This window comes from Sorex fumeus, unplaced genomic scaffold (assembly GCF_029834395.1).
Source record: "Sorex fumeus unplaced genomic scaffold, SorFum_2.1 ptg000008l, whole genome shotgun sequence".
NCBI classification, from domain to species: Eukaryota; Metazoa; Chordata; class Mammalia; order Eulipotyphla; family Soricidae; genus Sorex; species Sorex fumeus.
The window spans coordinates 84,612,457-84,900,814 of record NW_026606065.1 but is presented as its reverse complement, the minus strand read 5'-3'; the positions used below and the strand labels follow the sequence as shown (position 1 = coordinate 84,900,814).

Genomic DNA, 288,358 nt, shown 5'->3' with positions numbered 1-288,358 from the left:
TAAGTAAAGATTGTTTTAGAAATAGTATTATGAAGAGCACTCTGAAAGTAATTTTTTTAAATCGTCAAAGAAGAAATCTGTTTAAAATTTTAAATGTTAAAACTAAAAGTAAGCAAGCATCTGGAGAACAAAATGCACAAAAACCTCATGAAGAGAATGCTACAAATTCTTTACATAACAAAGGTTTAATTACTGGTCAAAACACTAAAAATTGACCAAAAAAGTGTCCACCTTGAGTTCAAATTCTGAATGGGTAAAATAAAATGCCTCAAACATTATATTATTTATTCAGTTAAGATTTAATTATATAATTCCTCAATTATCCCATGTGTAATACTAATAGTAAAAATAATAAATTCAATTTTATTTTTAAATATTATCATTAAAAATGTAGCCTGTAGTTTATTTTGTCATCACAATAATATCTTTTTTAAGGTTTTGGAGTAGAACATATTTTATTTAACAGGTCATGACCTCAATTTATAAGTTTTAAATACACAAGCATACTGCCATGAGGATTCTGCCTCTGCCTCACAATATAAATTATTTTGTTCATCCATGTAAATAAAAATATGAGAACATTAAAAATTAATTTCAAATGCATTTTGTAGAGAAATATTGTGAGAAGCAATATTAGCTAAAATCATTATTAAAGTTACTTAATATGTACCAAAAGAACTCCATCAGATATAAAAGTATCACCTATATTGTTAAGCAAGATTATGATGTTTTCATGGGTGATTGTAATTTACCAAACTTTTCAAGTTGTAAGCATTATACCATTATTTAAATGTAAAAAACTACAAGTATTAAAATAGTAAAATATAGTTCTTTCCACACCTGACATTGCACGTTCAATGGTGAGTACAAAACGAAGCATGACCAAAGCCTGCTTTGAAACACTGCATGCTCTCTTCACATACATAGACTCAGGGTTCCTGGAACATATTCTTGGCTACTTTTCCCATTTCATGATAAAAGTTTTGCACAGCTTATGTCATCTAGGGAACAAGAGCAGATGTGTGAATTGGACTGCTTTGGAGAAGGGAAATGACTTGGGGCTCCCACTCAGGATCCTCCCACCCTTTATATCAACTTCTAATGTCAGGAGCTAACCAGACATAGTAATACTCTTGAGAATGAATCTGAAGAATGTCACACAAAACGCAAGACAGTGATGTTTTAATTCCTCTACCATATGTCTTCACTGGGTAGAAGAAAAGAATTTCTTTAGAAGTAGAGCTTTACTTTCTCTTATGGAAAATACTACAAAGATGGAAGGGTAGTAGAGTATACATTGTGGTTTAGTCAATAAACCATAATTATAATTCCTTACAGCAGTCAGTCTAAATGCAAGGGCCCAGGAGGCAAAACTCAGCAAACAGAACTACATCAAACCAAAAGGCTTCTGCAGAGCAAAAGAAAGCATCATAAAAACAGAAGACATTCCGCCAATGAGAGCAATGAGAGAAAACATTTACATACCATACATCTGACAAAGGGCTGGAGCGATAGCACAGAGGGTAAGGTGTTTGCCTTGCATGCAGCCAACCCAGGTTTGATTCCTCCGCCCCTCTCAGCGAGCCTGGCAAGCTACCAAGAGTATCCCACCCACACAGCAAAGCCTGGCAAGCTACCCATGACGTATTCAATATGCCAAAAACAGTAATAAGTCTCACAATGGAGACATTACTGGGGCCCGCTTGAGCAAATCAATGAACAACGGGAGTACAGTGCTACAGGACTGTGCTACATCTGACAAAAAGCTAATATCCAAGATATATATATATATATTTAAAACTCATAAAAGTCAACAACAAAAAAATGAAAACTTATCCATCAAAAATGGGGAGACTAAAATTTTTTTTAATGTTTTAAAAATGGGGAGGCTGGCAGAATAGACACTTTCCCTAAGACTAGGGATGGCACATGAAAATATGTTCACTATCATTTGCCAAGGAAATACAAATCAATGCAACAATGAGATTTCACTTTCTACCTGTGAGAGTGGCTTATGCCAAAAATACAAAAAGCAACGAAAACTAGAGTATGTAGATACAAAGGAATATATACTGCTAGTAGAAATACAAACCGGGTCAGCCTCTATAGAAAATTGTATGGGAATTTTTCAAACTATAAAAAATAGTCTATTATAAAGGTCCAACAATTTCTCCTTGGTATCTAACCAAAGCACATAAAACCACTAATTTAACAAGATACATGCATACCTATATTCACTGCAGCTCTATTTATAATTGCCAAGATAAATCAACAAACCCAAATACCTAGCAATGAGTAGTTATGTAGTTGGGTACATATCACCTGTGGCACACAGCAGGACTTGTCAACTTTTTCCACTTGTGACCTCTTTCCTCCCAAGAAATTTTCACCTGACCACTGGGATATACAGGTATATAAAATAGGTTTGCAAATTAAACATTTACCAATCATAAAGCTCTACAAATTATTTTTAAACAAATATATTTTTTTGCTTTTTGTGTCACACCTGGCAATGTACAGGGGTTACTCCTGGCTCTGCACTCAGGAGTTACTCCTGGTGGTGCTCAGGGGAACATATGGGATGCTGGGAATCGAACCCGGGTCAGCCTCCTGCAAGGCAAACGCCCTACCCGCTGTACTATCTCTCCAGCCCCCTAAACAAATATTTTAAAAGTTACAATTTTGGGTGAGATAAGGCTCTTGCCTTGCATGCTGTGACCCAAGTGCGATCCATGGCACCACATATGGTCCCCCAAATACTTCAAAGTGTGATCCATGAATACAGAGCCAGAAGTAAAACCTGAACACAGCTGGTGTGCCAAAATCCTTCCTCAAATAATAAAATTAACCATGGCAAGCTTCCTGTGGCATATTCAATATGCCAAAAACAGTAACAATATGTCTCACAATGGAGACGTTACTGGTGCCTGCTCGAGCAAATCGATGAACAATGGGATAACGGTGCTAAGCTTACAATTTAATGAGAGTGATTAGCAGCTGGATTGCAAATAACATAAGTATACTGGCCCAGATTCCAGTAGGCGGGGGTCACACCACCACTTGGCCCCCTGGCGCCGTGTAATCCCATCAGCGGCCAAGACTCAGAGACTATAAAATCCAGCTCCCGGACGAGAACAGTGCAGTCTGCCCCCGCGCCTGGCTGTTCCTCGCCGGGGCCCGTTGGAGGGGAGCAGGTTGAGCTTTTCTCCCTGCCCCGACCAGGGCTCCGGCAGCCGAAGACCTCCAGGACCAGCCACCACCATGCTGAGACCACTCTCCGCACACCTGAAGGTACTGGCAGAGGGACAAATCCACGCGGATTCCGGGGCCGAGATCTCCCAGCCTACTCGGATTGGAGTCGAGCATCCTCCACCCAGATCCTCCAAATTCCAGTAGGCGGGGGTCACACCCACCACCTGGCCCCATGGCGCCGTGTAATCCCATCAACAGCCAAGACTCAGAGACTATAAAATCCAGCTCCCGGGACATCTTATCAGGACATCTTTTATGACATCTTATTATCTCATTCCTACTTTGGACAAACTTGCAGGCTATCAAATGTAGCCTGCCCACAGGGCAGAGTCTGGCAAACTCCCCGTGGCGTACCAAATATGCCAAATACCAGTAACAAAGATGGGTCTCATTCTCCTAAAGAGCCTTGAATATAATCTCAGGGTTAGGATGAAAGAGACGTTACTGGGGCCTGCTCGAGGCAATCGACGAATAACAGGATGATGAAATGAAATACTGGCCCAGGGTCTTGGGCACTCCCAGGTTAGAGAAGCTAGGTAACTGGGTACATCAAAACCATAAATTTAAACCTGCTTCAAGTGCTGAGGGGAAGGTAATTAAGATAGAGAAGGGACCACTATGACAAAGATAGTTGGAAATGATAGTGGATAAGAACTGCGTGCTGTAAGTAGGTAAAGGAAACATGATAACCTCTCAGTATCTGTATTGCAGAATAAAATTCTCAAAAGAAGAGAAAGAGAAAGAAGGAAAATGTCTGACATAGAGACAGACTGGGTGGAGGGAAAATGGGGACATTTGTGGTGGAAAATGTACACTGGTGGAGGGATGGGTGTTAGAACATTTTATGACTGAAACCCAATCATGAACAGCTTGTAACTGTGTATCTCACGGTGATTCAATTATAAAACAAACAAACATATGACCTAAGGTATAATTATTTCTAAATAGGAGTTTTTGAAGCATGTAGTTAAAAATTTAGCTCTTTAGCTACCAACAAAAAATAAAAGTTATATTTTAAGAAGTTGGGTATATGTAACCAAGTGTATGAGTACTGCACCCAAGTGTGTGTGACTCAAAGTTGGTGAAGAAATTAAAACACAGTGAAATAGAACTCAGCTGACAACAGGGATTGAACTGGAAGGAATATACAAAGTGAAATAAGTCAGAAGAAAAAAGACAAACATAAAATAAGTGTAGGTTTGTGTGTGGGATGTAAATAACCAAAGCAAGGAACATACTAAACCAACCAAACCAAACTTGTATTCTGACCTCAGAACTGAATTCATCAGGGAAGCAGGGTAACCAATGGTGGTAAGGCCCAAAGGGCAGAGGTGGAAGGAACTTGGTACTTGGATAATAGGTATGATATGCAAATATACATAGGAAGAGATGTAAAACTATACTCCTATATCTGATGCAGTGTTGTGAACCAACATTACCTGAAACTTTCCTGGAATATTCCTGATAGATGAACTAGATAAACAACTGCAGAAAATGCTTCCTACTGCCCTTTATAACTAGGATCAAATTGAGCGTGTGGTACTAATTCAGCAGGTAGCATCTACGTGTGTTACTTGTTCAAATAAAATATTCAGTTTGGATTGTGTAATATTAACTAGGTACATGATGACTATACCTGTTCCTACTTAAATATGGTAACAGCTTACTTGAAGTATATTATCCACCTTGGCCATATGTACGTGTTACATATTAGAGGATGTTTCATGATAAGAGATAGCTAGTATATGGAATTGCTGATGCAATACTATTATTGCCAGACCATGGTAATGGAATTCAGGATTTACTCACATCTGTAAATTTAATCAAGGAGAAATTTGCTACTTGCAATAAATTTAGCTTGTATAGACTTCCTCTGAAAAAGATTACTCCCAAATAAAGAAACAGTGTATAATTTGCCAATTTCCTATATAGTTCAGAATAGATATAATTTTTTTCATTTACTTAGTTTTGTTTGGCGGCTACACTACACTCTTCAGGGCTCTTCCTGGCTTTGTGCTCAGAAGTGACCCCTGGCAGTGCTCAGGGGACCATATGTGGTGCCAGAGATATGAATCATGGTCACCATATTGGATGTAAAGCAAGTGCCTTACCTCCTGTGTTATCTCACTATCTCCCAGATATTATTTTAGGTCTATATTTTTTTATGCCAAGCACTGAAAATTTTTTGTGCTTGAGAAATGTTCAAAGAAGATAACTATTTTCTTAAATTAAGAAAACATTTCAACCTTAGTAGCCTCCAAAATCTCATGCCCCCCCCCACTTCCCCCCGCCCACACACACACACACTCATAATTATTGACTCTGTTTCTCTGGAAAATCCTAATAGCCAATCGCATAGGCACACAGGTCAGAATTGTAGACATCAAATGTTAAGAGGCTTCCCTTCCAAGTGTCATCGCTCATAACTGTAAGAATATGACCCACCTCTTAACTGGGACAGGGACCACTGCACACCAAAGACAGGTGGACAGTAGGGAAAACATGCCAGAAAGCCCATTTTAAAAAACCCAACACGGGGAATCAAGATCTTGTCTTCTGATCACAAATAATGGAAAGCAAACACAGTGTTAACTACCACAGCATTTCCCCCTATATTGAAGAGTACCTGCTTCCACTCCCACCCATCTCTGGAGGAGCTAAAGAAGAAATAGTTTACTGAAAGAACCTGAAAACCAATGCATGGTGTTGCAAAATTGTGAGAAACAGCTAGAAGAGTGCAGCTAATAAATTAAAACCACCCATTTGAACCTCATTACCAAGATGTGGTTATACCACGAGACTTCACTATGTTTCTAAAATGGAATGTGGCACACATATGCCACAGGGTGACTGAAATTACTGAGCTGCTCATCAGCTAAAGGGAGCAATCACACAAAAACTGCGTGTTTCTAAAATGGGAAGCACATCAAAACTGAGAGAACATATGGGATTATCAGACATACACGCACAGCGGAGACCCTGCCAAGACAAGTGCATTTGAGCTTTGGGGTTCAATGCGTCTGCTCAGAAAAACTAAATCAAAAAAGCCAAGCCATGGAAAACTCTGGGTCTTCTCAGAATCCCACTCTTCCCCCTACTTCCAGAAGCCCTGGTAGCCATATCCACATTCCACCTCCACTGCCATGTAATCTCATTACCCAATTAAATATTCTGGATTTTCTGAAGCACATGACATTTCCATACTCTACAACATAAACATTCCAGTAGCAGCACACCAAATAAAAGCATGAACACAGAAGGTTTAATTAGCAACAACAGTTTAGTAAACACTCAGACAAGGACTTAAGATCCCCATGGTGAAATATTAACAATTTTCACAGATTTTCTTTTACTAAAGCATTTTTTGATAATTTCATTCTACATTAGTGTAGCACTGTCCTCCTGCTGTTCATCGATTTGCTCGAGCGGGCCCAGTATTGTCTCCATTGCGAGACTTGTTGTTACTGTTTTTGGCATATCGAATACATCACAGGTAGCTTGCCAGGCTTTGCCATGTGGGCAAGATACTCTCGGTAGCTTGGGAGGCTCTCCAAGAGGAGTGGAGGAATCGAACCTGGCTCGGCCGGGCTGGCAGCTTGCAAGGCAAACGCCCTACTGCTGTGCTGTCACTCCAGCCCACATTAGTGTAGAATATAAAATATAAAAAATAAATTATTTTGAACCTGAAATGGGGGAAGGCTTGAAGGGCGGTTGGGAAAATGGGGACAATAGTGGAGGGAAGGTCACAGTGGTGGTAGGATTGGGGTTAGAAGACTGAATGACTGTAATAAGTCATTATGAACAATTTTATAAGCCACGGTGTTTAAATAAAGTGTGTGGGGGGGGGGAGGAGGAAAGAAATAAAAAGAAAAGCCAGCCATGGCAAAACATGGGACTGTAGGCATTGAGTACTGATAACCCCAATCAGGTGTTAACAAAACAGGAAACCTTCCTCCACACAACAGTTCAGACAAGTAGAGATCTGATCCAGTTCACTTGAGGTCCCCCAAACAATGTGACAATAGAATCACTGATCTCTAATACCAGTTACAACTGTAGGCACACCTACAATTCTAGATAGTATTGTTCAAAAATTACGTGGGTACCTCCTAGATCAAGAATTGCTTAGGTAGCAGAGTCCAGCAGTGACCAAGACAAGTTCAAGATGCCTTTCTCCAAAAAAGACATACAAAGGGCTAGCAGGTATTCACTATGTTCACTAATAAATCATAAGGAGAATGAAAGCCAATAGCACACCATTACTTCACACCTGCTAGCATAGCTGCTATAAAAATAAATACAAAAGTATGTGGATGTACCTCAACAGTAGAGAACTTTTCTTAGAAGTGTGAGGTTCTGGGTTCAACTGGCAAGGATGTGAAAAAACTGCAATCACTGTACATCATGGTAAGAATACATAATAATGCAGCCACTAAGAAAAATAGCATGGAGATTCCTACAAAAAATAGAATCATTAGGTTTGGAGAGATAGTACATTGGGTAAAGCACTTGCTTTGCATGTGGCTGACCAAGTCCAACACCTCCAGCACTCTATATGTTCCCCTGAGGTTTTCAGGGATGATCCCTCAACACAGGGCCAGGATAAGTCCTGAACACTGCTGTGTGTGTCCCAAAAAAGCAAAAAGAAACACCAAAGGATGTGTCAAGTACCCATGTGAATACTCATCCAAATTTTTGAATACAAGATGATGAAGAGTTAACAAGTCTCTCATGCTCATTGTAGGTAATTCGCAATAACTTTGCTGAAGAAGTGACCTAAGCATGCATCAGTGGGTGAATGGGTAAAGAAAATGTGATATGTACATGAAATGGAATTTTACTCAATCTATACAAGGAAGGAAATTCTGCAATATTCTACACAGCATGAATGAAAGTTTAGGACACTGTGTTAAATAAAATTATCCAGGAACAAAAGGACAAATATGGCATGATTCCATGTATATTAGGTATCTAAAGTAGTGAGACTCAAAGAAGCAGAGTCAGGGGAGTAGAAACATGGTAGTTGCTAACAGATGAATAGAGCTTCCCTTGGGGATTTCTGGTTTGCCATAGTTCTACCTGATGGTGCTTGACAGTCACCACTCTGTCTTAACAACTCTTAGTGTTGCTCCTGGCTCTGAGCTCAGGTACTGCATGTAAGGCAAGTGCCTTAATTCCTTAATCCCAATTTTATGCATCCAATCCCACAAAAAAGCCTTTAATCCAATAAATAATCAAGAAAGAAAAACATAGTCCAGTAGAGCAATGTTATTATTTAAAAATATATTGAGGGTCAGAAAGATAGCACAGAGAGTAGAGTGCTTATGTCGCACACAGCCAACTCAGGTTCTATACCCAGCATCACATATGGACCCCTGACCACTGCCAGGAATGATTCCTGAGTGCAAAGTCAGGAGTAACCTCTGAGGGTCTCTAGTTGTGGCCCAAAAAACAACTGACGACATTCTAAAATTAATAACCTAGGAAATAATACGGGAAAGAACAGGATTTGGGGTTCAAGGACAGTGGCAGTATGGGCTGTGGGAGAGGAGAGCTAGAGAATTTATCAATATGAGCAACTCAATTGATGGAAGAGTACATTTGATGTTTCCTAGAAATATCTGTAAGAAGATACATATGGGTCAGAGAAATGGTACAACAGTCAGGGTGCTTGCCTTGGAAGCAGCTGACCAGTTCAATTACTTGCATCCCATTTGTCCCTGTCCCCTGGGCCATGCCAGTAATGATCCCTAAGCACAGAGCCTGAAATAAGCCCTGAGCACTGCAAGGTGTTATTAAATGTTCATTCTCATTAACCTGAGAATTCTACTCCTAAAATCTTTATCTAAAAAAAAGAAAATCAGAACCCAGCAGAGGTTTATATACAACCGCGTGTGAAACTGGCATTTAAAATAAAATTTGCAAAACAAAATAGCCCAGCATAAATCAATTTACCTTCACTGCAGGAAACATTATGTAGACATTAAAATCATACTCATAGTGACTATCTAAAAGACTAGGAAAACATTCATGATAAAGCTAAATAAAAAGGGAAGCTACAAAGTTTAGTAAGACCCTTGGTTTTCCACCTTCTCTGTCTGCAGTCTACCATCAGCTAATGCCCCCATCACTCAGAGAACCTGCAGTTAGTAATGACAGCAGCAGATCTCTAGTTTCCAGCATTTTTTTATGCCTGCACACCAGCACTCAGAGCAACACTTGAAAATTGCTGACACAGCTGCTAAATGATTAGGGGGATATTTTTTTGTGAACCACCAGGAAATTTCCACAGACCAGCAGAGGTTTAAATAACAGGGTCTTAGATGATTTCAGTTTTGTTAAGTATGCAGTAAAATCACTGGAAAGGAACACATCAAAAAGTTAATAATTTTCCAAGTGGTGGAATTTTGAATGGTTTGCATTATTATCTCTTTCTTACTCTGTATCTAACCAACTTGTCCACAATTTTTTTTGTAATCAGGCTTTATGATTTTAACTTTTAACAAAAAATGAGAGTGAGGGTGGGAGCGGAAGTTGGAGGAAGCAATTACTATGTAGTTAAAAAAAAAAGTGTCTAGCTCTCCTTTCTGGTCCCCATACTTCCTGAACAGAAATGTGTCATTCCAACTGACTTTCTACTATTGACGCCAGTTCTATCATTCTTCTTTCAAGATTATTTTGTCCATTGTTTTCAGTGGTTTGAGTAGGATACGTCCTGGTACAAATTTCTTTAGCTTCATTCATTTTGGGATTCACTCAGAACTTTTGCTGTTTTTATTTTTGTTTTGGGGCCATACCCAGAGGCTCCTGGCTCTACACTCAGGAATCAAGTCTGGTTGTATTCAGAGGTCCTTCTGTGGTGCCAGGGATCAAAAACAGGTGAACCATGTGTAAGGCAAAGGTCCTACCCACTGTACCATCTCTCCAGCCCTAGAACTTTTTAATTCACTGGTTTAGGACTTTTGTCAAATTTGGTAAGTTCTCACTCACTAGTTCTTTAAATATTTTCTCAGCCCTCAATCACCCTTTTTTATTTCTTTTACTGGGTCTCTAAAGACATAAGTATAGGTCTTTAAAAGAGTCTTTCAGGTTCGTGGGGCTCTTCTGATTTATTTCCTCTTGATGCTTAAACTGAACAATTTCCATTATTCTATACTCCAGTTCACTTATTTGTTTTTTCACTTCTGTCCCTTGTATTCTTATGCAGAGTTTTCCACAGGTTTTATTCTTTTAAGTTATATTTCTCTGTTCTAATATCTCCATTTGGTTCTTCTTTATATCTTCTACTTCTTTATTGAGATTCTTTTTCCTTTAAGTGTATTTGAAACACTGTGTATTCATTAAAATATAAAATATCTAACATGATTTCACCCTTGTAAAATATACAGATCTGCACTTTTAGTCTACTCATCAAGTTTTGCAACTATCAACACTACCCAATTCCAGCACATTTGTGTTATTCCACGATGAAACTTTAGACCCATCATTAATTCTTTTTGTTTAGTTTTGTTTGGGGCCACACCCAGTGGTGCTCAGAGCTTACTCCTGGCTCTACATTAACGGATCATTCCTGGCAAGGCTCTGGGAACCCCACTGCATGCCAGGGATTCAACATGGGTCGGCCATGTGTGCAACGAAAGTACCCTCCCTGCTGTACTAACACTTCACCCCCTTTCATTAGTAACTTTTCATTCTCTCTCCCTACTCCCTGAAAACCATTCATCTGTCTTATCTATATACATATGACCTATTTCATATAAATAGAACCAAGCTTTTATGACTGGTTTCTTTCAGCTAGCATGGTTTGAAAGTTTATCCTCGGTACAGCGTGAAATCAGTACTACACTGGTTTCTTGGCTAAACAATATTTCATTATATGAATATATGATATTATATGCATCAGGTCGTGGTATCCACTTTTTCTCTATTTTTTTATAATTTATTTATTTATTGAATCACTGTGGGAAAAGTTACAGAGCTTTCAGGTTTAGGTCTCAGTCATGTAAATATCAAACACATTTCCCTTTACCAATACTTATTTTTTACCGCGAACCCCAATAGAACCCCACCTCCCACCCCTCCCAATTCCTGTGAAGCAGATGAGTTCTAGTTAATACTCTATCTACTTTGACTAGAATCATTGTTTCGATAAAAGATGCACCACTATTATTTAGAGTGTACGACCCCCTCCCCCAAATCAAGACATGCTGAAAAAGCGTTGTGAAATGATTTGCTTTCTACAGCTGGGTTTAAGAATTAAATGGTTTTGGATTTCTGCTATTTTACTTATTAACCCTGGAAGAATTTCTATTAAAAGTTAGATAGTTAAGAGATTGGTTTCTGTGCTCTGGAGTCGTGGCCGTGCCAGAGAGCCGCTCGTGGGGGGCAACTGGTGACCTCGGTAGGGCATGAAGGACGGACCGGAACGCCCCCCTTCCCATGAGGTCCCTGCCACCTCCGACCCCGGCTCAAACCTGCTGTCCACAAGGCTCCCGTGCAGCCGCCATCTTTCTTTCCAGAGAGGAGAGGGTGAATGGGGCAATAACCTTTCCCCTCCAGGCAGGCATGATGGCGCGGTTTAACACATAGTCCATTCGCTTTTTTGCTCCAAGCTGCTGGTTTTCTGCATTAAGTCCTTGTGCTTCTGGGGCCGTGGCCGTGCCGGAGAGCCGCTCGTGGGGGGCAACTGGTGACCTCGGTAGGGTGTGAACTTTCTCTATTTTTAAATAATAAAAAGGTAAAGGCAAAGGCCCTCCCGTTGATCATTGATTTGCTTGAGCAGGCCCAGTAACGTCTCCATTGGAGACTTTGTTGTTACTGTGTCTGGCATATCGAATACATCACGGGGAGCTTGCCAGGCTCTGCCATGCGGGCGAGATACTCTCGGTAGCTTGCCGGGCTCTCTGAGAAGGGTGGAGGAATCGAACTCAGGTCGGCCATGTTGGCTGCATGCAAGGCAAACGCCCTACCGCTGTGCTATCGCTCCAGCCCATTTTTTTTCACAAATTTCTATGTGATCCTGTGTTCTCAATTCTCTTGGATATATACCAAGGAAAGTATTATAGGAAAACTGTTTAACTTTAAAGAACTGTGAGTGCGTTCCAAAGTGGCTGTACCATTTTATATTACTGTCAATAATGCATGAGTGTTCCAATTTCACTACATCCTCACCAAGATTGTGTTTTTATTATAGCTATCTTAGTACGCATTAAAGAGCATGTCAATGCAGTTTTGGTTTGCTTTTCCATAATGTCATAGAACATCTTTTTATGTGCTACTGACACATTGTTATGATGACCACTTTTTCAAATCTTTGTTAGATAATTCTAAAATGCTTGTGTTCTCAGTATCTGTGTTTATTATCTTCTTTTACTCAGTGTGTGACCCTGGTATTTGGCATGACAAATGCATTTTTATTGAGATCTGGGAATTTGGGGGCTGCACTTTACTAGATTATGAGAACCTGACTTTTTTAAAGGGAAGCATAAACACAGGACTCTCTCCTCCACGACCAGGAATTACAGTCAAGTCTCTCACAACCAGGAAATTAGATGATTTAGCATCTCTGAGTGCCACAGAAAAGCCTCATCCTGAGAAAATCACCCTGACAATCATGGCATTCCCCTCCAAGTACCTATGTGACTCTGATGAATAAAGGGGTGGGATATGGTTCATCACCTCATTGACAGTTGGGTACTCCCCAGGGCCTCCAGTGAACCACAGAGCATGAAGTGGAGTATTCTTATCTCACAGGACATGCTGAAAGTTCTCCATTAGGTATCCTCTGACAAAGGAGGCAGGATACGTGGAACTTGGTAACTGCCAGACAGGAGTGAAAGCCCAGACTCTAGTCTTCTAGTGCCTGCCTTAACCCAGCCTCACAAGGTTTAAAGCTATTTGCTAAGTCTCAGCTGGTGTGGGGACAGGGGAAGACGGAGAGACATCTTTTCTGTGGTGTGTGACTTCAGGGCAATAACTGTCTAACATCCGCTCACCTGCTCTTTTCTTGACTCTTGCATTAGAGAAAGCAGACTTCTATTGGGCTTTTCAGTCTACCAATTGGTTCTTCATGATTGATGGTAGGAACTCACCCAGGGATCATTTCTCAAAGTCTTTAGCAATACAACTTCTCTGCATCTTTGAGACTCTTTTGTGTTTGTTTTCTAAAGAGAGTGCAGGAGGTCATCTATCCCAGTGAAGAATGGGGAGAAGTAAGTCTATATCATCATCCCAGAAGCAGAAGTCTTTAAAACTTCCAAGAAATCTTTTTAACGTAACTTTTCAAAATTAAATCTTAAATCTAGAAACAGCTTTAAAGAAAACTGCACTATATTATCCTCCTGAAACAAAACACAGGTCACATTTTCACAGGGCTCAGTAATAAAAACATCCTTAGTGCTACAGCTTTTATCCCACCAGACTGGTTTAGAGTTTACTGTGTGAGAAGCATTCACTGTCACAGTCAATGAGACCCCATGACCCACTTCTGGAAGTTCCTGTGACTGCCTGTGCCATTTTTCTATTTCTCACCCTTCACATTGCAGCTGTCTCCAGAGAATACCCACACCTTTTCATCCACTGTTTCTAACGGTGTGCATGCTGAGCAATAGATAGTCAGATTTTTGAAGTTATTTTTAAACAATAGTAAACAGACTGAGAATAACAGACTGTTCACTTCGAACACAAATATTACAATCTCCTTAAGCTAGTATACATACTTTGGATCAACTCCCGAGTTTTATTTCCATTTTCCAACAAGGTGAGACATACCAATGAACTGTATCTCCAATGACAAATTCTATGGACACATTTCACCTTCAATTCAGGTCATTCAGGTCAAGAATGCAGAAGAGGAGCTAGAAAGATAGTACAGCAGGTAGTGCACTTGCCTTACATGCAGTTGACCCACGTTTGATCTGCTGCATCCCATATGGTCCCCCAAGCACAGCCAGGAGTAATTCCTGAGTGCAAAGCAAGGAGTGATTCCTGAGCATCACTGGGTGTGACCCAAAAAAGAAAAAACAAACAAAGAAATAAAACTTCCCATCAGAATTGTAGGAAACCAGGAAAACCACACCCATAACAGGTCACTAGAAAATGGCATCCTATTGGTGCCTCCATCAACTGTCAGCCCCCCCGAGACCATACAAAACTGGAACTGAGAAATCCAAATGATCATGCTAATAAAATAAGCAAGAGGAAACAATTCAGTGTGATATCCAGTAAGTACTTTGAAATCTAGTCTGACTTTTTTATTGCTAAAACAAAACCAAAGATGACAATTCTAACTTAAGTCTTAGCACTTCTAAATGTGGGGAAATGTGCCACACTCAGAAAACAAGTCCCAGAGACATGATTTTTCAGAATGTTTATGCTAATAGTTGCTTAAAGAGCTCTGTCTCATCCCTTCTACCATGTACCCAACACAAAATTCAGAGCGGTGTGTGCTCCAACCCTGTCACTATCACTGTCCTCCCATTGCTCATCAATTTGCTTGAGCAGTGCCCAGTAACATCACCATTGTGAGACTTGTTGTTACTGCCGAACACAGTAACAAGTCTCTAACCCTGTATCACTCAGAATCAACTCCTGATTTCAAAATGCGGGTTTCATGCCTAATAGTGCTCCCAAGGTAGAGTACTTGGTCCCTCAGAAAGAGTGACGGTATAAAACAGAACCTTCATTCCAGAATAAAAACAATCTAATCTGTGAGCATCCCTTTTGTAGTCTAGAAAACAAATTGATGTATATGGGTCAGACTGAGTTCCTCGGTTATTCTTTCTCTGGCAGCATCATTAAGATACTTATAGTGAGTAATTAAAGATAGCTTACATGGACCCCACATTCCTGACTCCATTGGCACAACATGATACTAATAAGATAAAGGCTTTCCTGGTACATTGAAGACAAGATCAGCAAAACCCCAAACAATATTGAGGCTAATGGTATCTTCAATGACGACACTCCACTGACCAACCAAATGGAAACAGAGATAAACCAATGGGACTATCTTAAATTAAGAAGCTTCTGCACCTCAAAACATACTGTGACCAGAATACAAAGACAATCTATAGAATGGGAAAGGATATTTACCCAATACCCATCCAATAAGGGGTCGATGTCAAGGATATACAAAGCACTAATTGAACTCTACAAGAAGAAAACATCTAACCCCATCAAAAAAATGAGGTGATGAAATGAATAGAAACTTTTCCAGAGAAGAAATCCGAATGGCGAAAAGACACATGACAAAATGCTCTACATCACTAATCATCAGGGAGATACAGATCAAAACCACAATGAGATACCATCTCACACCACAGAAACTGGCCCACATCCAAAAGAGCAAAAGCAACCTGTGTTGGCGTGGATGTGACAAGAAAGGAATTCCCCCTCACTACTGGTGGGAATGCTGACTGGTTCAGCACTTTTGGAAAACAGTATGGTCTATTCTCAAAAAATTAGAAAATGAGCTCCCATTTGACCCAGCTATACCACTCCTGGGATATGCCCCAGAGAGGCAAAAAAGTACAGTCGAAATGACATCTGCACTTCTATTGCACTATTCACAATAGTCAAAATCTGGGGGAAAAAACCCGTGTGCCCGAGAACAGATGCCTGGTTAAGGAAACTTTGGTACATTTACACAAAATGGAGTACTATGCAGCTGTTAAAAAAGATGAAGTCATGAAATTTACATACAAGTGACAGTACATGGAAAGTATCATGTTAAGCGAAATGAGTCGGAAAGAGAGGGATAGACATAGAAAGATTGCATTCATCTGGGGAACATAAAGTAACCAAATAGGAGACTAACACCCAAGAGTTGCCGAGATTAGTACCAGGGATTTTGCTCCATGGCTTGGAGGCCAGCCACACATGCTAGGGGAAAAGGCAGCTCAGATAGAGAAGGGAGCACCAAGTAAAGGGTGCTGGAAGGATCCTCCCAGGATGGAATATGCATGCTGAAAGTAGACTATAGACTGAACATGATTGCGACTCAATGCCTCTTTTGCAACCCACAGCACCCAAAAGGAGAGAGAAAACAAAAGGGAATGCCCTGCCACAGGGGTGGGGTAGGATAGGAGGGTGAGGGAGTGGGAGAGATACTGGGAGCACTGAAGGTGGAGAATGGGCACTGGTGGAGGGATGGGTACTCAATCATTGTATAACTGAAACCCAAGCACAAAAAAATTTTAAGTCTACAACTATACCACATTGTGTTTCACTAATAAAACAATTAAAAATAATAAATAATTTAAAAACTACGAAAAAAAGAGATAAAGGCTTTCCTGAGGTGCCCTGTTCCCCAAAAGCCTTTGGGAGAACCATGCACAATTTGCTTTTCATTTATATTTACATTTAATTTTAAGTCAATTTAATTATGTATGGCATAATAATATGCCATATTCATAATATGCCATTTGTGAGAAACATCATAAAACATGTTTGATTCGAAGAGGGTGGGAAACATGTGAACATATACGCAGTAGGCAGGAGAATGTTGTAGTAGAGACAAGAAGAACAGGCAAAGCACAGGTAGAATCACATGGCTGCAAATGCCAACAGAGTGGGAGTCTGTCTCAAGTAGCACTTGCTTAACTGTAAAATAGTTAAATCAACTGAATTTATGGTGCTTTTGTCTATAATATTCTTAATAAATTTCAACAAGATAGCTGCATGTTTTAGGGAAAGTCTACAGATCACATGACAAAGATTTCTGACTAGAACCACCTCTGAGGTGAACTTTCAGAAGTGAACTCAGTCTGTATGCAAGTCACCCATTCTTGGATCACAATTGACCACTTTTTCCCAGTCTGATCACTCCTCTGTTTACAAACCTGCTCCATAGCTCAGATGCATCAATTTATATTTCTTGGAGGGTCATTTCTCAAACACCTACAAAAAGTTAGATCTATGTTTTGTGTCCTCCTGAACTCAAATGCAGTTTCAAGGGGATATTAGTAACACGGTACCCAGGCAGGACCCTTCAGCACCAGCCACACACACAACCAATACAGCAACTGACTGTGATTATTAATGGGTAACTTAGTATCTCATCGCTCCTTATTCAGTCTCCAGTGTTCATTTAGAGAACATGCTGCCAAAAGTCTTAACACTAGCAAGTGGCACACTGGGATCTCAACTCAGACGTGTCAGCACTCACAGTGAAAAGCCAGAAAACAGAAGACTGTCACTGTCATTTTCACTGAAAACCATGAAGACAAGCACTGGAGAACTTTCTGAGTGAACATTCCACAATTTCTGTGTAATTTGCTGCAATGACAAAAACGAATCCATAACATTAGTAAAAAGTGAATGCACTGTGAAAAATATTTTCCAAAAGAATATTAAAAAATAAGTAAAATTTAAGTAGATCACTCTCAATCAACAGAATTTAAAATCAAATTGTTATCTTTTAATTTTTTCCTTATGCCAGGATATCACTGGTGTCTCCATTCTGTCTCTCTGCTATATTTATCTATCACTGATTTTACTATAGTAGACATTACAGAAAATTTTATTGTATAATAAGAGAAAGCTTAACTTTCACTTCAATATTTTGTTGACACTTTAATAAATAGTGTCAGCTCTTTCAGCTGTGTATTTGAAACAACAATAAGAAATTTTTACACCACAAAATAAAATAAATTGCAGATCAAGTAAAGGTTAAATGCCAAAAAACAATATTATCTTAAAGACAAAATCTGGGACTAGAGAGGTAGTACATAAGTCAAGACACTTATCTTGCACTCCAATGACCTTAGTTCAAATCCCAGGCACTACATATGACCCCCTGAGCACTGCCCGAAGTGATCTTTGAGCACAGAGGCAGGAGTAAGACATGAGCACCACCAGGTATGGTCCAAAAACAGAAACAAAGAAACAGATAATTTATGGGACTATGTGTTAACTTAGGGATGATGTGAGCATTTCCATATTCATGAAAAGAAACACAAAGGTAGACATATTTGATTAAAAGAAAACAATAAAACTTTGTAGAACAAAATTTATCAGAAGTAAAGTCTAGATAAGCACAATGATTTGGAAAATATCTACAGTAAAATTTTTAATAAAGGGGGGTATGGTGCTGCTATCAGGTCAACCTGTACCTGCAGGGCAAGTGTATCAGCAGCCTGATGGTGCCTTCAGACTTCAAGATTGCTGCTGTGCCTTTGGCCAGACCCCAACAACTTGGGGCCAAGTTTACCAAGAAATTAAACAGCCAAAAGTTAGGTATGTGGGAGCCACACCCACAAACCACCTCCGGCTCAGCTATATAAGCTCATTTATTGGCCTTGTTTCAGAGACCCATAGTTCTTGAAAGAGATCCAAAGACACAGTTACGGCTGGTGGCATGGAGGTAAGCGAGAATCGATGACTGAGATCTTCAAGCCCGCTTGGATCAGGACTGGGTCTCCTCCTCCCAGGTCCCCAATTTTCCTGTAGCTCGGCAGTCACACCCACAAACTGCCCCCAATGCCACATAATCTCATCAATGGCCAAAGCTCCCAGAAGAGAATGACACAGAATTTCCTGGACCTTATATTCTATCCAGTGGGACTGGTGCCAAAATAGTGAATGTAACCAAAGTAAGAGAGAGTATGGGGGAAATTGTCTGCCACACAGGCAGGGGAAGGGTTGGAATGGGTGGGGGGGGGGGGGTGGCTGGGATACTGGATTTGAGTGGTGGAAAATGTGCACTGGTGAATGGATGGGTGTTTGATAATTGTATGACCGAAGTTCAAACATGAAAGCTTTGTAACTGTATCTCACGGTGAATTAAAAAGGGGGGAAATAACAATAAAATAAAATTAACATTATGAATAAAAAAAAGTAATGTGGAGTTCATGCCCAATTCAATCAGCTTAATCAATGACTGAATAAATAGCAGTATACCTGCATTAGCACTGTAGCACTGTCCTCCCATTGTTCATCAATTTGCTCGAGCAGGCACCAGTAACATCTCACAACAAACTGTGAGACTTATTGTTACCATTTTTGGCATATCAAATATGTAACAGGTAGCTTGCCAGGCTTTGCCGTGTGGGCGAGACACCCTCGGTAGCTTGCCAGTCTCTCCGAGAGGGGCAGAGGAATCAAACCCGGGTCAGCCATGTGCAAGGCAAACACCCTACCCACTGTGCTATAGTTCCAGCCCACCCCTACATTAAAAAAATTAATAAAACGTTAACAATAATATATATAATCCCTCTTATAAAATTAATGAAAAGGAATCCAATAGAGAAACGCACAAAAGGACATAAGTAGGCAAGAGCTGGAGTGGTAGCACAGGGGGTAGGGCATTTGCCTTGCAGGCGGACGACTCGAATTTGATTCCCAGTATCCCATTATAGCCCTTGAGCACTGCCAGGAGTAATTCTGAATGCATGAGAGCAAGGAGTAACCCCTGTGCATCACCGGGTGTGACCCAAAAAGCAATACATATATATATATATATATATATGCATATATATATATATATATCTTTAAGTAGGCAATTTGAAAGGAAGGAAGGAGAGAGAGAGAGAGCGAGAGAAAGAAAGAAAGAAAGAAAGAAGGAAAGAAAGAAAGAGAGAGAGAGAAAGAAAGAAAGAAAGAAAGAAAGAAAGGACCAAGATCAAATATATGTAAAATACTCACATCTACTCTTTCTATCCAAACTAGCAGAAATTATAAAGATTAACAAGCACTTCTAGTACAAATGTCAAGAAAAGGACACTCATAGATTTCTGGTGGAGATATAAATTGTTACAGAATTTTTAAAGCAATCTGCTGCAGAAATGTGAAAGCAACATCTACTGCTAAATCTCTACATTTTGAGATTTCAACTACTATAACATGTTCTTAAAAATTAAAAAACTGAAGAGAACAACTGATTTACAAATAGATTTAGGGAATCATTATGCCAATGACAAAATAAGGAAAGAAAATGTATATGTTTATTACTGAAGCTACTGTTAAATAATGATCCTTCCATATTATGTCATATTATATAGTCCTCAAAGAATGAATTAGAGATAATAAAAGCAGAGTTGTGAAATGAGAAAATTGAGATTATAGAAATATGTACTATCCCTTGGGTCTTAATACTGCCTTACTTGCTGCAGTACCCTAGTCAAGATTGTGTGGCTTTTTGAACCTTTCAATAGCACATGTTGCTCACTTTTCTTCTGTTTTTGGACCATATCCAGTGATGTCCAAGGTTTACTCCTGGCTCTGCATTCAGGAATTACTCCTGACAGTGCTTGGGGGACCACAGGGATGCTGGATATGGAACCCAGGTCAGTTACTTGCAAGGCAAGAGCCCTGCACATTGTATTAAAAGCTCCAGTCCTGTTGCACACTTTTCTTCTATGTTATATCCTCTATTGCAAATGTTTTAGAAAACATGTTATCTGAGGTATTGATTATATCGGGGTAGCTTTCAAAAGATTATTTTTGATGGCTAGACAAGACTTCTTCAGTGTTTTCACACTCTTTCAGAGAGATAATGGGACATTTGACGTATTTTATTATGAAAACTGGTACTTCATTTTTGCTAATTTGCCAATTCAATAAATATTTATTCAACAAAAAAGAAAACCCTTATATGTAGTGTATATAAATCTATAGATTCCATTTGTGTGTACATGTGTGTAAAAACAGAGATAGGGTTAAATCTATATGTGAGAAATTTTCAGGGTTGCATGTGAAACTAAGAACGAAAACTGCAGAATAATATTTTTTTAATTAGTAGATAGCACAGCGGGTAAGGCATCTGCCTTGCACGTGGCCGACCTGGGTTCGATTCCTCCGCCCCTCTCAGAGAGCCCGGCAAACTATTGAGAGTAACTCTCCCGCATGGCAAAGCCTGGCAAGCTCCCCATGACGTATTGAATATGTCAAAAACAGTGACAACAACTTTCACAATTTGTTGTGACATGTTACTGGTGCCGGCTCAAGCAAATCGAAAAACAACGGGAGAACACTACTACAGTATTTTGAGTTGGAGAGCTAATAGATAAGGTATGTACTTATCTTCTATGCAGCAGACCCAGTTTATCAATACCTGGCACTACCTACAGCTCCCTAAATAGAACCAGTAGTGATCCTTAAGTACAGAGCCCGTATAAACTCTGTGCACAGCCTGATGTGGCCCAAATGACCCCCAAATGATAATCTTGTTTAAAGACAAAATAAAAGTATAATATAAATAACCCATGCTGTCTGATTGGATGTGTAGACAAAATATGATATATGAATACAATATAATATTATTCAGCCTCAAAAACGGGAAGGAAATGTTGACATATACTGCAACATGAATGGATTGTGAGAAGAGTATCACTTAATCACTTAACTTCCCGTTGGTCGTCTATTTGCTCGAGCGGGCGCCAGTAACGTCTCCATTTGTCCCTGTCCCAGGCTAGTGTAGCCCAATGGCATCTGTTCGCTCCGGGAACATGAAGGGCCTCAAACCGATCGGTCATGATCTTGACGAAGAAGTCTGACCATCTGGTAGGTGGGCGGCCACGCGGTCTTTGACATCCTGTGGAATCCAGTCGGTAACAGCTCTAGTCCAGGGGTCGGCTTTAAATCTCATTACGTGACCAGCCCATCTGATTTTCGACACCTTGGCAAATGAGACAGCGTCCCTGATTCTTGATCGTCGACGGATATCAGAACTACGGATTCTTTCTCTCATTTGAGTGAAACGTGATATTCCAAGCATAGCTCTTTCTATTCTTCTTTGGGAGACCTGAATAGCGTTCTCATCCTGTTTGCATAGGGCCCAGGTCTCTGAGGCATATCTTAATGCAGGAAGAACAGTGGAATCAAAGAGATGTGCCCGGAGCCGGAGGTTCTTCGTCCTCTTAGTTATTTCTTCGACGTTCTTGAAGGCGTTCCAAGCCGCTCTCTTCCTCCTGCACAGCTCAGGTGCCAGGTCATTTGTCATGTTGACCTCTCGACCTAGGTACACATAGCTGTTGCATTCGGAGATGGTCGTTCCATTGAGAGCAAATGGGGCATCAGGAACGAGGCTGTTTCTCATAAACATTGTCTTCGTAAGATTCAGCTGTAGTCCTACCTTTCCACACTCACGGTCAAAGTCGGCCAGCATTTGTGCCCCTTGGCTGATGTTTGGTGTTATTAAAACAATCTCATCAGCAAAGCGGAGGTGGTGTAGTTGCCAACCATCTATCTTCACTTCCATTCCTTCCCATTCCAGTCATCGCATGATGTTCTCGAGGGTGGCACTGAAGAGTTTTGGTGAAATGGTATCACCATGCCGCACCCCTCTCTTGACATCAACGATCACTTCTTTATAGAATGGTGAGATCCTGGTAGTGAATCCGCAATACAGCTCACGGAGGATCCTGATGTATTGGGCTTGAATGCCCTGATTGGCTAGGGCTTCAATGACCGCTTCCGTCTCAAAAGAATCAACGGCCTTCTTTAAATCAATGAACGTTAAACAGAACGGCATCTTGAACTCCTGAGAAACCTCAATGAGCTTGGTTATCGTGTGGATATGGTCGATGGTGCTGAATCCTTTGCGGAACCCTGCTTGCTCGCATGGTTGTCCTTCATCTAGTGTTCTGCCAATCCTATTCAGGATGACTCAAGTGAACAACTTGTAGATGACAGACAATAGGCAGATCGGGCGATAGTTGCCAATGTCCTGGATGTCTCCCTTCTTGAACAGTAGTACGGTCCTGCTGGTTTTCCATTGGGACGGAACCTTGCATTCAGACAGGTAGCGAGTGAAGAGCCGAGCCAGTGTATTGATGAGTACTGATGGCAGGTTCTTCAGGTGTTCAGGTCTGACCTTGTCTGGGCCGGGTGCTGTTTGTTTCTTTACCGACGAAATGGCGTGTCAGATTTCGGAAGGGAGAACTTTGGGAACGACATATCCATCCTGTGGAATTTGGTATGTCGGCAAGTGGACATGGCTATCGAAGAGATTTGAGTAGAAGTCATGGATAATCTTCTCCATTTCCGTTCTGGAGGATGTGATGGATCCATCAGGACGTCGGAGGGCAGTCATCTTGGTCTTGTAGTTGGCGAAGGACAGGCGGGCCTTACGAATACTTTTCCCGGCTTCTGCCGCATCTACCAGTACTTCTGCTCTTCTCTCTTTGAGGTCTCCCTTGATCGCATCTCTGCACTGCTTTGCAAGCTCGGACGTTAGCTTGCGGTTGCCTGAGGCATGCGCCAAACCACGCTGGCGAATTAGCTCAAGAGTTTTCGAAGATAGGCGATTTTTTGTGGCTATCTCTCTCTTGGCGTTCCTCGCACATTCATGGAGGTGCTGAACCAGTCGATTGTATTCCTCGTCAATGTTGTCAACAATGGCATCTTCCCATGTTGCTGCAATAGTACCAAAGAGTTCCCAGTTGGTGGTCATTCTGGGAGTTCTCTTTTTGAACTTTGCAGCCCTTTCTCCCCGCTCTGTGAAGTAGAATTTTGCACGAAGGAGATGGTGGTCTGATCCCGTTTGAAATTTTGGGACAACAGCGACATCAGTCAGGCAAAACCATCGATTGAATATGATGTGGTCTATTTCGTTGTGGAATTGTCCACTGGGAGACTCCCATGTCCATCGTTTAGATTCTGCCTTCTGGAACTGTGAGTTACCATGAATGGTCTTGGTCGACATGATGAACTCAGACAGTCTCTCACTCTGTTCATTCCATTCTAGGCCATGGGTCCCGATGTGAAGTTCTTCAGCTGATCTTCTCGGTCCTATCTTGGCATTAAAATCACCCACAATGATCTTGTAGAAGGTGTGGTCTTCTTTATAGAACTTCTCTAGCTCCATGTAGAACTTCTCGATTTCTCTTTCATCATAATGAGATGTTGGTGCATAGACGACGAAGATAGAAACTGCAGGGAGTGAGCCACATCTATTCAAATGTAAACGTCCGATTGGGGTTGTTAGGCATTTGAATGAATCAATGCTCTAGGCCAAGTTTGTGTTGACAAGGACACTGACGCCTCCAACACCTCTTTTATCGCTTGTTCCGAGGAACAATTCTTCTCCAGTGTCGAAAACGGGTCTCGGCCGGAGCTGCCACGCAGGTCTGGAAAGCGTCCTGGAGTGTGGCGACGGCTGGGTAGTGGAAGTAGTGTCCGTGAGAAGAGTATACTAAGAGAAATTACACTAGTACTGTATGATTCCATTTATATACAGATAGAGGAGTTAAATCCATGGAAACTAGAAGTAAAAATGGTCACAGCCTGAGACAGTGAAGAGGAGAAAATGAAAATTGGTTATATGGGTAGGAAATTTCAGTTTTACAATTTGAAAGTGTGCCTAGAGATTGCTTGCACAATGTTGAAATTTTACTTAACAGTACTGAACTGTACGTGTGAAAAAGGCTAAGATTATCATTCTTATGTTGTTTATTTTTACTACAATTTAAAGATTTTTTAAAACTCTATGAGAACAGAGTGTTTTACTTAAATAATAACAAGAGGGGTGGCATACTGGCAAAAACTAGACTAAAAACAGAGAAGCTGAGAAAAGTGAGAAAACCAAAAAACATACTAAATTTAAGATTTCAAAGCAGAAGATTTGGAATCACTCAGCTGCCATTTTAACAACTGCCCCAGTAGTAAGCACCAGAAAAACTGGGAGGTCAATCTTCTCACAAGATGGGAAAAAAGTCATTCCTATGCAGCAAAGACTAAAACATGTTTTTCTAAATAAAAAAAAAGTGAACATACTGATCTTACTGCATAATGGACTGAATTCCAAGATTAAAGGTTGATACCCTTCCAGGACAACTTTAAGTTCCAAAAGGGGACCAGCAACATTCATCAGGTTAAAGGGGAGGATGGGATATGCACTGAGATAATGCCTTAAAGGCAGTTAAGGCAGTAAAGAGTGGACAGCTGTTGTTCTAGTCCAGAGTGCTGTATGTGGGTCCAAAGTAAATCAGTTCCTTCTCTCCCTTCATACCTGTGAAAGGAGCATAGACTGGCATTAGGATAATGAATTACATGCCCACCAGACTGCTCTAAATCAGGGTGTCAATCAAGATGCAAAACCTCCTTTGACATTTAAACAGATTGGAACCAGCAATTTTATGAGATGATACAAATAAGAAATATCAATATGAGAGAAAATAGCATACAAGCCAACAGACTAATTTCCCACCTAATAGAGGAATTCCATCCACAGAATCACTGACAAGTTGGTAGGTGTCTGACGTCTGCTTGAACATGTCTAATTGTAGGGAATGTCACTGCCTTACAAGACAGTCTGTTCTATTTTTGAACAACCCTACAGAATTATAAACTTCCTTCTTAGGCAAAACCAAAAACTGTCTCCTTGTAACCTCTACCTCATGGCCTTATCTTCTTAAAATAAATGACGTACAGCTATTTAGGTGCTTTTGGATCATTTGAAAACACTCTTATCCATCATGAAATAACATTCTTGGACATCTATGTCACATGAGGTAGTACATAGTCCTTCAGTGATGGTTTGGCACAGTTTCTGCTGTGAAGGAGATTAAGGTTATAGAAGTTTGTGTAACAGTAAAATGACTTAGTTAATGATTACTATTAAGATAGGGTTCAGTAATTTTAATACATAAAAATGCAAACTTATAAAATTGAACAATAATTTTCAAATAAGAAAAAGATGGTCTAAAAGTTGTTTAAATTTCTAAAGGAAATGTCTCTCAAAGCACAAACCATATATTTAAACCTACAGTCTCATTAAAGTGACTGAAATTTACATTAGTCATAATTCTTCCTTTCTCTTATTTTCCACAACAAGTAAGTAAATAAGTAAGTAAAGGCCCTCCTGTTGATCATCGATTTGCTCGAGCGGGCCCAGTAACGTCTCCATTGGAGACTTTGTTGTTACTGTGTTTGGCATATCGAATATATCATGGGGAGCTTGCCAGGCTCTGCTGTGCGGGCGAGATACTCTCAGTAGCTTGCTGGGCTCTCCGAGAGGGGTGGAGGAATCGAACTCGGGTTGGCCATGTTGGCTGTGTGCAAGGCAAACGCCCTACTGCTGTGCTATCGCTCCAGACAACAAAAACTTTTATATTAGAAAGTTTTCATTAAACCCTGGGTGAAAATTTAACCTGAGAAACAATATGTCCTGTTTATAAAAAAAGATATTAAGGAATTCTATTTCTCTAAGCCCATTCTCAAAGAGAGAATGACTTATAATTCTCACTACTTTTCTCCAATGAAAGTTATTAAAGGTAAAATTAGACCAAAAAACTGCCTTCTCATATTTTCCTTAAACAATAAATTTTAAACTTCAATTTACTAGCACTGGCCGGGATGCAAAAGCTGCACACTGATTTTTTTACACATAAAGACTGGACTTACAAGCCAATCCTTTCTGATCCATTGATTTGTATTTGAGCATTTGGGATGCTTCCATATCTTGGCTATTGTACTAAGTGCAGCAATGAACATAGAGTGCATATATCCTTTCAAATTAAGGTTTTTGTATTTATGGGATAGATGCCAAGAAGAGGTATCACTGGGTCATATGGAAGTTCTATTTCTAGTTTTTGAGAAATCTCCATATTGCTTTCCATAGAGGTTGAACCAGATGACATTCCCACCAAGAGTAGAGGAGGGTTCCTTTCTCACCACAACCCTGGCAACACTGGCTATTTCCAGATGTTTTTGATATGTGCAATTCTCACAAAGAGATAGAGTTAAGGAGAGGAAAAAGAGAGAGACAGAGATAGACAGAGAGAAGACAATGCTTTTACTAATTAGCATAGGTCCAAAAAAGTTCACTCATAATTTGCTCCATAGTCACAGCAATTTCTTACAAAAATGGAAATTCTCATAACACTTTGATAGGCAATTTAAAGATGACTTCTCTAAATAAATCGCTCAGAAATATGTTATGTTAAACATTTCCTTTTAATGTTTAACATTTTGTTACTTCATAATAAAATTACAGCGTGATATCTACAAATTGGTTTCTTGAGCAGGGTACATCTATCAGCACTGGCTCCTATGTTCCAAACAATGTAACTCCTGATCTCTTGCTGCCTGATCCTCAGTGAGAACCTACCAAGTTGAGCTCCAGGCCTGTGAAAGCAAATCCAGCTTCCAGGAATGCCTTTCAGCCACGTTCTTCATACCCCAAACATAAAATTCCAGTGAAAATGTAATTAACAAAGTGGAGGCTCAAATTAGGATGTTTATATAAAGTAATATAAAATCTTATGTAAGCTGCAATAATGAGCATAAACTAATCACAATAAAGAAACATGTTTAGTTAAGTAAAATATTTTAATGATGGTTTATTTAGACATGTATATAACTAGCATAAAAAGCAATTATATATCCCCATAGCTGAAAATTGAGTGTAAACAGCCCCAGCATACGTCTTTGCTTATCATCCAATAGCCTCCTATTAATTTTATTTCTCTAAATAGCTGCTTACAACCTACTCACACAGATTTGTCTCATCTCTAAAGAACTCTTCTTTTTAATATCAGTGTCCCAACTTAGTCACTTTTGTTTGACACATGGACAACTCAGGGGCCTGTAAGAAATATGCTGCTCAGTTCCACCCCCACTTACCGACTTGTAATCTACATTTTACCAAGATTTTAAAGGCCTATGAAAGTGTAAGCACTGCTTTTTTGAGGTCTCAAAGGATGGTCCTAAAGCTGCAGATTAGGCATCAGCGTTTCCTGGAAATTCCTAGAAAAACAAATTCTTGAATCTCACCTTACTAAATCAAAAAATCTAGGGTGGCAGCTGGAAAGATAACACAGCTGGTAGGGCACATCTTATGGTCCCTTTAGCCCCACCAGGAATGACCCCTGAGCACAGAGCCAGGACTGAGCCATGAGCACTGCCTGATGTAACTCGAATTCCGACCCCTAAAATAAAAACTCTAGTATGGGATCAATAGTTGGAATTTTAATGAATTAAAACTGCAAAGCTTTTGAGCTCCAATAAACATAAATTTAAGAAACTTCTCACAAAAGACCAGATGGTGACTGTAGGCTTTGCCAGTGACACACATTCCCATCTAGCACTGGGTCCTGCAGCTGCCAGAGACAGACAGGACCCACGGAGGTGAGACTGAGTTCCAGTAAAACTTTATTGTAGACACTGAAATTTGAATTTTAAGTCTTGTTCACTTGTCATGAAATAGCCTTTTGAATTTTTATCATTTAAAATTTTTTATCCAAAAAAAAGTAAGTGGTAAACACATTGGCCTATGGGAGCTAGTTAACAGCCTCTGCTTTAATATGCTGACTGACATTTACCACCAAATTCACCCTTGGATGTGGCTTAATTAACACAAAGTGGGGCATTTTCCAGTGGTGGTCCATTTCCGTCCTGTGTCCCCACTGTCCTACTGGTTGATTGTCCTCCTTGATTCATGCTGTGATCCCCCATTTACATAATTTTCAGCTGTGGGCCCCCTGGGAGAAGCAATGGGATAGACCATGAGATAATTTTCCTGGGAGCCTACAGGGGAGTATGTGGCCCCCAGGTGAGAAACGATGTAACAGATCATGAGAAGATTTTTCCCTAGTTGTCATGACCTATTTGCGCACACCAGCATGCCCAGCCATCCCACCACAGCAGTCAGAGCAGCAAACAACCCTGCCTCTCACTACGGGAATATTCAGAACACATCCCACCAATCCCTCAATTAGCAAGGCTTGGGAAATAAAGTGAGATTCTTTGGGGAAAATACAGTAACACTGGGTCAAAAGGATAGTACTTAACATTGGAAGGGTGCATTAATAGCTCTATTAAAGCAGCCCCCACACAACAAAAAATTTAAGGCACATGCCTTGCCTGCAGCAGAACCTGGTACTGCCAGAAGTAATCCCTGAGATTGCTAGGTGTGGCACAAAATCTCACACACACACACACACACACACACAAATTAAATTGTGGAAGGTACAATAATACTGTGAACTTTTCAAAACTTAATTGTAAATATTCAGGGAGGGAGAAAGTAATGAAAAAATCCAAATGATTCTGTGATCTGAACCCAGCCCTTCTTTTTAATCTAACCACCTCTATCAACTGCTACTTCTAAAACTTGCTCTTCTCCAATTGAATATACTCTCTCTATACCTTTACATTTCTCTACCTACACTATTCTAGAGGAATAGTCTCTACCACCCAGCGACACAAGAGTCCAAATACTACTTATTCCTTAATGTCTGGCATGAGTATATTTGCTACACAGACCATTCACAGTTCTCTGATTCAACTCAATCCTCTGCAGGATTGAGTCTATCCCTGTATTTATATCATTCTGCTTATTATACTCAATGCTTTAGTTGTTTATATTAATATCATTCACTAAATTATAAGCTTCTGTGAGAAGAAATATCCTACTCATCTTAGCATATTGAGTCCCCTAGCAGAGACAGAATAGTTACATTACTTTCAGAAGTGTTACATATTTAGTATAAACAATGTAAAAATAGTTATAGAAAAAAACAGTTTCAGCAGCTACCATTGGTGTATCTCCAGAGACTGCATCACTATTTATCTCTAGTCTTAGAACAAAGCTTCCTTTAAGGTAGGAATTCTTATGTTTTTAATACTATAATTGTTATCATTTGGGTTTTGGACCCCAGTTGGCTGTGCTCACTGCTTATTTCTGACTCTCTGCTCAGAGATCACCTCTGGCAGTGCTTGGCTGAATATATGCCATACTAAAGACATAACCTGGGTGAGCGTGTACAAGGCAAGTATCTTATCAACTATGCTTTCGCTCCAGTCCAGGAATTTTCTTTTCCTGACAGTGTTAGTACTGGGAGTGTGAGAGCACTGATAGGATGGTCAGGTCAGAGGTTATCCCGAATACCAACATCCACATTTTATCAGCAGCTGGAAAAGGACTGGGGGAATGTCATTGCAAGGCCCAGGTATTTCTTGTACTTGGGAAAAAAGATACTTGGTAATATCTTGTCACAACCTTTCCATATCATTCTCTCATACAGTTACTTTTTACGATTACTTATTTCACATTCGCCACCCCCGCAATTATTTAAATTTACCTATGTTTGTCTATCATCCAAAGAAAATCCAGCCAACCAAAGTTCTGTAGATGGAGGAGCACAGACATCACATATAAGAAATGTGGCCACCTATCTCAGGCAAACAGCCCAAATGCTTGCATATTTCATGAAGATTTGTCATTGTATCATATAAAGAGATGAAATGTCAATTATGCAAACAAAAAGTAAAGACATAAAAAATGACTGAATTGAAATTCAAAGGATCCTCAGGGAGTACTTTGAGAAGCTTTATGCCACGGAACATCAAAACCTCAAGAAAATGGATAAATTCCTAGACTCCTACAGACTCCCAAGGCTGAACCAAGAAGGCCTGGAATATCTGAACAGACCTATCACCATCAAGGAAATTGAAATGGTAATAAAAAGTCTTCCCAAGCACAAAAGTCCTGGGCCGGATGGATTCACTAGTGAATTCTCCAAATCATTAAAGAGGACTTACTCCCAATCCTCTTTAAACTTTTCCATGAAATTGAAATATCAAAAACACTTCCGAACAGTTTCTACGAAGCAAATATCACACTGATACCAAAAGCAGACAGAGATACCACAAAGAAAGAGAATTACAGGCCGATATCCCTGATTAACACAGATGTAAAGATCCTCAACAAACTACTAGCAAATAGAATCCAACTACTCATCAAAAAGATCATACATCATGACCAAGTAGGATTCATCCCAGGGATGCAAGGATGGTTTAACATTCGGAAATCAATCAACATAATCCATCATATCAACAAAAGAAAAGATAAAAAGCATATGATCATATCAGTAGATGCAGAGAAAGCATTTGACAAGATCCAGCACCCCTTTATGATGAAAACCCTAGCCAAAATGGGTATAGAGGGGACTTTCCTCAACATAGTTAAAGCCATTTACCACAAGCCTACAGCAAGCATCATCCTCGATGGGGAAAAACTTAGAGCCTTCCCTCTAAGATCAGGGACGAGACAAGGATGCTCACTCTCTCCACTGCTGTTCAATATAGTACTGGAAGTACTTGCAATAGCGATTAGGCAAGAAAAAGATATTAAGGGCATTCAGGTAGGAAAGGAAGAAATCAAGCTCTCACTATTCGCAGTTGATATGATACTATACTTAGAGAACCCAATAACCTCCACCAAAAAACTCTTAGAAACAATAGACTTGTATAGTAAAGTTGCAGGCTATAAAATCAATACCCAAAAGTCCATGGCTTTCCTATACACAAACAGTGTGAGAGAAGAAAGCTACATGAAACAAACAATCCCATTCAGAATTGTGCCCCAGAAAATCAAGTATGTAGGAATCAGCTTAATTAAGGAAGTAAAGGACCTGTACAAAGAAAACTACAAAACACTACTTCAGGAAATAAAAGAGGACATGAGGAAATGGAAAGATATCCCCTGTTCATGGGTGGAGAGATTTAACATTGTCAAAATGGCAATACTACCGAAAGCATTGTATAAATTCAATGCAATCCCTATAAGGATACCCATGACATTCTTCAAAGAAATGGAGCAAACACTCCTGAAATTTATATGGAACAATAAGCCCCCACGAATAGCTAAAACAACTCTTGGGAAAAAGAAAATGGGAGGAATCAACCTCCCCAACTTCAAACTGTACTACAAAGCAGTAATAATTAAAACAGCATGGTACTGGAACAAAGGCAGAACTGCAGACCAATGGAACAGGGTTGAATACACTGACATCTCCCCTCAATCATAGGATCATCTAATCTTTGATAAAGGTGCAAGAAATGTGAAGTGGAGTAAGGAAAGCCTCTTTAACAAATTGTGCTGGCATCACTGGACGGCTACATGCAAAAAAATGGGCTCAGAACTCTGCCTAACACCATATACAAAAGTAAGATCGAAATGGATTAAAGACCTCAACATCAGACCAGAAACCATAAGGTACATTGAAGACAAAGTTGGCAAAACCCTCCATGACATTGAAGCTAATGGTATTTTCAAAGATGCCACGCCACTGTCTGAGCAAGTGAAAACAGAGATAGATAAATGGGACTATCTTAAACTAAGAAGCTTCTGCACCTCCAAAGAAACAGTGACCAAAATACAAAGACAGTCTACAGAATGGGAAAGGATATTCGCCGAATACACATCTGACAAGGGGTTGATATCCAGGATATACAAAGTACTGGTTGAACTCCACAAGAAGAAAACATCCAACCCCATTCAAAAATGGGGCAATGAAATGAACAGAAACTTTCTCAAAGAAGAAATCTGAATGGCAAAAAAGCACATGAGAAAATTCTCTACATCATTAATAATCAGGGAGATGCAGATCAAAACCACAATGAGATACCATCTCACACCTCAGAGACTGGCCCACATTCAAAAGAACAAAATCAACCAATGCTGGCGTGGATGTGGCGAGAAAGGGACACTCCTTCACTGTTGGTGGGAATGCCGACTTGTTCAAACCTTTTGGAAAACAGTATGGACGATTCTCAAAAAATTAGAAATTGAGCTCCCATTTGACCCAGCGATACCACTCCTGGGAATATATCCCAGAGAGGCAAAAATGTATAGTCGAAGTGACATCTGCACTTGTTTGTTCATTGCAGCACTCTTTACAATAGCCAGAATCTGGAAGAAACCTGAATGCCCAAGAACAGATGACTGGTTAAAGAAACTTTGGTACATCTACACAATGGAGTAGTATGTAGCTCTTAGAAAAGATGAAGTCATGAAATTTACATACAAGTGGTACAACATGGAAAGTATCATGCTAAGCGAAATGAGTCAGAAAGAGAGGGATAGACATAGAAAGATTACATTCATCTGGGGGATATAAAGTAACAAAATATGAGATTAATCATTTCACTTAATCACTTAACTTCCCGTTAGTCATCGATTTGCTTGAGCGGGCACCAGTAACGTCTCCATTTGTCCCTGTCGCGTGCTAGTGTAGCCCAATGGCATCTGTTCGCTCCGGGAACATGAAGGGCCTCAAACCTGTCTTTCATGATCTTGACGAAGAAGTCTGACCATCTGGAAGGTGGGCGGCCACGTGGTCTTTTGACATCCCGTAGAATCCAATCAGTAACAGCTCTAGTCCAACGGTCGTCTTTAAATCTCATTACATGACCAGCCCATCTGATTTTCGACACCTTGATAAATGAGACATCCGTCCCTGATCCTTGATCCTCGACGGATGTCAGAACTCCAGATTCGTTCTCTCATTTGAGTGAAACGTGATATTCCAAGCATAGCTCTTTCTATTCTTCTTTGGGAGACCTGAATAGCGTTCTCATCCTGTTTGCATAGGGCCCAGGTCTCTGAGGCATATCTTAATGCAGGAAGAACAGTGGAATCAAAGAGATGTGCCCGGAGCCGGAGGTTCTTCTTCCTCTTAGCTATTTCTTCGACGTTCTGGAAGGCGTTCCAAGCCGCTCTCTTCCTCCTGCACAGCTCAGGTGCCAGGTCATTTGTCATGTTGACCTCTCGACCTAGATACACATAGCTGTTGCATTCGGAGATGGTCGTTCCATTGAGAGCGAATGGGGCGTCAGGAACAAGGCTGTTTCTCATAAACATTGTCTTCATAAGATTCAGCTGTAGTCCTACCTTTCCACACTCACGGTCAAAGTCAGCCAGCATTTGTGCCCCTTGGCTGATGTTTGGTGTTATTAAAACAATCTCATCAGCAAAGCGGAGGTGGTGCAGTTGCCGACCATCTATCTTCACTCCCATTCCTTCCCATTCCAGTCGTCGCATGATGTTCTTGAGGGTGGTACTGAAGAGTTTCGGTGAAATGGTATCACCCTGCCGCACCCCTCTCTTGACGTCAATGATCACTTCTTTGTTGAATGGTGAGATCCTGGTAGTGAATCCACAATACAGCTCATGGAGGATCCTGATGTATTGGGCTTGAATGCCCTGATTGGCTAGGGCTTCAATGACCGCTTCCGTCTCAACAGAATCAAAGGCCTTCTTTAAATAAATGAACGTTAAACAGAGCGGCATCTTGAACTCCTGAGAAACCTCAATGAGCTTGGTTATCGTGTGGATATGGTCGATGGTGCTGAATCCTTTGCGGAACCCTGCTTGCTCGCATGGTTGTCCTTCATCTAGTGTTCTGCCAATCCTATTTAGGATGACTCGAGTGAACAACTTGTAGATGACAGACAATAGGCAGATCGGGCAATAGTTGCCAATGTCATGGATGTCTCCCTTCTTGAACAGTAGTACGGTCCTGCTGGTTTTCCATTGGGACGGAACCTTGCATTCAGACAGGTAGCGAGTGAAGAGCCGAGCCAGTGTATTGATGAGTACTGACGGCAGGTTCTTCAGGTGTTCAGGTCTTACCTTGTCTGGGCCGGTTGCTGTTTGTTTCTTTACCGACGAAATGGCGTGTCCGATTTCGGAAGGGAGAACTTTGGGAACTACATATCCATCCTGCGGAATTTGGTATGTCGGCAAGTGGACATGGCTATCGAAGAGATTTGAGTAGAAGTCATGGAGACGGACAGACATAGAAAGGGACAGACATAGAGAGGGACAGACATAGAAAGATTGCATTAATCTGGGGGATATAAAGTAACAAAATATGAGATTAATACCCAAGAATAGCTGAGATCAGCACCAGGAGGATTACTCCATAGCTTAGAGGCCAGCCAGGCATTCTTTGGGAAAGGGCAGCTCAGATAGAGAAGGGAGCACCAAATAAAGAGTGTCTGGAGGATCCTCCCAGGAGGGGAGATGCATGTTGAAAGTAGACTATGGACTGAACATGTTTGCCACTCAATGCCTCTTTTGCAGACCACAACACCCAAAAGGAGAGAGAGAATAAAAGGGAATTCCCTCCCACAGAGGCAGGGTGGGTTGGGGGGGATAGGGGTGGGAGGGATATTATCCATGGTGGTGGAAAATGGGCACTGGTGGAGGCATGGGTATTTGATCATTGTATAATCTAAACCCAAGCACAAAAAATTGTAAATCTACAACTGTACCTCATGGTGTTTCACTAATAAAAATTTTTAAAAAGTGACTGAATTATGTATTCTACCATTAGTGCCATTAACTGATAGGGCAAAAGTATTTTTTAGGTTTTATTTGAAAAAAAGTTTATGTATAAGAATATAATGACAAGCCTAAATAAATACTATGATTTTCACACTCTACCCCAAAGGTTTCTTTAACTTTTCCCAATAGTCATGGGACATGCAGCATTTCTGCACACAAGCAGGGTACACACTCTATGCACTCTTTCAGACAGATTTGTTTCCCATTTTTCAGTGAAATTGAACTAGGAAGACCACAAGATACTGGTAGAACAATAGAATTTCTTTTTTTTTTTTCTTTTTTTTTTTTTTTTTTCCCCCTTTATTTTATTTTATTTTTTTTAAAGTTGTAGATTTACAATTTTTTGTGCTTTGGTTTCAATTATACAATGATCAGATACCCATCCCTCCACCAGTGCCCATTTTCCACCACCATGGATAATATCCCTCCCACCCCCATCCCCCCATCCCCCCGTCTCTGTGGCAGGGCAATCCCCTGTGTTCTCTCTCTCCTTTTGGGTGTTGTGGTCTGCAAAAGAGGCATTGAGTGGCAAACATGTTCAGTCCATAGTCTACTTTCGACATGCATCTCCCCTCCTGGGAGGATCCTCCAAACATCCTTTATTTGGTGCTCCCTTCTCTATCTGAATAGCCCTTTCCTCTAGGATACCCGGCTGGCCTCTAAGTTATGGAGTAATCCTCCTGGTGCTGATCTCAGCTATTCTTGGGTATTAATCTCATACTTCGTTACTTTATATCCCCCAGATGAATGCAATCTTTCTATGTCTATCCCTCTCTTTCTGACTCATTTCGCTTAGCATGATACTTTCCATATTGTACCACTTGTATGTAAATTTCATGACTTCATCTTTTCTAAGAGCTACATAGTACTCCATTGTGTAGATGTACCAAAGTTTCTTTAACCAGTCATCTGTTCTTGGGCATTCAGGTTTCTTCCAGTTCCTGGCTATTGTAAAGAGGGCTGCAATGAACAAACAAGTGCAGATGTCACTTCGACTATACATTTTTGCCTCTCTGGGATATATTCCCAGGAGTGGTATTGCTGGGTCAAATGGGAGCTCAATTTCTAATTTTTTGAGAATCGTCCATACTGTTTTCCAGAAGGGCTGAACCAGTGGACATTCCCACCAACAGTGAAGGAGTGTCCCCTTCTCGCCACATCCACGCCAGCATCGGTTGCTTTAGAACAATAGAATTTCTAAGAGAAATTTTACCATGTTATTTTATGCTCTTCTTTATGAGTATGTGTTGTTATGGGTGTGTGTGTTTCAAATGTGGTTAAACCATTGGGGTAAATATTTATCAAGCATGTGTGAAAAAAACATGCCTATAATGATGGACTTTGGAATATCTTAATTTATGTTGAGATCTGCTTTCAAAGTCCATATGTAAATTTCACAATTACTCTATAAAAGCAACACGCACAGTGACAAGACAATCAATCATACAGGCACTCAGTGAATGTGGCTTGCTGAGAATGAAAAAATTAGTTATTGGTGGTAATATGAGCAATGGAAGTCTGCAATTTTCTAAAGAGGAAATTAAGCAGCCTAATCTCTGAAATCAAGTGTTCACTTTAGCAGAGTTGAAGCAAATGGGTATGAGGTTCCATTCCCTCCTAACCTATGTATGGTCAGACAGACAGTAATAAGAAAAAACAATTCAAACAAATAAAGGGCAGCAATTTAAAACTGGTGAATAATTCTATAAATGTCATTGCACTCAAACTAAATTGTAGACTGGTCTCAGGGCACAATTTCAAAAAAAAGATAATTTATATAAATAAGCTCACCCATTCTTCATTATCTACGTATCTGTGGTACCTTTATGTTAATTAATAATTCTAAACTATAAATGTGTTCCTCAATTAAACAACTTTTAAAGTTACCAATCTTCCAGATTTTGTGTGTTTTTGTTTTGAGACCTCACTTAGAGGTACTCAGGCGTTCAAGTGGTGCCAAGAACTGACACAGGTAACCCCTCATGCAAAACATGCCCTCATTCCTTTAAGCTCTCTCTTCCTAAAAACTACCAATATTTACAAATATGAATAATTATGAACAGATGGATTGCCATTATAATGGCAACGATTCTGTTCATTTTCATTTTATTTTTTAAAAATACCCTAGTAAATAAGAGCTGCGGAAACCGACAAATCTGAGGTACATGAATAATCAAAAAGGAAGCACACTTGTCTTGGGGATTCTCATCTCTTTTCTCTAAACATGTGTTTCTTTATTAAGTAGTGTAGTCAATTTTAATGCCTATCTCACAGTTATGCTCTCAGCATCAAATAAAGAGAAGAAGGTTCTTCAGAAATGCAAAAACTCTCCACAATGTGTCACATACACAGTCCACATCATCTGAAGGAAGGGCAACAATTTACTCTGCTGACTAATTTCTACAAATGTTATTCCTCATAACAAGTGATAATATCTAAAGTTAGAGTTATGGATGGAAATTGCTAATTATTCTTTATTGCAACTGCCCTGAGCTGAAGCATGTTTATATAGATGATATACAAAAAAGGCACATGATACATGACAGATGCTGTTCTTGGCCATACTGAAAAAACTTTTCTTCTGGGGTTGGGATGGGTTGAGGTTCTCCAAGCAATGTTCATGAAGCGTTGGGGCTAATATTCTAGCCAATAAGGACAGACAGTTTAATGGTTCAGAAGGAGTGCCAGGGATCAAATCAGAATCATGTACATGCCAGGCATTGTCTTAAACCACGTACTATCTTTCCAGCACTAGAGAAACACTTTAAATGCTAATCAAGGCATTTCCTTCAAAATTCATACCATGCCTTTCTTTTACTGAAGGAAGAGTTTCTACTGAATTCTAATTCTAATTATATTTGTGAATTTACCAAACCTTAGGAAAGTCCCTAGGGCCAGAGAGATAGTAGAGCGGGTAGTGCACTTGCCCGCATGCAGCTGACCTGGGTTCAATCTTCAGCATCCCATATGGTCACCCTAAAAACTGACAGGAGTAATTCCTGAGTGCAGAGCCAAGCGTAACTCTTGAGCATCACCAGATGTGTTCCACTATCAAAATTCCTATTCTACTGCATCCTTAGGATATATTCCTATTACATACTTGTGTGCACATACATGCACGTACACACACACAAACATACACAAAGTAGGACTGAGACAGAAACACCAGGAAATATAGATAAATCCTTGGCAATTTTAGTAAAGCTGCTTATTTAATATATCTTCCACTAGTTATCTTTAACTTTCTAAATCTTGCGATCAATAACAGAACTTTTTCTTATAAATGATACTTATATTAAGATGGCAATAATAATAAAATATGGTATATATATTTATATTATATAACAACAAAACATAACTTAGATTAATATGGCAATATTAGACTATATAAACACATATCTCAGAGAAAACATGGCTATAGAAATTTCTTTCCATTTGTAGCCTTGGTATGGCTGGTTTCCAAAAAAGAGTATACACATTTAAAGATGCACAGACCATAAGAGAGTGCTGCTTACAGTAAATAAATGCTTCCTGGACTACAGAGACATGCTCTATTGATTTAGCCTCCTCAGACCACTTACTGGGCTTATGTAATAATGAGTTTAAATAATGTTTTTAAACAATCATTGAATTCAAGTTTTATACACACATAGAAACCGTTAGGTGCAATTTACAAGCATAATTAATAAATTTTATGGCATAAAGAACGTGGCATTGCTATAATAAGAGAAATCAATAAACTAATGACTCAGAAGTAAGCTTCTTTGTTAAAAACAAGATATGAAATAAGTCCATCTTTAGGAATGGAAACATTACTTGATAAATGCTTTGGGAAATACTACCTCACAATTTGTTTTATGTACTATTTAAAACATACAGAACATTAATCTGATATCATTTTATATTTAAAAGTTTAATTTTAAGATAACAAATTTATTTAAAATTGGGCACCACCAGTGTGGTCTTAAAATTGTGTCAGCAATATCACATCACCACATTTGAAACTGAACTGTCTGAGCTTGGTGGCTGAGTGTCCCCTAGAATGGGACCCAGATGCCCTATAATTTAGGAGAATCTTTCCCAAAATTAAAAAATGAAACAATGAAAACACAAAAATATAAAGTATCCAAAAATACATAAGCCTCTAGAGATAACAACTTCTATGCTCAGAACTACAAAATAAAAGCAGCTCAGATATCTACATAAAAATGTACCACCAACAAGGCTGGAGAAATAGTATAGGGGTTATGGCAGTGGCCTTGCATGCAACCAACCCTAGTTCTATCCCTGGCACTTCATATGGTTCCCTGAGCCCCACAAGAAATAAGCCCTGACTGAGCACAGCTGGGTGGCAAAAAATATTAAGGAAGGAAAGAAGGAAGGAAGGAAGGAAGGAAGGAAGGAAGGAAGGAAGGAAGGAAGGAAGGACGGATGTTAAGGAAACACTGCACCACCCATATTTGTTCTTTTATTAAACAAATAAAATATTAGAAGCAATACTTCAACTAAATATGATAATTCTGATTTTTGTTAGGTAAAAATTTTTTAAAACAACTTTCTGCATAGATGGGAATGTTCCATTAGCCACAAATGGATCTGTAAGATTTAAAATGTAGCTAGTGAAACTGAGAAACTGAACTTACGATCTTCAGTACCACATCAGACAACTAAGCCGTCTTTGGAAGTTCACTCTGTCTTATTTATTGTGCTCCGCTCACCGGTACATCACCAGGTACCTAAGTAGAAACCTGGTAAAAATATGTCCAATAAATGATTTTCGGAGCTGATTATTGGTCAGACACTCTAAGTACATTAAAACAGTTAGCTGGGAGACAGAATATGATACAGTGATTGAGGTGCATGCCCCACGTGTGCCTGACTCAGGTTCAATTACCTGAACTTCACAATGCTGTGAAGCAACCATTTGAGCCCTAAAACATGTCCGTCCCAGCAAAAGTAAAACTCATATCCAGGAGGAAGTTATTTCCGCTGTGCCCTCTACCCAGTCTCTGACATCGACATGCCTGCTATCTCTACTGATTTACTTATTCTGGGCTTTTCACTAAAATGGCATTATGCAATGTGACTTTTTGTTTTTGGATTCTTTCTTAGTTTAATGCTTCTGAGATACATCCACAGTAGCATGTGTTGGTACTGCATTCCACTGACTGGCTGAGTACTTGTCATTAAACATGTATAATTATGACCCATTTTTATGCTGATGGATAGTTACATTATTTTCATTTTTTGGCTATTTAAGAACTATGGTAAATATTCATATAAAAACAGGTTTTCATTTTTCTTTATTTTCATTTCCCTTTGTTTTACTTAACCTTTTTAGTTGGTGGTACAACAAATGCCAGATGTAGAACAGGCAATCTACCATTGTGAGAGGCATAACCCAAACTTACATTTCATTACAAAAAGTACAATTAAGGAACTGGAGAGTACCATGCTGAGTGAAATTAATCAAAAGGAGAGGGACAGATACAGAATGACCACTTTCATTTCATTTCAATGTGGTATTTAAAAATACAATCTAGGGCCCGCCGAGCGAGCACAGCCGGAGGAGGGAGGAGAGCGCGGACCCCCAGCGACCCCAAGCCCCAGCGCGCGTCCAGAGCCAGAGCAGCGCGCCCGGCAGCACACCGGCCCCTCCCATCCAGGTGGGTTGGAGGACCTGAGCGGAGCCCCGCCCCTGAACCCGGACGCGCGGCCCGCCGAGCGAGCCCAGCCGGAGAACAGCGCGGATCCCAGGATCCTGGGAGGGAGTGGCCTGGGATTGTCTAGGGGCGTGGCCTCTAAGAAGGGGGTGTGGCCTAAAGTGGGCGTGGCCTACTTCCGGGCAGGCCGCCGCTTACTCGGCCGCAGGTATATCACTCACTTCAATCAACTTGGACCTGCATCCTTTCATCCTTTTCATCAACTTGTTACCTAATACCAAACAAAATTTCTTACCTCTTCTACTACAATTCAACAAAATCCCACTCGCCTACTCCATTTCCAACAAAAGTTCAGTTGGAAATTAGCTATACAAGTTCAGTAGTAAATAGTAACGCCTCCAAAAGTTTCACTCAATGTCAGTTATAAAACAAAGAATAACGCCTGATTGAGAAGAAGGTCAGACTCAGAAAGGTAGAAGAGGCGCATCTAGCAGCAACAAAGCTGAACGGCTCCTGGCAGCCTCTCCTCACTCAACTAGAACAGTAGCAGCGAGTGTGAAGGACCAAACCACACTGGTCACAATGGTAAAGCAACGCAAAAGCCCACCAAACTTTCTTATTCACGAGGCTAGCCCAGATGACACCACCAGTACTATAGTGTTAGACAACCTCTCTGACAAGGAATTCAGAATGGAGCTACTCAGGATGCTTAGGGAACTAAAAGAAACAATGGAAAGCAATGCCAATAAAAGACAAGAGGATTTGAAGGCAGAAATGAGGAAAATGCATTCGGAAATGTCGGACCTGAAAAACCTGGTAGCCGAATTGAAAACCTCAGTGGAAGGCCTCAGCAGCAGAGTAACAGCGGCTGAGAACAGAATCAGTGAGCTCGAAGATCAAGTTCAGAGTCTTGTCAGAAAAGAGCAGAAAATGGAAAAGAGACTCACAGTTCGAGAACAGATGGCAAGAGAAGATCGTGATGAAGCCAAGAGGGGTAACATAAGAATTATTGGAGTCCCAGAGGGACGGGAAGAAAACCTTGATGAAGAAGAAACTGTCAAAGAAATCATTGCTATAGCGTTTCCAGAGCTGAAGAAAACTTGTGACCACATCCAGGAGGCCCGAAGACACATCCTGATCAAAATGACCATAACTTTAGACAGAGACAAAATTCTGAAAGCAGCAAGATCGAAGAAAGAAATCTCTTTCAAAGGAGCATCCTTAAAATTCACTGCTGATTTTTCTGATGAAACCCTCAGGGCCCGAAAACAGTGGTGGGACATAGTGAAAAAACTCAATGAAATAAATGCTTCTCCAAAAATACTTTACCCAGCGAGACTCTCATTCATAATAGAAGGAACAACACACAGTTTCACGGACAAACAACAGCTCAGGAACTTCATAGACTCAAAACCATGGTTACAAGTACAACTAAATGGGCTACTTTAAGGCAAGACAGACCTCTCAAATACACCAAATTTAAACAGAACAATGGGACAAAATCCCATGACAATACTCTCTCTCAATGTCAATGGGCTAAACGCACCAATTAAAAGACATAGAGTGGCAGGATGGATTAGAAAATTGAACCCAACATTCTGCTGCCTTCAAGAAACACATCTCAATAGTCAAAGCAAACACAGACTCAGAGTCAAAGGCTGGAAAACAATCCTACAGGCAAACAGCTCCCAGAAAAAAGCTGGGGTAGCTATCCTAATATCAGACCACATCGATTTCAGAGTGAAGAAGGTCATAAGAGACAGTGAAGGCCATTTCCTATTGACCAAAGGATCTGTACAACAGGAAGAACTTACAATAATAAATGTATATGCACCTAATGAGAGACCAGCAAAGTACTTAAAACAATTACTCATAGATTTGGAAAAAGACATCGATAGCAACACAATACTAGTGGGAGACCTCAACACCGCTTTGTCACCTCTTGATAGATCAACCAGACTCAAGCTTAGCAAGGACATACTTCATCTGAGGGAAACAATGGAAGAAAGGGGCTTAGTAGATATATACAGGACACTTCATCCACAAAAAGCTCAATACACATTCTTCTCAAGCGTACATGGAACGTTCTCCAAGATAGACCACATGCTGAGCCACAAAACATGCCTCCATAAAATTAAGAAGATAGAGATTATATCAACAATCTTCTCAGACAATAATGCGCTAAAATTAGAAGTAAATCACACACAAAAACAGAAAACTAAATTAAACACATGGAAATTAAACAGTGCGCTATTAAACAACGAGTGGCTTAGACAGGAAATTAAAGAGGAAATCAAAAGATTCCTAGAAACGAATGAAAATGAGGACACGAGTTACCAAAACCTATGGGACACAGCAAAAGCAGTCTTAAGAGGAAAGTTTATAGCTCTACAAGCATTCCTCAGGAAGGAGGAGCGAGCCCACATAAATAAACTAACCTCACAGCTTAAGAACTTGGAGAAGGACCAACAAAAGGAGCACAAGCCTAACAGGAGGAAGGAAATAATACAACTCAGAGCAGAGATTAACGAGATGGAAACCCAGAAAACAATCCGAAAGATCAATGAAACCAAGAGCTGGTTCTTTGAGAAAATTAACAAAATCAATAAGCCCCTAGCAAAACTCACAAAGAAAGGGAGAGAGAAAACCCTAATAAACCGAATCAGAAATGAAAAGGGGGTCATTACAACAGAAACTACAGAAATTCAAAGGATCCTCAGGGAGTACTTTGAAAAGCTTTATGCCACAGAACATCAAAACCTCGAGGAAATGGATAAATTCCTAGACTCCTACAGACTCCCAAGGCTGAACCAAGAAGACCTGGAATACCTGAACAGACCTATCACCATCAAGGAAATTGAAATGGTAATAAAAAGTCTCCCCAAGCACAAAAGCCCTGGCCCGGATGGATTCACCAGTGAATTCTTCCAAATCTTTAAAGAAGACTTACTCCCAATCCTCTTTAAGCTTTTCCATGAAATTGAAATATCAAATACACTTCCGAACAGTTTCTATGAAGCAAATATCACACTGATACCAAAAGCAGACAGAGATAACACAAAGAAAGAGAACTACAGGCCGATATCCCTGATGAACACAGATGCAAAGATCCTCAACAAACTACTAGCAAATAGAATCCAACTACTCATCAAAAAGATCATACACCATGACCAAGTAGGATTCATCCCAGGGATGCAAGGATGGTTCAACATTCGGAAATCAATCAACATAATCCATCATATCAACAAAAGAAAAGATAAAAAGCACATGATCATATCAATAGATGCATAGAAAGCATTTGACAAGATCCAGCACCCCTTTATGATGAAAACCCTAGCCAAAATGGGCATAGAGGGGACTTTCCTCAACATAGTTAAAGCCATCTACCACAAGCCTACAGCAAGCATCATCCTCAATGGGGAAAAACTGAGAGCCTTCCCTCTAAGATCAGGGACGAGACAAGGATGCCCACTCTCTCCACTGCTGTTCAATATAGTACTGGAAGTACTTGCAATAGCAATTAGGCAAGAAAAAGACATTAAGGGCATTCAGGTAGGAAAGGAAGAAATCAAGCTCTCACTATTCGCAGATGATATGATATTATACTTAGAGAACCCAATAACCTCCACCAAAAAACTCCTAGAAACAATAGACTTGTATAGTAAAGTTGCAGGTTATAAAATCAATCCCCAAAAGTCCATGGCTTTCCTATACGCAAACAGTGAGAGAGAGGAAAGCTACATGAAAAAATCAATCCCGTTCACAATTGTGCCCCAGAAAATCAAGTACCTAGGAATCAGCTTAATTAAGGAAGTAAAGGACCTGTACAAAGAAAACTACAAAACGCTACTTCAGGAAATAAAAGAGGACATGAGGAAATGGAAAGACATCCCCTGCTCATGGGTCGGAAGACTTAACATTGTCAAAATGGCAATACTACCGAAAGCACTGTACAAATTCAATGCAATTCCTATAAGGATACCCATGACATTCTTCAAAGAAATGGAGAAAACACTCCTGAAATTTATATGGAACAATAAACCCCCACGAATAGCTAAAGCAATTCTGGGGAAAAAGAAAATGGGAGGAATCAACCTCCCGAACTTCAAACTTTACTACAAAGCGGTAATAATCAAAACAGCATGGTACTGGAACAAAGGCAGAACTGCAGACCAATGGAACAGAGTTGAATACACTGACATCACCCCCCAATCATATGATCATCTAATCTTTGATAAAGGTGCAAGAAATGTGAAGTGGAGTAAGGAAAGCCTCTTTAACAAATTGTGCTGGCATCACTGGACGGCTACATGCAAAAAAATGGGCTCAGAACTCTGCCTAACACCATGTACAAAGGTAAGATCAAAATGGATTAAAGACCTCAACATCAGACCAGAAACCATAAGATACATTGAAGACAAAGTTGGCAAAACCCTCCATGACATTGAGGCTAATGGTATGTTCAAAGATGACACGCCACTGGCTGAGCAAGTGAAAACAGAGATAGATAAATGGGACTATCTTAAACTAAGAAGCTTCTGTACCTCCAAAGAAATAGTGACCAAAATACAAAGACAGCCTACAGAATAGGAAAGAATATTCGCCGAATACACATCTGACAAGGGGTTGATATCAAGGATATACAAAATACTGGTTGAACTCCACAAGAAGAAAACATCCAACCCCATCAAAAAATGGGGCAATGAAATGAACAGAAACTTTCTCAAAGAAGAAATCTGAATGGCAAAAAAGCACATGAGAAAATGCTCTACATCATTAATCATCAGGGAGATGCAGATCAAAACCACAATGAGATACCATCTCACACCTCAGAGACTGGCCCACATTCAAAAGAACAAAAGCAACCGTTGCTGGCGCGGATGTGGCGAGAAAGGGACACTCCTTCACTGTTGGTGGGAATGTCCACTGGTTCAGCCCTTCTGGAAAACAGTATGGACGTTCCTCAAAAAATCAGAAATTGAGCTCCCATTTGACCCAGCGATACCACTCCTGGGAATATATCCCAGAAAGGCAAAAACGTGTAGCCGAAGTGACATCTGCACTTGTTTGTTCATTGCAGCACTCTTTACAGTAGCCAGAAACTGGAAGAGACCTGAGTGCCCAAGAACAGATGACTGGTTAAAGAAACTTTGGTACACAATGGAGTACTATGTGGCTCTTAGAAAAGATGAAGTCATGAACTTTACATACAAGTGGTACAATATGGAAAGTATCATGCTAAGCGAAATGAGTCAGAAAGAGAGGGATAGACATAGAAAGATAGCATTCATCTGGGGGATATAAAATAATAAAATATGAGATTAATACCCAAGAATAGCTGAGAGCAACACCAGGAGAATTACTCCATAACTTAGAGGCCAGCTGGGTATTCTAGGGGAAAGGACAACTCAGATAGAAAGGGGAACACCAAGTGGAGGGTGTTTGGAGGATCCTCCCAGGAGGGGAGATGCAGGTTGAAAGTAGACTGGACTGAACATGTTCGCCACTCAATGCCTCTTTGGCTGATCACAGCGCCCAGGAGGAGAGAGAGAACAGGGGGGAATGCCCTGCCACAGTGGCAGGGGGGGATGGGGGGATGGGAGGATGGGGGGGGAGGGATATTATCCTGGTGGTGGAAAATGGGCACTGGTGGAGGGATGGGTATTTGATCGTGGTATGACCGAGATCCAAGCACAAAAATTTGTAAATCTACAACTGTACCTCATGGTGTTTCACTAATAAAAAAGAAAAAAAAATACAATCTAAGGAAATACCCAATGGCCCAAAGCAATATAATTTGTGTCCTCTCCTATAAACCTGAGCTTATGATGGTGGGGAGACAGTGAGACTAACTGGGGCACTGGGTCAATGGTAAAAGGAAATGTTGGGGTGTGGTGTTGGAATATTTTATGTGTAAAACCCTATCTTTGACAGTATTTAAAATCACCATGACTACTGGGGCTAGAGTGACAGCATAGCGGTTAAGGGGTTTGCCTTGCATGTGACTGACCTGGGTTCGATTCTTAGCATCCCATATGGTCCCCCGAGCACCTCCAGGAGTAATTCCTGAGTGCATGAGCCAGGAGTAACCCCCGTGCATTGCCGGGTATGATCCAAAAACCAAAAATAAATAAATAAATAAATCATGATGACTAAAATTTTTTAATTAAAAAAATTGATATATGATCCTGAACTAGCTTCTAATACAAAGATATTCTTTTGAATTATACAGCAAATTCTCAAATTTAAATAATTTATAAATACTGGAAACATTGTTGGTATTTTTGTCAACTAAATGTTCCTTAATTCTAAACAATAAGTAGTACAAAAAGCAACTCAACCTCTGAGGCACAGCCTACACTAAGTAGCACTGTAGCACTGTCCTCCCATTGTTCTTCGATTTGCTCGAGCAGGCACCAGTAACGTCTCCATTGTGAGATGTGAGACTTGTTGTTACTGTTTTGGGCATATCAAATACGTAAGGGGTAGCTTGCCAGGTCTTTGCTGTGAGGGCAAAATACTCTTGGTAACTTGCCGGGCTCTCTGAGAGGGGTGGAGGAATCGAACCCGGGTCAGCCGCATGCAAGGCAAATTCCCTACCCGCTATGCTATCTGGCCCTTCCATAAGTCTATGGGAACAAAATAGCCCTCTCTCAGAAAAGATTTGGAGCCCCCACTCCCTACCTGGGCGTAAGGGGAAGAAATGGATCAGATAGGATGCTTCCTCCACTCTTCTTGTGCCTGGATTCTGAGGGTTTCTGGCTCTGGCAATGCAGCTAGTCCCAGCTTAGCTCATCCTTCCCACTCTCAGGTGGATCCTAAAAGGATTCTTTTTCCAGGTTTGACAACAGGTTCATCTCCCACCTCGGACTGCCTCCTGACTATTTGCCTTCTTACCCTGCAAACTACTCAGATGATTCCAAAACCTGGCACCCTGTGGAGATCTCTAGGTTAGTCAGCAAACATCAAAATGAGATCTCAGACAGGCAAACCTGTGCCTCTGTAGCTGCCCCAAGACCTGCAGCATTGAACGCATCAAAAATTTCCTTTGAAGACCAAAGAGATAGTCCAGGGGTTAAAGTTCGTGCCCTGCATGTGGTCAGCCCCAGCTCAATCTCTAGGACCACAAGGCTCCCTGAGCTTCTCCAGGTGAAACCCTTTATAATCATATGCTCAGATCATTCCCAACACTGCTAAGATGGCACTTTCTAAAGCCCTGAACTGCAAGCCCAGTTGGCCAAGAATCACCAGAAGTGGCCCCTGGGCTCCTGAGCACTGCTTGGGAAACCCACCTCACCCCCAATTCCCTTTACATCAAAATTTAAAACAGATATTGTATGTTTCTCCTTTTATTTTTTAAGTTTAAAATAACTAGTTTTGAGCCATATGATACTGTCACAGTAAAAAGGATATTACAGTGGTCACAAGTACACTGACTTTCAGTACTTGTGAATATTTGTACACTGAATACAATTTCAGTGTACTTGTAAATGTTAATGTTAATCAAAAATTAACATTTGAGAAGCCAGAGTGACAGTACACAGCAAGTGTACTTGTCGTTCAAGAGGTTGACCTGAGTTTGATCCCTGAGTCCACCATGAATGATTCCTGAGTGCAGGGTCAGGAATAACCCCTGAGCACCACTAGAAATGCAAAAACATACACACAAAATTAACATCTGAGAGAAAAGAAACTTTTAATACAAGCAACCTAGACCCTCTGCCCAACTGAGGAGCTCCTGCTTTATGATGATGGAAACTTAACGGTCATGGTCACAGTCCTCCCGTTGTTCATCGATTTGCTCAAGTGGGCCCAGTAACGTCTCCATCATGAGAATTGTTGTTACTGTGTTTGGCATATCAAATACGTCACGGGTAGCTTGCCAGGCTCTGCCATGCGGGCGAGATACTCTCGGTAGCTTGCTGGGCTCTCTGAGAGGGGCGAAGGAATTAAACTCGGGTCGGCCATGTTGGCCGCTTGTAAGGCAAACACCCTTCCGCTGTGCTATCGCTCCCGCCCGGAAACTTAACAAACAATGTAAAACTTCACAAAGCTTAAGAGGAAGATAAAATAGAAATATAGAAATAGACTTACTCAGCAAAGGAAAACTATGTTATAGGATTGAAATAGATTACTTTGGCTACATCCCAAATTTTGAAATGTGAAGGACAATAGAGATATTTCTACAAGTGCAAAAATTCCATTTCACAATTTCTCTTATCACTAGAAAGCTACATGATGGAAATAATTTCATATTTGATTTTAAAAGCACAGTACTGAACTACATTCAGGATGAGTCTGTTTTAAAGTAAATAAATTGACTCATATGCTTTTCAACATCTTAAATTGAAAGTTTTGGTAGTCCAAAGCACTAAACACATAAACTTATTTAGTGTCTAGTGAAAAAGTTGATTAGTGCATAAGCAAAACACTGGCCTCTTTGCAATGCTCCATGCCTCCACTTTCCTAACAATAAATTCCATTCTATTTCTGCAACCAAATGCTCTAGAGGCTCCTGCGAGGTCACACAGATATGACTACAAATGACCAAAGTATGTTAAGTGTAAAACTAAAATTATTTCCTTCACAATATGCCCCTTAAAACCTCTAACTTCTATGTGATACAATAATTACTAGTTTTTAAAGAGAGAAAGAAAAAACCTGGGGTACGAGGAGTTAAATTCAGAAACTTTTATCCATATACAACCTGTCCCTAACCATTTACCCATACTCTCAGTCCTGAAAACATTTTTATTGTCTTATTATTATAAGACAATAAGGGAAAAGCATCTACCTGTTCTCAGAAGGAGAACATTGTTATGAAATAGTAAAAGAAATACAAAATTTTTTTTATTAGTGAAACACCATGAGGTACAGTTGTAGATTTACAATTTTTTGTGCTTGGGTTTCGATTATACAATGATCAAATACCCATTCCTCCACCAGTGCCCATTTTCCACCACCATGGATAATATCCCTCCCACCCCCATTCCCCCCATCCCACCCTGCCCCTGTGGCAGGGCAATCCCTTGTGTTCTCTCTCTCCTTTTGGGTGTTGTGGTCTGCAAAAGAGGCATTGAGTGGCAAACGTGTTCAGTCCATAGTCTACTTTCAACATGCATCTCCCCTCCTGGGAGGATCCTCCAAACACTCTTTATTTGGTGCACCCTTCTCTATCTGAGTTGCCCTTCCCCTAGAATGCCCGGATGGCCTCTAAGCTATGGAGTAATCCTCCTGGTGCTGATCTCAGCTATTCTTGGAGAAATACAAAAATTTTTATGGCTGGAGGCCATGGATGACGCAGAGAGTAAGATGCTTGCCCTGCACACAGCCCACCTTGGTTCTATCCTCATCACTGCCTAGAGTGATCTCTGAGCATAAACCAGTGTGGTCCAATATCCTGCCCCCCGCCACCCCGACATACCTAAAAGAAAGAAAACACAAATACTTCTAAGAGTTCAATTGTTGTTAACAATAAATTTGGCTGTAATTTTTATATGTTCAGTGGTCTGCATACAGGGGTTGGATTATGGAAGTCCTCTTATTCTTGGATGTAAAGGACTGTTGGATTAAAGGGAGTTGGGGATTCAGCTGCATGGAGGATGAGAGAACCTACACAGCTGCACTGTTTTAAAAGAGTAAGGTGGCCATGCTGGTTCAATGTCCTCTTCCCAAAACACTGACCAACTTGCCTCCTTCCTTGGGGTCAGAAGATTCAAGTCCTGGCCTCCCAGCTCACAGGAGTCTGCACTGCCCCTCAGAAACCACAGCCCTGTCTGCCCAAACTCCAGGCTGTCCACCATCACTACCCCCAGAGGGCTGGAAGCCAGCTTGGAGCATGGTGATGGCAACTCAGATCTAGGAGTCATCTTGAAGTCAGTGGGCCCCCATGGGTGGCTTTTATGAGGTGTGAAAGAGTCACTTTCCCCCATCCCCCTCTGCCATCCAGGAACCAGCTGGAAAGGTTAGGACCAATAAATTCTGGAAAATGAGTCCTAAGTCTTAACCACTATTTACAGATTCTTTGTCTTTCTCTCAGAAAGGAATTTCAGGAACATACAAGCAGTGAAGTAAAACAGATTTTACTTAGGAGGCTTTTTGGAAGGGGTGGGGAGGGAGAGAAAGTGGGAGATATCAACCTGCTCAAGAGAGAACCTGGGCTTCTCCAAAGGCAGCGAGATCCCCTACACACATCTCTGCATTAGATATAGAAGCATTAAAGTACACATCTCAAGAGGGGAGACACGGGCAACAAATGTGCTAGTCCACGTCGGCACCCACAGCACATGGCTCAGGCACCATATGTGTGCCCTTCCTTTGTTCAGTGTGCCTTTTATAAGGTTTTCCAAGCTGTCCCAAGTGGGCTTCTAGCTAGGTAAGAGTCTGTTGCTAATGGGGTGGCCAAGTGGGTAAAGTTGGGAGTGGTCAATGTCCTTTGAAATTTCTTTCCTGACCTTTTGTTCCTGCTGGAGCTTCTCTCAGAGTGGGGCACAGCCTTCTGGGTCTGTTGCTGATGCCAGAGGAAAGTCTTATCAGGTCTTAGTTCCTGTGCTCACAAAGTAGGCCTTGATAGCCTTAAGGCTGTATTACTGTATCACTGCAATCCTGATGCTCATTGTTCGTTGATTTACTTGAGCGGGTGCCAGTAACTTCTCTATTCCTCCCAGTCCTGAGATTTTAGCAGCTCCTCCTTACTCGTCTTTCCCAACGATTGAAGACTCTTTCAGGGTCAGGGGAGTGAGACATGTTATTGTTACTGTTTTTGGCATAACAAATATGCCACGGGGAGCTTGCCAGACTCCGCCTATGCGAGTGGGATACTCCTGGTAGCTTGCCGAGCTCTCCGAGAGGCATATATATATGCCTCAAGGAAGACCTCAAAGACAGAAGAGCAGCAGTGCTAATAGATGTGGCAGATGCCGGGAAAAGCATTCATAATGCCCGCCTGTCCTTCACCAACTATAAGACCAAGATGACTGCCCTCCAACATCCTGATGTATCTATCACATCTTCCAGAAGGGGAATGGAAAAGAATACTCATGACTTCTACTCAGATCTCTGTAATAGCCATGTCTACCTGCCCACATACCAAATTCCGCAAGATGGATATTTCTTCCCAAGGTTCTCCCTTCTGAAATCCAACATGCCATTTCATCGGTAAAGAAACAAAGAGCACCTGGCTCAGACAAGGTCAGACCTGAACACCTGAAGAACCTACCATCAGTACTCATCAATACACTGGCTCGGCTCTTCACACGCTACCTGCCTGAATGCAAGGTTCCATCCCAATGAAAAACCAGCAGGACTATACTACCATACAAGAAGAGAGACATCCACAACATTGGCAACTATCGCCAAATCTGCCTATTGTCTGTCATCTACAAGCTGTTCACTCGAGTCATCCTGAATAGGATTGGGAGAACACTAGATGAAGTAAAACCATGCAAGCAAGCCGGGTTCTGAAAAGGATTCAGCACCATCGACCATATCCACACGATAACCAAGCTCATTGAGGTTTCTCGGGAGTTCAAGATGCTGCTCTGTATAACATTCATTGATTTAAAGAAGGCCTTTGATTCTGTTGAGATGGAAGTGGTCACTGAAGCCCTAGCCAATCAGGGCATTCAAACTCAATACATCAGGACCTCCGTGAGCTGTATTACAGATTCACTACCAGGATCTCACCATTCTGTAAAGAAGTGATCATCCATGTCAAGAGAGGGGTTCGGCAGGGTGATACTATTTCACTGAAACTCTTCAGTGCCACCCTTGAGAATGTCATGCGACGACTAGAATGGGAAGGAATGGGAGTGAAGATAGATGGTCGGCAACTACACCACCTCCGCTTTGCTGATGACATCGTTCTAATAACACAAACATCAGCCAAATGGCACAAATACTGACTGACTTCGACCGTGAGTGTGGAAAGGTCAGATTACAGCTGAATCTCACAAAGACAATGTTCATGAAAAACAGGCTTGTTCCTGACATTCCATTCATGCTCAATGGAAAGACCATCGCCCATCTCCAAATGCAACAGTTATATGTACCTAGGTCGAGAAGTCAACATGACGAATCACCTGTCACCTGAGTTGCACAGGAGGAAGAGAGCAGCTTGGAACGCCTTCAAGAACATCAAAGAAATAGCTAAGAGGATGAAGAACCTCCGGCTCTGGGCACATCTCTTCGATTCCACTCTTCTTCCTGCATTAACATACACCTCAGAGACCTGGGCCCTACGAAAACAGGATGAGAACACTATTCGGGTCTCTCAAAGAGGAATCGAAAGAGCTATGCTTGGAGTATCATGCTTCACTCAAATGAGAGATAGAATCCGTAGTTCCGACCTCCGTCAACGCTCAAGAATCAGGGACGCTGTCTCATTTGCCAAGGCATCGAAAATCAGATGGGCTGGACATGTAATGAGATTTAGAGACGACCACTGGACTAGAGCCATTACTGACTGGATTCCACAGGACGTCAAAAGATCGCATGGCTGCCCACCTACGAGATGGTCAGACTTCTTCGTCAAGACCCTGAACGATCAGTTTGAGGCTCTTCATGTTCCTAGAACGAGCAGATGCCACTGGGCTATTTTAGCATGCAACAGGGATGAATGGAGACATTACTGGCGCCTGCTCGAGCAAATCAATGAGTAACGGGATATCAAGTGATCAAGTGATATATACCTGTCACTGTCACTGTCCTCCCGTGGTTCATCGAGTTGCTCGAATGGGCCCAGTAACATCTCCATTGTGAACAACTGTTACTGTGTTTGGCATACTGAATATTGAATACATCACGGTAGCTTGCCAGGCTTTGCAGTGTGGGTGAGATACTCTCAGTAGCTTGCTGGGCTCTCCGAGAGGGGCAGAGGAATCGAACTCAGGTCGGCTATGTTGGCTGCTTGCAAGGCAAGAGCCCTACTCACTGTGCTATCGCTCCAGCCTATATATATTATATATATATATATAATATATAGTTGCCTAATGTCTGACCCCATCAAATATGGTGTAGTAATTATTGAAAATGGGTAGGAAGTGTCTTATGATGTGTTGCAAAGCAGCTACACCGTCCAGAAAGTGGCCTGGAGCATGGTGGCGGTTGGGCAATTGAGGTCAGCTGCTGGGGCTGGGTTCCTTGAGGCAGGGAGGGCTCGCACCCGCCCCACTCTGGGGCACCCCAAGTGAAAATAGTCTGGCACAGAGTCTGGTGGCATGGTTATGGGAGCCTCATTTTAAGCTCCCTTCTGGGAGAAGCAGCCAATGAGTTTTGGAGGGTGGCAGCAAAACTCCACTACCCAACCGCTGCCATGCTCCAGGCCACTTTCCAGATGCTCGGGCCAAGCCTCACATGTGAATGAAGCCCCACAGAACCCAGGTAAGGCGGAACTTTGTGACCTTAGACTCTGGACTCAACGGGACCCAGAAGCAGAGATTCTCTGCCTTCTTTCCCCGGGTCTCCGGTGACCCAGGGGTCACACCCATAAGCTACCCCCTGCCAGCTCCAGATAACCTCCTCATTGACCACCCTCCAGATATTCCATTGCCATGGTAAATCTTCCCTGTATACTTGCCCACATAATCTGATGGTTTAAACCACTTTCCTCCTCCTAAGAAGTCACTTATTTTTTTTTTTTGTCTTAAGTCCCAAGAATAAGTGACCTTAGATTCAGGGGCCCATTCGGCCCACTTCCTCCACTAGATTTCTGAGAGGGAGGGAGGGAGGGAGAGAGGGAGGGGGAGAGAGAGAGAGAGAGAGAGAGAGAGAGAGAGAGAGAGAGAGAGCGCACAGGAGTTGAGGTACAGACCTTGCATGTGACTGACCCAAGCTCATTCCCCACCTGTTGCCTGGGGAATCCCTGACACTGGTCCCAAGCAGCATCACCTCATTGGACTTGCTCTGCACTGCAACCAGTTTGGCTGTGAATTCCCAGATGATCCGCTCTCCCCCACCCCTCCCCAGCATCATTTGGGAGCACTTGCACCCACTCACCCCCAAAAGAAACTGGAACAGTTTGGAACATTCCAGCTGGGTTCCCCATTTTCCTTCCACATTGCCAGCCAATACAAGACAGCCCCCTTTCCTGGCAACCAAGCATTCTGCAATATTCCCCCGGGTCAGCAGCTTCATAAAGGACTGAGAAGCAAGTCATTTCTCTGCCATTAGGGACCCAAAGGCTCTGGGGACACAGGAGAAGGCTGGTGAAAATAGGCACATTCACTAGCCTACAACCCCCTCCTCCAGCACCCAGAGAGAGGGCAGATTATTGCACTGTGAGACCTGGATGCCTAGATGTGAGGCAGCCACGAATTCTGAGGAAGCGGCTCTGCTCTTTCCCACAGGCCACACTAGTGCTGCCTGAACAGGCCCAGCCAGAGGAGGCCAAGGCTGCACTACTTTGCTCAGCTGTCCGCAAGACATCCCCATGGGCTCCCAGCAATAACAAGAGAAATTGGAGGCAAAAACTGGGGCATTCCAGAATCAAAGAAACCAGCTTTATCTCTAAGAGAAACATTCAGCTGAGGGAAACCCATATTGCAATTGTGAAAGAGAAGAAAAATTACAAATCAAGTGGACTCTCAGGCTTTCGATGAAGAAGCTGGTGGCTGGCACTTGCTTTCCTGCATATGTTAGAGACACTTGCAGCTAGCCCACCCCCGAACAACATCTCCTTGGGGGGGTGAGGGGGGCCTGTATGAAATAGGGAGAAGCCAGGTCAAAACCCAGTAGCTACCTTTTAGCTTCTTGCTACAGAGTCTGCATTTCCAAATCCTACCCAGAAGGAACACAGACAGATGCAACAGAAGCACAAGAACTTGGCCTCAGCACCCAAACATTTGGAGTTGAAAGGAAGAGCATCAGAAACCAATTTATGGAAATTCAGGAAAAGACTTGCCAGGAACAGTCTGAAATTCGAGAACCTATGTACAAAGAGCAATCAATGATAACTACTTATGTCAGAAGAGTAACTTAGATCACTCCATAAATGTCTCCAAGAGAAATGGCTGCAATATTTCTACTTTATTCTATTTGGTTATTTGGGCCACACCTGGCAGTACTATGGCTTTACTCTGGGCTCTGTGCTCAGGGATCACTCACTCCTAGAGAAGCTCAGGAGATTATATGGGGTGCCAGAGATTGAACCCACATCGGACACATGCAAGGCAAACACCCTACCAGCTAGCTGCACTATCACTCTGGCCCCTGTGTACAATATTTTTAAATCAAAGGAAATTAAAACCAACAAAAAAGTGTTGCTGAGGAAGCCAAACAACTGGGACAATGCCACAGCACTGACAGTAGCAACTGGTAACACCGCTTTGTAAACCTGGTCAACAGCTCTTCTAAATGAGACATTATTACACCCCGTGAACCAGCAAGTTCATGCCTGTGATGTATGAAGAAAAATAGTCTGTATATTCACAAATATATATGTGCACAGATAAATCTGGTAGAACCTCAACAGAATTAGGATGAAACATCCAAAACTGGAAACAAAGCAAATGTCTTTCAACTGCAGAATGAATCAAATAGAGACTCTCATGCAACAAAATACAGCAGGCCAGAAAAACACTTGAAATACCACCGCTGAAGACTTATGTGCAGAAAACACAGTCAGACGCATATCCTCCCACTCAAAGAAGCTCAAACACAGGTAGAACAAGTTACAGCGAGCCAAGTGTTCACCCTAAAGTGGAGGACAGAAGGGCAGCTGCAATATTCTGTAACCGATGTGGGCTGTAGTTCCGCAGATGTATACATACTTAAATCTCCATTACTCAAGATGGTTGTTTTTATTGTCCCTCAGTTGTAAATATAACACAAAGGTGTGCAAGAAATAAAACTTTAAAGGAAACTTCAAAAGAGAGATATGGAATGTAACATAGAAGACAACCAATCTTGACTAACAAAACATTAACAAAGAAGGTTTAACTTGTAACAGCATCTTAGTAATCCCTCATACAATGAATTAATGTCTCCAGGGTGAGATTCAACAATTTACAGTAATTTTCTTCTAAAGAAATATTCACTTATTATTTCGTTAGCAATTTATTGGTAATAAGCACTATAAATAAATTATTGTGTACCTGCTACAGGCTCAGGCTTGAGGGGTGGTTGGGAAAATTGAAGAAATTGGTGGAGGGAAGGTGACAGTGGTGGTGGGATTAGAGTTAGAATATTGAATGTCTATAACAAATCATCATGAGCAACTTTGTAAACCATAGTGTTTGAATAAAGTGTGTGTGGGAGGGGAGGGCTGGAGAAGGGGAGGAGAGTACCTAAAGTCAAAAAAAGAAGAAGAAACAAAAATGTGAAGAAAAAATATTCTAAAAACAAACTTCACTGCAGGTTCCTGCTATTGGCAATCTCATGTAATAAAGTATTTGGCACTGGTCTAAGTTTGAATTAAATAATAAGAGATAAAATTTTAAAACAAAAGGAGGAGGTAGGGAGATGGCTCAGAGAGCTGAAGCCATATGTGATCTTTAGGTCCCAGGTTCAATCCCCAGCACTGCCTGGCATCCTGAGTACCATGGGATATAGCCCCGAGGCCACAGCACTACGTAATCCAGTACTGAGCCTTTTGGTGCACAACAGTGGGCAAAATATCACTCAGAATGCCCCAACCAAGAGACCTCAGCAGAACTGGGGAGGTGAATGTAAAGAGGGAAGTCACGGAAGGAAGGAAGGAAGGAAGGAAGGAAGGAAGGAAGGAAGGGAGGGAGGGAGGGAGGGAGGGAGGGAGGGAGGGAGGGAGGGAGGGAAGGAGGGAGGGAGGGCGGGCGGGCGGAGGACACAAAATATTCGTAACAAGGAAGAGTTGCTCTCTTCATTATTAAACTGAAGCTGTGTCCTCACAGTATTATGATGAGTGATTCAAAAAAGTCCTCTCAATAAGTGAAACTGAAAACCACACAAAGACACTAACATATAAAACCAATGGAAAGCTTACACAGGAGGAAAGGAAGACGGATAAACAGAACTCAGTGGTAGGTAGGAAAACATAAAATAAACTTTAACATAAGTATCTCCATTATGTTCAACATTAAGCTGAATCTTATGCCATAGTGTACAATTAATCTAGTGCTAACAGGCATGTGCAAGAGATTTATCTTATTTTCTAGCAAGAGCCTTCATATATTCCAGTTTGTGGTAGAAGACTCAAGTCTGGCTCTGTTAACTCCACTACAGGGAAGTGTCAACTGACAATATAAAATGTGAACACATAAAAGACTCTATCATTGGTTGCAGTCAAGATTTATACCAATAAATTTCTGTTCTGTCGGTCCAACTGACTAACAGTCACTCCTTCATGAAGTTAAGGAATTCCAAGTATGTTTCTGCCAGACAGTCCCTTATTAGCTACATTATGTGGAATATGGCCTTTGTGCCCTGTAACATATGCATAGCAGCACAGAGAAGGAAAATAATATAGACCTGGAATGGGGAGCATTTGTGGCCTCAGTAAGTTGCTTATTACCCTGAACCTTGGTTTCCTCATTTGCTAAATGAGGGGAAATGAGATACATCTTTACAGAGTTACCATGAAAATGAAACAAGGTGAGAGTTACTGGAGTTCAGACTCCTTGAAGCCAGACACAAAAACTTACATTCCATCATTAGTTACACAGCAAGGATCCCCTAAGTAGCTATCAGAATGGATTAATGTGTACATCACTCAAGGTATGACACCCAGCTGTTTGGTCAACTGCAATTCTAGGTTTTGAAGGTTGGTATGTTTTTCATGTGACTAATAACTGTCAACTTTGATAAAATGAGGAGCAGGAGAATAAGTACAGTAGGAAGTCACTTGTCTTGCATTCTTACATACAGCCGATCCAGTTTTGGATTTGATCCCACATATGGTTCCCTGAGAAACCACCAGGAATGATCCCTGAACACTGTGAAGTATGGCCCCAAAGTAAAAATTTTTTAAATAAAAGTAGATTACCCTCCATTGGGTAGGCAAAGCTCATTCAATCAGCTGAAGGATGAGGTTTCTCTGCATGAATGAATCCTGACACAGTTGCCTTGCCTACGTGTCCAGCCTGCCTTACAGCTTTCAGACATGCTGAGCCTCAGTGTCTGAGCCAATGCCAGGTAAGTAAATAAATACATCTCTCTTTATATAAATATATATATACGCAAAGATAAAAATACTGATAAATCTATATGTGAGCACAATATATGTATAATGCACATATTTTTTATGATATGCATTCATTTCTAGCATACAAAATATTCCTTTTTACATACGTGAACAAAGGAAGTGTGGGTTCTCTACTACCACAAAGACATCACATGACAAACTCCCAGGCTTGTCACCATATTCATCTTGCTTGGCAATCAAGTGGGTTATGGCTTTGATAAGCACATCAGGCTCAGGGTGGTTTGAGTTTGGTTCCCTATCCTACTTTGGGCCTGGAGCAAGGGCCCAAATAATCTACTTTTATTTCAAATTTTTTTATTTTGGGGCCACACTTCACAGTGTTCAGGGATCATTCCTGGTGGTTTCTCAGGGAACCATGTGTGGGATCACTCTAGATTTACTCCAGGGCATGTTCTTCTTAGGCAAGCCATAGCATCTGTTCACCAATGTCCACCCCCCAAGGCTAGCCACAGCCCATCCAAGTCAGAGCCTTTGTATTATGTTCCAATACTCCTGCTGCCATGGCCAGGCATGCATGTGCATTCTAGAAGAGAAGGTGAGAACTGGGCTTCATTATTCAGTCTACAAATCCCTGTCCAATATCAGAGCAGTCAGACCCAGAACTATTGTACTCCAGTTGCCTCCCAACTGTCGTATGTTTTAATCTTCCTATACATATACATATATACACACAGACATACATATGCATATATATATATAGTCAACTATGACCCATTGGTCACAGACATACCTATATATCCCAAAGGTATCTTATATTTACTAATAGTCAAAGTGAATCAACAGCAATCACCACTAAATGCATTTAACCAATTGAAAATATCCCACGTAAATTCTACTAAGGGAACAAAACCACTAATTGAACTGAACTGAAACTCACTAGTCTTAAGGCCTATCATATATCGGATCCTCCTGTTGGACAGGTGGGAGAACCTGGCCTTGTAGACCAGTGGGCAAAAATCCATCATTATATCGGCCCCCTCCAGTGCTCCGCAACCAAGTTTCTTCCAACTGCTGGATACTAAAACTAAACATACAATCTTGCCACACTGCAACAATAACAAGGTAGGGGGATCTATTTAAAGTCAAAAGAAAATTTTTAAAAGCCCATCTTATTAAAACCCGAAGGGCTTCAAAATAAATCTTTGATACAAGAAGTATTCTAGTTGAAGCTTCCAAGCACACAAAGTCCTGTGTACATCATTACTCTCTACGTAGGTTCATGCCAAACCAGAGGGACCCAAACTTAAGATCTCAATAGAGAAACAGGTGAGCCATGGCAAACATGCCTGGCTCACAATAAGTCCCAAAGGATGAGAACAAGGCAGTACTGGGTCACCACACTAGTTTCCTTATCTCTACTCCACCAGAGATAAGCAGAGAAGTCTAGATGCCATCACTAGTCCAGGACAAGTACCAGTCTACTTTCTGGGTAAGTGACAAGAAACCTGGCACTTTGCATTGGTGGGTCAGTTATACCTAGACAAACTCATTTTAGAGGATAAGACACAACACCAGATTTCAAAAACAATCTTAGTTTTAGGAGACAGTTACTGCTACAAATAGACTTGCTTTCTCTGCATGAGTCTGAAGACGTCATCCTGAAAAAGCGAAAAATCGCAGCCCACAAACAATTGAACTCCTTTTCCTGAAAAGTATCTCAAGTAAGAGGACTGAGCCAGATCTTGTAGATAGCAATGCCCCTCCACCCTGCCCTGCTTCCTCCATCATCTTCAGCAATGCCCCTCCACCTTGCCCTGCTTCCTCATCATCTTCAGCTTCTCCCACCAACTGCACGCTACTCTGTGCAGCCACCCCATCCACAGTCCACCAGATTTCTCTACATAATGCTCTGGCCGAACCATCTCACTTTCACTCTCAACACAGACAGATGACCCAGTCCGTACACATCCCACAACAGGCTTCCAACAGCCTCTGAGGTAGGCCCACGCTCCCCAGCAGGTCAGCATATGCCTGACCCCCAGTGTACTTCGTTATGGACTGGACAGAACAGTGTTTCCAGACCTCATGCACTCATCTCCAATGTATAAATATCCCTCTCTTTGACCTGTCTGACTCCATCATTCTCTGGCTGCTCTCTGAACACAACACAGACACCCCCTCCACACTGTGGCTCATCTGGATGCTCAGCCAGCAAGATTTTTCTTTTCAGTGTCTATACGTTTGAATCCTTATTTCAAGCAGATCTCGAGGACAACTGACAGAAGCTCTCAGCTGTTTCAGTGACATTATGTCATCCCCCTTTCAGAACTGATGCCTGGTTCTCAATTATTATCAGTCTCAATCTCTACCATTAGAGAGAACTCAGAAGCAAGATTTTTTAATTAATTTATTTTTTATTGAAATAGAACATTACGGAACTGTTCATGATTGCATTTCAGTCATACAATGTTCCAACACCCATCCCTCCACCAATATAATTTCCCAGCTAGTATCCCCAGTTTCCCTCCCACCCCTTCAATCCACCCCCCACCCCAGCCTGCCTCTATGTCAGGCTCCTCTCCTTTCTCTTTCTCTTTCTCTCTTTCTCTTTCTCTCTATCTCTCTCTCATTTTAGGCATTATGGTTTGTATTACAGATGCTGAAAGGTTATCAACTATATCCCTTTACCTGCTGTCAACACTCAGTTGCAAGATCTTTTTTGCTTGTTTGTTTTGGGGGTCATATGTAGTGGTACTCAGGGGTTACTCCTGCACATTGCTGGGGGATGATAATGTGGTAACAGTTCTCTCCCAGGTTCCCAAATAAAAAGCTATGAAAAATATAAGTATGCTTTGTTTCATCTTTGTACTTGCATAACGTTTTTTAGGCAGTCACACAAGAAGTTTATTAAAAAAATATTTCATCTGGTGCTGAAATTCATTCACTGTTTTCCTATTTACATCAACCAAAAATTAGCTCTGTTATATACATGCTGTACATCTAAGGAGACAATTTCAAAGCCAGAGCGACAGTTCAATGGGCTGACATATGCTTTTCACAAGCAAAGTCTAGATTTAATGCCCAGCACCGTACATGGTCCCCTGAGCACCACCAAATGCAACACCCCAAGCACTGAGCAGCCCCTGAGCATTACCAAACATGACCCTCTGCAAACAATAATGAAAAAGAAAATCATAAGGATACACTATAACACCTGGTTATATCCCACAAGTATAACAAATCTTGATTATCTCGTTTCTTCATACCCACCAATATCCAGTAAAAGAGGAATTTAACTAATAAAAATCAGAACCCCATTTACAGTTTCATTGCAACACTAACATTAGACATCATAATGAAAATTTAAAAAGGTTTTAATGGCCTTCAGAAACCAATCTAGAATACACTATTGTTATTTCATTAACTTCACTGATGTCTTTTACATCAGATTCCATTTAGCATTGGAAATTATACTATGTTATTTTTTCAGTAAATTTTTATGGAAATAATTTTTAAAGAATTTATTAGACAAAACCTCAAATATTGAAGAGACAGCTGACAAGCCATTTCATGAGGAAGATTAATTTAGAGAGCAAGGGTGATTATTCAAAGAGCTGGAGTGCCAATGCCTCTTTTGCAGACCACAACACCCAAAAGGAGAGAGAGAACATAGGGGATTGCCCTGCCACAGAGACAGGGGGAATGGGGGGATGGGGGTGGGAGGGATATTATCCATGGTGGTGGAAAATGGGCACTGGTGGAGGGATGGGTATCTGATCATTGTATAATTGAAACCAAAGCACAAAAAATTGTAAATCTACAACTTTAAAAAAAAAATAAAATACAATAAAGGGGAAAAAAAATTTAAAAAAAAAAAAAAGAGCTGGAGTGCATGTAAGCCCTGAGTTTGCCTCCAGGCACCACAATGCCCACCACCATCAGGTATCCCTGGAAACCTCCAGTACCACCAGGCCAAACACTGAAATATCTGGAGTCTGATTAGGAGTATCAGTGGGAGTGACCCCGGATTTCTAAGCATTGCTTGGAAACCACCTCTCCCTCCCCTGCAAAAAAGAAGTTGGTTCAGAATAAACACTCAAAAACAAAAGTTAAGTTGCAATTAAATTCACATCTTTAAATAACTTAGGAAAAATAAATTAGAGTTCAACAATAAGATAGCTAGGCTGCTTATTTTCTATACCATCCATGGCTGAGTTTATGTGATTAAAACGTGAAGGGGAATTTAGCTAATTAAAATTAAGTACAAGTTGTCTTATTCGATTAGTTCTCTCCTTCACACTCATGGACCCCATAACTAAATGCCCTGGTGATGGCACTTATACACAGCTGTCATTTTAATGGAAATATACTTCAGTAAATTCAGCACATTTCTGTCCACCACCAATTGTTAATTCATGTCAATCTCACTTAACAACCAGAAAAAAACCATTATGAACTTGTCAGCATTTTAATTTCCCTAAATGAATTTAATTGATTTTTTATTACTCATTTGGTATGAACATCATCTTCTCTTAATAACAAAGTACAACAAAATTAACCACTGTAAGTGCCCACTATTTTTAATGTCATACCTCTCAGAAATAGATTAAGTGGGGATTTGTCTTGAATAGCTGTCTCCACCGTGACTGTTATGAAGCACATCATAATGAGAAGTTGAGGTGAATGCCCACCCTCAGGAGAGTAGAGGACAGGCAGGTATCAAACATGCTGGAAAACAACCAAAGCAAGGAAGTGTTAACGCAGAGAGGGCAACCAGGCATCAGGCTAAACGTTTTTACTATTCATTCACCCAGAGTATAAGGAGCCCAGTGATGAATAGCTCTGCCAAGGTGGTTTATCTTTAATTGTTTATCCATTTTCACAGGCAGACCTAATCTTTTGTTGTTTCATAATTAGACCAACCACCCAGCAAAAGAAATGCAGCATGGAAGGTAACGTTCTAAGGGCTTTGCATAAGCTGTTCAATTTAGTACTCAAAAAAAATTTCCATGTACAATATTTCACTTCCTAGTATTTTATATACAATTCCCCCACGTGTCTGTGATTAAATGAAGAAACCAGAGGAGTAGTCATTTACCCAACATCCAAAATTTGAAAACAGTAGACCCAAGATTCAGAGATTTCCCTAAAACTCAGGTAGAATGCTTTTCTCCAAGGTCTGAGTCATCAGTATGGGAAGAACAAGACCCACCCAATAGAGAAATGTGAATCCAAGCAACCACTCAGGAGGCAGTTAGAAAACCCAAACCATAGAACTAGATCATGAATATTATAATAGCTTCAGAACAACATATGGCTAAAATTTCTTTGTGAACAACAATCAAATGAGAGTCTTTAAGATATCTGATTTGGTTACATAGTTGAAACAATGTACTAAAATCAAATTTATCTTGATTTACTCAGTGAGAACACTGTTCTACATAAAAGAGTAGAGGAACTTAGTCAAGAACTCATTGTTTAATCACTAAAGAAACAGAACCAAATGAATACATTTGAAATTCTTTCCTTTAAGGAACTTTCTATCCCACTAACCTCAGCAAAGTTAGTCAACTGTTTCTTGAGTTAGAATAATTACGTACATTTCAATTCTGGATGAAATGCAAAACTGACCCACAGTCACCTTTTGTGGTGTGTCCATACCAGAACCAAAAGCAATCAAAACAGCTCTCCTCCTCTGTCCTCTTGGAACTATGAAAAGTGCCACAGATAAGAAGCAGGAATAAATTTGTTTCCATCATGATTCAGTGTATAATGGAATCCATCTTACTAATGGAAGACATCTTGTCTAACATGACAAATTCAGTGCTGGTTTATCTTTCCAAGCAGAAGGCAATGTATGTGCCCAGTTGTGGGGTTTTTGATTTTGGTTTTTAAACAGGAAAACATTCAGCAGTTAGAGATTTTATCTGCTTCTCTACTAATTTCCACTAATCTTTAAGTGATTTACACATATTTCCCCTTCCTTTTTGTGCGCACAAAACACAAATTACCTTGAGATAATCTAAAGATAATTCTCTGACTGAGGCCTTCTCTGACTGAAAATGAGAGAACAGATGGACACAACCCTCTATGCTTCAGCAAGGACAAGCACAGACCATAAGCTGCATTACAGAGAGGAAAGGGTAATGCCAATTTAACCATCATCCCCACGATGGACAGGAGCAGCAATCACCCTTTCCTTTCTTCCCTAAGCACCGTGTGTGGCCTTTCTTATTTTGTATTTTCAGGCTGGCATGACTTCACTCCAGAAAAATGGAACCAGTCTATCAGTGTTTTCTCTGGGCTAGACCCAGAAGAGGTCCTGACATTGCCACATCTCAATGTTCTCTGCCATAGTCTAACATCACTTTCTAGGAGAGAAAAACAAATCCAGAAAGAAATAGAAAGCTGAGGGCCAGAGGGAAGCATGGGAACAGCATGTGGGATGCTAGCCTTGCACACTGCCAATCCTAGTTTGATCCCAGCATCCCATATGGTCCCCCAAATCCCTCCAGGAGTGATCCCAGAGCACAGAACACAGGTGTAAGACCTGAGCACAGACAGGTGTGGCAGAACGAAAGGATGAAAGGAAGGAGGGGAGAAATGATGGATGGATGGATGGAGGGAGGGAGGGAGAGAGGGAGGTAGAAGCTGAACAAAAAACATTTGACTATATGCTAATTTAAAAAAAGGTGTAGGTTCATTGCTCCCTATCTCTCTCTCTACTAAAAATCCTGGGAATAAAGCAGGGTCAACCAAAGAAGAATTCAGGAAGATGTACAGAGATGAGAGGTGCTGGGACAGTAGGAGTGCAGGAACAATTTTTTGTTTAAGGGGTCTTTGGATATTCCACCTAAAAGGAGACAACAGCCCAGGCCTGGCATCTCCTTATTCTCAGCCTGGCAGCAGGAGGCAGCACAGGTAGGTTCATTGTATCCCCAGTCAAGAAGGAATCCTGTCGTCCCCAGTTGAACCAAGCAAGGGGACTGAAGGGGAGACAAGAGACAAAATATGGTCAGGTGAAGAGTTCTCCCATTCAGGCAAGAATATTAATCTCTGCTTAGAAACACATTGGGTGGCAGGGGAGAGAGGAGGGGGAGGGGGAGGAGAAGGGGGATGAGGGGAAGGAGGGGAAAGGGGGGAGGAGGAAAAAGAAGGAAGAAGAAAAAAAGAAGACGATGAAGAAAGAAGACGAAGGAGGAAGACGAAGGAGGAAGACAAAGGACGAAGATGAAGGACAAAGACGAAGGACAACAACGAAGGACGACAACGAAGGATGATGACGAAGACGATGATGAAGACAAGGACGAGGAAGAAGAAAAAGAAAACGAAGACGAAGAAGAGGAAGATGAAGAGGAGGAGGAGGGGAGGAGGGGGGAAGGGGAAGGGGAAGAAGAGGAAGAGGAGGAGGAAGAGGAAGAAAGAGGAGGAGGAGGAGGAGGAGGAGGAGGAAGAGGAGGAGGAGGATGAGGAGGAGGAGGAAGAGGAGGAGGAGGAGAGGAATCCACAGCAAAAACTCACTGAGGGTTTTTTTCTGGATTTTTTTTTTGCCCCGAAAGGTAAAAGATTCCTCTCTCAACTAGAGGTATCATCAAAATTCCAGCAAGTTCCTTTTTTAATAGCTGTAGAAAAGCTTATTCTAAAATATATATAAAAAGGCACAAACCTGGAAATAAGAGAAACCTGGAAATGGTAGAACACATGCCTCTCACACATGAGGCCCTGAGTTCAATTCCCAGTAATTAAAAAAATTGGGCACAGCCTTTATCATAGCTAAAATGATATTTAAAAAATTAAAAATACACTCTGTTCTTAATAGTTATCAATTGCTACAGTCATTAATACAGTATGACTGGCAGAGGAACAGAGATTCACAGATGAATGGAACCAAGTAGAGAACCCAGAAAATTATGTCCCACAGATACTTAATTATAATAGAGTAAAAAAAAATGTAGAGGGAGAGAGTCTTTTCAACAAATGGTGCTGACAAACTGGGTATCTATAGACTGAAAAATGTCTCTCAGAATCACAGGTGACCAACACCTTGTCAAGGTGGATCATGGATTTAAATGTGAAAAACAAAATTACTGAAGTTCTCTTTTTTAAAATATCAGAGGAAATTTTAGGAGTTAGGCTAGGCAGAAAAGAACCACCACATCGAACAAAACACTGGCAAGATGAATTTCAGAGAAACTAAGGAATGTCTCTCTTCAAAGGAAGGAAAGTAACCTAAAGATTTGTACTCTGCTGAAGTATGTTGCCTCCAGCAGGTCAATCTGTACCTGTGATGTGAGTGCATCAGCAGCCTGATGGTGACTTCAGAATTCTACATACCCCAAATTTGCTGCTGTGCCTTTGGCCAGACCCCAACAACTTGGGGTCAAGTTTACCAAGAAAGTAAACGGCCAAAAGTTAAGTATGTGGGAGCCACACCCACAAACCACCTCCAGCTTAGCTACATAATTGGAGGCAAGGCCTCTCTGGTTCCTGATCAAACTGCTTAATGGCCATGATCCTAGAGACTCAGAAACAAATCTCGGAATCCAGTGACTTTTGGAAGAAATGTGTCTGGTCCCCATAGTAGGTTACCAGTGCCAGGCCACCCTGGGTGTGAATAGGTTTCATGCCTTGGTCTGTTCCCCCTGGCAGCTCAGTGGCCGTTATCGTCCAGAGGCCATTGGACTGTCAGGTTTAAGCCCTCAGTGACGAGACACACGAGGCTTCACAGGATGGGGGTGGAGCCGGCTCTTTCCTCCCCACCCCAACAAGACCCCAAGTTGCAGCCCACAAACAGCCTCTCTGGCTCCTGATTAAGCTGCTTGCTTAACAGCCATGATCCAAAAGACTCAGAAACAAATCTCAGAACCCAGCAGCTTTGGGATGAAATGCATCCAGTCCCCACAGTAGATTACCAGCGCCAGGCCACCCCAGGGGGGAAGGGTGCTGTCCCTCCGCCTGCTTCCTCTGGGTGGCTTGGTGGCCGCCATCCTCCAGAGGCCATTGGACAGTCAGTTTGGGCCCGTAGTGTCAAGACATGCGGTGCCTCACGGGATGGGGGTGGTGCTAACCATTTCCTTCCCACCCCAATGAGACCCCAAGTTGCCATCCACAAACGGTCTCTCTAGCTTCTGTTCAAGCTGCTTAATGGCCATGATCCCAGAGACTCAGAAACAAATCTTGGAACCCAGTAACTTTTGGCAGGAATGTGTCCAGTCCCCACAGTAGGTTACCAGGGCCCGGCCACCCCAGGTGTGAATAGGTTTTGTGCCTTGGCCTGTTCCCCCTGGTGGCCCAGTGGCCGCCATCCTCCAGAGGCCATTGGACAGTCAGGCTTGGGCCCGCAGTGACAAGACATGCGGAGCCTCATGGGATGGGGGTGGAGCCAGCCCTTTGCTTCTCACCCCAATGAGACCCTGAGTCACTACCCACAAATGGCCTCTCTGGCTCCTGATCAAAAGCTTAACAGCCATGATCCCAGAGACTCAGGGACAAATCTCTGAACCTAGCAGGTTTTCACAGAAATCCCTCAAGATTTAATTGTTAAAATTTCAGACGTGCAGCCACTACTGCAGCCGTGCAACATCATATGTTATTCGTAACCAGCAATAGAAAACAAATTGTCTACGGTTGCCTTTTTGGAAGATCTGAGTGTTGGGGTAAAATCCCAAGTTAAATAATGGTGGGTCTGATGTTGAAATATTGAATGTAATCAAAGTAGAGACAGAGAGTAATGTGAAAATCATCTGCCCCACAGGTAGGGGAAGGGTGTGGGAAGGGTGTGGGATGGGGGTTATACTGGCGGTTTTGATGGTGGAAAATGGCCTGGTGAAAGGATGGATGTTTCATCACTGTATGACCGAAACTTAAACCCAAAATCTTTGTAACTGCTCTCACGATGATTCAATAGACAAATTTATTTAAAAAAGAAAAAAAAGTGAGGTGGAGTTCATGCCCAATTCAATCAGCCTAATCAATGGCTGAATAAATAGCAATACTTTTACATTATAATTAAAATTAAAAAAACTGTGCTCTGCAGCCACTTGTTTAAAAATGACATAATGCATAAAGAATTATCAAAAGTTGTCAGTAAGAAAACATTCAATTTAAAAAACAGGTGAAAGCCAGGGAAATAGTTTTTTTTTAAAAAAAAAAAAAGCTGTAACACATGCCTGCATGCATAAGGCCCAAAGATCAATGTCCAGTACCACATGACAGCCCACCACCCCAACATCACCAAGTGCAGCCCTGGTGGCCCTACATTCCCAGTGATGGAACAATACAACAATACAGCAAAAGTGAAGGACTCAAGTACCAAAGCTGCCAGGCCCACCCCACCAAGTCAAGTATTACAGGAAGTAGACCCTGACTTCCCAAGAACCTTTGAGAAGGCAAGAAAAAAATGTACCTTCAGAGGATATATGGATGGCGAATAAGCGAATAAGGACATGAAATGATATTTAATATCATTCATTATGATGGAAATGAAAACTATAAGCACACTTATCAGAATGGCTAAAATAAAACATAATGACTATAACAAATGCTACTGAGAACGTGCAGAGACTGAATCACTCTCTGCTGGTGATGCAGCCACTCTCTAACATAACTTTAAAGTTCAAAGGAGAAAAATAAGCACATAATTTTCATACAACCCAACAACATGTGGTCTTGGCATTTAGCTCTGTGCAAATCAAAACTTGTCTTTGGAGGAAAACCTGGCACTTGAATGTTATGGGCTGGAAAGGTTTCCTTTCACCTCCAGATTTTTAGGCTGAAATTCTAACTTCCAATATCTCAGTATGTGACTGTATTAGAAATATCATTTTATTTCAATTATTTTGAAATTTTTTAAATTGTCACTTAGGTCACCTGGTTACAGAAATATTAATTTTTATTTAAGTACAGTGATATACAGTAGTATCAATAATAGGGTTCCACACATACCACATTCCAACAGTACACACACACATACCTCCATCACAGTGTCCACTTCTCTCCACCATTCTAAAGATATTGACTTAAAGTTTAATGAGATTATTGGGATGGGTATGCCTGAACTCAGTGAGATGGATGTGCCAGTAAGAAGAGAGCTGGACACAGTTACACAGGAGGAAAGCCAGGGGAAGTAACAGGGATAGACAGCATCTACAACCCAAGAAGGAGCATCTCTGAAGAAACCAACTTGTCTAATCCTTTGTTTACAAACCTCTAGTCTCCTGAACTGTAAGGAAATTAATCTCTGCTTTTTACGTCATCCAGTCTGTGGAGCCTTGTTATGGCAGCCCTAGAAAATGGATGCAATCAGTGTTCAGAGCAACTTCATTGGTGATAGTCTACAAGTTGAATATACCCTTTCTTCCTCATTCTCTCCTTCTTTCTCTCCAACCTTCCCACCTTTCTTTCTTTCTTTTCTTTCTTTCTTTTCTTTTTCTCTTTCTCTTTCTTTTTCTTTCTTTCCCTCTTTGTTTTCGTTTGTATGTATGTTTTGGGACCATATACAGTACTCAGGAATTATTCCTAGCTCTGTGCTCAGGAATAATTTCTGGCAGTGCTCAGGGGACCATATAGCATGCTGGGAATTAAACCTGGGTCAACTGCGTACAAAACAAATGCCCAACCTTCTCTACTATGGGTCTGGCCCTCCCTCCTTTTTTCCTGTGCTAGGGATTGAGCCCTGATTCTTGTACATGGGAGCACACAGTTAAATCTAGATGTGCTCTCCCACTGAATCATGTCCCCAGCCCTAGAACTTTTATAAACAGATGGTGATATATCCATGCCATAGAATACCAGACTGAAATAAATAAGGAAAAACCTGTTGCAATTTGAACTATGTATCAGGGAATTACATTGAATTAAAGATGAGAAAGCCAATCCTAAAAGACTACACACTGTATAATTATGTTTATTTTTTGAATAACAAAATTACATAAAAGGAAAACAAATGAGTATTTTCCTGGAATTCAGGATGATGGAGCCGGGGCAACAAATGTGGTTATAAAGGAACAAAAATCAAGCACCCCTGTGGTGCTAGAACTTCGTAATTCTGACTTATAGCTTTTATTAAACACAAGTTTAATAAAATTACACAGAACAACAAAGATACACAGTTAAATCTAGAGAGATATGAAGACAGATTGTCAAAATCCTGGTTGTGATATTAGTTATGGCTTTGCAAGATGTTATTAAGGAGTGATATTGGGTAAAAGTTATATATCTATTACTCTAGGTAAACGGTATATAAAATATCTATTACTACTTAATAGTTGCATAGGAACTTAAACGTATCTCAAAAAGGTAATGCCAAGAATCCATGTGTTTGCTTTCAGGAATGAAATAAACACAATGTCCTGTCAGGTCAGTCTGGTTGTAACAGCAATGGAAGATAAGATAGGAGTAAAAAGGATATGAACTCTTTGCTACATAAGAATGCGCATCTTCATCAAGAATGCCTTGTTTTATTATTCTTCTAGGTAACTACCCATATAGCAGGCAAATACTCTAATCATTATTTCACAGACAAAAAAGACATGCATTGATTGATGAGACATTTAACCAAAGATAATACCATACATCACTGTTCAAATGAAGTCAGAATTCAAGTGGCCAGAAATGTAGTCTATTATATATAACTTTAATTTTGAGTAAGCCTAATATATGATGTTTACATGGTGATTTTTTGTTTTGTTTTGTTTTGTTTTGTTATCAGGAGTCGTAAATCCCATTGAGTGCTAAATCCCCTTACACTTAAAAAGGACGTTTTGGTCTAACTGTCCCAAGCATACTAATTGATGCTAACCCCTCAGTCAGTGCAGCATGGGGCACTGGCTAAGGGCATCCAAACTCCACCAATCATTTTTCTTGAAGAGCTCATGTTTAGCATGAGTAAAGATGATGTTATCGACTATGAATTATGCATTTCAACATGTCCTCAAAAACAGCTATCTCTAGCATTCTGCTCAGCATGAAAAGACATGTCACTGGGTGAGGTGCCCAACTCCAGCACCAAACAACCCATAGATATATATGCACTAAGAAAATGAAGAATGTTGATGTTTTCAGTGGTGTTTCTGTGCTTGTCTTACTTGTCTTTTGAAAGCATTAGAATTCGGTCAACAGGGTTTATTTAGTACCCTTCGAACTTGGGCTGGCTTCATGGGTCTACAACTAATACAAGGACCTCAGGATTGGTTTAATGTTCAACTGTTATGATCTGGAAGTTCTTTGTAATTTTTAAATAATGCATCCCATCATTTTATGTTTATACTAGCTTTTGCTATTGCTGCCTCAAATATATGTTACATTGTTCTTTCACCCTCTACCCACAAAACTCTCCATCCCTTCTTCCAAAATTGCCCTCTAATCACTGTTGCCTGTCAAGATTCCAGCTAGGTACTGGGAGATACAATAAAAAACCCACACCTTCCCTGACCACTTTAGCCTAATGTCTTGTATCATTTATTACCTTATGAAATTACTCCAATAATGAATCACACAGCACAGACATACTGCTGATAAAATGTTAATTACATTTTCTTTTGTCATCTCCCTCATGTCATCTTTTTGTCCTGAACTTCAAATAGATTCAACTTCAATGACAGCAAAGAAAAATTATCTCACATGGCACTGTCTGAGAGAGCTTACTGTAATGGTTAGAAATTTTCAGAATGTGCTGCCTGATTGAGTAGCCACTCGTATTGTGGCTAACGAGCACTGAAAATACATCTCTGGCCACTAAGGAATTAAGTTTTCTTTGAATTTAGCTTTAATAAATTTAAAGTGAAATTTCCACATTCTAGTGGCTACCATAGGGGCAAACACTCAGGCCTAACACTTCTCTGTGACTTCCATAGGCCTCGACAAAAATGTGTAAAAAAGGAGCATCAGCTGTCAAAAGACAAACTTTCACCTTCATGGAAGAAAACAGCTAAACTTTTTAAGGAAATAAGTTTGATTAAGTATCTATTAAATTTCCCTACCACTTAAACTATCCCTGCCATATATACATAATCGATTAGCATTATTTAGTCAAAAAGAATAAACTGAACTCTAGTGATATGAGCTAACATGGAGGAGTTATGTGGTTCTAAGTTTAAGAGACCTCACCATAATTTCTTTCAATTATAGTAAAAAGTAAGTAAAGGCCCTCCCGCTGATCATCGATTTGCTCGATGGGCCCAGTAACGTCTCCATTGGAGACTTTGTTGTTACTGTGTTTGGCATATCGAATATGTCACGGGGAGTTTGCCAGGCTCTGCCCAGCAGGCGAGATACTCTCGGTAGCTTGCCGGGCTCTCCGAGAGGGGCGGAGGAATCGAACTCGGGTCGGCCATGTTGGCTGCATGCAAGTCAAACGCCCTACCGCTGTGCTATCACTACAGCTATATCCTTTAGTTCATTATAATACACTCTAGGGGAGAAAGCCAGATAGGACCCCATGAACTATTGCCTAGTACAATAATAGCAGCTTCGAACACTCAAAGGCTGCTATGATATGTTGTTTGTTTCTGATAAGACTGCATGCAGCCCTGGACATCTATAAAATTTAGAGAGAACTACTGAATTTCAGACACGGGAGATAGAAAAGCATAGCTGAGATCCCTTCCATATAAGATCCCCTTCTTTCTCCTCCCTCTTTAGTCTTTCTAAACATGGCATGGTACTTGTCCAGCAGGCTGTGAATAAATATTAGATGTTCATATGGTCCCCTATGCCCTGCCAGGAGTAATCCCTGAGCAGAGTCAGACATAAGCCCTGAGTACCACTGGTGCACCCCCAAAATAACAACAAAATTAAGTTAATAAAATGCCCAATGTTTCTGGGGAGGCATTACCCTCCCCAACCTCAAACTCTACTACAAAGTGGTAATAATAAAAACAGCATGGTATTGGAACAAAGCCAGGGACACAGACCAATGGAACAGGGTAGAATATCCCTACACACAACCCCAAATGTATGAACACCTAATCTTTGATAAGGGAGTAAGAAATGTGAAGTGCAACAAGGAAAGCCTCTTCAACAAATGGTGCTGGCATAACTGGACAACCACATGCAAAAAAAATGAGCTTATACCTCGACCTAACATCATGCACAAAAGTCAGATCAAAATGGATTAAAGATCTCAACATCAGGCCAAAATCCATAAGATATATTGAAGACAAGGTCACCAAAACCCTCAAGGATATTGAGGCTAATGGTATCTTCAAAGATGACACTCCACTGACCAACCAAGTGGAAACAGAGATAAACAAATGGAACTATCTTAAATTAAGAAGTTCTGCACCTCAATGGGCACTGGTGAAGGTATGGGTGTTTCATTGTATGACCGAGACTTAGACCCGAAAGTTTTGTAACTGCTCTCACGGTGATTCAATAAATAAAATTATAAAAAAGAAAGAAAGAAAAAGAAGTTCTGCACCTCAAAAGATACAGTGACCAGAATATAAAGACAATCTACAGAATGGAAAAGGATATTTACCCAATACCCATCTGATAGAGGGTTGATATCAAGGATATACAAAGCACTGGTTGAACTCCACAAGAAGAAAACATCTAACCCCAATGGGTGATGAACAGAAACTTTCCCAAAGAAATGTGAATAGCTAAAAGTCACATGAGAAAATGCTCTATATCACTAATCATCAGGGAGATGCAGATCAAAACAACAATGAGATATCATCTCACACGACAGAGACTGGCCCACATCCAAAAGAGCAAAAGCAACCTGTGTTGGTGTGGATGTGGCAAGAAAGGGACTCTCCTTCATTGCTGGTGGGAATGCAAACTGGTTCAGCCCTTTTGGAAAACAGTGTAAGGTCCCTTGGAACCCCTAGGGAGATTCCAGAGTTAAAACTCTACTAATTAGTAACTCTCTTTCCTGCCCCCTCCCTAGTAGAGCTTTAGAGTGAAACCATTCAGGATGTAAATTCTGAAACCATTTGTTGACTCTTCCTTGCTGGGATGGAAATTCTGAAACTATTTGTTGACTCTTCCCTGTTGGGATGTAAATTCAGAAACCAATTGTTGGCCCTTCCTTATCAGTTACCTCTGTTAGGAACTCTTCCCTGGAGCCATGAGCTGAGAATCAAAGGGAACAAAGAAGATATTTCCAAATGTTGGAGTTACCAGATGCCCACTAGCCACAATGCCTATGTACGTAAATGCTGATCTTTGAATCTATAGGCTAAGGAGTGATGTACTTTTAAATTGATTGGTTAAGAAAGTATATGTTGTTACAAATCTAGTGGCTATGAAATGTGCGGGCTTTGCTGTAACGGCCAGTGAAGGCCTATAGAAGATCCCCTTTGAAGAAGTTCTGGGTCTTGCCTGACCCTGGCTAGCCAGCTCAATAAACTACCTGCTTGCTGATTGCCACTCAAAGCCTCTTTTGCAAACCACAGCACCCTAAAGGAGAGAGATAACAAAAGGGAATGTCCTGCCACAGGGGTGGGGTGGGATGGGGGGTGGGCGGTGGGAGGGATGATGGGACCTGTGGTGGTGGAGAATGGGCACTGGTGGAGGGATGGGTACTCAATCATTGTATAACTGAACCCAAGCACAAAAATTTGTAAGTCTAAACTGTACCTCATGGTGTTTCACTAATAAAAATTTTTAAAAAATTAAAAATAAAGTTGGACCTAAAGGTCCAATATTAAAAAATAAAATAAAATAAAGAAATTCTGTGCTAAAAAGAAAGAAATAAAAACTAAGAATAAAAAAAAATACCCAATGTCTCTAAGTTTTCATAGGCCTTCCCTACTACTAGGTTTTATTACACAAACATACCTCAGCTTTCACCCATCCTCCCCCCAAAAAATGTGTTCCCTGATACAGCCACAAAAAAAGGAAAGGCATGGGATTTCTATGTCTTAACCGCATGATCTCAAAACTTCCACAGCACTTTTGCAAGTATTTCCTGGGATAGGACTATATGAGCCAGTTCAAGCTGTCATAACAAAAGATCACAAACTGAGTGCCTCAAACATAGAACTGTATTTTCTCACAGCACAGGGGCTAAGAGGTCTGAGCTGGAGGTACCAGGATGGTGGTGAGAGCTTGTATCCTGACTAGCACACAGCCTCCTGCCACTGTATGCTCACAAGGCATACTGAGCAAGAACAAAACTCTCTGCTGCCTCTTTTTTAATTTTTATTAGTGAGACATCATGAGGTACAGTTGTAGACTTACAAAGTTTTGTGCTTGGGTTTCAATTATACAACGATCAAATACCCATCCCTCCACCAGTGCCCATTTCCCACCACCACGGATCCCAGTATCCCTCCCACCCTCCATCCCCCCCATCCCACCCTGCCTCTGTGGCAGGGCATTCCCTTTTGTTCTCTCTCTCTTATTGGGTGTTGTGGTTTGCAAAAGAGGCAATAGGTGACAATTAAGTTTGGTCTATAGTCTACTTTCAGCATGCTTCTCCCATCCTGGGAGGATCCTCCCAACACCTTTATTTGGTGTTCCCTTCTATATCTGAGCTCCCTTTTCCCCTAGCATGTGTGGTTGGCTTCCAAGCCATGGAGTAAAATTCCTGGTACTAATCTCAGCCATTCTTGGGTGTTAGTCTCCTATTTTGTTACTTTATGTTCCCCAGATGAATGCAATCTTTCTATGTCTATCCCTTTCTTTCTGAGTCATCTCGCTTAACATGATACTTTCCATGTAGTACCACTTGTATGTAAATTTCATGACTTCATCTTTCTAACAGCTACATAGTACTCCATTGTGTAAATGTACCAAAGTTTCTTTAACCAGTCATCTCTTCTTGGGCACTCAGGTTTTTTCCAGATTCTGACTATTGTAAAGAGTGCTGCAATGAACAAACAATTGCAGATGTCCCTTTGACTATACTTTTTTGCCTCTCTGGGATATATTCCCAGGAGTGGTATTGCTGGATCAAATGGGAGCTCAATTTCTAATTTTTTGAGAATCGTCCATACTGTTTTCCAAAAGGGCTGAACCAGTCGGCATTCCAACCAGCAGTGAAGGAGTGTCCCTTTCTCGCCACATCCTCGCCAGCACAGGTTGCTTTTGTTCTTGTGGATATGGGCCAGTTTCTGCGGTGTGAAATGATATCTCATCATGGAGGGTTTTGTCAACTTTTTCCTCAATGTACCTTATGGATTCCGGTCTGATGTTGAGGTCTTTCATCCACTTTGATCTTACTTTTGTACATGGTGTTAGGCAGAGATCTGAGCCCACCTTTATGCACATAGTCGTCCAGTTTTGCCTCTGCTGCCTCTTTTTATAAGGGCACTATTTCTAACACGAGCATCAGGACCCCATCCATGATCTCATCTGAATATTCAGATTACCTCCAAGGGCCCATCTCCAAAAACCATCCCACTGCGGGGTTAGGGATTCAACAGACAAGATTGGCAAGGGCATGTAGTTCAGTCCATAGAACGGACAGTGATAAAAAGGAAAGCTAAACTGCACCGAGAGGCCCGGCAGACCCCAACGAGGCAAATATATGCCCAATAGTTCCCAACAACAAACTTACATTGTGCACCTATGGACTATCTCTCAAAGGCAAACTGTTATTTATCTGCAAGTGCAAAATTCCAAGTCTTTATAAAAAATAAAGATTTCTTTCTGCATCTTGACTTTACAATATAGTTTTTTGAGTCATGAAAATTTGCAAAAGTGGCAGAATTCAAGGATATAAATAATTATAATCATGTTCTATTCATATGGAAAATCTGTTTAACCTGTCTTCTCAGTTAGCCAGCTGTAACTTTAAAACCCATTTGAGAGTATTTCAAAACTTGGAATTTCTCCCTGATGGTTCTGAAATCCTGAAATCTGAGCTCCCCAGGGTAACACAGTATCTTCATGGGGCACTTATGTTCCTAGTGTCCAAAATGAACTTCAGAATTACTCATTAGCAAACCCTTAGAAAAGTTAGCAGGCATATCAAAGCTAACAGAAACATGCAGTATGAACTCAGTACACACTAGAAGCCCTAAGCCTCCTGGAGCCACAGATCAGAATAGTTGATCAATAGCTTTGTCTTCAGTTCCCAGGAAGAGATTACCATTTTTATTCATCCTTGGTTATTTCCCATCAAAATCTGCCCTGGGGCACTTCCATATTTAACTGGAATAAAAGAATCCAAAGGATAACTTCAAAGCCATGCAGCTAAGAATAATTTCCTTCCAACTTCTGTTGGCTGTTCCTGTATAAGTGCCTCTTACCTCGTTGACTTTCTAAGAAGCTTTCATTATGTGTGTAGTTAGGACACTTGACTCTACATCTTTGAACCACCAAGTGTATGCTACAAATCTCAGTGCTCAATGCCTGAAGAAAAGCCAAGTATCTAAGAACTGGTATCTAAGAACCTTGGTATCTAAGAACCTTCAGAACTACCTCCAGGAGGCAGGGATATAGCTTACCAGTAAGTAGAGCACTTGCTTTTCATTTGTGAGGCCAGGATTTAAATCCCCACCCCAGAAGCTTAAGAAAGAAAAAGGGTTTGCAATATAGGTACTGAGAGGCCATCTCCATAATGCCCCAAAGTAGAGAGAAAGAAGGAAATTGCCTGCCATAGAGGCAGGAGGAGGGTGAGATGGGGGGAGGGATTCTGGGGACACTGGTGGTGGAAATGTTCACTGGTGGAGAGGGATGGGTGTTCAATCATTGTATGACTGAAACTCAAACATAAAAGCTTTATAACTTACCTCATGGTGATTCAATTAAAATAATTTCAAAAATTAAATAAATGTTAAAAATTTTAAATATGGTTGTAAAACTACAAAAAGAAAAGGGGAAGAAAAGGAAGAGGGGAAGAAGGAGAGGAGAAAGGAATGGGAGGGGAGAGGGAAGGGAAAGGAACAGAGGAATGGAAGGAAGGGAAAGAAAGGAATGGAAGGGAGGAAAAGAAAGTGAAAGGAAGGGGATGGGAGTGAAAAGATGGGGGGAAGGAAAGATACTGGAGGGAAGAAAAGGGTAGAGGTAGATAGGGAAGAGGAAGGGAGGGAGGCAAGGTAAGAAAGGGGGCGGGCAGGAAAGGGGGAGGGGAGGAAGGATGTGAGGGAGGGTGGGAGGGAGGGCAGCAGGCTCCATAACCATCTCCAGTTAAGCCTTCATAGTTATTTCCTGCTACTCATTTTCCTCTCCACCCACATGGAATGTTTCCCAAGTCCACTTAGCCTATCCTTTCTTTAGACTTTTATCTTTTGCTGTTTTTGTCTCCTAAAAATGCCTACTTCACAGGTCCCCACACACCCGATCCCACACTGAATAAACAGAATGCCAGTTCTGAGGTCTTTTCCGCAAGTCCCCTGGTGGAGCTCCATTCCCAGCCTCCAGCCCCCCTCAACTCGTAGAATGTAGTTAAGTGTTCTGTGCCTGGATCTCTGTCTTATACTATGGAACTCTATTTAACAGTCATCTCAAGACCATAATCTCCTTGCTGAGGTGCCTGAATGTTTGCACAAAGTCTTTTGCAAAGAACTTCCTACCAAAAAGAGGAGGAAAAGAATGTGAAAGCAGGTTAGGAAGGAGAAAACCCCTAATGCCTCTCAAGCAACCATCACATGATTCAAAATTAAAAGCTTAAATTAAGAATGAACTTGGAAACTTTATTCCGAAATAAAGATGAAAAAGTTTTATCCTAATTTGATAGACAGGTAAGTTTTGCTATGAAATACTATCATGCCTTAGATTAATAATAGATTTTTAGAGCAGACAGTGATTTACAAAGGATATCCTCAGCGTCAACACTGTACACTGTACATCTTGAACTTGCTCTTTGCCCAGAAGGTGTGCCCTTTCCTTGAAGTCTGGCAAATACTCAGGAAGGTTGATGCAGAAGCTCCAAGGTCTTTATGATACCTCAAGCCCCTGCCCTTCCCCTATCCTGGGGAACTGCCCATTCAACCAAACCACACCATAAACATCTGCTGTCGAAACCCCCTAGGTCTGAGAATGTGGATGCCGTGTGTGTGCTCCCACAGAACCCTGGGGTACTGTGTGTGTGAGAGAAGCCTGTGCTCTGGGAGGTAGAAGCCTGTGAGTCTGCACAGCTGCACAGGCTTCTGGGAAATAGACAGACCATCTTCCCTACCTGCTAGACAAGGCCACGGGAAATAAGGGAGGGTTTTAGCATAGGGGTGAAAGTAGTAACCTCTGGGATGTGTCTTAAAGGAGACAGACGTAGGAATTATCCAGCCTGAATTATCCAGACAGCTGGGTATGAGAACATACAGACTAGAGGTAAAATTTTGCTATTTCTGCATGTTTGGTCTTCTTTCAAAGCACTATGCCTGTTATCTTTTGGTAGCTTACCACTTCAAAAAAATATTACTCTTTGGGAGTTGGGTGGTAAGAGGGGCCACACCCAACAGTGCTCAGGGCTACCTCCTGGCTCTATGATCAGGGATCAGTCTTGATAGTGCCCAAGGGACCATATGCAATGCCAGTAATCAAAATGGAGTTGGAAAAACACAAGGCAAGCATCCTAACCCCTGTACTATCTCTCCATCCCCAAACTCCAATTATTTTCAGATGTCTTCCAGTTCCAATAATCTATGGTTCTGTTTTTCTTGAATATGTGTGAAAATTTTTAAGAGGCAATCAGTTGTACACTATCAAAATTGAAAGGTAACAGAGTATATACTAGAGACTCTGCAACCAGGTCTCTTTGGCAAAAACAACCATCAGTACCAGTTTTCCAAGACTTCTACAAATGAACACTTCTGGCTCTTAATGGAGGTACTGGCTGTATCCACTTACCACCTGCAATTTTTGCATCTGAAAATAGACATTGGATGCTTCTAGGCTCCAGGTGCTCAGAGGGTTTATGCACACTAATTAGTATTTGCAACATGTATCCCACATGTCTTAAGAAAAATCTCTCCTCCCTCGGCTTTTTTCCAAGTAAAAGGATAACATTATACAAACAGGGCAGGTTGGGAAGAGCAAGAACTTCATGGAGATGAAAGCGAGATGATTCTGGGATGTCATGACAGCTGTCTTGAATCACATAAAGGACCGTAATGGAGATTGAGAAGTGAGATAAGAGTCGATCCCTATGATGTCAAAGGGTAAACCAGAACCACTGGGAGGATGCTGTGGGATCTCACAGGCGACCTATTCAAGGAGCCAAGATAGAAAGAATTCCCAGGGGTACATTAGGGAAGGCTCAAGCACAAAACAATCTGAGATAAGATGACAAGATCAATGCTACAGAGAGCCAACAAATTCTACCAGTCACTAGTAGACTGTGATTTAATTTTAGCTGGCATAAAAGACTGGTGAATCCTTTAAATAGGTACACATTTATTAGAAAAGCACATAAATAATAACATCCGCCATGTGAGCATTTATTAAGTTAAAGTACATGAAATTCTTGCAAATGTTTTATTTCTTAAAATTTTATTCTTATAAAACCCTAGACATATTCTATTATTATCACCCACTTTATGGAAAATGGGGAAAACAGACAAAAGAGATGGAGTGAATGGTGCCAGGTTATTATTTCAGCAAGAGGTTCAGCAAAGATTTGAACCCTAGCAGCTTGACTCCTGAGTTCGAAATGCAGGATTTCACCGAATCCAGATATTATACTATCCTAGAGTTAAAAACATGTAACTTAATCTAAAGGAAAGCTATTAATAATGCAAGGAGTTGTCAGATAAAGCATAAATTATTAATACAGCACTCAAGTGATGTCTGATATATATTTATCTCAATGTTTCAATAAGATCCTCTCCAAATCACCTTCTAGGATTATGATACAATCACCAAGAGCTCCCATAACTTAATACCATTCTGTGAATATAGGATAGACATCATTAGAAGTGAAACATGGCCAAAATGAAAGAGTTCAGGAGTATTATTATATTTTAATCTAAAAAAGATGTTGGGACCACAGAGATAGCACAGTGAGTAGTGTTTGCCTTGCATGAAGTTGACCTGATTTCAATCCCCAATATCCCCTGCGGTCCCCCTAGCCCCACCAGAAGAGATACCTGAGCACAGAGCCAGGAGTAAGCACTGAGCACCAGCAGGTGTGGCCCAAACAACAAAGAAAAATTAAAAATAAAAAGAAGTTATGTTGCATCAAACTTTCCTGCCAAGACCTCCAAAACAAACACTGAAATGTGTACAAACTTAGCCAAAATCCTAAAATATCATTGGAGCATTCCTTGCATCCTACAGCTCTTTGCTCCAACCTCACCCAGCCCCGAGATAGGGGAATGGATATGCCATCTCTATTTAAGAGCAGAAAAAACACTAAAGGCAGTATTTTGGTGAGGGTGTATCGGGCTTCTATTTGCTCCCTGCTATTTGTATAAAGGTTTATATCCATATTGCTACTTGTTTATTACAAAAATACTCAGATTCACAACTTAGAGCATCTTTGAGGATATTGTTCTTCCCTCACCCTTTGGCACGGCTAAAGGGTGAGGGAGTGTTTCTTCTCTCCAAGAGGAAACACTCCTTCATCCTTTCTTAGGCAATGTAAATTCCTGCATGTACCATAAAGCAAGTATCAGTCTATGGTGAAGACTTGTTTGTAATAAATACAGAAAAAGAAAATACCATGAATGCCCTGACACACTCACACCCAAGCTCAGTGTTATTACTTTGGCGTTCTTATAACTTGAGCAACTCTACAACACAGAGTAATTATCTAATAACTAGGCAGCTCACCCATCACCCTATGATGGCGATGCTATAATTAGAAAATCAGAAATAATGAGCATGTACCTGCAAGCCTGGTGCTGGCACATAAGGGAAAATGCTACTGTGCACATGAGCTGAAGGATTCTGGGAGAGGCACGTCTTCACTCAATCATCTTTGCAAGTCAAGTGAATACCTAAAACCCTTTAACTTTATTTCCATTGAATGAAGTGGGATTCTCTTCTTTTTCCCCTCATGCCAGATATACAAAATGGTGAACATGTGAAGATAGACTGCCCCCCAACAAAGAAGCAAGAACAAATGAACAATGAGCCTGTCACACCCGTCATCACAAAAGAATTAAAAAGAAATTAGAATAAATGGATTACGTGAAGCACCCTCAGTAAATGCTAATTACTTCCAAGCACATTATTGGTTATCAGACTTCACTACAAATTGCTTTACGCCCCCGCCCCCTGGGGGAAGTTCAATTTAGTACTCAATTTTATTTCTTTTCCTTTAATTAATCTTTCTAAGTGATGTAGTTATTTCTTACTTTTTACCCTAGACATCCACAATGCAATTTTAAATGTAAAGGATGAGACACGTAGACTGTACCTCAAGGGACCAAATCTCTCTCAAAAGACCACTTGCTTTCCTCACACCTCAGAGACTGGCCTACATTCAAAAGAACAAAAGCAACCGATGCTGGCGCGGATGTGGCGAGAAAGGGACACTCCTTCACTGTTGGTGGGAATGCCGACTGGTTCAGCCCTTTTGGAAAACAGTATGGACGTTCCTCAAAAAATTAGAAATTGAGCTCCCATTTGACCCAGCGATACCACTCCTGGGAATATATCCCAGAGAGGCAAAAATGTGTAGTCGAAGTGACATTTGCACTTGTTTGTTCATTGCAGCACTCTTTACAGTAGCCAGAAACTGGAAGAAACCTGAGTGCCCAAGAACAGATGACTGGTTAAAGAAACTTTGGTATATCTACACAATGGAGTACTATGTAGCTCTTAGAAAAGATGAAGTCATGAACTTTACATACAAGTGGTACAATATGGAAAGTATCATGCTAAGCGAAATGAGTCAGAAAGAGAGGGATAGACATAGAAAGATTGCATTCATCTGGGGGATATAAAATAACAAAATATGAGATTAATACCCAAGAATAGCTGAGATCAACACCAGGAGGATTACTCCATAGCTAAGAGGCCAGCCGGGTATTCTAGGGGAAAGGACAGTTCAGATAGAGAAGGGAGCACCAAATGGAGGGTGTTTGGAGGATCCTCCCAGGAGGGGAGATGCAGGTTGAATGTAGACTGGACTGAACATGTTTGCCACTCAGTGCCTCTTTTGCTGATCAGAACACCCAAAAGGAGAGAGAAAACAAAAGGAAATGCCCTGCCACAGTGTCAGGGGGGGATGGGGGGAATGGGGGGGGGAGGGATATTATCCTTGGTGGTGGAAAATGGGCACTGGTGGAGGGATGGGTATTTGATCATGGTATGACCGAAATCCAAGCACAAAAATTTGTAAGTCGACAACTGTACCTCATGGTGTTTCACTAATAAAAATTAAAAAAAAAAAGACCACTTGCTTTCTAAGTTTCACAACATCTAGACAGACATCCAAAACAGGATAACGACAGACATCTCCTGATTAAGATGTCAAGGGGAATATCAGACATATGGGTTTTCTTCATTTGCTACACTCTCATTCTGCAGACAGAATTCGTTCCTTTTTCACTTTCATTGTCCTATTTGAAAACATTTTTTATGGGGACAGATTTATATAAATGACAGTACCTTCCCTGCTTGTGATCAATCCCTGGTTTGATTCCCAGAACCATGTGTATCCCTGAGAATCACTAGGTGTGGTCCGGAGGGCCCCGAACACTACTAAAGTGGTCCAGATAATCCCCATCACCACTGTACCCAAGCAGCACCTCATCCTCAGGACCTCACATTTAACCACTTGGACAGGGCCCCCTGGCATTCTGAGCACCACTTGGAAGTCCCACCCTCCTAAACAAAAATATCACTTAACAGTGTTTCAACATCTATTTTTTTATTCTAATCACGAAACAAGTATTTAGTCCTAAATTGATTTAAACTCTAAATCCCAAAAAATACTCAAGACACCAGGGAAATAACGCCTGGAAGGCTTCAATCCATTAAGAACACAAACAACTGTGCAACAGTCAATAATATAAGCCAACATTGTTAAGAGAGGAAGGAGAGTGTTTCAAAGGATCATGGAATTAATCCGTTCTGCCACAGAAAACAGAGGGAGGGATTTGTAAAGACCAGCATGGTAGACACAGTGTTTGGATCCAGGGGAAAAACACGAGGACTAGCAGAGGCCCAAGTATCCCAGCTGTGCTTGAGGAAAAAGTGAGAAAGCATGTTGCAGAGCTCGAAACATATTCGATTTATCAATTTATCCAGTCTTTAGGTTAAACAGTCAGAAAGCAAGGATCTCTGTGGGTCCTGGAGTGGGAAAAATCTTCTCAGGTGATCCTGGAGCCATAAGAAAAGATTCTCATTGAGTATACCTTCAGAGAAGAGTCTCTGGGGTGGAGCCAGAACTCATATTTCTCAAAGCTTGCAGTTACACTGCCACCTCTGCATTTGTTCCTGTGTGTATGATGCTCATCCCCACTCAGAGTCCTGGAACAATCCCCACCTGACATTTGGATCAAATCTCTCCTTGACTTTTGCTCGACATTACCCAGGTTTCAGACCTTATTGCAGGGCTAACTCCCGAACCCACTTCCTCAGGGATACTTTAGTTTCACTTCAGAGGGCATATCAAGACTCAAAGCATGCAATAGTATGTGATAGTTGTCTACCATCCTAAGACCTCCAAGGAGACACACCTATTTTTTACCACCTTTTTTACCTTTTTTTTTTTATTTTATTGAATCACTGTGAGATAGTTACAAGCTTTCATGTTTGGGTTACAATCATACAATGATCAAACACCCATCCCTCCACCAGTGCACATTCCCTACCACCAATATCCCCGGTATACCCCCCCTTTCCCACCCTCCCCCTGCCTCCATGGAAGTCATGATTCCCCATAATCTCTCTCTACTTTGGGGCATTATGGTTTGCAATACAGACCCTGAGAGGTTATCATGTTTGGTCCTTTATCAATTTTCTGTACACATCTCCTATCCCAACTGGCTCCTCAAGCCATCATTTTCTTAGTGATCCCTTCTCTATTCCAGCTGCCTTCTCCCCTTTGCTCATGAGCCAGGCTTTCAGCTATGGAGCAATCTATCGGTCCCATGTACCTACTATCCTTAGATGTCAGCCTCATGTTATGTTGTTTTATACTCCATAAGTGTAGTCCTTCTCTGTCTGTCCTTCTTTTTCTGACTCATTTCACTTAGCATGATACTCTCCTTATCTATCCATTTATAAGCAAAGTTCATGACTTCATCGCTCCTGAAAGCTGCCTAGTATTCCACTGTGTAGATGTGCCAAAGTTTCTTTAAGCAGGCATCTGTTCTAGGGCACCTGGGCTGTTTCCATATTTTGGCTATTGTGAACAGTGCTGCAATGAAAATATAGGTACAGATGTCATTTCTACTGTGCATTTTTGCATCCTCGGGATATATTCCCAGAAGTGGTATTGCGAGGTCATATGGAAGTTCTATTTCTAGTTTTTGAAGGACTGCCTATATTGTTTTCCAGACAGGCTGGACTAGCATTCACACCAACAGTGAAAGAGTGCCCCTTTTTCTCCACATCCACGCCAGCACTGGTTGCTTTTGTTCTTCTGAATGTGTGCTAGTCTCTGAAGACCCACCTATTTTGCCTTCTACATCTCACACAAAGTCCATCACAAAGCAGGTATTTATGAGTAGATTAGAAAGGAGCTGTGGTCATACAGAAGAAAAATGGAAAAAGAAGCACTCAGTGGACCAAAAGAGACACATGCACCAGCTTAGGATGTAGTGAGTAATGAGAAAGCTATCCAGAAAATAAGCACAACTTAAACAGCAGAGATACCTACTCTTAAAAACCCAGCGGGAGACTTGGAGGAGCTCTGAGAGCCATAGGTTTCCCCTGATCCCTAAGATAGTGAAGATAGCCCTAAAACAGAGAACATAAGAATGTGATCCGTAAGACAGCACACTGCTGCAGGGAAACATACGGACAACTTGAGGCTGCTAGAGAGCAAAGGACTGCTAGCAAAAGGTAGCTGAGATATGTATGGCTCCAGTAAGGAATGTCAGATTTAGTCTAGAGATAGTACGGTGGGTAGGGTGCTTACCACGCAGACAGCTGACCCAGGTTCAATCCCTGGAACCCCATAGGATCCCCTGAGCCCTTCCAGAAGTGATCCCTGAGAACAGAGTCAGGAGGAATCCCTGAGAACAGCTGACTGTTGTTCACTCCCCTCCCACACCCCACAAATAAAAAGAATGTTAGATTCCTCACTGCCATGCCAGTCTTTTTCTTCTAACTAATTTGTGTCCTGGATCCAGGTCCCTGGAGACCTGTTACTCCAAAGATGCCACCACCAACATCAAGCTGAGATTAAAATTTTGGTGCAATGATTCAATTGAGTCAATTATATGTCACCCCATTTCCAGCATGGCCTATTAACCTTAGTCTTTTTCAACCTGAACCCCAATGATCTCCACCTCAACCTCATGCTGGCCTGTTGTGTTTGTTGCTGGATGCTGTACCTTGGTTCACTAGAGACAGAGCAGATTCTCAGCTCCCTAACCTGCCAATTTTCTACAAATACTTCAAAGCCATGGGAAGGTTTAACTTCTCATCAATTCAATCTAAACTTGAGTTGCTCTTTTCTGTGGCCAGTCTTCTGAAGTCCAAATTCAGCCTTGATCCACAGAACTCAGAAACTTCACATGGTCTTTATTTTTATTAATTATTCTTAAATAATCCTTGTTGCCAAGGACTCAAGTGATGCCCTGATAAGTGAGAGACATATGTTCTCCACTGGATCACACCCCAGCCCATACCTACTTTTTAAATCTGTGTGCATGTGTCCTCCCCTAGTTTATGAACCAATTCCTTGAGAACATGAACCACACCTCAGGCCTACTCTTTTTTACTCAAAGGTGCTTCCAAGATGATCTGCATACAGGCAGCACTCATATCCTCCTGGGATGCTCATACTTATTTCAACACTAAGCTACTGGTTTGTTCCTTCCACACTTTGCCTTCTCTCAGCCAATGACATTACCTTATCTCTCCCTCGTAGGCCAAAAAAGTCTCTTTTGAAACATATCTCTCTCATATCTAATCCATAAGAAAATTCTGTGTAGCCAACCCTCAAAATATTACTCTTATCACCATTGTCCTGACCTATTGCTAACCAATCCACACCCTACCCAGGCACTGTGCTCCTCGCCCCCTTTCCTCTTTGCTCTTTTACACACACAGAGGCACATTCCCAACTCAGGGCTGTAAGATGCAACTGCTCTGTCTGGAATGTATTACCCCAATAGACATTAAAGACCCACTGCCCATCACCTTCAGATGACCCTGGGAGACTCCCTCTAAGTGTTCTTATTCAAAATCTCAACCTGCCCCCAAAACATTCTATCACTCTTCCATTCTAAATATATTTCCATAGCTCTTACCACGAATTAGCATTCATATATTTTACTGATTTTCTTTAAAACTGGTCTCACTTGCCCAATGCAATTCCTATAACATATTAAGACTCAAATATATATGAAATATCAATGACACCAACAGATATTAATCCCTTACCTAAAATATAGCATTGAATATTCAACTCGTTGGACTGATGTATATGCAGTGTCACTACCTGCTTATAAAACAGGGCCATACAGAGCTCAAGATAAACAAACGTAGTGAAGACTGGCATACTCTAGCCGGAGAGTACTTGCCTTGCATACTGGTACACAGTGAAACTGATTTGATCCCCGACCCCACATGTGGCCCCATGAACATTACAAAGAGTGGTCCCTGAGTACAGCGACAAGTAAGCCCCTAGTAATGCTGGTTATGTACCACCACCACCATCATCCCAAAAAGAAGGCTCACATATTCTAAGACTTGGTTCAAAACATGCTCCTAGCACACTCTGCTACCCCCTTCCACACCCAAACAAGACTAAACATATTACCCATAAACAGAGAGAGAAAGAGGGCAATTGTTTGCCATGAGGCAGAGTGAAGTGTGAGATGGCAGGGGGAGGAATACTGGGGATACTGATGGAAAACATACACTGGTGGAGGGATGGGTGTTCGATCATTGTATGACTAAAACTCAAACATGAAAGTTTTGTAACTGTAGTTCACAGTGATTCAATAAAAAAAAATTAAAACCTTAAAACAAAAGACTATCCAGGTACTCATCTGCCACCTGACTAGGGAAAAGTACTGACTGTTTCTGGACTTCAAAATTCTATTTTGAAGAACATAGAACACCTCCAAAATAAGGCAGCTGTTGGAGAACAGATTTCAATAAATGTGAACTATTAATATCAGCACTCTCACTTCTCTTTATCTACAAAGACAAACACTAGTAATGCTACCTTTCCTCCTTGTGGACCACCTGGTATTGTTCAGTTGCCAAGGACATTTTTCAATCTAGCTGAACACAGAAGACTGCATTCTCGCCAAATTTCTCACTAATGTTTACCAGATGATGTATTTAAAAAAAAAACAGAATCAATGAAAAGAAAAACAAGTAAATATGAATGTTTTTCTTAAAACTCCCAAACCAAATCTATTAAGATAAAGCCTACTACGCAGAAATGTGTTTCTTTGTTCATTATTTGTTGTTTATTTTATTCATTATTTAATATATAACATATTATATTACATATATTTGCCCAAATTTCCAAAACACGTGTGTGCCATTAAAATTTTTACATTGTAAAATACATAGATCTTCAATGTTTAATTTTCCATTTCTTTTAATCTTTGCACTTTGGTGAATAAAAAGTTTTTCCATCTAAATGATTAGCATACATGTATAACAGTGTTTACCATAATTTTTGGTCTTCACTTTTCCATTTCACAAAATACAAGGTAAGACAACAAACTTTATCAGTGCTTTTCTTTATTCATTTACTGCTATGTTTCATAAATATTCAGGAATAAACCTTGCTAAATTTATTCTGATCTTAATAAAATATAATTTTTATCATTAGCCTGAAGTAATATGCAAATAGGAAATAATAATGAGCAGACAAAAGAGAAATCGGATTTCAATTTCACCAACAGTAAATGTTCTTTTGCTACTTTTTAGTGTGAACTAAGCACAGTAAATACAGATTTCTCCCCTAAATTATCTTATTAGTCCAAAAACACTGAACAAAAATATGAGTAATGGTGCAATAAAGTTTCAGCAAAAATTTGCCTTTTTTGCAAAATAAGGCAATGGATTTTTTAGATAGCTGAAATTTTCCAAACCTTATCTTTCTGAATTTTACTTCACTGTCTCAACCCCATAATCTATACTTTAGAAATTATTAGTATCACTATTTAAACTACTTTCATCCTTGTCTTCCTTATCTGACAATCTATCTACTTCTACTACTCTAGTCTTCTCTCCCTGAATGCTGACCCTAAAAACCACATACCATGCCAACAATTCATCCTTATGGTCAATGTTAAAGGAGCACTCAATACTAACAGAAAAAAATTTAATTGAAGTTTAGAGAGCTAATTACTCCCATCAATTTTATCCTCTTTTAGATAACCAGGTGATGTCTTCCTTCAATCATTCTTTCATCTTTTCACCTTTCTTCAATGAAGATATTTTATATTCTCCTAAAGCATACAGAGCAACAAACATTTTTTTATAATTGTGAACTTTAATTGTATTGAATCACCGTGAGATAGTTACAAGCTTTCATGTTTGGGTTACAATCACACAATGATCAAACACCCATCCCTCCACCAGTGCATATTCCCCACCACAAATGTCCCCGGTATACCCTCCCTTTCCCACCCTCCCCCTGCCTCCATGGAAGACATGATTCCCCATAATCTCTCTACTTTTGGGCATTATGGTTTGCAATACAGACCCTGAGAGGTTATCATGTTTGGTCCTTTATCTACTTTCTGCACACATCTCCCATCCCAACCAATTCCTCAGCCATCTTTTTCTTAGTGATCCCTTCTCCATTCCAGCTGCCTTCTCCCCTTTGCTCATGAGGCAGGCTTTCAGCTATGGAACAATCTATCTGTCCCAAGTATGTACTATCCTTAGGTGTCAGCCTCATGTTAGCAACATACACTTTTGAGGAACTATTCATTTCTCTCAAATTTGTAGGAATGATGTCTCAAGAATATGTTCAAAATATCCCGAGGATGCAAAAAGCACAGTAGAAATGACATCTGCACCTATATTTTCATTGCAGCACTGTTCACAATAGCCAAAATCTGGAAATAACCCAAGTGCCCTAGAACACATGACTGCTTAAAGAAATTTTGGTACATCGACACAATGGAATGCAGCTTTCAGGAAAGATGAAGTCATGAACTTTGCTTATAAATGGATAGAAATGGAGAGTATCATGCTAAGTGAAATGAGTCAGAAAGAGAGGGACAGACATAGAAGAACTGCACTCATTTGTAGAATATAAAACAATGTAACGTGAGGCTGACGTCTAAGGATAGTAGATACATAGGACAGATAGATTGCTCCATCGCTGGAAGCCTGCCTCATAAGCAAAGGGGAGAAGGCAGCTGGAATAGAGAAGGAATCACTAAGAAAATGATGGCTTGAGGAACTGGTTGGGATAGGAGATGTGTACAGAAAGTAGATAAAGGACCAAACAAGATAACCTCTCAGGGTCTGTATTGCAAACCATAATGCCCAAAAGTAGAGAGAGATTATGGGGAATCATGACTTCCATGAAGGCGAGGGGGGGGGGGGTGGGAAAGGGGGGGTATACCGGGGATATTTGTGGTGGGGAATATGCACTGGTGGAGGGATGGGTGTTTGATCATTTTGTGATTGTAACCCAAACATGAAAACTTGTAACTATCTCACAGTGATTCAATAAAATTAAAAATAAATAAAACTAAATGAATAAGAAAAAAAGAGCATGTTCAAACAATGAGAGTCAGTAGGTCGTTTCCCATATCACCATTTTATACTACTAGTTCATGAAATAATAATAGGTCTGGAGAAATCTCATGACAACCAGGAAAGTAATACATTGTATGAAATAAACAGTATCAGCCCTTTCCCAGCCCTCACTACCACAATCATACATTCAGTTTCTAAAATTTGGAACTCCAGTTGGGATTAATAATAAAGAGGAACAGGAAAGTAGGGTGAGGCGAGAAAGAAGGTTCTTAAATAGCAGTTCAACTCTTCCCCACTGGTTCCAGAAATACTCTGGAGAAGTCTTTCCTTACTTGAATTTTTGTATATGTAGCCAAGCCCACAACTTAAATAAAATATATTATTTTTAAATTACAGAATTCAATGTTTGAAAAGGTCACCGGAAAAGTGTGGTGGGTCTTCATGTATATCAATATCTTTCAGAGGCACAAAACATTTCTCCTTACCCACAGTCATTATTCAAATTATCAAGTACAATTCTTGCAGCATAACTAAGAAAACCCACATATAGACCTTTCTTAATGCTCATCAGGTAAGTGACTTCATTTCCAAATGTAAATAACACATATTTATGGCTTTGGTAAAACATGTGTGGTGAATTGGCGATTTCCACAGAACTACAAACACCAGGCAAAGCATCAGCCAAAAAAACTGCTTTGTTGTGATGCTAAATTTATTTCAAATTTACAATATTATCACATATGATAACTTATAATTTAAGATGTCAATAGATAAACACAAATCCACATTACAATGGTTATTTATAGAAGCTTCTGAGTATCTTCTTACAGATTGACTTAACAGAGCAACATTACCACTACATTAGTTACAGGATTTATAGTAATTTCACCCTCAATTCATTTCTTTATAACTGAACAAGCGTCAACAACTACTGTGAGACTTTATGGGGCCTAACCATAGCCATAATCACAATATGGTATTCTTTGTTATAGTTGCTCTAGTTTATAAATTATAAGTAGATCAGTTTTGGCATTAGGAACTAGGAGATAGTACAGAGCTTAGGGTACATGCCTAATATGTACCCAACCTTATATGGATCCCTGGTACCATAAGGTGCTCCCAAGCATTGCCAGATATGCATCTGGAGATCTCTATCACCACTAGTATCTTGGGTATCCCTTTTACAACAGGAACTTCTCATGTGGCTAAACTGAACCACCAGTTTAGTTGACTAAGAAATGCTGGTCTGGCCACCAAGACCTCCTAAGCACCACTAGCCCAAAATCATAAATAAAATAAATCCTCATCATATGACCCTGCAATACCACTTCTTGGAATATATCCTGAGGATGCAAAAAACACTGTAGAAATGACATCTGTACCTATATGTTCCTTGCAGCACTGTTCACAATAGCCAAAATCTGGAAACAACCCAAGTACCCTAGAACAGATGACTGCTTAAAGAAACTTTAGTACATCTACAAAATGGAATATTATGCAGCTTTCAGGAAAGATGAAGTCATGAACTTTGCTTATAAATGGATAGAAATGGAGAGTATCATGCTAAGTGAAATGAGTCAGAAAGAGAGGGACAGACATCGAAGAACTGCACTCATTTGTGGAGTATAAAACAACGTAACGTGAGGCTGACACCTAAGGATAGTAGATACATGGGACAGATAGATTGCTCCATCGCTGGAAGCCTGCCTCATAAGCAAAGGGGAGAAGGCAGCTGGAATAGAGAACGGATCACTAAGAAAAAGATGGTTTGAGGAACCGGTCAGGATAGGAGATGTGTGCAGAAAGTAGATAAAGCACCAAACATAATAACCTCTTAGGGTCTGTATTGCAAACCATAATGCCCAAAAGTAGAGAGAGATTATGGGAAATCATGTCTTCCATGGAGGCATGGGGAGGGTGGGAAAGGGGGGGGTATACCAGGGATATTTGTGGTGGGGAATATGCACTGGTGGAGGGATGGGTGTTTGATCATTGTGTGATTATAACCCAAACATGAAAGCTTGTAACTATCTCACGATGATTCAATAAAATTAAAAAATAAATAAATAAATCCTCTGTCCCTCTCAGAGAACCCGGCAAGCTACCGAGAGTATCCCACCCACACGGCAAAGCCTGGCAGCTACCCGTGATGTATTTGATATGCCCAAAAACAATAACAAGTCTCACAATGGAGACGTTACTGGTGCCCACTCCAGCAAATTAATGAACAACAGGAGGACAGTGCTACAGTGCTACTGGAACGTTATTAAAGTTATATAAACATGTTCCTATCAAGTTTGTTTTTATTATAATTTTTTGATAATTCTATTAATTGTGAAAATAGCAGTGGACTACCCAAAAATAGTTATATTTACAATAGCATTTAAATATTTATCTCTGGGGAGGAATAATCATGAAATTTGGGTAATGGTATCATAAAATTAAAGAGAAAATCAGGGGCGAAAATGGTAGTACAGCAGGTAGGGCACTTGCCTTGCACATGGACACCCAGGTTCAATCCCGGCATCCCATATGGTTCCACGAGCTTTCCAGGAGTGATTCCTGAGTGCAGAGTCAGAAGTAAGCCCTGAGCATCAGTGGGTATTGCCCAAAACCAAACCAAAATAAATAGATAAAAACCAAATAAATCAATGAAAATAAATAAAAGATGAGAAACTTGGAACTGAGGGAGCCAACTCTAGGATGGCTTGGGAAGATAAAACCTGTACCCAGGAAATGGAGCCGGAGGAGAGAGAGAAAGAGAGAGGGAGAGAGAGAGAGAGAGAGAGAGAGAGAGAGAGAGAGAGAGAAAGGTGGGGTGGGCAATGGGACTGAATGTATTTTTTGTGTGCAGGATGCAGGAGCCTCCAATCTGATCTCTGCCACCACATGATACTCCAAGCACCACACACTGAGCTATGAGTATTCCCCAAGCACCACTGAATGTGCCCTACCACCAGTAAAAGAAAATGTAGTTGGAAACTCTAGATGACACCATGCTCAACGCCACCTTTCCTCTCAACTTCCATATTTGTATGTGCTAAAAAATCTCATTTTAAAACTGGAAATTCTGGGAAAACAACTAAAAGAAACTGTTGGAAAGTCAGACACAGTTTCTTTTGTTCAAAATTTATAATCCAGGAAAAACAAACATAGTGATTCAATATTCAAAATTTGCTCGAGCAGGCCCAGTAACGTCTCCATCATGAGACCTGTTGTTACTGTGTTTGGCATATTGAGTACATCACGGGGAGCTTGCCAGGCTCTGCCATGGGGGCGAGATACTCTTAGTAGCTTGCCGGGGTCTCTGAGAGGGGTGGAGGAATCGAACTCGGGTCGGCCATGTTGGCTGCATGCAAGGCAAACGCCCTACCGCTGTGCTATCGCTCCAGCCCATTCAAAATTAGATGCCCTTAATTTTAAGGAAGGCAAAGACAGAGCTTAATATTAGAAGAACTAAAATACTCCTTACTATGAAATCTTGGCTAGTTAAATACTGTTTAAGTAATAGCATCTTAGAACAACAGTGTACAGGAAGCTATAGGAATTTGTTCCTTTCTGTCATTTTACTAGATTCCAAGTCTTATTAATTTTTAAATTTAAAATAACATCAGTAATGGACAGACTATATATGTGAGATAAGGTTCTTAACTTAACATACAACCAACCCCAGTTCATATCTCTGATACCACATAGGTTTCCTGAAGCACTGCAGGTTGTGGTTTCCCCCACCAAAAAAAAAAAAAAAAGAAAAAAAGGAAACATTTTTAAACATATTTAGTAGGCAACAATATGAATAAAATAGATATTGCAAACTTACAAAACAATCCCTCAAATTATTACTGTAAATCTTTTCAGTAACCATTATTCTTTTTGTTTGTTTGGTTTTGGTTTTTTGGTTTTATTTTTATTGCTTTTGGGTCACAGCTGATGATGCACAGGGGTTACTTCTGACCCTGCACTCAGGAGTTACTCCTGGAGGTGCTCAGGGGACCATATGGGATGCTGGGAATCAAACCCCGGTCAGCCGCATGCAAAGCAAATAACCTGCTCGCTATGCTATTGCTTATTCTTACTGATATAGGCAACATCAACTAACAAAACCTTTATTTGTTTTTTTGTTTAAAAATAGTTCTTTTTCTTTGTTACTGATCTCAATTTGCTAAAATGGTCATCAACATTCTTGAGTGACACCAAATGATCGATTATGGACCAGCTCAACAATTTTCTCCCTAAGAAGAAGCTAAATCCTTATCATTTTAACAGCCTAAATTTAAAACTGAAAGGTTCTTTGTTTCCACAGTAACACATTTAATCCCTATAAAAGTTAAAATTACTGAGGCTAGAACATGTAACACTTAGTCTTAACTATAGCAGCAATGAAAGTAGACTATAGGCTGAACATGATTGCCACTCAATGCCTCTTTTGCAAACCACAGCACCCAAAAGGAGAGAGAGAACAAAGGGAAATGCCCTGCCACAGAGGCAGAGTGGGGTGGGATGGAGGGGACGGGGAGTGAGAGGGATACTGGGTTCAGTGGTGGTGGAGAATGGGCACTGGTGGAGGGATGGGTATTCGATCATTGTATAACTGAAACCCAAGCACAAAAATTTGTAAATCTACAACTGTACCTCATAGTGTTTCACTAATAAAAATCTAAAAAAACAAAAAAAACTATACCAGCAATGTAAGGAATACAAAGAATGACAGAGTAAAATGAAATTAAAAATGGGTCTATTTAGTCTAATTTGACATTTCTCTAATCAAGAACAAATAAGCTCTAACAGATCTATTTGTTTACTTAAGACTCTTTATTTTCAGCTCTTCTGCAGTGCTAGTTGGGACACCGCACCAGGCTGTTTTCACTGGGGCGACCCAAAGTGGGGCAGGTGAGAGCCCTCCCCACCCCGAGGGACCCAGCCCTGGCAGCCAACTTCCACTATCCAACCACCTCCATGCTCCAGGCCATTTTCTGGACTGCACAATACATCATAAGACACTTCCTACCCATTTTCCATTATTACCACACCATATTTGATGGGGTTAGGCAGTAGACAACAAATTACACACACACACACACACACACACATATATTACACACACATATATGCCTCTCGGGGAGCACTGCATACTACCGAGAGTAATTCGCCTGCATGGACAGAGCCTGGCAGGCTCCCTGTGATGTATTCGATATGCCAAAAACAGTAACAATAACAGGTCTCATTCCCCCGACCCTGAAAGAGCCTCCAATCATTGGGGAAAGACAAGTAAGAAGAGGCTACTAAAATCTCAGGGCTGTGAGGAATAGACTTTACTGGTGCCCGCTCAAGTAAATCGACTATCAACAGGATGACAGTGATATAGTGACACAGAGATATATTGCTACTTTTTTGGTGGGGGAGGGTGGGCATAATGCACTGATCCTTCATAAAATATTGTTTTGAGGGAAAGACTGAAACAACTCACATGCAGGTGAATTATAATTATGATAAGAATGTCTACAAAAGAATAGTTAAGAAAATCTTCCTTCTGAGACTAAATAAAACAAAATCAAAGCCATTTAGATTAAATGCTCTTGGAAAAGAATAAAATTTTTATAGTATATTGTGGAAAAGGAAGGAATTTATATGTAAACCAATCGCCCCACCTGCCTATAAAGATCAATGCCTCCTATTTTTCTTATGTGTGTGTGGTTTCCATTCCACAATGGACCAGGGCTGGCCTCGGACTAATAACTAGTGGAAGTAATAGTCTGTGACTTTTCATGCAGGTTCAAAAAAAGATGTGCAGCTTCATCCTTGACTTCTTGGATCATTTGATTACTTAGCCACCTTTCCATGGAAGCCATATTTCATAGCATGGTGCTTGGCAGGAGCTTGTGGAGAGGATGGGGGCACATGCAGTGTCAGGGATCATTTCAGAGCTTAGTGTATGTGAAAAAAATGCATGCCTGCCCTTTAAGCTATATCCCTGTTCTCTTAGCTCTCCATAAAGCATGAGTTAGATCTGAGGATTCTTTCCTTCCTGAAACTCCTATGTTTTTTCGGCCTACTATCTTTCCCCAGACCTGTTCCCCCAGTTTCTTCCTCCATTCTAGCCACTATTCATGATCAGTTGCAAACCTAATCCAACTTGATCAATCCCAACTAATCAACAAGCTTAGTCACTAGCAAAGGCCTGGATACAAATAACCATAGACAACCAATTTGAGGAAATGGTGATTACAGAGAACTTCACTGAAGGAGATTATGATACAGGCTTCTACTCAGTGGGCCTGCCTTTCTCCTACCACAATCTGTCATCTGATTCCCTAGGCATGTCCACTAGTCCATTCTTTTGGACAATGTAAGTGATATCAAGGTAACTGTTGTTTTGGTACTCAAACGGTAAAAGATAATTAATTTGGATTCCCTAAGTCAAAAGTTTTTTAAATAAAAATTTTTATGATAGTTCACATATCTTTTTTTATAATATGTATGAAGAAATAAGTGTATGTCATCCAGAGTGAATCTTTTAAAGTAATTCAAATATTTGATGATAGGAGTTTCTATATTGCACGGAAATACACAGATGAAATAAATGACATAGACAAATGAAATAAATGGAATATTATACCTTAAATTTTTTACTTTATAATTTGTTTAGCACAGCGGGTAGGGCGTCTGCCTTGTACACAGCCAACATGGCCGACCCGAGTTCGATTCCTCCGCCCCTCTCGGAGAGCCCGGCAAGCTACCGAGAGTATTCGATATGCCAGACACAGTAACAACAAAGTCTCCAATGGAGACGTTACTGGGCCCGCTCGAGCAAATCGACGATCAACGGGAGGGCCTTTACTTTTTACTTAATTTGTTTAAAATATGTCAAGTGTTATATAAAGTGGAACAAGGAAAGCCTCCTTAACAAATGGTGCTGGCAAAACTGGACAACTGCATGCAAAAAAAAAAAAAAATGGGCTCAGACCTCTACCTAACACCATGCAAAAAAAGTCAGATCAAAATGGAATAAAGCCCTCAACATCAGATCAGAATTCATAAGATACACTAAGAAAAGTTCAGAAAAACCCTCCATGACATTGAAACTAAAGGTATCTTCAAAGATGAAATACCACTGATCGAGTAAGTAGAAGCAGATAAACAAATGGGAAGATCTTAAACTAAGAAGCTTCTGTACCTCAAAAGAAACAGTGACCAGGATGCAAAAACAGCCTATAGAATAGGAAAGGATATTCACCCAATATCCATCTGATAAGGGGTTAATATCAAGGATATAAAAGGCACTGGTTGAACTCTACAACATCCAATCCTATCAGAAAATGTGACGATAAAATGTACAGACCTCCACTAGCTCCACTACCCAGCGGCTGCCATGCTCCAGGACACTTTCTGGACACTCGGGCTGAGACTCACGCACAGTGAAGCCCCAGAATCAGGTAAGCAGAACTTTGTGGCCTTGGACTCCAGGCTTAATGGGACCCGGAAACAGAGATCCTCTGTCTACTCCCACCAATCTCTGGTGATCCAGGGACCACACCCAGAAACCCCACACTACCAGTACCAGATAAATACCTCATTGACACACCTCACTACTTCCACTACCCAGCCACCGCCATGCTCCAGGCCACTTTCTGGACACATCATAGGACACTTAATACCCATCTTCCAAGATTACCACACCATATTTGATGAGGTTCAAATATGGTTTGAACCACGGGAACACCTGCAAGGCCACCCTAAAAGCTTCTATCCCTCTCAGAGAGCCTGGCAAGCTACTGAGAGTATCCCACCCGCATGGCAGAGTCTGGAAAACTAATCGTGATGTATTCAATATGCCAGAAACAGTAAGTACAATGGGTCTCATTCCCCTAACCCTGAAAGAGTCACCAATATGGCAGCATTAAGAAGGATGAGCAAAGAGAGGCTGAAAAAATCTGAAGTCTGAACTAGGCTGCCAAAACAAAGAAAGACTAAAATGACTGTACTTTCAATGCACATACACTGGCAACGGATACATCCATTGAGGACCTGATGGTGCAAGTGCGAAAGTTCAAGTATAACATCATTGGTCTGACTGAGACAAGAAGGCATCAACCACATCACGCCGTTTTCGACACTGGAGAAGAACTGTTCCTCAGAACATGCAACAAAAGAGGCATCGGTGGTATTGGTGTCCTTGTCAAAATGAACTTGGCCATAAGCATTGATTCATTTGAATGCCTAATAATCCAAATCAGATGATTACACTTGAATAGATGTGGCTCACTGCCAGCAGTTTCTATCTTCGTTGTCTACACACCAACATCCAATTATGATGAAGAAGAAATTTAGAAGTTCTAAATGGAGTTGGAGAAGTTCTATAAAGAAGATCACACCTTCTACAAGATCATTGTCATGGATTTTAATGCCAAGATAGGACCGAGAAGATCAGCCAAAGAACTCCACATCAGGACCCATGGCCTAGAATGGAACAAACAGGATAAGACACTGTCTGAGTTCATCATGTCGACCAAGACCATCCATGGTAACTCACAGTTCCAGAAGGCCGAATGTAAACTTTGGACATGGGAGTCTCCCAGTGGATGGTTCCACAACAAAATTGACCACATCATATTCAATCGACAGTTTTGCCTGATGATGCTGTTGTCCCAAACTTCCAAATGGGATTGAAGCACCGCCTCCTTTGTGCAAAATTCTACTTCACAGAGAGGGGAGAAAGGGCTGCAACATTTAAGAAGAGAACTGCCAGAACAACCACCAACTGGGAGCTCTTTGGCACTAATGCTGCAACATGGGAAGATGCCATCGTTGACAACATTCACGAGGAATATGATTGACTGGTTCAGCACCTCCATGATTGTGCAAGAAACGCAGAGAGAGACATAGCCAACAAAAAGATGCTTATCTCCAAAAACTCTTGAGCTCATTAGCCATAGTGGCTTGGCACATGCCTCAGGCAACCACAAGCTAATGTCCAAGCTCGCAAATCAGTGCAGAGAAGTGATAAAAGAAGACCTCAAAGAGAGAAGAGCATCAGTGATGGCAGATGTGGCAGAAGCCAGGAAAAGTATCTGCAACACCCGCCTGTCTTTCGCCAACTACAAGACCAAGATAACTGCCCTGATGGATCTATCACATCTTCCAGAAGGGCAATGGAGAAGATTATCCATGACTTCTACTCATATCTCTTTGATAGCCACGTCCATATTCCCTCATACCAAATTCCACAGGATGGTTATGTCAGTCCCAACTGTTCTCCCTTCCGAAATCCAACATGCCATTTCGACAGTAAAGATGCAAACAGTACCCGGCCCAGACAAGTTCAGATCCGAACACCTGAAGAACCTGCCATCAGTACTCATCAATAAACTGACTCGGCTCCTCACATGCTACCTGTCTGAATGCAAGGTTCTGCCCCAATGGAAACCAGCAGCAGTGTTCTACTGTACAAGAAGGGAGAAATCCACGACATTGGCAACTATCACCCGGTCTGCCTGTTGTCTGGCATCTACAAGCTGTTCACTCAAGTCATCCTGAATAGGATTGGCAGAACAATGAAGGAGAACCATGTGAGCAAGCTGGGTTCTGAAAAGGATTCAGCACAATCAAGCATATCTACATGGTAACCAAGATCATTGAGGTTTCTTGGGAGTTCAAGATGCCATTCAGTGATTTAAAAAAGGCCTTTGATTCTTTTGAAACTGAAGCGGTCATCAAGCCCTAGCCAAATAGGGCGTTCAAGCTCAATACATCAGGATCCTCCATGAGCTGTATTATGGATTCACTACCAGGATCTCACCATTCTACAGGGAAGTGATCATCCATGCCAAGAGAGAGGATCAGCAGGGTAATACCATTTCACCAAAACTCTTCAGTGCCACCCTCGAGAATGTCATGCGACAACTGGAATGGGAAGGAATGGGAGTGAAGATAGATGGTTGGCAACTACGCCACCTCCACTTTGCTGATGAATCATTCTAATAACACCAAACATTACCCAAGCGGCACAAATGCTGGCCGACTTCAACCATGAGTGTGGAAAGGTCGAACTATAGCTGAATCTCACAAAGACAATGTTTATGAGAAATGGACTCATTCCTGATGTCTATTTGCTCTCAACGGAACAAACATCTCCGAATGCAACAGTTATGTGTACCTAGGTTGAGAAGTCAATATGAGTTCTAGTCAACCTAGTACCTGAGTTGTGCAGGAGGAAAAGAGTGGCTTGGAACACCTTTTAAGAGTATCGAAGAAATAGCTAAGAGGACAAAAAACCTCCGGCTTCATAATAATATGAGACTAACAACCAAGGACAGTAGAGACAAGGGCCAGGAAGATTGATCCACGGTTGGAAGCCTACCTTATGAACTGGAGGAGAAGGCAACTGGCATAGAGAAGGGATCACTAAGTCAATATGTCTGTTGGAATTGCTCAGAATGGCATATGTGTGCTGAAAGTATATAAAGGACGAAACATGATGGTCTCTCACTATCTATACTGCAAGCCATAATACCCATAAGAAGAGAGAGAGTAAGAGGGAAATTATCTGCCACAGAGGCGGGGGAAGGGTGAGACGATGGAGGTGAGTGGAGGCATACATACTGGGGACATTAGTGGTGGAAAATGCACATTGGTGGAGGGACAAGTGTTCAACCATTTAAATGTAAGCCACATTTTAAACTATAAATATATTATATATATATATACACATCAATTTTACTAAAAGAAAAGTTTTTCTTCGCAATAATGAATGAATTATAAATGGACCAAAGAAAGTTCAGCCATTGTAAAATCACTTCAAAAATCAGTTAAAATAAACAGAACTCAATAGCTTTGAAAAGGTGTAGTGTTTTGTGCCAATGTAAAAGTCATATGAACAATGAGTTATCCAGTCAAACTCATTTGAAGCTAGGGGAGACCACATGAAAGGAACTAATCTTTTTTTAACCCAATTTTTTGAGGGGCCATGATTTATAATATGAATAGTGAGGTAGTTTCATACATACAGTGTTTGTATGAAACTATCTCATACATACAGTGTTTTATAACCATGCATCACCAGCTTCAGCTTCCTCACCAATATCCCATGGTCTCTCCCGTTCACATCTGATTCCCCTCTTTGTAACGTCAGTTCCATAGGCCATTTTGCAGGTTTTGTTGCCCTGGACATTTGTTGTTCCTTTACTAAGCTTTTATACCCCACACGATCATGATCACAATCATCCTGTTGTTTGTCGTTTTCCTCAAGCAGGCACCAGTAACGTCTCCTTCTTCCTAGCCCTGAGATTTTAGAAGAGCCATTTCAATGCTCTTTCAGGACTAGGAGAATGAGACCCATCACTGTTACTGGTATTTGGCATATTGAGTACGACACAGGAAGTTTGCCAGACTCTGCCGTGCGGGCAGGATACTTTTGGTAGCCTGCCAGGTTATCCAAAGGAAAAAAATAAGATAATAAGATATCCCGCGACTCAACCCTCCCCCCTCCAAGGGGCCCCAGTGAGGACAGCCAGGCACGGGGGCAAGAGACTCTGCGCTGTTCTCCTCCAGGAGCTGGGTTTTATAGTCTCTGCATCTTGGCCGTTGATGGAACCAACCTGGCACTGGCAGCAGCTGGTGGGTGTGACGCCTACCTACTGGAAGATGGGGAGTCTGGTTGGAGAAGACCCAGTCCCAATCCAAGTAGGCTTGGAGACTTCAGCCCCAGGACCCGCATGCCTGGGTTCCTCTGCCAGTTCTTTCATGCATGAGGCCTGTCCGGATGTGTGAAGAGTGGTTCCAGCATGGCCGTGGCTGGCTCCGGAGGTTCTCAGCTACTGGGGCTCTGCTGGGGGCAGCGGGGGAGGGGGGGAGAGAAACTCAACCCTCCCCCCTCCAAGGGGCCCCGGTGAGGACAGCCAGGCATGGGGACAGGAGACTCTTACACCCCACATATGAGAGAAATGCTTCTGCAAGTTGTCCTTCTTCCTTCTGACTGACTTCACTCAGCATAATACCCACCAGTTAACAGCAAATTGCATAATTCTATCTTTTCTTATAGCTGAGTAGTATTTCATTGATTTCATTGTGTGTGTGTGTGTGTGTGTGTGTGTGTGTGTGTATCTCACAATTTCTTAATCCATTCACATTTTCTTGGACAGAAACTAGGGCTGTTTTTAGATCTTGGTGACTGTGAATACTGCTACAGTGAACATAGGAGCACAAATGACTTTTAAAAATAGTTTTTTCAGGCCCTTGGGGTAGCTGTCAAGAAGTGGAATTGCTGGGTTACATGGAAGCTCCATTCTTATATATTTTAGAAATCTCTATACTGTTTGGCCTTTCTAGAAAACAGTATGAAGATTACTGAAAAAAAAATTTAAGTGACTAAACTCTGCTCGATTTGCTCAAGCGGGCCCAGTAACGTCTCCATTGGAGACTTTGTTGTTACTGTGTTTGGCATATCGAATACTCTCGGTAGCTTGCCGGGCTCTCCGAGAGGGGCGGAGGAATCGAACTCGGGTCGGCCATGTTGGCCGCTTGTAAGGCGAATGCCCTACCACTGTGCTATAGGACTCAAAAACCCAAATCAAGTTAAGGGGATAAATGTCCAACTAGTGTAGGGTAAGGATTGAAGAGGCCTAAAGAGGTTTTCAATTGTTCTAAATGTTTCTTCCCTCTGAAAAGAATTGGTTTCCAATTTTTAAATAATCAATTCAACCCTGCATAAACATAAATCTGGGTGTTCTGAAAGAGAAGTTTCTGGCAGTTTTGTTGGGTACCCTTTTCACCTTTCTGCAAGCATCCAAAAGCTAAGAAGAAAATTAGAGCATCCTGAACACACCCCAAGTGATAGAATGGGGACACTGAGAAATCCTGGCCATTACCCAGTCCTGTGCTTCTCAAACTCTGTCATGAAATAAAGTTTTCATCATTCTGTAGAGAAAAGTGGGCTGGGGGAGAGACAGAACAGAAAGAGAGAAAGACAGGCAGACAGACAGACAGACAGAGATACAGAGACAGAGACAGAGAGAGAGAGAGAGAGAGAGAGAGAGAGAGAGAGAAAGAGAGAGAGAAAGGAGAAAGTGAAAGAACATATGGGTAACTGTATAAAGCTAGAGTTATTTCAAATTTAAAAAACTGACATTTTGATATAGTTTTCCTATGTTTCTGGAGTTAAAATATCTTTAATTTTGTGTCTCTATAGGCAACAGATACAAGGAAGGAATGACAGTTATGGTGGCAGGTAATGAGTTTTTTTACTAACTTACTAGGCAAAATTAAATACTGGAATACTTTTTCTAGAAAAAGTATCTTTGAACTTGTCCTGAAGTCCAAAGAGCTAATGATGGTGCCAATCTCTGCCAATATTTTTTTATTATAAAACCTGAGTGCAGCTAAAAGAGAGACAATTTAACACAAAAAGAAAGAGAAATAGTACAAAGAAAATGGAAACAATGCCCTGGGCAGATGGAACCCAGAACCAATGGTAGTGCACTGGGAGAATTAGAATTCCCACTGCTCCTTCTAGAGCTCTGAACCAGAACAATGAGAACTTACTGGAATTTTGACATAAATGAACAGGAAGTTACCAGTGCTATCACTGATAACCGTACCATCTGATGATTCTAAGAGAGAGTACAACCACCTCCAAAATTCAAGGCAAAAAATCAGAGATAAACTGATCACACGGGATAACATCAAGGTGATGTTACAAAAGACACACTATAATACAGAGTGTGCATTCCGACTGTAGAAGACTCAATGCACGTCCAAAACTTACAAGGTTCTGTTCAGTGTAAGAAAGTGTTGCCTTTCTGACACCCATTTTCTTTTCTTTTTTTTAATTTTCCTTTTTTATTTTATTGAATCACCGTGAGAAAGTTACAAGCTTTCATGTTTGGGTTACAATCACACAATGATCAAACACCCATCCCTCTACCAGTGCGCATTCCCCACCATCAATCTCCCCAGTATACCTCCCGTCCCCACCCTCACCCTGCCTCCATGGCAGACAATTTTCCCCATACTGTCTCTCTACTTTTGGGCATTATGGTTTGCAATACAGACAATGAGAGAGAGGTCACCCTGTGTGGTCCATTATCCACTTTCGGGACACATCTCCCATCCCAACTGATTCCTTCAGCCATCATTTTCCCAGTGATCCCTTCTCTATTCCATCTGCCCTCTCCCCTCCGCTAATGAGGCAGGCTTCCAGCTATCTACTGTCCCTGGGCTGACATTCATTTTCTAGTGTTTCCCTTAAAGCAGCACTATGATCCCCTCATTTCTATTACAAAAAGATGAATGATACAAATGAAAAATGCTCTGAAATCCTTAGAAGGAAGTTGAGATATGCCATTCTCTAATTCATTTTGTTGTTGTTGTTGTTGTTGTTGTTGTTGTTTTCGGGATTTCCTTCAAAGGTTCATAGGATCAAAAGGTCTTGTCCCAGAACTTCAAAGGCCTGGGCAAACAATATACATCTTGGTCATGCTGGCTGGCTGGCAGACACGGCTCTGCATTGATGATCATCCCCAGGGGCCTTGGTTCAGTACTTCAGGAAAAGGAAATCACAATCATCGGTAACTATGGCAAAATGTGCAGCATGAGATGTGGGTATGAAGGTGACCTTTTCTCATCAAGATGAAGGGACATGCCTTGTGGACTCACAATCCACTTCCGTAAGAACATGCCCCCTCTCTTTTGGCTGCCACTTCTGATGGTCTTCACCTTACTACTTCACCTTACTACTTACTACTTACTACTTCACCTTACCACTCACATATTAAAGAGAGCAAATGGTTATGGCAAACAGCATGACGATTTCTCAGAAAAATAAAACTAGAGTTGTCAAGGCACAAAACATTAATTCCAAAGGAGGAGCTGGAATAGTATAATGAGTAGGACGTTTGCTCTGCACGTTGCTGACCCAGGTTAGATCACTGGCATCCCGTATAGTCCCTTAACACTGCAAGGAGTAATTCCTGAATGCAGAGCCAGGAGTAATCCCTGAGCATTGCTGGGTGTGACCCCCTCACCACCCCCCCCCAAAAAAAAGCCAAAGGAGATATGACCATTATTATTCACTGCAGTACGTAGTACAATAACCAAGACATGGAATCAACCCAGACATCCAACAACAGATGAATAGATAATGAAGATGTAGCACACATACACAATGGAATACTATGCAGTTACAAGGAAGGATGATCATAATTATGCAATTCACTGCAACTTTCATGAACTGAAGGATATGCTAAATGAAGTAAGTTTGAAGAAAACAGAAAATACCAAATAATATCACTTTTCTATGGTATATAGAATAACAGAACAAGGTACTGCAATATATCAAAGGGAAGAACAAATTATTCTTAACTTTAGATTATAGAAATGAGAATGGCTGGGAAGGACAGAACAGTAAAGGAGAAAAGGAAAAGGAGATGGATGGGACATAACAGGTGCAGTGGATAGGGGCCTTGGGCATACTAGTGATGCAGAGATGTAGAACATGTATCTATCTAAACCACAAAGCCACTGCCACTGCATGCATGAGACCCAAATTACAACAATCAAACTTTAAACTGTGCCTATCAAGGAGACAGGCTGTACAATAGGAGAGAATCTAAGGAAACTGGTAGGAGGAAGACAACACTGGTGGCAGGGCAGGAACACTGAACGACTGAGCTCAACTGTGATTAACTTTGTAAACCACAGTGCCTTAATAAAGACAGAGAGGGAGAGAAAAAGAGATCGAACTGGTTCTAAATGAGTGTGAATCTTCCAGAATTACAAGATTAACCTTTCCTCCCCTGGATATTCTTCCAGCATGGTGATTTTGGCAGAAAAGGTAAGGAAATCAGTGGTGAAATTGTATGAGAAATTTTCTTGAAGTTTTGAATGACAAATCTCCAGAAAAATCTGGCACAAAGAAAGGCACAGAAATTTCACTTTGCACTGTTGTTCAATATAACTCCCACTCCCCATATTTAAAAAATACATTTTTTAACATTCATTTTTATAGGCAAGACTTCTGCTGTATGTAACCTCAAAGTATTAGAACCATAACCAAGTTTTATTTAGCAGTAACAAAGATAGAAGTATTTTCTGAATATGAAAGGGGAAAGTTCTTTCAGAAGATAAACACTTTGCCATTCTTGGCATCTGTCTTACATTCTCTCCCCATCATCCTGCCCTGCTCCATCTGTCATGTGCCATTGAAATAGAGTAGCTCTGATTTAATACTTGTACTTATGTTTTCATGGGCCTGTAGGGATTTAGAATTATTTATGTAATTAAACATTTGCTCAGGTAGCAGGTGGGAAGTGGTTGCCTTCTGATCCATTCTCAATCCAATTACTATACATTAAAAGCTTTACCTGCATTTTGAAATTCATTTCACAATTTCATTCAGTCCTCAACTATTAAATATATCAGTTAAAGGATGAAGTAGGAACTTTAAAACGCAGGTAAAAGTTGCATTTAAAAGTTGAGGGGTCAGGGAGATAATACAGGAGTTAGTATACATGCCTTAGACTGGGGCTCAATCTCCAGCACCAAATGGTCTCCTGGGCACTTGTGAGGTAGACCTGAAAGTTTCTAGCACCACAGGGCCCAAGCAATCAGCACCACATCCTCAGACCCTCAACTAAACAGCTGTCCAGCTGGACAAGTAACACCAGGACTGGTGTCTGGACCCCCAGGAACCACTTGGGAGGCCCCAAAATAAGTAAATTAACTAATTAAAATGCACAAATGCTTAAATCAAATAAGACAGAAAAAAACTAAGCCTAGTTCTCAGCCCAAAGTATAAACTAAACTACCACCACCTACAAATTAAGAATGAAAATCACATCTACTTTGCCTAAGAAAATCTCTCTTTGTAAGCATTCTTTAAATCTTATATAAAACCATCTTTAAAATAATTGTGAAGAGGGGCTGGAGAGATAGAACAGGGGGTAGGACATTTGATTGCACGCAGCTGACCCGGGTTCAATTCCCAACATCCCATATGATCCCCTTAGCACCGCCAGGAGTAACTCCTGAGTGCAGAGCCAGGAGAAACCCCTGTGCGCAGCCAGGTGTGACCCAAAAAGGAAAAAAAAAATTGTGAAGAGCTCATACAAAGTCTCAGACTTCAAATCTTCTCACAGTAAACTTTAAACTGAACAGAAAGTCAAGCATCCATCACTTTAGCATTTCAATGCAGACTATTTTCAGCCCCAGGTTTTTTAGCAGTGAGGCTTCAGGGCTGGCCACATTGCTCTTTGTTGCCATGACACCTTACCTGCACGGTTGCAAACATTCATGTTCACCAACTCTTTTTAAGTCCAGGAAAATGCTGTCCCCTCATTTCGGCCCCCTCATCTCATCTCCACTGAGGGATGGTGGGGGAGAGCTGCAGTTCCAGGTGAGCTATGGTCAAATTCACAGCTGAGCTCACAAAGGACTGAAACCCTGAAACCCGGTGCGGTGCAGCAAACAGCACCAGGAACAGCAGTTTCCACCTTGAATCAGGCACAAAGCACAGCACTCGTAAGTGCCTTTGCAGCCAGCCAAGCATCTTCCTACTAATTAGCATTGGAACCAGGGAGCTGGGAAGCACTAAAATGCAGCCCTCATGAAAAACTGAACAAGCCATCAGTGGCTGCCCCTCCTCCCATGTTTACCCTGGGCCTTTGAAAGCAAAGCAAGAAACCTCCAAAACATTACATGCTATTTCGAAAAGAAGGACAGGGGAAATCTAAACTCTATGCAGGGTTCTCCAACCAACTGCCACAGATGGTTTACTTTCAATTTTATTTTCAAGAAAACACTCTGATTCCTTTATCAAGCAAAATCACAAGAGGAAAGTAATCACAAAGCACTACAACCACTGGGCACTCAAGAATCTGTCATTCTAGTATACTCTGTCCTCCTTCGAATGTCACCATGGGGAAAACTTGAGTCTCTTCCTGACCATACTGCTCTATGAGCACCGACCCAATCAATAGGCTAGTGTTAAGAGGAAGCCCCTAGAAATATCATATCTATTTTGAGGTTCAGGAGATGCCACTATCTTCCAGTCCCCTGAATGTTATGCCACACAAGATGTATTTTCTCCCCAATGGAAATGTGAAGCTCACAGTGGGTCCTCAATTCTGAAACCATTTGCATAATGAAGCTGGGCTTCTTATTATCAGGCACTTACAGAGGAATCATAAAGCCATGCTTGGAAGCACAAGAGGCTGAGAATAGGGAGACAATTTTCCAATTTAGGATGATAACTTCCTTTGCTTTTTTTGGGGGGGAGGCAGTTTTTATTTGGAGATTTTGAAGAGAAAGGAGGGAGAGAAAGTGGGAAAGAGTGGGGAGTAACATGCTCAAGAGAGAACGCAGACTTCTCCAAGAGAGCCCCTACACACATTCCAACGTTAGACAGAAAAGCATGAAAGTACACATCTCAAGAGTGGAGATGCAGGCGACACATGTGCTCAGGCACCGCATGTGCTTGGACACATGGGCGCAAGCAACACATGGGCAGCATATGGGCCAACAACTTCATATTACCTGGGCAGCTCATGGCTCTCATTTGACTCTGGTGCAAGAGTGTAGGCCTGACCCAGAATACTGGGAGAAGAACAGAACCAGAATTAAAACAGAAGACTCCACCAGCTCCACATTCATGCCTTGGACAACCAACCCTGGCATAATCTGGCTCAATTTTAACAGCACTTATTAGAAATGCAATCTCAGAGACTGGAGAGATAGTTCAGCAGGTAAGACACATGGAGCTAACCTGAGCTCAGTCCATGGCAATCCATATGGTCATCCAAAACCAACAAGAGTGATCTGTGAATAGAGCCAGGGGTAGCATAGCCAAGTGGAGAAGGAAGAAAGGGAGAGAGTGAGGGTGGAAGAAGAAAAAGAAAGAAAGAAAGAAAGAAAGAAAGAAAGAAAGAAAGAAAGAAAGAAAGAAAGAAAGAAAGAGAAGAGAGAGAAGAGAGAGGATGAAAGGGGGAGAGTAGGGGAGGGGCAAGAAGGGGAGGGGGAGGGGAAGGGATGGAAAAGGAAGGGAGAGGAAAGGAGGGGAAAAAAGGGGGAAGAAGAACAGACCCTGATAACTCTACCTATAATTCTGCACATTAAAACCTGTTCTCTGGGCTGCAAACTACCTGAGAAGTTGAGGTGCTGAATACACATACACACATGTGCACCTCCCTGGAGGCAACTCTGTAGCTGCAGTCACTTGAAAGAACTGTTTTCAAACTTTAGAGTCAAGGATACATGGACCAGCATAAATTTCAGTAGTCAAGCAAATACCTCACATGTATGAGGTTCCATGCCCAACATGAAAGTGAAAATAAGGCTTCACATTCTTCCTGGCAAATGTGAAATATGAATATGCTGTACTTGTCTAAACAAAAAACTCACTTATTGGTATTTGTCAGCTATTGTACATGAGGGCAAAACAATGTTTTAAATTAAAGAAGAACAATGCAGTGAAAATGAATTGTGGCTCATAAAATTGAAGCCCACGATTCTGTTCACAGCCCCCTTTGACCTTGTTTCCTTCCTGTGTTCCCCCAACTCTCATCCTACTTCCTAGCACCCTCATCTCCTACCATATCCCCCATTTACGTGATTTACACCTGTGGTTCCCTTAGATTCTCCTAGGTCACTGGGGACCATATGGTCCAATTGAGGAGGGATGCCTTGGAGCCCTGGTTCACTGCTTCCCCAGGACCAGGACACATTTATCCTTTCTGGGAGGGGAGAGATCCCAGGAGAAAAATAACATGGAAAATGCCAGTGTGGAAAAAAAAAAACAAGGTAGCATCTTAGGAATGAGAAAGCTCAGTGGAGTATTTTTGTTTGTTTGGTTTAAAACCCTGTAAATTCATATTTTTAAAACCAATTATGACTTAATTGAAAAATATTGAATGGTGAAAATTAAAAAAAAAACTAAAAAGAGGTTTCTTAAAATCGCCTCTTAAATAAAATAGCTTGTTACTAATATTTTCCCACATAAGACTAAAATCCAATGTCCCCAAAGAATTGGTTACCCTATGCAGATACCCAAACATCTGGATTATAAATTAGAGATGACTCTTAGCTTTAGTCCACAACACTGGAGCCAGTGTTCCACACCACAGATTCTGAAACATCAATAAGCCTAAAACATCAGCCTTCACACAGAACCTTTCCCTGACTGGGCACCACCCCCAACTCCCTCAAGGAAACCTCAGGATATGGGCTGCCCATTTGGACACATTTACATCCTGAAATTGCTCCTGTCAATCCTCATTCATTTTATTTTTCTCATTAAAATAAGGGGGAGGGGGACTGAGGCATCTGACATGGGATCATTATAAATACTGTCACTTCAGACAGACAATAAGCTCATATGATGCCTAGAGGTCTCAGGCTGATTGTGGCTCAAAATAATTTACTGAACCCTTAGAATATTCTGTTCCCAATTCCTGTCTTCCTACACACACTACTGCAGAAAATAGTCTTATTTGCAGAAGCTTTTCTTTTTTAGATGAACACCTTTCCATGTACTTATCTATACTGACGACCTCTACTGTGTTAATGGGTAGCACTCTTTCTTTCTCTCTCTCTTTCTTTCTTTCTTTCTTCTCTCTCTCTCTCTCTCCCTCTCTCTCTCTCTCTCTCTCTCTTTCTTTCTCTTTCTATAAGTGACACCTGGCAATGCTAAAGGACTACCTCCATCATGGTGTCTTTGGGTGACTCCTGGTGGTGCTCAGGGACCCATGGGTGCTTTGGGGTCTAATGTGGGCCTTTTGCCTGCACAGCAGGCACTCCTTTGAGCTCTTCTCACTCTCTCCCCCACTCTCTCATCTCTCCCCTCCCCCCTTTCTCCTTTCTCTCTCTCTCTCTTCTCTCTCTCTCTCTCTCTCTCTCTCTCTCTCTCTCTCTCTCTCTCTCTCTCACTGGCTCGCTCGCTCTTGCTCTCGCTCTCTCACTATCTCGCTCTCTCCTGCCCAGATCTTAGCATTCTTGAGCCCTTTTGTTTGGTTCTGAGGACACAAATGATTGCTCTTCCCTTCAATATTCTCATAGAACACTCCATCTGGCAGTTTGACTTCTAATCATCGGAGGATAAATTTTTATGGAAATGAACCAACAGAACAGGCAGCTTCATCTCCTAGTAGTATTCTGAAATGAAATATTAAACCAAATGACCTCCTTCTTTACCTCCCACTCCACCAAATAAATCAATAAAGCCATAGAAACTTCAAATGTGCTCTCCAGTGGGTGGTAATTAACTTCACGAAGCCATCCAGGATTTAACTCACCAGAAAGACAGCTGCAGTCAAGGGGATTTCCTGGGGGATTCACTGTGTATCACTGATGCCTCACCTGAGGACTGATGGCATTCCCAGCAGTGAACCAATCCCTTCTCTAACTAATTAGGTCAGCCTTCTTAGAGTGAGATGGGCACTAGCAGCAACAGCACAAGGCCAGAGATGAGAACAGGAACTTAGTAAACAGACACTGAATAAATGAATGAAGTCAGCATCTCAAGAACCTGTGTACCTCCTGAGCCCACATGTATCCCCTCAACCCTCCAGTCTCCTTAACTGTGGACTGCAGAACTGCAAGTGGGAGGTCATTAAAAAAAAATTTACAAATATGTTTCAAATACTTCTTTTATAATTTATTATCAGAAAATTTTAATTTTATTTTTGGTTTGGGGTCACACATGGCAATGCTCAGGGGTTACTCCTGGCTTTGCCTCAGAAATCACTCCTGTTGGTGCTCAGTGGACCATATGGGACGCTGGCGATGGACCCCAAGTCAGATGTATACAAAGCAAACATCCTACCCACTGTACTATCACTCTGGCCCCAATAAATGTTTGGTTTTTATGTCTATCTTGTATTCCTATATTCTGTGGTCCTGTAAAAAAAATTTCCCAGGTGACAAAAAGATAGTACAGCAGGTAAGAGCTTGCCTTGTAAGCAGCCAACCCATGTCTGATTCCTGGCAGCACATATGATCTCCCAAACACTTCCAAGAGTGATGTCTGGCACAGAGCCCAAAGTAAGCCCAAAGCACTGCCAGATGTGACCCAAAAGACAAAAGCAAAACAAAATTTCTTAGGTGTAAGGGAGTCATGGAAAGTAAGTTTAAGCAGTGCCACACTTAAACCAGCCAAGACCTGGGTAGGAACAGCAAGCCAGTAAGTTATAGCAGATGCTCCTCACTTCACCACATGAGCAGCCCTGACAAGCAGGACACCCAGGGAGTTTGATCACTGCCCCACCTAAACCTTGTCATGACAGTCTTAAAACAGTGAGCTTACCCTCTAGACACAATTGTAGCCCAAATTCTGATGTGTGAGAGCCAATTGGATAACCAGAAATGGGGTTAACCTTGCATTCCCTATAAAATAGTAGAGAAAATAACCCCACTGCCTTTCTACTCAATTAGGGCTATAGTCTAATGACATCCTTATTTACATATTTATTGTATTACTATGTACTTAACGCTCATTATGTGAACTCACAGCTAGTTGCTCTATGTTTATGAGAAAGCTTTCCAGATATGTGAATAGGTACAGGGGATTAGTGAGGATGGTAAGAAATTCACATAAATGACTCTTCACAGATTCTCAGAAGTGGGCAAAGAGGCACAAGACAAAAACCAGAGTTAAGAAGATGTCTGATTAGTGAAACACCATGAGGTATAGTTGTAGGCTTACAAACTTTCATGCTTGAGTTTCAGTTATACAATGATCGAGTACCCATCCCTCCACCAGTGCCCATTCTCCACCACCCAGTAGCCTTCCCACCCCCCATCCCTTCCACCCCACCCCCACCTCTGTGGCAGGGCATTCCCTTTTGCTCTCTCTTTCCTTTAGGGTGTTGTAATTTGAAATAGAATATTGAGTAGTCATCGTGTTCAGTCTATAGTCTACTTTCAGCACGCATCTCGCATTCCAAGCAAGTCCTCCAAACTTCCTTTACTTGGTATTTCCTTCTCTATCTGAGCTACCTTAAAAAAAAAAAAAAACAAGAAAAATCGTGACATATCATTGATTTATCAAATAAAGGAGTGACACCAGGGAAAAGAAAGGTGTCTGATGATTCCTAACACAGGCCTTCTGAACTCAGAGAAGGAACTGTTTATGTACTGAAGGCTGAAAACCATCTTCATGTTCAAACATATCTATTGACATAGAACCTAAAATCTCCTCTGGCCGCTCTGAGGCCTCCTTCTGCTAAGGCGAATTCCTTTATCTCACCTGGAAAGCCTACTAGGAAAGACAAACACAGACCAAGGTGAGAAAGCTTATGATGCCCCCTCAGCTAAGAGTAAAAATGCCACTGGAGAGCATTAACCTCTCCTGGTTGAGTTCAGAATGCCTGAGCACAGACTGCCAGAATGCAGACAGGCTTGGGCATCAATGTCTTTAGTGGCACTGTGAGTTTCCTCAAACTAATAAACTGTATCTGAGTGGGAGGGTTGGTGGAAAAGAAAACTTGTGAATCAAAAAAGAGAATGAATTTTAATAGGGAATCATTTATTTTCCTGGAGCCAAAAGTCCTCCTAAGAGTCATGGGCACCAATGTCTTACGAGATAAAAGGAAGGCTAAAATGAGGACAAAACAGCAGAAAGATTATTAGATTCAATGACCTGGGGGCTGTGTTGAACTGTTGAACTATCTTTGGATGAAAATGTGAACTTTACTGTCAAATATTTAGGAACAGAAGCATGTTCCTAAATAGCAGCATGGCAACAACTTATTGTTTGCATTTTCTATACTTTCTTCTTTTGGGTTACCCTTAGAGATGACAATTATTTCAATCTCTGATGTCTGAAATTATAAAACAAATAACAGAAGCAGCACCATCACTCTGATAAAAAACACTATTTCGCCTTTAGTCATAAATGTTTAGAGGAAGTCATTTCATATATAAAAACCATTTCTATTTTTCAGCTAACACTACACTAAATTTTTCCACACTAAGTTTTATAGTTGGAAAAATAGAGTATGTTTTCCAAGTATAAAAATTTTACCGCAATCTTTAAAATCACTTTCAATAACTCCAGAAGAGGTTCCAATTTTCCACTATTACAAATAAAACCATGGTAAGCATCCTGTGTGCAGCTGGTTTTCTTTTTTTTGTATAATTTTCTTAAGATAAATAACCAGAAGTGGAAGCCAAATCACCAAGTAGTCCAACTTAATGATTTGGGGACTGCCTGTAAAATTGCTTTCCATGCTGTTACAATAAAACCAAAAAACATACAAGAGAACTTGTCTCTTTGATAGGTTTCATTGCTTCCTTCAAGTTTAGTAATGAAAAATAGCAGTTTCTTTCCATTTGTATTAATTTTACTGTACTGAGATGGATCTACCTGTTCCCATATTCATTTGGTCCATTTCTCTTAAATTGTCTATTCATGACTGTTGAGTTATTTCTGTTCTTGCCATTCACCTACTATTGTCAAAATGGATATGTTTTCTGTATAGCAAACATATTAATTCTTGATCATATTTGCAAAAAGTCTATTTTCCACTCTGGCACTTTTTCCCCCTATCAGATTACTTCCTTTAATGTATTCAAGTCCTTTGATCTTTTCTAGTCCTTGAAAGTCATTTGTCCTCCAGGGGTTTCATAAATATTACATTCCATTTTCTTCTAGTTTTTGTGAATCATTTTATGTCATTGTTATTGGTTTCCTTTATTATTTAATTAAAGGGAATTTGGACACAGCCTACCAAGAGTCACCAGAAATAGATGTTATAAATTTCAAACCAACTATGTCAACAGTTGTTACTGAATATAAATTTATATTATTTTCTTTGTCATAGACAAATAGATATTAATAATGTTCAATGTGGGATAAAAGTGTGTGTGTGTGTGTGTGTGTGTGTGTGTGTGTAGAATGAGGAACTGGGTAAATAGAGGGGAGGAAGGTTAAAGCAAGTATCTGAGGGGACAAACTTATGTGGAATCACTGGGAACCTTTGGGATTCCAGTCAGACAGTCAAAGAAAACCAGGGACAGACACATTTTTCCAACTCAAGTGTTCCAGGCAGTCACACCTCTCTTCCAATCTTTTACACTGTTCCCCTTCATGTATGCATTCCTCACATTACTGAACATGACCTGCATTTGCCTCCTAACTCTGCTGCTTCTTCTGTACAGTGCTAAGTACTGACTACCCACTACCAACCAGCAAAAGCCACACAAAAAAGAGAACTTTGACTCCTGGTCTGTAATGAAAATTCCCCATAACCATGTGTTGGCCTAAATATAATATCAGCTACAGCCTACTGACTGCCTACTAAGTACCAAAAAGTTTTTGATTTATTAATACAAACATATGCACAAAAAACTCATTTCCTTTTGTATTCCAAATAACCCTTGGGCTGGTTATCATCACAATTTTAGTAAAAGAAACTGAGAATCAGCAAAGTTGAGTTGGTACCCAAACTGTATGCACACCGGGCCTGCCTGGCCTCCTAACCTCCCAGAAACAAAAAATAAGTCGCTGTTGCGTGCAACTTATAAGCTATTGTAATTCACTGTCCTACATAGTTCCAGTTTATTAAACAGGCAATTAATTTACATAATCTCACATGTAAATTTTATAAAAGCACCTCAGTTTTGCTGGGAATGTGGCTCGGTGGAAGAGTACATGTCTCATTTGTGTGAGGTCCCAGGTTTTGACAAGCACACCACAAAAAATAATAACAATAATGCATACTCCCACCACATATTGCTTCCCATTTCTTTTGTTTTGTTATTGTTGAGTTGTTGCTGTTCTTGCCACTCACTATCAAAATGAATAAATAAAAAAATTGAAATATAAAATACAGAATGGAAAAATATAGAAAAATTGAAAAATACTGGCCTACCACCTTGGTTGTAATTATTGGTCTGTGCACTGGTATCAAGGACAGCTGCTGGTCCACAGATATGAGGCTAAAAACACTGTGCTAAACCATATCAACTCCAGGATTACTTTCTCTAATATTTCATCACACAGGTAAACTTGCTCCTATAATTCTGACAGGGCTACTCTCCAACAAGGAGCCCAGCCATAGACATGCCCTGGTACACAGATTCGACCTTCTTTATCCGGTGGCTTTCTGAGATCAAGAGATATTCCTACAGACTGATTACCTGCTTAATAACAGCATTCGCTTCTAATAGAACTAGCATGGATCCTCTGTCTGCCACTGAGAGTTCAGCCAGCCCACATCTATTATCAGAGAGCTACAAAGACCCAACACAAAGCATGAGACACTGAATCTCTGTCACATCTCTCCCCATGTGTTTAGCAACACTGTATTCCAAGGCAGATGTGCACAGGTTGAGATTTCACTTGAATGTTTAGTAACTCTTAGAGCAGTGGAAAAGGATATCTGCCCATTCCTCAGTATCTGTCACACATCAAGAAACACTAAGGAGACAGGCTGAGATGTTTAGGGCTGTTATCCTCTAAACACCTGCTTAGAGCTCGAAGGATAAGCCTAGCATATAACCATATCACTGAAAGAGGAAGCACGTGTGTCATTTGCCAAGATGCACTCTACTGCTTGCTCTCTCCTAAGGACTGAAGGCAAGACACCCCATCCCCAGAGTTCCCACACTCTTATAATTATACTGGATTTTTTTAACAAGAAATCTATCTTATATTGATTTCACATGGGGTATCTGAAAAGTTCCAGAATAGGATCCCCACTCCAAATATTGACCTCACTGCTGTGTGATGGAAACAAGTTCCTTGGGTATTCTTTGTTCTCCTCAATTCAGACACTCTCCTTTGGAGGAAGAAAATAAAATTCCCTGATCATACAAAAAGCCAGCAAAGAGTGAATCATCTGCCCTCTAACAAATGAGAAGTTTGCTTGTTTTCCCAGAGAATGAAAACAGTTATCTTGAGAGAAGAAACAACAGGGCTTATAAGGAAGGGAGGAGGACCTTTAATAACTAGAAGTATTGTTTTGAGTCTCCAAAGGATGTGTTCCTTTCTGATGGGAGAACATTGCCCATATAACAATTAAGCAATTTGTAAATCCACCCTGGGAAAGCCATCTCCCGCTTTGTTTGTTCACAACCAATTGAAATTTAAATCCCTCCCTCTCACTCCACCTACCCTCAGGCTCCAGGTTTTGCACCAAATGCTTGCAGAATGAAGTTTATTGATCAGCAAGATTAATTCTGAAACAAAAGTCAATAGTCTGTCTTTCAGCCCCCTTCAGGGGAAACGGTTAGAAGAAAGGTTTTCTTCTCCCCTACCACATATCAACCGCAGCATGTTCTGCTTACATCCTATCGTCCCCTCGAAATATTTTTCTTGAAGCAACATACACTTTTGCCCATATTAATCTCCTCTGTATGTGCTATTTTTCAGAGAAGCTGCTTAAATAAACACAGTCCGTCTTAAATCAGCTATAGTATGAACTGTAACTGCACCCATGCCTTTACAAAGTCAATATGTTTCATAAAAATAAAGTCTTATCCCATTTGTAAAGTTTAAGAGTAGCTACCAGTTCTCCCTATCACACTGATGCTGTTAACTCATAAAAGCCTAATGAATATGGTTTGGAGAGCTGGCAGTCATCCACACACACAAAGCCTAAGGAAGCCAGCATCTGTCTAATGAACTTCAGTCCTAATAGCAAAAACTGTATAGATAGACCCATTAGTAGACAGGCCCTGTTTACTAATGGGTCTATCAATACAGTTTTCATAGAAATTACTCAATCAGAGGAATGAGGTTCCCAAAGTCATCATAATTAAGTTCACGATGTCTCAGAGGGTTGCTGCACAAGACAACTGTGAAGACTGTTTGCAGACTCCAACTTGGGACAGTGTCAAGTCAGTTCAGGGCATGCAGCCCTGCTTAATCCCTGCAGCACTGACAACCAAATCAGGGCAACTCAGAGTGGAGTGCAACCTCACTGGCCTCTGCACCTCCTCCTGTCAAACAGAAGCTTGCCAGCCAGATCAGAGAGCCAGTGGGAAGGTGAATGCCTATGCCTGAAAGAGTTGCCAAGGGGCCACAGCAATAGTTTAGCAAGCAGGTAGGTCATTTGCCTTGCACGCAGCCAAAAATAAAGATTTCGGCATTCTTGTTCAATCCACGTTCATCACCATGTTCAATTTCTGGCATCCCATCTGGTCCCCTGAGTACCGACAGAAGAAACTTCTGAGTGAAGAGCCAGGAGTAATCCCTGAGTATAGCTGGATGTGGCCCAAAAACAAAAATTAAAAAAAAATTAAAGAGTCAACATAAAGGACACCTGAAACTCAAACAAAAAAAAAATCACATGGCCTCAGTTTCCCCTTCTTGAGGGCAGCCTGATTGCTGGAGCTTTCTGCCTCTTCACAGTCACAGTCCTCCTGTTGTTCATCAATTTGCTCCAGTGGGCCCAGTAACATCTCCATCGTGAGACTTGTAACTGTGTTTGGCATACTGAATACATCACGGGTAGCTTGCCAGGCTTTGCCACGTGGGCAAGATACTCTCGGTAGCTTGCCGGGCTCTCCGAGAGGGGCAGAGGAATCGAACTCGGGTCGTCTGCCTCTTAATGGCAGTTTAATTTAACTTGCTCCCAACCATCACCACCCTCTCCTTTTCTAGTTAAATCTTCAGTATTTTTCAAAATGTGGCAGAGAACTTCTTCCCCTAATCATCCTCCCACCCTCCACCTCACCCCATCTCCACATAAACACACACATATACATTCTGACTTGGGGCCTCACATTCCAATAATTTTGTACCAGCCAGTAATCCCGTATCTTTGAAACTACCTGTCTCCTCTCTAGATGCAAAGTTTGAGAAGGGAAAAGGATAGATGGTGGCAATTGTACCCATTTTATTTTATCACTTAAGACTCTTTTGGTGGGGAGAGCACATCCAGATTTTGCCCAGGACTTATCCCTGACTCCATGCTCAGGGATCAGTCTCAATATTCAAAGGGCCATATGTGGTACCAGGGATCATACCATGGTCGGTGGCATGCAACAAAAGTGCCTTATCCCTTGTACTATCTCTATGGTCCCATCATTCATATTTTCAAGAAAATCTTCAGTGTGTGGATACTTGAACCATAAAAATGTAAACATGTCCTGGCTTTTTTCCTTGCCTGAGAGGTAGGTGGATAAGGAGAAGAAGGAAGGCAGGTCAGGGATGGTACAGATACAAGGTGAAGCCAAAGAAAGTTCTCAGCAAACTATTAGTACACAATTTTTAGTCTTACTATTATTTTATACAAGAAATCAGTTAAAAAGACATATATAAAGGCAGGTCAACGTTTCTGCTTTTAATCATGGCTTTTATCCACTCCTTTGTCATGATCTCAGTACAATTAACTTGGTACAAAGCCAAAACTTATGCAAGGTTTTTTGCATAAAGGTTGTGGATTCTTGCCATCCCTTCTTTAAGAAGACTTCCAAACAGGAACAGATTTGTAATGGTCTATCTCACAGTGATTCAATATAAAAGGTAAAAAGAAAAAAAAAGAAAAAAAGAACTAAATAAAATTTTCTGATGAAGAAGGAGGAGGAGGAGGAAGGTGGAAGGAAGAGGAGGGAGAGGGGGAGGGAGGCAGAAGGGGAGGAGGCGGAGGGGGAGGAAGGGGTAGGAGGAGGAGAAGGAGGAGGAGAAGAGGGAAAGGGTAAGGGGAGGAAGGAAGGAAGGAAGAGGGATGGGGGAGAGGGAGGGGGAGTCTTCAGGCATTCATATCTTCACCTTTGCTTTAAAGGGCCAACTTAGAGCTTGCTGGGGTTGCTAACCCCATTTCCCATAGGGCATCTTTTTAAAAACTGTATTCTTTTTTAAAAGTTGCCACACACAGTGATTCTCAGGAATCATCAGGACAACACCTGATAGTGGAACAGAGGAGAGCAAGAGGGTATCATAAGGTACCTGGGATTAAACTCAGGGCCTTGTACAACCATCTTCAGGCCTGATCTCTGATCTTTAATCCCCCCAAGAATTTTATTGATGGTATAAATGCAATTATTTTTGTTACCAAAATAATTTATTTTTAAACATTGTGATTTGTAAAGTTGTTTATAATACAGTTGCAGGCATTCAATATTCCAACACTGAACCCACCACCAGTTTGACCTTTCCTCAACCAAAGTCTCCAGTTTCCCACCCACCACCCCAACTGCCCCCTTAGCAGACACAAATAAATCTACTTCATATTGTTCGCTACAACACAAAGGCAAATGGAATTATCAAAAATAGAAGTCAATTTGTGATTATTATTATATCTCACAGTAGTGTCACTAAAGTCACTGAGTGTCTTTATTCCTCTCACTCTACCTTACTACAGACTAAAGAACAGGCTATATCTGCAACTTGACCAAATCCCAACAAAAGGTGAAAAACATGCTGACGAGCTCTCTTTGGGTAAAGACTCTATCCTCCCACTAAAGAAAATGAGTCCTTTGCCAAATCCCCTTAGCCTATTTTCAGATTACTTAGCTGGCCAATAAATGCGCAATTGGGTACTCTGTAAACAAATTTGTCAGAGATTTTCTGCAGATAAATGGCAGAATTCCAAAGCAAGGCAGCAGATGCACACAACAACTGCACACATCAGCAGTATCCTGTGTGGCTGGCGGGATGAGGAGACCCCTTAGCATCTGAGGGTGGCCACGGGCCACTGGCCCTCGCTTAGGCTCTGCATCTCACCAGCCCTGCAAAGGCTTCACCTGCTGAGTGCTGGGAGCTGGAGGAGCAGGTCCACCCCATGAGGATCTGCTGCCATGGGAATGTTCGATGTTTCAGAGTCAGCACAGCTTCTATCAAACCAGCTTGACCTGGGACCCTCTAACTGCTAGGGAAGATTTTCTCGTTATCGGGGACTTTGGTACTCAGAGGTATAGTCACCCCCACCTCAAATGCAGACCCACTATATGTACTACCTGCTTTCACAAGGCAGCAGTCTTCAAGCTGGGGTACCTGAGACTTTTAAAAGATGTGCATCTAACCATTATGGCCAAAAGTAGAGAGAGAGTATGGAAGAAATTGTTTGCCATGGAGACAGGGGGAGGGTGGGCAAGGGGGGGTATACTGGGGAGATTGGTGGTGGGGAATGTGCACTGGTGGATGGATGGGTGCTTGATCATTGTATGATTGTAACTCAAACATGAAAGCTTGTAACTGTATCTCACAGTGATTCAATAAAATAAAAAATTTTAAAAAATTTAAAAAAGACGTGCATCTTTTGGAAATCAATGTACATATCCTTGTTTTCTTGGTGTGTAATGGAGGCTTCCCAAGCATTGCTCAGGCCCCTCTCAGGAATTCTTAGCCAACTGTTGGGACAGGAGAATGACAGGAATCATCCTGGACACCCTGGAGGGCTTGGGGTGTCTCTTTTTTTATATATATCCCCACGCCAAATTGTGAAAAGCAGAGGGGCCAGAGTGATAGTACAGTAGATAAGGCAGTTGCCTTGCACACAGTCAACTCCAGATGGATCCCTGACACCACCCTATGATCCGCCAAGCATACAAGAAGTGATCTCTGAGTGCAGCCTGGTTGGCAAAAAAATAAAAATAAAAAAAGAAACTTTTTTATTTAGATTTTTATTAGTGAAACACCATGAGGTACAGTTGTATATTTACAAATTTTTGTGCCTGGGTTTCAGTTATACAATGATTGAGTGAGTACCCATCCCTCCATCAGTGCCCATTCTCCACCACCACGAATTCCAGTATCCCTCCCACCCCCTGTCCCCCCATCTCACCATGCCTCTGTGACAGGGCATTCCCCTTTGTTCTCTCTCTCCTTTTTGGGTGCTGTGGTTTGCAAAAGAGGCATTGAGTGGCAATCATGTTCGGTCTAGAGTCTACTCTCAGCACACATCTCCCATCCTGGGAGGGTCCTCCCAACACCCTTTATTTGGTCCTCCCTTCTCTGTCTGAGCTGCCTTTTCCCCCAGCGTATGTGGATAGCCTCCAAGCCATGGAGTAAACCTCCTGGTACTGGAAACCTGGTACTCTGCTATTCTTGGGTGTTAGTCTCCTATTTTGTTACTTTATGTTCCCCAGATGAATGCAATCTTTCTATGTCTGTCCCTCTCATTTGACTCATTTCACTTAGCATGATACTTTCCATGTAGTACCACTTGTATATAAATTTCATGACTTCATTTTTTCTAACAGCTGCATAGTACTCCATTGTGTAGATGTACCAAAGTTTCTTTAACCAGTTATCTGTTCTTGGGCATTCAGGTTTTTTCCAGATTCTAGCTATTGTAAACAGTGCTGGAATGAACAAACAAGTGCAGACATCACTTCGACTATACTTTTTTGCCTCTCTGGGATATATTCCCAGGAGTGGTATTGCTGGGTCAAATGGGAGCTCAATTTCTAATTTTTTGAGGATCGTCCATACTGTTTTCCAAAAGGACGGAACGAGTTGGCATTCCCTCCAGCAATGGAGGAGGGTTTAAATAAAGAAAAATTTTTAATGAAAAAAGAAAGTAAAACACCCCTTCCTCACCATGAATCTTTCTACAGTGCAATCAAGGGAACAACCAAATTTCCCCGGGAAAACAGGATGGCTCCAAATACTGGCTTCTCAATACAAAATGAAATATCACTGGGAAAGCAGAACCTTTTTAAACAGGTGCCAGATAGGGAATTAATGTGGGGAACTAGTTACACATGTGCATGAAGAGCAGAGGAGCCAACTGGGAAGTGTGGGACAGTAAGCAGAGGAGCTGGAAACCACCAGCAACCCTGAACTGAGGGACCTAGGGAGAGGGAGAGATTAGAGCCCCCCAGAAAGCTAGAGCCACAGAAAGTCTGTCCTGTGGGAGCCAATCAGCAGAGCCTCGGCTACAGCTATCCAAAGCTCCAAGGACACATCAGTCCACCTTGAAATTTTTTTTATTCCATTGGTGAGATCAAGAAAGTAATGGTACCAGAAGAAGATAATTAACCAATGGAACCAATTTTATTTCAAAATATCATCTTTACAGGGCTGGAGCGATAGCACAGCGAGTAGGGCATTTGCTTTGCATGCAGCCGACCCAGGTTCGATTCCTCCGTCCCTCTCAGAGAACCCGGCAAGCTACCAAGAGTATCCCGCCCACATGGCAGAGCCTGGGAAGCTCCCTGTGGCGTATTCAATATGCCAAAAACAGTAACAAGTCTCACAATGGAGACGTTACTAGTGCCCGCTTGAGCAAATTGATGAACAATGGGAGGACAGTGCTACAGTGCTATTATCTTTATAACCAGCTAGGGATTACTTTGTAACTTTGGAAAAATATATGATGAGTCTCTTCCATGTTAACTTTCTTTTAAAAATGAGATGCATGTATGATCGTTCAACATTCTTTTAGGAGCAACAAAAGCTAAAAGTCAGACATCTTAGGATGGGAAACAAATGAGCTGCTCACACCAGCCCCTTCCTGGATTCACAGAGCAGAGGAAATAAGACTAAACCACCAGCTACTTCTCCTGCCTCACACACTAGCAACCTACACACATCTAGGAGGCAAGTTACTTTTATTTCTGCTGAAACAGGGTCTCAGAGGGACAGTGATCTTTCAAAGTTAAGATCTGTAAGTCACAAAATAAACTTGCTTTAGTACCATGATTTCTTGGGTCGGGTAACCGATCCCTGATTTCAAAACACAGAAGCAATATGTCATAAAATATGCCCCAGAACAGTATTTTCTGCACTCTAATGTGCCCATAACCAGGAAGCTTGATGAGATGAAAATTCTGATTCTGGAGGTCTCATGTGGTTCTCTATTTTTCCAAAGGTTCTCATATTTGGGAACACACATGGAATAAATAGCAAGATCCTCAAGGGGAGGGTAACAAACTTAAGAGGATATCCCTAACAGTAAGAAAGGGTATATATCCTTCAACATTTGCATATTGTTTATTTGCAAACTAGGAATTATAATGGTCATTAATTAAAGTAATAATTCAACTTGATAAAAAATTTAATTATTAAAATAATAATATAACAAGACATACTATCTTATTAGGACAAGGTACAATGTTACAATAACAACTATAAATACTAATTTCAAGTCATCTTGAGGATTTTGAGTTTGGGTCCAAATTCTTGTCCCACAGAATGAAGTTATTTTAGACCTGCCTGAGGAATTTTTCACACAAGGAGCAATACAAAATATTAATTTTTCTACTTTATTGATGTTAATTTGTACTTTCTCATCTTCATATAATAATCAATTGTTGGTTCTTATTTTTATGTGAAGGACCCCAAAAAGCTACCTGGGTCTTTCCTGAGAGCAAAAATTATAAAGCTTAGTCTGTATCACCCACCACCACAATTCAACGAAGCTTTATGAACCTGCCAGGGTGCCCACTTTGAAACCATATCCTAGAAAAAAGGCCCTGTATTCTGCGAACCGGAAAATGTAAGAACATTCTCACTCAACATGCCACCACTCTCCTAATCCCCGACTCCTTAAAGAGGGTAACAAATGCACAGCACTGTAGCACTGTTCTCCCGTTGTTCATCATTTTTCTCGAGCAGGCACCAGTAACGTCTCATAACAAATTACAAGATTGTTACTGTTTTTTTTTGGCATATCGAATTCATCACAGGTAGCTTTCCAGGCTTTGCCGTGCGGGTGAGATACTCTCGGTAGCTTGCCGGGCTCTCCAAGAGGGGCAAAAGAATAATCAGGAGAAAACACTCTGCATGAAAAATTTTAATGTCTTTACAATTACCACACACTTCTCCCACTTGCCACACATTTTTGGAGATTCTTCCTCCCTTCCCTACATCTCAAATTAAAAATCTCTCCTATGCCAGCCGCCAGCCCAAAGGAAGTGTTTAAAGCTTCAAAGTGTTTCCTTGAGGTCTCCATTTCACCACAATAGCCTTATTTCAGAGAACTCCTGGTCAGCTGTCCAAGGGCACCCAGTAGGGACTCTTTTACCCAAAAACTTCAGAAATACTATAAATGTACTGGAGGGAGGTAATGGGCTTTTTGCCTGTGAAGTATTTAAAATTCTATTAATTTCTATTTTTACAGCAATTGAGGACAAAACTCCCAACAATGGCCCCAAACCATGCTTCTCCATTTCCTTCATTCACCTTTTCATCTACCAGCTACTTAATAAGGTCTCCTGCAGGCTGCATCACACTCTCTGTGCTGGGACTCTGCAGAGGAAAAGGCTTCCTCCCAAAGGCGACCTTACCAGGCAAGCAGACAAAGGAGCATGAAATGCCATAATGAGATACTAAGGCACTGAAGATATCAATCAAGAGGGCAGAGCATGCAGGAGCATCACAAATGAGGTGGTCTGGGCAAGGCCACCTGGAGAGCTCACTGGGAATCCCAGGTGCCAGCAGAGGGGAAGGAGAGAAGAGGTGTAGGCATCCTAAGATGGGAGGACCACTACACCTTGTTGGAATAGTTTGTCAGGATGAAGCATGGCCAGAAGGATACACATGTGTGTGAGCAGAGAGCTATGAGCAGGGAATTATGTTATCTAAATTATATTTCACAGGCTCACTCTAGCTATTTTTCATAGAGAATACTCCGAAGGGAGAAGAATGGAAATAGAATCCCTACAGGGCTGCCTTTTCCAAAAATGGGGGCCCAGGGTACAATGAGGGCTAATGCAGGTCCTTATAACTTATGACTCCTCCTCTGGATCCCCAGGAGGGTGCTATAAACTCCTACTCCTTTACCTCAGTGTCAGCAATAATTTTTCTCTTTCAGACCAGCCTTGCCTGCTGACCATGGCTGACAGACACTGGCAGTCAAACAGCAAGAACTTTTTCACAACCCAGCAGGAGATTTCTGATGGCCAAGGACCAGTGATTGAAAAACACTGGTAAACAACAGATAACACAGAAATTCAAAGAAGTATCAGTGATTGCTTTATGGCAAATCTTTATGGCATAAAAACAAAGAAGAAATAGATAAATTTTTGGATTTCATAAGCTTCCAAGGTTGAATTAAGAGGAAATAGAGAACCAGAAGAAATCAATAATCAAAAATCAAAAGTTATCAAAAATCTCCTAAAAAAATGAAAGCCCAAGCCCAGATGGATTTACAAGTAAATTCTTCTGAACCTTTAAAGAAGATTGACTTCCAAACCTTTTCAGGCTCTGTCAGAAAGTTGAAATAGAAACACAGAGCAGCTTTTATCAAAAATAAAACAAAACAAAAGAGTATAGATCTATATCCCTGATGAATATAGGTACAAAGATTTTTTAAAAAATTAGCAAACTGAACCCAAGCACAAAAACTTGTAAGGTCAACAACTGTACCTCATGATGTTTCAGTAAAAAAAAAAATTAGCAAACTGAATCCAACAGTGCATCCAAAAGATCATACACCATAACCTAGAAGGAGTCATCTCAAGAATGCAAGGGCATAAGTCAATCAATATAATACATTATATCAATACAATAAAAATTTAAATTATATACTTATATCAATAGATGCAAAGAAAGCATTTGACAAGATCCAGCACCCATTCATGATTTAAAAAAACTTCAATAAAATGGGGATTGAAGAAACTTTCCTCAAGATAGTTAAAGCTATTTATGACAAGTCCACTGCAAAAATCACACTATATGGTGGAAAACTGAAAGCCTTTCTCTAAGACCAAGCACAAAACAAAGTGCCCCACATTCACCAGTGCTATTTAATACAGTATTGAAATTTCTTGCCATAGTAATTAAGCAATAAAGATATTAAAGGCATCCAAATCCAAAAAAAGTCAAATTTTCACTATTTTCAGATGACATAAAAACCATAATGATGCCACAAAATAGCTCCCAAAAGCAATAGACATGTATAGTCAATGGGAAGGCTATTGCAGAAATACATAATTGTTCTATATGCAAATAATGAAATAAAAGAAATTTGTAAAACAATTCCATTCACAAGTATACCTCAGAAAATCAAGCACCTTAGAATCGACTTAACAAAAGACTAAAAGACGTATACAAAGAACGCAAAGAAAGCATGGCTGAAAGAAATAAAAGAGGACACAAGGAAATAGAAACACAACCTGTTCATCAATTGGAAAAATTAAAATGATCAAAACGACAATCTGGCCCAAGGCATTATATGGATTCAGTGTAGTCTTTCTAAATCTACTCATAGCATTTTTAAAAGATATATATCAAATAATGGTAAAATGTATGTAGAGTAATTACTCCCAACCCCCAAACTGCTAAAGCAATCAAAGGGGAAAGGACGGGTAGCTTCTCTCCCCAAACTTCAAGCTACATTATAAAGCTTTACTAATCAAAATCGTGTGGTACTGGAATAAAGACAGATTCTCAGACCAATGGAATAGAATTGAGAATACAAAGACATATCTGTGAGTGTATGGACAGTTAATCTTTGATAAAGAAGCTATGAATAATGAAATAGAGCAAGAAAAGTCTCTTCAACAAATGATGTTGGGAAAACTGGTCAGTCACATGCAAATAAATATAATCAGATCCCCAATACCATGCACAAAAAATCAAATCAAAATGGATTAAAGCTCTCAATATAAAACCTGATTCCACAGATTATATTGAGGAAAACATATGTAGAATACTTTATGATATTGAGCTAGAGGAATCAAAGCTAGAACCATCTTTCAATAGTTCAGTGCTATTGGCCAAGCAAAAGGAAGCAAAAATATACAAATGGGACAGCACCAAATTAAGATACTTCTGCACCACAACAGAAACAATGATCAGAATAAAGAGATACCAAACAGACTGGGAAAAATATTTTCCCATCACACATATGGTTAATAGACAAGATAAAGCACTGGTACAAGAATAAAATACCCAACCCCATTCAAAAATAAGGAAGAGGAGATGATCAGAAACTTCCTTAAAGAAAACATGCTGATGAACAAAAGATACATTAAAAATTCTCTGCATAGCACTCTTTACAATAGCCAGAATCTGGAAAAAACCTGAGTGCCCAAGAGCAGATGACTGGTTAAAGAAACTTTGGTACCTTTATACAATGGAGTACTATGTAGCTGTTAGAAAAGACTAAGTCATGAAATTTACATACAAATGGTACTATATGGAAAGTATCATGTAAGCGAAATGACTCAGGAAGAGAGCGACAGACATAGAAAGATTGCATTCATCTGGGGAACATAAAGTAACAAAATAGGAGACTAACACCCAAGAATGGCCTGGATTAAGTACCAGGAATTTTGCTCCATGGCTTGGAGACCAGCCACATGTGCTAGGAGGAAAGGGAGCTCAGATAAAGAAGGGAACACCAAATAAAGGGTGTTGGGAGGATCCTCCCTGGATGGGAGAAGCATGCTGAAAGTAGACTATAGACCAAACATGATTGCCACCCATTGCCTCTTTTGCAAACCACAACACCCAATAGGAGAGAGAGAACAAAAGGGAATGCCCTGCCACAGAGGCAGGGTGGGGTGGGGGGATGGGGGGTGGGAGGGACACTGGGACCAGTGGTGGTGGGAAATGGGCACTGGTGGAGGGATGGGTACTTGATCGTTGTATAATTGAAACCCAAGCACAAAAATTTTTAAGTCTACAACTGTACCTCATGGTGTCTCACTAATAAAAATTTTAAAAAATTCTCTGCATAACTTACTACCAGGGAAATGCAAATCAAAATAGCAATGATACATCACATCACATCAGTGAAATTGGTACATGTTGCAGAGAACATAATCAGTTTTGACATCAATGTGGGGGAAAAGGAGACCCTCATTCACTATTGGTGGGGATAAAATGTCAACTGGTTCAACCTTTCTGGAAATAATGTGAACACATCTCAAAATATTACAGACTGATCTTCCATATGAGCCAGCAATTCTACTCCTAGGCATCTACCCCAAGAGCCCAAAAGCTCTATTCAAAAGTTACATTTTGCCCTTCTATGTTCATTGCAGCACTATTCACAGTAGCCAAAATATGGAAAAGACCTTTTATCTAGTGTCCAACAGCTGACTACATAAACAAACTGCTGTACAAATACACAAAGGAATACTCCTCAGCTCTAAGAAAAGATGATATTATGCAATTTTCTGTTATGGGGATAGATCTTAAGAGTATCATACTGACATATTGGAGAGATGACCTTTCGGACAGCCTACTCAGGTTCTATCCCTGGCATCCTATATGATCTCCCAAGCAATGCCAGGATGAATTCCTGAGTGCAGAGCCAGGAGTAACCCCTGAGCATTGCCATGTGTCGGCTAAAAAGCAAAAACAAAAACAAAGAGCATCATACTGAGTGAAGTTAATCAGAAGGAAAGGGACAGATACAGAGTAATCTTTCTCATATGTGGGATATAAAGAAACATACTAAGGAGATAACAAATGCCCAAAGATTTAAGGAAGGTATGTCAAGAGGTCCCTTGGTACGACCCCTTGACACACCTCAGTATTCAGTGATCTATTCAGTGGTCAAGAGACACCTCCCTGACCGAGCAATTAAGTGAGGGGAACCACAGGTGATGGTTAATGGCCAGCTTATTCAGAAATAAACAGTATTAGAGAAAATCTGGGGGATTGGGAGGGCGTTAAAAGCCAGCTGAGTTTTTATCATAAATCCCAGACTAAGCCCTCAGACCAGTTTAGCTTTTCCTGCCCCATGGGGTCCTCCTGTCCTTTAAGTGACTAGGTTTTAAATGAACACCCTGCTCTATGATTTCTAGACTGTTTCGTTTCAAAGGCAAGGTAGCTTTTTTGCTTGCCCCAGGTTTATCCAGAGATCCCTTGCCGGGACCCAGCTTTTTGGAGTGTTAGAAACTATGATGAATGAAGCCTAAGTCAAGTAATTATGACAGATGTCCAGGAGTCAATATATTTCAGAGTTAATTAACCCACAATATTAGGAGCATAGCATTAACGGTCTTTCTGTATTTAAGCAAAGAAGACAGGTCTACAGTAAAATATGAAAAGATTATAGGGGAAAGAGAAAAGCCAATAATTCACAGATACAAAAATCCAGAGTCACCAGAATGCATGACTTTATAAGTAACCATGCCTGACTTGGGGAATATAGTAGCTAACAGAATGAGACATAAAGCACAATGTAAAGGTGAAAGATAAACTCAGGGAATTGGAAGTGCTCATAAGAGCACTATAAGCTTCTCGGGGGGAGGAAAGGGGGCAATTCACCAATGAAGCCTAAAATGCCTGGGGTTAATATCCAACACAAAGGCAAAAGAAACTGAGAATTTATCTTTAGTTGGAAGCTTACCATGACAGGAGGAACAAAGGGACTAACTAAGTCAAAGAAGGGAGGAAAAGACACTTGGGACAATGGTGGAGGAAGTGAAGAGTCCGGTGGAGGGTGTGGTGCTTGAATGTTCTATGAATGAAATCCTACCATTCACAATATTGTAAATCACAGTGCCTAGAATCAAATAATTTTACAAAAAGATGTGGAAGCACTGTGGTGAGGCAGGTTGAGCATCAAAGCAGGCTCTATCAAGCACTAAAACCAGAATGTGGCCAAGCACCTCAGTAAAAGAAGAATGACTCCTAGTGATCACAGTAAAGAAAACGTGTGTGTGCACAATTAAGAGCATGTAATCCCCATTTATTTAAGCAATAGCAACCCAGGGAACAATAGAAAATATTATTTTCTACAATGACAAGAGGAGGAAATAACAGCAAATAGGGAAGGAAACAAAATATAAAAATTCTAGCATATAAATAAGGCAAAGGAACTGTCCAGAAAAAACAAAACTCCCAGATTTGGTAAAAACTATTGTTCACTGAAGGGAAAGGTTCACTGAAGGGGTGGAGGTAGAGGGTAGAGATATTGGGATGTGGGAAGGATGAAAATATGGGTCTTTTGGAGTGGTGGGAGAACATTGAAAGGTTGGCAATGGAAATGTTGAGTATGATACACATACAGAGATATGATATTAAACCCCTAAAAATCCATTTTATAAATGACAAATCAAAGCTTAAAGGGTAAAAGATGAATTCCATTCATGTCAACGTCCAAATGTATGTATCGACATCATGCCACTTAAAACTACCATTCAGAATTTTTCACTAGTCCTTGCATTTAAATTATGCAAATATTATGGCTTTCTCATCTCTCCATTCCAGATTCATTTGTTTGCCTTTATGCACATCCTGTACCAAATTAAGTGAAGGATTTGGCTGGTACAGTAATATACCTTACTGCTAAGCCACAGGCAAAATTCACAGCATGGGAAAAAACTCAGACTCCTCCAAACTCTTGAAAAGCAAGCAAGGTTTGGGCCAGAATGTGTTTTCAACCTATTCAGGATATGTATTTGGGGTGGCAAAGGAGAGACTCAGAGTCACATCTGGAAGTTCTTGGAAACTATCTGAAAGATCTAACTGGGTCAGCCACATATAAGGCAAAAGTACCTTAACCTTTATACTCTCTCTCTGGTCAAACTGGATAATTTTAACTTGCAAATAAATGATCATTCTCATTTAACAGCAACGTTCCTCTTCTCTTGGCAATTGGGAGATACACTCAGCTGCACACAGAAAAGAAATTTTATCCAAAAATAAAATCATGATAAACAGGCAACTGAATAATTCTGAATACCAAAATTAAGGTATATGTTGTCTATCCAATTATCTCATATGAATAAAAACAAGCATTTGTAATAAGGACAGGCTTGAAAATGAAGTTCTAATTTTAATATATCTGTCTGGTATTTTGCTGTAAAATGAATCAAACATAGAAAGATGAAGCTCAGAATGGTTCAGAGACATATTTAAGAAATGTAGCACAAAGACTGAAAGTTCTCTGTAGCAAAATTAAATTGCATTTTTACAAGCTTCTTCTCCACTTCGTTGCTTAACACTTTCATGCTAAGCATACCCTCTGGGCAATTTATGTTTTTAATATTGCTCTTCCTAATAGAGCTGATCAAAACCCACCACTGTAGGGAATTCTACACAATATTGAAAAGTTCTAAGCTGACTCTGGGGAAAGTCTTCCTAGAGAAAACAGCAGGAATGCCTCACTTGGTGGGGTTGGCTCTGGCCAATTAGCAAAATTTGGTTCTCTCTGAGTTTGTGGTCAAGGTCAGCATAGCAAGAATCACAACTTCAACACTGTACCTGAACCCCAAGTAAGCAAATACTGGCTGTATTCCACTGGTAACAAAATAATGTGGTGCAGTGCTGCACATGGGGGATTATCTTCTCTCTAATGATAGAATAACATCACATTTTCTTCTGCCTCTAGGTAGTGATCCTGCACAAGTTAGAAACTCCTTCATATCCTTTTATAAGTCCCAATTAAGGACTGTCAGAACTTTACTTGGTTTTTAAACCAGTACGCTGGATGACATGCGTAGATTGTGGTAAAAAATAAAAACCCTGTTCTAGTGTGGATCGATCCCTTGTGCATGGACTGGGGGTGCATACGCCTATTCTTATGTCTGTTCCAGTGAGATATTAAAATAAGAAATTTCTCAGGGGTCTTTCAGTGGTAGAGCACCTGCCTGGCATTAATGGGGTAACAATAGTTCCACAGCAAGCACCAGCCTACATTCAAAATGTGATGTTCAAAATGGGATGGGGGGTGGGGGGGATGCTGGAACTCGTGGTGATGGATGACGGGCACTGGTGGAGGGATGGACACTTGATCATTGTATAACTGAAACCCACGCATAAAATTTGTAAGTCTATAACTGTACCTCATGGTGTTTCACTAATAAAAAAAGGGAAAAAATGTGATGTTCCCAATCTTCTGCACTGCTTCTGAGTGTTGGGGTGGCAGTGGGAGGGGGTGCGGGAGGGGCAAACTCCCAGACAGTTTTCATGATGTCCAGGGACCCCACCAACAATTCTCACTCAACCAAGCATTAGTGCGTAGGATGTGATGCTGCTCAAGCCCTACAGTGCTGTAAATACCCAGTTCCCCACTGTGGTGCAGAGGACCTCCAAGGAGGAGATGCTCAGGAGACATCGTGGTGTCAGGAATCAAACCTGTTTCACATGCATACTACGTACGCACCAAACCTTGCTGTACCACTGTACTATCTCCTAATGCTGCTAAGGTTTTTATGTTTTGTTTTGTTTTGTTTCAGGAGAGAGTTCCTTTTCTTTCTTTTTTGGGGGGGTGGGGTCACATCCACACCCACACCCAGTAGTACTCAGGCCTTATTCCTGGCTCTGTCCTCAGGATGACTCATGTCAGGCTGAAGGATAGGGGAGGGGGGCGGGAGAGTGAGGTTTGGGGAACCATAATGGCTACTGGGAATTCATCCCAAGTTGCCTACATGCAAAGCAAATACCCTGCTGCACTATCTCCCCAGTCCCTGATGCTAAGTTTTATCCCTAAGCTGTAAGTGCAAATACCACCTCCTACCACCACCAACACAACAGCAATAATAAAGGGGAAAAAATGAATTTCCCCCCAGTGGATATTTTCTCAATATCTGAGGCTTCTATGGAATGGAGTCTTCCTTATCTCCGACCCCCTCCTCCTCACTGAGTCCCATAGCCCCAAGGGAAGATGGTGATAGCACTCCCTCCCCTTTGAGCCCTGATGATAAACCAAGTCTATGAACTCATTCCTGAATATGGAGGGCAAAAGCCACCTCAAGACTGCTGGTGCAAAATATGTTGGAAGGGTTTCACAAAGGCACTTGAGCTGGGTCACATAAAATATTTGACGATAAAGAGAGAATACAGAAAAAGGCCTTTGTGGACAGAACATGGAAAGCCAACAGGCATATTTAAAGGAAAAGCCGGAAACCATAATCTGTTGGAGCCACACAGCCTGTGCTGCCATGAAGCTGTTTCTGTTTTCTCGGAGGATTCTACTATGCCAGCTGCTTTCCCTATTCTAAGTTTGTGTTGAGTTTGCTTTTTGGCACAGCTGTTTGCTCACAGCATATTCCTGAGTGGCCGCAGCAAAGTGGGCCTTTGTGAACTTCTGCTGTGCTTTTGCCAGCTCAGCTCTACAAACAAGCCGATATTAAAGTCCAGGACTTTACTACCTTCTTCCTTTTTCCACCATCGAGTCAGGTGTCTTATCTTCCCTGACCTAACACTCCCTTTGAATCTTTGAAGTGACTTTCATAAGCCCAAGCAGCACATTTCCCACTTAGCTAACCGTGAGAACACAAAAGCAGTGTCTGGAAAGTAAAATGCTGTTATTTCCAGGACTGCCTGCAATCGTGCCTTAATCCAACAAAGGCATATTAATTGCAAAAAAGTTTGTGCTAAACACTGAGGAAATATGAATCATATTTTCTGAAACCTGTTAAATAATAATCAGATGAAACAACTTAACTTAGGAATGAATAAAATGCTTTTTTTAAAAATGCAATCAAAATTCAAAATAAAATAATAGAGGCCAACAGTGAAAAGTCCCTACCACCCTAGCACCTTCGTTTAAAAACATCTTTCCTTATCTTTACAGAGACTGCCTATTTTGAACCTTATAAATGTTCTCAGTGAATGTGAAAAATACAGGCTATTGATCCAGATCAGAATTTCTCAATCTTGTCACAGCGGATGTTTGGGGTTAAGAGTCTTTTGGGGAAGGGGGCTTTATGGAATGATGACAATCTATTTGATGCCAAAGTGCCCCCCTCTGTGGCTAACTAAACCATTTCCGGACACTTTCCACTAAGAGAGACAGAAAAATCTCCTAAATCAGGCCCCACTCTTTTGTATGTAAAGGATTGCTAGTGATGTTAGAATATCATAAAACAGTGAACAGTAAAAATGCTTACTGGAAAACTCTTCTGACTACCTTTATTTTTTAACAATCATACCTCCTATTCACTGTATCACTGTCATCCGTTATTTTTCGATTTACTCGAGAGGGCGCCAGCCCTATTTGTCCCCGCCCTGAGATTTTAGCAGCCTCTCCTTACTCGTCTTTAACAATGGTTGGTGGCTCTTTTAGGGTCAGCGGAATGAGACCTGTTATAGTTACTGGTTTTGGCATATCGAATATGCCACGGGGAGCTTGCCAGGCTCTGCCCATGAGGGCGATATACACTCGGTAGCTTGCCAGGCTCTCAGAGAGGCATAGAAAAATATATATATATGTATGTATACATATATATATATTTCTCTCTATGATTTGTTGCCTACGCTCCATCAAACATGGTGTGGTAATTAGGGAAAATGGGTAGGAAGTGTTTTATATGTCACATGGCCACTTCACGAAAGTGGCCTGGAGTGTGGCAGCGGTTGGGTAGTGGAGGTCAGCTACGGGGGCTGGATTCCTTGGGGCGGGGAGGGCTCCCGCCCGCCACCCTGTGGGGCGCCCTGAGTGAAAACAGCCTGGTGCCGAGTGCTATTATCAAAAATATTTTCATAAATTAATCTGCCCCACTTGGTACTATGAATGAGTATAATTTGATTCTATTATTATAGTTCTTATAATACAAATTTTTCTTACCATAACAGTTCTTGCCAGAGCACTTCAAATATAAAACACCATTATCAGAGTTTGCAAGTTTCCTGTCATCCATGCATCCTGTAAAGTCCTTTAAACCAGTGAGCTTCAACTGCTGGTCCAAGGATCAGTATGGGCCCACAGGTGTAAAACAGTTGAAGAATACTGCTTTATTTTCTTTTTTTTAATGTAGGAGTACTGATATTTTTCAGTCATTGATCAAGCTGATTGAATTGGGCATGAACTCCACATTACTTTTTTTATTCAGAACGTTAATTTCATTTTTTATTTTGTTGTGATTATTATTTCAATCACCATGAGATACAGTTAGAAAGCTTTCCTGTTTGAGTTTAAGTCATACAATGATTGATCACCCACCCTCCACCAGTGCACATCTTCCACTACCAAGGTCCTCTATGGCAGAAAATTTCCTCCATACTCTCTTTTGTATTGCTTGTTATGAGTAGCATAAGATGTTGCATGGCCACAAGAGTGAATGCATCCTCCAGTAATTCTAAAATTTTAGATAGTTAGGGTCTGGAGAAATCTCTGCAGCAAGTTGCTTGGTTCAGAGATTCTTTGTGTGTCTCTGGATCATGGCCGTTAAGGAGCTTAAGTAGAAGCCAGAGGTTGTTTGTGGTCATGACCTCCAAGGCCCCATGGGGATTGTGGGGGGAGGGGGCAATGAGAAGAACCAGCCCAGAAAAACAGAGCTTTAAACCATGCCTTCGATACTGTTTACATATTGGCCCATTCCATTAGACTACAAATTCTTTAAAAGCAGAAACCAAATTTTATTCTATTTTATGTTCTCCACCATTGTAATGTAAACATCACAAAGCAAATATACAACAAAAGCTTTAGTATTTTGAGAAAACCAAAGATGAAATGAAACATGAAACTGCTAAGAAGTGTTACAAGTGGAGGAATTAGGTCATGTGGGTAAGGAAAGAAGGCCTGCCCAAAAAGACCAACCTACTAACTCATTATGAACTTACCATCTATGGGGGCAGCTATCAGCAAAAAGACACAATATGTATGATATGATAAAGCAGGAGGACAGTTACCAGATCAATAGAAGTCTTGGAAGCCTCAAAAGTTATTCTGAATAATAAACTGTTTTCCTAGAACCTAGTCTCAGCCTGATGTCTCACTCAATCTTTCTCCATCCATTCATGATAAGGTACCCCTCCAGTTTCTTCCTTTTCATTTACCCTCTTTCTTCTCAAAGCTCCTGTGTCCCCATCCCTCTGAGAGGCAAAACTCTCAAATTCACCATCATCCTCCATCTTCTCTTTTGCACTAAATCTAATGAAGAGAACCAAAGTGAGAACACAAAATTCAGGGGATACTGACTTCATCCACACAAACTCCAAACTGTGGGTACCTATTTAAATCTATCCTTACCTAACAAAGAATGGGCAATTTTTTCTTGCAGGTTTTTTTTTGCCATCCTAAACACAGTAGAGTGCATTAATTCTACTTAATTAACCAAGATCTAAGAGTATTTGAACTGTTTCATACCATCTCCATCTAAAATAGTAACCACAGAGGTAAATCCAAGGCTCTGAACTTTGCTGAGAAATGTCTTTATTCACCAAAGAATTATTGAAACCCATCATGCATAAGGCATTTTTGTCAAATAACATTCAGAAGAAGTAAGGCATGAGTCATATCACTGAAGAAATGTAGTGTCCAGTAAGGAAATACTGCATGTTCCTAAAGAAATGACAGTAGATAGAAAGTATCATACCCAGTGATCAAGTGCCACTGAAATAGGCATTTGATTGACTACCGTTCTGGCTGGGTCTGCCTTTCATGAGGAGGTGAAGTTCCAATAACTTTCCCTGTTAGAATCCATTGGTTTTGTTTAATGAATATTTTTTTAATAACTGAGAAAGTACTTTGTTTTCTGAATGCATAGCAAGAGCTGTTTCTACATGAAGCAGAAGAAAATATGAGCCTTTCTGACAAGCAGTCTATTAAAAATCCACTGAAAATGGCATATTATTTGCACATTTACAACAATCTATGGAGATTAGACTGCCAAGATAATTTAATTTCTTCTAAGGAGGAAAAATATAAATACAGGGCAAAGAAACACATCCCAGCTTTTGTCTTGATGGTCTCAGACATGTATCTATGCATTTGGTTTATTATGAAACCATGAATGTAAATTGAAATGCATTTTAGATTTGATAATTAGCCAAGTGTTTGCAATCTGAGTTTCTGAGGCATGTAAGTAATCACAGAGAACTACTGCTCTTTTCAAGTCAAACTCTGAAGATACTGTTGCCTTAAATTAGTAGATATCAAAAGGTGAGCTCAGGGCTAGAGAGATAGCACGGGGCATAAGGCACTTGCCTCTAATGTGGTCAACCTAGGTTGGAATCCCAGTGACATATGCAGTCTCCCCAAGCCTCAGTAGGAGTGATCCCTGAGTATAGAGTCAAGTGTAAGCTCTGAGCACAATCAGTTGTGACCCAAATACCAAAAAAAAAATAAAATATGAGCTTAAAACTCCCCCATGGACTTCCCTCCTGTTGACTGCCACACTGGCTTCCCATTTGAAGGATGCTGGCTCATTAACAATTCAGAGATACTGTCTGTAAACAGTTGGGCGGATCCTCAAAATTGAATCAAATCCAGCAGCCTATTTCATACAAGTTTCTTTAATTAGTTCCATTCTTTGAGCAGAGTCAATAACAAATTGCTCAAGTATACATTTTATTGGAAACATAATCCACAGGCTAAGAACATCTGTTTCTAAAGTAGACTTTCAAGCATGGTCTTTCTTCATTTGCAGGAAAGAGCACCAGAGCCCTATGTTGAACTCTATGACATTCCTGGGCACTCCTCTGTTAATTCACTGAACCCTGACAAAACAACAGGCCAGGTGCTATCCCATTACAAAGGTAGAAAAATTCATAGACAGCAAGTCACTCACTGCCAGATGCTTGTACCAAGACCTGCCTGAAGTGTTACCAAATTTCACATGGTGCTTTATCAGGACTCGCTAATAATCCACCTCCCTTGAGTGACAAGAAAAGCAAGCAATGCCTTGTAAGGACACATAAGGAGTAACTCAACTTATCAGGGACTCTGCTGCAAAACAAGTGTTTCCGCTGAACAAGTGATATGCTTGAATGAAATATTTTTTTTCCTTCAAGTTTCTAAACTAAAGCCAGCCTTGAAGACAGTAATTTCTATTGAAACCACTATCTCTGCTGCAGGAAAGAGTAAAAGGGCTAAGTGAATCTTCCTTTTATCTTCTAATTGAGATAAAAGAGAAAAGATTCTCTTGCCAGAGCCACAGGCTCCCAAGTCAACACACATCTTCTATTCACTAGGAACCCAATGCCTGTCAAAAGTTCATTGGCTGGGGTGGGTGGGAAACAGCAGTGAATAAACAGACAGAAGGTCACTGCTTATAGAGTTTATAATCTGGTCATGAGCTGGACTTCCAGAGCAAGATCAAACAATGTTGCAGAACCCTGCACCCTCTACCCCAACCACATGCCAAGGATGTGCCCCAACTACATGAATCAGATACTGCTAAAAGAGCCTACTCTTTCTATCCTGGCTTCTAAGGATAATATTAACATCTTAGCCATTAAACTGTAATACATAGTATACATGGTTTGTTAAAATCAAGACAACAAATAATAACTATTAAAATGTGGGCCTGAGAGATATCTCAAAGGACTAGGTGCAAGCTTTGCATTACAGAAGGCCCCAGTTCAATCCCTGGCACCATGTGCTTCCCTGAACACTGTCAGGAATAATCTCAGAACACAAAGATGTGAGTAGTCCCTTAAGCACTGCCTGTGTGACCCAAAAACAAATTCTTTAATACTTTTCTTGAAAAAGTCTGCTCCTGTAATTGCATTTTAGGAACCAGGGAGATAACCCAAGCAGTAGAGCATCCACTGACATGTGTAAGGCCTGAGTTCAATCACTAACACAGTATGACACGACACAGTATAGCCCTGGTAGCCCCCAAGAACAGCACTGCCAGGCCTGGCCACCACTGGGTTCTCATCACTAGGGTGGGCTCCTGTTCTTTAGTGTATTCTTTTTTTAATGAAACATTTTGTTAAAAGTTACTTAATTCACTATTGTCTTAAGTACAGAAACAAAAGAAAGATGAATCTACAAGTTGTGTTTCTTGGGTATCCATGCTTGGGCCCCACAAGTCACTACCACATGGCTGATGACAACTCAGGTTCTCAGTGTTTCCAAAACTGGAAATTGGCAGGAGAAGAAGGAAATATATCCATATTGTACTAGAAATGTGCAAACTGCAGCAATAACTCACAAAATGGATGAATAAGAACCAATTTGTTCCAAATTCTTCTGTAATAACTTTAAAGATGATTAATTCACTTGGCAAAGTATGAATAACACTGAAGGTTTTCTCTTATTCCTTCATAATCCATCATTAACTGGAGGAACAGGAGTTCAAGTATTACACAGCTCCCTGCTATCTGTGATAGAAACAAACCCATTTTGTTTGCCTAGTGGCATGCTTATCCATTTAATTACTAAATATGACACAGTGTCCAGGTGCCCCAGGTCACAGTGTGTGTACCCTATGACCTAATTTAATAAAAATCTGGCCTCAAGTCGAACAGAAGATGATAACACAGTATTAATTACTAGCTGGAAAAGCTAAAAATTAGCATGTACATAACAGTACAAGAGAGCAACACAAGGGCTGGAGCGACAGTACAGCGGGTAAGGCGTTTGCCTTGCACAGGGCTGACCTGGGTTTGAGACCCGGCATCCTATATGGTCCTCCGAGTACCACCAGGAATGAGTGCAGAGCCAGGAGTAACCCCTGAGCATTGCTGGGTGTGACCCAAAAAGAAAATAAAAAGAAAAAGAGAGCAGCACATGGAAAACTGCAAGTCTTACACAACATTCTAAAAAAGAGCCCATGGATAAGCACTTACCTTGCAGGTATGGAGATGGCAAATTCTATCCCCACTCAGACCCCATATCCTTAGTGACATCCCAACAGTACCACAACAAAGTATGTCATCTCTCACACATCAAAACTAGCACATAACTAAATTGCAGCAGCACAACCAAGTATGTGTGACCGCCCCCCCCCCCCAGTCATGCAATAATAAGAAGCTGAAAAGCAGCAAAAGGGAGAAAATAAAATCAAAATAGACAACAAAGAAGCCTGTGTGGTCTCTGTTGTTCTTAGAGGATTGCCACATGGCATTTATCCATTCTGCCTCCCAGCCCCTCCCTCCAGCCCTTCTGCCCTCAATAACCCTGTGCTTATAACAAAGGGTTTGGATCTGTAGATTTCAATATTAAACTGCGGAGGGTCTCCTGTGTTTCACGTAAAAGGAAAAAGAGTAACCTTATACTTCCTGAAAAATTATATTCTGAGATACTTAGAAATACACACTGTCAACTTTCTCCACAGACTCCGAATCAGACGGTATTTCAGAATCACAGAACCTCCTTTAGAGTATGGGGGTGGGAATATAATTTTTTAAAACTCTTTGAGGTCTCTGGAAAACAAATTGAAGCAACAATTCCCTCGCATCTCATGATGTGGCAATTTTTTTTCTAGGACTCCTCTGGACTTTCTCTGCAGGTGCCCTCTAATAATAGAATTACCCACTCAATTTTAAAGCATTTCTCTATGTAAAAACTATCTAGCTTCAGTCCATGCGAGATGAAATAGGCTGGTATGAAACACAAAGAATTAGGGAAACAAAAATAAAATTTAGAAAGAGATGAAATTCAGAGTCCAGTGGAGCAAGGAAAGTAAAAAGTAACATGCAGCCATGCTCTAGATGTTAAGGCTGGCTACAAGACCCAGCTCCATCCTGCACTCCTGTGCAAAGATGGTAGAGCAGCTGCCACCTCTTAGAGCACTGAAGGAGCAAGTGAAATGATGAGCGTTATCTGCTCACCACAGCACTGAAGCAAGTGAGTGCTCATGATGTGATAGATATTATTAGCATTTAAACATATAAAATCATTCCACTCCATTAAGAATGCATCAAGTTTATGGTATGATCTACCTAATCTAATGACTGCCCTCATACTATAATTCACTCACTTCCCTTCTCTAAAAGCAACTCTGTCTAAATCATTCTTTCCAGAGAGTGTGTACATCTTCACATCATGAACTTCAAGAGTTCATCCAAATAAGTAGACAATTATTTGATTCAAACAGTGATATTTCAACCCAAAATTATGAGACTAATGACAGTGAAACTGCTGGATTGTTAAACATATATTCTGTCTCATTGTAACATTTATTAAGCCAGTGTGTTCACAAATATTTTCTAATGCAAAATTATTCTTCTCACTGAAAAATTTAAAAAGTGGAACAGGAAATTATTAGCTCCTTATCACAGGTATTAAAGATTAGATCCAAAGTATCTGCATAATCTCATTCTTTTCTTGGTAGTCCAAAGGTTAAAAAAAAATTCTACTTAATATCCACAAAGTAAAACAAGTAAGTAAGCAACTTTCCAGGAAAGAGAGATAAGGAGGGGCAGAGAGTACAGAATCCTCTCTTACCCTCATTCCTCCAACTCAATTTTTGAAAATCAAATCATTTATTTCTCAAACATAAATTATGTATGTGAGGTGGAGGTGAGGCAGAAAGATTCAGGATATTAGTAACACTAGGTCCTTTTTTCTATATAGCACTATATAGCACTGTCCTCCCATTGTTCATCGATTTGTTAAAGGGGCGCCAGTAACGTCTCCATTGTGAGCCTTGTTACTGTTTTTGGTATATCGAATATGTCACAGTTAGCTTGCCAGGCTTTGCCGTGAGGACACGATGCTCTCAGTAGCTTGCCGGGCTCTCCAAGAGGGGTGGAGGAATCAAACCCGGGTCGGCCACGTGCAAGGCAAAGGCCCTACCACCGGAACGATAGCACAGCCCGCACGGCAAACCCTGGCAAGTTACCCATGACGTATATTTAATATGCCAAAAACAGTAACAAGTCTCACAATGGAGATGTTACTGGTGCCCACTCAAGCATATTCGATATGCCAAACACAGGTCCTTTTTTTCTAAGCAATGTAAATAACTATTTGGTCATGTATGTGTTTCTCTACTTCAGTATCAAAGTACAGAAACACACACACACACACACACACACACACTCAGAAAATGCAGGGGTTCCTAGAAGAAGTTGAGAAATAAACATTGACGTTCAGTAGAATGATAATGATTTTTCGAGTTCTCTCCACTGTTATTTCCAAGGCAAAATGGTACCCTCAAGGAGATGAAGAGGCAAATAAATAATACAAGAAAAAATGGTCCCGCAGGACCACACAGAGGAGCTCACAGAATTTCCTACCAATCCATTCTGCCTCCGCATCCAAGGAAGCTCCGTTTATGGTCTGGCAGGTTTTCTATCTCCCATTTTCTCCTCTCACCTGAGTCTGTAACACTGTAACCCTCTACTATCACTGTGTGCCCTCCACTGTCACTGTATGCCCTTTACTTCATCACCCTGGTGCCACCATCGTCCTGACCGCCCCTCTGATAAACTCCACCTGTAACCCCAGCAACTGTAGCCAGCACCATCAAGCTGCACCCTAAGTTTATTTCTCAATAACTTCTCAGCTATTGTACAAGTTAGTCTACACCTGCAGCTCTATCTCAGCCTTCAAATGTTGCTGCATGTCCATTATCCTGTATTTTTCCGTATCTACCCAAAACATCAAGGTAATAGCTTTTGGTCTCATCATAAGATTACTTACAAAATTTCATATACCATAAAAGGCATCTTCAATTTATTATGAGCATACTCAACATTTTGAAACAAGAATAACAACAGAAGAAGTGAATTATCAAATGACGTCTACTTTAGGAGTAGTGAGAATCTGGAAGTACATGTTGTATATGGATTCCTAAGTTGTAGGAACTGAGTCACAGATATGGCTTAAAGACAAGCTGAGATTTCCCTTTCCCAGTTTTACCTCTAGAGAGTTCAGTCTGCCCCTTCTGACTCGCAAATCCACATAAACCACTGACACTCTTCAGGTGAATTTCTTCAGGCAATCTAAGTTTCCAATCAAAGCCATACTCCAAACATTGCTTCTATTCTCTGTCTTCAACTACCACAGTTTAACAAAAAAAAAGTTCTCTTTCTTACAGTTTGCTGAGCTGAGTCCAGGCAAAGGCAGCTGACGAGATGCACTTCAATACCACCGCATATAAAGTGGCATCAACAGCATAACTGCTATTTTACGCTGTATTTCAATTACAACCTCAATGATTTAAAGATAGCCAACTTGATTATTTATATTACAATATTCCTGTTATCAATTTTTTTCTAAAATAACATCTATATAGCTCAACAATTTTCTCTCAGATGGCAGCAAAATGTCTGTGGAAGGTCGCCATTGTCTCATTTGCACTTCATGCCATATGGGCTAGCAGCAGCCCTCAAAAGCTACGCTCCAGTGTTTTCAACTTTATGTGGTCTTGGCTCTTTATTAAAGCTTCTGCTCATAGTTTAATGAACTCTGCCCTGCACTAACCCCCTCCCAACACCCCCCACATACATACATCTGGTCATTTTTTCTTATGTCACCACATGTGTTCACCCCAAAGGATCCCAGAAACACAACTGCATTCTCTTGTCCTACGTCTGTCCCTTGATATTACCTGCTAACAATAACTTGATCACCTTTTGTCACAGAGGAGTACCCACCACTAGGAAAGAGACAACCTCTACAAAACTGAAATCATCATTAAACCTGACTTGCACTTGCATCTGAGTTAGTGCCTGAATTTATTCATTACTTTTTTCAAGAAAAGAAAAATTAAATTAAGCTTCCATATGATAATTCATTTTAATTTACATTTTTCATTAATTCTATTTATTTAAAAATTGCTAACAGCTATTAACTTTGAGTACCAGGAAATGTTATATATCAGTTAAGAGGCAATTACAGGCCCAAGTCAAATGGAATAATAAATCAAACAGAAAGCCACATAAACTCACCTTAACCCCCAGAAAACAAGTTTTATTGCCATTGGTAAGAACTTGTCCTCATTGAAAATCCAGGTGTGAAAACTTTAAAAATAAAAAGATACAGGAACATTTAGAAGAAAAGAAAAAGATTCAGGAAAGTAAAACAATCATTTCATTGTATACCACTTTGCACTGAAAAATAAAGTTCAGACGTTTCTGTATCTATGCAAGAACCATATCCAAATATATTCTTCCTAATTAAAGAGTTGTTTAATAAATTCACTTTTTCTATTGTCTGTGTCAAGATATTAGAAATAGTTAATCTCACTTTCAAATTAATCCTCAATGGACTACCTGACTTCAATACTCCAATCTTAATCCCTCAAGAAGTTAATGATCTGAAAACTGATTTTAAATACACCATATAAATGAAGTATCTAAAGAATTTGACACTTTTATGAAGGGAAGAATACCTTTGATCATCATGGTCCTCCCATTGTTCATCGATTTGCTCGAGCGGGCCCAGTAACGTCTCCATCATGAGACTTGTTACTGTGTTTGGCATATCGAATACATCACAGGTAGCTTGCCAGGCTCTGCCGTGTAGGCGAGATACTCTCGGTAGCTTGCCGGGCTCTCCGAGAGGGGCGGAGGAATCGAACTCGGGTCAGCCATGTTGGCCACTTGTAAGGCAAACACCCTACCGCTGTGCTATTGCTCCAGCCCAATACCTTTGATATATTAAAAAATTATACCTATTTTGTAATTTCAAATTTTGATATATTGCACTAAAGTTATACTTTAATGTTTATGTTTTCTATTTCAGAAAAATGAAAGAAAAGGCAGAGGAACCATGAAATTTATAATTAACAATATTAGTATAAATTAAATCTTCAGGAAATTGTGCTTCACAAGAATTAGTAAAAATTATTCTCCTCAAGAGAGGGACAGACATAAAAGGACTGCACTCATTTGTGGATTATAAAATAAAATAATATGAGGCTGACACCTAAGGATACTAGATACACAGGACAGATAGATTGCTCCATAGCTGGAAGCCTGCCTCATGAGCCAAGGGGAGAAGGCAGCTGGAATAGAGAAGGGATCACTAAGAAAAACATGGCTGGAGGAATCAGTCATGATGGGAATTGTGTGCAGAAAGTAGACAAAGGACCAAACATGATAACCCTCAGGTTCTGTATTGAAAACCATAGTGCCCAAAAGCAGAGAGAGATTATGGGGAATCATGTCTGCCATGGAGGCAGAGGGAGGGTGGGAAAGGGGGGGAGGTATACCAGGGATATTGGTGGTAGGGAATGTGCACTGCTGGAGGGATGGGTGTTTGATCATTGTGTGATTGTAACCCAAACATGAAAGTTTGTAACTATCTCACGGTGATTCAATAAAATTTTTAAAAATTATTCTCCTCTAAACTGTCCAGAAGTTTGGGCAAATTTCCTTCCCAAATTCTACTGCAAAGGTCCCACAAAATTCCTGCTATTATGAGGCTGAGGTAAAACAAAACTGCTGATATACAATAATTCTTTGACTTCAAAAGTGACAATTTTATCAGTTTTCCAAATATGAAAATAGACAGGAATTGTAAACCCCAGTGATTATGAAACAATAAAATATTCAAAACTCCCTATTTCTCAGCACACATTACTAATATGAGCAGTGGTCCCACAAAATTCCTGCTATTATGAGGCTGAGGTAAAACAAAACTGCTGATATACAATAATTCTTTGACTTCAAAAGTGACAATTTTATCAGTTTTCCAAATATGAAAATAGACAGGAATTGTAAACCCCAGTGATTATGAAACAATAAAATATTCAAAACTCCCTATTTCTCAGCACACATTACTAATATGAGCAGCATCAATGGTCTAGTATAAACAGTTTTCCCTTCAACTCAACATATCTTTATAGTACCTGAGAGATAATAAAAGAACTGAAAAGCCTCCAGCATTTGGAAGCACTAGAGTGTACCTCTTTGATTCTTTCTTCCCACATAGCCCCCATTTACTGCCAACTTTCTCTCAGCTTCCTCCTAACAACATTAAGAATCTTTCCCAAGCTCATATATGTGACAGAGAGAAAAGCTGAGAGACAGGAAGGCAAAAAAGGTCAGAGATTAAGAATGTAGAGACCTTTTGGAAAACAGTATGGATGATTCTCAAAAAATTGGAATTTGAGTTCCCATTTGACCCAGCAATACCACTCCTGGGAATATATCCCAGAGAGGCAAAAAAGTATAGTCGAAGTGACATCTGCACTTGTTTGTTCATTGCAGCACTCTACAATAGCCAGAATCTGAAAAAAAAAAAAGCTAGGGGAAAAGGAAGCTCAGATAGAGAAGGGAGCACCAAATAAAGGGTGTTGGGAGGATCCTCCCAGGATGAGAGAAGCATGCTGAAAGTAGACTATAGACCAAACACGACTGCCACTCAATGCCTCTCCTGCAAACCACAGAACCCAAAGGGAGAGAGAGAGAGAGAGAACAAAAGGCATGCCCTGACACAGAGGCAGGGTGGGATGGGAGGATGGGGGGTGGGAGGGATGCTGGGACCCATGGTGGTGGAGGATGGGCGCTGGTGGAGGGATGGGTACTTGATCATTGTGTAACTGAAACCCAAGCACAAAAATTTGTAAGTCTATAACTGTACTTCATGGTGTTTCACTAATAAAAAAAAGATTAAAAAAAAAAAGAATGTAGAGAGAGGAGGGTTAAGTGAGGAACAAGGGTAAATGGATGAAGGTGCAAAATGCAAAGAGAAGAAATTATATGGGTTCATCCAGCACTTAAAGGATCTTAGTGGCTGGAGTGATAGTACAGCAGGTGGACGACTTGCTTGCACATGGTCAACCCATGTTTCACCCCCAGCATCCCAGATGGTCCCCTGTGCACCACCAAGAGTGAATCCTGAGCACAGAGCCAGGAGTAAGCCCTCAATAGTAAGCCCTCAATATAACAGGGTGTGGCAAAAAAATAGAGGATTTGTCTCAAGAAAACCTTAAGGAAAATCAAAAAGGTCTAGTTCAGATTGAATGATTGGACCATTTTCTTGAAATAATTTATCTAGAAACCCATCTATCCTAAGACCTGCCCCAGTATGTACACTATCACAAATATGACAAACAACATTGCAACGAGCAAAAAATGTGACGTGGGCATGCACAGTACTGCTGAAACTAAAAACCAGTAGAACAAAGACATTGGGGGTACTCTGTAAAATCTGGAACATTCACGAAATGGGTGTTTTTCTCTGAAATATTTAAATAATTTACCCTTCTACCAGGAGACACATTGAATGAGCAGCCTGCCATAAACTGTTTTGTGTTGCTTTTTGCATGAACAATCAGCCAGTTGCAAGATCAACATTTTGGCCTCCTTTTAATACTATTTATTCCTCATCCCTTAATTTAAAATTTAATTATCTGAGGTAAGACAAAGGGTCAGAATCAGCATTCGCATTCTGTCTGTAGAGAGTGGTGGCAAAATCAAGTTGATATCCTAGGTAAAACTGATTGTTCTGCTTAAATCTAATCAAATTTTTGAAAACAATATTAAACCATAGAGGAAATGCACAGAGAGTAAATGTGATAATCCGAGCCACATCTAAATTAGAGATGATCTCATGCAGACCACTATAATATGCTGAAAGTAAATGTATTCAAGATGCCAATGGCTGATGAGCTAACAGTAACACAAAAGGAAGTTACTAGTACTATAATGAGGCTGAAGAGTGAACTCTGAACACACTGGTGTGCATATCTGAAACAGGTGATTCACAGTAATCACACAGAAAATTTGTTAAACATGGAGATTCTGGGCACCACCCAAATAGTTCTTGAGTTTTAAGAATGTGTACTTTTAGGTCCAGAGAGATGGCACAGCAAGCAGGGCTCTTGCCTTGCAGGCTGCAGACCTAGATTCAACACCAGCATCCCATATGGTCCTCTGAGCCCACCAGGAGTGATTCCTGAGGGCAGAACCAAGAGTAACCCCTGAGCACCACAGGGTGTGGCCCCATGCCAATAAAAGAAGAAGAATGGGTACTTCTAAGAGATTTCTCTGGGTACTTCTAAGTATAGCTATGTCTGAAGAAAAAATGCTCAGGCATTATATGGAAAACACCAGGGAAGTAGTCTCAGGATTTGCCAGGAGTCTGAGCCCAGATCAGCCAGCATGTTAGCCAGCATGTAACTAGTGAACACCCTTATAGGGGTTTTATGTCAGTGTATGCTAGCTCATTCATAGCAGTCTTGAGACTTCAGTAACCCAATTTCGCTTAAGATGATACCAAGAGACAGGTCTGAAAAGTTAAATGACTAACCTAAGATGTTAAAGAAAACATCTCACGTGGTAACTTCTTTCTTAAGATCTTTACTGGCTGCCCTCAGCCTAATATGGAGTATATACTGAATTCCTATGTAGTCACCTGCCAAACTGTATCCCAACTTTAACTCAGCCTCCTTATCTTTTCAGTCAGCCAGTCATTCACATCCAGGCTCCATATGAATGGGACTCTTTTTTTTGGGGGGAGTGGGGGTACTTCATGTGACTTTTTAAAAAAATTTTATTAGTGAAACACCATGAGGTACAGTTGTAGACTTACAAATTTTTGTGCTTGGGTTTCAGTTATACAATGATCAAATACCCATCCCTCCACCAGTGCCCATTCTCCACCACCACTGATCCCAGACTAACACCCAAGAATAGCCAAGATAAGTACCAGGAGGATTACTCCATGGCTTTGAGGCCAGCCACACACGCTAAGGGAAAAGGCAGCTCAGATAGAGAAGGGAGCCCTGCCACAGAGGTAGAGTGCGATGGGGGGAAGGTGGGGGAAGGGGGGGGGGGTGAACGGAACTCTTAATTAGATTCCAGAGCATACTATTTCTACCTTCCCTAACTTTGCCATTGTTCTCATTTCCTTCCTGGAATGTGCCTGGTCTTCATCTGCCTCAGGTTTCAAGAAATATTCCACCCTCACCTCTTCAGCAAGCCTTCAGTCAGACCAGTGACCCTTATCCAGGTAGAACCAACCACTTACTTAGAGGAGTCCTGCAGTAATTAGAGCAGTAAGACAACACTTTATTCTCACTAGTATTACATTCTGGTTCATAGTAAAACTATCTACATAATTTCAAAGTAGATGTCAGTAAATTTCTTTTAAAAATAATTACAATGCTAGAGTCAAAGCTAGAATCTAAATTCAGCTCAAAACCAGTATATACCTTGAGTGTCTCTAAAAGTTAAAAATCTAATTTTATAAAAATCACTCCATAACATCAATGTAATAACAACTTAGCCACTATGGGGACTACTAATGACATGATATGGATAGTAAGTGAAAACCCACCTAATTTGAAAAATCCAATTCACAAAGAAGGGGCTGGAGCACAGCGGTAGGGCATTTGCCTTGCACGCAGCCAACATGGCCGACCCCAGTTCGATTCCTCCGCCCCTCTCGGAGAGCCCGGCAAGCTACCGAGAGGATCTCGCCCGCACGGCAGAGCCTGGCAAGCTCCCCGTGATGTATTCGATATGCCAAACACAGTAACAACAAAGTCTCCAATGGAGACGTTACTGGGCCCGCTCGAGCAAATCGATGAACAACGGGAGGGCCTTTACCTTTACCTTTTATGTTATATATTATATATATCATATATTTACATACTGGATATATATACACACAGAGAGACAATGGAATAAGATGAAGCTACAAGGAATGATGAAGTCATGCCGTTTGCTGCAACCATGGATGGAACTGGAAGGTATCATTTTAAATGAAGTGAGCCAGAAGAAGGATAAACAGAGCATGATAGCACTTATATGTGGTATTTTGAGTAACTGGCAATGGTTTAAAGGGGAAGTTCCTAGATCACTCTTGGTTCCAACGTATAGAGAGAAGAGAGCTAGTGGAGGCGGTGGGGGAGAAGAGACAAATGAGAAGCAATAGGCACAAGGGTCAAGGTATATCAGTGGTGTTAAGAAATGACAGAGAGCGGGGCTAGAGCAATAGTACAGCAGATAGGGTGTTTCCCTTGTACTCAGCCAACCTGGGTTTGATTCCCAGCATCCCATATTGTCCACTGAGCACCACCAGAAGTAATTCCTTGAGTGCAAAAGCCAGGAATAACCCCTGTGCATTGCCGGGTATGACCCAAAAAAGAAAAAAAAAGAAAGAGATGATAGAGCTAAATATCCAAACCTCAGAGTGAACAACACTGACATCATGAGACCCAAACTTTAATAACCAAACTTTAAAAGGTTCCTTGAGTTAGCAGGCTGGGTAGGGGGTAGGACAGTACCTGGGAACATTAGTGAAAAGAAGTTGACACCGGTGGTGGAAGCATTGATGGAACATTGTGTGTTCCAAATGTTCCATCAATCACAAAGCTTTAATAAAATTCTATTAGTTAAAATTTGGGGGGGAAATAAAAACTCCAATATGTACAAATATGTAAAACATTTCAATATGTTAAATGAAAATGCTTTAGTATATGAGCTTAAATTAATTAAACAGATACTAATTTCATGTGTTTCTTTTTAATACTGCTACTAGAAAACTAAAACATTATGACTCATATTGCTATGGGACAATGCTACTTAGAATATCTTTCTTTTCCTTATTAGAAAATTAGATCACTTCTCGGACTCTTGGCTAAGATCAAATGTAGAAAATCAGTTAAGATTGTTAAGTTTTCCCAGTGACTATGAAGCCACAAATACCAATGACTGTACTGCAATGTTATGTCCTAGTAGCCATATAATGTTTCCATTATAAACGTTTCAGTGAGCTTTTAACTCACAGGATATTGCTTTCAGAGTTCTACCAACTCCCCAGAATTTAGTTCTGTACTCTCAGCCATGTATGTCACACATCACTCTTAAGATCTCTATTCTTCCTATCTATTAAAACAGACAAATGTCTTATTAAATTATAAGGCAACTTGCCTTTATTAAAGAAAAGCACATCTAAGACCAGAGCAGTGCAGACTCCTGTGCCAGGCATAAAATTAAGAAAAACAAACAAAAAAAAACCTCAATCATCACAATTAATTGTTAAATAAATCACAGTAATTGTTAAATACTTACTGATATTTAATTTTCATACAATAAAATTCATCATTTTAAAAAGTACACTTTCAGAGTTTAATATATCACAAGTTTAGCAACCATCACCACTAATTCCAGAACATTTTCATTTATTCATCCCAATGAAAGCCTATTCTGATAAGTCTCTGCCCAGTCCCTGGCAGCCACTAATCTACTTTAACTCTATTATGCTTAATCTTGGTATTTGACATGTATGGAACCATAAAATATGTGACCTTTTGTTTCTGGCTTCTTTTGGTTGAAATGTTGTAGCACACTAACATTAACCAATTTGTAGCACAGTTAGTAACTCCTAACTTTTCAAGGATAAATAATAGGTAAAGGTAAAGGTAAAGGCCCTCCCGTTGATCGTCGATTTGCTCGAGCGGGCCCAGTAACGTCTCCATTGGAGACTTTGTTGTTACTGTGTCTGGCATATCGAATACTCTCGGTAGCTTGCCGGGCTCTCCGAGAGGGGCGGAGGAATCGAACTCAGGTCGGCCATGTTGGCCGCGTGTAAGGCGAACGCCCTACCGCTGTGCTAATTATAATATTCTATCAGATATCTATGCCAGATGTCAATCCAGTCATCAATTTATGGACATTTTAACTGGCTCTAAATTTTATCTACTGCATAAACATTAGTATACAAGTATTTTTAGGGGGCACACCTAGGAATCCTCAGTTATTATTCCTAGCTCTGCTCTCAGGGATCACTCCTGGCAGCACTCCTGGGACTATATGGGATGCCAGAAATTGAAACCAGGTTGGCTGCATGCAAAGCAAGTGACCTGCCCACTGTACTATCGCTCCAGCCCCAAATAGACAAGTTTTCATGTAAATATGTTTTCAGTTATCTTCAGTATATACTTAGAAACTAAAATGCTGGCTCATGTTGTAACTCCATTTATAATCTGTGTAACCAGCAACTGTTTTCTAAGTGGCTGCACCACTTCACAGTCCTACCAGCAATGTATCAGAATCCCAAAGTCTCCACGTCTTCATCAACATTTGTTATTGTCTGTTTTGTTTGTTTTTTGCTTTTTCCGTCATACCCGGCGATGCACAGGAGTTACTACTCCTGGCTTTGCCCTCAGGAATTACTCCTGGCAGTGCTCAGGGGACCACATAGGATACTAGGAATCAAACCCTGGTCGGCCGCATGCAAGGTAAATGCCATACCCACTGTACTATCGCTCCAACCCCATGTTTACGTTAAACATTTTCATAGGTGTATAATGATATCTCTTCAGGCTTTTAGATTTATATCTCCATAATAACAATGTTTAATAACAGCACTGCAGCACTATCCTCCCGTTGTTCATCAATTTGCTCAAGCAGGCACCAGTAACATCTCCAGTGTGAGACTTGTTACTCTTTTTGGCATATCAAATACACCACAGGGAGCTTGCCAGGCTCTGCCGGGAGGGTGGGATACTCTCGGTAGCTTGCTGGGCTCTCTGAGAGGGCAGAGGAATCGAACTCGGGTCGGCCACATGCAAGGCAAACGCCCTGCTGTGCTATCATTCCATCCCATATATGTGTGTACATATATATACATATATATAATAAACATTAGCCTATCTAATATTTATTATATATATATACATATATATAATAAACCCATATTCTCTTGTTGAGAAAAGGGATAAAGGAAGTTTTTGGTCAGATGGGTTAAAGAACACAAGGATGAAAGAGAAAGTAAGAAGAAGGAAGAGGGGAGGGAAGGGAGGGGAGAGGAAGGGATGATCATCAGTGAACTGGGAGAGTAGAAGTTACTTTTCAACCTTAAAGAAATCTGAGGGAAGACTCAGCTGTAAATGCATCTTCCTTGTTGATTAAGTCCTGAGAACTTAAGCGCTGATGGTTTCTAACTTCTTTCCCTGTCCAGGCCCTTCCCCCTGCAGTCCACTCTTCCCCTCATGCCTAGAAGACCTGCCCGTGTGAGCAGTGGGCAGTGGAGAGCAAGCACTGAGAGGACAGCAGGCCAGCTGGGGGCTCCAGGCAACTGTCCCCACCGTTTGGCCATGGCAACTGGGTCTCAGGGCAAAGCACCCAGTTCAGGGCAGCTTAACTTCCAAAGACTTTTCCAAGGAGGGAAGAGCAGGAGCACCTCCAGAGCACAAGGAGCAGGTTGGGGGGGGGGGGGGGAGACAGGGAGGGAGAGGAGACCAGCAGAGTGGATGCCAGCAGGGCACTGGCTCCCTGGGTTTGATTGCAGGCACCCTGCAGTCTAGACTGCGCCCGAGTATCTGATGTGCTCCCAAACGGTAACAGCAGCAAGGAAGGAATCTCTGCACAAAAGCCAGGGTGAGGGCAACCTCCCCAGAGAGACCTGCGCCACAGGCAGCAGGGAAAGTTATCTCCTTCCCAGACCTGAGGGAGGAGGGAAGTGACGAAACTGGTGTCCACAGGTGATCTAGCCCTGTGCTGTGGAACAGAAGACAGTTCCTGGTCAGACTTTCGGACCCCGGCCCTCGCCACATGACCGACACAGCAGCCCTCTGGCAATCAATGCTGGGCCGTGACGGTGCCATGTCTGGCTCCTGCCCCATCCAGTGTGGGGCCACTATCCTACTCAGCCCCCTGTGCCAGTGACAGAATCCTGACAGACCCCATTCAGGGGCATGTCCCCGCCCCACACGGCAAGGCTCGGGACGACCATTTGCTCTTCCCTGAGAAACTGCTCCTCCCGAACCTCGGGGAGCTGGCTGGCAGAGACAGAGTGGAAAACCGGTGGAGCTAATGGAGCAATGCAGACGCCGAGCCAAGAACACAGCCCGGAGAGGCCACAGGCGCTAGCCCGGCATGACCAGGCCTAGGTGTGTGTGTGTGTGTGTGTGTGTGTGTGTGTGTGTGTGTGTGTTGACAAGTGAGCCCTCCTTCCTCACTGTGGTCAGGCCTGGGTGTGTGTGTATGTATGTGTGTGTCTGTGCCCTGACACACACACATTATTAGGTAGATAACAATATCTACCTAATAACAAACAATAAGTTTTTCATAGGTTTACTGGTCATAAGCTGATCTTCAGAGAAAGGTCAACTCAAATCTTTTGCCCAATTTTCAATTGGGTTATCTGTCTTGATAGTATGTAATTTGCAATCATTCTTAATATAAGAAGTTCCTTTTATATAGTATGTCACTGTCACTGTGTTCCCGTTATTCATCAGTTTGCTTGTGCGGGCCCAGTAACATTGTGAGACTTGTTGTTACTGTGTTTGGCATATCAAATACTTCACGGGGAGCTTGCCAGGCTTTGCCGTGTGGGTGAGATATTCTCGGTAGCTTGCTGGGCTCTCCGAGAGGGGCAGAGGAATCAAAGGCAGAAGAATCAAACTCGATTCGGGCCCTGCCGGGCACATGCAAGGCAAACACCCTACCCCCTGTGCTATCGCTCCAGCCTAATAGTATGTATATGTATATAAACATATATACACATAGATATTATATATGTATGTTACATATATATGAGTTGCAAAACATTGCTCTAATTTTATGGGTTTCCTTTCTTGAGGATATTTTCTAAAGTTTAAAAATTTTCAGTTGTTTATGAAGTTCAAATTATATTTACTTTTGTCACTTGGGTTTTTGGCACAGTAGCTAAGAAACCATTGCCTAATTCAAGATTATGAAATTTTAATTTTATGCTTTCTTCTCAATATTTTTGTTTTAGCATAGTGGGTAGGGTGTTTGCCTTGCATGCGGCCAACCTGGGTTTGATTCCTCCGCCCCTCTCGGAGAGCCCAACAAGCTATGGAGAGTATTCTGCCCACACAGCAAAGCCTGGCAAGCTACCTGTGATGTATTTGATATGCCAAAAAACAGTAACAAGTCTCATAATGGAGACATTACTGGTGCCCGCTCAAGAAAATCAATGAACAATGGGAAGACAGTGCTATAGTGCTTCTGAATTTACATCAATAATCCATTTTGAGCTAATTTTTTATATAGCATATAGTTAGAGTAAACTTCTCCTACATGTAGATAACTAGTTATTAAAGCACTCGTTTTCTAAAAGACTATTTTTTTCCCTCCATTGCATTGTCTGATAAGCCTGTTGAATTATCATAAATATAAAGAATTATTTCTGGGCTGGGCTCTGAAACTTATAGCACTGACCTATAAGGCTGTTCTATGCCTACATACTATATTTAACACTAGAGCATTGTAGTAAATTTGTACTCACTTTTTCTTTTTATTTATTTATTTATTTATTTATTTATTGAATCACCGTGGGAAAGGTTACAAAGTTTTCAGGTTTAGGTCTCAGTCATGCAAATATCAAACACATTTCCCTTTACCAAAACTTATTTTTTACCATGAAGAACCCCAATAAAATCCCACCCCCCACCCCTCCTAGTCCCTGTGGGGCAGATGAATTCTAGTTAACACTCTATCTGCTTTGATTAGATTCATTGTTTCAATAAAAGATTCACCACTATTATTTAGAGTTTACCCCCCCCCCCCAAATCAGACATGCTGAAAAAGCATTGTGAAGTGATTTGCTTTCTACAGCTGGGTTCAAGAATTAAATGTTGGTTTTGGATTTCTGCTATTTTACTTATTGACCCTGGAAGTATTTCTACTGAAAGTCAGATAGTTAAGAAATTGGTTTCTGTGCACTGGAGACGTGGCCGTGCTGGAGAGCCGCTCATGGGGGGTAACTGGTGGCCTCAGTAGGGCGTGAAGGGCGGACCGAAATGCCCCCCTTCCCATGTGTACTCACTTTTTCTATCCTAAAAGCTAACATTATACCATACAATAAATGGGAACATTATTTTAAAAAGTAAAAGTATATCAAATCACTTTAAAAAGTAAAAGTGTGTATCAAATCACTATAACTATAACTCCAAAGGTGATAAAATCCACAAATGAAGGAATGGTTATATATTTTTAATAATAAATTCTTAATTTTTTTTTTCTTTTTGGGTCACATCTTGCAATGCAATGCTCAGGAGTTACTCTGCCTTTGCATTTAGGAATTGTTCCGGGCAGTGCTCACAGGACCATATAGGATGCTGAGAATTGAACCTGGGTTGACTGTGTTCAAGGTACGCCCTACCGGCTGTACTATTGCTCTGGCCCCAACACATAAATTCTAAATATATGATAAGTAGTAAGTTTGAAATCAGAATCTGTGGGCCTTTCACATGCTTTACACAGGGAGATGTGGGTCCCTGGAGCTTAGCACTTTCCACCTCCAGCACTAATGGGCATTGCCCAAAGACAAAATGCAAAATTCTTCAACAGTGTTCTGCCTTTACAGAATTGCTTTGGCTATTCTGAGTTCCATGCATTTCCATATTAATTTAGTGTCAGCTTGTCAAATCCTGCAAAAACATCAACAAAATGGGACTGGAATTTTGATAGGGACTGCATGAAGTTGAATAAGAATTGATCAGTTTGAGAACACTGCCATTAAAACAATTGTTTTTCAATCCATGAGTAAGAGAGGCATTTTCATTTAAGTTTTAATTTCTCTCAATGAAATTTTGTAGTTTTTGATGTATGCCCTGACTGTTTTAAAAATTTATTCCTAAAAATGTTTCCTTTTGAGCTATTTTAATTATTTTATTTTATTTTCAAATTGTTCACTGCAAGTGTATAGAATTTATTTTTGCTAATTGATCTTTTATACTAAAACATGATGAACTTGTTAATTCTAATAGTATGTATGTACTTAGGACTCAATATAAAATCAGAAAGAGCATAAAATCAGAGAGAGAGAGCATTCCCATCTGGATGCTTTTTATTTCTTCTTCTTATTTCACTGCTTTGACTAAAACCAGTCTTATATAAAAGGCCAAAGAAAGAATTGCCAAAAACATCCAGAACCTATATAAGATGGCACTAAGTTCCTTTATTTCAATAACTTCATGTAATGTCAACGGTCTGAGCTCACCAACCAAGAGCAAGTGCATGAATCAGAAAATTTCTTTATATAAGGGCTGGAGCGATAGCACGTAGCCAACCTAGGTTACATTCCTCTGTCCCTTTCAGAGAGCCCGGCAAGCTACTGAGAGTATCCCACCCGCATGGCAGAGCCTGGCAAGCTCCCTGTGGTATATTCAATATGCCAAAAAGAGTAACAATAAGTTTCACAATGGAGACATTACTGGTGACCACTCAAGCAAATTGATGAACAACGGGAGGACAGTGCTACAGTGAAGTATAAAGAAACAAGGGACAGAATTAAACAATCCCCCAATGAAAATAACCCTGAGCTACAACTGACAGAAGCATGATCTGAGAGTCCTGGGATGGGGAAGAGGAGAGGAGCCTTGGGATAATGGTGGAGAGATCCTAACACTCTGGTGGCAGTTCGACATAGGTAGAAACACTGAAAAAAATAAACTAATAATACTGGCAGTATCGTAAAAAAATAAAATAAAAATTTTAGATTCTATCCTTCTACTTTTGAATTATTGTTTTTAAATATAAAATTATCCTGGTTTATTTCAATATCAATATTCCAAACCACAATCCCCAGAAGAAGAGAGAAATGGGGGGGAGAGAAAAAGAGAGAGAGATAGAGAGAGAGAGAGAGAGAGAGAGAGAGAGAGAGAGAGAGAGAGAAAGGAAAAGTCCCTGCCATACAGCCATAGAGGTAGGCAGGGGGTGGGGGGTGGGGGGTGGGGGATTATGGGAGGAAACCTGGGGACACTGGTACTGGGAAATGTACACTGGTGGAGAGACGGGTGTTGAAATATTGTATGACTGAAATCCAATCATGAACAGCTTTGTAAGGGTCTATCTCACAGTTATTCAATTTTTAAAAAGTTTTTTTAAAAAAAGAAATTAAACAAAATGGGAAAATAAAAAAAAATATTCTGGTTTGGTGAACAGTCAGACCTGACTTAGTTAACTTAATCTGACTATTTATTGGAGTGGCTTGTCCATTTACATTTAATGTAATTACTGAATTTCCGTATGTCATTTTACTGTTTCATCTTTTTGCTCATTATTCCATTAATGCCTTTGTTTGTGTTAGAAATTTTCGCATTTGGCGAGGAGGGGATTTTGGCCACACCTTTTGGTGCTCAGGGTTTACTGATGACACTCTTGGGGGTACTCAGGAGACATTATGGGATGCCAGGGATCAAACCCAGGTCAGTTGCTTGCAAAGTGAGTATCTTACCCATTGTTCTGTCTTTCCACTTAAGTTCCTTACACATTTTAATTCCCTTATAGGTTTGTTTGGATTTTCATTTTGGGGTCGCACCATGCAATGTTCAGTGCTTACATCTGGCTCTGTGATTAGTTTCATTCCTGGGGATATGTGGTGTTGCATAATGAACAAGGACCAATAACATAAAGGCAAACACCTTAACCCCTCTACTATCTCCCTGGCCCAATTTCTTTGTTTTCCATACATATAATTCCCTTGTTTCATTGATATATTACATTGATATATATATCTTTTACATTTGCCTATATAATTACCTATACTGGTACTCTTCATCTATTCTGTGAATCTGAGTATTTAATATCGTGTTCTTTTATTAAAATCTGAAAGACTACCTTCAAAAATACAGTGTACTCAGGTTTTTTCCAGATTCTGGCTATTGTAAAGAGTGCTGCAATGAACAAACAATAGCAGATGTCACTTCGACTATACCTTTTTGCCTCTCTGGGATATATTCCCAGGAGTGCTATCACTTAATCACTTAATCCCCGTTATTCATCGATTTATTCGAGCGGGTGCCAGTAACGTCTCCATTCATCCCGCTTGCGTGCGAGTGTAGCCCAATGGTATCTGTTCGTTCTAGGAACATGCAGAGCCTCAAACCGATCATTTAGGGTCTTGACGAAGAAGTCTGACCATCTTATAGGTGGGCGTCCACGTGATCTTTTGATGTCCTGTGGAATCCAATCAGTAATGGCTCTTGTCCAGCGGTTGTCTGTAAACCGCATTACGTGTCCAGCCCATCTGATTTTTGATGTCTTGGCAAATGAGACAGCGTCCCTGATTCTTGAGCGTTGACGAAGATCAGAACTCCGGATTCTATCTCTCATTTGAGTGAATCGTGATATTCCAAGCATAGTTCTTCGATTCCTCTTTGAGAGACCCGAATAGTGTTCTCATCCTGTTTTCGTAGGGTCCAGGTCTCTGAGGCATATGTTAATGCAGGAAGAATAGTGGAATCAAAGAGATGTGCTCGTAGCTGGAGGTTCTTTGTCCTTTTAGTTATTTCTTCAATGCTCTTGAAAGCATTCCAAGCCGCTCTCTTCCTCCTGCGCAACTCAGGTGCCAGGTCATTCATCATGTTGATTTCTCGACCTAGGTATATATAACTGTTGCATTCGGAGATGGTGGTTCCGTTGAGAGCGAATGGAGCGTCAGGAACAAGGCTGTTTCTCATAAACATTGTCTTCGTAAGATTCAGTTGTAGTCCGACCTTTCCACATTCACGGTCAAAGTCGTTCAGCATTTGTGCCGCTTGGCTGATGTTTGGTGTTATTAAAACGATGTCATCAGCAAAGCGGAGGTGGTGTAGTTGCCGACCATCTATCTTCACTCCCATGTTTTCCCATTCCAGTCGTCGCATGATGTTCTCGAGGGTGGCACTGAAGAGTTTTGGTGAAATGGTATCACCCTGCCGAACCCCTCTCTTGATATGGATGATTACTTCTTTGTAGAATGGTGAGATCTTGGTAGTGAATCCGCAATAGAGCTCACGAAGGATCCTGATGTATTGAGTTTGTACACCCTGCTTGGCTAGGGCTTCCATGACCGCTTCCGTCTCAACAGAATCAAAGGCCTTCTTTAAATCAATGAACGTTAGACAGAGCGGCATCTTGAACTCCCGAGATACCTCAATGAGCTTGGTTATTGTGTGGATATGGTCGATGGTACTGAATCCTTTTCGGAATCCAGCTTGTTCACATGGTTGTCCTTCATCTAGTGTTCTGCTAATCCTATTCAGGATGACTCGAGTGAATAGTTTGTAAATGACAGACAATAGGCAGATTGGGCGATAGTTGCCAATGTCGTGGATGTCTCCTTTCTTGTATAGTAGTACAGTCCTGCTGGTTTTCCATTCGGATGGAACCTTGCATTCAGACAGGTAGTGTGTGAAGAGTCGAGCCAATGTATTGATGAGTACTGATGGTAAGTTCTTCAGGTGTTCAGGTCTGATCTTGTCTGGGCCAGGTGCTCTTTGTTTCTTTACCGACGAGATGGCATGTTGGATTTCGGAAGGGAGAACATTGGGAACGACATATCCATCATGTGGTATGTGGTATGTGGGCAAGTGGACGTGGCTATTAAAGAGATCTGAGTAGAAGTCATGAATAATCTTCTCCATTGCCTTTCTGGAAGATGTGATAGATCCATCATGATGTCGGAGGGCAGTCATCTTGGTTTTGTAGTTGGTGAAGGACAGGCGGGCATTACGAATGTTTTTCCCAGCTTCTGCTGCATCTACCAGTACTGCTGCTCTCCTGTTTTTGAGGTCATCCTTGATGGCTTCTCTGCACTGTTTTGCCAGTTCGGATGTTCGCTTGTGGTTGCCTGAGGCATGTGCCAAGCCACATTGGCGAATAAGTTCAAGAGTGTTCGAAGAAAGACGGTTTTTTGTGGTTATCTCTCTCTTGGCATTCCTTGCACAATCATGGAGGTGCTGAATCATTCTATCGTATTCCTCATCAATGTTGTCAATGATGGCATCTTCCCATGTTGCCGCAATAGAGCCAAAGAGCTCCCAGTTGGTGGTTGTTCTGGGAGTCCTCTTCTTAAACCTTGCATTCTTTTCTCCTCGTTCTGTGAGGTAGAATTTTGCACGAAGAAGACGGTGGTCTGATCCCGTTTGGAATTTTGGGACAACAGCAACATCGGTTAGGCAAAACCGCCGATTGAATATGATGTGGTCTATTTCATTGTGGAACCGTCCATCGGGAGACTCCCATGTCCAACGTTTAGATTCAGCCTTTTGGAATTGTGAGTTACCATGGAAGGTTTTGGTTGACATGATGAACTCAGACAGTCTGTCACCCTGTTCGTTCCATTCCAGGCCATGGGTTCCGATGTGGAGTTCATCGACTGATCTTCTTGGTCCTATCTTGGCATTAAAATCACCGACAATGATCTTGTAGAAGGTGTGATCTTCTTTATAGAACTTCTCCAGCTCCATGTAGAATTTCTCAGTTTCTCTTTCACCATAACTGGATGTTGGTGCATAGACAACAAAGATAGAAACTGCCGGTAGTGAGCCACATTTATTCAAGTGTAATCGTCCGATTTGGGTTGTTAGGCATTCGAATGAATCAATGCTCGTGACTAAGTTTGTGTTGACAAGGATACCGACACCACCGACGCCTCTTTTATCACATGTTCCAAGGAACAGTTCTTCTCCAGTGTCGAAAACAGCATGATGGGATTGATGTCTTTTCGTTTCGGTCAGACCAATGATGTTGTACTTGATCTTTCGCGCTTGTACCATAAGGTCTTCAATGGATGCAGCAGATGCCAGCGTACGAGCATTAAAAGTACAGACAATCATTTTTGTTTTTCTGCGTTTTGGCAGCCTATGTCTGCCTTGGTGTTTTATCAGCCTCTCCTTCCATATCCTTCTCGACTCTGCATATTCAGGGTTAGGGAAATGAGATCCATTTATTACTGGATTTGGCATATCAATTTGGTCTATTTGGCATAGACCACGGATAGCTTGCCAGGCTCTGCCGTGCGAGTTGGATATTTAAGGTACCCTGAAAACTTAGAGAAAAGTAAATAAATAGTCGCGCGGCCGCGAATGCGGCCACACGCTCCCGGGAGCTTATGATAATCTCTGGATCCTGGCCGTTGTTGGGGTTACACGGCAGTTGGAGGGTGTAACTGTCCAGCTACTGACAGGTCTAGACCCAAACCGTGCAGGCTTGGAGATCTCAGCCCCGGGTCCCACACACCTGGGTTCCTCTGCCAGTTCTGTTATGTCTGAGGCTTATCCAAGTGTGTGGAGAGTGGCCCCAGTAATGCCTTGGTTGGGGCCTGGAGATCTTCAGCTGTTGGGCCCTGGCGAGGATAGTCAGACACAGGGTAGGAGACTCTGCCTTGTGCTCTCCCGGGAGCTTGTTGTGATAATCACTGGATCCTGGCCGTTGTTTAAGGAGTGCTATAGCTGGGTCAAATGGGAGATCAAATTCTAATTTTTTGAGGATCGTCCATACTGTTTTCCAAAAGGGTTGGACCAGCCTGCATTCCCACCAGCAGTGAAGGAGGGTCCCTTTCTCGCCACATCCGCGCCAGCACCTGTTGCTTTTGTTCTTGTGGATGAGTGCCCGAGAACAGATGACTGGTTAAAGAAACTTTGGTACATTTACACAATGGAGTACTATGTAGCTGTTAGAAAAGATGAAGTTATGAAATTTACATACAAGTGGTACTACATGGAAAGTATCATGTTAAGCAAAATGAGTCAGAAAGAGCGGGATAGACACAGAAAGATTGCATTCATCTGGGGAACATAAAGCAACAAAACGGGAGACTAACACCCAGGAATGGCTGAGATTAGTACCAGGAATTTTGCCCCGTGACTTGAAGGCCAGCCACATGTGCTAGGTGAAAAGGAAGCTCAGATAGAGAAGAGAGCACCAAATAAAGGGTATTGTGAAGACCCTCCCAGGGTGGGAGAGACATGCTAAAAGTAGTCTATAGACCAAACATGATTGCCACTCAATGCCTCTCTGGCAAAACACAGTACCCAAAAGAAGAGAGAGAGAACAATGGGGAATGCCCTGCCACAGCGGCAGGGTGGGATGGAGGCGGGGGGAATGGGGGGGGGTGCTAGGACCTGTGGTGGGGGAGGATGGGCACTGGTGGAGGGATGGGTACTTGATCATTGTATAACTGAAACCCAAGCACAAAAATTTATAAGTCTATAAATGTACCTCATGGTGTTTCACTAATAAAAAAAATGATTAAATAAAAAAAATACAGTGTAGTACTACTTGTGATAAATTTTTTTGTTTTTCTGAGAAGTCTTAATTTTTTTCTTCTATTTTAAAGAAAGAGTTTTGCTGGATACAGGATTTTTGCTTGGGTAATCTTTCATTCAATACTCTGTCATTCTACTTCCATTTGATTCCATGATTTCTGATGTCAATTGTTAATTTAATCAAAGATTCCTTGTATAATATAATATATAATAAGCAAAATATAGACACAGAATTATTCTCTCCTTTCTTGCTGCTCTGTTACGGCTTTCAACCGTTTAACTGTACAGTTATAGCTCCGTGTTTACCCTATTAGTAATTCACTCAGCTTCTTGGATATATGGGTTAATATTTTAAGGGAAATTCACAAGTTTTTGGTCATTGTACCTGTCCCACTCTCTTTACCCTCCTTCTAGGATATCTATCATGAATATGTTGGTATTCAAGCTGAATGGGCTAAGGTTTATTTCGTTTTCTTTATTCTTTTGACTTTCAGCTCCTCAAATTGTGTAATTCCCATTGATCTACTTTCATGTTTACTGAATTTTTGACAGTTAAGTTTGCTATTCAAGACTCTCGTGATTTTTTACTTCATTTACAGACTTTTCAATTCCATAATTTCAACTTTGGTTTTTGACCACTTTTTACTTACATTCTCTATTTGATGGCACATCATTCCCATATATTAATTCTTTAGCCACAATTTCCTTTCACTCTTTTTTCCTAGATGAGCTTTCATTGACCTCTACATATACTAATGCATAAATTTACTTTTGTCGATGTAAAAAAAATCACAAATTTAATGTCTTAAAATAACCATCATATATTAGCTCCTAGTTCTAGAGGTGGGAAACTGGCACAGATAATTCAGGTGGCTTTCACCCTCATAAAATCAAGTATATCCTGGCAGATGTGTGCTGTTTGGGGGAGGTTCTGGGAACGAGTCTGCTTCCAAACTCTGTCAAACTCTTGGCTAAAATCAGTTTCTTGAGTTAGCTGTCAGAGTAGCCAGAGGAAAGTTACTTTACTGTGCATATGTGTACATCTGTGGGGCATTCTATAGTCTAAGGAATATGTTAAAGCATAGCTTCTATTTCCCAATTACTCTTGATTTTTTGTTTTCCAGTTCCAGGAATCAAAGCCAAGTATCTACCTAGAAGTCATAAACACTACCACTGAGCCATATTCTGGCCCCACAATTTTACTGCTTTTAAGTTTTTTAGACACTGTTTTGCTAATTCCTACTGATAGAATTACCCCTAGCAGTTATGATGCAAACAATTTCCACTGATTGGTTTTGGTTATATTTTTTTTCTGTTTTGTTTTAATAGGGTTCACCCACAACGGTGCTTGGTGGGGAGGAATATTGGAGGTATGGGACCAATGATGGAGTGCTGGGAACTGTAGGGCCACCAGGGTTAGACTGAGTGCTATTGTCAGAGGTCAGGAAGGTGAGGTACATGGTGTCAGGTGTCAAAGATCCAACTCAGAGCCTCACATATGCTAGGCATATGCTCTACTACTTGAGCAATCTCCCATGCTTCTTACCAGTTATTTTAGTTATTTTTTTTTGACAAATGACCTAAGGTTGTATACACAGAATGAGTTCTGAATGAGGTAAAATAAAAACAAGCCTTAAGAATGGAGTCTTATCTTTACTCAGGGGTCACTCCTGGCAATGCTCAGAGAACCATTATGTGGTGCCAAGATTCAAACAAGGGTCAGCCACACTATCTCTAGTCCCTAACATTTAACAGTTTTAAAATATCACTTAATCTAATGATCTTTCCCTCTTATATTGTGCTTAAAGGCATGTCTACAGTGAAACTGTTTAAGCATTTAGGAAGATTGTAATAAATTGTTTAAAAGGTTAAAAAAAAAAAAGAATGGAGTCTTAGGGGCTGGAGTAATAGCACAGCAGGTAGGGAGTTTGCCTTGCATGCAGTCAACCCGAGTTCAACTCCCAGCATCCCATATGGTCCCCTGAGGAGTGATTCCTGAGTGCAAAGCCAGGAGTAACCCCTGTTCATTGCCTTGTGTGACCCAAAATGCCAACAAAAAATAGAATGGAGTCTAAGACGGAGCTATCATACAGGTTACACATATAGTGATAATTTTCTGAAAACAGGGCATTTGACTATCTCTAATTTTTTCCTCTTTAGTAACTTTTAGTTTTCAAGGCTATGATGATTCTAAGAGGAATGGTAAAAATCATTTTAAATACCACAAAACACAAAACACACTATTCTCACCAAGATTTAGACTTTTTCTTGGTTATGTCCAGAATCTAAAATAGTTTATTTTTGACAATTTTTGCCTCATTCAGTACAATTTTGTTCTCACAGCTATTCTGAAGAGATACAGATCTTTATTCCAAGATTCCTGATGTGGTTTTAAGAGAAAGGATCTCTTTTAAAATAAAAATTAAGAACCAAAGAGATAGTACAGAGATTAAAGTTTTTGCCTTGCACGTGATCAGTCCCCATTTGTTCCCCAGCATTTTATGTGGTCCCCAGAAGAGATCCCTAAGCACAGATTTAGGAGTAAACCCTGAGTACAACCAAGTGAGAACATGCCCAAAAAAATTAAAAATTAAAATGCAATTAAAAATTCATAATGAGTGCATCAAAAATTTTATTTGACTTAATCAGTTAACAATGCCAATGCCATAACAAGTCATATAGGATTTGGTCACAAAAGGCAAATCCTGTAATAATGATACTTTAAAAAAAAGTTTTATATTTTGTTCATCATAAACTCTTTGCATTAAATCAATACAACAATGAGATATCATCTCAAACCACAGAGACTGGCACACAGTCAAAAGAACAAAAGCAACCAGTGGTGGCATGGATGTGGGGAAAAAGGGACACACTTTCACTGTTGGTGGGAATACCCACTAGTCCAGTCTTTCTGGAACAATATGGACAGTCCTTCAATAACTAGAAATTGGGCTTCCATATGACCCCGCAATACTGCTTCTAGGAATATATCCTGAGGATGCAATAAAGCACAGTAGAAATGACATCTGTACCTATATGTTCATTGCAGCACTGTTCACAATAGCCAAAATCTGGAAAAAACCCAAGTGCCCTAGAACAGATGACTAGTTAAAAAAACGTTGGTACATCTACATGATGGAATACTATGAAGATGTCAGGAGAGATGAAGTCATGAACTTTGCTTATAAATGGATAGACATGGAGAGTATATGCTAAGTGAAATGAATCAGAAAGAGAGGGGCAGACATAGAAGGACTGCACTCATTTGTGGAGTATAAAACAACATAACATGAGGCTGACACCTAAGGATAGTAGATACATGGGACAGAGAGATTGCTCCATAGCTGGAAGCCTGACTCATGAGCAAAGGGGAAAAGGCAGATGGAATAGAGAAGGGATCACTAAAAAAAAGATGGCTGGAGGAATCAGTCGGGATGGGAGACGTGTGCAGAAAGTAGATAAAGGACCAAACATGATAACCTCTCAGGGTCTGTATCTCAAACCACAATGCCCAAAAGTAGAGAGAGGTTTTGGAGAATCATGTCTGCCATGGAGGCAGAGGGAGGGTAAGAAAGGGGGGGTTATGCTGGGGATATTGGTGGTGGGGAATGTGCACTGGTGGAGGGATGGGTGTTTGATCATTGTGTGATTGTAAACCAAACATGAAAGCTTGTAACTATCTCACAGTGATTCAATAAAATTTAAAAAAAAAGAAAAAAAAACTCTTTGCATTAATTTTCATGTTAAACTTTAGCACAACAGTTACACTCACTGCTGCAGGATTTGGGAGACGGGATTGAATCTAGGCAAAAGCCTTAACCCAGTACTCTCCCTGGCATTTGGTTCCCTCTTAAGGTTTGTGCCTGACAAGCCCCTTGAATGGTGATTTTTCAGGCCACATCTTTGATTTTTGTAAATTTCTCCAAACTTAGATGCTAGTTCTAACTCACATTTTTAAAATTTTTTTATTGAATATTTGTGAGATAGACCATTACAATGCTAGTCATGCTTGGGTTTCAGTCACGCAATGGTCTAACACCCATCCCTTCCAACAGTGTATATTTCCCACAGCCAATGTCCTCTGTTTCCCTTCCTCCATCCCCCAACACCACCACCCCAGGCCTGTCTCTATGGCAGGCAGTTTTTTTTTTCTTTCTTTCTCCTTTTGTGCATTATCATTTGATATACAGGTACTAAGAAGTCATTGTGTTTGTTCAGGGCATTCAGTATTTTTATCGGAAAAGTAAGACTGGAGTAGCTTTTCTAACTGCGCGGCAGCTTTGGATGTGGATGTGACTTCCAAGGCTTCTGGAAATACAGGGAGGTGGGGGGGAGGTAGCCGGTAGTCCATCGCAATCCCCAAGAAACCCTGGAGATTTAGTCACAAAATCTGCATATCCGAGTTTTCAGCACATTATATCTCAGTGGGGTCAATCCAGAGATGGCGGAGTCCAGGTAGGGGCATGGTGGCAATTTTGGATTGTGGAAGCAAGAAGCTGCCATAGGCTCTGCTTGGACAGGCACCAGGCTGACTCGGCCACCTTTGATTAATCCTGGTCTGTTCAACCTTGCATGGGTCTGAGATTAACTGCAGCTTTTGATCTGTTTCGAGATTTATTTGTGGGTCTCGGATGCAAGGCTGACAAATGAGCTTGTATAACTGAGGTGGAGGTGGTGTGTGGGCGTGACTCCTACATACCTAACTTTTGGCCATTTAATTTCTCAGGAAACTTGGTTCTGAATTGTTGGGAGTCCAGGCAGAAGCACAGTGGCAATTTGGGGGTATCAGGAAAGTCTGAAGGGGCCATCAGGGTGCTGATGCACTCACCTCGCAGGAACAGGTTGACCTGCTCATGGCACTTTGCCCCCTTCTAACTCACATTTACATTATATAACAGTATCTTTGATTTTGTTGAAACCTTAAAATCTAACAGAAGCATCTGATTGTGAAGCTTGGGAGTGAAAGAACGAAACAGTTTTATTATACTAACTACATAAATCTTCTAGTAGAAGAAAATCATTTCATTGAATATAAAAGTCATTACTAGCTGTCCATTAAGCTAATTTGAAAAAAATTGCTAGAATATTTAGAAAATTAAATATGCTTGATCTGTCTGTCATATAAATGTCCTAAGGTATTTTGCAACTCTAATAGAAAATGCATCAATTTGGAAATATCCATTCAACCAAAATTACTCTGTTGCATGATTTCAGTTCTCAAATTGTATTTCCCTAAAAATAAACTGAGAGAAATATAAGAATTAGTGACAAAAAACTGACTATGAGGTAAAATTTCCAACCTGAGAGGACAATTATTTGTGAGCTAAGAAAGAATGCCTGTCCTGATAAGCTATTTTGAGTGATTGGTTTCAAACAACTTAGAACAACGAAAATTAATTCTGGATGATTTAAGATTACGTCTCCTATACTGTCATTTAATAGAGATGGTGTTTATATTATTTTTAGATTAGTACTTTGCAGTAATAGTCTGGTGAAGTGAGAAATTTAACTTTTCAATTAAGTGTTCATTATCATCTATTGTTCTATTGTAGTTTCTCTTAATACTTGACTCTGAACGACGTGGTTTTTTCCTCTATGCATATGAAAAGCATTTAAAATCACTATATTAATATCAGCAGACTTGTTTAACGGAATTGGAAGTACACAAAGGTTAAACTGAAAAGTAAGTCTTGGGATTAGTATTGGAATGGTGTATACCTGAAACTTAATTATGAATAACTTTATAAATGATAGTGCCTTAATAAAAAATATATTAATTTAGAAAAATAGGGCCAGAGAAATAGATTAATGAGTTGAGTGCATGCTTTGCATGCAGGAGCCAAATTCAATACCTGGCACTGCAGGTTCTCCTGAGCACTTCCATGAACAACCCTGAAGCACAGAGCCAGAAGTATTTCCCAGCACCACTGCAGAGATTCTCCCTCCCCCTACAAAAAGAACCTAAACAACAATTATCTATAGACATATGACTCCCTAAAGTTTTTAAACATAATCCAAAAAAGTTACACTTGGCATGGAGTAACTGGCTTTAACATTTATGATCAATAATTTTTAGTATCAATTATTGGTTAAAAAGGTATACTGTATTTTGAAGTTTAGTGTTCCCCCAAAATTAAGTTGCAAACTTAATTTTGTTGAAATTTTTTAAAACAATCCCAAGTAATTAGATCATAATGGTAGAGTTCTCACCACTAGAATCACCACTAGTTCTCACCACTAGAACCCTTTGTCAAGAGGTTGCAGATAGCTCCCTCACCCTTTCCCCATGGATAATAGAAAGAAGACTTCATTTAGGAACCAGAAAAGAGGCCCTTAAAGAACCAAATCTGCTGACACTATGATTTGAACTCCCCAGTTGCCAAAAATCTCTGCTGTTTATAATTCATCCTGTCTGAGGTATTTTGCGATAGCATCCCACACAATGAAGGCAATATAATACAGCCACTATATATAATCGAGCGCTTAAATTTAAAAAAAAAACATAAAATGACCCATTCACAAAATTTAAAGAATATTAAATTCCCAGGAATATTCTTAAATCCTCTGTTTCACAAACAGGTGAGAGTACATAAGAAAGACAAGCTTGCAAAGTGCAAGACCACGCAGTGCAATGGCAGGTATGAAGAGACAAGCCTGCCAATCTCCTACATATGCCACCTTCCTACTGCCACCTGCTGTGTGTTCATTCACACTGCTTTTAGGCTCCCACCAGCCAGCAAACAAGCCAAAGAACCTCTTATTCAGAAGATTTCTTCTTAACTGTGTGCAGGATGAAAGAAGTATAAGTAAATGATCACTCTGGACAAGAAGTGAGTGCTGAGAGGTAAAGTGATATATATGATAACCTTTCAGCAACAGTTTTGCAAACCACAGTGCCTAAAAGTGAAAAATGAGAGAGAGAGAGAGAGAGAGAGACAGAGACAGACATGGGGGGAGAGAGAGAGAGAGAGAGAGAGAATAAAAGTGTCATAGAGGCAGGCTGGTGGAGCAGTGGGGGAGAGTAGGAGGAAAACTGGCATCATGGATGGCTGGAAATATATACTGGTGAATGGACAGGTGCTGGAATACTCTACATTGGATTTCTCGGGACCTGTGAGTTTCCTAGTTACATCTGATCCCTAAGGCTCCAAGAGCAACATTGCCATTCACTGACAGAGAGATCACAGAATTGTAGCTGTGAGCTGCTGTTTGGGGAAGCACTGGCTATCAATGTGACAATCTCCCACAATGTCCTATAGTACCAGGCCTTCTGGCCACCCATACATGCCAACCAAGCTCTGATCTGAGGCCCTACATGGCTGATCATCACTGAGTAAAATGACTTTCTCCACACACCCACACCTTCATTCTTTCACATCATTTCATGTTCTGTTTTGCATTCCTTCTCAAAGGAGGCCTTCACTGACCACTCTTCTTGATACAGCAGTTCCTTTCCATACCTTCGTCCTCTGATTCTCTGTCTCCATAGCCCGATCCCAACCTAATACAATAAATGTTAGCATTTTTTATTTCTTCTTCCTTTTTTAGGACATAGTGATTGTTATTATTAGTCTTCTTACTTCTTAGAACAGCACCTGGACATACAGAAACTCGAAGAAATGTATTGGGATCTATTGGAGACAAACAAAGCTAAACTAATTAAAGGCTGTCAGGAGACATATTCTACTCTGCATATACTAATAAAAAAGAAATATCAATGGAGACCTGAGCTCAGCTTCCATCCCTGTAGAAGTGTCTGCCTCTTCTTTTTTTGAAGTGTTTTCTTCAAAAAAAGAAGAGGCAGGTAGGATGAAGAACAGAAGATGGGGGTTGGGAAACTTTATCACAGTCAAAGAAGTGGAAAATTAGAAAAAGGCAGCAGGGTGGTTGGTCAATGTGAGTGTGATTAGGCCATCTGTGTCTGCTAACTGGCACCTGTCTGTGTTGGACACTCTCTCTCTCTCTCTCTCTCTCTCTCTCTCTCTCTCTCTCTCTCTCTCTCTCTCTCCCTCCCTTCCTCCCTCCCAAGGAGACAGGTCCACCTTTCTAATGACTGCACTTCAAAGGATGGCTTACTCATTCTTGAAAAAAGAGAGACAGACCTCAAGGGAACATGAAAAAGTAAATCTGTATGCAGCACTGTAGCACTGTCCTCCCGCTGTTCATTGATTTGCTCGAGCGAGTCCAGTAACGTCTCCATTTTGAGACTTGTTGTTACTGTGTTTGGCATATCGAATATGCCACGGGTAGCTTGACAGGTTACTCTTGGTAGCTTGCCGGGCTCTCCGAGAGAGGCGGAGGAATCGAACCCAGCTCGGCCAGGCTGGCCGCATGCAAGGCAAACGCCCTACCGCTGTGCTATCGCTCTAGCCCAAATTTGCATGTAACTGTTTTAATTAAATGTTTAAGAAAAAGTAAGGGGGTAGCTATCACCAGGTGTTGGCAAGAACAGAAGGCAAATTCTTCATCCAGGTTTGAGTTTTTCTAAACAGTAACTCAGCAGAGGGCTCTGGGTCTTCACAGGGACAGGACCTTATGCAGTAGTAGTCATGCCAGAATTTTTTCAAGTCTCTTATTGGTGAAAGAGGGTTGAAACAAACTTGTGCTGAAAAGTTGCATGTCTTATAAGCTAAGATTGAGAACTAGGCAACCTTGTCCTAATGGCTCCTAGAGGAGCCTCACTAAAATTTAATCAAAGTCAGTCTTTGTGGATGGATGATGATGAATGAATGGAGAAAGAGATAGCAGATGGATGGATGGATGACATGTATAAGAACTGGTGAGAAAGGGGTCAAAGATACAAGAAATGAAGGCATCCAAATTCAGATATGAGGTGGAAACTTTTTTCCCCATGAAAGGGAAATCTTGAGTTCTTTTTAACAACTTTCTCATTATGCAAGATACTTTGAGATATAAAAATAAAGTTATATAGCATTTTATAAAATCTGAATCATTTCGTGTAGAGGTATTTAACTTGAGTTAATTAAAAAACACCAAGATTTTGAAAACTTTGATGAAGGTCTATATATCATCATATATCAGGCAAAGGAATAAAGTCTTACAAAGAGTGAAATGACAGAACTCAAAGCATGGAATTAAGCATGTGGAACAGCAGTCAAAAGCAGTGCTCGTGCATAGCAAAGGAAACCACTAACAAGCAAAACAGCAATTGTGAAATGATAGAAAATATGCAAGAATCATATATCTGAGAAAGGCTTAATATCCAAATATAGAAAGAATTCACAGACTCAATCCCAAAAGAAAATAACCTGATTTCAAATGGGGAGGGCCTCTGAATAGAGATTTTCCCCTCAAAAAAGATAATCAAGAAAAAAAATTAATTGGCAAGAGAGTAGAGGGTTAAGGTGCTTGTCAGATATGCATTCAACACTCAATTCAATCCCCAGCACTGCAAATGATTCCTGGATTACCAAGAGTGATCCCTGAGCACAGAGGAGTAAGCACTGAGCACTGCCAGGTATGTGCCCCAAAATAAATAAATAGAAAGCAATTTAAAAGCTCTTTCAAACATTCCTGAGGGGGGCCAAGAGAGATAGTAAAGAGTTAAAGTGCATGTGCAAGTGTAGTTATTCCCCGGGGTGGGGGAGGAGGGCGTGGAGGGCTCAAGGGGGGCAGACAGGGGGGACAGTTACAGAGTGATCCCAAGCATATCAGGGTCTGAGCAACACTGCCTTCTTGAACCACAGGTCCAGTTGACTGAAAATCACTGGAAAGGGCTCTCTAGGATCCATAAGCACCATTTGGCAGCCTCCCCCCAAAATAACATTCTTCAGACATAGTAGGTATAGTAAGTCTCACACGTATTCATGCAAACCCATAATAAGAAGAAACCCATGTCTCATCTAGACCTTTCAGATCTGCATTCTCTCTCTCTCTCTCTCTCTCTCTCTCTCCCTCTTTCCCTCCCTCCCTCTCTCTTTCTTTTTCCCTCCCTCCCTCCCTCCTTCCCCAGCTCTTAGTTTACTCACTATTTATACTAGCATATTAGGACAGCTCCTGAGGACCTTACTGATCTCCAGCGGAGTTAATGCTATCTGTTCCTATTAAATATGTATTAATGGGGTATCTATTTGTACTTCATTTTCTTCTTCCCTTCCCTGGCAGACGGCCTCTGAGATGTATAAGGGCCTTAACCCACTTTCCTCCCCTCCCGCCTCCAGCTCACACTCAGATCTGAAAAAGCCCTGTTCCTGTGAGATCACAAGGCAGAAGCTGGTTCTCCAGGTTAACCACCTGATTTCATTACCTCCCCACAGGCATAGGCTAAAGTGATTTGCATTTTCTCTGCAGGTTACCCACCGAATTGGCCAGGTTTCTTTTTTTTCTTTTTCTTTTCTTACTACTACAAAACATTAAAGTCACAAAAGCCTTCTGGATGTAATTTGAATACAAGGGCCCACTTGGGTTACTGGACCCTAACAGTTACCTGGTGAGAGAAAAGAAGGATGAAGAAATTCTCCTCATTTAAAAGAACCCAAAACTGCAAACTTAGGTATGGCACTTTGCTAGTGGTCCTCTCCTGGGCTTGGAAAGCGCAGGGCTGCAGAACGCTGAAGCTGAAGATTCATAAAGTCAATCCACCTCCGCAGGGAGACAGAACTAGAGAGGCTCCTACCACAGCATTAAAATCTCTAGAAAACCACTAAACACACCAGTTCGTGTATTACATCAAGCCCTTAGATGCTATTCTTATCTCTCTTTCACAACCCATCAGCACTGCTGTTCCCTCTCATTTGGCAGCAGTAATTCATTATAAAAGTGCTTGTGCTGGATTGGGGGTTGTGCAGGCTCCCCCCTATTTTGCTTTAACTGTCTGGGACTGTCATTTATGTAATAGCCAAAACAGGGAATTGAATGGAGTAGAAAGAGCAGATTCCTAGCTCTTATATAAGTGTTCTTAAACCATCCATAAGCTATGCTCCTAGGTTTGGATACCGGGAATTATATAAGGTAGACTGAAACAGTGATTCAGCAACCAGATTTATTCCTGACCTGAGAACATCTTCTTGCACTTCATTTGCTACTCGGCATTAACATGTCTTTTATTTGATGCAGAAAATAACCTTTAACGAGACTGATCTTTTTCCATGTACATATATAAAGTAGTATCCTGACACTACAGCTCAAGATCACCACACAAAGAACCATCTCCTGTGGGACTCTCTTATGTGTGTGACATGGAATATAGGTCTCTGATAAACATCAACTATTCCTTGCAATTCAACAAGAAAAGGAACACATGCAGACAAAATAGAGCACATGCTATCATTCTTCAACTCATCTCCTTTCCAATATTACTGCTGTCTCCTAACATCTCTTACTGGTGTTGCACTTACCTTAAACCAATGGAGCCACACCTCAGGCAATAAAGAGAGAAATTAAAAGAATCAGTGCTTTCCAGTGGCTCTCACAGCTCACTGAGCATTAGAATTACCAGGGGAGCTTTTACCATCCTTAATGCCACAGTATCACCCAAAACCAATTACAACGGGGGTGGGGTTGAGGTAGAAAGAGGAGGGGCGGGTGAGGAATGACTAGACATTAGTTTATCTGATGCTTTCTACTTTTATCTTTTTACCTGAAAAACTAACCGTGAATGTGAACAGAGGTTTTATTGGAGAGGGGAGAACATTTCATGCTGGCAATTTATAATTACCAAGTTTCCATCACCTATCAAAATAAAACTCTGTGACTGCCTGAAATTCAAAGAATATTTTATTATCAACCCTAAGTAATCAACGACTTTCACCAAGTTTCTTTCACAAGCCCAACTGTATACGTTAATATTTTTGCAATGCCATGCAATACATTCAGAGAAAGGGCCCCTTATATTGAATTCTAGTCTCTCAAGCTAAGATCACATTAGTTTTTCCCGTGAAGTTCTGATTTCAAACACAAATGATAGTGCGGACTCCGGTCCAGACCCTCTCTTGCTTCGATGCTCCGGCAATCACTCGTCTAAGTTGACCAATGCGCAAATATTTTTCCAAAGCGCTTATATAACGGAGAGTACAGGCGCCTTTGGTAGCCTGCCAAGAGCACTTCTCTCAGTGTTTGTATTTAAAATAGAATGGTAGTAACATCACTCGTGTGCCTGAAATTCCTTCTGTGCAAAGGCTCAGAATGAAAAGGGAAAGAGGGAAGTGGGGCGGGGGGGGGGGGGAATCTTTTTTTTTTAAATGGAAGGAGCAACACGCGGCCTTTTCACCACGCTAGAGCTCAAAAGGGGGGTAAAGGAAAAAAAGACACATTGGTGCTAAATTAAGACAGAGACGAAGAACCAAGTCCTCGCAGCCGCGGCTGGGAGCACCGGGGCCGCTCACCTCGCGGCCGCGCTCCAGCCCCGCAGCCCCGCAGCCCCGCAGCCCCGAGCGCGTCCCGGGCGCCGCGAGCTCAGCCCGCGCGGGGAACCGAGGCGCCGGCGGACAGGCGCTCGGGGCTGCGCCGCCCCGACCCCCGCGCCGCCGCCCCCCAACTCCCGGCACCTGAGGCGAGCGGGTTCCCCCAGGCAGACGCCCGCGCCGCCGCCTCAGACCCCGCGGGGCGTGCGCTCACCTGGGCGCCGGGAGCGCCGGGAGAGGCGTCCCCAAAGCCGCCACCGCCGCCCCGCCTGACGCTCGTCCCGCACGGACCGGAGCCGGCACGCGTCCTCCTCCTCCGCCTTCGCCTCCTCTTCCTCCCCCCCCTCCTCCTCCTCCTCCTCCTCCTCCTCCTCCTCCTCCTCCTCCTCCTCCTCCTCCTCCTCCTCCTCCTCCTCCTCCTCGACTTTCTCTCAGTCTGCGGCCAAGCCGAGGCCAAACTTGCCCGCGAGCCGCTGAGGTGGCGCCCCGCACCTGCCGCGCGCCGCCCGCGCCGCCCCCACCGCGCCCCCGCACTCACCTCGCGGCGTCGCCGTCGCCGCCGCCGCCGCCGCCGCCCAAGCCGCCGCCGGGCTGCGAGGCAGCCGCGAGCCGCCGCGACCCCGCGCCGCGCGGACACGACGCCCCCGGCGGCGCTACCTGGCTCGGCCGCCGCCTCAGCCGCTCGGCCGCCGCGTCGCCCGGACAAAGAGACGCCGCGAGCCGGGGCGGCGGCGACGGCGGCGGCGGCGGCGGCGGAGCCCCAGCCTCGCGGCGCGTGGCACAGCCCGCGCGAGCGTCGCCGGCGAGGGTGGGTCGGCGGTGACAGGCGTCGGGCAGGCGGCGACGATCGGGCCCCGCGCGGCAGAGCGGCGCGGGGCGGCTGAGGCGCGCACCCCCTCCCGGCCGCCCCGAGACGCGCACGCCGGCTCCCGGCGCCTCCTCCGCGCCCCGCGCCCGGTGGACTCGGCCCGGCCGCCCGGGAGCCGCAGCGCCCTCTGCCGGCCGCGCCGCCGCCGCGGTCCAGGCCGCCCCGGCCCCGCGTGGGCTGCCGGCCGCTCCGCGCTGCCCCGGCTCGGCGAGGAGGGTCCCGGCCGCCCTGGGAAATGGGAAAGTGAGACGGAGGCGACAGAGGGGACCGGGCAGGGTTCTCGGGGAGTGGAATCTGCTGTCGGCTTCGAATGATGTAGGCAGGGGAAATGTGGGCTCAGCATCATTGGAAGGGGAAAATGTGGAGGAAGGTGGGATTCCTGGTTCACGAGGACCCCAAAGGTGACCGCTGGAAATATTTGTTTTCCTCAGGAAAACATTTTAGATCATTTTTTCCTTTTTAATATGTCTCCACTTAAAGGCATATCTTTTTTTTATTGTATGAAGTAGTTTTATTTATTTTCTTTAAAATTTTTATTAGTGAAACATCATGAGGTACAGTTGTAGATTTACAAATTTTTATGCTTGGGTTTCAGTGATACAATGATCCAGTACCCATCCCTCCACCAGTGCCCATTCTCCATCATTTACATTTTTAAAAAAAATTTTGTTAGTGAAATACCATGAGGTATAGTTGTAGATTTACAAATTTTTGTGCTTGGGTTTCAGTTGTACAATGATCAAACACCCATCCCTCCACCAGTGGACTGCTGGAAATATTTGCAGGAGGCTTTGGTGCTTCTGGAATCAAGAGGTTTTTTTAAGCTGATTTTTGTTAATGAAAATTTTTGTTTTACTCATTTTTGAAAAACTGAGGTAGCATGCTTTGTGGGCTGGAGCGATAGCACAACGGGTAGGGCATTTGCCTTGTAACCGGCCAACCGGGATTCGAGTCTTCCGTCCCTCTCTGAGAGCCAAGCAAGCTACCGAGAATATCCCGCCGGCCATGCAAAGCCTGGCAAGCTACACCTGCCATATTTGATATGCCAAAAAAGAGTATCAATAAGTCTCACAATAGAGACGTTACTGGTGCCCGCTTGAGCAAATCGATGAATAACGGGAGGACAGTGCTACAGTGTACTCTGTAATACTGTTAATGATCTCTCCATGCACGTATCCATGAAACACAACAGCCACCACTAGTGTCTGCTTCCCTCCCTCCACTTCTTATCCCAAGGGTGCCCGCCCCCCCCACCCCCCCCCCCCCACACTCTTGTCCTGCACTCAGTTCTGTGAACCTACTCGAGAATTCTGTGTTGCCTTTGGCGGTTTGTTGCCCCCTTATTACCTATGTATCTGTGTCACACAAAAGAGAGAGATCATTCTATTTTTATCCTGACTTCACTCAACTTGATACCCTCTGATTCCATCTATGTAGAGGCAGACTTATAATTTCATGTTTTCTTACAGCTGTATAGTATTGCATTGTGAATATCTAGTACAGCTTTATCCATCCTTCTTCATTGGTTGGACATTGGGTTAGATTCCATATCTTGGCTATTGTACTAAGTGCTGCAATGAACATGGGTCTGTGTGCATCCTTTTCTAGTGTTTAGTGTTTGAAGGTAGAGGCCAAAAAGAAGGGTTGCTGATTGTTATAGAAATCCTATTCTTACTTTTTTGAGAAATTTCCACACTGCTTTCCATAGAGATTGAACCAGAAGACATTACCACAGTGAATAAGAGTTCCTTTCTCACTAGAGTCTGCTCAAACTGGCTATTTCTAGTCTTTTTTTGATATGTGTCATTCTCACTGATGTGAGATGATATCTCATTGTTTTGATTTTCATTTCCCTAATTATCAGTGACAATGAGCACTTTTTCATATGTGTGCTAACCATCTATATATCTTCTTTGGGGAGTGTCTGTTTAGTCTGCCCATTTTTGAATAAGTTATTAGAATTTTGTTGTTGTTGAGCTTTGTGAGTGTTCTACTGGCTAGTGGCCCCTTATTTGATCTATTCTGCATAAATATTGTCTTCTATTTGGTAGGGTGTCTTTATTTTAGTTTGAGTTTCTTTTGTTATGCAAAAGCATGTAATCCCATTTATTTCTATTTGTTTTTCTTGTGTTGCCTTCTGTGTTAAAATCATTTTAGAAAGCTCTGAAGTTCATTTCCTAGGGTATTGAATAGGGTTTTTTTTTGTCTTTTTTTGCTTGGTTGCTTGCTTTCTTCCTGTCTTTTGTGTTTTGCTTTAAACCCACAACCAGTTGTGCTCAGGGCTCACACCTGTCTCCTCAGGGGAACATAGAGGGTACTTGGGATCAAACCAGGGTCTCCACGAACAAGGCAAGCATCTTACCCACTGTATTATTTCTGCAGCCCCCATGTTTTCTTCAGTGTATTTTATGGATTTTGATCTAATCTCAAGGTCTTTAATCCACTTTAAATTGACTTTTGTGAATGATATGAGATACAGTTTGAGTTTCATCTTCTTGCATGTGACTATTCAGTTTTTCCAGCATCACTTACTTTGCCACGCCAGGCTGTGGGGCAAGTGAGAGCCCTCCCCACCTCAAGGGACCCAACCCTGGCAGCCAGCCTCCACTGCCCAACCACTGCCACACTCCAGGCCACTTTCCGGACACTCAGGCCAAGCCTCACACATGAATGAAGTCCCACGGAACCCAGATCATGCAGAACTTTGTGACCTTGGACTCTGGACTCAACGGGACCTGGAACAGAGATCCTCTTTCTGCTTCGCCCAGTCTCCATGACTGAGGGATCACACTCATAAGCCACACCCTGCTGGCACCAGATAATCTCCTCATCAGCCACCCTCCAGAACTCACAGATGCTCCTCCCAGATGGGAGTATAAAAGGAGGCCCCCAGGCGTTCTGGTCCATCCTTCACGCCCTACCGAGGTCACCAGTCGCCCCCCGCGAGCGGCTCTCCAGCACAGCCACGGCCCCAGAAGCACAAGGACTTAATGCAGAACCCGGCAGCTTGGAGCAGAAAAGTGAACGGACTATGCGTTAATCCAGGCCATCAAGTCTGCTGGAGGGGAAAGGGTGTTGCCCCATTCGCCCTCTCCTCTCTGGAAAGAAAGATGGCGGCCACATGGGAGCCTTATGGACAGCAGGTATGAGCCGGGAGTGTGGGGGTGACTAAAACCTCATGGGAAGGGGGGGCGTTTCGGTCCACCCTTCACGCCCTACCAAGGCCACCAGTTGCCCCCCACGAGCGGCTCTCCAGCACGGCCACGACTCCAGAACATAGAAACCAATTTCTTAACTATCTGACTTTCAGTAGAAATACTTCCAGGGTCAATAGGTAAAATAGCAGAAATCCAAAACCAACATTTAATTCTTGAACCCAGCTGTAGAAAGCAAATCACTTCACAATGCTTTTTCAGCATGTCTGATTTGGGGGGGTAAACTCTAAATAATAGTGGTAAATATTTTATTGAAACAATGAATCTAATCAAAGCAGATAGAGTGTTAACTAGAATTCATCTGCCTCACAGGGACGGGGAGGGGTGGGGGGTGGGGTTTTATTGGGGTTCTTCATGGTAAAAAATAAGTATTGGTAAAGGGAAATGTGTTTGATATTTGCATGACTGAGACCTAAACCTGAAAGCTTTGTAACCTTTCCCACAGTGATTCAATAAATAAAAAAAAGGAGGCCCCCAGAATCATGCCACAGGACTCCACGCCAGGCTGTGGGGCAGGTGAGAGCCCTCCCCACCCCAAGGGACTCAGCCCCGGCAGCCGACCTCCACTGCCCATCCACCACCACGCTCCAGGCCACTTTCCCAACCTGGAGCCACACATTATAAGACACTTTCTACCCACTTATGCCTCTCAGAGAGCCCAGCAAGCTACCAAGAGTATCCCACCTGCAGGGGCAGAGCCTAGCAAGAACCCCGTGTCATACTCAATATGCCAAATACAGTAATGACAATAGGTCTCATTCCCCTGACCCTTAAAGAGCCTCCATTGTTTGGAAAAGACGAGTAAGAAGAGGCTGCTAAAATATCAGGGCTGGAAGGAATAGAGATGTTACTGGTGCCTGCTCGAGTAAATTGAAGATCAGCTGGATGACAGTGATACAGTGATACTTGTTTTTCCAGCATCACATGAAGATTCCACTTCATATACTTAGCTCCTTTGAGGTAGATTAACTGCCCATAAATTGGAGGGTTTAATCTCAGGACTCCAATCTCTCTATTCTGTTCTTTATTCCAGTACCACACAATTTTGATTATAGTTTTGTAATAAAATTCAAAGTAGTAAATAGAATAGGTCTCATTTTTCCCACCTTAGATTGCTTTGGCTATTTGGGGAGTTCCATGGTTCCACATAGATTTTAGTGAAATTTAGTTCTGTGTTACTAAGCACAGATTGTGCCTAACAGTATACAAAGGGGAATCTCAAGAACTGTACTGGATCTTATGAATAAATAGAATATGACTGTTTTTGAAAGACCCTTCTAGTCCTACATGAAATGCTTCTGGCTCCCTAAGTAGTGTACATAAAAGGTCTTACAGCGTAGGTAAGATCAAAGAACTTCTGCACCCAATGACTCAAAAGTCAATGGAGTAGACATTTATACTTTAAAAGGAAGGGTGATGCCCTATTTGCTCCTCACTCTATTCGATGAGGAGAAGGGTGTGGAGTGGGTTTTCCAAACCACTATACTAAGAAATACTAGTGAATTGCTAAATAATCTGGACTTCTTGGAGAGGAAAAATCATGAAATAGCTGCCTTTTTACCCACACCACTGTCTTTTAGGATTATTCTGTCAAAGCCTCCCTTCTCTAGAAGAATCTAGGGCAGATTTCATAGCTTTTTGCAGGTGTTAATAAACACTTGCAGGTGTTAATAAACAGTCTGATTCCCCAGTATTAAAATGTCCAATCCAATCCAAATCAAAGTTTCCATTTCATGCCACATAAGCTTTCTTCACATCCCTCCCACCTGCTGGCTCCCTGACTGACCCAAGTCAGAAGCGCACATGGGCAAAGGAAAAAAAAAAATTCTCCCTTCCATGTTCTGCCTTCTTAGTGCTATGCTGGGGAGAAACTTCTTCCAGGATGGCCATGTGGGAACCTCCCCACACCAAGCAGTGGACCTGGCTTCTAGTTCAGCTGTTCCTTTGAGCTACTTCACACCAATACTCAGTGGGATAGTATGCCCTGAAGGCATGCCCTGCCATCTGCCACTTTGTCCATGCTGAAGTGAAGAAAGCATCTAGCTTTTGTGAAATGCTTTTCTTGGACTACATTTGGTAATTCTCAGGGATTATTCCTGTCTCTTCACTCAGGGATCATGCCTGGCAGTGCTCAGAAGACCTTATGCAGTGCCAGGGATGGAACTGGGTCAGACACATGCAAGGCAAACACCATAACTCTTTTACTATTTCCCTGACTGAACACTTAGTGGTTTGTCTTATAAGTTTGTCCACTAACTCTAGAAGTGCAGATCATGCCACTGCAATACAATCCTTCATTCTCTGATCATAGGCATCTCTGACCAGTTTCTTTTCTAAAGTTTCTCATGTGAAGTCAGGCAGTAATCTCTAGGTCAACATATGTCCCCAAACCCAGGTGATACATTCCAAGATTTCCAAGCAATCCTGCAGAAGAATGTCTTGTTTTCCTTGCCTTTTCTTTTTTACATGCATTAAGTGAAGATTTTCCCTTCATTGTCATTGCACCCTATAACTCTCATACCTACCATCTTCCTTGATCTCTCTCTCCAAATGTTTGGGCTGAAGGCAACAAGAACCTTACTCATCAAATCCTACCAAGAGGTAAGGTCTCTCTTTGGAGACCATAGAAACATGCCTGTCTTAAGAGACAATACACAACAGTGTCTAGTTGTTCTACCTCTAGGTTACGAATGTTCTCACATCACAGTCATATGCCTGCCAGCTCTTTATAGCTCTTGACAGAGTCTGATAGGAACCCTAGAGCTGGGTCATCTGCCTCTGTGGCACCTTTCAGACAAGCTGCTTTGTCCTAGAATTTTCCTCCATCCTGCCATCCAGCCTTCTAGGCTAAAGATCTTTCTGCCAATCTTCCTCCACCCTTTAATAGGTGCCAACACTGCATGACAGGGTGAAGGTTTTGTTCACTTGCACCCAATTCTCCTCCCTCCATGAACCCATGTATGTGTTTCCTCTGTGTATATTTTTGTTTGCGAGCATACCTGGTGATGCTCAGGGAGTACTCCTGTCTCTGCACTCAGAGATCACTCCTGGAGGGTTCTGGGGACCATATGAGAGCCAGGGATCAAAACTGGATTGGCTGCATGCAAGGCAAGTGCTCTATACACTGTACTATCTCTCCAACGCCCTGTGTATCTTTGCCCATCTTTATGGCAGATGCTTCTTAGAATCCCAAACTGGCATCACCACCTACTATTCCCAGAAGTTATTGCTTACAAGTCTCATCATTACAATTGGCTATGCTTATACTTAACAAACATCAAATAGACTAGAATGTCATTTTATTGCTCTTGTTTTATTGGGGGGGGCACACTGTTTATGCTTGGGCGCTGCTCCCAGCACCATGACCAGGAGACCATGTGGTATCAGAAACTGAAACCAGGGTTCTTGCATGCAGAGCATGTGCGCCAGCCCTCTGAGCTATCTCCCTGGCCCTGGAAAGTTCTTCTGAGAGAAAAATAAATAATCAGTCTGATAGAAGAACTTGGATGTCCAGATATTACTGTAGTGATGGTCCCAGAAGCAGAGTGGAGAAAGCAAAGTATTGAGAAATGATGTGTGTTAATGGAGGTGTGTTAATCAAGGTCACTGCTACAGGAATAGGTGTTCAATACCAAGCTTTTTCCTTAAGTTGGGACCAGACCTTGTGGTTCTTGAGGGCCACCAGGCCACACCCACCTATGCTGGACCAGGGAAAGGATATGTGTAGTTCCTTAAAGTGGTTACATGGACTCAGATCTTGAGGGGCTTTAACAGTGAGCTGCTAAGAGAATTTACCAAGGGTCAGAGGGATAGTACAGGATACTTGTCTTGAATGAAGCTGACCCAGTTTCCATTTCCCAGCACCCCATATAATCCCTTAAGCACTTTCAGACATTATCTCTGGGCATAGAGCCAGGAGGAAGCCCTGAGAACCACTAGGTATCCCACCCAGAGAGAGACAGAGACAGAGACAGAGTCTTTTCCAAATAGCGAGATGTTCAGACAAGAGCAAATTGATAGTTTACTGAAGAAGACAGTGGTAAGGATACCCCAGAGAGATATTTGCTCCACACAGAATGGAGGTGTGTGTTTATTTTCCACAGGCCCTTCCCACAAAAGAGACCACTTTGTCAGGGAGTTTAAATAAGACATATTATTGTTTGTATGGACCAGTAACCTTGGGAACCTGTGATAGAGGTGCAAGTGATCCTTGTGGAGTGCAGGTGTGGAGAGCACAGAGCCAGCAGGTGTGAGGTGGGAATGAGTAATGAGCGTGTGGGGCATCCATTGTACAAGGCTGTTACCTGAGACCTTTTCTCTACAGACTGAGGCAGACAGACCCCAGATCTGAGAGTTTTCCATGAGAATTTGTCAGACTGTCTTAGTGCCAGGAATCAGACTCAGGACCTGCACAGCCCAGGCTTGTGCTCTACCACTTGAGCTATATTCCTGGCCCACAATACCAAGTTCTTTTACACTTTTTAAAAACACTGTGGTTTTCAAAATTGTTAATAATAGTTATTTTAGGCATTCAATGTTCCAACCCCACTGCCACCAACAGTGTCTCTTTCCCTCCACTGTTGTGCCCAGTTCTCACCCATTCCCCAAGCCTTCCCCCTTAATGAGCATAAAATAATTTATTTCATATTGCTTATTGCCACAAAATGGCTAATGAAATTATCAAAAAATACTTCAGTAAAAGAAAATTTGTGAAACTTGTTATATCTCACCCAGGGGTCATTTAAATCAGTGTGTGAGGGTTTACTAAGATTTTTGTTACTAGTTAGTTGAGCCTTGTTATTGTGTTATTGTTTTTACATGCAGTCGCAATACACCTCCAAATTCCACAATACTGATAGCCCAGTATGAGCACACCAAATTAGATGGGAAAATAGCATCGAAGCCAACTAAATACATTACCAAATTGTTAAGAAGATTAGAGAATGACTCTCGGGACTATCACCTGAAAGACTTGAAGCTAAGCATTTATTCTCATTTGTCTGTGGATTAGAATTGTCTTTGGGACTTGAGCTCCCACGTGTGTGTGTGTGTGTGTGTGTGTGTGTGTGTGTGTGTGTGTGTGTGTTTGGGCCACATCCAACAGGTCTTAACTTTGGCTCTATGCTCAGGGATCACTCCTGGAGAGACTCAGGGGTTCATATGGAGTACTGGGGATTGAACCTAGGTCGACCGTGTGCAAGGCAAATGCCCTAACCCTTGTGTTATTTCTCTTATCCCATCTCCCAGGGGTTTAGAAAACACCCCAAAGAAGTAAAGAATGGAGGCGAGACAGTCTCAGCTATGGTTGTGGGAAGATCAAAAACGATAAGACATACTATAGTTTTTTCATACTATCTAGAAGGACTCAGTAGATTCTCCCTTTTGAGGATCACTGGACAGGCCAAGATATCTGCCCTGTGTAATTCTAAATTGTTGAGAGGCCAGTAGAAAAAGGAGGAAGAAAGCAAGAAGTAGTGTTTGCAAGTCATGGATGATGACTCGGACAGGAGTTCCATATCTTGGTTTACTCAGGCTGCTGTAACAAAAATACCATAGACCAAAAACGTATGAACAATAGCAGAGTATCACTCTTCTGAGGACTGACTGGGAAGGTACGGTAAAGGCATGAGCTAACCGTTGTTTGGTGAGAGTTAACTTCCTTTATGGTCTTTTTTTTATTCTTCCTCACAAAAGTGAGAAGAGTGCTCCAGAGTCTTCCTTCCTTCCTTCTTTCCTTCCTTCCTTCCTTCCTTCCTTCCTTCCTTCCTTCCTTCTGTCCTTCCTTCCTTCCTCCATCCTTCCCTCCCTTCTTTCCTTTTTCTTCCTTCCTTCTTTATTCTCTCTTCCTCTTTCCCTCTCTCCTTCCTTCCTCCTTTCCTCCTACCTTCCCTTGCTTCCTTCACTTCCATTCTTTCTCTTTTTCTCCCTCCCTCTCCCTCTCCATTTCCCTGTCTCTCTATCTCTATCTCTTTTTCTTTTCAATCCCTGACTGTGCCCTAGGGTTATTCCTGGCTCTATTTGTGTGTGTTGGGTAGGCAGAAGGGAGGAAACTGGAGGGGTGGAGGGGTAGAGAAGGGTATCCCCCAAATCTCTCCTGGAGATTCTTAGACTAGTGGTGTAGGTCTGACTGTTTAGTACTTAGGCCCATCTGTGCTTGGGGGTTCCATAAGAACTTTACCAGCAGTGCTCATTGGGCCCACAAGGTTCCAAGAATAAACCTGGGGGTCCTAAGCATGTTAGGACCATGCTCTACCATTTTAACCATCTCTAGGCTCATTAAGTCTTTTTTTACAGACACTATTTTGCTCTCCTGGTCTCATCAGACCTGATCACCTCCCAAAATGCATATCTAATACTATCACATCATTTCACAAGATCTCAATTGTAACACATGGATTTATCAAGACACAAACACTAAAACCACAGCAACTGGTTTAGTTCCACAAAATATTTACTCATGGCCATTGCCTGTGATTTAAGCTTGGCAAAGTCTGAGTCAAACCCACAGGGAGCTCCAGGGTACATACAGAGCAGTGCATGAAGCCAGCTGATACCAGCTCACAAGTGCCAAATATTTAGTTCTTAGGAATTTTGCAAGCCAGTTGTTAAATACAGCCATTATTAAAGATTTATTATATGCATCTACAATTTTAGATTATATTTTTAAACTTTAAAAAATAATCGTTTCCTCAGTACTCAGCTACATGTGTTTCTGGGTTTGTTCCCAGCCAGTATGTCCATGTGGTGTTGACACTGTGACAGAGAGCTACTCTTCAACAACTCAAAAAGTTCATATCTCTTTGGTGACTTAAAGTTCTCCTTGGGGAAGGCTGGTTAAATAGTGCAGAGGTTAAGGTGCATCCCTTGCATGCCATTAAGCCCTAACTACATGATCCCCCACATCTTTGGACATAGCCCTGGAGGATCTGAACACTGTGGGCTAACCTCACCACCCAGCAAAATATCATCTATGGTATAGAGGAGAGTGCATCAACACCACAGAAATCAGCAAAAAACTACAAAATACAATTCAGGCACTCTCTCTCTCTCTCTCTCTCTCTCTCTCTCTCTCTCTCTCTCTCTCTTCATTGAGATTTAAACAATTCCCTGTTCTTGAACACATCATGACACATACATGGTAGGTCAGAGGTGTTCCAGGGCAGACCAAATAAATCGCCAATCTTCTTGTCACCCCCATCACTGGATGGGAAGTCTCTGGAAAGGTGCTCTCTGGGGCTGGGACTCTATGCAGGTGAGGCCAAAGATTCAGTGCAGGCAGCCAAAGGCCCATGGCTCTCAGCATTCCCAAAGACCCATGCAAAAGGCTTTCCCTGAGGGAAGTCTGCACTCTAATGGCTTTCCTCTTTGACGGGCATTAGGTTGTTGCAGTGTTTTATCGAACAAATTACAATACTTGCAACACATCTCATTAGATCCATTTTTGTTTTTCATGTTACTTAGACATACCTTTTTATCTGAATCTTTTTTTCTTAATTCATTCATCCTGATCAATGTCTCACTCTTTTTCTCTCTTTCTCTCTCTCCACTTCTGCACATTTATACAAATAAAGAAATACTCATTTGAAAAGATATCTGCACTCCCATTTCATGGTTATCATTTTATCATAATTGAGATATGGAGACAGTCTAAGATTTTTCTATTGAAGAATGAATAAAGATGCTATAGCTATATCAGTGGACTTTTACTCAACTATAAAACAACGAAAAATTCCCTTTACAACAATATGAATAGACCCTGAGGATTATGCCAAAAGGAATAAGTCAATTCATGAAGAACAAATACCATATCATTTTACTTGTGTTTGAAATACTTTTCAAAAATCTCACAGGTAGATAAAACAGATTGGTTACCAGAAGAGATGGAGGAGTACAAGGAGGATGAGTAAAGAGCGTCAATAGTGGCAGATGGAAACTAGTCTTTTGGTGATAAGTATGCTGCACTGTGTAATTATGATAAATTGTAATGTTATACATCTAATGTAATATTATATGAGCCTCACACATGAAGGAACCAGCAGAGGAACCCAGGTGTGTGGGATCTGGGGCTGAGATCTCCAAGGATGCTCGGATCAGGACTGGGCCTCCTCCACTCAGATCCCCCATCTTCCAGTAACTAGGCATTACACCCACCAACTGCCCTTGGCGCCGTGTAATCCCATCAATGACCAAGATCCAGAGATTATAAAACCAAACTCCCAGAAGCGTGCTGCCATTCTGGCTCTCAGAGAACCTGGCAGGCTACCAAGAGTATCTGCCTACACAGAGTCTGACAAGCTCCCCGTGGTGTGTTCAATATGCCAAAACCCAGTAACAATGATGGGTCTCATTCCCCTGACCCTGAAAGAGCCTTCAATGTGGCACTTGTTAAAGTCTCAGGAGACATTACTGGTGCCTGCTCAAGAAAATTGATGAACAATGGATGACAGTGATACAGTGATACACCTAAAATGTACATAATATTGAACCTACTTTTGCTTTCTAAAAGACATCCTTTGACTTTATCCTATTTTATTTACTTTTTTACTAATTTCTGCTCTAATTATTATTTTCTCTCTTCTGTGTTCTTGGGTCTTTTTTTTTTTTTTTTGGTTTTTGGGTCTCAACCGGCGATGCACTGGGGTTACTCCTGGCTCATGCACTCAGGAATTTCTCCTGGCGGTGCTCAGGGGACCATATAGGATGCTGGATATCAAACCTGGGTCAGCCGCATGCAAGGCAAACATCCTACCCTCTGTGCTATCACTCCAGCCCCAGGGTCTATTTGTTCTTTTTTTCTAACTTCTCAAATTGAAAAAATAACTCACTGATTTTTGACCCTTCTTCAATTAAATTTTTATGTGTGGTGCTTACAATGTCATTAAACTTACATGTTCTTAATTACCATTATGATGTCTTTGAGTTAATCATAGCCATTATCTTTTTGTCTTTTAACCTTTCATTGATGTTGCCAGTGTGTTTACTTAAAATGCCAAGAGAGCAGCATCTTGTTATTTTTAAATGTATTTTATTTGTAAGTATATTTATAAATATACTTTAATGATTTATGTAACTATTCTATATCATATCAATTACTTATATAATTAAAACTACCCCTTGGGGGGTTTGGTTTGGTTTGGTTTGGGGGATATACCTGGAAGTGCTCAAGGATCACTCTTGGTAGTACTCAGGGACCATATGTGGTGCAAGGAATTAAACCTGTGTTTGGCGTGTGCAAGGCAAGCACGGTACTCCTCTGTACTATCTCTTTGGCTCCAACTGAAACTACTTCTGATGTATAATTTTATGCTTTCTAGTAATGCTGCTATTTTTATTGAATATTTTTCTGCTTTCCTTCAGTGAGGAAAATTTTACACTGTTTTTCATTTATTTTTTTCTTTTTTTAATTTTTATTTTATTTTTACAAAGTTGTTCACAATAATTTATTACATTCAGTATTCCAACACCAATCCCACCACCATTACACCTTCCCACCATCAATATTTCAAATTTTCCCCACCATATATACACATACACATATCCCCATGTATGTATGTATATTTCAAGTCAAGATCAGTTGCATTCTACTTTATACCTCATTCAATGTGGTGTGCTACTCTTGGTATATCAGTGGTGTAAAGAATGACATGTTGCTCAGCCACAAATGCGGACGCACACTCTAGAAATTCTCAAAATTTAAATAGGTTAATACATCTGGAGTTAATATTTTAACTGGATGGTAACTTTGGAGTCTGGAGGCATGTTGCAGCTTGTTGCTCTCTTCTGAGATTTATTTGTGAGTCTCGGGATCATGACCTTATACTGAGCTTATATGGACCTAGACCACTAAACTATAGCTAGAGATCACACAATACCAGCCTTAAGCCAATAGTTTAACACACGTACCCTATGAAAAACTACAAAGTAAATGTGTGTACACGTGTGTGTATGCTCATTTTTTTGCTTACACTGAGTTGAGGGTTACAGTTGAATGCAGCTGGGGACAGTGGAGGAATGTGGGCAGATCTTTTTTTTTTTTTTGTGGGCAGATCTTAAATTCAGCAGAATTTGTGAGTCACTTATCTCAGGTCAGATATTTATAGACAATGAAGCGAACAGAGTCTTCTGCCCTCTAGGAAATGAGAGAGAATAATTTTACTTATATGGATGATTTAAGAAAGTACAGGGGATTCCAACTATTTTATCTGTCAATCCAAACATTCCTGAGCTGAGTCCAGGACTCTGTAATCACATTTGGGCCTGACTTTTCCCTGGAAAGAGAACTGAGACTGGACCTTCAGTCTCCTATGGAGCAATGCTAGAATCTTTATTATTACTTCTCCCTCAAACTGTTAAGCAATATAGTTACTACGTACCTCAATGTTTATTAACTGTGTGTATTTTAGCAATTTTTATCCTGCTGCATGCCAGGATTACCATTCTCAGTTTACACTAACAACAGAGTTCATCTTGTTTTTAGATTGAAAATTATCCAAAGTGCAATCCTAAGGGTGTGCTCATACCCAGGTGTAACTGTCTTAGCAGAACTTGAGAGACCTGGGGAGAAAAAAACTGAAAAGCTGATTTCTGGTAATTTAATGAGGTCCTAAGAAGCAATTATATGAAGAGTGCAAAGCATGGAAGGAGAGAGGGAAGCTATTGATAGATTCCTTACTGAATTGGCCACATCTAAGAGTAAATGGCACTAGGTCTGGCCTAGTCCTTTGTTTTTTTTCTCTGTTTAGGGCCACACTCAGCAGTGCAGAGGCTTGCTCTCACTCTGCTCTCAAGGATCACTCCTGGTGGTGCTCAGGAACCATATGCAGCGCTGGGGGTTGAACCCAGTGGTCTGGATAGAATGGAAGGCCCCAGTCTTCCCAGAAACTTCTAAAAGTTCTTCTTTTCTGTTTATTTTTTGTTTTTGTTTTGGGGCTATACCATAGATGCTCAAGGGTTACTCCAGGCTTTGCACTTCAGGAATTGCCCTGAGTGGTGACAGTGCTCAGGTGATACTCAGGACATCGTATGGAATACCAAGGATCGAACGTAGGTCAGCTGCATGCAAGGCAAGTGCCTTACTCACTGCACTATCTCTCCATCCCCTTACCCTTCTGCTATTCTGTGACTACAAACCAGAACCAAGGAGAAAAGAAAATCTTTTTCCTGGAGAAAGCAGAGAACAGAGACTAGATGTCCAAAGACAGGCTGCTGAGTTTTCCCGCAGTGTCACTTGGAGCTGGCCTCACCTGTTGCTCTTTCCTCTTTCAGCGTTGTACAGTTACTAAATGCCATCACACACCTCCATCCCTTCACAGTTGGTTGTTGTTATTAAAATCTACCTGTGATTGTCCAGGAGCTTGAGATGTCTTCTTTTATTCTGGAATGTGACCACAATCTAGAGTACCGGAGTAAATATTCTAAAGACACTAAGTGGATTGGCAGAGTTGTGCTTCAACCACACACACTCTTTTTGTGTTTGCAGCCAATTATAGGTTTTCCTGCATTTTGAGACTGAAAATTCAAACAAAACTCAAAGCTGTTTTGCAGTCCTAAAGTGAATTTCCTCAAGAAATTTGGTTACAAGAGAAGAAAGGCCACTGGGAGGCTTCACAGCTCCCGAAGAATGCTCCAGGTCCCAAACAGAGCCGAGATCACTGGGAAGTCCCAGATGGGGTAGGTGCCGCATCCGACCTCCTCCAGATGGAACCCTGGTGACCATGAGCCTCTACAAGCATAGCTTGGGCATGCAGGAACCAGGACTCTTACTCCAAACCGTAAGCAGCCGTGCGACATCTCTTTATATACAAAGTGATCAATGGAAAGTAAATCATCCAACGTTTCTCCCTGAAAATCAGGCTTAACTCTTTTACAAACCACAACACCCAATAGGAGAGAGAGAGAACAAAAGGGAATGCCCTGCCACAGAGGCAGGGTGGGATGGGGGTGATGGAGGGTGGGAGGGATACTGGGATCCGTGGTGGTGGGAAATGGTCACTGGCGGAGGGATGGTATTCAAAATAAGTAAATAAATTTAAAAAAAAGAAATTTGGTGCCATCTGACTGAAACATTGATGACTGAAACATGATTGAAATGTTGCAATGCTCTTGATGCTATCTGAACTTCTAATGCATTACTGTGAGTCTCTTGGTATGTGATAATAATTTAGGGTTATAACTAAAAATTGTAAATCAAAAGACAAATTACTTCTTTTAAGGTAATTTTGCCTCATATATAAGTGAAAAATTATCTGTGATTTTTGTTTTTTAGCTTAATAAAACTGGAACCATACTTGATGATGGCATTCTGCAACTTGCTATCTTTATTCGATATCAGATTTCTAAGACTAATTTATTATGTTATGACACATAATTAAGTTCATTCATTATTAACTATATAACATTCTATCATTTTCCTATTGGTTATTTTTTATTTGTCTGGGGTCACATCCAACAGTGCTCAGGGCTTACTCTTAGCTCTGTGCATAGTAGTCACTCCTAGAGATACTTAATCCCTGGAACCCAGGTGGACCATATGCTGTAATATCTCTCCAGGTCCCTCTTTTCTTGTTGGATCTTTTACACATTCACTGTGTTTTATTTAAGAAATACTAAGGCAGGGCTGGAAAGATAGCACAGCGGGTAGGGCATTTGCCTTTTGAGTCCCAGCATCCCATATGGTCCCCTGAGCACCGCCAGGAGTAACTCCTGAGTGCAGAGCCAGGAGTAACCCCTGTGCATCGCCGGGTGTGACCCAAAAGCAAAAAATAAGAAAAAAAAGAAATACTAAGGCTAGGAAAAATATGTTTATTTTGTTCTAAAAGAATTAAAACTTCTAAGATTTTTAGTACTTAACAAAAATTAATTGTTGTGTTTATGTGAGATGGGACTCCAATTTCCATTTTATACATGGTGATACACAGATGATCTAGAATTCTTTATTAAATCCTTTTTTCTCCAATTATCTGCAAGGATCCTTCTGACATATAGTAAAGATCCTGGCATATGAGAAATTTTTTCAAACTCCTTATTTTGTTTCACCAGTAAATTTTCCTATTCTTATACTAAAACCTAATGAATAAATGTCACAAAATATATAATAAGTCATCTAGAATAATTTAAAATCATCACTTTCTATCAGGACTTTTATGCTTCTTAATTATTAATTTTTATCTTTTCATCTTCCATGAAAATTTTAGAACCAATGTATTTCTATGGGCTGGAGTGATAGCACAGCAGGTAGGGTGTTTGCCTTGCATGTGGCCGGCAAGCTACCCAGAGTATCTCGCCCGCAAGGCAAAGCCTAGCAAGCTACTCATGCCGTATTCGATATGCCAAAAACAGTAACAACAAGTCTCACAATGGAGATGTTACTGGTGCCTGCTCAAGGAAATTGATGAACAATGGGAGGACAGTGCTACAGTGCTATTTCTATGAAACTCCCATTCAGTTTTCATTTGGAATTAGATATAGTAAATAACTGTGTGATATTAAGTATTCCTCTTTAAAAAAAAAGAAATGAAAGTCATTTCATTTACTTAGATATTCTTTAATATCTTCCCACAAAGATGATATTGATGATATTTGATGATATTATGTTTCTTTGGGGCTTTTTTGTTGTTGATGGTGCTAGTGTTTGTTTTGCAGGGGGCATACTTGGCAGTACTGAAATGTTCTGGCTCTGCTCTCAGGAATTACTCTTTTGGACCACAGAGATGCCAGAGATCTAACTTGGGTTGGCCAGGCACAATGCAAGCACCCTACCTGCTGTACTATCTCTGGCCCTTTGATTATATACTGTATTCACGTCATATATACATCTAATACAACAGGTTGTCATTTGTCTCCCCCCAAAATTTGTCTTTGCCCAAAAAATAGTGCAGATATTTTGGTGCTTACCTTGCATTCAGCTAACCTTGGCTGCATCCCCAGCTTATGCCCACTCCCCAAATACCACCAGGAATGATCCCTGAGCACAGAATTACAAGCAAGCCCTGAGCACCACTGGGGGTGTGGTCCCCAAAACTAACTAAAACTCTTCTTCCTCATCACACTGCCACACAGGGAGTTTTTTTTATGATGCATGGAGTGCTGATGCAAAGCTACTAAGGCAACTCTGCAGGCTCTTAGGGAGATCTGATTTCATTTGACTTTTTACATGCAGAGCATGCCCTCAGCCTTGAGCTGTTTTTCCCACCAAAGATTGCACTTTTGCCATCATCAAGTCTTCGAGTGCTCTAAGCCTGGTCTTAGCGTGACAATAAACACAGGATCGTTCCAAACTGCATCCAGGAACCATGGAATCTGCAACCTGTAGCAGACACCTAGTGCAGCCCAACCTAAGTACCTCAAATCAAAGTCAACCTGAGGCTTCAAGAGGATAAATGCTACTATTATGAGCCAATGTGCTCTAAAGGGTTTTGTTATGTCATCTATAGTAGTAGCTGAGGAATATATCCATTTACCTAAAAGAGTCTAGAAAAAAATTATTTAAAAACAGATTTATTAAATATTCAATAATGATCACTTGATCACTTGACTTCCCGTTAATGGCCGATTTGCTTGAGTGGGCACCAGTAACGTCTCCATTTGTCCCTGTTGCATGCTAGTTTAGCCCAATGGCGTCTGTTCATTCTAGGAACACGAAGAACCTCAAACCGATTGTTCAGGATCTTAATAAAGAAGTCTGACCATCTGGTAGGTGGACAGCCATGAGGTCTTTTGATGTCCCATGGAATCCAGTCAGTAACGGCTCTAGTCTAGCGGTCATCTCCAAATCTCATTACCTGTCCAGCCCATCTGATTTTTGACACCTTTGCAAATGAGACAGCATCCCGATTCTTGATCGTCCACGGAGGTCGGAACCCAGATTCTTTCTCTCATTTGAGTGAAGCATGATACTCCAAGCACAGCTCTTTCGATTCCTCTTTGGGAGACCCGAATACCATTCTTATCCTATTTGTGTATGGCCAAGGTCTCTGAGGTGTATGTTAATGCAGGAAGAACAGTGGAATCAAAGAGATGTGCCCAGAACCGGAGGTTCTTTGTCCTCTTAGCTATTTCTTCGATGCTCTTGAAGGCGTTTCAAGCCGCTCTCTTCCTCCTGCTCAACTCATGTGCCAGGTCATTCATCATGTTGACTTCTGGACCTAGGTACACATAACTGTTGCATTTGGAGATGGTCATTCCATTGAGAGCGAATGGAGCGTCAGGAACGAGGCTGTTTCTCATAAACACTGTCTTCGTAAGATTCAGCTGTAGTCCAACCTTTCCACACTCACGGTCGAAGTCAGTCAGCATTTGTGCTGCTTGGCTAATATTTGGTGTTATTAGAACTATGTCATCACCAAAGCGGAGGTGGTGTAGTTGCCGACCATCTATCTTCACTCCCATTGCTTCCCATTCCAGTCGTCGCATGATGTCCTCGAGGGTGGCACTGAAGAGTTTCGGTGAAATGGTATCACCCTGCCAAAACCCTCTCTTGACATCGATGATTACTTCTTTGTAGAATGGTGAGATTCTGGTAGTGAATCCGTAATACAGCTCACGGAGTATCCTGATGTATTGAGTTTGAATGCCCTGATTGGCTAGGGCTTCAATAACTACTTCTGTCTCAATAGAATCAAAGGCCTTCTTTAAATCAATGAACGTTAGACAGAGCGGCATCTTGAACTCCCGAAAAACCTCAATGAGCTTGGTTATCGTGTGGATATGGTTGATGGTGCTGAATCCTTTGTGGAACCCGGCTTGCTCGCATGGTTGTCCTTCATCTAGTGTTCTGCCAATCCTATTCAGGATGACTCAAGTGAACAGCTTGTAGATGACAGACAATAGGCAGATTGGGTGATAGTTGCCAATGTCGTGAATGTCTCCCTTCTTGTAGAGTAGTATAGTCCTGCTGGTTTTCCATTGGGACAGAACCTTGCATTCAGACAGGTAGCATGTGAAGAGCCAAGCCCGCGTAATGATGAGTGCTGATGGCAGGTTCTTCAAGTGTTCAGGTCCGACCTTGTCTGGGCCAGGTGCCCTTTAATTCTTTACCGACGAGATGGCTTGTCGGATTTCAGAAGGGAGAACATTGGGAACGACATCATCCTGTGGAATTTGGTATGTGGGCAGGTGTACGTGGCTATCGAAGAGATCTGAGTAGAAGTCATGGATAATCTTCTCCATTGCCATTCTAGAAGATGTGATAGATACATCAGGATGTCAGAAGGCAGTTGTCTTGGTCTTGTAGTTGGCGAAGGACAGGTGGGCATTACGAATGCTTTTCCCGGCTTCTGCCATTACTGCTGCTCTTTTATCTTTGAGGTCTTCCTTGATCACTTCTCTGCACTGCTTCGCAAGCTCGGATGTTCACTTGTGGTTGCCTGAGGCATGCGCCAAACCACATTGGCGAATAAGCTCAAGAGTTTTTGAAGACAGGCGATTAGAGGCCGTCCCAAAAACCTCTATCCCTCTTGGAGAGCCTGGCAAGCTACCGAGAGTATACTGCCCGCACGGCAGAGCCTCACAAGCTATCCGTTGTATATTTGATATGCCAAAACCAGTAATTACAATGGGTCTCATTCCCCTGACCCTGAAGGAGCCACCAATATGGCAGCGTTGAGAAGGATGAGGAAGGAGAGGCTGATAAAATCTCAAGGCCGAACTAGGCTGCCAAAACGAAGAATGACAAAAATGATTGTCTGTACTTTCAATGCACATACGCTAGCATCGGATGCATCCATCAAGGACCTGATGGTACAAGTGCGAAAGATCAAGTACATCATTGGTCTGACCGAGACAAGAAGGCATCATTCACATCACGCCGTTTTCGACACTGGAGAAGAATTGTTCCTCGGAACATGCTATAAAAGAGTCGTGGAAGGTGTCGGTGTCCTTGTCAACATGAACTTGGCCATGAACATTGATTCATTCGAATGCCTAACAACCTGAATCGGACGTTTACTCTTGAATAGATGTGGCTCACTGCCAGCAGTTTCTATCTTCATTGTCTACGCACCAACATCCAACTATGGTGAATGAGAAATTAAGAAGTTCTACATGGAGCTGGAGAAGTTCTATAAAGAAGATCACACCTTTTACAAGATCATTGTCAATGATTTTAATGCCAAGATAGGACCGAGAAGATCAGCCGAAGAACTCCACATCAGGTCCAATGGCCCAGAATGGAACGAACAGGCTGAGAGACTGTCTGAGTTCGTCATGTCAACCAAGACCATCCATGGTAACTCACAGTTCCAGAAGGCCGAATGTAAACTTTGGACATGGGAGTCTCCCGGTGGACAGTTCTACAACGAAATAGACCACATCATATTCAATCGATGGTTTTGCCTGACCGATGTCACTGTTGTCCCAAAATTCCAAACGTAACGGACCACCGTCTCCTTTGTGCAAAATTTTACTTCACAGAGCGGGGAGAAAGGGCTGCAAAGTTTAAGAAGAGAACTCCCAGAACGACCACCAACTGGGAGCTCTTTGGCACTAATGCTGCAACATGGGAAGATGCCATTGTTGACAACAATAACGAGGAATACGATAGACTGGTTCAGCACCTCCATGATTGTGCGAGGAACGTCAAGAGAGATTCAATAATGAACAATTCCATTTTTGTCTTTCTAAGACCATAAAAATATGATTCTATATTCTCTAACTGGAATAAGTGGGGTATGTTAATCATTCTAGATTCTCTCTTGTTCTTTTTCTGAGTTCAATGGAACTCTAAAATTAATCCCATTTTTAATTGGAAAAAGCACTTAAATTAAAACATATATATCATATAATAGCTACTCTTTTAGCTAACATTCTGTTTTTGCTTTAAAATTTAATTAGATTTGTATAAAAATTTAACTATTCCAAATACTTTGTCTTTAGCCAAGTTGAAATTGAGTTTTCATTTACTGCTCAATTCTTCTGGAGAATTTAAACTCACCACAATTTTCTCATAATTCACATCTTTACAATGTCACTGTCACTGTCCTCCCATCGTTCATCGATTTGCTCAAGCGGGTCCAGTAACATTGTGAGACTTGTTACTGTGTTTGGCATATCGAATACGTCATGGGCAGCTTGCCAGACTTTGCTCTGCGGGCGAGATACTCTCGGTAGCGAGATACACTCCAAAAGGGGTGGAGAATTAAAACCAGGCTCTGCTGGGCTGGCTGCATGCAAGGCAAACGCCCTACCCGCTGTGCTATCACTCCAGCCAAAGTTATTTCAATTTTTCTAGAAAATATTACTATTTTCAGTTCCCAAGTTAGCTCGTGAACTTTTTGTCTGTGGAAGATGGAGTGGAAGGCTGCATAGTTTGTTGTGAGCAGGCTATAAAGCTGTTTTGTGATTATCATGTCCATATTGGAGGTACCTGGGGTGTGTAGATTTCAGTCCCTCTGTGGCACCTTCTTTATTCTCCCGAGGGGAGTCTGTTGCTCTTCTTTACACGGTCCTGTCTGAAGAACTTACATTGCAGTACACTTTTGCTTTCTTGTTTGCTTGTCCTATTTGACTGTGAGTCCTACATGGGCATTTGCTGTTGTCTAGTAACAAGCTTGTTGCTGGGTTCACAGAAGATTCTCCATACGTGTCATTTATGAACTATGGACTGTTCTGAGTGATATTAAAATGATAGAGGGCAATCTGTTATCAACTTCCTCTCTCCTTCCAGGGCAGTTAGACTATTTAACTTAATTCTGGGCCTATACACAAAACATAATTGTTTTTGGTGTTTTTGAGGGGCACACACCCAGCAGTGCTCAGGGTTTACTCCTTCTCCGCACTCAGGAACTACTCTTGGTGAGGTTTGGGGCACCATATGTGGTCCAGAGATTGAACTCAGGTCATTCACATGCAAGGCAAGTTCCCTACCCAGTGTACTGTAGCTGAAGCTCCTGAATCATAATTATTTTAATTCTTTTTTTAAAATTTTTTAAATTTTTAAAATTTTTTTATTAGTGAAACACCATGAGGTACAGTTATAGACTTATAAATTTTTGTGCTTGGGTTTCAGTTATGCAATGATCATGTACCCATCCCTCCACCAGTGCCTATTCTCCACCACCATGGGTCCCAGCATCCCTCCCACCCTCCATCCCCCCCATCCCACCCTGGTCTGTGGCAGGGCATTCCCCCTTGTTCTCTCTCTCTTCTTTCGGGTACTGTGTTTTGCAAGAGAGGCCTTGAGTGGCAATCATGTTTGGTCTATAGTCTACTTTCAGCATGCTTCTCGCACCCTGGGAGGATCCTCACAACACCCTTTGTTTGGTGCTCTCTTCTCTATCTGAGCTTCCTTTTCCCCTAGCACGTGTGGCTGGCCTCCAAGTCATGGAGCAAAATTCCTGGTACTAATCTCAGCTATTTCTGGGTGTTAGTCTCCCATTTTGTTGCTTTATGTTCCCCAGATGAATGCGATCTTTCTGTGTCTATCACGCTCTTTCTGACTCATTTTGCTTAACATGATACTTTCCATGTAGTACCACTTGTCATGCCACTGGCCAAACAAGTGAAAACAGAGGTAGACAAATGGGACTATCTTAAACTAAGAAGCTTCTGCACCTCAAAAGAAACAGTGACAAAAATACAAAGACAGCCTACAGAACGGGAAAGGATATTCACCAAATATACATCTGACAAGAGGTTGATATCAGGGATATACTAGGTACTGGTTGAACTCCACAAGAAGAAATCACCCAACCCCATCAAAAAATGGGGCAATGAAATGAATAGAAACTTTCGTAAAGAAGAAATCCGAATGGCAAAAAGGCACATGAGAAAATGCTCTACATCACTAATCATCAGAGAGATTCAGATCAAAACAACAATGAGATATCATTTCACACCACAGATACTGGCCCACATCCACAAGAACAAAAGCAACTGGTGCTGGTGCGAATGGCGAGAAAGGGACCCTCCTTCACTGCTGGTGGGAATGCCAGCTGGTCCAACCCTTTTGGAAAACAGTATGGACAATTCTCAAAAAATTAGAATTTGATCTCCCACTTGACCCAGCAATAGCACTCCTGGGAATATATCCCAGAGAGGCAAAAAAGTATAGTCAAAGTGACATCTGCACTTGTTTGTTCATTGCAGCACTCTTTACAATAACCAGAATCTGGAAAAAACCTGAGTGCCCGAGAACAGATGACTGGTTAAAGAAACTTTGGTACATTTATACAGTGGAGTACTATGTAGCTGTTAGAAATTATTTTAATTCTTATACCACATAATTCTTCTATATCTATCACTTAAGGTAGTAACTGGAGGCTCCAACTATCACACAGACAATAGGAAATTGGGAATCAAAGAGATAATATGGGTTTTTTAAACTTTTTCCACGGGACTGGAGGGATAACACAGCGGGGAGAGCATTTGCCTTGCATGCGGCCAACCCGGGTTCGATTCCCAGCATCCCATATGGTCTCCCAAGCACCACCAGGAGTAATTCCTAAATGCAGACCCAGGAGTAACCCCTGTGCATTGCCAAGTGTTACCCAAAAACAAAACATAAAGGCCCTCCCGTTGTTCATCGATTTGCTTGAGAGGGCCCAGTAACGTCTCCATTGGAGATTTTGTTGTTACTGTGTTTGGCATATCGAATACATCACGGGTGGCTTGCCAGGCTCTGCCATGTGGGCGAGATACTCTCGGTAGCTTTCCGGGCTCTCCGAGAGGGGTGGAGGAATCGAACTCGGGTTGGCCATGTTGGCTGCGTGCAAGGCAAACACCCTACCGCTGTGCTATCGCTCCAGTGATACAAAACAAAACAAAACAAAACAATTTTCCAGCAATGATTGGAAAGAGAATCCTAGGAAGAAACCCAAGGTCCTGGGGTCTAAGACTGGGTAGTCCTTTTACTCTCCAGTGTAGAAACTTTTATTTCTAGGGATGACAGCTTTCTCCATCTATAAACTATTATACCAGATTACAAATCGTTAAATCTTCTTAGATTACAAATCGTTAAACCTAATGACTAGTTGTCTAGTGAAGGTGGGAGTAATTCAGTAGGCCACCATATTGCTAAAAGGAAGGAACTGGACTTTGGGGTTGGGCTGTCTGGCACTGAGTTTAAGCCGTCTGTTATTAGATTAACAGCCTTGGACAAATGGTTTCACTCCATTTATGCTCAATTGTTTTGTAAACTTGCTATGAAATTTAAATGAGAGAAAATGAATGAACACGTGTCGTGGCTTTCAGTACACAATAATGTTTAGTCAAGAATTTAAGATGTGGTAACCACATCCCTCTTTAGCACATAGGGGAAGCTCATCAGTCACCTGTCCTTTACATTATCCATACATATCACACACGCGTATATGCACGTGCACGCACACACAAACAGGGGTGCGTTACCATATATACACACACAGGCAGAGACAGCAATTCAGTTTAATGTTATTTTCTTCTCCGATTCTGGTATTATCATAAAGAAAGGCTACATTAAAGGCAATAAGTTCATGATTTAATACTAAACTGATGATATCATATTGCCACTAAATATCATCTATTTAATTCTCTCTATAGTTATTTGGGCTGGAGCGATAGCACAGCGGTAGGGCATTTGCCTTACAAACAGCCAACATGGCTGACCCGAGTTCGATTCCTCCGCCCCTCTCGGAGAGCCCGGCAAGCTACCGAGAGTATCTCGCCCGCATGGTAGAGCCTGGCAAGCTACCCGTGATGTATTCAATACGCCAAACACAGTAACAACAAGTCTCACGATGGAGACGTTACTGGGCCCGCTCAAGCAAATTGATGAACAACGGGAGGACCGTGATAGTTATTTAAATGAAGAGTTTTCAGATATATAGGATATGGAAATCAGAATTGTTAGGCTTTTAAAAAATCCTTAACAAAGGTAGTAAGTACATATGGATGTTTATTCAAAAAATGCCGAATCATAAAAAGTACTTCATAGGTAGTAATCAATGTTATTTACAAATACCTTCAATTTAGAGTTAGAAAAACTGCCCAAAGATTCAAGTTGTACTTCGATTCTTAGACTTTGTGATTTTTTTGCTTTGATAAAAAATGATCTATATAATATGAATAAATTGTACAAACCTGAAACAGCTTTAAGAAGTCCAGAAAAAGAACATGATAATCAGACTTTTGTTTCAAATAGGTGTTGAAATTCTTGTTTTGGGAGTATTTTCTTCACATTTTGAGGTAGAAGTAATGCCCACTCTTCCCAGCAGGGGGCAACAGGACCCACAGGAAAGAACCAAGTGTTTTCCTGGATTTAGGCTTTTAAGGGAGGTGTTACAGGAATAGACTCAGGAAGCTAGGCCTAGGGGCTGACAGTTTCTGGCATAGAGCACACTGGGAGAGGAGGACGGGACGGTGCAGGATAAAAATACAGCCCCCTTTGGTCAAAAGCAAGAGAAGAAAACTTTCCTTCCTTCTGCAGTCTCTCTGTCACCGTGTGTTTCATTGTTATTAAATACCAGCTCTTTCAGGATACTGGTAGGTGAATGGAGACCCTTGGAGGTGGGGACCCAGGCCTGTTACTGGCCACACAGATGGTGCAGCTGACCCACCCTGGCCTCCTGTCAGAGTCCAAGCAGAGTCTGGGTGAAGGCAGCAGCAGCTCAGTACCCAGGCTCTGCTGTGGACCAAAGTCCTGGGCAAGTACAGAGGCAGGAAGCCTGGAGTAGACAGCAAACCTGCATTGAAGAGGTAAGAATATAAGATGGTGGGAAGATGAGGGGGTGAGTAAGTATGTGGGGAGTTGAGGGGTGAGGAAGTGAAGAGGTGAGATGATGGGAGGTGGGGTTGTCAGGAGATGAGGAGGTGAAGGGTGAGGTGGGGAAATGGGGATGTGAGGAGGTGAGGAGGTGAGTAAGTGAAGGTGGGTGATAGCGCGATGAGGAGGTAAAGAGATGAGGAGATGAGGAAATGAGGTGGGGAGATGGGGTGGTGAGGATGTGGAAGTTAAGGAGTTAAGGTGAAGAGGTGAGGAAGGGGGAAGGTGAGAAGATAAGAGGAGAAGGAGGTGGTCACAGGATGCAGAACCAGCTCAGCTCTGGTTGCCAGCCCTAACAGACTTTCTGACCCAGCAGACTTCACTTACAGATAATAAGTGCAAAGATAAAAGGAGTAAGAACATCAAAAGGACTGCCACAGGACTTTAAAGCCCAGAGGAGAACCCCTTCTAAGCCCTCTCCTGGGCACACAACTGTCCAGAGCACTGTACTTGTGCGCAGCCATTTCTACAAACCCCAACACCCCTAAATCCAGCACCTATGCACTTGCCAGCCTTGGGGAAGTAAGGGAGGAACAGCTCCACGTGGGTCTTCTTGGTGTTTCTAGAACACAGTACTCTCCCAGGAAAAACCCCAGAGATCGTGGGAATACTCTCTCCTTCCATTCAGAACTCCTTTCAGCCCTCACTGACCAGGGCTGCCTTCCCCACTGAGACAGTAACCCCTACAATGGGGCTTAACCACCTCTATTTGTCCTAGCACTTATGAGCAACATCTGATGTATTGTTCTATCTGCTTTGGCCAGTCTACACTCTGTCGAATGTCCAAAGACTCAGGACTTGGTGAACATGTGAGTCCATGACAGTATCTTAAACTCCTAGAAAAATATCTGAAGTGTATAAATTATTCAATGGATGAAATAAGAATACATTTCCTAACCATGCCCTCCAACCCACCTCCACACTGTGATAGTGGATGTGGAGATGGCCCAGTAATGAGACAAGAAATTAAGACCAAAGAATAAGCAGAGAAGGTTGCCTGCAAGGAGTAGCTGTCATGTCAGCAGATGACCTCCTGATATTAACAGTTTTACATAGGGGCCTAATACCTTGGGAATTACCCCATTTGTTTGCAATCAGCCAACTTTGCATTGGATTCAGTTCAGAGTCAACATATCCATCGTTCTTTACTATTAAGCCTAAGGATATGAATTTTCTAAGTGATGCATATCAGATGTTAAGAGGAAGTATAAGGGATTACACAGTGGGTTATGAAATATTGCTTTAGACGGGTCTGTTTTAAGAACACGAGTCTAAGCTTTTGCTTCCTAAATGATCGTTGATCTCTGGCCTCTGAGGAGTTCATTGCCTGGCCCTGAGCAAGGCACTTGTTCCAGCCCATATACTGTAGCTAATTAACCACAAATACATTCACATGAGAGCTTTCTTCGTGGCGATCCTTAATATTCAGCAGGAGAATTGACACACTTTATTCCTTTCATTGTGTTTTCCTAATTAAATTGCAAATTGGAATTGCTCTTTACTACTGAAATGAAGAGCTTAGATTTCAGCATCAAGCTCCTATGCTCACTTTTTATCTTAACCATTTGCAAGATCTTGGCAAAACCGAGTATCAAATAAACCTTACACCCAAGATAATATCTGGATAATTATAACACTTCAAACTTGCAATAAAGCTCACAAAATTGTTGTCTAATAGTGTCTGATGTATAATTATCAGAAAAGGAACAAGAACAATACACTTTGGGGCCTACGTGATAGTACAGTGGGTAGGGCACTTTCCTTCGATTGTGGCTGGCCTGGGTACTAACTCTAGCACCTCATAAGGTTTCCTGAGTCTGCAGAAATGACACTTGAGCATGAAGTCAGGAGTAAACCCTGAACCATTATTATTTTCTAATCTTTCAGACAAGAAATTACATCTTACTCTTATCTACTTAAAGGGAGATTCTGAATATTAATTTAATTCTCTTGGGAAAAGAAAACAACAGTTTGACAATAAAAGGTATCAGTAATAACATTTTTTCTATCACATAGCTGCCTCATAACAAATAAGTAGAGATGATGACATTCATTAAACACAAACTTTTATTTATTTATTTATTTATTTATTTATTTATTTTTTATTGAATCACTGGAGGTTCTTCGTCCTCTTAGCTATTTCTTCGACGTTCTTGAAGGCATTCCAAGCCACTCTCTTCCCTCTGCGCAGCTCAGGTGCCAGGTCATTCATCATGTTGACTTCTCGACCTAGGTACACATAACTGTTGCATTAGGAGATCGTTCCGTTGAGAGTGAATGGAACGTCAGGAACGAGGCTGTTTCTCATAAACATTGTCTTAGTAAGATTCAGCTGTAGTCCGACCTTTCCACTCTCACGGTCGAAGTCAGCCAGCATTTGTGCCACTTGGCTAATGTTTGGTGTTATTAAAACAATGTCATCAGCAAAGCAGAGGTGGTGTAATTGCCGACCATCTATCTTCACTCCCATTCCTTCCCATTCCAGTCGTCGCATGATGTTCTCGAGGGTGGCACTGAAGAGTTTTGGTGAAATGGTATCACCCTGCCGAACCCCTCTCTTGACATGGATGATTATTTCTTTGTAGAATGGTGAGATCCTGGTAGTGAATCCGTAATACAGCTCACGGTGATCACCAAAGCTTTTGGTGATCAGGCTTCAGTCATACAATGTTCCAACACCCATTCCTCCACCAGTGTACATTTTCCACTACCAATATCCCCTATATTCCTCCTACCCCACCCCCACCACCCAGTCTGCCTCTAAGGCAGGCACTTTTCTTCTCTGTCTTTCTCTCTAATTTTGGGCATTATGGTTTGCAATACAGGTACTGAGAGACCATCATATTTGGTCCTTTGTCCCAGTTTCAGCACACATCTCTCATCCAGAATGAGAATGATCCCTTACAACCATCATTGTCATAATGGTCCCTTCTCTATTCCAATTTCCCTTTTCCCCAGCCCTTGAGGAAGGCTTATAAACATGGACCATTCATCCTGGCCCTTGTTTCTATTGTCCTTGGGTATTTGTCTTATTACTATGTTTTTTTTTATATCGCACAGATGAATGCAGTCATTCTATGTCTGCCCTTGAACTTTTGACTTATTTCACTCAGCATTATACTCCCCATGTCCATCCATTTATAAGAAAATTTTGTTACTTCATTTTTTCTAGCAGCTGTATAGTATTCCATTATGCAGATGTACTATAGTTTCTTTAACCAATTGTCTGTTCTTGTGCACTTAGATTGTTTCCAGATTCTGGCTATTGTGAACAGGGCTGCAATGAACATAAAAGTGCAGATGTAATTTCTGCTGTGTAAACACAAACATTTAAAACAAGAAGGGACACCACACACACACACACACACACACACACACACACACACACACACACACCCCACAATCTGGCTCAGATTCCTTTTACAACAAAAAATTAACTAAAATAAAGAGGTAGCAAATTACCAGGTATTGGAATGTCTATTTTAAATTTTTCCTTTGAGAAGCAATGATTGCATAATAAATTATATTTAAAGATGAAATCAAGTTTATTATTTAGCTCATTTAGACTACAGCATAATTTTAAGACAACCAATGTCTCTTCTAAGGGTTCCAGATTATTTATAATCACTTATTGAACTGGTTTTGTAGATCAGACTTTCCAGCTAACTACACCATCCTAATTACTCTTTTTTTTTAAATTTATTTATTTATTGAACCACTGTGGGAAAGGTTACAAAGCTTTCAGGTTTAGGTCTCAGTCATGCAAACATCAAACACATTTCCCTTTACCAATACTTATTTTTTACCATGAAGAACCCCAATAAGACCCCACCCCCACCCCTCCCAGTCCCTGTGAGGCAGATGAATTCTAGTTAACACTCTATCTGCTTTGATTAGATTGTTTCATTAAAAGATTCACCACTATTATTTAGAGTTTACCCCCCCCCCCAAATCAGACATGCTGAAAAAACATTGTGAAGTGATTTACTTTCTACAGCTGGGTTCAAGAATTAAATGTTGGTTTTGGATTTCTGCCATTCCACCCATTGACCCTGGAAGCATTTCTACTGAAAGTCAGATAATTAAGAAATTGGTCTCTGTGCTCTGGAGTCGTGGCCGTGCTGGAGAGCCGCTCGTGGGGGGCAACTGGTGGCCTTGGTAGGGCGTGAAGGGCGGACCGAAACGCCCCCCTTCCCATGAGGTTTTAGTCACCCCCACACCCCCGGCTCATACCTGCTGTCCACAAGGCTCCCATGTGGCCGCCATCTTTCTTTCCAGGGAGGAAAGGGCGAATGGGGCAACACCCTTTCCCCTCCGGGCAGACATGATGGCCTGGATTAACGCATAGTCCATTCACTTTTCTGCTCCAAGCTGCCGGGTTCTGCATTAAGTCCTTGTGCTTCTGGGGCCATGACTGTGCTGGAGAGCCGCTCGTGGGGGGCAACTGGTGACCTCGGTAGGGCGTGAAGGACGGACCGGAACGCCCCCCTTCCCATGAGGTTTTAGTCGCCCCCACACCCCTGGCTCATACCTGCTGTCCACAAGGCTCCCGTGTGGCCACCATCTTTCTTTCCAGAGGGAGAAGGGTGGCGGAAGGGAGCAACACCCTTTCCCCTCCGGGCAGACATGATGGCCTGGATTAACGCATAGTCCTTTCACTTTTCTGCTCCAAGCTGCTAGGTTCTGCATTAAGTCCTTGTGCTTCTGGGGCTGTGGCCGTGTTGGAGAGCTGCTCGTGGGGGGCAACTGGTGACCTTGGTAGGGCGTGAAGGACAGACCGGAACGCCCCCCTTCCCATGAGGTTTTAGTCGCCCCCACACCCCCGGCCATCCTAATTACTCTTAATAAATTTTAAATTGTTAGTGTCCTCAAGATAATGACACTTAGATCCTATTCCTAATAACTATAGGAAACTATAGGGTGGACATAATTAATGCAAGCCAAAACCACATTCATTTTGGAATACCTGCATAGGCTAACACCTCTTGAACATAAGTTGATTTTTTGGTTTTGTTTTGTTTTGTTTTGGGGCCACACCCCACAATACTTACTCCTGGCTCTGAGCTCAAGGGTCACTCCTGGTGGGGCTCAGGGGACCATATGGGATACCAGGGATAAAATTCTGGTCAGCCATGTGCAAAGCAAGTACCCTATCCATGGTTCTGTCACTCTAGTTGTGTAATGTGATTTTAAAGCAAGGGATGTTAGTGCTTTTGGCCTACTCAGTAGTCCTTTTTTATTTATGCCTTTACATTTCAACTTTCCTTTGAGGAATTACATCTTCACCCACTAGAGAGAATGACAGTCCCCTTTATAGGGACAGTCAATACAGATGGCTGCCCAAGATGTGGGCATGACACTCATGTCAGACCAACCAGCTGCCCTCTCTCCAGCTCTTGATCCAGAAGGAGCTACTAGTGTTAGTTGATTGATGTGAGTGTAGATGCAAAAAAAAAAATGGTTTGCCTACTTCTAGATTCCTGAATTTTCAAGACACTCTGATTTTGAACTTCCCACTGCTTGGTTCTTTATCCCTGTCTTTCATGTGTGATCATCCCTTTCTTCTCAGAAAAATCCTCCTTTGCCTTTTGTTAAAAGAAAATCACTTTCTGTTATTATTGACTAAAACCTCTGCCTGAAACACCTGGTGTCCTGTCTGTTCCTGATTTGTTTCCTGGTTTCTGCTTCTGATTCTCTGTTAGAGGAACTTCTCTGCTCTGTTTATCACTAAATATCCAGAATTGAGAAATGTTGCTACTATGAAAGATTCCTTAAAAACATGTTTTGTGGGACCAGGAGTATAATGCATGTGGTAGAGCACATACTTCGCATAAACAAGACTGAGTTTGTTTTCTGGCCACCCCTGGTCCCCTGAGCATTGCCGGGGAGCTCTTACAGTTCTTGAGCACTGCTGGCAGACACCCTTTGGGTTGGACATCAGCAGGAGAGGCCTCATGCTCATCAAGCATCTTTGAGTCTGGACCCTATAAAACATTTTAAACACTGATTTATACTCTATACCTTTTTATACCTTTATTGTATTTACGTATTATTTTCAATAACATTTTGGTGAAGATGACAGAGCTTGGGAATTTTCTTTAAGCCCTTTTTTTTGAGGGGCCACACCAAGCAGTGCTCAGGGCTTACTTCTGGCTCTGAACTCAAGAATCACTCCTGGTGGGCTTGGGGAATCATAGGGATGCTATAGATTGAAAGTAGGTCGACTATGTGCAAGACAATTGCCTACTATTGTACCATACCCTTTGAACTATTTTTACTATGGTACCAGGATTTACAGTACTGTTAATTATACTTTTCATATACACATTTTTCTGATACCATACCATCACCACAGAGTCTTCTGTCCCTTCTGTCCACCAGTGTCCAAGGACCCTTCAAACTTGTCGCCACCCCCCCACCACTGTAAACTCAGTTCTATAGACAAAATCTTCAGTTTCCATGACTTTGACTATGGTTTTCCTTTGCAGTGTTTCTGTTATCTCACATACGAGATTGATATCTCTCTCTCCCTCTCCCTTTGTTTCTCTCTCTCTCCCTCTGTCTCTCCCTCCATCCCTCCCTTTCTCCCTCTCTTCCTCCCTCCCTCCCTCCCTCCCTCCCTCCCTCCCTCCCTCCCTCCCATTCTTCCCCTATCTGTGTGTATCTCTTTTTTTTTTGGAGGTGATGACACCTATACACATAACACATACAGATAAATAAAGCTGATCTCCTGAAATTCCTCCATTTAGAATTTAAATTGTAAAGACTTAGATATAAAAATCAATATATATATGATGAACCCGCTATACAATTCACTAATTAAACCAGGTATCTTGAGATGAGAAGCTGAACAAAGGTACTTTTTTTAAAAACATGAAATCATGAAAGAATCCTAGTGTGGGGTTGTCAGGTAGCCTGGAAGAGGATGTTTAAAGCTGGATCCTCACTAACTGAATGCTAGTTTTATTTTATGCCAAATTAGCCTCATAATTGAGCAGCTGGGCAAAGGATGGAGTGAACCTTGTGACTCAGGAGAGGGTCCAAGTCATTCTGCTTTGGAAGAACTGGGCTCGCAGGAGTTGCCACAGCTGTTAGGCCACCGCTGTGTGCCCTCCACTCCCTAGCCACAAGACTGAGAGAAAAGCAGCTGAGTGGAAATTATCCACATGCAGATGGTGTGTCTTTCTGGGAAGTCCATGGTGTATTTAATGTGGACCCACTGATCTTGGTTCAGAAAGAATGAGGAGAAACAGTGAGAGGCAAATGCATTGATGGGGTAAATGTAGATAGTAGTTTCTGACAAAGATGAGGAGAATCTTGAAGACACAACCACGATGTGGAGGTGCTTGGCTCCCAGATCTTATCTAAGCAACACTGTAATTATTAGTGCATTTGGAGCCCTTAAATATCAAGAGGAAATGCGTCAAAGGCCAATTTTGCAGAAGTGTCTCCTGGCTTGTTCCCTCATGGGGCCTCTCTGTGGAGGCTAACTGTGCTTTGTCATTTGCAGGCATCTTCTTGAGTGAGTGTGCAAGGGTAAAGAGTCTTATGGCCTATTTTACAGAGTATACAAGTGAAGCTTAGAGAGGCTAAGTGTCTTGCTAAAAACAATTCAGTTAGCAAGCTTTTAGTTGTGGGGTAAGATGATGCACAGGTAGAAGAAAAGATGGCAACAGGAGACAAGGCAGTGAGATACATATATCAGCTTAATTTGAGGTGTGAAGGAGACTTTTCAGAAAAAAGATTTGGCAAGAACAAAGCCAGAAAAGAGTTAGCAATATTCAAACTATTGAGCTTCAGTGAAGACCTGGATGTTTCCTGAGCCTGTCCAACATGCTATAGTCTGGGTTCCAGCCCCTCTCCCTCTGGGAAGGTCCAAATAAATCCTTGGTCATCTGCCCTCAACTTGTTGCCTTATTGAGCAGATTCATGAGAAGGTTAATCACATTAAGAATTTAGCTCAGCCCTTTAGAAAAACAGTGTGGACACACTCAAAAAATTAGAAATTGAGCTCCCATTTGACCCAGCAATGCCATTTCTGGGAATATATCCCAGAGAGGCAAAAAAGTATAGTAGAAATGACATCTGCACTCGTATGTTCATTGCAGCACTGTTTACAATAGCCAGAACCTGGAAAAAAACCAAGTGTCTGAGAACAAGTGACTGGTTAAAGAAACTTTGGTACATCTACACAATGGATTACTACACAGCTGTTAGAAAAGATGAAGTCATGAAATTTGCATATAAGTGGATTAACATGGAAAGTATCATGTTAAGTGAAATGAGTCAAAAAGAGAGGGACAAACAGATTGCACTCATCAGTGGAATATAAAGTAACAGAATGGGAGTATAACACCCAAGAATAGTAGAGATAAGCACCAGGATGTTAGCTCCACGGTTTGGAAACTGGCCTCACATGCTGGGGGAAAGGACAGCTTATATAGAGAAGGGAATACCAGGTAAAGGGTGTTCTTAGGACCTGCTCAGGATGGGAGATATGTGTTGAAAGTAGACTATAGACCAAACATGATGGCCACTCAATACCTCTATTGCAGACCACAACACCCAAAAGGAGGTTACGATCACAACGATCACAACCATCCTGTTGCTCGTCGATTGCCTCAAGCAGGCCCCAGTAACATCTCCTTCGTCCTAGCCCTGAGATTTTTTTTTAAAGTGCCATATTCAAGGCTGTTTCAGGGTTAGGAGAATGAGACCCATCATTGTTACTGGTATTTGGCATATTGGGTACGTGATGGGAAGTTTGCCAGACTCTGCCGTGTGGGCAGGTTACATTCGGTAGCCTGCCAGTTTGTCCAAAGTAGGAATGAGATATAAGATGTCGCGTGGCCACAAATGCAGCCGTGCACTTCCGGAAGCTGGGTTTTATAGTCTCTGAGTCTTGGCCATTGATGGGATTACATGGTGCCAGGGGGCCAGTTGATGGGTGTGACCCCTGCCTACTGGAATTTGGAGGATCTGGATGGAGGATGCTCAGCCCTGATCTGAGCAGGCTTGGAGATCTCAGTCCCGGGACCTGCATGCCTTTGTTCTTCTGCCAGTATCTTCATGCGTGTGGAGAGAGGTCTCAGCATGGTGGTGGCCACCACCAGCCACCCAAAAGGAGAGAGAGAACAACAAGGAATGCCCTGCCACAGAGGCAGGGTGGGTCACAGAGAGGAGGGGTGATAGGGTGGGGATGGTGGGAGTGATACTGGGATTATTGGTGGTGAAGAATGGGCACTGGTGGAGGGATGGGTACTCGATTATTGTGTGACTGGAATGCAGCACAGAAGTTTATAATTTATAATTCTGTGACTGTACCTCATGGTACAGAATTATAGTTTATAATTCTGTGACTGTACCTCATGGTGATCCATTAATAATAAATCTTTTTTTTAATTTTAAAAAAAGATTCTGGAAGGAAAAAAAATTTGGCTTAGATTTCTACTGGTGACCATCTCACTAAAATTTTGAGAGAAGGGTTTTTCCTCTCTCCACTCTCAGAAATCATTCACCTTTAAGTCTTGGAAACACCTTTAAGTCTTGGGTTTACCATTGACCCTGAGAAGAGGAACTAGGCCCTCTGTTTTGAAGCAGAGGAGTGTGAGTCACAGGATGAGCTGGATTCTCAACATGCAGTTCTGTGACCTCAGGAGTTCTCAAGGGCTTCTCCATTTTGGTGGAGCCTGGAAATTAACATCATTTTTACAAAATCACAACATTATTTGCCTTTTTTTATTTTGTATTCAGTGTCGCATGGAATTGTCCTGTGGTTAGTTAAGGTGTATTATCACAGAATCGGGGGAAAAAAAGGTGTTATGCTGCAGCTATCTTCTAAGAAACCCAAGTTTTAAAGTGATTTTCAAAAATGCAAAACAACACAACTTTTGCCTAGTTGATATTTGTTAGGGGGAAATATTAAGTTTTTCCCCTCAAAAATATGTTGCTTAGGTCAATGGATAATTGGGCTCCTTCATATTTTTAATGAATTAATGAAGATGTTGAACATTTTCCCAGATTTTGTTTATATTACAGCTGCGTGGGTAGATACAACCCACACAAACAAACAAAAAAGTTCTGTGGATCTGCTCAAACATTGCTAGAGCAAGCATAGATTCCAAGTGTGTTGGAAGCCAGACCCATACTTACACATGTTCCTGGAGATGGTGGTACCTGAATCAAGGCGAGTGTCTAGATGTCTATGGAGGCTAGAGTCTATCACTGTGAGGCTCAGCAGCCTCAGTAGATTTGGTTCCCCTGAGTTGTGAGAACCACTTCGCCCCACGCCCCCTCCCCCCACTCCAAAACTCCAGCACAGCTGGGCTAGATAACCAGGCTAGATAACCATGCAATGAAACCAGGAGGGATTCTGATGGTCATCAGCCTATTTCTTGAGATGAAACCCTGGCATTCTTTTGAACAATTCAATAGGAAATTGAGTATCTCTGAGGTTGATCTGAAAAACCTATCTTAAAATTTTCCTTTCCCCCAAGCCTCACCCATGAATGAATCTCCAGAAAAGCCCAGGTATGTGGCAATTTGTGACTGAGAACTCTGGGTTCAATCAACTCTGGGGGTACGGAGATCCTCCACCTGTACCCCCCTGTCTCTGGTGAATCAGCAGTCACATCCATAAACCACCTCTGACTGGCACCAGATAATCTCGTCATTGACCACCATCCAGATCACATGTCCTTCTCTCCCGGAACATGACACTCACCATAAAGATGCCATCAGATCCTGCACCAGGCTGTTTCACTCAGGGTACCCCAGAGGGGTTGGGGGGTGGGACCCCGCCCCACCAAGGGACCCAGCCCCTGGGTGAAATACAACAACCTCCACACTCTTTCCTCTAAGGATACTTTTTTATAGCATTTTCAGGGGATTTTCATAACAAACGATACAAAATATAATATTTCGTTTCTGCTTTGGGACAGGAATTTGGGTTCGGGATGGAAACATCTGAAATATGGTGGTGGGAAGGTGTAATGGTGGTGGGATTGGTGTTTGAATATTAAATGTAATGAAATATTGTGAACTACTTTATAATTTTTTTAATTAATTAAAAAATGTTTTTCCTTTTCCTTCTTGCGAGCAACAGCCTTTTCCCTTGAACAATCCTTTCATGTTATACTCATTCCCTCTCATGACCAAAAACTAAACCTTTTTCTTACCTGTACCTCCCAGGAGCCCTCACTCAGCTTGCTTGCTACGGTCACAGGCTCTTCCTCCAGCTCAATTACCAGTTAGTCTTCTGCATCGGTCCTCTTTCATTGTCCAGGTCTGGGGTCTGGATTCCTTCACTTTCACCGGCCCCTGTTGATTCTCTAAAATAGCCCTGGTTCCTTCCATCCTGCCTTGTGTTCATGGGACCCTAAGATGTACACTGTCTTAGGATACATCTGCTCTCAGCCTCCATTGTCTACTACACCAGTACTACCAGTACCAGTACACTACTACTACATTGTCTGCTACACCAGAAAGCAAAACACCCCAAAAAGCAAAACTCCCCAGTCCCAAATCTTCCTTGCAGCGAGGGAGGTTATTTGTGAGCTAATCTGATGCACCAGTCTGAGTGTTTCTAGGAAAGAATTCACTTTCATGATCGAAAAGACAGAGATAACTAACAGCAGGATATTGTTTGCTGAGTCTTCAACACAGAAATGTCATTAGGTTGGCCATAGCTATCTTGTGACTGTGACGAAAATGAATCACAGGGAATTGCAAAATCAAGCCCTGACCCAAACCAAGGCCAGCAGCTGCCTCCTCTAATTCCTTGTGATGTGATAAAAAAAAAATGAACGACTGCTCAAACCACCCACAGTCAGTGTACTTTTACTTAAAACCCAAGCAATTCCTGACTGTGTCACTTCCCTCCCCTTAGCACTTGGAGCCCGTATTCTTGGTCCTGATAACTCTTCTGGTTGTTTTCTGTGCACGTGCTCATCCAGGGTTTCTCTGACCCCTGAACTGGCACCTGCTCATCTTCTCAGGAACCCCCCTAAAGCATCTGTATTTCTCTTGCTCAGCTGTATTACACTTTTTGGTCTTTGTTACTATATCTCAGATCACACAGTGTTAAGGGGCTGATCTATGTCCGGTAGGGGTCCCGGATTCATTGGTTGATGTTTTAAACACAAAAGCTTAGAATATGGTTGGACTTGAAGACTGGGTCTTTGGAGAGGTGATTAAGGTTCAATGAACTCATGCGAATAAGTCCTGATCCAACATGACTGGTGTCATTATAAAAGGGGAAACTAGGATACAGGCACACACAGAGGGAGGGTCACGTGAAGATATTGGAAAAATATGACCATCTCCAAGCCACAGTAAGGCTCAGAAGAACCAACTCTGCTGACCTCTCACCTCTAGACTCCATAGCTGTGAGCAGTGACTGTTGCTTAAGCCCCTGGTCTTTATATTTTGTCATGGCAGCTCAGGGAAACTAATAAACCGGCCAGTACTGCTGAGGTAACAGATATTATTCCCTTGAATTGGCTTTTTCTCTTTTTATTTTTTGACGGGGTGGGCACATCCAAAGGTGCTCAAGAGTTACTCCTGGTTCTGTGGCCAGAGATCACTCCTGGCAGGACTCAGGCAACCATAAGTGGTGCCACAAGTTGAACTGAGGCTGACCATATTTAAGGTAAGCTCCGTACCTGCTATAATATCTCTCTGGCCCCTTGCCCAATTTTTAAATATGGTTCTGTTTAGAAAAAGAGGCACTGGGGTAGGGGGCTGGAAGACAGATCCAAGAGTGCATGCTTGGCATGTGAATCCCAAATTTTATCCCTCCTACCACACATCCCATGAACATATCAGTATGGGAGCATCCCCATAAAATAGAGATTCTTTCAAAGAATCACACAGCCATACTTCAGACTGCCTACAGAGAAGCCTGGTGGGGGAGCTGCAGATCCCATGTGGTGCTGAGGGTGTTCTCCAGGCTAATGCAGGTGGGCAGTGGGAAGCCTCAGCTCCAGCTCAGTGGAAAGCAGCTTTCTCCTCCAGATGAGAACACACCATAGCTGATTTCTTGGGCACACAGTCCTCCCAGGAACTTTACTGGGAGTTGGTGTGACTTAACAACAATACCCATTTATTATCATTCCAGTTTCATGGGCCACAGGTTCTGGTATGGCTGATTTGGGTCGCCCCATGAAAATGAAGTGATAATAAATGTATGTTGTTAAGTCACTGAATTTGTTACACAGCAGTAAGAATGATTATCTTCCTGATACTGAAATTTCTATCTCTTGGTGAGGCAGGTGTTAGGTGTATGACTGCATAAAGCAAACAAACGCGCAAACAAGAAATGTTGGACTGAGAATTCAGAAATTCCACTGAGCTTGAGAAGGACAAGGGAATGTGTGTGTCAGCAGTAGAGGACTGGTATTGCATGAGTGAGACACTGGGTTTGATCGCTGGAATGGAAAAAGGAAAGATACCTTACCCAGGACCTCACACATGTTAGTCATATGCTCTATCATTGAGCCACATCCTTAGCACCTTGTGTAGGCCTATTTTAGGGAAGAGGGACTCTTAGGTGCTGTGAGGAACCTTGGGACCTCACCCAAGGACTCTCAGATGACTTGTCCAGTGATCCAGGGCAGGGGCCAAGGATGTGGTCCTGCATTGCTAAGCCACCCTCGTAGTGCTCAAGAGTCACCAGAGTCACACAAAGGAGTCCTCAAAAGACTCCAAAATGTACCTAGTAATGCTCAAGAGATCATATGGGGCCTGGATTGAACTAGGATCAGCTATATGTAAGACAAGTGCTTTAACACCTACATTATCCCTCTAGTGCCAATAGCTCTATTTTGTTATTGTTTTGTTATGGGCACACTCCAGCAGTACTTGGGTGCCTGAGATCAGTTATGGTGGCATCTGGATACTATGAGGGCAATCCTTAGGTGTCCCAGGGACCATGTAGTTATCTAGGATCTTGCAACATAAAGCTTATTCCCTATCACCTCAACCCATATCTAGGAACCCAAATCCACAGTTTTATCAAGAATATACAAATCTACTATTGCACTGAGGACCTAGCCTTTAAGGAATACTATCTTACCTTCAGGAAACATTTACATACAGTTGGATGGATGCAATCAAAGACTTGGAAACAATTTACTGGAATACCCACTAGGAGAGATCTGCCTGCTCCTTTCTCAGTCTTGCCCCATCTCAGGGGTTGGCCCAAAGCTGCATGGGATACCTGCATCCTGTGGATACCTTGTTGCCTGTGTATCGGCTGCTGAGCCCAGCAGAGTAATGGTGCACCACCTGCTCTCTCGAGCTAATCTCAGCACTGAGCTCCTCTCCAGATTCTCGGGAATACAAGGCTAACCCACAAAGATCAGTCCCTCCAGTTCTGAGAAACAGAAGCTTTGGGTCCCAGGCTACAGTTATCTGGTTCTGGGAACTGAGGCACTGACCCATACAACTGCTGAATCATCTGGGGCCAGCACAGTCTGTGAATGCTGAGCACTGAGCTGGATTCTCTTCATCTGTTTACCTTCTGCTCCGGCTGGAGCAATAGCACAGTGGTAGGGCATTTGCCTTGCACGCAGCCAACATGGTCGACCCGAGTTCGATTCCTCCGCCCCTCTGGGAGAGCCCGGCAAGCTACCAAGAGTATCTTGCCCACATGGCAGAGTCTGACAAGCTACCCGTGATGTATTCGATATGCCAAACACAGTAACAACAAAAGTCTCCAATGGAGATGTTACTGGGCCCGCTCGAGCAAATCTATGAACAACGGGAGGACAGGACAGTGACAGGACCTTCTGCTCCCAACTTTCTCATTCTTGGTGATGCTCCAGCTTCACCGCTAGGGGACCCCATGCAGCTAGCATTGCCCCCAAAGAGCTCTGACAGAATAGCGTTGGTTACTGTTAGAGCCCATATGGCAGCCCTCATCGTGCCCTGCTGGCCCTGGATTCCCAGGAATCCAGTGTTCCTTGGAAAGCGTGTTAGTTCTCAATGGCAATCATTAGCGTAAGAAAAGGACAGTATCAGAAACACCATCAACGCTTCTGGCATATCACAGGAGATTAGGCAAGAAATTATGTCTGATGACTTTTCTTTTCACCCTAAAAATGGAGAACTTCTCCCTCCAAACGCCACAATTTAGGCTCAATCAGTGTTTGTGGGTAGAGTGCAAAATTCTTATGGAAATACTTTTTCTTGATTTGGACCATTTTGTGTAATTAAGTATAAAGTCTTAATAGAATTTAGCATTTTAAGGTAATGGTTATGGGGCTGGAGAAAGTAAAGCAGGTAGGGCGCTTACCTTGCACGCAGCCAGCTTTGGATCAGTTCCTGGCACTCTATACGGTCCCCTGAGCACTTCCAGGAATATTCTCTTCGTTGAGAGCCAGCAGTAAGCCTGGACACCACCAGGGGTGGTCCCAAAAACAAGGGGAAAAAAGTAATGGTTATGTTAGAGAAATATGTTAGATTCTGTCTCCCTGATCCTAAAGAATATAATTAATTGTTGATGGGAGAAAAGGATTTATTTTCCTCTAAAAATTAATTGACTTTTTAAAACGGTGTTGATTTTGCAACTAAGGAATGAAACCTTAAGAAAATTTTTGTGTTCTGGCAATTATCTAAGAAAAAATGATTTAAAACTTTCTAAATTATTAGAACAAGAGCAATTCATGCATGTCTCCATTCAAATAACAAATCATATAAGGCATTCATAATTTTTGTTATTCCAGAACCCAATCTACAGAATATTCTGTGCTAACATTAAGTTATCATCCTGTATTTTTGTTCTTTTTTTTAGTTCACAAACCCATTTCATGTCTTAATCTAATAAAACCAGGTAGATAATCTTTGATGAACAAACAACTAGACAGAGAAGAGAACCAAACTGAGACCTCTCTTCTTGTCTGATGTGCTTCCACACTTTTATTTATTCTTGGGAGCCAAAAATAACCTCAAGCTTAGCAATCTTTATTTTTTTTGAATTTTTATAGTTAGCAATCTTTAGTTTCAATTTTCCCCAAACCATGAGGCATTTTAATAAGTCTTCCACGTTCAAGCTAAAGGCATCTCCAAAGATGAAACACTACTGACCAAGTAAGAGGAAACAAAGATAGCAAGTGGTGGCATCTGGATACTATGAGGGCAATCCTTAGGTGTCCCAGGATTAAACTAAGAAGCTTCTGTGCCCCACCAAAAAACGATGACCAAAATACAAAGATAGCCCACAGAATGGGAAAGGTTATTTACACAATACCCATCTGATAAGGGGTTAACATCAAAGATGTATAAGGCTCTGATAGAACTTTACAAGAAAAAAGATCCGGTGGAGGGGGGCTGGAGCGATAGCACAGTGGGTAGGGCGTTTGCCTTGCACGCGGCTGACCCAGGTTCGAGTCCCAGCATCCCATATGATCCCCTGAGCATCACCAGGAGTAATTCCTGAGTGCAAAGCCAGAAGTAACCCCTGTGCATTGCCAGGTGTGACGCAAAAAAAGAAAAAAAAAGATCCAATCCCATCAAAGAATGGGGAGAAGAAATGAACAGAAACTTCCTTAAAGAAGAAATGCAAACTGCTAAAAGGCTTATGAAGAAAATGCCGTCCAGAGAGAGAGAGAGAGAGAGAAGACAGACAGACAGACAGACAGACAGACAGAGAAGAAAAGTGCCTGCCATAGAGGCAAACTGGGGGTGGGGCATGGAGGGTGGAAGAAGGATAACAAAGGACATTGGTGGTGGTGGGAAATGGGCACTGGTGAAGGGGCAGGTGTAGGAACATTGTATGACTGATGACCCAGTCATGAACAACTTTGTAACTATGTATCTCATGGTGATTTAATCTAAAAAAAAAAAATGATTTTCCAGTATCACTGCCCATCCATGTCATGGATACTAGAGATTCCCTGGTATCTAGCTATTTTCTTCCAGATTGAGAGATAACTGAAAGGAAGATCCATGACTTAGTCAACTATTGACCCTATAAAGCATGGTGAATTACCTGCTACACAGTAGGTGCCTAATATACATGGGGTAAAAGTTGGGTTGACTGCAAAACTCTAGGCCCCCCAAATCCAGGGATAACTGAAGTCTGTCATACTAACAAGTTGATCAAGCATCCATAATGTCCAACTTCTTCTATCGCTAACTTTGCCTTTGGTCATCCCACAACACACATGCCCTACCTACATACCTACCTGCCTGCCTGCCTACCTACCTACCTACCTACCTACCTATCTACCTACCTACCTACCTACCTACCTACCTACCTACCTACCTACCTATCTACCTACCTACCTACCTACCTACCTACCTACCTACCTACCTACCTACCTCTTTAGCCTGGCCAGAATGAGAGGAGATATGATACCAGAGAGAGAATGGACATCTCCAAAAGGGTTTTCACAAGCATGAGGAGTCCTCCTGGTCTACTTATATGTGGTATTGACCTTCTGGTATCCAGAACCGAATATGCTTATACTGTTATCTACCATTTGTTAATGTGCATTCTAACTTGAATTTTTATAGTTATAATAATAGTTTCTCTATAAATTGTTATGTATTTAGCTATACATTATATATTTGTGGGATGTTTTGCTCAACATTTACTATAAAAATTACATTGCTATAATTTTTAATGACATGAATTGTGCTATGATAAACATAGTTATTCAAATTGCCTCTTTTGGCTTAGAATCCTTAGAATCTATTTTCCTTAGAATCTATTTTGATTATAGTCCTAGTAATTACAGTGACAGAGCAAGAGAAGGAATGGACAGGCGTATGTGCCCACTCATGCATGCACACACACACACACACACACACACATACACATACACACAAACACAACACTAGGGTGCTTTATAGAAAAAGTAGAGATATTGTTAGATTCTATTCGCAACAATTTTAAAGGTAAAAACTGAAAAATCTTACATTTAAAGAGTTAACCTCATAGAATTAAGGATTGGAATAAAAGTTGTTTGGGGGCAGATGTCATAGAGACCAATTTCCACTGAGTGCAAAGGTATCTTCTTCATTACAATTCTTTTTTGTCACTATCTGTTGTGATAATTAGTTTTTAAAAAACTGTATATGAAGAAAATCTGGGGCCAGGAATTTAGTACAGAAAGTAAGGCAGTTTTCTTGTATGTGACTGATCCAAATTGAGTCCCCAGAAGTGCATATAGTCTATTCTTTTTTCTTTTCCTTTATTTTTTTTGCTTTTTGGGTCACACCTGGCGATGCATAGGGTTTACTACTGGCTCATGCACTCAGGAATTACTCCTGGCGATGCTCAGGGGACCATATGGGATGCTGGGAATCGAACCCGGGTTGGCCTTGTGCAAGGCAAACTCCCTACCTGCTGTGTTATCACTCCAGCCCCAGAAGTGCATATAGTCTAAACACTGCCTGAAGTTACCCCTGAGCACCAATGGGTGTGAACCAAAAATCCAAAAATGAAAAGCAGAAAATCTGGCCTCACAGTTGTAAAGGGATGAGTATTTTAATAACCTTTAAAAATAATTTTTAGGGTTTGTTTATGCAACTCTAAAACTCAATAATGTAGACAGTTTGATATAAAACCGACACATCAATTATTTGTACTCTGTTCAATTAAAATTAATAAATTTCACATTTTTTAATTTTTTTATTTGTTTGGGAGCCACACCTGGTGATGCTCAGGTATTACTTCTGGCTCTTCACTCAGGGATCAATCCTGGCGGTGTTCATATGGGATATGAGAGATTGAACCTGGGTTGACTGCATGAAAGGCAAGTGCCTTACCGACTCTACTATCTATCTGGTCCTCAGTTCTATATTTTGACTAATACTTGTAGCTATTCTTATTATCTTAGAAACTTTGTTACACAAATAATAGAGATCTTCTCAATTTGGACACATTTCATTACATAATCAAAACACCATGTTGACCCAGAACCAGATAGATTCACTGGAGAATTTTTGCAAGCATTTCAAAAGATTTTGCACTAATCCTTCTCAAAGTCTTCCCTAAAACTGATGCGAAGACTTCTAAATGAATTGTAAGAGATAAATATTACCCTGATAACAAAGTCAGAGAAAGATACTACATAAAAGAAAATTACATATTAATATTTCTGACAATCTAAACTATCAAATCAAATTCAACAAGCCATTTAAAATATTATACATCATGATTATGTGTTGCTGCGGAGGATAGCACAGCGGTAGGGCGTTTGCCTTGCACGCAGCCAACATGGCCGACCCAAGTTCGATTCCTCGGCCCCTCTCGGAGAGCCCGGCAAGCTACCAAGAGTATCTTGCCCGCACGGCAGAGCCTGGCAAGCTCCCCGTGACGTATTCGATATGCCAGACACAGTAACAACAAAGTCTCCAATGGAGACGTTACTGGGCCCGCTCGAGCAAATTGATGATCAACGGGAGGGCCTTTACTTACTTACTTTACTTATGATTATGTGATATTTACTCCTGGAATGAAAGAGTGATAATAAAATCAATTACAATACTATGCATATTAATAAGATGAAGGACATGCAATAACCTCAATTAATGTAAAAAGAGTCAAAAATGTAAATATTGTTTCATTATAAAACAGCAAACTAGGAAGAGAGAAGTCATTTGAACATAATAAAAGTCAAAAATGAAAAATCTTACAGATAATATCATATTCACTGGTAACAACTGAAAACTTTCTAAATTAGAAAAAAAAACAATTATACCCCCTCCCTCCTCTTATACTCCTTCCATTAGCATAGAATTGGAAGCCTTCACCAGAACAATCAGGAAAGCAAAAGAAATGAATGTCATCCAAACTGAAAAGGAGACACACACACACACACACACACACACACACACACACACACACTATTAAAATTTAGAAAAATTGCAGGATACAAAATCAACATGCAAAATCAATTAAACTTCTATTTGCTAGCACTGCTATACATTGCTGTTCACTAATGAGCAACTTGAAAGGAAATTGAGAACACAATCAGATTCATAATAGATTTAGTTATCCCTCCAAGGCCCATTTTAGATGGGTTAGGATAAATTAATATTGTTAAAATGTACAAACTACCCAAAGTAATCTACCAATTCAATGCAATCCCTGTCCAATTCTAAGTGGCATATTCTACAAAAATAGGTAAAAGCATTAGAAAATTCTGGGGCCAGAGAAATAATAGACTGGTAACACTCTTGCTTTGCACATGGCCAAAACAGCTTTGATCCCAGTTCCCTATGTGGTCCCTTAAGTCCCACTAGGAGTAACCCCTGAGTGCAGAGCCAGAAGTAAGTTCTGAATACTGCTGGGTATGCTCCTCCTAAGATGAGCAAAGATAAAATTCACAGGGAACCTCAAGAATATTTTCACAGGAAATGATAAAAAGATGGGTCTTCAAGGACTGATCTTGTTGTTATGGGTGGAGGTGGAGGAAATGCTTAAGCCACATTAGGTGATGCTCAAGGATTACTCCTGGCCTATACTCAGAGATTACTCCTGGTGCTTTTTCGAGGGATGGTGAAGGGGTGGGGAGAGGATATGCAGTGCCAAGGATTGAGCTGGCTCAGCCAATGTGCAAAGCAAGTACCTTAACACCCTGTACTATCTCTCTGTCCCCAAAATTTACTGTCAATAAACTTATTTTTCACCAATGCACTAGGACTTTCATAAGAAAAAAGGGTATTTTTGTACTGGGAGTACAGATATTGAGAAACATAATGGACCTAATAGGTGTGGTGCCATGTTCTCACTTCAGTGAGTGCATCATTGTTCACAACAATAAAGTGACCACAGCCTTAAAAGGCTAATTTAAAAGGTCAGTTTTTCCAGTATTTTCATTTAAGCCTGACAATAGCACTTATCATCACTCACTGTTTACAGATCAGAAGCTGAGACAAGTAGAGCTTAAGAAACTTCTGCAGTCTCCTGGACTATCAGTTGGCAATGCCAGGTCTTCAGACATAAAAGGGCAAGCTGTTTTTGGTAGGAAGCGCTGCCTTTCATCATTCCTGACTGATCTGAATCCTCAGACTGAGGTATGGTACAAACCTGTGAAATAAGCATGTCCATCTCAGGCCTAGCTCACTTCATTTTCTCCCTATCCTGACACTGGGGGTGCTCAGCCATCCCCACGCTTACCCTGTCCCTCTACACACTTCCTTTCTCCTCTCCTGTCAGTTCCTTTCTCTGCCATAACAGTACGTGACATTATTTAATACCATTGAGTTTTAGGAAGAACTTTCTCATGTACCATCTACTTTAAATTTTGATTGTTAAAATGCTTATGGAATAGTTTCTGTGGCCATCTTTCACGCAAGGGCTGTGAGAGTCTGAGAATGGTTATTTAGTCAAATCCACACAAAAACGGTTATTTAGTCCAATTCATCACCTTTCGTTAGCCTCCTTTTCTAAGATCTTTCTATCCTAGTGGACAAACTGATAATGTTTAAGTCATGAGTAATCCCTTTAGGGTTCCCTACAGAACTATTAGCTTTATAAAATGGAATTTTTTTAGGGTTGTTTAGGGGGAGGGGTCACACCAACAACACTCTGGGGTTACTCCTGGCTCTGTGCTCAAAAAATCACTCTGGTGAGCTTGGGGGACCATATGGAATGCCAGGGGTTGAACTAAGCTAGTTGCACGCAAGGTAAATGTCCTACCTGCTGTACTACCAGTCCCACTAACAAGTTTTTTAAAGCATTATTTGTACCTATCCGAGACTATTACACACCATAATTATTTTTGACTGCCAAAGAGAATTACTACATTTAGAACTGAAGTTAGACCTGTAAAGAAATAAAATTATCATAAGTTTTGCAGATGGAGGTATATTGGGGTTGGGTTTTAGTTTTTGTTTTCAATCCTTAGTAAATAAATCTAATTATTTACATTTATAAAGTGATAATATCATCCACCAGGCCTTTGTTCTCACTGAGCATTTGAACAGCGCACCCTTCCTGCTCTGAGGGCCCAAACCACAAGAGTCACATAACATCTGTGTTCAGATGGGAAACATGCAAGAAAACTACTAACAGTTTATTGAGTAAATTTAACAAGTTGATTCCTCTAATAGCCACAGATCTTCTATAGAAGACAACTAAATGCTCAATTAGTGTGAACCACAGAGAGTTAAAAGAAAAAGATCTGTGAACCTGAATCTGTGAGGTCAGAGCCTTTCAAGTCTTTTTCATGGCCATGGCCCCAGGAGGGAAAGCTTCTAACTGAGGAAACAGGAAGTACCCAGATAAGAAGTTTGATTCGCTTCCTAGTGAGGGCTGATCTTTCTGGAAGCTCCCTTCCAGGAAATCAGTCTTTCCCCACCTACATATTGAGGTTTCCTGATTTAAAAAAATCAGTTAAAAAATTAATAATCAGATTTAAGAAAATAATCAGTTAGAACCTGATAAAAATATATATAATCAGTTAGAACAGGATCAGTTAGAACCTGTAGGAGCTGAATTCTCTCCTCTGCTTCATGTTATCACCACAAAGGAGAGGGAGGAGTGACTTTGAAGAAAGGTCTTGCAGGGCTGTGAGGCTGCAAGGGGAAGCTGTTGGGTGTAGGTTAATGCTTTGGAAACTTAAGCTGTCCCCTAAAACATCAAGGCAGGAGAGAGAAAAATAGCTGTGGGTTTTTATTCCCTGGAGGGTGTGCATTTCCAGACTGGGCTCCATTCTCCTGAAGAGTATAACCTGCAACTATAGGTGGTTCTCTTTTTCAAAAATTTATTTTATTTTAATTAGAATAAGTTTTATTAAAGAACTGTAATTTACAAAGTTATTGATAGTTGAGTTTTAGCATACCAATTCCATCAGCAACACCAATCCTAACGCCAGTGTCAACTTCTCTTCATATTCCCTCCCCACCCTAACCTCCACCTCATCCCTACTATCAACTTGACAGACACATTACAAAGTTTCAGTAGTTGCAGCTTAGATCTCAGGTTTTTAGTGTTGTTGAATCTGTGTATATGGGTATAATCACCAGTATAATCAAAGCCTGATGTCTGTTCACCTATTACTTCCCATTCTCTTACCCCACCCTCCTTGATTTCTTTCCTTCTCTGTCCTCCTCTTTAAACACTGGGATCAAAGATGAACTAGGTATCCCCTCTCGGAGAGCCTGGCAAGCTACCGAGAGTATTTGATATGCCAGACACAGTAAGAACAAAGTCTCCAATGGAGACGTTACTGGGCCCGTTCAAGCAAATCGATGATCAACGGGAAGGCCCCTTTCTTTTATTTTTAAATTTTATTTTCATAAGATTCTTCACATTAATTAATTACATTCAATGTTTCAACACCAACCCCACCACCATTACACCTTCCCACCATCATTATTTCTAATTTTCCCACCACCATTCAAGCCTGCCTGCCAGGGGTAGATACTAAAGGTAAAGGTAAAGGCCCTCCCGTTGATCGTCGATTTTGCTCGAGCGGGCCCAGTAACGTCTCCATTGGAGACTTTGTTGTTACTGTGTCTGGCATATCAAATACTCCCGGTAGCTTGCCGGGCTCTCCGAGAGGGGCGGAGGAATCGAACTCGGGTCGGCCATGTTGGCCGCGTGTAAGGCGAACGCCCTACCCGCTGTGCTATCGCTCCAGCCCTAGTTTATTTTTTATTGCTTATTATGAATATCATGAGAGGTCGAATGACCACTCCTGGAATTCTAAAATTGTAAATGATTGGGGTCCGGAGACATCTCTGTAGGAAGTTAATCTACTTTTAGATTCATTTGTGAGTCTTTGGAATAAGACCATTACTACATGGAAAGTATCATGCTAAACAAAATGAGTCAGAAAGAGAGGGACAGACAGAAAGATTGCATTCATCTGGGGAACATAAAGTAACAAAGTAGGAGACTAACAGCCAAAAATAGCCGAGATAAGTACCAGGAGGTTTATTCCATGTCTTGGAGAACAGCCACACATGCTAGGGGAAATGGCAGCTCAGATAGAAAAGGGAGCACTAAATAAAGGGTGTTGGGAGGATCTTCCCAGGATGGAAGATGCACGCTGAAAGTAGACTATAGACCAAACATGAGTGCTACTCAGTGCCTCTTTTGCAAACCACAGCACCCAAAAGGAGAGAGAGAACAAAAGGGAATACCCTGCCACAGAGGCAGGGTGGGATGGGGGGATGGGGGTGGGTGAGAGGGATACTGGGATCCGTGGTGGTGAAGAATGGGCACTGGTGGAGGGATGGGTACTTGATCATTGTATAACTGAAACCCAAGCACAAAAATTTGTAAGTCTACAACTGTACCTCATGGTGTTTCACTAATAAAAATTTTTTAAAAATCTAAAGCAAGGCTCAAAAGGAGCAAATCATAAGAAAAAATGGAATAAGACCATTGATGGGCATGTGTAAATATTGCCCAGAGGCAGTTCATGGGCATGACAGTCAGGATCCTGAAGGGGCAGGGAGTTGGCAAAGGGAGGCAAGTCCCTGCCGTCGCCAGGTGGCCTGAGTCTTCAGTCCCTGGTCCTGCGTACCTGGATTTTTCTTCTGGAAGTTTGTGGCCACCGGGGAGTTTTTCTGGAGTGGGTGGAGAGGAGACACCCGCTCCATCTGAAGACACATCCCCCTTTTACTATAATACATCTCCTCATCCAGTTATTCTATATACCACAGAGAAGTGAGATAATCCTGTGTTTCTCTTTCTTCCCTGGCTTACTTCATTTGACATGGTATCTTTCAGCTCCAACCATGCTGCAACAAATTGCATGATTTCAACACTCCTTGCAGCTGCATCACATTCATTCCATTGTGTATTCCATATTTACTACATCTTCAAAATCCATTCATCTGTCATTGGACACCTAGGTTAATTCTATATCTCAGCTATTGTACTGAGTGAAGCAATGAATAACGGTGTGCATATGTTCTTTTGAGAGAATGTTTTCATGTCCTGGGAATTCTCTTAAGGCTTGTGAGGAGACAAGTAATTGAAACACAGAGCACTGCAAGGAGGAGACCCCGAAACGATACCATTCTCAAATCATCACATTTTTATTCACCAGACTACCAGAAGTACTAAGGACCACAATGTCCCTCATAGACCAGACTGCAAGGGCAGCCCACTGTGTGGCTGTGAGGCTAGGCAAGTGGGAGGTTCACCATAAAGGGAAGTGCAAGGAGTTGTCACTTCCTTGACACTTACAAAGTGTTATCAATTCTTTAACACATACAATGTCTCCATTTTCAATTTTCAGATTTGTTGAACTGTGCTATCTCCACAGTTTGCTGTACGGTCGGCAAGTAAGCCGCATACCTACAAGGGCTCTATGCTTCTTTGCAGGCAAGTTTAGTCAATCCCTAACTCAACTTTGCACTAGTATTTTGCAGGAAGTAAAATTAAAATTTGCTTTGAACCAAAAAATCTGTTCATATGTAGGTAATAGGTAAAAGAGTTACTGTTTCTCTTCATTCTATTTTCTTTTCCCTTTCTTCTTTTCTTCCTTTCTTCCTTTCTTCTCCCTCCCTCCCTCCCTCCCTCCCTTCCTCCCTTCCTCCCTCCTTCCTTCCTTCCTTCCTTCCTTCCTTCCTTCCTTTCTTTCTTTCTTTCTTTCTTTCTTTCTTTCTTTCTTTCTTTCACTTTTTGGATCACATCTGACAATGTTCAGAAATTATTCCTGGCTCTGCACTCAGGAATTACTCCTGGTGGTGCTTGGGGGACCATATGGGATGCCAGGGATCGAATCGTGCATGTAAGGCAAATACCCTCCACACTGTACTATAGCTCCAGTTTCCACTATTTTATTTTCACACCTACAGATTTATTTGGAGAACTTTTTGACAAGCACTTAGATGAATGTAATGCTTCTCAACACTGTGAAGTAATGGATAATGATGCCTGTCTAGTTCTGAATAATATGCACATTTCAACCCTCCCCACCACACAGACACAATGGCCTTGAAACAACTCTTTCAAGAATTGCTATTAGGAATAAAGGAAAGAAAGAAAGAAAGAAAGAAAGAAAGAAAGAAAGAAAGAAAGAAAGAAAGAAAGGAAGGAAGGAAGGAAGGAAACAAGCTGAAATAAAATCATAGGAGTGAAATCACTCTAGCTTAAATATAAGAATTTTGTTTCATTTTTGGATGGCCCCGTCCGTGTTGATCAGGGCTTACTCCTGGCTCTGTGTTTAGGGATCACTCTTAGCATTCTCACAGGACAATATATAGAGCCGGGGATCAAACCTGGGCTGGCCATGTGGAGGGCAAGTGCCTAACCAGCTGGACTATCACTCCAGGCACCCAAACATAAGAATAGAATTTTTGAGGGTTCAGGAAGAGGCTCAGTGGACAGTTTGTGCCTCATGTGTATGAGGCCTTGGGTTCAGTCCCAGTTCAGCATTAAAAAAGCTAGAGAAGAAATCTTTTAAACTTTCAGCACAAAATATACCTTAGACCAAAAAGAATGTACTGAATTCATCCAAGTCTCAGTTTACATGACAAGGCCATGAAATTCCTGGCACAACTTTAGGGCATGCAGGGGGGGAAAATGTCAGCATCTAAGAAATGGCTTATAAAGTATGTTGAAGAACTAACAGAAGCTTCAAATGTATTTTGCCTCTATACACATGTTTTTGAAGAATTTCTGGGAACCTACATTAAATCATTAAAAAGGAAAATAATCCCTGAGCACTGCCTTGCTGACAGATGATATAAACGTTGCATCCCCCCTGAATCAAAGAAACTGCTCCATTAAAGAAAATCTACACAACACCAGGAATTAAATCTTTCAAACTATTAGAGCAATGCCATCTAAAGAAGAATACACAGACTACTTGGAAATGGCAGCTTTGCAGAATTGGAGGTGGTCAGAGGCAAGATTGGGCCACACCAAACTGTGCTTGGGGCTTAGTCCTGGCTCTGTTCCCAAGGATCACATCTGATGATGCTCAGGGGACCATATGGGTGCTGGGGATGGCACCTGGGTCAGTTGCATGTGAGGCAAGTGCCTTCCCTGCTCTATTATCTTCTCTGGTCAAAGATGGCATATTTTTAAATGCCTAGAATTGGTGGTAGTAGTAGTAGTAGTAGTAGTAGTAGTAGCAAAAGAACATATTGAGTATTTTGCATGTCTCAGTATGATTTGCTAAGACCTTAACGTAGTATTTCATTTTAGCCTCACAGAGCTGCTATGAGGTAGATACCATTAAAACTCCTTTGACAGGGGCTGGAGTGATAGCACAGTGGGTAGGGCGTTTACCTTGCACGCGGCAGACCTGGGTTTGATTCCCAGCATCCCATATGGTCCCCCAAGCACCGCCAGGAGTAATTCCTGAGTGAAGAGCCAGGAGTAACACCTGTGCTCTCCGGGTGTGACTCAAAAAGCAAAAAAAAAAAAAAACTCCTTTGACAGTTTGGGAAGCAGAGCAGATTCTCTGAAATGTTCAGGACCCCAGGGGCAGGCAGGCACCAAGCTTGGACTCTCACAGGGCTGCACTGCCAAACACATGCTTTTTCCCAAACACCTTTCCAAGTATTTCACAAGTATTCCATGATTCCATGAGAGCTTCACGATTACAGCCTTATTTAACCAATGATGAATTCAGGCACTGAGATGTCAAAATCACCCAACTAGTAAGTGCCTCAATGGAATTCAGAACCTGGCAACCTGAGCCAGCTCAGAAGCAAAAATTCTAATCGCTTTCCAGTACTAACATTCCTGTGAAAAAACAAGTCATCCTCTCATTTATGTTTCAGAATTATACCCTACATAAGTAAGTCAGCTTAAAAGAATAGGAAGAATGAGTATTTTCTTAATTCTGGTTGTTTTCAAATCCAGAAAAATATTAAAGAAAAATGTGGCTGAAAATGCCCACAAGATGGCTAGGCTTTTGCATTATCAGCTACTGATAATGATTACTAACATATTCATTATTATATTAGCAGAAGTAAGATTGGTGAGTAGAAAATTGGGAGGAGGGTTTGGCCATGGAGTCAAAGTGGCAGGAAAGAAACAATAGAGTTTCCATATTGTTAGAGTTCCAAAATGCACTGCAGAGATAAACAGAAACAATAAATAAGCTGCTTTAGTTCGTAAGTATTCCTACAAGAAGGACACTTTACCTCAGTACACTTGAGCAATTCTCCTTTAATAGAAGTGTGATCTGACTCTGTAGTTTATTACATATGTCTATTTGCATGGGGGTGGGGGTGTTGTGGGAGTAATATCCAGTTGTGGTCAGCATTTACTCCTGGTTCTGTCACTGCTGGTGGTGCTCTGAGAACCATATGCGATGTTAGGGATAAAACTCCAGTTGACAGGGTGCAAAGCAAGCCCCTTTATTCCTGAACTATCTCTCTGAACCTTTAATCTCTCTGACCTTTATGTACCTATATTTAAAACTAGATTTTCTTTTTTAGCAGTTTGGCAGGGGTTGGGGGGTGGGGGTGGGTTGGGAGGTGGATCACATCAAATTGTGTTCAAAGCCTACTCCTGCCTCTGTGCTCAAAGATTAGTCTTTGGGGGGTTTGGGGAACCAAATGGGTACCAGAGATTGCACCCAGGTCAGTCGTCTATAAGCTGTAGTATCAGCTGTACTATCACTCTGGCACAAACCTATCTGTTTTTTTACAGCTTTCATTAGCTTCAATGGATAGATCTATACTGATATGGATGTAACCAATGTGTGTGTGTGTGTGTGTGTTTGTGTGTATGTGTGTGCCCATTTTTGATTGGGATGCTTGCTGTTTTGTTAAGTGGTATAAGTTTATTATATGTTTTGAATATCAACCCTTTGTCAGACATATTGATATATATATTTACCCTTGAGAAGAGTATTGGAGGAATGAAGAGAAAAGCAATGTAGACATTTAAAATTTTTTAATTTTATTTTATTTTTAAATTAATCACTGTGAGGTACGGTTACAGATTTGCAAACTTCCGTGCTTATGTTTCAGTGATACGATGTTCAAATTCCCATCCCTCCACCAGTGCCCATTCTCCACCGCCAATGATCCCAGTTTCCCTCCCACCACCTGCATTCCACCTCCACCACCCCACCCAGCCTCTGTGGCAGGGCATTCTCTTTTGCTCGCTCTCTCTCATTTTGGGTGTTGTGGTTTGCAATGGAGGTATCGCATGGCCATCACTTGGTCTATAGTCTACTTTCAGCACACTTCTACCATCGCTAGCGGGTCCTCCAAGCATCCTTTACTTGGTGGTTTGTTCTCTACCTGAGCTGCCTTTTCCCTCAGCATGTGAGGCCGGCTTCCAGGCCATGGAGCAATCCTCCTGGTACTCACCTCTACTATTCTTGGGTGTAAGTCTCCCATTCTGTTACTTTATATTCCACAAATGAGTGCAATCTTTCTATGTCTGTCCCTCTCTTTCTAACTCATTTCACTTAATAAAATACTCTCCATGTTGATCCACCTTTGTGCAAATTTCAAGACATTTAACATTTTTTAATGAACAAATATTTATGAAGTCCTTACAATGTGACAGCATTAATTTCATCTCTTGCCCAAACTGTCAGCCAGATGTTCTAGGTAAGGAAGCGATTCCTTAAGGTTTTAGTAACTGTTTCTTTCAACTTAAAAGCATTTGCACTTCTTCCCACCCTCTACCTTACCATAGAAAATGAAGACTCTTCTAAAAGATGGTTTCTTCCATAAAATACATAAAAGAAAACATAAGTAATTACTCCAGGACTTAACATTGGAGATGTATTTGGAGACTCAACCACATTGGTAAGGCAAACAAAAGCAAGAATGAACAAATGGGACAACTTCAAATTTGAAAGCTTTTTATAATGCAAAAGATGCTAATACAGAAACAAAAAGACAACTTAGCAACTAAAAGAAGATACTTGCAAGGGATATGGCTAACAAAGAGTTGACATTCAAAACATACAATGAAGTTATACCACTTAGCAGCAAAATAGCAAGCAGCTCAATCAAAAAATGGGCAGAAGACACAAACTGACACTTCTCCCCAGAAGAACTACAGATGGCCTACAGACACAGAAAATGTGCAACATGACATTAGGGAAATGCAAATAAAACTCACAACCAGCTATTACCTCACACAGACAAGAAAGGACTATGTCCAAAGAAAATAAGTATTAATGAGAATAAGAGTAAAATGAACCTCTGGACACTGTTGGTGAGAATATAAATGGTGCAAGATCCATGAAAGATCCTTTTTTAAAAAACAAAAACTCTCTCCTTTGGGGCACTGTGGCTTGCAATATTGATACTGAAAGATTATCTAGAATATGCCTTACCTACTTTTAGCCCTCAGCTCTTGTCCACTGTGATCATTCCCAGCTATTATTGTCATAGTGGTCTCTTTTCTATTTTACCTACCCTCAGTCCTACATTCAATTGTGGTTAGTTCCAAAAAGTGCCTACCACAAAGGCAGGTGGGGGGGGGGGGATGAGGGGTTGATGGGAGGGAATCTGGTGCTGGGAAATGTATACTGGTGGAGGGATGGGTGTTGGAATACAGTATGACTGAAATCCAATCATGAACAGCTTTGTAAAAAAATTAATTTCATTTCATTTAAAAAATAAAAAAAGAAAACTCCAGGACTATATAGGTGACTCTAAGGGCTGGAGAACATGGATTTTTATATCCCTAGTACCACATGGTTCCTTGAGCGCTGCCAGGAGCTACTCCCAACACTAAACTGAGAGTAGCCCCAGAGCTACTACACAGTATGCCCAAAGAATAGGGAGGGACTCCACATGATCCAGCAATATCAGCTTTATGCATTTATCCAGGGATTATGAAAGCACTGGTTTTTTATCATTATTTTTTGGTTTGGGGGCCACACATTCTCAGGGATTATTCATAGCTCTTAATTCAGGAATTACCCTTGGGGACCCCAGGAACTTGGGAATTACCTTTGGGGACCATATGGGATGCTAGAGATCAAACCTGTGTTGGCAGCTTGCAAGGTAAATGCCCTGCCTACTATACTATGACTCTGGCCCTCCTATGTTATTAGAGGTATTATTTATAGTAATCCAATCATGGAATCAACCTAAATACTCATCAACAGTTGTCTGGATACAGAAGCTGTGTTACTTTTTGTGCAGTTTAGCAAACTGCCAAACACCACAAGAACCAGAAGCTGTGTTACATGTACTCGATGGAATACTACTCTAAGGTTTAAGCCTCTTTTTAAAAAGAGGAAAGTGGATCAAAATGGGTGGAACTCAAATGATTTTTAAGTGAAATAAGCAATAAAGCAAAAGGCATTTATCAGATGGTTTTACTCATTTGTGTAGTATAAATAAGTAAAGCAAAGCAAATGGACCCACAAAACCCAAACTAACCCCTAGACTTAGTGAAAGCTGTGATGGTGGGTGGTGGGGTGCGGGGAATGGGAGTGGGTGGGGAATGGGAGTGGGTGGGAGCAATGGGAGAGGGTCATTCTTGTGAAATGGTACTGAAACTTCCGTGGTCAGGGTGATGACTCTTATGCACATATAGAGGTGTTAAGTGATTTCCCTAAAATTCTCTAACATTATAAATCATTGATTTATAAATTAATCATCATGATCACGACCATCCTGTTGTTCGTTGATTGCCTTGAGCAGGCCCCAGTAACGTCTCCTTCGTCCTGGCCCTGAGATTTTTTTTAAAAGTGCCATATTCAAGGCTCTTTCAGGGTTAGGAGAATGAAACCCATCATTAAATTAAATTAATCATATTATACATTAATGGTCAATCAATATACAGGGGAAGAAGGGAAAGTTCATTTCTTGTCAACTTTGTATTTTAAATGCCAGTGGATCTGCTTGAATAGAATAGTTTAGCTGCCATAACAAGCACCCCCACATCCCTGAGGAAGAGAAAGAAAGAAAGAAAGAAAGAAAGAAAGAAAGAAAGAAAGAAAGAAAGAAAGAGAGAGAGAGAGACAGAGACCGTTTAGGAGCTCTTGGTTGGGCTCATAAAATGGTCCAAAGGGCCTTGAGTGCTAGAGACCCCAAGTTTGATGTCTAGCACCAAGTGCTTCCCCCCCCCCCCCACACACACAGGTGTCCACTGGTCTTGGAGTGTCCTCTATGGATGTTAGGAAGAGGATAAATTTGGCATACCTTTACCTTCAATTTTGTAGTTCTTTCTGAAACCATATTCTTAATGAGAGCTGGAGAGAGGGCTGGAGCAATAGCACAGTGGGTAGGGCATTTGCCTTGCATGCAGCCAACATGGCTGACCCGAGTTCGATTCCTCCAACCCTCTCGGAGGGCCCAGCAAGCTTCGGAGAGTATCTCTCCCGCAGGGCAGAGCCTGGCAAGCTACCCGTGATGTATTCGATATGCCAAACACAGTAACAACAAAGTCTCCAATGGAGACGTTACTGGGCCTGCTCGAGCAAATCGATGAACAACGGGAGGACCGTGGACCATGGATTCTTAATGAAAGCAATCCTGTAAAAAGGCAAAAACAGCCTAGTCAGAGTTTGGAGTAAACCTCAAAGTACTTAATGACGTTGGCTTTGCTCTTGAAATCACTGATTTTCCAAAGCTTCAGATGCTCTCTGTGCCAGAATTTGGGGGCCAAATAAATGACCTTTCCTGCGAGAAAATCACACTCAACACTTCTCTATGATGTGAAACAGCAAGTAGAAACATAAATAGCTCTTCACATCAGCTCACGATTGTGGCTCACTTGCCCACAAGGAGGATGCAATTTTCTTTGGGCCCTGAACTCACTCACTATTGAATGGAAACACCATTGGCTCTGATAGAGCTGCTGGAGCATCTGTCACCCTCACCAGGCTCCTTCCCCTCTAAAACCACACTTTTATTGTCACAGAACCAGGACTTCTATCACAACACACACCAAAAAATGCTCACCGCAGAAAAAGTTCAGCTCAGGAGCTGGGAGGGACTCCCTGATTCAGGGCTGTCTAATCTGCAGCTGCAAGAAATGCAAAGGCCCAGTTTGTTTCTCCCTGTTGACATTGGAATCCAGGTCAGCTTCAAAAGGCTATAGAACAGCCAAGAGCAGACATATTAAGGGATCCTGTCTTAGACAACCATGCCCACAACAGCCCTGCTAAAGCACCATGTAAATATTAACCATCCCAGGAGACAGCCACACACTGTCAAGTCCTAATACTATTCTCAGAGCCCTCTGGGGAAAGAATCCTTGGCTACTCATCTCCAGTAAACAGAAGGAAGGAGAATAGAGGCTAACATCTCCCACCTTGTTCTCAAACAGTCAAATACTCAAATATTCAACCAGCAATTTACCCACCATCCAATTTTTAAATACCAAACATTCAAGCAGTAATTCACCCACTGTACAGTTATTATTACTATTACCGTGAGATCACTTGATCACTTGATCCCCCGTTATTCATCCATTTACTCAAGCGGGTGGCAGTAATGTCTCCATTCATCCTTGTTGCATGCTGGTGTAGCCCAATGGCATCTGTTCATTCTAGAAACATGCAGAGCCTCAAACCGATCATTCAGGGTCTTGACGGAGAAATCTGACCATCTTGTAGGTGGGCATCCACGCGATCTCTTGACGTGCCGTGGAATCCGGTCAGTAATGACTCTAGTCCAGCGGTTGTCTGTAAACCTCATTACGTGTCCAGCCCATCTGATTTTTGATGCCTTGGAAATGAGACAGCGTCCCTGATTCTTGAGCGTTGACGGAGATCAGAACTCCGGATTCTATCTCTCATTTGAGTGAATCGTGATATTCCAAGCATAGCTCTTTCAATTCCTCTTTGAGAGACCCGAATAGCGTTCTCATCCTGTTTTCGTAGGGCCCAGGTCTCTGAGGCATATGTTAATGCAGGAAGAACAGTGGAATCAAAGAGATGTGCTCGTAGCTGGAGGTTCTTTGTCCTTTTAGTTATTTCTTCAATGCTCTTGAAGGCATTCCAAGCCTCTCTCTTCCTCCTGTGCAACTCAGGTGCCAGGTTGTTTGTCATGTTGATTTCTCGACCTAGGTATATATAACTGTTGCATTTGGAGATGGTGGTTCCGTTGAGAGCGAATGGAGCGACAGGAATGAGGCTGTTTCTCAAAAACATTGTCTTCGTAAGATTCAGCTGTAGTCCAACCTTTCCACACTCACAGTCGAAGTCGGTCAGCATCTGTGCCGCTTGGCTGATGTTTGGTGTTATTAGAATGATGTCATCAGCAAAGCGAAGGTGATGTAGTTGCTGACCATCTATCTTCACTACCATTCTTTCCCATTCCAGTCATCGCATGATGTTCTCGAGTGTGGCACTGAAGAGTTTTGGTGAAATGGTATCACCCTGCCGAACCCCTCTCTTGACATGGATGATTACTTCTTTGTAGAATGGTGAGATCCTGGCAGTGAATCCATAATAGAGCTCAGGAAGGATCCTGATGTATTGAGTTTGTACGCCCTGATTGGCTAGGGCTTCTATGACCGCTTCCGTCTCAACAGAATCAAAGGCCTTCTTTAAATCAATGAACATTAGACAGAGCGGCATCTTGAACTCCTGAGAAACCTCAATGAGCTTAGTAATCGTGTGGATATGGTCGATGGTACTGAATCCTTTTCGGAATCCGGCTTGTTCACATGGTTGTCCTTCATCTAGTGTTCTGCTAATCCTATTCAGGATGACTCATGTGAACAGTTTGTAGATGACAGACAATAGGCAGATTGGGCGATAGTTGCCAATGTCGTGGATGTCTCCCTTCTTGTATAGTAGTACAGTCCTGCTGGTTTTCCATTGGGATGGAACCTTGCATTCAGACAGGTAGCATGTGAAGAGCCGAGCCAGAGTATTGATGAGTACTGACGGTAAGTTCGTCAGGTGTTCAGATCTGATCTTGTCTGGGCCAGGTGCTCTTTGTTTCTTTACCGACGAGATAGCATGTTGTATTTCGGAAGGGAGAACATTGGGAACAACATATTCATCATGCGGAATGTGGTATGTGAGCAAGTGGATGTGGCTATTAAAGAGATCTGAGTAGAAGTCATGAATAATCATGAATAATTGCCCATCTGAAAGATGTGACAGATCCATCAAGATATCAGAGGGCAGTCATCTTGGTCTTGTAGTTGGTGAAGGACAGGCGGGTATTACGAATGCTTTTCCCAGCTTCTGCCGCATCTACCAGCACTGTGCTCTCCTGTCTTTGAGGTCATCCTTGATGGCTTCTCTGCATTGTTTTGCCAGCTCAGATGTTTGCTTGCGGTTGCCTGAGGCAAGTTCAAGAGTGTTCGAAGAAAGGCGGTTTTTTGTGGTTATCTCTCTCTTGGCATACCTCGCACAATCATGAAGGTGCTGAATCATCCGATCGTATTTCTCATCAATGTTGTCAATGACGGCATCTTCCCATGTTGCTGCAACAGAGCCAAAGAGCTCTCAGTTGGTGGTCGTTCTGGGAGTTCTCTTCTTAAACGTTGCATTCTTTTCTCCTCGTTCTGTGAGGTAGAATTTTGCATGAAGGAGGTGGTGGTCCGATCCTGTTTGGAATTTTGGGACAACAACAACATCGGTTAGGCAAAACCGCCGATTTAATATGATGTGGTCTATTTCATTGTGAAACCGCCCACCGGGAGACCATGTCCAAAGTTTAGATTCAGCCTTTTGGAACTGTGAGTTACCATGAAAGGTCTTGGTTGACATGATGAACTCAGACAGTCTCTCACCCTGTTCATTCCATTCTAGGCCATGGGTCCCGATGTGGAGTTCATCGCTGGTTTTCTTGGTCCTATCTTGGCATTAAAATCACTGACAATGATCTTATAGAAGGTGTGATCTTCTTTATAGAACTTCTCCAGCTCCATGTAGAACTTCTCAATTTCTCTTTCACCGTAATTGGATGTTGGTGCATAGACAACAAAGATAGAAACTGCTGGCAGTGAGCCACATCTATTCAAGTGTAATCGTCCGATTCGGGTTTTTAGGCATTCGAATGAATTGTGTTGACAAGGATACCAACACCACCGACGCCTCTTTTGTCACATGTTCCAAGGAACAGTTCTTCTCTGGTGTCGAAAACGGCATGATGTGATTGATGTCTTCTCGTTTTGGTCAGACCTATGATGTCGTACTTGATCTTTCGTGCTTGTACCATCAGGTCCTCGATGGATGCATCAGATGCCAGCGTACGTGCATTGAAAGTACAGACAAACATTTTTGTCTTTCTTCATTTTGGCAGCCTATTTCTGCCTTGGGATTTTATCAGCCTCTCCTTCCACATCCTTCTTGACTCTGCCGTATTCAGGGTCAGAGGAATGAGATCCATTTTTTTTTTTTACTGAATTTGGCATATCAAGTAGACCACGGATAGCTTTCCAGGCTCTGCCATGTGGGTGGGACATTTAAGGTACCCTGAAAAATTAAATGAATGTAAATAAAAAGTTGCGCAGCCTCGCTCTCGGGAGTTTGGTGTGATAATCTCTGGATCCTGGCCGTTGTTGTGAGATACACAGTTATAAAGTTGTTCATGATTTCGTCTCTGTCGTACAATGTTCCAACACCCATCCTTTCACCAGTTTACATTTCCCACCACCAATGTCCCATCATTCTCCATCCCCTCCCCCTCACTTGTGGGAAGCTGCCAACCGGGGATCAGACCTACTGGCCCTCATTCTACTATCCTTGGGTGTTAGTCTCATACTACGTTTTTTTTTATATCTCACAAATACAATTAGTCTCTGTCCATCTCTTTCCCTCTGACTCACTGCATATTTTTTAAAATAGCAAGGACTCGCTTGAATGGAATTTTTCTTACTAAGGATAATGCTATTTAGAAGTCTCTGTGGAAACTAAAAGTCTGCTTCATTTTTCCTTAAAAAAAAACTAGTTTCAGGGCCTGAGAGATAGTATTAAGGGTAAGGCATTTATGCCTTGCATATGACATGCACTTGTTCAATTCCCAGTACCACATATGGTCCCCTTGGCACCACCAGTACTCACTCCTGAGCACAGAGCCCCCAATCATGCTGCATATGGTATAAAAACCAAAGGGGAAATAATCCATTTAAAATCTTCATTTCCATAGTATATCAATTCCCTATTCCGACCCACCCACCAGTATGGCCGTATGGTCAGTGTTAAGCACATAATATTAGCATTTACTTCTAACTGTTTTCTCCTCCTTCATCTATATTTGTCAAGAACAGAACTCCAGGAATAAAGCACAGTTTATATAATGTGTGTGTCTATTTATTCAGTGGAACTTTGTTAGTGGTTTTTTTTGTTTTACTTTTTTTTGTTTTGTTTTGTTTGAGTCTAGTTGGACTGTGTGGATTAGGTTCTGCATTAGTGTGTTCATCTGGTGGAGTCTCATATCTGTGTCAGGGCAGACTCAGAATGCTAAGATACGCTGCTCAGGCAGAAAGTTCTACTTCTCTGTATTTCAAAAATATTAGGGGCCATCAAACTTTCCCTTAATTATTAACACTCAGTAGCTGTCACTGTCATTGTCCTCCTGTTGTTCATCAATTTTCTCGAGCAGGCCCAGTAACATCTCCATTGTGAGATTTGGTTGTTACTGTGTTTGGCATATTGAATACGTCACGGGTAGCATGCCAGGCTTTGCCGTGCGGACGAGATACTCTCAGTAGCTTGCTGGGCTCTCCGAGAGGGGCGGAGGAATCGAACTTTGGTCGGCTATGTAATTTGGAAATCAGATTTAATTGTTCTGTGAGAAATGTTATGATCTGTCTGCCAACCAGTCTCATCTTCTTGGGGAATTTAAATGAAACAAATAAATAAACATTGCCCTCAGTATTGAACCTTTTTCTTTTTATGTAGGAGTACTGGTATTTATTCAGCCACTGATTAGCTGATTGAATTGGGCATGAACTCCACCTTACTTTATTTTTTATAATTTTGTTTATTTATTTATTTATTCTTCTTATATTTATTTATTGAATCACTGTGGGAAAAGTTACAAAGCTTTCAGGTTTAAGTCTCAGTCATACAATAATCAAACATCTTGCCCTTCACCAGTACTCATTTTTCATCACCAAGAACCCCAACACACCCCCACCCCCTCCCACTGCCTGTGAGGCAGATGATTTCTACATAACTCTTCTCTACATTGATTACATTCATTATTTCGACAAAAGGTGCACCATTATTGTTTAGAATTTCCCCCCCAACAATCAGACTTGCTGAAAAGTCATTGTGAAATACTTTGTTTTCTATAGCTGGTTATGAGAATCATACAATGATTTTGGATTTCTACAAAGAGCCAGATAATTACAAGATTGGTTTCTGTGCATCGGTGTTATGGCTGTGCCAGAAAGCCACTCGTGGGGGGCAACTCGTGACCTCGGTATGGTGTGAAGGATGAGCGGGTACCGTCCCCCTTCCCATGAGACTGCAGTTGCCCCGTCACCGCCAGCTCATACCTGGCCTTCCTATAAGCTCTGAGGCAGCAGCCACCTTGCTGCTGGGGGGAAGGGGGGAGGTGAAAGGAAGCAACACCCTTTCCCTCCCGGGGAGGCATGGAGCATTCACTTTTCTGCTGCAAGCTGCCAGGCTCTGGACTAAGTCCTTTTGCCTCTGGAGCCATGGCTGTGCTGGAGAGCCACTCATGGGGGGCAACTCGTGACCTCGGTAAGGTGTGAAGGACGAGCGGGTATCGCCCCACTTCCAAAGAGACTGCAGTTGCCCCGTCACCATGGGCTCATACCTGGCTTTCCAATAAGCTCTGAGGCGGCGGCCACCTTGCTGCCAGTGGGGGAAATGGCATATCAGTATTGAACTTATATACGAAAAGATCTCTTTCTTTTTATTAGTATTGACTCTGCTCTCAAAAGGTGAAGCTGGTATGGTTGATATGAATGTATATTTTACATCATCAATGGAAACCCAGAAGCTCTGAGAATTTCTCCGATAATCTGTTTTCAAAAACCTTCAACCTAATCTCAGTAAAATAATGGAGAGATCATTCTCAGGTGACAATGAAGCTGGAAGAAATGTGGCATTTGTGCATGATGAAACACTTATTTGTCTGAAATAATCTTGTGAAAAGAGGAATCATGGCTGGTATTTACAACAGCTTTCATAAACTTCCCCAAATTCCAGGCTTAGGACAAGACATGAACCATATCTCCATAGGTGCTGTAGCCAGGGACGTGGCCCTTGTGAACACCGCTTCCCTGGTTCCTGAGAACAGGTCTGGGTAGAGCTGTAGGAAGCTGATAACAGGATATTTCATGTAAGGACCACCAGCGAAAATCTGGGATTTGAGCAAGCATTTCCTTAGTTTAAAAAAATGCCATGTTTTAGACCTTGATTTGACTTTTCAGTACCATTATGTTTAAAAAGCTGGAAAACTTGGGGTGGTAGGGAACAATATGAATGACTATAATTATTTTATTCATGTTCTTCTTTGAGTCTACACGATGAGACTATACCAAAGAGTTCTCTCGAATACTGTTGCTTTAGAAACCTAGGAAGGTCTTCTCTGCTTTTAACACAACCCTCAACAGCCTTCCAGCAGATGACCAGCACAGGTGGTCAGTGAGTAAAGGAGACAGTGATCCCAGGAACCTGCTTAAAAGCTCACATTCAGGCTCTGCTTCGTGAGTTTAGGAATTTGCATTTTCACAAGAACTGTGGATAATCCTGAGGTGATAAGGACACATTGACAGAAAAAAAGCCAATATCTAGATAATTGCTTAATTTAAAAAAAATCATATCAAAAAACCTGAAGATAACAAGTATCTGAGGATGTGGAGTAATTGGAATCTTTGTGCACAACGAGAAGGAATGTAAGATGGTGCAGCTGCTATGGAAAAGAGCAGAGTTCCATCCAAAATTCGAAAAACAGAACTAGTTTTGTTATAATATAATCCAATAAACCCACTCTGGGCTTGTGTTCAAAGAACTGAAATCAGAGCCCTCAGGAGATATTTTGTACTCTGGATAAGAACTTAGTGCTAAAAGTAGGTAAAGGATATATGTGATAATATTTCAGTACCATTTCAGTACCTGTAATACAAACCATAATGCCCAAAAGGAGGGAGAGAGAGAGAGAAAGAGAGAGAGAGAGAGAGAGAGAGAGAGAGAGAGAGAGAGAGAGAGAGAGAGAGAGGAGAGACAGGCTGCGTGTTTTGGGTGGCATGAGGGATACTGAGGAGATTAGTGGTGGGAAAGTACACTGGTGGAGGAATGTGTGTTGGAACATTGTATGACTGAAACCCCATCATGAAATCTTTGTAACTGTGTATCACATGGTGATTCAAATTCATAGCTGCATTATTCACCATCACCCAAGATAGGGAAACAACTCAAGTGGCATTGATAGAAGGTTGGGGGCTAATGACAGGTGAGAAAAGTGAAGGGGGTATCACTGAAGTCCCAGGCAAAGCCTCATGGTCAAACTCTGATGTGGCAAACTCCAACTTTAGGGCTATTCATACCGGTTAATACTTGGACATATGTCATAGTCTCTGTGTGTTGGAATCTTCATGTGAGAAATTGGATGCAATGGAGAAGTTTTAGTTATTTTTATGTTGTGAATAAGCAGGGTAAGTTGCATCAGTATTGGTCAGTTTCTCAGAATCATCCACAAATACTCAAGAAGTCCAATCTGTCTGGTATTTTTTTTTTTTGTGACCACACCTGGCAGTGCTCAGGGCTTATCCCTGGCTCTGTGTTAGAGATCACTCCTGAGGTAGGGCTGGGTGGGGGAGCTTGGGGAGGACCATATGTGGTGCCAGGAATAGAACCTGGGTTAGTCACAAACAAGGCAAGCACCCTACCTACTGTGTGATCTCTCTGGTTCCTTAGGTCCAAGTCTTTAATTTTCAGTTTTCTTTTTACTTCCCATTACAAAGGGGAAAAGGAAATAGTACACAGGAAAAAGCAACAAGAATTCCTTATTTCTAGGTACAGTAAGAGTTCATAAATAAAAGAAATTCAAAGCAATCTGTTTTTAATAATACACCAGAGAGTCTAAAATTATACCTAACTGTACAGTCTTTTGTGGTTCAAGTTTTAAATAATTCCTCCAGTTATTAGTAAGTGCCATTAATGATGTGTTAGCTTCAGTTTGAACTCCATTTATTTTATTTTGACTTTTTTTTTGTTTGTTTGTTTCTCCCCAGGAGCTCACAGAGTAGTTCATTTCTTCAAATGTAGTTTAAAATAGTAATTAAGGAAGTTACTCATTTCAATTTCATCATAAAAAGATTTCTACACTTTGTCAAAAACACATTGGGTGGAGGAGTTTTTCTTGAACAAAACTGACCAAGTTCCCCAGTAGTTTGCTTGTATTTTACAATTGTACATAACATACAGATATATACCCATCTATGTACATGTATATATAGCTATATATCTCTACATATATAATGTTAATATTACATGTTTTATATGTGAGTGTGTGAATTTAATAACTGTAAATACATCAATGTGATTTTATAGTTGTGTCTATTTATGCCTATGCAATCACACATGGTGGTTAAAAGTGCTCTTTGAAAGACAGTATTTATGTATGAGTGCTGTGTACTTTCATTATGCATTACTGATAAAAAGTTTGCATTGACTTTTCATAGACCTTACTGTAAAACTCAGAAGAGAGTATAATTTCCCCAAGATATTAAGACCTGCTGTCTTAAAAAAAATGTAAAAAGACCCCAAATAACAAAACGTACAGATAAACATGCCATAGAATAACTGAACCTATTTTGACACTATCGTCGTGGCTATGAAGTCATTGGAAGTTGTGGGAAAGTACAGCTAAGTGAAGACCAAACAACCCCTGGGCCTGCAGAGGCAGGACTCATGCTAAGTTTGAATGTACTTGTGCAATGATCTGAGGACCACTTTCCTAGGAAGGCTTTTTTAAAAATTATTTTATTTTATTTTATTTTAAATTTTTTTTTTATTAGTGAAACACCATGAGGTACAGTTGTAGATTTACAATTTTTTGTGCTTGGGTTTGATTATACAATGATCAGATACCCATCCCTCCACCAGTGCCCATTTTCCACCACCATGGATAATATCCCCCCCACCCCCATTCCCCCATCCCCTCCTGCCTCTGTGGCAGGGCAATCCCCTGTGTTCTCTCTCTCCTTTTGGGTGTTGTGGTCTGCAAAAGAGGCATTGAGTGGCAAACATGTTCAGTCCATAGTCCACTTTCGACATGCATCTCCCCGCCTGGGAGGATCCTCCAAACACCCTTTATTTGGTGTTCCCTTCTCTATCTGAGCTGCCCTTTCCTCTAGAATGCCCGACTGGCCACTAAGCTATGGAGTAATCCTCCTGGTGCTGATCTCAGATATTCTTGGGTATTAATCTCATATTTTGTTACTTTATGTCCCCCAGATGAATGCAATCTTTCTATGTCTATCCCTCTCTTTCTGACTCATTTCGCTTAGCATGATACTTTCCATGTTGTATCACTTGTATGTAAATTTCATGACTTCATCTTTTCTAACAGCTACATAGTACTCCATTGTGTAGATGTACCAAAGTTTCTTTAACCAGTCATCTGTTCTTGGGCATTCAGGTTTCTTCCAGTTTCTGGCTATTGTAAAGAGTGCTGCAATGAACAAACAAGTGCAGATGTCACTTCGACTATACATTTTTGACTCTCTGGGATATATTGCCAAGAGTGGTATTGCTGGGTCAAATGGGAGCTCAATTTCTAATTTTTTGAGAATCGTCCATACTGTTTTCCAGAAGGGCTGAACCAGTCGGCATTCCCACCAACAGTGAAGGAGTGTCCCTTTCTCACCACATCCGCGCCAGCATCGGTTGCTTTTGTTCTTTTGAATGTGGGCCAGTCTCTGAGGTGTGAGATGGTATCTCATTGTGGTTTTGATCTGCATCTCCCTGATGATTAATGATGTAGAGCATTTTCTCATGTGCTTTTTTGCCATTTGGATTTCTTCTTTGAGAAAGTTTCTGTTCATTTCATTGCCCCATTTTTTGATGGGGTTGGATGTTTTCTTCTTGTGGAGCTTAACCAGTATTTTGTATATCCTGGATATCAACCCCTTGTCAGATGTGTATTCGGCGAATATCCTTTCCCATTCTGTAGACTGTCTTTGTATTTTGGTCACTGTTTCTTTGGAGGTGCAGAAGCTTCTTAGTTTAAGATAGTCCCATTTATCTATCTCTGTTTTCACTTGCTCAACCTAGGAAGGCTTTTAAACCTGCTCATACTTGACCAAGAAACCAGTCTTGGGTTTTCTGGAAAAGTCTAGTTCAGATCTTGACTCCCAAATCAGAAAGGAGGGGTGCTTTGAGAAATCTTGAGTGCCAGGGTGATAGTACAGTGGGTAGGGTGTTTGCTTTACATTCTGCTGACCCAGATTTTATATATAGTGCCACACATGGTCCCCCAAGCCCTGCCTGGCGGGATCCCTGAGTGCAGAGCCAAGAGTAAGCCCTGAGCATAGCCAGGTGTGGTCCCTCAAACAAAACACAAACAAAAAAGAGAGGACAATGAGCAGTCTTTGTGGAATCACTATGTCTAAACTGTCCTGGGCTCCATAAAAACCCCCAGTGACCTTCTAGAACTTTCCCATACCCTAAACCTTGAGCCCTAACCAAACACAAAGGAAAAGATACTGGTTTCAAGCAGCTTGGTCTTATCCAATGAGAACTCCAGAGTTCTGGCTTCGGAGCTGTCTCAGAACTCATGCCAAGACGCCCTACAGCCTTTCTGCAGATTTCATACTGAGTTCTGCAAGATGCTTAATTTTTCTGTCACATTCTATTGCAGATAGCACTCCCAGGGAAGGATGGAGACAAACACCAACCACTCCTCTGCCCTCCTTTTGGGTTTGTACAGTTCACACTGAGGTGACAGGAGGCAGGATATGGATGCAATCACTCAATCTTGAGGCTTTTTCCTATCTGATTCCCAGGTTTTCTTCTAAATCTCTGAGAGTTTCCTGTACTCATTAAGTAGGTTACGTATTTGCTTCCACATGATTTCCCCCACTTAGAGACATTTATAGGACTCTTAAAGGAAACAGAACAGACATGAATATATTAACTTTGTATTGAGGCTATAGGTTTTATGAACAATAGCAGCTACTTTTATGAACAGGACAGAAATGTTACTCTTTGTGCATTAATTTTACACCAAAATCTTTATGTTTATCCATATAGCTTTCTAAAAAGTGTAAAAGGTTGTTTGGAGGGTTGGGTTTTTTAGGGTGATTCTAAGACGGTTCCAGCACACTGGCTACACTAAGATTGGTGGGGAAAATCTTGGTCCATGGGAGAGGTAGGGCTTTTATCCTACATTTGTTCACCTGGTTACATCCTGCAGAATCACAAGTGACCATAGTTTTTTGATTGAATGCTCTTGTTGACATATCACATGGAATGGTCAGGTAAAGAGAGAAGAAGGTATTTTCATGACTCTCCTTGGTTGATTCATAGAAACCAGATACTGTTTAGTTTGGGAGCCACATCCAGAAGTGCTCAGGGCTACTCCTGGATCTGTGCTCAGGGGTCATTTCTGGTAGTACTATATATGGTATTGGGGATTCAAACCAGGGTCAGCTACACATAAAATAATCACCTTAACCTCGGAACTATCTTTCCAGCTCCTGAGCCCCAGATTTTACTTCGGTTTGCGGAGGCAAGAAACTCTGCCTTCAGCCTCTCCCTGAAGTCACCTTGTGGGATATCAAGAAATACATTTTGTATATCTGTATATCTCAAGAAATACCAAGTATCAGTGAGAGAAGATTGCTCTCCTCCCACTCTGTTTTGTAACAACCTTAGTGTGAGGGCTTTTTTCTGCTACTTTGTTTTCTTATTTCCCATGACAGAAGTCTCTGCATAGCGGCCCAGTTCACTCAACAAAAGGTATTTCAATTCAATTCATTCATTTTAAGACTCATTTCTGGGATTTTGAGGCCTGAGATCTTTTATGAGTTTGGCTAAGTACAATAGGTGAGGAGAATATGGTTTTTATCCCTGGGAGCATGGACAGGGAGCCAGATTTGACCCAAGAATCGCATATTCGGGCCGGAGTGATAGTACAGCAGGTAAGGCACTTGTCTGGTTCAAATTCTGGCACCACGTATGTTCCTCCAGAACTGCCAGGAATGATCCCTGAGCATAGAATTGAAAATAGCACTTGAGCACTTCTTGTGGCCCCAGAAAAAGCAAACAAAAAAGAATAACAGACTCCAGCATAAGACAGGTGAATTTCACTGTTATTCAAGACTCACTGCCCTTGAACTACTACCAGAATTATGGTCAGATGACACAGAGTCAGAATTGGCAAGTCCTATAAAAGGGACCTCTGAGATCACTAAGAGGTCACTTAACTCCATCTGAATCTCCACCAGTAGGTGGTGACTCTTAATAGTGGGGTGCTATGCATTGTGAAGTAGATTTACCAATAAGATATTCCTTTTATAGGGACCACACTCGGTGATGCTAGAGGGACCCAGGGCCATCCTGGAGGAAGAGAGCTGCGGGGCCATCAGGCACTGTGAGGAAACTGTTCTGAGCTGAGGACCAAACTTATGGCTTCATACATGCTAAGCTCTACTACCAGAGCTGTGCACGCAGACACACACACACACACACACACACACACACACACACACACACGTTCCCGAGGATACCCTTTGTGCTATGCTGCCAACATGTTCTTTCTCAGAAGATAAAAATAGAAAAGAAGACAGACCTCTTCATGGACACCCAATAAACAGACTCTAAGATGGAGATGTATCACTGAAAATTTTTAAAATATTTTTATTATGTTTTTAATCACCGTGAGATAATTACAAAGCTTTCCTGTTTGAGTTTCAGTCATACAATGATCAATAATTACTCAACCCTCCACCAGTGCACATCTTCTACCACCAAGAACCCCAGTATCCCCCTATCCCACCCCTTCCCCTGCCTCTATGGCAGACAATATTCCCCATACCTTTTTTGTATTGCTTGTATAAGATGTTGCGTGGCCACAAGAGTGGCTGCATGCTCCTGGAATTCTAAAATTTTAGATAATTAGGGTCTGGAGAAATCTCTGCAGTGAGCTGCTCTGTTCAAAGATTGTTTTGTGTGTCTCTGGATCATGGCCATTAAGGAGCTTAAGTAGTAGCCGGAGGCAGTTTGAGCGTGTGACCTCCAGGGTCCCATGGAGATGGGGGGATGAGAAGGACCTGCCCGGCCCCTATCCTTTGATACTTGGAGTTTGCGGTCACTGAATCCACATACCTGCACTTCTCATTGGGTTCTGGAAGTTGGCGACTGCTGGAGTTTTTAGGGGAAGGTGAAGGGACAACACCCACCCCCGCTGAGACAACCTGGTGAAGTTGGCCTGGCTTAAAGTCCGAAGGCATCTCTGCAGCAAGCTTCTCAGTTCAGAGATTCTTTTGTTTGTCTCTGGATCATGGCCCTAGTTTCCATCTTTTCAAGAGAAATAAACTACTGGCATATGCCCTGCCGGGTGTGCTTGCTTGCCCACCACACTCCATGCCTCTGGCCCTAACTGGCAACATTGAAAATTACTGAATGTCTGGGGTTCCACAGGAGGGAGTGCAGGACTGATTTGGAGGTAAAGCCAGAGCATGAAAGACCTGGCGTGATCTCAGAAAGCTCTGAGCCAGGATCATCATGCCCCACTGTCCTGATTTGAGGGAGGAAGAGATCCGCTGGGCTCTGCCAAGTACTGAATCCTGCCCCAATGATAGCGCTCTGTGAGGCTGTAACATTTCCAGGGTATCCTGGACACAAGAACCCACGTCAGTGCAATGAGCCAGATGAAGGAGCAGGAAGATGACAAGGAGCATATTGCAAGGATTATGCTGATCTTTTCAAAATTCTCGACGAACTTGTGTAAATTTGTACTGATAAAGTAGCATTTCAATATCTGAAGGCATCTAAAAATAATCTCTTAAAACTCTTTACTTAAAAGCAGAGGGCAAGGGGCTAGAGCAATAGCACAGCATGTAGGGCGTTTGCCATGCACGCGGCCAACCCAGGTTTGATTCCCAGCATCCCATATGGTCCCCCAAGCAGCGCCAGGAGCACTTCCTGAGTGTAGAGCAAAGAGTAACCCCTGAGCATCGCCGCCGGGTGAGACCCAAAAAGCAAAAATAAACAAATAAATAAATAAAAACAGACGGCACTAGAGGCTCTGAGAAACAGAGATTTCCCCCAAGATTAGATCACGAAGCTACCAAGAAAGCTGGACTGAGAAGCTGGGTTCCCAACACTCACTGTAAAACATCTTGTCTAGTGAGAACTGGTTGCAGAGTCCACAACCTCAGAGATTTGATTATTCTAACCAAAGGTCACTATTAGAAAATAAAGCCAATGGTAACTGATAAAGTCTGTAAATTTGACAGTCTTACAAGCTGTGATCCCTCCCTGGTGTGAAAAATTCTTAAACCACTACAATTTATCGCACAATATGCTTTGACAGCCATGTCCACTTGCCGACATACCAAATTCCAGAGGATGGGTATGTCGTTCCCAACGTTCTCCCTTCCGAAATCCGACACGCCATTTCATTGGTAAAGAAACAAACAGCACCCGGCCCAGACAAGGTCAGACCTGAACACCTGAAGAACCTGCCGTCAGTACTCATCAATACACTGGCTCGGCTCTTCACTCGCTACCTGTCTGAATGCAAGGTTCCATCCCAATGGAAAACCAGCAGGACCGTACTACTGTTCAAGAAGGGAGACATCCATGACATTGGCAACTATCGCCCGATCTGCCTATTGTCTGTCATCTACAAGCTGTTCACTCGAGTCATCCTGAATAGGATTGACAGAACACTAGATGAAGGACAACCATGTGAGCAAACAGGGTTCCGCAAAGGATTCAGCACCATCGACCATATCCACACAATAACCAAGCTCATTGAGGTTTCTCGGGAGTTCAAGATGCCGCTCTGCTTAACGTTCATTGATTTAAAGAAGGCCTTTGATTCTGTTGAGACGGAAGCGGTCATTGAAGCCCTAGCCAATCAGGGCATTCAAGCCCAATACATCAGGATCCTCTGTGAGCTGTATTGCAGATTCACTACCAGGATCTCACCATTCTACAAAGAAGTGATCGTTGATGTCAAGAGAGGGGTGCGGCAGGGTGATACCATTTCACCAAAACTCTTCAGTGCCACCCTCGAGAACATCATGCGATGACTGGAATGGGAAGGAATGGGAGTGAAGATAGATGGTCGGCAACTATACCACCTCCGCTTTGCTGATGAGATTGTTTTAATAACACCAAACATCAGCCAAGCGGCACTAATGCTGGCCGACTTTGACCGTGAGTGTGGAAAGGTAGGACTACAGCTGAATCTTACGAAGACAATGTTTATGAGAAACAGCCTTGTTCCTGACGCCCCATTCGCTCTCAATGGAACGACCATCTCCGAATGCAACAGCTGTGTACCTAGGTCGGGAGGTCAACATGACTAATGACCTGGCACCCGAGCTGCGCAGGAGGAAGAGAGCAGCTTGGAACGCCTTCAAGAACGTCGAAGAAATAGCTAAGAGGACGAAGAACCTCCGGCTCCGGGCACATCTCTTTGATTCCACTGTTCTTCCTGCATTAACATATGCCTCAGAGACCTGGGCCCTACGCAAACAAGATGAGAACGCCATTCAGGTCTCCCAAAGAAGAATAGAAAGAGCTATGCTTGGAATATCACGTTTCACTCAAATGAGAAAACGAATCCGGAGTTCTGACATCCGTCGACGATCAAGGATCAGGGACGCTGTCTCATTTGCCAAGGTGTCGAAAATCAGATGGGCTGGTCACGTAATGAGATTTAAAGACGACCGTTGGACTAGAGCTGTTACTGATTGGATTCCACGGGATGTCAAGAGACTGCGTGGCCGCCCACCTACCAGATGGTCAGACTTCTTCGTGAAGATCATGAACGATCGGTTTGAGGCTCTTCATGATCCCAGAGCGAACAGATGCCATTGGGCTACACTAGCACACGACAGGGACAAATGGAGACGTTACTGGCTCCCGCTCCAGCAAATCGACGACTAACGGGAAGTTAAGTGATTAAGTGATTAAGTGATGCTTTGACTGACTCAAAAGAACAGAGAACTCAGAGTGAAATGTCTTTGTGAATTTTTTCCAGGGGGAACAGATAGATCTCTTTCTCTCTCTTTTTTCCCTTCCACATTTCTTCTCTTTTCTCACCTGCCCCTCTTCATACTCCCTGACTTCGCCTGTTCTTTTCCTCTCTGCGTACCTCTCCGTGTATTATCTGTACAGGTTAAATAATAGAATCTCCTTGTTTAATGTAAGAAATCTGAGTTGCCATCCAAAGACAATAAACTTAAGCACCAAATAGCTACTGCCTCTCTATAAATGTTCATTGCCTTTCTTGCAACAGGATTTGCACTATATCTCCTTGATAGGCAAATGTTTTGTTTTATTGTAGGTGCTTTCCAGTATAACTATAAAATTCTTACTAGGTCAGTCTATCTTGGAATCTAATATTATATAGACTTTGGCGAGTTTTCAGGCATCCTGACAAACATTTCTCCAAAATGGGAGAAGTCCAGAGCTAAATGACCAAAAGCAGCAGATAACCCTGACTCAGGGACTCTACCAGTAATAAATGTGTTCTCTCTCACTCTCCAGAGGGAAAATAGCCCTCTCAATGGAGAGAGAGAGCATTTTGCTAGATGAAATATGACCAAATACCTGATAAGCTAGTAGCAAACACTCAGAGCAGCTGTGAGAGAAATCCTGAGTGTAGCCAGAAAAGGACACAGATCCTTCATGGCATTTGCTACCTTGTCTTCCTGGAGAAAGGAGAACTCAGAAATGTAAGAATTCAGGAAGCTGAATTCTTCTTATCTTCCATCTTACCCACCACATTATTTGCTTCCACTAGTCACCTCATGGTCACAAGATGGCTGCAGCAGCCCCATGGTTTCCTGACCACATAATACCCAACAGAAAAAAGAGGAAGGTGTAATTCAGGGTGTTGCCCACCTACAGCAATCCTGCTTTTATATGTTTGACATTTTGAGGACATTTGATCCAGAGCCTCACACATAAGAGGCATGTGCTCTATTTTGCTAAGCCACATCCCTGGTTCTCTGTGCACCCAATTTGAATCATAAGAGAAAATACAGGAACGTCTCTACATGCTTTATGGGTCAGACCACATTACACACCTGTGGTTCAAGGAATCCCAAGGCAGGGAAGTGAAAGGATGAGACCAATAATGATCGAGTCTCTGAGAACAGTGATAGTGCATTTACCACCATTAAACCTCAAGGACTAACAAGGGCTTTAAAAAATGTGTATGTGGTATGTGGGGAGTAGAGACAGAGGGAGGAGTCCTTCTGTAGCAGCCAACCCTCCCAGCCGTTCAAAATGTGCTGTTTGCTGATAACATTTTTGAACACTGTGACTTTGGCCCTCCAATGACTCTGGCCCTCCATCCTCTAATAGTTACTTCCAACAAAGTTATTTTACCTCTGAGTCCCCTGCCAGACTATTTAGGCACACAGAGACACAGGTTTTTTGTCATTCTTGTCATTAATATTTAAGACACTCAACAAATTGTATTTTCCTAGTGTCATGTTCTTCAAAAAGCAAATGCCAGGGCTGGAGTGATAGTACAGCAAATAGGGCATTTATCTTGCAAATGGGTTCATTCCCCAGCACCCCTTATGGTGCTCCAAGCCTACCAGGAGTTATCCTTGAGTGCAGACCCAGGAGTAAACCCTGAATTCTACAGGGTGTGGTCAGAAAAGGAAAAGTAAATGGCACACTGTGTTATCCACTACTAGAACACAGAATTTGGTGACAAGTTCCAACTCTATCTAAATAACAAGTATGGGTCGTCAGGTATTGAGTTTTGGCTATTGAAAACATATAAGATACACCTGAAAGCTGGGAAGAAATAGGTGAAAGTAAAAGGATACAGTGGGTAATGGTCTTCTGTTGCTGTCAGACTTGCTTATAAATTGACATTTCAAAGGTGTGTTTGATTAACCTTGGTGTGACCAAACAGAAAGAGTGTGAAATACTATCTTCTCAGAAATCAGAAATATATCCCCACTAGTCAGCCCCATGTTTATATACCAAATCATTGGCAGTAATCCCAGGATATTTCAGGGGCTCTGTCCCCTCTGAAGTTAGCAGTGGGTTTCTGCTGTCTTGACATGATTTTTGATAGCATCACATTTCTTTAAAGAAGTGCCCATGCTTTGAAGAGAAATTATACTTCTCTAACCTCAAAGTCATAACGCATCTACATCCTAGACCTCCTCCTGCACATTTTACTCCTTGTGAACATCTGAGTGTTGAATTATCCTGCACCCATCCTTGGGGCAGTGGACATGACCAAGAGAAGCCAGGGTGTTGGTTATGAACTTAAAAATAGTCCCTGGAGGATTTGCTCCTAACTCAGCCCTACTCTACCTCCTCCTACCAGGGCTCCATTTAATGTAGTGTTTTTTCCACTTTATTATTATTGCTTTCTCCTTTAGACTCTATCACTAAAGATAACTATAGTTTTGTAATTTAAATTCTTGCTTACATTTTCCTCCTTCACACTCCCTGACTCCCAACTATCCCTTGACTTTTACCTGTTATAACTAATTAGCCTTCTATATATCACACTTGTCAATGAAGTTCTTCAGTGACTTAGTTGTCACTTTTTGAAGAAAAGTTGAATTTCAAAACTTCTAATACATATCCAATTCCAACATTGTATGACTCAAAATAATGTTTGGTAACAAAACCCAGGACTGAATTGTATATCTCTCCATCCCATCCCTCCCCTCCCAAATTCACATGTTGAAACTGTAAACCCCAATATGATGGTATTTGGAGATAAGGTCTTCAAGGAGATGATTAAAGTAAAATGAGGTCATAAGCCTGAGGAATAAGGTCAACAACTGGTATCCTTATAAGGGGAAGAGATGGCAGGGAAGTCATGCCCAAAGGCAAGACTAAAAAAGACACAGCAAGAACACAACTGTCTTCAGCTAAGGAGAGAGGTCCCAGCAGAAACCAATGTACTAACACTTTGATCTTCAAACACTGGCCTTCAGACTGTGAAAAAAAATGTCTGTTGTTTAAGCCCCTCCTATCGGTGGCATTTTGTTAAGATAGTCCTATACACATACACACAAAGATGCATAAGCTCTTACTTCTTACTGATGGCTCAGTAACTAGTAATGATTCTCAAACACAGGAAAAAGGATGTGGTCAAGAAATATTTTTGGTCATTTGTACTTTCTTTGCTGCCGAGCTTTCATCTTCTCTAAGGTTCTTTCCAGGCCCTATCTTGCCAGATGTGGCCTGCACAATTGTCATATGTGTTGGTTTTGTCCTTTGTATTCCATAAGGATTAGTCAACTAATTACCCTAAGGCAGATGCCAATAGGCCCCTGTGGGCAAGCCTCTGGAATTCCCCTTTAACTTCATCCAAATGGAACAACTCAAGCCCTAGTGGTCAGTTCTGTGGGTAGAGCTGAGAGACTTGCAAGGCTGAAGCCCTCATTTCCCAGCTGCTGGCAGCACTGATGCTGACGTTCTCCCTCTGAAAAGAGCTACCTCAGGGAAGTTACACCCTCACCCTCTCCCTGGGGGAAGCCTCTCCCTCTCTTCTTACTGCTCACAAGCTCCCTGGCCTCTCCCCAACAGGTTAGATACCCTGTCATGAAGAGCTTTGCTCAGCAGTCTGCTGGGACAAAACCAACATGTATGACAATTGTGTGTTTTCATTTGTCCTCACACTAAATCCCCTGGCATCCTCCAAATCATGGTTCAAATTTCCCTTTTCAGTGAGGTCAATAGGATTAACCTGCCACCTGCCCTCTTGACTCCACCCTGTACACTTTCCTCAAAGCACACGTACCCTTGTAACACACTATGCTTTCTGTTTTGCTTTTCCTTTCCACTAATAGATGTGCACATAGTTACAAGCAAAGTCTTTGTGTTACTCACAGCTGCGTTCCCCATGGTACGTAAAAAACAAATTACAAAATTTTTTCAATGACCTTTGTTTGCATCAGTTTAAGTAAAAGAACAATTCCCTTACTAATCTGAACCATTATCTACACGCAAAAAGAATCACAATGAAGGAAATTTCATCTTGAAGAATTCATACTGTCTCAACAGAATTCAGAATTTAGCACTACTAAGCAGCGGTATAAAGCATAGAATATTTAACAGCCATGGTTAACCAGCTTTCTCTCACTTCCTTAACTGCAGGTCAAAGAGTAGTTTTCAATAATAGCCGAAGAAAATTTTACTTTTATATTTTACATTTGTTTTCATGACTCCCTTTTAAATTTTATTTAAAAAATAAAAACAAATTTCTATTGGAAGACCTAAATTCTGTGAATCTACCATATAGAAACTAATATTTGCTTATACCAAACAAAAATGTCAAAACTGGGGAACTAACCACTCCCCTCCTGAAGGAAGAAGCACTGAAGAATTTGTGTACTTTTTTTTTTTGGCCAAACCTACTGGTGCTATGGGTGCTTGTTGCACCAATTTGTTTTGGGGACCAAATCCAGGTATTCTGTATGCACTTCAACTCATGGAGTAGTCTATCCAACACTTGTGGACATATTACTATAACTACTACACATATCAACTCTTTAGAACAAATGCACATGGGGTTTTGTTTATGTTTTTGGTGGAGGAAGAAGTATTTTATCACTGAATTTGTTTAGAGTTGCTATTGCAAGTTGATAATAAAAAACAACACTTTCGGGGCTGGAGCGATAGCACAGTGGGTAGGGCGTTTGCCTTGCACGCGGCCGACCCAGGTTCAATTCCCAGCATCCCATATGGTCCCCTGAGTACCGCCAAGAGTAATTCCTGAGTGCAGAGCCAGGAGTAACCCCTGTGCATCGCCAGGTGTGACCCAAAATGCAAAAAAAAAAAAACCCACTTTCAGTCACATTGAATATGTTTTTACATCTTTTACACACAAAGTACCTTTATTGTATACATAGGGAACAGGATACTCCCACCTCTCCACCTGTGTAGTACCTTGGAATAGGGAGGGAAAGGTAGGAGGTGAGAAAGGCATAGGATGTTATGTGTGGGATTGTATTCTCCAAATAGGTGTGGTGATGTCCTAACTCCCAAGATCTCAGGATGTAATATTATTTGGAAACAGTTATAGCAGATTTAATCAGTTAAGATGAGGTCACACTGGGGTACACGACCTCTTAATCCATTATGACTCAAGTTTTCCTAGGAAAAGATGACAGGGGGAGAGAGGGAGGGACAAGAGAAAGAGGTGGACTAGAATTGACATTAGGCCACATTCTTGGGCATTTTTGTAGTAGTGCAGGGGCAGAAACTTTGTACAACAAAAGCATACACGTTAACACTATTATCATCATGTTACATAGCCACAATGAAATAATAATATAAATATATACATTCAATTAAATTATACATCTATGTAAAAGGGGGAGAGGAGAAAAGGAGAGACAGCAACACAGGGAGAATGTCACTTGATGACATTTGATGACAGGGAAAGAAGTTGTGGCGAAGCAGTTCAAGGATGCCAGGGACCGTAGGCAACCCACAAGAAGCAAAGATAAAGGAACTTTCCAGAGGAACCAACCCTGACACACCTTGATTTCAGACTTCCAGCCCCTAGAACCACAAAGAAACAAATGTCTGCTGGTTTAAAGTTGCTCCATTTCCAGTACTTGGTACACAGCTCTCTGAAATGGACATATCAATCTTCAGGAAACCCCTGCAATGAAGAGGTCTGCATTTTGGCTACTCAACAGAGAAAAACCACCAAAGGTGGAATGCCAACGACAAACTCTTCCCCTTTTATCCCAACACCATAACTCAGAAACCCTACTCATGTGTCAAGTCACTCTCCCTTTGATTCTGAGAATCTCAGTGTGTCCCGAGGCTGTGGCCATCCAGAAGCTGCACCAGGACAGCATCAGTGGCCTCAGTTCTCAGGAGACCATTTCTGTGGCATATCCTTGGCGGTCTACTCTGTAGCTCTCTAACTGTCTGTGAGTTACTTAATAAATTTCATGATGAAATTCCTTCTTTGTTTAAGTGAACCAAAGTCAAGTTTTGTATCCATAGTCAAGAACCCCTTAGTTCTCAGTAAACCCTAACATGTCTTGGTTTTGTGCATTTATCTGCATTGGCCGAAAACCAAAAAGCCAAAATGAGAGGCAAATGGTTAATTATTGGGGATTAAAGAATTACATTTTGTGTGTGTATCATTTCAGACAAAAACCTAAAATAAATCCCAGGAAAGAGTACAATTTGGGGGTAAGGAAAGAGAAAGATGAAGTAAGCAGTTAATGAGAAGAACTAATTAGTGTTGGCAAGTTTCAACTAATCTGGGTTATACATAATTAGTTACCTATTTTATCCTCTAGCAAAAATCCATAATTGTCAGTCTTAGAGCTAAGATATCTCTTTTCTTTTCTCTTTTCTTTTTTTTTTATTTGGAAGGTCACACCCAGAGACGCTCAGGAATTACACCTGGCTCTACATTCAGGTAACAATCCTACCAGTGTTCCAGTGACTATATGGGATGCTGAGGATTGAACTCAGGTTGATTGTGGGAAAGGCAAACATCCTGCCCTGCATAGTATTACTCTGACCCCTATAGCCCTTTCTTTGCTGGGTTCTCAAACAAATATAAATGAAACAATTATTGTTTCATGAAGTCCAAGGATCTTTTTGGCCTTTAGAAAATGGCAGCAAGCAGTTTTTACGCAATGGCAGCTCAAGTTTTAAAATAACTATATTTGAATTAAAAGATGAAATCATGCACTTTAATGTAATTTGAATGGAACTGAAGGTGTCATAGTAAGCAAAATAATTCAGAGGGAAAAGAACAAATATCAAACAGTCTTATTCATCTGTGGTACAAACACAACACAAGGGAATAAATAGTATCAGCGTTGACAAACTTTTGGCCTTAAATTATCACTTAATCACTTAACTTCCCGTTAGTCGTCGATTTGCTCGAGCGGGCGCCAGTAACGTCTCCATTTGTCCCTGTCGCGTGCTAGTGTAGCCCAATGGCATCTCTTCGCTCCGGGAACATGGAGGGCCTCAAACCGATCGTTCATGACCTTGACAAAGAAGTCTGACCATCTGGTAGGTGGGCGGCCACGCGGTCTCTTGACATCCCGTGGAATCCAATCAGTAACAGCTCTAGTCCAACGGTCATCTTTAAATCTCATTACGTGACCAGCCCATCTGATTTTCGACACCTTGGCAAATGAGACAGCGTCCCTGATCCTTGATTGTCGACGGATGTCAGAACTCCGGATTCGTTCTCTCATTTGAGTGAAACGTGATATTCCAAGCATAGCTCTTTCTATTCTTCTTTGGGAGACCTGAATGGCGTTCTCATCTTGTTTGCGTAGGGCCCAGGTCTCTGAGGCATATGTTAATGCAGGAAGAACAGTGGAATCAAAGAGATGTGCCCGGAGCCGGAGGTTCTTCGTCCTCTTAGCTATTTCTTCGACGTTCTTGAAGGCGTTCCAAGCCGCTCTCTTCCTCCTGCGCAGCTCGGGTGCCAGGTCATTTGTCATGTTGACCTCTCGACCTAGGTAGACATAGCTGTTGCATTCGGAGATGGTCGTTCCATTGAGAGCGAATGGGGCGTCAGGAACAAGGCTGTTTCTCATAAACATTGTCTTCGTAAGATTCAGCTGTAGTCCTACCTTTCCACACTCACGGTCAAAGTCGGCCAGCATTTGTGCCGCTTGGCTGATGTTTGGTGTTATTAAAACAATGTCATCAGCAAAGCGGAGGTGGTGTAGTTGCCGACCATCTATCTTCACTCCCATTCCTTCCCATTCCAGTCGTCGCATAATGTTCTCGAGGGTGGCACTGAAGAGTTTTGGTGAAATGGTATCACCCTGCCGCACCCCTCTCTTGACATCAACGATCACTTCTTCGTAGAATGGTGAGATCCTGGTAGTGAATCCGCAATAGAGCTCACGGAGGATCCTGATGTATTGGGCTTGAATGCCCTGATTGGCTAGGGCTTCAATGACCGCTTCCGTCTCAACAGAATCAAAGGCCTTCTTTAAATCAATGAACGTTAAGCAGAGCGGCATCTTGAACTCCCGAGAAACCTCAATGAGTTTGGTTATCGTGTGGATATGGTCGATGGTGCTGAATCCTTTGCGGAACCCTGCTTGCTCACATGGTTGTCCTTCATCTAGTGTTCTGCCAATCCTATTCAGGATGACTCGAGTGAACAACTTGTAGATGACAGACAATAGGCAGATCGGGCGATAGTTGCCAATGTCATGGATGTCTCCCTTCTTGAACAGTAGTACGGTCCTGCTGGTTTTCCATTGAGATGGAACCTTGCATTCAGACAGGTAGCGAGTGAAGAGCCGAGCCAGTGTATTGATGAGTACTGACGGCAGGTTCTTCAGGTGTTCAGGTCTGACCTTGTCTGGGCCGGGTGCTGTTTGCTTCTTTACTGACGAAATGGCGTGTCGGATTTCGGAAGGGAGAACGTTGGGAACGACATAGCCATCCTGTGGAATTTGGTATGTCGGCAAGTGGACATGGCTATCGAAGAGATTTGAGTAGAAGTCATGGATAATCTTCTCCATTGCCGTTCTGGAGGATGTGATGGATCCATCAGGACGTCGGAGGGCAGTCATCTTGGTCTTATAGTTGGCGAAGAACAGGCGGGCGTTACGAATACTTTTCCCGGCTTCTGCCGCATCTACCAGTACTTCTGCTCTTCTCTCTTTGAGGTCTTCCTTGATCGCATCTCTGCACTGCTTTGCAAGCTCGGACGTTAGCTTGCGGTTGCCTGAGGCATGCGCCAAACCACGCTGGCGAATTAGCTCAAGAGTTTTCGAAGATAGGCGACTTTTTGTGGCTATCTCTCTCTTGGCGTTCCTCGCACATTCATGGAGGTGCTGAACCAGTCGATCGTATTCCTCGTCAATGTTGTCAACAATGGCATCTTCCCATGTTGCCGCAATAGTACCAAAGAGTTCCCAGTTGGTGGTCGTTCTGGGAGTTCTCTTTTTGAACTTTGCAGCCCTTTCTCCCCGCTCTGTGAAGTAGAATTTTGCACGAAGGAGACGGTGGTCCGATCCCGTTCGAAATTTTGGGACAACAGCGACATCAGTCAGGCAAAACCGTCGATTGAATATGATGTGGTCTATTTCGTTGTGGAATCGTCCACCGGGAGACTCCCATGTCCATCGTTTAGATTCTGCCTTCTGGAACTGTGAGTTACCATGAATGGTCTTGGTCGACATGATGAACTCAGACAGTCTCTCACCCTGTTCGTTCCATTCTAGGCCATGGGTTCCGATGTGAAGTTCTTCAGCTGATCTTCTCGGTCCTATCTTGGCATTAAAATCACCCACAATGATCTTGTAGAAGGTGTGGTCTTCTTTATAGAATTTCTCTAGCTCCATGTAGAACTTCTCGATTTCTCTTTCATCATAATGAGATGTTGGTGCGTAGACAACGAAGATAGAAACTGCAGGCAGTGAGCCACATCTATTCAAATGTAAACGTCCGATTCGGGTTGTTAGGCATTCGAATGAATCAATGCTCTTGGCCAAGTTTGTGTTGATAAGGACACCGACGCCTCCAACACCTCTTTTATCGCATGTTCCGAGGAACAATTCTTCTCCAGTGTCGAAAACGGCATGGTGAGATTCGTGTCTTCTTGTCTCGGTCAGACCAATGATGTCGTACTTGATCATTCGCGCTTGTACCATCAGGTCCTCGATGGATGCATCTGATGCTAGCGTACGTGCATTGAAAGTACAGACGATCATTTTTGTCTTCCTTCGTTGTGGCAGCCTAGGTCGGCCTTGAGATTTTGTCGGCCTCTCCTTTCTCATCCTTCTCAGTGCTGCCATGTCGGTGAAGCCTTCAGGGTCAGGTGAATGAGACCAGTTGTAGTTACTGGTTTTGGCATATCGAATACACAGCGGATAGCTTGCCAGGCTCTTCCGTGCGGGCGGAATACTCTCGGTAGCTTGCCAGTCTTTCCGAGAGGTATAGAGGCTTTTGGGGTGACCTCTAATCACCCTTGTAGGTGTTAGGCCTTAAATTATAAAACTGGGATTACCAACGAGGGAGGTGGTGGGGAGAGAGGATGGGAATGAAGAGACAGAAGAGACAGATTAGAAGTAACATAAGGGCACTGGTGGAGGGTCTTGGGTACTTTGGTGGTGGTGAAGCATGGTAATTTTGTACATAAAAACAAAAAATGTAATTAATATAATGTAATATAATTAATATATAATTAATTAATATAATGTAAACATGTTACAGTGATAAATAACTTTATTGAGGTCAGAGTGCTAATGCACATGCTTTGCATGCCAGTGGGTGGGTCTAGGTTCAATTCTTCAGACTGCATGGTACCACTAGAGGAGGGAGAATATCTGAGCCAGGAGTGGCCCCTGTTGGGTATGGCCCCCAAATTTACAAAATTAAAAAAATAAAAATAAACAAAGTGTCCCAATTTTAAAGTGGATCCACTAGAGTGAAAGCGATAGTACAGTGGGTAGAATTCTTGCCTTTCTTACAGTCAACTTGGATTCAAGATCCAGCACCACATATGGTCTCCTAAGTCCCACCCAGAGTGATCCCGGAGTAGAAAACCAGATATAAGCCCTGAGTACAACCAGGTGTGGCCCCCAAACAAAAACAAACAAAAAATTTCTTACTAGACTCTCCCTCTGGAGAAGCCCAGATTCTTCCTTGAATGTATAACATACTCTATTTTACTTCATAAACAAATAAAATGACTCCACTATTGACTGTTTTGCCAACTTGATCTTTTCCTCTTCTGTAAGCCTCCATTCATCATTTATTAATTTTGTCAAAGTAATAGGTACTTATAATAGTGTTCTGTTGACATGGTTTTGCCCTTAAAGAACCCAAATTCTGGTTCTATAAAGACAAGTAAAGAACAAAGAACATAGTGATGATACAGATTGGAAACTGCTCTTATAAACAAGGCATCTAAGAGTATGTTGGGAGAGCAAGGAAGCTTTCTTGGGGCTATTGATCTCTGATTGTGTCTGGTTCTGATTACCCTGGCTGGCTGGTAAGATTAGAAAGAGATAATGAAGACAGTCATAGGTCAGGTCCTTGAACCAGAGTTCAATGTGTCTGTACGTAAAATTCTAGGTTGGAAGTGGTAGGGCAGGGAGTAGTTAAAGCTCTGAAGTTGAAAACTGAAGCTAAAGGTGTAGGGAGAGGTCAATGTTTCTCAACTGTCTTAGGAATTTTATCCTGACAGCAACCTAATTACCTGAGTGCAGAGAAAGTAACTGGTTCTACAACTGAGATAGATTGTTTTGGCACTGGTACAAATTTTTTTTTATTAGTGAAACACCATGAGGTACAGTTGTAGATTTACAAATTTCTGTGCTTGGATTTCAGTCATACCGTGATCAAATACCCATCCCTCCACCAGTGCTCATTTTCCACCACCAGGATAATATCCCTCCCCTCCCATCCCTCCCATCCCCCCCTGCCACTGTGGCAGGGCATTCTCTTTTGTTCTCTCTCTCCTTTTGGGTGTTGTGATCAGCAAAAGAGGCATTGAGTGGCAAACATGTTCAGTCCAGTCTACTTTCAACCTGCATCTCCCCTCCTGAGAGGATCTTCCAAACACCCTCCATTTGGTGCTCCCTTTTCTATCTGAACTGTCCTTTCCCCTAGAATACCCGGCTGGCCTCTAAGCTATGGAGTAATCCTCCTGGTGTTGATCTCAGCTATTCTTGGGTATTAATCTCATATTTTGTTATTTTATATCCCCCAGATGAATGCAATCTTTCTACGTCTATCCCTCTCTTTCTGACTCATTTCGCTTAGCATGATACTTTCCATATTGTACCACTTGTATGTAAATTTCATGACTTCATCTTTTCTAAGAGATACATAGTACTCCATTGTGTAGCTGTACCAAAGTTTCTTTAACCAGTCATCTGTTCTTGGACACTCAGGTCTCTTCCAGTTTCTGGCTACTGTAAAGAGTGCTGCAATGAACAAACAAGTGCAGATGTCACTTCGGCTACACATTTTTGCCTCTCTGGGATATATTCCCAGGAGTGGTATCGCTGGGTCAAATGGGAGCTCAATTTCTAATTTTTTGAGGAACGTCCATACTGTTTTCCAAAAGGGCTGAACCAGCCGGCATTCCCACCAACAGTGAAGGAGTGTCCCTTTCTCACCACATCCGCGCCAGCATCGGTTGCTTTTGTTCTTTTGAATGTGGGCCAGTCTCTGAGGTGTGAGATGGTATCTCATTGTGGTTTTGATCTGCATCTCCTTGATGATTAATGATGTAGAGCATTTTCTCGTGTGCTTTTTTGCCATTCGGATTTCTTCTTTGAGAAAGTTTCTGTTCATTTCATTGCCCCATTTTTGGATGGGGTTGGATGTTTTCTTCCTGTGGAGTTCAACCAGTATTTTGTATATCCTTGATATCAATCCCTTGTCAGATGTGTATTCGGCGAATATTCTTTCCCATTCTGTAGACTGTCTTTGTATTTTGGTCACTGTTTCTTTGGAGGTACAGAAGCTTCTTAGTTTAAGATAGTCCCATTTATCTATCTCTGTTTTCACTTGCTCAGCCAGTGGCGTGTCATCTTTGAAAATTCCATTAGCCTCAATGTCATGGAGGGTTTTGCCAACTTTATCATCAATGTGCCTTATGATTTCTGGTCTGATGTTGAGGTCTTTAATCCATTTTGATCTTACCTTTGTCCATGGTGTTAGGCAGAGTTCTGAGCCAATTTTTTTGCATGTGGCCGTCCAGTGATGCCAGCACAATTTGTTAAAGAGGCTTTCCTTACTCCACTTCACATTTCTTGCACCTTTATCAAAGATTAGATGATCATATGATTGAGGGGAGATGTCAGTGTATTCAACTCTGTTCCATTGGTCTGCAGTTCTGCCTTTGTTCCAGTACCATGCTGTTTTGATTATTACCGCTTTGTAGTAAAATTTGAAGTTAGGGAGGTTGATTCCTCCCATTTTCTTTTTCCCAAGAATTGCTTTAGCTATTCGTGGGGGCTTATTGTTCCATATAAATTTCAGGAGTGTTTGCTCCATTTCTTTGAAGAATGTCATGGGTATCCTTATAGGAATTGCATTGAATTTATACAGTGCTTTCGGTAGTATTGCCATTTTGACAATGTTAAGTCTCCCGACCCATGAGCAGGGGATGTCTTTCCATTTCCTCATGTCCTCTTTTATTTCCTGAAGTAGCGTTTTGTAGTTTTCTTTGTACAGGTCCTTTACTTCCTTAGTTAAGCTGATTCCTAGGTTTTTGATTTTCTGGGGCACAATTGTGAACGGGATTGATTTTTTCATATAGCTTTCCTCTCTCTCACTGTTTGCATATAGGAAAGCCATGGACTTTTGGGTATTGATTTTATAGCCTGCAACTTTACTATACAAATCTATTGTTTCTAGGAGTTTTTTGGTGGAGGTTATTGGGTTCTCTAAGTATAGTATCATATCATCTGCGAATAGTGAGAGCTTGATTTCTTCCTTTCCTACCTGAATGCCCTTAATATCTTTTTCTTGCCTAATTGCTATTGCAAGTACTTCCAGTACTATATTGAACAGCAGTGGAGAGAGTGGGCATCCTTGTCTCATCCCTGATCTTAGAGGGAAGGCTCTCAGTTTTTCCCCATTGAGGATGATGCTTGCTGTAGGCTTGTGGTAGATGGCTTTAACTATGTGGAGGAAAGTCCCCTCTATACCCATTTTGGCTAGGGTTTTCACCATAAAGGGATGCTGGATCTTGTCAAATGCTTTCTCTGCATCTATTGATATGATCATATGCTTTTTATCTTTTCTTTTGTTGATATGATGGATTATGTTGATTGATTTCCGAATGTTAAACCATCCCTGGGATGAATCCTACTTGGTCATGGTGTATGATCTTTTTGATGAGTAGTTGGATTCTATTTGCTAGTAGTTTGTTGAGGATCTTTGCATCTGTGTTCATCAGGGATATCGCCCTGTAGTTCTCTTTCTTTGTGTTATCTCTGTCTGCTTTTGGTATCAGTGTGATATTTGCTTCGTAGAAACTGTTCGGAAGTGTATTTGATATTTCAATTTCGTGCAAAAGCTTAAAGAGGATTGGGAGTAAGTCTTCTTTAAAGATTTGGAAGAATTCACTGGTGAATCCATCCGGGCCAGGGCTTTTGTTCTTGGGGAGAATTTTTATACCATTTCAATTTCCTTGATGGTGATAGGTCTGTTCAGGTATTCGGCACTGGTACAAATTTGCTTCGACACTACTCCCACTACCCAGCCATCACCACACTCCAGGACGCTTTCCGGACCCGCGCGGCCGCAAAGCGGCCGCACGACACATCATAAGACATTAAATACCCATCTTCCGGAATTGTCATACCGTATTTGATAGGGTTCAAATATGGTAACACCTACAAGGGTGATTAGAGGTCCCCCAAAAGCCTCTATCCCTCTCTGAAAGACTGGCAAGCTACCGAGAGTATTCCGCCCGCACGGAAGAGCCTGGCCAGCTATCCATTGTGTATTCAATATGCCAAAACCAGTAACTACAACTGGTCTCATTCACAAATTTGCTGAAATACGACAACATTGAAAAGTTAAAATGACCAGAAGTGGAGCTATTGGAGTAGTATGAGAGACTGTTTTTCAAAGCAGTGGCCAGGTCAGCATGGAAGTGGACAGTAGAGAATGAAAGGACAGGATAGAGACAGACTTGAGATGCATGGATGGGTGTTGACTCTTCTGCTCAGTGATGAATGAAGCAGCTTTGAGAGGATATAGGCTGACTTATCTTGCTCACTCATGCCCCTTGCAGTGCCTACATTATCTATTTGTTCTTGAAAGTTGTCTAATTTTCCCAAAGGAGTTTTTAAAGTATCAAACATTGCCATAAAATTTTTCTAATGCTTATTCATTAAGGTAAAATTTAGTTTACAAGATGTAAATGCTTAAAGTGTTTTAGGGAGCCAGAGTGATAGTACAGGGTTCAAAGTACTTGCCTTGGTATTCAGCAGAGCCCCAGTTTGATCCCCAGCATGACATATGGTCCCCTGATCACGGACAGAAGTTTCTCCTGAGCATAGAACTAGGAACAGCCCTTGAATACCACTGGATGAGATACACCAAATCTAAAACAAATAAATAAGACATTTGAGGGGTACAGGCTCACTGCCAACATGCCAATAACTCTCCACCATCCCACTCTACCCTGGTAACCTCAGCTCAGTTGTCATGTCTTTGATTTTCACTGGGCATTGTGTATTTCCAGGCTTCATACTCTGCATGAGTGAGAGCATCCAGTATTTGTTTTCCTCTTCCTGATTTACCTATCTTAGCATGAGAACTTCCAGTTTCAAATATTGTCACTGTCACTGTCCTCCCATTGTTCATCGATTTTCTCAAGCAGGCCCAGTAACATCTCCATTGTGAGACTTTGTTGTTACTGTGTTTGGCATATCGAATATGCCACGGGTAGCTTGCCAGGCTTTGCCGTGCGGACGAGATACTCTCAGTAGCTTGCTGGGCTCTCCAAGAGGGGAGGAAGAATCGAACTTGGGTTGGCCTTGTTGGCTGCGTGCAAGGCAAACGCCCTACCTGCTGTGCTATCGCTCCAGCCCAGTTTCAACTATACTATAGCAAAAAGCAAAATTTTATCTTTTCCTATGGTTTCTTTTTTCTCTTACCTGATGTTTCTAAACCTTACTTGTTGGCAAAGGCACTGAAGCGAACAGAGATGTGGATGTCTTTTAGAATTCACATTTTATGTCCTTAGTGTAGATGCTTAGGAGTGGAATTGCTGGGTCATATGGTAGTTCTATCTGTAATTTTTTGAGAATTCTCCATACATTTCTCATGGAAACTAAACAAGTCATTCCCACACGCAGAGAATGAGGGATTTTTTCCCTCCACATCCCACCTGCAGTAGTCATCACTATTTCAAAATGCCTGTTCTATCATTCCATAATCCCTGCCACATCTATGTTGGTCCTGATGCTCTTCATATTGGTTTTTGCTTTGCATTTAGCATGTTTCGTATTTTTGTTTTTAGAAGCTGATTTGACAAGGCAGGTAATGGAAACTAAGGTCTCTGTGCTCAGGAGTGACTCTTTGATGGTACTTGGAGAACTAAACGTGACGTTGAACCAAACTGGATCTGCTGCATACAAGGCTAGTGTTTAATCCCTATACTATCTCTTTGATGTTAATCTGGCCAAAATTTAGACTGTTACAGATGCAGTTAGTGGAGGCTTCTAAGTAAACAGCCTGTGTCTTTAAAGCTCTTTGAACTGTAATCCATTGCTATTGTACTGGAATTTTACTAGTGACACTAGATATGAGGGGGATAGAAAGAATTCTTATATATCTTTTGACTAAATGAGATTAGTGAATTTGTGTCCCCAAACTGCAACCTTCACAAGTATTTATTAGTTTTTATTTCCTCCTGTAGGTGAGGTGGGAAAAGACTAGAGGGTACTATAGTCAGGGAGATTTCTTCTCCAAGCAGAACAAGTCTTTTCCTTTTGCAATGAGAGGGCTCTAGGCCATTTCACAATGAGAAATATCAAGATATCATTCTTGATTCTTCATCTTAAGAATGTGGTAGTCCCTGGAATTAAAATCCACAAAAGGAAAGAGACTATTTTCCTGCCCTCCTCTGTGAAAAGACTCCAGGAGTTTCTTAGGCCAGCTCACACTCATTTCTCCAGCAATTCACCAAAACTGCCATCTAAGTAATTTTGCCCGCCTGTGACTCCAGCACCTTCTGTTCCTGTAACTCTGCAGTCACCTTTCTGCCATAGAGTTGTATGTTGAAATCTTTGGTGGATGTAAGATAAGATACTGATTTTTCAGCATGGTCAGCTTTTCATTTTTTCTGTTAGGAATAACATTGTTCCAAGTTCTTTACACATAGAATCTGAAACCAGAAGTTCTTCAGGACATTTCTGTAGAAAGATTAAAGATAAACATGTCAGAATGAAATAGTGGAGAGAATGAGCCAGAAAGAGTCAAAGATGACAGAAGAGGAATGTCAAATAGGGTTAAGGAATTGAGAGAAGGGAGCAGATTATTAGAGGATGAAAAGATTTTTAAATTTTATTTATTTACTTTTTTGGCTTTGGGGCCACACCTGGCAGTGCTCAGGGCTTACTCATGGCTCTGTGCTTAGGGATGGATCAATCCTGGCAGGTCTTAAAGTCTGTTAATAGTAAGTGCTGCTTTATTTTCCAAATAAAGATTATGTTCTGATTATCTGAAAAAATATTGTGCATGTTACTAATTTGTTGTGAGACTTGCAAAGGGATAAAAGAAAGCAAACCACAGTTAAACTGGTCAGAACCAGTGTGAATGCTGAGAAGATAAACTGGGACAGCAGGAGGTGAATTCCAAGTATTTACAGATCTCTGTGTGCACAAGACAGTAGAATGTAAACATGTTATTTAATCAGCATTCGCTTTGAGTTTTCATTTTACTTTTGGCTAAATGTAAGTGGCTAGATTAGAGGACTGTTATATTATTAGAATCGTCACTGTTTTATGAGTCTGGTTAAGTATGTTTGTCTATTTGTCCCAAAGTTTCTACAAGTTCCTCCCTTCATTTCAAAGAATCACTTCTCCACTCAAGATAACTCTTCCAAACAAAATATTCTCAATTGCTTGCAACTGCTGACTTCCATATGTCTTATCTTATATCCCCTAGGACAGTTAAAAAATGTCAGGTTGCTATGTAACTGCTGATTCAACACTAAAATTCATAGAATCTCTGGAAAATATTAATCTTTGAGAAGTCCCAAGGTCTTTTTTTCCCCTGGTTTTGTAATGAATATGAATATTTTTGCTCGTAATTGCTTTTATCATTTTTATCTTTTTTTAAGTCACTGTCACTGTCCTCCCGTTGTTCATCGATTTGCTCGAGAGGGCCCAATAACGTCTCCATTGGAGACTTTGTTGTTACTGTGTTTGGCATATCGAATACATCACGGGTAGCTTGCCAGGCTCTGCCCTGCGGGAGAGATGCTCTCGGTAGCTTGCCTGGCTCTCCCAGAGGGGTGGAGGAATCAAACTCTGGTCGGCCATGTTGGCTGCGTGCAAGGCAAATGCCCTACCACTGTACTATCACTCCAATTTATACATTCTCACTGTTAAAAATGTGGCAAATTATAGCAAAAATTTCTCAGATACTTGTTCCCAGCTGAGACCTCCCTGGTGATCTTGGGAGGTGGTTGTACCAACTTCCACCCTAACAAAGTCCCTGGATTCTCTTCCACACCCCAAAGACTCCACGATGCCTCCAGTCAGACTCCATCACCTCAGAACTGAACTGCACGGAGAACCTAATCTGCTGAAAATTTCAGCTACTTGGGGCTTTGTGGAGCGAGGGAGAGGCAAGGGAGGCACTGAAAACTCCAGGCCTTCTCAGAGTCTACTTGGATCACCTCCACCACTCCAGAAGACCTGACGGACACACCCAGTTAAATTCTGCCCAGTTAAATATTCTGTATTTTTCGGAGTGATATCACCAAACTCTACAACACTGGCATCCCAGTAGTAGCACACCAGATTGGATGGAATACAATGTAGAAGCCAACCAATCTTGAAATCAAAAACATTAACATACATTGGTGGTGGAGAATGGGCACTGGTGAAGGGATGACTACTCCATCATTGTATGACTGAATCGTAAACATGACAGTTTGTAAATCTGTAACTGTACCTCATGGGGATTCATTAAAAAATAATAAATAAATAAATAAACAAAACATTAACACAGAAGGCTTAACTTGCAACATCAGGTTAGTAAACGCTCAGACAAGGGCTTGCTGTTCCCATTTTAAGATACAACAATTTCCACAAATTTTCTTCTATGGAAATATTTTCTGATCTTTCTGTTAGCCATTGGTAATAAGCAATATAAAATAAATTATTGTGGGTCCGCTACAGAGGTTGATTTGAGTAATGGCTAGGAAAATGGAAACAATGGTGGAGGGAAGGTGACAGTGGTGGTGGAATTGGTGTTGGAATATTGAAAGCCAGTAACAAATCATCATGAACAACTTTGTAAACCACAGTGTTTAAATAAAGTGAAATAATAATTTTAAAATATTATTTAAAATTATTTAAAAACATTATTTAGAAACATCATTTAACATAATGCAAAGACATTAATTAAACAATCCCATTCACAATAGTGCCTTAGAAAATCAAGTACCTCAGAATCAGCTTAACTGAAGAGGTGAAGGAACTATACAAGGAAAATTACAAAACTCTACTTCAAGAAATAAAAGAGGACACTAGGAAATGGAGACACATTCCCTGCTCATGGATAGAGAGGATTAACATTATCAAAATGGCAATACTCCCCAAAGCACTATACAGATTTAATGCAGTTCCTATCAGGATACCCATAGCATTTTACAAAGAAATAGACAAAACAGTACTGAAATTCATATGGAACAATAAACCCCCACGAATAGCTAAAGCAATCCTTGGGAAAAAGAAGATAGATGGCATCACCTTCCCCAAATTCAAACTGTACTACAAAGCAGTAGTAATTAAAACACCACAGTATTGGCTTGAAACAGACCTGAAGACCAATGGAACAGAGTTGAATGTTATGTCACAGACTCTCAAATATATGGCCACTTTATCTTTGAAAAGTGAAGAAGAAGCAAGAAGCAAGAAATATAAAGTGGAAGGATGGCGGCCGCATGGGAGCCTTGTGGACAGCAGGTATGAGCCGGGGGTGTGGGGGCGACTAAAACCTCATGGGAAGGGGGGCGTTCCGGTCCGTCCTTCACGCCCTACCGAGGTCACCAGTTGCCCCCCACGAGCGGCTCTCCAGCACGGCCACAGCCCCAGAAGCACAAGGACTTAATGCAGAACCCAGCAGCTTGGAGCAGAAAAGTGAACGGACTATGCGTTGATCCAGGCCATCAAGTCTGCCGGAGGGGAAAGGGTGTTGCCCCATTCGCCCTCTCCTCTCTGGAAAGAAAGATGGCGGCCACATGGGAGCCTTGTGGACAACAGGTATGAGCCGGGAGTGTGGGGGCGACTAAAACCTCATGGGAAGGGGGGCGTTCCAGTCCGTCCTTCACGCCCTACTGAGGTCACCAGTTGCCCCCCACGAGCGGCTCTCCAGCACGGCCACAGCCCCAGAAGCACAAGGGCTTAATGCAGAACCCGGCAGCTTGGAGCAGAAAAGTGAAAGGACTCTGCGTTAATCCAGGCCATCATTTCTGCCCAGAGGGGAAAGGGTGTTGCTCCCTTCCGCCCTCCTCCCTCTGGAAAGAAAGATGGCGGCCACATGGGAGCCTTGTGGACACCAAGTATGAGCCGGGAGTGTGGGGGCGACTAAAACCTCATGGGAAGGGGGGCGTTTCGGTCCGCCCTTCTCGCCCTACCGAGGCCACCGGTTGCCCCCCGCGAGCGGCTCTCCAGCACGGCCACGACTCCAGAACACAGAAACCAATTTCTTAACTATCTGACTTTCAGTAGAAATACTTCCAGGGTCAATAGGTAAAATAGCAGAAATCCAAAACCAACATTTAATTCTTGAACCCAGCTGTAGAAAGCAAATCACTTCACAATGCTTTTTCGGCATGTCTGATTTGGGGGGGGGGGGGTAAACTCTAAATAATAGTGGTGAATCTTATTGAAACAATGAATCTAATCAAAGCAGATAGAGTGTTAACTAGAATTCATCTGCCTCACAGGGACGGGGAGGGGTGGGGGGTGGGGTTTTATTGGGGTTCTTCAGGGTAAAAAATAAGTATTGGTAAAGGGAAATGTGTTTGATATTTGCATGACTGAGACATAAACCTGAAAGCTTTGTAACCTTTCCCACAGTGATTCAATAAATAAATTTAAAAAAAAAAAGAAAAGAAATATAAAGTGGAACAAGGAAAGCCTATTCAACAAGTGGTGCTGGGAAAACTGAATAGCTACCTGCAAAAAAATGAACCCTGGTCTCTGTCTAATGCCAGGCGCAAAAGTCAGATCAAAGAGGATTAAAGATCTCAATATCAGACCTGAATCCATAGGAGGAAAAAGTACGCAGAACCCTCCATAACATTGACGCTAAAAGCATCTTTAAGGATGAAACACGACTGACCAAGCAAGTGGAAACAAACATAAACAAATGGGATTACATCAAACTAAGAAGCTTCTGCACCTTAAAAGAAACAAGTGACCAAAATACAGAGAGAGCCCACGAGATGGAAAAAGAATATTTACCCAATATCCATCTGATAAGGGATTAATATCCAGGATATACAAGACACTAGTAGAATTGTACAAGGGGAAAAAAAACCTCCAACCCCAACAAAAAATGGGGAGAAAAAAATGAACAGAAGCTTCCTGAAAAAAGAATTACAAATGACCAAAAGGCACATGAAAAAATGCTCCACAGTTGTTAATCATCAAGAAGATGCAAATCAAATCAACAATGAGATATCATCTCACACCACCAGAGACTGGCACACATTCAAAAGAACAAAAGCAACCAGTGCTGGTGTGGGATGTGGGAAAAAAGGGATGCTCTTTCACTGCTGGTGGGAATGCCGACTGGTCCAGCCTTTCTGGAAAACAATATGGACATTCCTTCAAAAACTAGATATTGAGCTGTCATATGACCCCATAATGCCACTTCTGGAAATATATCCCGAGGGTGCAAAAAAGCACAGTAGAAATGACATCTGCACCTTTATGTCTTTATGTTCATTGCAGCACTGTTCACAATAGCCAGAGTCTGAAAGCAACCCGAGTGCCCGAGAACAGACGACTGGTTAAAGAAACTTTGGTACATCTACACAATGGAATACCATGCAGCTATTAGAAAAGATGAAGTCATGAAATTTGCTTATAAGTGGATGGTCATGGACAGTATCATGCTAAGTGAAATGCGTCAGAAAGAGGGGGACAGAAACAGAAGGACTGCACTCATTTGTGGGATATAAAATAACATAATATGAGACTGACACCCAAGGACAGTAGAGACAAAGGTCAGGAATATTGCTCCATAGTTGGAAGCCTGCTTCATGAGCTGGGGTAGAAGGCAGCTGGAATAAAGAAGGGGTCACTAAGACAATGATGGTTGGAGGAATCATTCGGATCGGGAGACGTCTGCTTAAAGTAGATAAAGGACCAAATATGATAACCTCTCAGAATCTGTATTACAAACCATATTGCCCCAAAATAGACAGAGAGAGTATGGGGAAAATTGTGTGCCATGGAGGCAGGGGGAGGGTTGGAAAGGGGGAGTATACTGGGGACATTGGTAGTGGAGAATGTGCACTGGTGGAGGGATGGGTGTTTGATCATTGTATGATTGAAACTCAAGCATGAGAGCTTGTAACTCTATCTCATGACGATTCAATAAAAAAGAAGAATAATTTAAAAATGTAGCAAATACAGAAAACAATCACTGTCACTGTCCTCCCGTTGTTCATCGATTTGCTCGAGCAGGCCCAGTAACGTCTCCATTGGAGACTTTGTTGTTACTGTGTTTGGCATATCGAATACGTCACGGGTAGCTTGCCAGGCTCTGCCATGCGGGTGAGATACTCTCGGTAGCTTGCAGGGCTCTCCGAGAGGGGCGGAGGAATCGAACTCAGGTCGGCCATGTTGGCTGCGTGCAAGGCAAACGCCCTACTGCTGTGCTATCACTCCAGCCCCTGTCTGATATTTAATACACAAATAAAAGTATTAGTGATTTTACCACCCAGATATAATTGCTATTAACATTTAATATGATACTTGGTGAACTATCTTCTATGCTATCCTATTTATACTGATTTTTTTGTAGGAGTACTACTATTTATTCAGCCACTGATTAGCTGATTGAATTGGGCATGAACTCCACCTTAATTTTTTTTATTTATTTATTTTCTTTTTACATTTATTTATTGAATCACTGTGGGAAAATTTACTAAGCTTTCAGGTTTATGTCTCAGTCATACAATGATCAAACACCTTTCCCTTCAGCAGTACTCATTTTCACCACCAAGAATCCCAGTATACCCCCCTCTCACCCCTCCCAATGCCTGTGAGGCAGATGATTTCTACTTAACTCTTCTCTACATTGATTACACTCATTATTTCGACAAAAGATGCACCATTATTGTTTAGAATTTCCCCCCAAACAATCAGAATTGCTGAAAAGGCATTGTGAAATACTTTGTTTTCTATAGCTGGTTATGAGAATCATATAATGTCACGCGGCCACGATTTTGGATTTCTGCAAAGAGTCAGATAATTATGAGATTGGTTTCTGCGCGTCAGGTACTATGGCTATGCCAGAGAGTCGCTCGTGGGGGGCAACTCACGACCTCTGTAAGGCATGAAGGACGAGCCGGTACCGCCCCCCCCTACCCATGAGACTGCAGTTGCCCCGTCACCGCTGGCCCATACCTGGCTTTCCAATAAGCTCTGAGCCGGAGGCCACCTTGTATGTGGTCTGGATGCATTTCTGCCAAAAGCCGCTGGGTTTCAAGATTTGTTTTTGAGTCTCCGGTATCATGGCTGTTAATCAGCTTGACCAGGAGCCAGAGAGGCTGTTTGTAGGCGACAACTCGGGGTCTCGTTGGGATGGGGAGAAAGAGTCGGCTCCACCCCCATGTGGTGAGGTTCCGTGTGTCTCGTCACTGCAGAACCAAACCTGACTGTCCAGTGGCCCCTGGAGGATGGCAGTCACCAGGCCGCCAGCAGGAACAGGCCAAGGCACGAAACCTCTTCCCACCTGGAGTGGCCCAGTGCCAGTAACCTACTGCAGAACAGAACAAATTTCTGCCAAAAGCTGCTGGGTTTTGAGATTTGTTTCTGAGTCTCTGGGATCATGGCAGTTAAGCAGTTTGATCAGGAACCAGAGAGGCCATGCCTCTAATTATATAGCTGAGCCGGAGGTGGTTTGTGGGTGTGTCTCCCACATACCTAACTTTTGGCCATTTACTTTCTTGGTAAACTTTGCCCCAAGTTTTTGGGGTCTGGCAAAAAGCACAGCAGCAATTTTGGGGTATCTGAAAGTCTGACGTTGCCGTCAGGCTGCTGATGCACTCCCTCACAGGTACAGACTGACCTGCTGGTGGCACCATACCCCCTATACTGATTTTTTAAAGTTGTGATATATCATATACTTCTTTTTTCACTTAACGTTGTAAAAATTTTTTCACATAATTAAATATTCTGTGAAAATTAGTATAACAGCCTTTGTAAATGTACTACTACAAATGTGTGTAGTATTCTAATATTTTACATATATAGTTAAATTACAGTGTTACTTCTTTAGTCCTTTTCAAGTTATGAACAACCTTATTATAACAGTAAAAGTAAATTTCTTATTAAATCAATATTATTTTATCAATAGAACTTGCTGGTCAGATAATAAATATTTAAAATGTTAATGCTTTTAGTGGGTATTGTTAAATTATTTCTGAAAAGTTTTATCCATTGCCATCTGACTGTATAACAATTTTTTTCATTTCACCTCGTTGGCCAAATAAATTTTATGTAAAAATTTAAAAATTTCCCATATTGAATGTGGAAGACAATCTCTTCATTGTTATCCTAATGAGAAATTAGATTGAACATTAATTTCCTTTTCAGGTATAGTATATAATTTCAGAAAGAATTATAATTATTTGAGTTTCACATTTTAGATTTATTAATAAAAGCTTGATGAAACTTATTAAATACCATATTATTTGTAAACATAATTGGCTAAATATTCAGGTACCTTTTAAATAACTTAGTAAGGCAGAGAATGTAATTATAAACATGATCTTAATCACTTAATCACTTAATCCCCGTTATTCATCGATTTATTCGAGCGGGTGCCAGTAACGTCTCCATTCATCCCGGTTGCGTGCTAGCGTAGCCCAATGGTATCTGTTCGTTTTAGGAACATGTAGAGCCTCAAACCGATCATTTAGGGTCTTGACGAAGAAGTCTGACCATCTTATAGGTGGGCGTCCACGTGATCTTTTGATGTCTCGTGGAATCCAATCAGTAATGGCTCTAGTCCAGCGGTTGTCTGTAAACCTCATTACATGTCCAGCCCATCTGATTTTTGATGTCTTGGCAAATGAGACAGCGTCCCTGATTCTTGAGCGTTGACGAAGATCAGAACTCCGGATTCTATCTCTCATTTGAGTGAATCGTGATATTCCAAGCATAGTTCTTTCGATTCCTCTTTGAGAGACCTGAATAGTGTTCTCATCCTGTTTTCGTAGGGTCCAGGTCTCTGAGGCATATGTTAATGCAGGAAGAATAGTGGAATCAAAGAGATGTGCTCGTAGTTGGAGGTTCTTTGTCCTTTTAGTTATTTCTTCAATGCTCTTGAAGGCATTCCAAGCCGCTCTCTTCCTCCTGCGTAACTCAGGTGCCAGGTCATTCATCATGTTGATTTCTCGACCTAAGTATATATAACTGTTGCATTCGGAGATGGTGGTTCCGTTGAGAGCGAATGGAGCGTCAGGAACAAGGCTGTTTCTCATAAACATTGTCTTCGTAAGATTCAGCTGTAGTCCAACCTTTCCACACTCACGGTCAAAGTCCGCAAGCATTTGTGCCGCTTGGCTGATGTTTGGTGTTATTAGAACGATGTCATCAGCAAAGCGGAGGTGGTGTAGTTGCCGACCATCTATCTTCACTCCCATGTTTTCCCATTCTAGTCGTCGCATGATGTTCTCGAGGGTGGCACTGAAGAGTTTTGGTGAAATGGTATCACCCTGCCGAACCCCTCTCTTGATATGGATGGTTACTTCTTTGTAGAATGGTGAGATCTTGGTAGTGAATCCGCAATAGAGCTCACGAAGGATCCTGATGTATTGAGTTTGTACGCCCTGATTGGCTAGGGCTTCCATGACCGCTTCCGTCTCAACAGAATCAAAGGCCTTCTTTAAATCAATGAACGTTAGACAGAGCGGCATCTTGAACTCCCGAGATACCTCAATGAGCTTGGTTATTGTGTGGATATGGTCGATGGTACTGAATCCTTTTCGGAATCCAGCTTGTTCACATGGTTGTCCTTCATCTAGTGTTCTGCTAATCCTATTCAGGATGACTCGAGTGAATAGTTTGTAGATGACAGACAATAGGCAGATTGGGCGATAGTTGCCAATGTCGTGGATGTCTCCTTTCTTGTATAGTAGTACAGTCTTGCTGGTTTTCCATTGGGATGGAACCTTGCATTCAGACAGGTAGCGTGTGAAGAGTCGAGCTAATGTATTGATGAGTACTGATGGTAAGTTCTTCAGGTGTTCAGGTCTGATCTTGTCTGGGCCAGGTGCTTTTTGTTTCTTTACCGACGAGATGGCATGTTGGATTTCGGAAGGGAGAACATTGGGAACGACATATCCATCATGTGGTATGTGGTATGTGGGCAAGTGGATGTGGCTATTAAAGAGATCTGAGTAGAATTCATGAATAATCTTCTCCATTGCCCTTCTGGAAGATGTGATAGATCCATCATGATGTCGGAGGGCAGTCATCTTGGTTTTGTAGTTGGTGAAGGACAGGCGGGCATTACGAATGTTTTTCCCAGCTTCTGCTGCATCTACCAGTACTGCTGCTCTCCTGTTTTTGAGGTCATCCTTGATGGCTTTTCTGCACTGTTTTGCCAGTTCGGACGTTTGCTTGTGGTTGCCTGAGGCACGTGCCACGCCACGTTGGCGAATAAGTTCAAGAGTGTTCGAAGAAAGACGGTTTTTTGTGGTTATCTCTCTCTTGGCATTCCTTGCACAATCATGGAGGTGCTGAATCATTCGATCGTATTCCTCATCAATGTTGTCAATGACGGCATCTTCCCATGTTGCTGCAACAGAGCCAAAGAGTTCCCAGTTGGTGGTTGTTCTGGGAGTCTTCTTCTTAAACCTTGCATTCTTTTCTCCTCGTTCTGTGAGGTAGAATTTTGCACGAAGAAGACGGTGGTCTGATCCCGTTTGGAATTTTGGGACAACAGCAACATCGGTTAGGCAAAACCGCCGATTGAATATGATGTGGTCTATTTCATTGTGGAACCATCCATCGGGAGACTCCCATGTCCAACGTTTAGATTCAGCCTTTTGGAATTGTGAGTTACCATGGAAGGTTTTGGTTGACATGATGAACTCAGACAGTCTGTCACCTTGTTCGTTCCATTCCAGGCCATGGGTTCCGATGTGGAGTTCATCGACTGATCTTCTTGGTCCTATCTTGGCATTAAAATCACCGACAATGATCTTGTAGAAGGTGTGATCTTCTTTATAGAATTTCTCCAGCTCCATGTAGAATTTCTCAGTTTCTTTTTCACCATAACTGGATGTTGGTGCGTAGACAACAAAGATAGAAACTGCCGGTAGTGAGCCACATTTATTCAAGTGTAATCGTCCGATTCGGGTTGTTAGGCATTCAAATGAATCAATGCTTGTGACTAAGTTTGTGTTGACAAGGATACCGACACCACCGACGCCTCTTTTATCACATGTTCCAAGGAACAGTTCTTCTCCAGTGTCGAAAACAGCATGATGGGATTGATGTCTTCTCGTTTCGGTCAGACCAATGATGTCGTACTTGATCTTTCGTGCTTGTACCATAAGGTCTTCAATGGATGCAGCAGATGCCAGCGTACGAGCATTAAAAGTACAGACAATCATTTTTGTTTTTCTGCGTTTTGGCAGCCCATGTCTGCCTTGGTGTTTTATCAGCTTCTCCTTCCATATCCTTCTCGACTCTGCATAATCAGGGCTAGGGGAATGAGATCCATTTATTACTGGATTTGGCATATCAATTTGGTCTATTTGGCATAGATCACGGATAGCTTGCCAGGCTCTGCCGTGTGGGTTGGATATTTAAGGATATTTAAGGTATCCTGAAAATTATGAAATAAACATGATCTAAGAAAAATAAATACATCATAATAATCCTCTATGATAAGTCACTTTAACGCACAAGTCCATTATTTGGGAGCACTAAGTTAAACAACCTAATTACATTAATTTAACAAAGAATTACTGGCCTCTGAGCACTACTAAAATAGACATAGACTTGAATGAGTCAACCATAATTCCATGTGCATGAAGCTTAGATGCTAATTTCTGAGAATAGCTGGGCAAAAGAGGTAAAGATACAAGTAGACAAAATGATATCAAAAGAAATCCAACAAGAAACTGTTAATCTAGAGAACAATAGAAGACAACCCACCTTCTGATTTGATTAGGAAATCTATAAGGTTACCTTCAGACAAATACCTAAAAAAAGAAATATGGAAAGTAGAATGTTACCAATCTCGATTAAGAAAATATAAGTGCACAAGGTTTAACTGCTAACAACATATTAGTAATCTTTTCTCCAAGGGCTTAATGAATCCATGGTGAAATACAACAATATTCACACACCTTCTTCTAAGGAAATGTTTTTGGATCATTTTTAGCAAATTATAACAAGACATATGAAATAATTTATTCAGGTCTGTATAGGGGCATGCTTGTGGGTGGTTGGGAAAATTGGAAATAATAGTGCTGGGAAGGTGCACTGGTGGTGGGATTGGTATTGGAATATTGAATGCAATAAATCATGAACAACTTTATAAAAATTAGTAAATAAAAAAATAAAGGGAAGAAGAAATATCAAGGGTAGGAGGGAGTTAAGAGGTACACAAATGAATAATGACCAGATCATTTGGGGCCTTTCAAGCCACGACAGGAGCCGGAGAGGTAGTACAGCAGGTAGGATGCTTGCCTTGCACTTAGCTTACCTGGCTTTGATCCTTTGATCCCTGTCATCCCTTATGGTCCCCAGAGCCTATCTTGAATAATTACTGAGTGTAAAGTCATGAGTAACCCTGAACACCTCTGGGTGTGTCCTCCCCCCCCCCAAAAAAAAATCAAACCATGAAAAAGAGGTTAAATTATGTTCTGTATTCAAGGGTAATCAGCCGAAAGGTTTCCAGCCAGAGATAATGTGATAACCTCTGTTAAGACAATCAGGCTTTGCTGCTGTATGGAGAATAGATTAAATAGAGGTAGAGTGCAAGGACAAGAGCAAAATGAAGGGGGGAAAGGAAAGTGCATGAGATGAATTTAATTGACTTTAAACTTTTCCCTACTTCCACACTCAGTCTCATTAAAAATGGGTGCTTCCTGGTAAAAGAGGTAACTCTGTGGGTAAAAGGAAATGCCAATTTGGATCAGAGACCAAGTTCTTTCCTATAACTCCTCAAAACATGCATATCTGATCAAGTAAGATTTAATTAAAGCCTAAGCATAACTGGATATGAACCATGTGTCACACTAGGAACTTTCACATATATCCTATTCTACTGCTGTGATTGAAATGAAGTCGTATTTCAGTTACCGCAAAAATCAAATCATAGCTTCCATTCTGACTGAGTCATCTGTTCTTTACTCTATAGGTTCTCCTTTTGTTGAAAAGTAGGCCCTTTGAGGTGCTTGTTTGTTCAGATACATCAGTCCAGTTCCTTTCTGATGTGCAGAACAGAAACTGAGAAGTCTGATCTGACCACCTAAGTTTCCAACCTCAGCTTTGGTGGAACTGGTACAGAAAACAGAAGTCCAGCTCTCTCAGCTGTCAGAGGACAGCTTTCAGGTCACTGGGGACAGTGATACATATACTGGACTCTGGTTAGCAACAGTTACGCTATACAATAGGAAATTAGTTTCTCAGTTATAGCTGTCACTGTCACTGTCACTGTCCTCCCGTTGTTCATCGAAGTGCTCAAGCGGGCCCAGTAATGTCTCCATTGTGACAGTTGTATTTCGCATATTGCATATTGTATTTCGCATATTGAATATGTCACGGGGAACTTGCCAGGCTTTGTCGCGTGGGTGAGATACTCTCAGTAGCTTGCCGGGCTCTCCGAGAGGGGCGGAAGAATCGAACTCGGGTTGGCCAGGTTGGCCGCTTGTAAGGCAAACGCCCTACCCGCAGTGCTATCGCTCCAGCCAGTTATAGCTATTTTTATTTAAATTTTATTTAATTTTTATTTAAATTTTATTTCCAGTAAATTAACTATTTCTCTTAAAGAGAAATAGAAATCCTAGGTCAGGACTTGGTACAGCACCATGATTCTGTTCCTAACTGACGCTAAAAAAAGATCCATCCTGGAATTGGTTCTGGTTTACAGGCTCGGGGCTTTTACTCCACCACTATCAATGCAATCACATCTCTCATGGCAGATGTCTTCTTGAGGACCATAATTCTACTTTTCTGACCTCTCAGCTTATGGAGAACCAACCCAGCTCATCAGAAGTATTAAAATAACCTTAAAAACCCAAGGACAAAGAGTCAGGATTTCTGATCTACCAAGGAAGTCCTCAGATCTTTTGCACACTGGCCTGCCTCCTCTTTAGGAAACTCCAAATATCATACCCCAACATACTGATGTCAGAGTTCCTGGCCTTAGCCAAGTCCTGAAGTGCATTTAGCCCAACTATCTTGGAGGCCCACTTGTCCGATAACCACACAACTGTTACGTCTAAGTAAAACTATTATCTTAATGGCAGACTGGTGATAATATTTTGGTAACCAAAAACCAAATGTGATGCCTGGGTCTAACTTTGTTGGATAGGTAATATCATTGAGTAAAGTAGGGTTTTATGAAAGAAATCAAAATTACACAAAAGATGGTAGCTGTTTGAGGCATTTGCATTATAAAGACAGTATGAATTGGTTTGTAGAAACACTGAGGCAGAAACTATAGCTGTTGAGTTGAACAGAAGTAGGTAAACTTGAGGCTTGAATAATGACTACATATGTGTATATGTATATGTACACATATACATATAGTAACTGAATCACATGTTCCGAGGTGTCAATATATACACAAGTATAAGTGTTATTAAATAGAGAGAGGAGAAAATGAGAGAGAAACTTAGATACTTTTAAGAAACAATAAAGGTAATGGTAAAGGCCCTCCCGTTGATCATCGATTTGCTCCAGCGGGCCCAGTAACATCTCCATTGGAGACTTTGTTGTTACTGTGTTTGGCATATCGAATACGTCACGGGGAGCTTGCCAGGCCCTGCCGTCCGGGCGAGATACTCTCGGTAGCTTGCCGGGCTCCAGGGACCATAAATGGTGAGCTGTGTATATAGCTGTACTACCAATCCAACCCTATTATGGCTGTAATTTTTCTTGGACAGAGCGAAAATGCCAAAAGAGAGCATCTTGTAAATGCTTTTTCCTTTCTGTTTATTTTTGGGAGAATACACGGTGTTGGGACACAGAAACACGAGTTATTTGCTAACATTTTTTTCTCTTTCTGACCATGTAATAGGATTGCACATTTCCTGGTGAGCCTTTGCCTTGCTTGGACTTTGCCAATCAGAGGTGAGCAGAAGTGTCACAAATAATAGAGGGGGATGTCTTTCGAAGTTGGTGTCCTATTTATCCTGTTCTCTTCTGTCTGCCCCATGCTAGCAGTAATATTCAGATGAGAGCTCTATTCATCTACTCCTGAGTGATGGAATAGATAAAGAAGTGAATGAATAGATGAACGGATGTAGGGCATAGTTGACCCAAGACAAACAGGTATCTTGAGAGTTAAATAAACTTTTACTGATTGGAGGTAGGGAGGTTTGGGGCATAATCTCGGCTCTCTGGATTCTGTTGGAGCCATTCACCTGAAGCAGTAATTTTACTCCTGAGAGGCTGATTACAAAGCCCACCCAAGGTATTTAGAAAGTGGATTCTGCTAGCACCAAAGAAAAAACTATTTTAGTGGTAATAGGATTATGCAGGGACTTAGAACTCTCCAAAGCGGGTTTTTTTTTTTTTGCATCGTTAATTTCATACATTCCTCCTTGTGTTCTTGTGGGAAAGTCAGAAACCCGCCTCTTCCTTCAACTCTTCTGATCAGAATGGCTGCGCTCCCTGTCCGCACCCTACTACTCCACAGTGAATACACGCCTAACCTACCACTCAGCACAATAGGCTGCAATTGAACTAATATTACCGTCTCCCTAGAGGAGTGTGGCTAGTTCTTTCCTATATACCTTCTTTCCAGGCTCATACTAAATGACCTCCACAATGCTCTTTGAGGAAACGTATAAGAAAGTAGAGTGGCACTCTCAAGGTTACAAGCTACGAACTGCCATCCCGATTTGAATGAAAGTCTTTGGACCCAGCCGGTAACTTCATTACCCATTGCTCGGAGAGAGAGAAAGCAACAGGGCAGACTCCTCGGGAGGCGGGCCCAGGAGTGGCATGGGGCCGGACCAATCAGCGCGGGGGGGGCAAGGGCAGGCGGCCCAATCACGAGACGGCTGCGCTGCCACTGACAGTTTAGGCCGCGGCGGGACGGGCGCCCCGGCTACCCCGCCTCCTCCTCGGCGGGCGGTGGGGCTGAGTCACGGCGGGTGCAGGCCGGTCGGTGGATTCTGGAACCAAACAAACACGGCCCGGCGACACGCCACCCGCGGGAAGCAACCCCCTCCGCCCCGAGCTCGCGGGGACCGAGCGCGCCCGGCCTCCCGAGGAGCAGTCTCGGTGCTGCGCGGCGGACCCATCGCCACGACCCTCGGGGCTCCCTGAGCACCCCCCACCCCCGGAGCGGTGCATTGGGTCAGGTCGAACAAAATTGTCCCCCGCGTCCCAGCGACACGAGGCCCGGCCGCCACCTGCTCCCCCGGGAGCACCTGCAGCTCAGGAGGGGCCTCGGAAGCACGGGGCACCCCCCCCCCCCGCCCACGGAGGAGTGAGCCCCGAAAACGGCGCCACCTGTGCCCAGGGTGGCGGGAAGACTGTAACGTGGGGTGAGTTTTGGGGGTTTGTTTTGTTTTTTAAAACCCCCTTGCGACCGGGAACTGCCCGCTGTTCTGCGTGAGATCGACAATAACAAACGGTGGCGCAAGAGGCGGTCCCCGAGGAGAGGAAGCGGGCTGATTGCCCTGATCAAAAGCTGCTCACCGTACATAGTGCGGTATAGAGGATGAGGGCTGTGGCTTGTTGAAATTAGGTTTTTTGAAAGATCCTCTTAAAGGCAAGTTGACTGTAAGAGGCCCTACTCTTTTTGTTTTTGAGCCACACCCGCGGTGCTCAGGGCTTACTCGTGACTCTGTGCTCATGGGTCACTCCTGGCAGGACTCGGGAGACCTTCTAGGCAGGGTACCTGGGCTGGAACCCAGTTCGGCTACCTACAAGGCAAGTCCCCTACCCCCTATACTACCTCTCCGACCCCTTAAAAGGTCCTTCTCTTTAAAATGGGAAGTAGGATCTAATTCAGGTTTACTTAGTATGTCCCCCATTCCAGATGCAAAAATCACTCAATCAGGAAGCAGTTCCTGTTTTCTGTTCCCAAGCTAGCTTATTTGTTTACACCACAAACGTTCCTAACATTAAAAACAAGTCTCTTGGAGAAGAATGCAACTGATTATCTTCCTGGGTTTTTTTTTTCCTTTCTTTTTTCTAGAACTCCCCCACCTAGCCAAGCAAAATGAAGGTTGTACTTGTTGAGCCTGCCATTTGCCTCAGTGCATTTGCTCTGACTTTAACGTCTCCACTCACAACACAGTACGTGTACAGGAGAATATGGAACGAGACGAGTAACTACAGCATTGCACTTGAGAGTAATATTTCACAGTGTGAAAAGAATAAAAGCAACCCGTTTTTCATATTTCAGGAGGTAAGACATGAAAATATCCTCTCGTGTCATGGTATTCCTCTAACATCGATCCCTCTGGCAGTCACCATAACAATCCCAATCTAAGAGCCTTTATTCTGTTTGCACCTTGTTTCCTGATACCTTTAATCTGCCTCTTTTACTTAACCCTGCCCCCCACACCACACACACACACACACACACACACACACACACATGCACACACGTTAGAGGGAAGAGCAAATTTGGACAGACCCAGGGGTGCGCCAAGGCTATTTCTGGCTCTGTGCCCAGGAGTGAACCCAGGTAATGCTTGGGGACCAACCATATGTAATGTCAGGGATATAAACCCAGGTCAGCCAAACAAATGCCTTAATCCCTGCTCTCTCCCTGGCCCACAGGGCCCCTTCTTCTGTGATACAGATCCTTATTCTTTCAGAAAATCTCAGCAAGTCTCATCTCCTCTGAGATGGTCTCCTGTCCCTTTGCTCTTGCTTCCTACTCCAACCCCCAGAAAACCTCCTGAACCCGGGACCAATCTGTGGTGGCTAAAGTGAGGAAGCGTGATGTCTCTGCCGTTTTTGTTTGCTTCCTTCCATTTCCTTCCCCTGCAGGTTCATGACGCTGAATTTCAGTGATGCCTGATAGTGGCCTGTCACTGAAGGCTGGGATGGCCCTGAGTGCCCGTCATGGGTGGGGATGGGCAACCTGTACTGTTAGTGTCATATGTGGCATGCAGGGTTCGAACTTTTGCTCTGGAGAGCCTGAGGCTTTGTCAGCTATCACAGAGTCTTTCCTTCTCCCTCTCCAACCTCCTTTCCTTACTACCTTTTTGATTTGTTTAGATGAGTGGTACATTCCGCTGCTCCTTAAGCTCCTTATTGTAATAGGGGTCACTCCTTAGGCTCCTTGTTGTAATAGGGGTCACTCCGAGTGGGATCCTTCAGTGCTTTGTGTCAGAGATGGGACCCCAGCTGTGCTCCTCCTAAGCCTTAGGCACTTTTGAGCCATCTACCAGTGACCAAGGGCAATGGAGAAAGCATCCACATGGGGAATATTTTTTTGTTTTGGGGCCTACCCATCAGTTCTCAAGGCCTATTTCTATCTGTGCTTCTGGAGGTATTCAGGGAATGACCATATGAGATACTGGAGATAGAACCCAAGTTAGCCATGTTCAAGGCAACTGCCTTTTCCAATAATACTGTTATTCTAGCCCTAGGGAGGAATAATTTTTCTTAACAGAACATACTTACTGACTTTGAGTGCTTCCCCTTGAGGAGGGATATTTTGTAATGGTTAAGAGTGGTTCTGTCTCCCAGGGGATGAGAAAAACATAAGGAAATGCCAATGGCTGGCCTGTAAGATTTTATTCTCCATAGACTAGAACTCTGGAGACTCTAAGATTTTATTCTCCATAGAATAGAACTCTGGAGACCAGGGAGCGAGTTGAAACCTCAGAGGGAAAAGGCAAAAGGTCCCCAGTGGAGAGCTCCAG

The 288,358-nt window shown here is 41.7% G+C and overlaps 1 protein-coding gene across 1 annotated transcript in view; it reads left to right on the top strand.

Annotated features, from left to right (window-relative positions):
• Positions 1 to 285,805: 285,805 nt before the first annotated feature.
• The window catches only part of SLC46A3 (solute carrier family 46 member 3), a 21,233-nt gene continuing 18,680 nt past the window's right edge, over positions 285,806 to 288,358 (top strand). Inside the window, exons 1-2 of the mRNA XM_056109797.1 lie at positions 285,806 to 286,018; positions 286,675 to 286,887. Coding sequence (XP_055965772.1) covers positions 286,699 to 286,887 — 189 coding nt within the window. The 5' untranslated portion in view covers positions 285,806 to 286,018; positions 286,675 to 286,698. The remainder of the gene's footprint in view (positions 286,019 to 286,674; positions 286,888 to 288,358) is intronic.